This window comes from Trachypithecus francoisi, unplaced genomic scaffold (genome assembly GCF_009764315.1).
Source record: "Trachypithecus francoisi isolate TF-2019V2 unplaced genomic scaffold, Tfra_2.0 Lachesis_group15, whole genome shotgun sequence".
In the NCBI taxonomy this organism is placed as follows: Eukaryota; Metazoa; Chordata; class Mammalia; order Primates; family Cercopithecidae; genus Trachypithecus; species Trachypithecus francoisi.
In genome coordinates this window covers 52267498-52540355 of record NW_022681460.1, presented here as the reverse complement: position 1 = coordinate 52540355, position 272858 = coordinate 52267498, and the positions used below count along the sequence as shown (strand labels likewise).

The following is a 272858-nucleotide window of genomic DNA, read 5'->3' as shown; positions in this document are numbered from 1 at the left end:
GTATCATTCCAGACAGGTTTCATCACCATGCTCTCCACAAGTATCTGCAGCTCCTGTCCTCTCTCTTCCCCTTTCTTCCCTCGGGCATGACAAACCCTGGCAAAGCGTCCCCTAGGTTGTTACAATGACTGTCTGTGGTGCATTTGGAGGGCAAGTATGTATGCTTTCAGCGTAAAAAAAAGCCAGGGCTCCACAAAAGAGTGAATATTTACCTGAAGTGGAATTAGATAGAAGAGAAATTGGACTGGCCGGGCGCGGTGGCTCAAGCCTGTAATCCTAGCACTTTGGGAGGCCGAGATGGACGGATCACGAGGTCAGGAGATCGAGACCATCCTGGCTAACACGGTGAAACCCCGTCTATTGGGGACCGTGCCGGGGGTGGTGGAGAATGAACAGACACAAGAGACAAAGACAAACAGAGAACATGGCGGCCGCGCCTAGAGCCTCCGCCTCACTTTATTTATACTCCATAAATCCCACGTCAGCAAAAATAACACAATGCAAAACAAACTTTCTGCACCCAGATATAACCTTCTGCTTAGTTCCTTGTCTCTAAGTTCTTTCTTATTTTGTCTGCCTTCTTGGCGCCTACTAGAGTTCATTAAAAGTTCAACTAGAGATACTGTCCTTGACTACTGGAGTTCATTGAAAGTGCAACTAGCTAGAGATACTGTCCTTGAGCCTTATCTATTCTTAGCATATTATTTTCAATGGCCCCTGCATTTCCCCCTTTTTGTTTTGCCTCAATCCTAGAAAGGTAGCCCATACTTGTTCCTGTGTTTTCCTTTGTTTTTGGATGCGACGGAGGGAGCATCGGATCACCATGAGAAGTAAACCCAATCCGAGCGCCCAAAGCAAGATACTTCCAGAGATGGTAGAAATCCATGTTTTCGTCTGGGTCCATGGGTTAAGGGCAGCAAAACTTTGACCCAGCTCCTGTAAGGTAGCGGCCCCGGACAATACATGGAATTGTTGTCGAAATGCTTCAGAAATGTTTTGAGTGAGTTCTTGGATGTCCAAACTAATATTTTTATGGCCTATTAATAATCTTCGGATTTCGGTCCAATTCTGAGAAACATTAAAAGGCACAGGTGTTACGCAAAATTGAGTGGAGTTCCAATCACATTGCAATGTTATTCAAGTACTGAGGACAGTGAGCTGATCTCCAAGCCACGTTAAGGCTTGCTCCACATTGTTCAATCTTTCAGCGAGTTGAGAGTCAATGTTCCCTTGTTGAAGCCACAACCGATGAGATTCCTCATGCCATTGCTGCACAAATTCAGCATTTTGTATGCTTTGATGTAGAGCGAGTCCTGCCACAGCTGCAGTGGAGGCGATGGCGACAAGGCCTATTACCGAGGCGACTATAAGTCCAAGGGCACGACGTGTCCGCTGGAGGGAAGTCCAAATATAAGTTTCAGGAGGTGATGCCCCCCACGGTCGCGTAAGGTTGACAGGTAGCCAAATTTCCTTACGAGCCCTAAGGATATAAATATCCCCAGTAAAGTTGTGCCACCAGGAATGATTGAGGCAAGACAAAAATGTACACGTATCTGTACAATTAACAATTCCCGTATCATTATCCCATGTTAAATTCCCCGCTAACAATAGGTAAGGCTTTCGGACACAAGCAATAATATATCGGGAGATATTCCGATGTAATTGAATATGAAAGGGGTTATTCGGGTTAGAAAGATTAAGGGACATATTCCCCACAAAAGTACTAATGGCATCACCTGCAGCTAATAACTCCCAAAGATGACTTTGTACTTGTAAAGAGTATCTAAGATGAGGCATAGGTGCCGACAAGCCTCCTTCACGCCATACCAAAGTTTCATTACCCGTCAGCAGCAATACTTTTATTTACCTGGTGCCATTTCAAAGATATGTGACTAAATTTTGTTTGAAAATCACCGTGCACACTCCAATCAATTACTTGCAGCCCATTATATTCTAATAAAATCCGGGGCTTAGTTCCCCGACAATGTTGCCACTCCAATACCTCAATATTAGGGGAAACCTCTGGAATAGGACAAAAAGGTAAGGAACTAGGAATAGTCTCATTAATACATATAGTATGATTATAATGAAACTTCTAGTTACAATAATAACAGTATTGGCAGCCACATGGCTATGATTATAGCGAACAGCCCAAGCTTCATGCAATTTCCAGAGACAATGAGGACTATTTCCCATGCAAATCGGAAGTCCTTCCACTCCAAATTGGTATGTGCTGTTTATTACTCCAGTTTCCCGTTCTATGTTGTCCTTGTCCATATAGGGGGATGGCATCCAAGTAGTGTCATTGGTGAAAACCTTAACTTCCGCCTCCCCCCAGGCGACTCCCTGATACAAGGGTGGAAAGGGAATATAAGTCCAATATTCATACAAAGCCTCACTAAGGGAAATAAGTCCCCCGCTGAGGCACATCCAACAAAGGAAGAGATGCATGCTGAGTCCAGTTTTCTTTTCAACAGGGTTTCAATCGCCTTGTAGGAAACCACTCAGGTCCGCTCCCTGTAAGGACAAGAGCATAGCCCCATCCCTGTTTTAGAACTTGCCCCGAGCATACTTACCTTCTTCATTAGGATACCAAACCTTTAAATTGTCGGCGGGGACTATCGCCGAGGGAGGTGAAGAAAGATGAGTTATGGCAGCAGAGTCCTGCAATTGTCTACATTGATTCAAAACATTTAAGGTAAACAAAACCTTTAAAATCTGATTTCTGGGGGACTCATTTCCCCCTTTTTTGTTTTAGCAGTTGAGTTTTTAAGGTTAAATTTGCGCGCTCAATGATGGCTTGACCTTGACTGTTGCCCGGGATACCGGTGAGATGTTGAATATTGTATTGCTGTAAGAAAACTTGTAACTTACGAGAAACATAGGCAGGGACATTATCAGTTTTAAGTATTAGAGGAATGCCCATGATGGCGAAACAAGCTAAGAGATGAGTAATAACAGAATCAGCTTTTTCAGATGGCAAAGGAGTTGCCCATTGAAAATGAGAGAAAGTATCAGTGGTATGATGAACATACTTTAATCGTCCAAAAGAAAGGACGTGTGTGACGTCCATTTGCCAAATCTGATTAACTTGAGTACCTCGCGGATTAACCCCAGGATGGAAAGATGGAATGCTCAAAGGAGCACAAGAAGGACAGGCTCGAATAAGAGAACAAGCTTGTTTACGAGTTAAATGAAATCGTCGTTGAAGGCCAGAACTATTAGTGTGATGTAGAGCATGTTCTTGTTCTGCAGCCTGTAGGTGGCCGATTAAAAGCGAATCAATCTGAGCATTACCATGAACTAACGGTCCAGGAAGTTGAGAATGAGAACGAAGATGAGCGATGAATAAAGGAGCTTGACGTTGGCTCAAAGTAGAAGACAACAAAGAAAAGAGTTTTTGAAGAGAAGTAGCACAAAGAGGTAGAGTGGCTTGAGAAATATAAGAAGTAACATACACGGCGTATTGAGAATCACTAACAATGTTACAACTGGTGGAAGGGAAATCAAGTAAGACCATGAGAATAGCAAACAGTTCTCTCTGTTGCACCGAGGGATAAGGATAAACTGTAACTCGAGATTGATGAACACTCCAATATCCAGCTTTACCATTGCTACTAGCATCAGTAAAAAAGGTAGGGCCTTGAACAGGAAATAAAGATATTGGTGAGAAAGGCGACACAGAATGCTGTCTAAAAAATGAAAACATCGGAGACTTAGGATATTGAGTAGAAAATTGTCCAACAAATGAGGCACAAGCAACTTGCCAAGAATCAGAAGTGGCAAGAAGATAAGTAATCTGACTATGAGTGAATTGAGAAATAATGAAGGAAGGATCTCCTCCCCAGAGTTGTCGACAGCGATGCCGTCCTTTGATGATCAATTCAGCTAAACGATCGATATAAGTAGTCAAGCGTTTAGATGTTTTGTTGGATAAAAAAATCCATTCTAACGGCCGATTTGTTTGATGAATCATACCTGTAGGAGAATGTAAAGTATGAAATAAACAAAAGGAAATGGGAACGTCGGGAAGGATATAATGTAGATGGGCCTTTTGAAGTTGTTCTTCTACAAGCTGGAGTTCCTGTAAAGCCAAAGGAGTTAAATGACGTGAGCTGTCCAAGTGACTGTCTCCTTCTAGAATAGAAAAAAGATGTTGTAACTGATATGTTGGTATTCCTAAAACAGGACGCATCCAATTAATATCTCCTAAAAGCTTTTGAAAGTCATTTAATGTTTTTAAATGATTGCGTCGAATTTGAATCTTTTGGGGTCGAATATTTTGCGCTCCCAAGGTATAACCTAAATATTGAATAGGAAAATCTATTTGAATTTTTTCTGGGGCAATATTAAGTGAGTATAAAGAGAGCTGCGTTTGTAAGGATGTAAAAGCCTCTTGCTGCTCTTTTTTGGTGGGTGCGGCAAGAAGAATGTCATCCATATAATGATATAAAAGAACAGAAGGATGACATTTTCGAACAGGATTCAGAGCTCGATGGACAAATTCTTGACACAAGGTAGGGCTGTTTAACATACCTTGAGGTAAAACCTTCCACTGATATCGAGAAAGTGGCTGGGAATTATTAAAAACAGAGACAGAGAAGGCAAAACGCTCACAATCCTTTTGATCCAAAGGAATAGAAAAAAACAATCTTTTAAATCAATAACCATAAGTAACCAATCTTGAGGAATCATAGAAGGGTTAGGAAGGCCAGGTTGTAAGGATCCCATGGATTGAATACATGCATTAATAGCACGAAGATCTGTCAATAGTCTCCATTTACCATTTTTTTTTCTTAATCACAAAGACAGGGGAATTCCATGGAGAAGTACTAGGTTCTATATGACCTAGGGATAATTGTTCCTGAACTAAGTTTTCCAAGGCCTCAAGCTTCTCACGTGTTAAAGGCCACTGTTCAACCCATACAGGAATATTAGTTTTCCATGTCAAGGGAAGGGCTTGAGGCTGCTGAACTGTGGCTACATGTTTAAAGATTTTTCAAGGGGATTGTAGCCCATGCAGAACATCATATTCTTGGCAGAATTAGAGACATGAGGAATAGAAACAAAAGCTCCAAATTGTTGCAATAAATCTCACCCCCATAAATTTAGGGCAATAGGAACAATATAAAACTGAACTTGGGCCATTTGACCATCCGGCCCTCGACAATTTAAGGATTGAGAACTTTGATACACCTCAGAGGCGGAACCTAATCCTGTAAGAGAAACAGCAACAGGCTGTTTAGGCCATTGCAAAGGCCATTGATCAGAGGCAATAATAGAAACGTCAGCTCCAGTGTCGACCAAACCCTGAAAAATTTGTCCCTCTACTTCGAGGGGAAACAAGGGTTTTTGTTGAGTTACTAAAGTTTCCCAAAAAATATGTTTACCCGTGCTTCCAAAACCTCTGGTTCTTTCTTGCCTCCGTGAAGGAAACTGAAAATAGGGTAGTACAAGGAGTTGTGCAATTCGCTGCCCCTCTTTCAGGGATATAGGTTTATGAGCCTGAGCCATAATTTGAATTTCCCCTTTATAATCAGAATCTATAACACCCAAATGAACTTGTAAACCCTGTAAAATGCTACTACTGCGTCCTATAAGCAATCCAACAGTATGTGGAGGTAATGGCCCAAAAACACCTGTAGCCAATTTAACAACTCCCATTTCTGGGGTGAGTTCAACAGCCTGTAAAATCGCCACATCAGCAGCGGCGCTACCGGAAGTAGCAGAGAAAAGCTGAGCTAATGAAAATTGGGGGTTAACATTGGCTGACTGGCCTGCTGATGCTGGACCCCTGAGCTGACTGGAAATTGCAAATGAAGAGGGCTTGTATTGTTGTTGGGGCCCCAAGCTGAAGGGCCCCTCTGCAAGTTTCCCGATCCGGAGGTGAGAGAATTACCGTTTTTGTCCACTTTAGAGTGACATTCATTAGTCCAGTGTCGCCTTTTGCCGCAACGACGACAGGGCTCAGTAGGAAACTTTTTAAATTCTACTTTGGAGTCACTCCTATTAGATAACTTACGGCACTCCTTTTTAAAATGACCGGTCTTTCCACATTGGAAGCAAACTCCCTTTTTTCCCATGAATGCCTTAGATAAAGCTCCAGCAAACAACTGAGCGTTGTAGGCAGCCCCTCCCACTCCTGCACAGGCTCTAATAAAATCTTCTATTTGTAAGTTTCCAGCAGCCTTTAGAGGACGCAACAACCTCTGACATTCCTGATTAGCATTCTCAAAAGCTAGTGTGGTTACCAGGATTTGGCCTGCAGCACCCACAGTCTTTATTACAGCATCTTGGAGCCGAGCCACAAAGTCAGGATAAGGTTCGTTTGCGCCCTGCAAAATCTTAACAAAAGACAAGGCAGTTTTTCCTGATGGTTCTACTTTACACCAAGCCTTTAAAAAAAGTGCTTTAACTTGTGATAATGCCACGTCCTCAAGTCCAGATTGAGCCGCTACGGTAGCAAACTGACCAGTGCCTGTTAATTGCTCCTCTGTTGGTCCTGGAGGATTTCTAGCAGCATCGCGGTGGGCCTGCTCTTTGGCATCTTCCAGCCACCAACTGCGTAGCTGAAGCCACTGAGAGTGGTCCAAAACAGCCTTCCCCAAAGTCTCCCAATCAAGAGGCAAAAACAAATTCTCAGAGGAGAAAGAATCTAGAAGCCCCATGACAAAAGGAGATTGAGGGCCATAATTAGCAACAGCTGCCTTCATTTCTTTAAGAAATTTAAATTGAAGAACATTATACTGCACATTTATACCCCCTTGAGGAAATTGGTCATTAGGACCAAAAGGTTGCCTAATAATGGGGAACAATTGTAGAGGATCCTCGTCCTCTTGAGAATCCAATACCTTAATTACAGCTTTAGCAGTAGAAGCGGGAACAGCAAAAACCGTGCCTGAACGAGGCAGCATTTCCACCTGCGGTGGTGGTGGTGGAAAACTATCCTCCTCCTCTGCCTTAGGTACTGATGGGGGTGGATGAACCATGGGAAAAGTAAAAACAGGAGTGGGTGGAGGAGAAGGTTGAGGGGGAGATAACTGCAATTGTAAAATTTGTTGTAACAATTGAACAACCGGCTGAAGCTCCTTTTGAATTTCTGATTCCTTTTTATGAGACACATTATCACACAAAGGACCTTCTCCTTCAGTTACAGAATTATCTAAAAGAGGGGAAACGGCTATCGGAGACTTCAAAGACTCCTCATCCCCGCCTTCCCCCTTTTCAGAGTCTGTCTCTAAGAGCTCCAAAGCCTGAGTAATAGAGGCACAAAGGGCCCACAAAGGTGCTGACATTACATTGCCGCGCTGATGCGCTTGACGAAGGGTCTTAACAACCTGTTGCCACTCTCACTTATTTAATTGTACTTCAGTTTGATATTGAAACCAAGAGCAACGTTGTTCCACATGAGCAAACAATTTCCGCAAAGTTCTCTCTTTTGCATCAACCCCAATCGAAAGTAAAAGCCCTTGTAATAATCTTAAATATTCTGAGGCCAAGGAACTGGAATTCCCCATAATGAAAGCTTAAGAAGGTTCCCCTTAACAATTCCCAGGTTTTACCTGCTCCTAGGGGGTTCCCCTTCTTGTTCCCCACTACTCACCCTGTGCACCCTGCTCGCTGCGCCACTTCTTGGGGCCCGTGCCGGGGGTGGTGGAGAATGAACAGACACAAGAGACAAAGACAAACAGAGAACATGGCGGCCGCGCCTAGAGCCTCCGCCTCACTTTATTTATACTCCATAAATCCCACGTCAGCAAAAATAACACAATGCAAAACAAACTTTCTGCACCCAGATATAACCTTCTGCTTAGTTCCTTGTCTCTTAAGTTCTTTCTTATTTTGTCTGCCTTCTTGGCGCCTACTAGAGTTCATTAAAAGTTCAACTAGAGATACTGTCCTTGACTACTGGAGTTCATTGAAAGTGCAACTAGCTAGAGATACTGTCCTTGAGCCTTATCTATCCTTAGCATATTACTTTCAATGGCCCCTGCACCCGTCTCTACTAAAAACTACAAAAAACTAGCCGGGCGAGGTGGCGGCGCCTGTAGTCCCAGCTACCCGGGAGGCTGAGGCAGGAGAATGGCGGGAACCCGGGAGGCGGAGCTTGCAGTGAGCTGAGATCCGGCCACAGCACTCCAGCCTGGGTGACAGAGCAAGACTCCGTCTCAAAAAAAAAAGAAAGAAAGAAATTGGGAAGAATTCTCTGTGTTGGTAATAGGAGGTAATGATACTTGTCATTACCCAACCTTGAATTGTCAATAAGTTGCAGGTCCTGAACTAAGCATTTTATTTGCAGTGCTTAGACCTCACAAAGACCATGTAAGGTACATAAAATAGTGCTAAGTGGCATGGGGGGTTAAGAATTCAGGCTCTGAATTAAGTCTGATTCCTCATTTGCCAGCCATGTGACCTTCAGATGTTACTTAACCATGGAGCCTCAGGTCCTCATCCTTAAAATGAGAATACCTTCTAAGATTGTTGGAAGGATTGGGATAATTGAAATTATGAATCGAAAGCACTTAGTATTAGAGTACTAGGGAGTGTTTTAAAAATAGTCATGCCCAGGCTCCACCTTGGACCAACAGAATTAGAATTTCTGAGGGTAGGGTTGGCATTGATTGATTGATTGTTGTTGTTGTTTTTAAATATTTGCCAGGTGAGTCTAAGGCAGTGAATGTTAAGAACCCTGAGATAGAGGTCTTTCTGCTGCACACGCCAGTGTTTGCCTTCAGCTCTGACTCTCTGGTTCCTGCTTAGAATGAGGACAGAGCCATTAACTGCCTACACACAGGGGGCAACTTCCATACACAAAACATCTTGGTTTATTTCTAGAACAGCCTACCCCAGCAGGGACCATCCTCCTCATTTTACCAGGATTTGCCTCAGGTCACACAGTGAGTGGCAGGCCTAGGATTCGAACTGATGATTCTGAATCCATGACACATTCTCCTCCTCCCCAACACTGCACTGCCTCTCCAAAATGGGCCTGAAGAAAGGGGACTTTATGTGAGCCTTTTGGCCTAGAGAAAAGGGCCTGGAACCAGATAAGCAAACATAACCCGAGACACTTCCCCAACCTGTCTAAAGCTAGTGGTTATCTAGCCAAATCTGCCCCAATAGGGTTAGTTTTTGGTTCTCTCCAGTGTTTTTCAAATTTTTGCTCTCTTGAGGTCAGGAATTCAAGACAAGCCTGAGCAAGATAGCAAGACCCCCATCTCTAAAATCTTTTAAAAGTAGCTAGGTGTGGTGGCATGCACCTGTAGTCCCCCAGGTGCTTGGGAGGCCGAGGTGGGAGGATCACTTGAGCCCAGGAATTCAAGGCTGCAGTGAAATATGATTGTGCCACACTGCACTGCAGCTTGGATGACAGAGAAAGACTCCATCTCTTAAAAAAAAAAATTTATTATTCTGTTGCCAACATTTAAAAGGAAGAGATTTCACCTAAAATTTGGATTTCTAGTTCTTCTTGAGAAGAAGATATGGTAACACCGGCTCTATACCCACAGGGCAACAGTTAGCTGGTATGCGCTCTAGTTAGTTCACCTTTTCATCATCAGGCTCTGCCCGCTGATCTCTGGGTGACTTAGCTACCCTGATTTGTATCTTCTACCTCCACAGTGGCATTGACCCACTCCAGTTCATGAGAGACGACTGTGCATATCCCTTGGTAGTTTGAAATGGACTATTATGGAAGTATTTACACAACAGAAATTGGCAAATACTAACCATCAAGGCTTGCTTGCTTTTTTTTTCTTTCCTTTTCTTCTTTGGGAGGGCCAGTCTGCCAGCACACCATTGCCCCTACTCCACTCAGCCACTGTCTTGCATTCTGAGGAGGAAGATTTGTTCTGAATAGAAAGTAAAGGAAACAAGCACTGGAGAAACTGTACCTCAATTCTGCTTAGCAACTGATTATACATTATCTAACCTTGTTTTTAAAGTACTTCAATTTAACACAATGGAGCAAATAACCAGAACAAACTTCCGGATGAAAACTAAAGCTGGATAAGATTTTAAAGTTTTTTTTTAAATGTATTTTACTGAGCTGGCAAAAAAGCAAGAAACCCACAGACACCAAAAACAAAGTTAAGGTGGGAAGTGAGCACACTCCTAGAAAATCTGACAAACAACATTTGAGCTTCTACTTTGACAGGTGTGCAGAGTCTGGGACACAGAAGATAAATCCTCAGTCTTGTCCAAGATCAGGAGAATAAGAAGAGTCTACTCTCTAAAACCAGGAGTCCAAAGGGCCAAAGTAAAGGTGAATGTGAAATTAACCTGCTGTGCAGAAGAGGATCCCAGGAAAAATCGTCTGTCTTGATCAAAGTCCTGAATAAAGGAGTATAAAAAATTGTCTTCCTTGAGAATTCATAACTATGGCGTGGTCCATATGTAATATTATGTCCCAAATTCATGATACCATGGAATTATTTTAAAAACTTCATGAGCCCCAGTTTGTGGTGCTTTTAACAACTGGCAGAAGGAAAGACATGTCCTCTTGGAGGGCTATCTTGAACCTAGGCCCCAAAGAATTTCCATAATCATAATCAGAAAACACAAAACATATAATAAGCAAGGCTCCATGTAAGAGCAGACAGAAACAAAATATAAGGTCAGATACACAAAGGCTTGGGTATGAGAATAAGCTGACACAGAAAATAAGTGTATCTAATAGGTTTAAACACATAAAAAGGAAGTTTGAAAATAGAAGAAAGGAACAAGAGTCTATAAAAAACAACTGAGTAGATTTGAAATCAAAATACTTCTTTGTTTTTTTTCCCAACTAGATATTATGTCCTCGAAGACACGGGGATCAGGCTAAACACTTGACATGTTATCATTTGTCAATTGAAGGAAGTTAGAAACAAAGTCCTCAATTTTTTTTTTGAAACCCAGCAGTAAGAATGAGAGTTGTGACTAAATTTTTAAAATGTAAATGTAAAAACTCCTGTTGGAAATTCCAATCAATCTCTTCTAGAGGAAAGGAAGACAAAGTAAGAATTAATGCAATGCTTCCGGCTGACTGGCCTCCAGCAAATGGCATTGAGCTTTGTAAGTGGTCCATCTACTCCATTTCTCATCTTGCAAAAACTTGTGAAGCGAGCATGTGTCCATGTCCACTTGTGAGAAAATCTATTTAAAATGTCAGCTGGGCGTGGTGGCTCACGCCTATAATCCCAGCACTTTGGGAGGCTGGGGCGGGAGGCTCACTTGAGGCCAGGAATTCGAGACCAGCCTGGCCAACATGGTGAAACCTCATCTCTACTAAAAATACAAAAATTAGCAGGGCTTGGTAGTGCACGCCTGTAATCCCAGCTACTTGGGAGGCTGAGGCAGGAGAATCACTTGAAACTGGGAGGCAGAGGATGCAGTGAGCTGAGGTCATGCCACTGCACTCCAGCCTGGGCGACCGAGCAAGACTCTCAAAAATAAATACATAAATAAATACAATGCCTAGTAATTGGAACTTTAAAAACAAATTGCTTTAAAACATTGATGTGGGGCCGGGCGCGGTGGCTCAAGCCTGTAATCCCAGCACTTTGGGAGGCCGAGACGGGCGGATCACGAGGTCAGGAGATCGAGACCATCCTGGCTAATACGGTGAAACCCCGTCTCTACTAAAAAATACAAAAAACTAGCCAGGCGAGGTGGCGGGCGCCTGTAGTCCCAGCTACTCGGGAGGCTGAGGCAGGAGAATGGCGTAAACCCGGGAGGCGGAGCTTGCAGTGAGCCGAGATCCGGCCACTGCACTCCAGCCTGGGTGACACAGCGAGACTCTGTCTCAAAAAAAAAAAAAAAAAAATTGATGTGGGACGGGCACAGTGGCTAATGCCTGTCATCCCAGCACTTTCTGAGGCCCAGGCGAGCGGATCATGAGGTCAGGAGTTCGAGACCAGCCTGGCCAGCATAGTGAAATCCCGTCTCTACTTAAAATACAAAAATTAGCCAGACATGGTGGCAGACGCCTGTAGTCCCAGCTTCTTGGGAGGCTGAGGCAGGAGAATTGCTTGAACCCGGGAGGCGGAGAATGCAGTGAGCCGAGATTGGGCCGCTGCACTCCAGCTTAGGCAACAGAGCGAGACTCCATCCCTGCCCCCACCCCCAAAAAATTGATGTGGTACTTCAAAGAAAGCAAGGCCATGTGGAACCATTCATTACTCTGCAGAATACGTTGCATCTCCCTGGTTTGGCTCGGCATGTCCACTTATGTGTAAAGTTTCCTGGAATAACCTGGTACTAAAGCCTCCCAAAGGATGTGATTTGGGGCTCCAGGGACATTAAATCTGATTGTTGTTCCTCCCACAGCCATATCTAGAAATGGAGTAAACCTGTGAAACTGGAAGACAGCAGAGGAAAAATAAAATGTTTGGGAAATTTTGCAATTCTGATGTAAACATCAGTCTAAAATTTTCAAGCTAGCAAGATATGAGGCCTGTGCGCACGTGACAGCAAATGTTGGCATAGAAAACTGCTAAGTAAAGGAACTACCAGAAAGCTGACCAGAAGGAGGTTCCTTCAGGGTGGCGTACCCAGGAGGGCATGGAACCTCCAAGCCCCTTCCCCTATACCTTGTCCTCTATATCTCTTCTTCTGTATCCTTTGTAATATTCTTTATAATAAACCTATAAACCTCTAGGTGAGGACACACGTAGAGTGCCTGGGGAAGGCAAAGGCTCCAGTGATGTAGAAAATACTGTAGGTCCTGATATTAGGACAGTGTAAATGACCCTGGTTGACAGTGTAAATAACCCAGTAGAGAGTCAACAAGAACATCAACTAATAGCAGGGGCACAGAATGAAGCAAAGAAACAAAGAAATGGAGCTAAACGACAATCCTCAGCCTTGCAAGGCCTCTCCTGCCCCTGTCAGAAGACAGCAGCACCCGTGGAAGAGTGTTAGCAGGGGAGAAAGGCAAGTCCCATGGACAGATGGGGAACCCTTTGCTCTCATTTCTCCAGCTGTATTGTGTTCTGTTTACCTGTAGGCAAAGAAAGAAAAAGTGGAAGAAAAGTACCAAGTCAAGCTACCACAGCCACTATACAGATAGTGTATTTGAGTCTGAATGCTATCCATTAGCCATGGTTAAACTGTCTCAGAAGAAAATTTTTCCTTTGTTGGAGGAAATTTTCTCTCAGTTCAGGTCCTGGTTGAGCCCTACTTGGTGGTCTCTCAGAGAAGGGGTCCTAATGGTGTTAGTGGGACAAGCTTGTGAGGCTTTGTCTTCCCACTCCAAGAGATGGTGTCCAAGTCATCTGGCCTGAGACCATTGGAGTTTTTACCAGAGAAATGGTTTTGGCTGGAGGTCAGATTCACTTTCCTCAGAGAGCAGCTCTGCTCCACGTGTCAGAAAGGCTTACCTCCACTCCTTTCCCACTCCCTGGCATAGTTCGCATTCCTTTAATATCCCATATCTGTGTCTCCTTAGGGGCTCCTTGTGCTCATTTCTGGAGAGACAGCTGAAGCCACCAAAATAGGTGACAAAATCACTAAGTGAGACATCTGTGAGGAGGAAGTCTCCAGGCCTTCAAACACAAGTTATTTTATGAAAGCATAACATCTGAACCTCACACATTCACACAGTATCAAGAGTCCTTTTGCAACTTCACTTCTCAAATGTATAATCTGAAGGGTTTTTTTTTTTACACTTAAAATGACTTTTATAAAATCTGTATTTTGGAAACAAATAATGAAGCCAAGTGAGTAATTCCATAAACAAACACAATCCCTGCGGTCCTATTTAGGGAACTTGACCAAATCTAGTCCCTTTGGGCCAGGCCTTCCTATTCTCTATGGAAAGTGAAACCCCTCTTGGAGTTTCTGGGGATACTGCTATCTGGTAAAAAGATGAGATTTGAGCTTGGCCCTTTCTTTTCACTTGTGCCATGAAAATATTAACGTCTTGTTGAAGAGGGAGTAGGTTGTCATAACAACCATGACCAGTAGGGTCCATGTGACCTATGTGGAGCCTGGGAACCAGAGAGGCTGTGGCCTGCACAGGCTCGCCTTTCTTCAGTGGATGGGCAGCAGAATAGGGCTACAGGAAATGTCAGTGGCCTCAGAAACCACTGTCAGCAGCCCCCCAGATCTGATAACTCTGGGTAAAGTAGCAAAATCAGGTTTCTTTACTTGCTAAATAATCAGATCTGAAGAAAACTCCTGGCAGAAGAATTCCATGCGGCCCAGTCCAAAAGAGGCAGCCATCTTGACCCATTTCCCTCTGATAAACTCAATATTATAAAAAAAGTTTTGTTGTCAAACTAATTGATCCCCAAGGGAACAATGATAATTGCATTCCTTTCACAAAAGTATAAAAACTAGTTTGTCTATATATGTTTTCAGTTAATCCCTCTCCACTTTTTCACAATTGTTGTACATTAATATTGGAATTATACCAGGTCAAAATTCATAGGTCATATTAATATTAGAATTAGACCAGGTCAAAATTCATATGTCATGTTGCTTAATTTCTGCATTCAAGAAATACTCAGAAGATGAAAATGTTAGATGGCTTGGAAAATTCTGTCTAGAACTCTTTAATATCCTACCTAGTGCTACTTCATTCTCTCATATGTAAAAAATGTTTATTAACCATGCATCTTTCAACTTATCCAAAATGAAACAAATATTTTATAAAACACCTATATTTTTTACTTGTCCCACATCCATGAGGATGGTACTTCTGTCTCCTTCTTCAGCATATACATTTTTTTTTCACTTTTTATCAAGAAATATGCATATAGGCCTGGCTCAGTGGCTCATGCCTATAATCCCAACACGTTGGGAGGCCGAGTTAGGTGGATCACTTGAGGTCAGGAGTTCAAGACCAACCTGGCCAACATGGTGACCCCTGTCTCTACTAAAAATACAGAAATTAGCTGGGCATGGTGATGGGCACCTGTAATCCCAGCTACCCAGGAGCCTGAGGTGGAAGAATTGCTTGAACCTGGGAGGCAGAGGTTGCGTGAGCAGAGGTTGCGTCACCGCACTCTAGCCTGGAGGACAGAGCAAGACTCCATCTCTGAAGAAAAAAAAAAGAGGAAAAGAAATATACATATAGGAAACTGAAAAACATTTATGTTAACAGTACAGTTTAATGGATTATTATAAAGAGAACAACCAAGTGTAACTATCACCCAGATCAGGAAATAGAACATTACTAGTCCCCTATAAATCCCTGGAGTGCCCTTCCCCATCAAAACCATCCTCTCAACTCGGTGCAGTGGCTCACACCTGTAATCCCAGCACTTTGAGAGGCCAGGTTAGAAGTATCACTTGAGCCCAAGAGTTCAAGGTTGCAGTGAGCCGTGATGGTGCCACTGTACCAGCCTGGGCAACACAGCAAGACCCTGTTTCCAATTAAACAACAAACCTCTCTTCTCTCTCCCTAAATTTCCAATTAAACAACAAACCTCTCTTCTCTCTCCCTAAAAGTAATGATTTTCCTAACTTTTGTGGTAATCATTTCTTTGCTTTTCTTTATATCTTGCTGTGTTTGCATCCCTAAACACTGTAATCTCATTTTTTTTCCTGTTTTTGATCTTCATATGAATGGGATCACACTGCATATGTTCTTTTGTGTCTTGCTGATGCTTCTCAATATTATGTCGTGAGATTCACCTATGTTGCTGTGTGTTGCTGTAGTTCATTCATTTTCATGGCCATATGATAGTTCATTATAGGAATAGTTTTCTATCTCTAATCTGTAATAGTTACTTTGTCGATCTATTCTAATGTTGATGGCTAATTGGGTTATTTCCAGTTTAGGGCAATTGCAAACATTGTTGTTCTAAACATTCCTGGGCACATGTGCATGAGCTTAATATATGCTTTTATTTATGTATTTATTTTTAATTTTGTAGAGATGGAGTCTCAATATGTTGCCCAGGCTGGTCTCGAACTCCTGGCTCCAAGTGATCCTCGTGCCTCAGTCTCTCAAAGTGCTGAGATTACAAGTGTGAGCCACCATGCCTGGCCCGAGTTTAGTATATACTTAATAAAACAATTCCTGGGTAATAGCCCTGTGCATCTTCCACGTCACTCAAGGCCAGATTGTTCTACAAAGTGGCTGTAGGGTTTATACTCTCCACAGCACTGTGTGAGTATCTACTTGGCCACATTGGAATTGTTGGACTGTTTAATTTTTGTGTTTTCGGCCGGGCGCGGTGGCTCAAGCCTGTAATCCCAGCACTTTGGGAGGCCGAGACGGGCGGATCACGAGGTCAGGAGATCGAGACCATCCTGGCTAACACGGTGAAACCCCGTCTCTACTAAAAATACAAAAAACTAGCTGGGCGAGGTGGCGGGCGCCTGTAGTCCCAGCTGCTCGGGAGGCTGAGGCAGGAGAATGGCGTGAACCCGGGAGGCGGAGCTTGCAGTGAGCTGAGATCCGGCCACTGCACTCCAGTCCGGGCGACAGAGCGAGACACCGCCTCAAAAAAAAAAAAAAAAAAAAAATTTTTGTGTTTTCTTCTTTTAGTGATGATGGATTTAAACAATTAGATTTAACAAAGATTTATTGCATACCTACTAAGAAGTAGTACCTATACTGGAATCTTCTGGATATATATATTTAATCATCATAAAAACCATAATATAAAGGATTATAAAATCACCCCTATAAAGGAGATCATTTTCTCCCCGTTATATAAATGAGGAGATTGAAGCTTGGCCACAGGCCTGAGATTTCCCAGCTGAGGTGCTGGCAGAGCTGAGATGTGAACCCAGGCTTAGACAACACTCTCCGCACGCTGCTACAGTCTCCATCCCTGCACCCCGCTTCCCCTCATTTTCACCTGGAAGACAGCTGGCCAGCTTGGAGGCATGTTGCTGCTGGCCCACATGAGCCCCTCACTGGGGACCAGGCCCTGGCTCTGGCCTCACAGACGCTCTGCTTTAACGAAGTTTACCATCCAAGGAAACGTTGCAGGAGGGTCATGCTGCACTAGCCCAGTAGAATCACAATTCTTCTGTTAGAAATGATTTTTCTTAGATACTCCTTTAACTGTTTTTTGTTTGCTTGTTTGTTTGTTTGTTTTTTGAGAGGGAGTCTTGCTCTGTAGCCCAGGCTGGAGGGCAGTGGCATGATCTTGGCTCACTGCACCCTCCACCTCCCGAGTTCAAGCGATTTTCCTGCCTCAGCCTCCCAAGTAGCTAGAATTACAGGCGTGCGCCACCGTGCTGGCTAATTTTTTGTATTTTTAATAGAGATGGGGTTTTGCCATGTTGGCCAGGCTGGTCTCGAACTCCTGACCTCAGGTGACCTGCTTGCCTCAGCCTCCCAAAGTGCTGGGATTACAGGCGTGAGCCACCGCGCCCAGCCACCTTTAACTGTTTATTCTGTTTTGTTGAAAGATGAGAAGCCCACTTCCTTCTCTCACAGCCTCAGCCTCATTTACTTCTATAAGTCCTTTTGCAGTGGGATCTTTCCTCTCTTACTCTGAGCTACTAGAGGGTAAAGTCTGTCTCCTAGTCCCTTTTTAGAAAAGCACATGTTGAAGGCCCCGGTTGCCCAGGTCAGGAATCAATGTGGAAGAAAGGGCACAGGAACCAGGAGATGTGGCTGCTTTACCCTGCTTCATCCTTGGCTCACCCAACACATTTGACCTTCCTGAGTTTCACTTTCCTCTTTTATAAATGAAAGTGCTGAACTAGAGAATCTCAGACACACTTTCTAGTGCACTTCTGTGACTATGTTAATGAATTTCTTCAACAAGCATTTACCCAGCACCTTCTGTATGTGCCAATTTACAAGCAACACTTCTGGCCCGTATCACTGACAGGTAAAATTCCACAAAGCTGTTGTGTTTTCCCTTGTTTACGTGTTTGTGGATGTTCACTATTTCTTCATGGTTTAGCTATTTCTAACCTTTGAACTTAGCTGATTTTTTAGCAAGGGCTGTTTTCTCAGTAGACTGGAAGCTTATTGGGGCCAGGCATTGTGTCTAACTGGTCTTTGTATACTCAGCACATAGCAGGCACTCAATAAATGTAGAATGAAGGAAGGGAGGGAGGAAGGAAGGTTTAATCCCTGGACTCTTCCCATATCTATGATACCACTAGGCACAAGAAACAGTTGGTAGTTAAGCCACAGTCCCTGACCACAGAGGGTGCCATTGGTAGCAGGCTCTGACCTTTTACCAAATCAGCAAATCATCAGAGCTATAGAAAATCAGATTATTTTTATCGAAGCTTTTTGCAGGTACCTAATGTAATCATGGCCCTGATAAAGGATGCCAAGTGCTCCTGAGTGCGAAAGAGGAGAGAAAAAGACTATAATTAGGTTATTGGACTCATTTGACTTCTAATCATAGAAAGTCTACTACTCTGGGAGATCCTCGTTTCTGCTGAATTGGCATTACCATAAGGCAACTGGTTCTTGTTAGTTTTTGTCAGAGTGTTTCAGAGATGTTCTTTGGGAAGATCTCATTTTCTTTACCTGCATCCAACTGTGGGTCCAAACTTCCTGGTGATCTGTGATTTATTATAATCTGCCCCAATTAGCTTTTTCCTTCCTATAGTTACCACTTTACCCCTCACTTGAGCATAAGATATAAAATTTTTCTTGTGTTCTGTGCTTAGCCAGGGTACCTTCTAGCACTCACATGGCAACCCTTGCCCTCCCAAAAAGAAGCCTTGGACTTCTAGAGCTCCTCCTGGAGGGCAGCGGGTGGGACACAGACTGCCCCCACCCCCAACCAAAATCTGATCACTGGCTGGGCTTGGAGGATCAGGTCACTGATTAATTTTTTTCTTTACCATTTCCCTCTAAGGTATCCAAGATAAGAGGACTCATTTCTAGGTAGAGAAGCGAAATCTGTTTTTCAAAGTGCTAGAATGACCCTGTAATAGAGCCCAGTCGATGGCTTCAGGCTAAGTTCCTATCTCACAAGGCTTACATCTCTCTAGCCAGCTGGGCCTTAGAGAGGTTCTGAAGGAAGACCTCAGCCACGGAACCACTCACAGCCACCTACTCCTCTCCTGTTTGAGGTTCTGGGGTCCTGAGACGGCATCTGACCACAGGTGGTCTGGCCTTTACCCTGATGTGGTGTGGGAGTGCAGAGGGGTGAACTGTCCTCAGCGCTATACATAGCAGGCTATGCGAATGTCAGGAGTTGAGGTCCTAAGGTAAGAATGGGTCCATCATCTTGCTTTTGTCCCGTCTGGCTCCCCTAGGGTAGGGGGTTGGGGGCTCATTGCAGCAGCTGCTGGCCTATCAGGCTGCCGTTTTTATTATGGTAACTGCCTCCCATTTCTTCCCCTCCCCTCTCCTCAGTAGTCCTCCGTTATTTAGCCGTGAACACTTCCAGAGGGGCCCTGAGGGGAAGGCATTCTGTCAAGTGCCAAGTCCCTGTCTGCCCCGTGCAGTGCTAATGTCAAGGCTGTGAAGCTAAGCCCTATATAGGTCCATTCTTTAAAAACTAGATGGTGGAGTTCTTCAAGAAGGGATGTGTCTTAGCCTTTTTGCCTTCTGGGTTTCCTGGAGCTGTTACAACAGCTCTGCCAGTGGCCTCCAAACATTGCCTGAGATTGAGAAACTGTACCTCATGCAACCATGTGCTACTATTTTTTAATGGTATTTATACGCCTTATAAATATTTATCATTAGAATTTTTCTCAATCAATGGGTAATAGTAATCATGGGAGAGGCCTTGAAGCCATCTGACATTAAAAAGGGCTATCTTGTGCACGAAAGTTGGGCGAAACTAGCAATGGCTCTTTTTTTCTCCTGACTGCTGATTAGCCTATGCCCATATCCCTGGCTTCCTTTTCTTTGGGGATGAGGCTAAGGAAAGAATGCCAGCACTTTTGCATCAGCAAGGAAATTCTCCCCTAATAAAGAATGGGCTTAATGTCTTTGTGGTTCTGCTTTCCTTGACCTATAACTGTTGTCACAGGAAAGATTCCTATTGGGGAAAAATATCCCTTTTAAAAAGGAGATGAGCTATATAATAAAGCTTAATATTTATTCTGAGTTTGATAACCACCACTATCACCCTATTCTAATCTTACATAGTTTAAAAAAATTGAATAGTTACTGAAAAGGGATTCACCTCAGGGATGAGACGCAAGGTTGGAGCATCTTTCTCCTGAAGGGATGATGTTTCAGAACAATCTTGGGAGGTGAAACTGGGTCTTATCCATGAAGGCCTCAGTGATATTTGCACCATTGTTTTGCCTTAGTGAAACCTGCAATTAACTAGGGTGGACTGGTCCACTCTGCAACCTGAGCCACATGTTATCCTAATACTCCTAATACCCCTGGTTACTGTCGTACTTGCTAGAATCATCTGCAGATGCTGTTTGACATCTCTCCACAGGGGTCCCTGTGGATCATCATTAATCCCCTTGCTGTGGGATCCCCACTCCTGCTGCTGCCAGCTGCCGTTGTCCCCTGTTGCAAAATGGCCAGTGTCAGGGTACCCCTGTGTGCATTTAGCCACATGGCGGGGGCCAGCAAGTTATGCAGCGAGCCAGCAGCTGGGCTGTGCATTGGACCGTAGCCTTCTTCAGGCTTCCAGTATACTTCTAGAAGGTGCCTCCACCAGTGCCTCCCTTGTTGCAAAGTTGTTTTGTACCAATGACATGCCTTCACTTTCATTCTGTTCCTTAGGTTCCTTTCCTTTGAACCACCAAACTTTCTCCAAGTGCGCATTCCAGAAAACATTGCCATTGAAGAAGAGCTTGCTTTCAGGTCAGGTTTTCTGGTTTTCCCAAAGGCCAGTCTGAGGCTGTCCCTGACTGCACCTGGAGAACCAGATCCCTTGACTCCCATTTGAGGCCTGAGCACTCTGCCGCCTGCTCCAAGGGCTTTCAGCATAGTAACTGTAGCATCTCCTACCATTTTTAAATTATTATTCTTCTTACCTCCTATCTGCCATGTGTGAGACATTTGGAGGGACAGTATGGGAACAGAAAGACCTTTGGTGAAGTCTGAAGAATTTCCTGATTAAAATGAAAACATACATTGACCCCAGTTACATTGCTCATCTCACAGCTTAGTATGCCAAGAAATAACCATGATATGTGTAAAACAGGATGAAGTAACCCACTGGAAGGAGAAAGAAGCCAAAACTGGTCAACCCACCGGCCTGAGACAGCGCCCACGTGGCATGCCTGTAGTATAATGAGGCACCTCTCAGCCTGTGGACTCCACCTCTTCTTAGTGGAGACACTCAGACATCCTCAGAAAAGGGTGGAATTCAACATGAAGGATGAGGAGGAAACATCTCTAACTTCCACACATGATGTACTTACCAAGTCTATTCAGGTCAGAATGAATGCTTCCACATCATCTCTGCTAAGGCACAGGCATCACTCTCATTTGCAGGTGGGAGAGCAAGGCTGGAGGGTCAGGCTTGGCTAGAGCAAGGCTGAAATCTCACCTACAGCTCCTGGCTCCAAATCTGCCCCTCCCAGAACCATTCTTACCAAGAAAATCTCTTTCTCCATTGCCTCTGGTACCTGTCATGGGGCAACTTTTTCTGGTGAGTGTAACTCAGTGGGTGTTATTGTCTTACTTAGCTAGAGAATGACATTAGGATTGGAAGCATGTTTAGAGATCACCCCAAGGTTCACAGCCCCCACAGTACCAGGGCACTTCGTGTGTTCCTTGTGGGGGGTGGTGGTCAGACACACATGGTGCACTGATGCCATTCTTCCTAGAAAAACATCTGTCATCTGTGGCACCCAGGGCACTTTACTCATTTTCTCTCTCAGCAGCCTTATCACAGTGAGGCAGGTCACAGCCAGAACCCCTATTTTGCAGATGCAGAAAGCAAAGGCAGAGGGAAGGAGAAGCAGAAACAGTGTCCCTTCCTACAGGTACCTTCACTATCAGACTACACAGCATCTACTTGCTTTGGCCAGCACCTGGTATTGCTTTACAGGGAGTTCTGCAAAAACAAAAAAATGTTTCTGTACATAATCCCTTACCCAGAAAAGCAAGCTGGCCAGGTGCTGGCAGGTTGTGGTTTCTTTGAGGTGGAGCAGAAGGGCTTTGCCTGAATTTCCTGATCTCCGCCTGCCATCTGGTGGCTGGGAGCTGAGCATACATGCAAATTTCAGTCTTCATTTCCTGTGCTCCTTACTTCAAACTCCCATGCTCCGTGATCTTCTGAGGTTTGATGAGGGAAGGAGGAATGGGAGAAAGGTGAAGATAAAGGGAGAGGGGAAAGAGGAAAGGGAAAAGGGAGAGAAGGAGGGAGAGGGAGGAGAAAGAGGAGGAAAAGGAAGAGAGAAAATGTAAAAGGCACATACCTGTGGCTTTCACTGTATGTTCTTCCTTAGGTCCTCTCACCCTCCATTCGGCTACAGAGAACCTTCAGTGTATGGTGGAGACAAGCCATTCAGTTCCATGGACATTTTGTGGAGTGCCTGCTGGGTGTTGGACACTACGCTAAGGGTTGGTCTGCAAAATGGGTACTTAAAAGATCCACTGCTCTAGAGTAGTTTATCAACATTCATTTTAGAAGGTATTTTATTATCCTGAAAAGCAAGGTACCGTTTCAACATACAGCAGTCTTTCACAGGGCACCTTTTCATATTGATAAAGTCCAATTAATCAGTTTTTCCTTGTATGGGTTGTGTTTTAAATGTCAGGTCTAAGAACTCTTCGCCTAGTCACGGATCCTGAATATATTCTTCTATTTTTTTCCTGAACAGTTACACTTTACATTTAAGTCTGTGATTGATTTTAAGTCAAATTTTGTATGAGATATGAGTTCCAGGTAGAGATTTGTTTGCTTTTTGTTGATAGCTATGTTTGTCCAGTTGTCCCAGCACCACTTGTTGAAAAGCCTATCCTTCTATTGAATAGCTTTTACACCATTCTAAAAATCAGTGGGACATATCTGTGTAGGTCTGTTTTTCAGTTGTCTGTTCTGTTCCATTAATCTCTGTGACCATCCCTTCACCAAAACCACAGTCTCAATTACGATAGTTATAAGTTTCAAAATTGGGTAGAGATTACTTTTATTTTTATTTTTCAATAGTTTTACCTTTTTCAGCTTTGTTTGCTTTTCTATATAATTTTAATTTTTCTTTTAAGATGGCATCTTGCTCTGTTACTCAGGCTGGAGTACAGCTTCATGATTATAGTTCAGTGCAGCCTCAAACACTCAGGCCCAGTGATTCTCCTCCCTCAGCCTCCCGAGGAGCTGGGACTGCAGGCATGTGCCAACATGGTAGGCTAAGTTTAAAAAAAAAAATTTGTAGAGATGGGGGTCTTACTAAGTTGCCCAAGCTGGTCTCAAACTCCTGGCTTCAAATGATCCTCCCACCTTGGCCTCCCGACTATGTTAATTTTAGAATAATCTTGTCTAGATATATAAACAATCTTGCTGGGATTTTGATAGGAATTGCATTCATCTTATATATCAATTTTGGAATTGTCATCTCTGCTATGTTGAGTCTTCTATTTTTTAAATTATTTTATTTTATTTTTTGAGGCAAGGACTTGTTCTGTTGCCCAGACTGGAGTGCAGTGGCACAATCACCGCTCACTGCAGCCTTGACCTCCCAGGCTCAAAGAATCCTCCTACCTCAGCCTCCAGAGCCGCTGGGAATACAGGCACATGCCACCATGCCCAGCTAATTTAAAATATATATATATATTTTTTGTAGAGATGGAGGTCTCTGTATGTTGTCCAGGCTGGTCTTGAACTCCTGGGCTCAAGTGATCCTCCGGCCTCAGCCTCCCAAAGTACTGAGATTACAGGATTACCGATGCCCAGCCAAGTCTTCTAATCTATAAATATGGTATGTCTTTCCATTCATTTAGACCTTCTTTCATCATTAGTATTTTGTAGTTTTCAGCATACAAATCATGTACATGTTTTGTTAGATTTGGACCAAAGTACTTTTTCTTTTTTTGGCAATTGTAAATGGTATCATATTTTTAATTTTAGTATCCATGTATTCATTGTCAGTATATAGAAACACACTTGACTTTTGTATGTCTATCTTGTATCCTATGACTTTGCTGAACTTGTTTATTAGTTTTAGAAACTTTTTGTATTTTTTTTTCAATTTCCTACATAGACAATCATAGCACTTGCAAATAGGGATAGGTTTTTAATTTTTGTTCTTTCTTTCTTTCTGATCTGTTTGCGTTTTCTTGCCTTATTGTACAAGCTAGAACCTCAACTCTACTATACTGTATAAGAGTTAAGAGAATAGACATCCTTGCCTTAGTCTGGGTCTTAGGTTGGACCAGCCCTGCATCCTGAAATACACTGTTCTTAATTATGGTGTATAATTCTTTTTATATATTGCTGAATTATATTTGCTAATATTTTGCTGAGGATTTTTGTATCTACACTAATGAGGGATATTGATCTTTGGATTTATTTTTTCATACTGTCTTTGGTTTGTGTATCATTGTAATTCTAGCTTCATAAAATGAATTGAGAAGTGTTACCTCTGAAAGAGACTGCAATTTTCTGAAAGACATTGAGTAGAACTTGGTGTTACTTCTTTTTTGAACATTTGATAGAATTCTCTGGGGAGATCACCTGGGATTGGAGTCTTCTTTTTTTGGAAGGTTTTTAGTTACTAATTTAATTTCCTTAATAGTTATAGGGCTATTCAGATTATCTTTTTCATATTTGGTGAGTTTCAGTGGTTTGTACTTTTCAAGGAATAAATCCATTTCATTTAAGTTGTGAAATTTATGTGTGTATATTCAGTCTTTTTTTATTATCCTTTTGTGTGCAGATGTGGGAGTTTTAAAATAAGTAATACCTCATATAATTTTTGGCCACAAATCACATCATGATGCAACATTTCGAGATGCTCATATATTCTCTTTCTAGCAGCAGTCACAGATGTTGTAAGGGTACTTCTTTCTCTTGTTAAAAAACATCACCTGACCAGGCATGGTGGCTCATACCTGTAATCCCAGTACTTTGGGAGGCTGAGGTGGGCGGATCACTTGAGGTCATGAGTTCAAGACCAGCCTGACCAACATGAAGAAACTCCAATTCTAATAAAAATACAAAGTTAGCTGGGCGTTGTGGTGCATGCCTGTAATCTCAGCTACTTGGGAGGCTGAGGCAGGAGAATCACTTGAACCCGGAAGGCAGAGGTTGCGGTGAGCCGAAATCCGCCACTGCACGCCAGCCTGGGCGACAAGAGCACAAGTCTGTCTCAAAAATAAATAAATAAATAAATAAATAAAATCACCCATATCTTGAAAGTACTAATTTAAAAAATACTTATAGTAGCATACTAGTGAACCACTTCCTATAGGAAAAGTCAGCAAATTTAGGACAATCAAGGTTTTTAAAAATTGTTTTTCAAAGAAAGTGCATAATTCATCTTTAAGTCCAACAATTCATTTATACACTGTCATGAGCAATCCAAAAACCTTTATGTGGTACAAAAGATTGTCATGGCCACCCCTACCCCCACAATTTCATTTACAAAATAATGTAAAGATTCTGCTATAAAGATCTTGTGACTTCTGTAAAAGTTAATGGGAAAGAAAAAAGTTTAAAAAAATTTCTTGAAGTCCTGTCTTTATAAAATTAGTCATGTCCATAACATCCTGTAGCACGTAAACTGTAGTGTGAGGTGACTCACTGCGGGTGAGTGCACAGGAAAGGATGCCATCCTCGAGGCCTCAGCATTACGAATGCCACGTCTCCTTGGGGATGAAAGGTGTTAGACCATGGCTGGCTCACAATGGACAGAGAGAGGTGCTAAGGACCATCCAGATGGCAAAAACGGTAAAACAATTTTTATTTCTAATTTTTCAGATCACTAATACAACAAAATAGAATTTCTTGTGCTTTCTTCCTGCTGGGTCCCCATGGCTGTCAAGTGCTCTGTGGTGTGCCCCTCCTGCCTCAGTCTGGCGACCACTGCCCCACACTGGTACTGTCAGCATGCTAGCCTTGCCTGCCTGCCCGCCCCCACCACCAGAGATTTCTAAGCTTCTTAAGAGCAACAGCTGTGCCTTGTCCTTTTCATCCCTCCCAAGCACCTAACCCAGGGTGAGCAAAGCTCAGCTGCTCCATGACACTGGCTTCAGGAACTGCCTGTGAACAGCCAATAAGCCCTATAATTTGCAGATGTCCATGCGGACCCAGCGTAGGTGGGACACAGTGAAGAATAAAGCCCAGATCCCAATCCTGAGGCTGCCTGAGGTACTGGGATGAGAGGTGTTTGCAAGACATGCCATACAGTCCAGGGTAGAGAGAAGCAAGAGCTGCTGGAGAAATACTCGCAGAGTGCTGTGGGAGACTGGAGCAAAGACGCTTCCTGCTGGTTCATGCTGCCTAGGACTGAGAAAGGCTTCCTGGAGGAGGTGGCATTCTGCTCGGTGGTATAGGCTTTTGTACTATGGCAGCAAGAGGAAAAGGACTAAGAAAAGGTGATGAGGTGAAGCTTTGGAGATGTCATCAAAGAGGAGCACCCATCAGGGGAAAAGTACAGAGGGAGGAGGAAGGGCAAAGACCTCACCAGGTCGCTCTCAAGGACAAACAAAAATCCACAGGTGGTGGCCTGGGATGTGACGGTAGCACTCGCTACAGTATTCCAGATACATTGGGTTTTTTATCATACTTTTTACCCAGCTGGGGAAAAAGGCCCTTAGTTGCCAACTCAGAGATGTTCTTCCTGTTCCTCCCATACCCCAAACACAACCCTGCCTTTGGGCCCTTGCGCTAGCTTCCCTTTGACTAAAATGCTCTGCCCCAAGGGTCACCCAGCTGGGCCCCATGCCCTGCAGGGCTCCACACAGAAGCTATCTCCTCAGAGGACTTCTCTGACCATCTGATCCCAGGGCGCCCCGGGCACTCTCCAGCACAGCACCCTTCTGCATCTTTGGCTCAGTCCTAAACACACCCTGATGTTGTCTCATTTATGTTTATGGTGATTTGCTTACCATCTGTCTCCCCCACTCCACCCACCACCTCCACACTAGACTATAAGGGTTAGGGCTGCTGTGATCACTGACCTTAAAAACTGAGTGAGTAGTTCACCCTGGTCCCCTTAAAGTACTTTGTTATAAAGGCTAGTTTGATGAAATGGCCTCACTTGAGATGGCCTCAAAACCCCTTAATGGAAAAAGAGAGAGGGGGAGTGAGACAGAAATATAAAAGAGTGGGATTGCTCCAATGAAACTTGATGTGTGAGGTTACCAGGCAGTTTTAGTTTAATGCCTCTTTCAATCTACTTTGCCTCCTTTCTCTAGCTTCAGTTAAAAAAAAAAAAAAAACTTACTGTGCTTCATGTACCTCTCAAAGCTGCCTTAAATTGTCAGAGAACAGTGATCAAACTAATAAATATATTTTAAAAACTTTGGGGATATAACATCAATTATTTGATTTCTCAAACAATTTTATTAGGCCAGACTCGGTGGCCCATGCCTGTCATCCCAGCACTTTGGGAGGCCAAGGCTGGAGGATCACTTGAGCCCAGGAGTTTGAGACCAACCTGGGCAACATAGGAAGACCCTGTCTCTACAAAATTTAAAAAAAAAAAAAAAAGTAGCCGGCCAGGTGCCACCCTATAATTCCAGCATTTTGGGAGGCTGAGGCGGGTGGATCACCTCAGGTCAGGAGTTTGAAACCAGCCTGCCTAACATGGTGAAACCCCGTCTCTACTAAATACAAAAAAATTAGCCAGGTGTGGTGGTGCATGCCTGTAATCTGAGCTAATTGGGAGGCTGAGACAGGAGAATCGCTTGTACCTGGAAGGCGGAGGTTGCAGTGAGCCTAGATGACACCATTGCACTCCAGCTTGGGCAACAAGAGCAAAACTCCGTCTCAAAAAAAAAAAAAATTAGCCGGACATGGTGGTGTGCGCTTGTAGTCCCAGCTGCTTGAGAGGCTGACGTGGGAGGATCACTTGAGCCCGGGAGGTTGGACTTGAGCTTGCAACGAGTCATGATCTTGCCACTGTACTCCAGCCCGGGTGACAGAGTGAGACCCTGTCTCAAAAAAAAAAAAAAAAAGCCTTCTTTAGGAAGGTTAAATGTTACTCAATGTTGAGTCCTTGTTTCCTAATCTTAGTTAATCATTAGGTTCACTGATGACACTTATTTTAAAAATACAGTTTTTTGGGTCTCTCCAAAGAAGATCCAAGTTCAATGAGTTTGGCATGGGGCTGAATAGTCTGTATCAGCTTCCCAGGTGGTTCTGATGGCTCACTAGATTTGGGGAACAATGTAGTAAGTCATCCTTAATTATCATCCAGCAAACAGTATCAATGGCAAACTCAACTTGCTTGAGAGCTCAATAGTGTGAGGAAAATAGTCTTAAAGAATTGAATGCTTTTGGTGAGAATGTGCTGAGTATAATGTTCTGACATGTAATATAATGACATATTTGGTCAGATTCTCCCAATAAATGATCATGTCCAGAACATGCCGGCACCTTAGGGTGCCCTCTTCAGGAACCTCTTGGGTGGCCAAGGACCCTCAGTCCTCCCTACCTGAGAGGAGGGTCGTACAGGTCACCCTCACTACTTCCAACCGCAGTGACTCAGCCCTTGGAAAAACCAACACCCTGACTTTGTTAATCTTCCAGAGAGCAGGTGAGCACCAAGCCCCCTGGGAGAGGCTGCCACACACACACACACACACACGAGGAGGCACCAGAGTTCAGGTGTCTGAACTTGTGGTCATGGGCCCCTGGAGAATCTATGCAAAATCTCAGCGGATACTTGTGCAGAACTTGGTTAGAGTGGAGATTTCTGAGCATTCATCCTCAGCTTCTTGGTGGAGCCCATGACAACAAAAGGTTAAGGCCTCAGCTTAGAGAATGAGACTGGTGGTTCATGTCACCAAGCTGCAGATTACCCTCGGCCCTTTGCAGTCTGTCTCACAGGTGAAGGTTTGCACTGGGAGGAGGACCCAAAGCCCACCCTCCATTTGGCTTCATGTAGGCAGAGGGAGCAGAAGGCACACATGCAAACATGAAGGGCCATGAGTGCTGCACAGAGAAGCCAGAAGGTGAAGGCCGAGCTGCCCCAGGCCAGGGTCCAAGAATGGGAATGGAGGAGTGACATCTGGCCATCTTCCGTGCCTCTGAGCCCCTGGGCAGGTTCCTCAGGGCTGCCTCTACTCATCTTCCAGATGGAACTGAAATGCCAGCCTGAAGAATGGGAGCCCTGTGACCCAGCATCTCTCTCAGAACAGGAAGGGAGTTTGAGGACAATCATAGATAACAATTGCTGGCTAATGAATGTCTGCTCGGTGCTGGGTGCTATGAGTAATGATCTCTGATGCCGACAGCACCCGCCAAGGTTGGTATTCTTTCCCCCATTTTACAAATGGGGAGATGAAGGTTGAGCAACTTTGGCTAACACGCCAGGTCACACAGCAGGCATTTAAACCGAGTCTGACTCCAAACGAAGCTGGATGAGTGAGGAAGCCAAGCTCCATACTAACGGCTTTGCCCATCATGGAGCTGAGAACCTAGCCAGCCTCTCTTGATCCCATTCCGGACCCTTCTGCCACACGTGGAGCTTGGAAAGAATGAACACAGAAAGGAGGTTTGACTCTGCAGAGGATGTAAATGGGGGCAGATGCAGGCTGTCAGGTAAACAGCAGGCTGAGGACACCCTCCCCACCCCCACCCCCTGAGGCATAAATTCTAGCCTTGAGGCAGAGTTGAAGGGGACTGAAACTCAGTGGCACAAACTGGGGACAAACCAGAGCCTTGGAGGAGAAAGCCTTCCCCAAACCAAGAGTCGAGGTGGGTCTAGAGAGCACACACAGGCTGCAGATCCAGTTCAGCCTGAATAAGGATGGTGCCCTGGGTCACAGCAGGAAGAGGGACCTGCCGTTAGCTGTCATCAGGTTGCCCTGGGGCCCTCTAACTTATGCTATGACAAGAGCTCTGAGTGCCAATATTCTGCCCGCTCCTTCTCCATCTCCATAAGGGAGTCCCTCCCAACACTACAGCAGGTCCTCTCTTCCTTCCTCTTTCTCTCTTTTTCTTTCTTCTTCTTTCTTTCTTTCTCTTTCTTCTCTCTTTCTTTCCTTCCTTTCTTTCTTTCCTTCCTTCCTTCCTTCCTTCCTTTCTCTCTTTCTTTCTTTCTTCCCCCCTCCCTTCCTTCCTTCTTTCCTTCCTTCCTTCCTTCCTTCCTTCCTTCCTTTCTCTCTCTCTCTCTCTTCTTTCTTCCTTTTCCTTTCTTTCATTGATAAAGAGTCTCACTCTGTCACCCAGGCTGGAGTGCAGTAGTGCAATCTCAGCTCACTGCAACTTCTGCCTCCCAGGCTCAAGCGATTCTCCTGCCTCAGCCTCCTGAATAGCTGGGATTACAGGAGTGCACCACCATGCCCGGCTAATTTTTGTATTTTTTGTAAAGATGGGGTTTTACCATGTTGCCCAGGCTGGACTCTTGAGCTCAGGTAATCCGCCCACCTTGGCCTCCCCAAGTGCTGGGATTACAGGCTTGAGCTATCGCACATGGCCCCTTCTCTTCCTTATTCCCCACATGTAACTATGGGCTACAAAGTGGTGATTGTAAGGTGGGAGTTTAGCTCATCCATACATCAGCTGTCTATTTTGCCCCAAACTTAAAGTTGCTTTGTCATGGTTTGAGCATTATTTTTGTGCTGCTCAGTTTAATTATGTCAGTACCACAAAAGCATAAGCAATTATTTTTAATTCTACAAACTCGATAATCAAGTTGCTCTAATCAATAGAAATCAACTGATACTTCTTTAGCAATTGAATTTAATATTCTGCCTTTTCAGAGTTTGGTTAAGATATGATAGGTTATTAGTGCAAAATGAGGGACACATTTTGATAATAGCAGCAGTTTTTACACTGTGCACCCTGAATTTTGGGTTCTAAAGGGGAATTGTTACGTCTTGAAGGACCAAATTATGTCTAATTTCTCTCTGAACATTCAGAAGAATAACACTCATTATAACTCCCTCTTCTGAATTGCCAGAGCACTTTGTAATTTCTCGTTGTATGGATGACACTCGGCCCTGCACTGGTGCTCTCTCTCAGCTCTTTCCATCTCCTGGAGACTAGCGATGGGTTTTGTCATTCTGCATCTCTCCTCCCGAGCACAGCATTTGTCCCTCGGTCCGTTCTATGCCTTTTACTACATTTCCTGGCTGACTTGAGTGCCCTGGTCTTCCCAGAATACCTGGGCGAGGCTCTTCCTTGACACTTACCACATTATGTCTATGTGTTGTCCCTAAAAGATCACAAGCCTGTCATGGTGAGGGAGTTTGTCTCATTATTCTCAGTGTGCCCAGCTCCTGGCACAGAGTAGATAGCAAGTAAATGATGAATGAATGAATGACTGGGGAATATCTGTACACTTTTTTTTTTTTAGAGTCTCACTCCATCACCCAGATTGGAGTGCAGTGACACGATCTCAGCTCACTGCAGCCTCCACCTCCTGGGTTCAAGCAATTCTGGTGCCTCAGCCTCCTGAGTAGCTGAGATTACAGATGTGTGCCACCATGCCCAGCTAATTTTTGTATTTTGAGTAGAGACAGGGTTTTACCATGTCGACGAGGCTGGTCTTGAACTCCTGGCCTCAAGTGATCCACCTGCCTCGGCCTCCCAAATTGCTGGGATTACAGGCATGAGCCACCACGCCCAGCCCTGTACACTATTTTTAATAGCTTGATTGAGGTATAATTCACATACCATAAAATCCAACCAGGTAAGGCACACACTTGAGCGATTTTTAGTCTAGTCACAGAGTTTTGCAATCACCACTACAATCTAATTTCAGATGTTTTCATTATCCCTAAAAGAAATCTTGTACCCATTAGCAATTATTCCTCATTCCTGCCCTCACCCCCAGGCCCTACTCTTTATCGCTACGAATTTGCCTACTTGACATATCATACACATGGAGCCATATATATGTGTGCCCTTCATGATTGGCTTCTTTCACTTAGAATAATGTTTTCGCCGGGCGCGGTGGCTCAAGCCTGTAATCCCAGCACTTTGGGAGGCCGAGACGGGCGGATCACGAGGTCAGGAGATCGAGACCATCCTGGCTAACACAGTGAAACCCCGTCTCTACTAAAAAAATACAAAAAACTAGCCGGACGAGGTGGCGAGCGCCTGTAGTCCCAGCTACTCGGGAGGCTGAGGCAGGAGAATGGCGTGAACCCAGGAGGCGGAGTTTGCAGTGAGCCGAGATCTGGCCACTGCACTCCAGCCTGGGCGACAGAGCGAGACTCCACCTCAAAAAAAAAAAAAAAAAGAATAATGTTTTCAAGGTCCATCCTTGTAGCAGCACATATCAGGACTTCATTTTCATTGCTGGATACTACTACTTTATAGGTAATGCCACATCATGTTTATCCATTCACCAGGTAGTGGACATTTGGGTTTTCACTTTGGGGCTAATATAATAATCTTTTGCAAACATTCATGCACAAGTTCTTGTGCAGATATATATTTTTATTTCTCTTAGGTATCTAGGAGTAGAATTACTAGATGCTTAATATTTTGAGGAGCTGCCAAACTGTTTCCCAAAGCTACACCATTTTACATTTTCATCAGCAGCGTATGAGGGTTCCAATTTCTTCACATCCTTGCCAGCCTTTTTAATTCTCCATCTCTTTGATTCTAACCATCCTAGTGGTGTAAAGTGGTGTCTCACAGTGATTTTGATTTGCATTTCCCTAATGAGTCATGATACTGAGCATCTTTTTATGTGCTTACGGGCCATCTGTATACACCGTTTGATCAAATTATAAATCATCAGAGCTTCACAGAAATAAAAGGTCTTAGGTGAGGCCCAAAGAGTAACATTAAGTGACTTACCCACAGTTATGTGCATGAGGTTATATACGGTTAGTAGCAGTACAGGATCTCAGATACACTCCTGACTCCTAGTGGTGCTCTGTTCTTCCTGCCTGCCTCTTCTCTCAGGATGCCTCTGGATCGCCACCTGCTGGAGGAATGAAATGGCTGGATTCCTTTTGGGTCAGGGTAAGCATGTGCCTTGGCACTGCGTGATTTTATACCCTGCCTATTCTTCTTTGGTTAGATTGATTAAAGCTCTGAAAATGGTTTTCTCTGGATGCAGACTTCATATGTGAATAAATGGTTTTTATAACTTGCATCTGCTTAGAGTTTTAAACAACTGATGGCTCAAGTCCAAGCCCTAAAGAATTGCAAGCAGCTTTCATGCCCACTTGAGTATCAAAGTCGGGTTTAAAGTCGTCGGATACATTTAAACCTGTCCACCTAATATTTTCATTGTGACCCAAAAAACACAAAACCCAAGTAAAAAAGTATTGGAAGTGAAGGGATGCAGGGGGATTCTTGGGGGCAGTTATAGCACATGTGTGAATGTTGAGGTTTGGGGCAATAGAGAGATGTGTTGCTATTGCTAAGCTCTCTAGAGAGAAGCCACGTGGGTCTGGAGATGAAGCCAAGGAGAGCAGCCATTCTTAGTGTCAGTTCCCAAGGAAGGGTCAGGTCCTCAGACAAGAAACAGACCCTGAAGGGGCTGGCCGGCCGGCCGGCCGGCCGGCTGGTGTATAGTCAAGACAAGCTGGATTATGCTGCCATAACAAATAACACCAAAGGTCACCATGGTTTATTAGAATGTAATTTATTTTTATTTTTTCCCTTATTTCTCCAGGGAAAAACAGAATGTAATTTTATTTCTTCCTCACACAGCATTTGCCATGGGTGGTTTGGTATTTCCATGTGGAGGCCCAGCCTTCCAGGCTATTTTATCTTGGGTGTCTCTGTCTCAACATGGTATTTCCAGGTTTTCCATGCAAAAGAAAAGAGATCTAGAAGCTCTCAAGCCAGCTAGTAAGTGCTTCACCTTGGAAATGACACATATGTCACATCACTTCCACTCACTGCCAACTAACAGCTCAGAAGTAGTCACATGGCCTTGCCTAACTGCCAAGGGGCCAGAAAGTGTGACCCGCCTGTGTGCTTGGAAAGAGAGAACTGGTTATGGGCAAGTTCTAGCAGTGACTGTCATGTTGCAGAAGAGGCTTCTTTTTGGATTCTGCCCTTTCCAGGAAGCACTCAGAGGTATATGTGTGTCTATGAGTATCGTCTTGTGGAGGGGGATAGAAGAGGTGTCTGGACTCTGGAGGGGGAGCTGGAACAAAGTGGAGATTCATGCTGAAGATGATCACATTAAATTTGATTAGCCATATCATCTCGAGTCCAGGTATTTTCTGAATTTATTATCTGTATCCCAAAAATATATACATATTTTTTTGAGAGTTTCACTCTGTTGCCCAGGCTGGAGTGCAATGGCGCAGTCTCGGCACACTACAACCTCTGCCACTTGGGTTTAAGTGATTCTCCTGCCTCTGCCTCCCGAGGAGCTGGGATTATAGGGACTCATCACCAGGCCTGGCTAATTTTCATATTTTTTGTGGAGATGGGGTTTCACCATGTTGGCCAGGCTGGTCTTGAACCCCTTACCTCAAGCGATCCACCTGCCTCAGCCTCCCAAAGTGCTGGAATTACACATGTGAGACACTGTCCCTGGCCCGTATCCCCCAAATATTAATGAAGTCTTTCTCTTCACTGAGAGTTGGAAAACTGAACAGCTGTGGCTCATGCTAGCCTGGTAGACTACGGAGAAGGTGATCTTAGGGGCAAGGGGGAGCCACATGTTCCAGATGAGGTTAGCCACTTTTAGAGATTCAAGCTTTAATTTTGATTTAAATTGCTGACTTTTCCTTAAGGAGCAATATAATCAACATATAAATTCTCCTATTCAAATAATCACTTTTTTTTCTTTTTCCTTTTTCTTTTTTTTCACTCCTGGCTTCAAGTGATCACCCCACCTTGGCTTCCCAAAGTGTTGGAATTACAGGCATGAGCCACTGTGCCTGGACAAAATAATGACTTTTCTTTAAATAAAGCTTTAAACTTCATCATGTTCCACAGAGCATCTAGCAGAGTGCCTTGCCATAAGAAGCACTTGATAGTGTTTATTCAATAAATTAAAGAGTGAATCAGTGAAATGAGAACTGTCTACTGCATTCCCAAAGGCCAGCTTGTCCTAGGACTCTCTGGAGTCTTATCCCCAGCCCCCAGGTGGATAATGAGGACTGGGAGATTCCAGAACTGATCCTGTCACTGCAGAAGAAACTGTGAAAACACTCAGGACAGGCTGAAAGTCCTGGGATCACCTTTGCTTAAACTGCTCCTGTCTTCAGATTGTTGGGTTTGCCATTCATTCCAATAACTAACCATTCTCCAAGTCCTGCCCTGCACTGGTACTTATCTTGGACCCTTTCTGCAACATGTAACATGATTCCAATGTTTATCCTTTCTTTTCTGTTCCCAACATCACTGGCTCTTGTTGACTGCCAGTGGCAGAGTATTAGAGTACTGCAGCTGTGTGAGTGCCTGAGACAGTATCATTGCAAAAAGTGTATCATTGCAAGAAGATATTTCAGAGTGGAGGATTGGGTTGAGTACTATTTGAGACACACTGAGTTTAAGCAACATTCAAGAGGAGAGATCCAGTAGGCAATTGGAAGTACAGAACAGGAGACTGGTGGATTCAGGGATGGGAAGACACACTTGAGAATAACTGGCATCAGCTGGTATTTGTTGCTATGGACATCAAGAAAAGAGTGTGAAGAAGACGTTAAGTGTGAAAGGACTTTGTATAATATTGGGTGTTGTTTTTCATAATTAGCATTTTTATGTGGATCCAAGAAAGAACTTAGATGGTGAGAAAAGGAAAAGGAACCAGAAGCTTTCAGAGAAGGAAGAGCTGAGACACAGGAGGAGAAGCTAGAGAAGAGAGTTGCAAGGTTGGGGTTGGGTTGGCAAAGTGCTTAGGGCTCAGAGCAGCAGGCAGCAATGAGGATGAAGTGAGGCAGTGGCTAGGAGGTCTCAATGGGTAGACTGGCTACCATCTTCTCCTATATTCAAATTCCCATCTAGCTTGGCCCCACCCTTCCCATGCTTAGGACCCTCTCTCCACTCCAGTTGCTAATACCAGCTCTTACCAGTGGGCTCCAGTGGGCACATGGGAATCCTTCATCCCATTAGCAATAAACTCAGCCTTGTCGAAGTGTGGTCCAGGGACCTTTGAGGGACCTGTGACTCTTGGTGAGTCCATGAGGTGAAAGTCATTTTCCATAAAACCACTAAGACATTATTTACCTTTCTCTCTCATTCTCCCACATGCACACAGTTGATTTTTTCAGGAGCTACATGATGTGTGATATTCCAACAGATTGAATGCAAAGGCAGGTATGAGAATCTGGCTGTATTTTACTAAACCAGACATTGGCAAAAACTTAAAACAATGCCACTTTTCTCACTAACTTGTTTCTTGTTTTGGAAAATGCTGTTACTTTTCATAATGCTATTTAGGTAATATTTTGTGTGCTTATTGTTTTTTTTTTTTTTTTTTGAGGCGGCGTCTCACTCTGTCGCCCGGACTGGAGTGCAGTGGCCAGATCTCAGCTCACTGCAAGCTCCGCCTCCCAGGTTTACGCCATTCTTCTGCCTCAGCCTCCTGAGTAGCTGGGACTACAGGCGCCCGCCACCTCACCTGGCTCGTTTTTGTATTTTTAGTAGAGATGGGGTTTCACCGTGTTAGCCAGGATGGTCTCGATCTCCTGACCTCGTGATCCGCCCATCTCGGCCTCCCAAAGTGCTGGGATTACAGGCTTGAGCCACCGCGCCCGGCCGTTATTTTTAAATGAATTAAATATCTAACAATTTCTCTGTTTGATTTCTAATACTGGTGATTATATATCCCACCCATATAAAAGCTCTTTGGGGTCTGCAAGCATTTTGAAAGTGGAAAGTGGGGCCAGACGTGGTGGTTCATGCTTATAATTCCAGCACTTTGGGAGGCCGAGGTAGGAGGATCACTTGAGCCCAGGAGTTTGAGACCAGCCCTGGCAACATAGCCAGAGCCCATCTGTGTTTTAAAAAATTTTTTTAAAAATTAGCTGAGCATGGTGGTGCACACCTGTAGTCCCAGCTACTTGGGAGGCTGAGGTGGGAGGATCACTTGAGCCGGGGAAGTCAAGGCTGCAGTGAGCCATGATTGTGCCACTGCACTCCACGGTCTCAAAGTAAATAAATGGAGAGAGAGAGAGAGAGAGTCCTGAGATTGAAATGTTTTATAGCCACAATGGAATTCCTTATTTTCTTCAAGCTCTAACCCCTTCTCTAAGAACAATATCTCCTTTCCCAGAATTATTGTGAAGATTAAATATTTCAGTTTGCCAGCCACTGTGATTCCAATTATTTGCTATCACATATGGGGCTGTGCAAAACAACACCCCTGTGCATGGCCCGACACCCACATCTTTCCTGTTCCAGCCTCAAGACCACGATGACTTTAGAATGGGGGCTACTATTACTACTACTACCAGGAGGGCTGCAGAGCACAGGGTTGGGATCCAAAAGACATGTGCTCACTCGATATGCTTGTGAAACCACTTATCCCCCGAGTGCCCCGGTTTCCTCATGGGCAGTAGGATAATCACATCTCCTCACAGAATTTGCTGTGGACGACCGATATGGTAGGAGTAAACGATCCTTCCGCCTTGGCCTCCTAAAGTGCTTTGTAAACTAGGAAGTGCTGCGTGGTTACCTATTTTGACGTTATTAGTGTGGGTGGAGAAGAAAGGCAGAGGAGCGCAGGCCTCCAGGGAGGAGAGGGGTGGGCTCTGGGAGGTGCCTTTGTGTGTGCCAGTGTGCTGATGACCTGGGCTCCAGGAATCATAGCAACAGCCTCTACTCCCTGGAAAGTGCCGTGGTCTCTGCATCAGGCGCCCAGAGTCAGGATCCAGCTGCAGGCAGGGCTCTCTGTGCTTACCGGCTGTGTAGTCATAGGCAAGAGCTCCACAGCCTGCCTGATTGGCGGTGATCAACCCTGCTGCACCTTAGAATCTTACGAGGAACATTAACAAGTGCTGATGCTGGGGCCACACATCGTGACTCACCACACCTGACCCTGGAGGTGGACCTAAGCCTAGGAATTGTAGCATTGAGAACCACTGGACTTTTTTTTCCTGTCAGTTCATCCTACTGACCACAAGATGGTGCCCTGTTTCTGGGAAATCTTTGATGTTCGCCAAACAACAATTTCTGTATTAATCCTGAAAACATGGATTTGAATTTAACAATCTTCTCCAGCATCTCATGAAGCCAGACCCGTGTGCTCTTGGTGTCTAGCCATTTAATGAGTATCTTTTCCCTTCTGTTAGAAACCAGTGGTTGGAATGTGTCTTCTGTTTTGCGTTCCTCAAAAGGCTATAACACAAAGTAGAAAGTAGGATTTATGATCATAATCATTAGTATCAATGACAACTGATGTTCGTTTAATCGTTTAATCCTTTACCATTTGCAAAGCGCTTTTCACCAACAATCCTCATAGTAACTCTATGAAATGGGCATTTTGATTCCCATTTATAAGATGATACAACTGAGGCTCAGAGCACTATCTTGGTCGAGGTCACAAAACAATAATTAGCAGAACTGAATTTTCCAATGCTGGATCTCGAGCCCTTCCCACTGCATCATTAGAGACAAGCAATCAACCACCGGGAACCCAGTAAGTACAGCCCTGAGATAGGAAAATTCTCAGCACAACATCCGGAAAGCCCCTTAGGCAAGCAGGCAAGACAGACTGATGGCTCCATGCAGCACAGATGAAAGGCCGGCGGACAGGCATGTTTGACTGGACCGAGTGACCAGCGGGGGTAACAGATGTGAGGGTCCCAGTGAGCTGCTGGACTGAGTCAGTAGACACTCGACAAGAGGGCAGATTTTAACATTTGTAATTTTCTATTCCAGAAAAATGAACTGCTATATACCAATAGGGAACATTCATCTTAATTCTGACTATATAAGAAGTTATAAACTCATTTCCAAAGAAAATCCTTTCCTACCAGCAAATGACGTCTTTTGACATTAGTAAATCTAATAAAGGTAACTTACAGACTTGCTGCCAGACAGATTCCCGTAACTGATCAGGAACCCAAATGTCAGGGACCCAGGCGCCCAATCCTTCTGCATGTTTTTAATCTCAGATAAAGCAGCCGTCAAGTGTAGGTTCCAGTTACATGGACCAGCAATACTGTTTTCAGGACAGAGGCGATGAAATGGAAAATTTAATATGCTAGCACTTTGCTTAATTTTATTGACTTCAGCGTATATCTTAGCAATTCAGGATTCTGCTTTAGCTGTGTTCCGTGTCTCAGCTTCCCTGTCTATAAAATGACTATAATGGCACCTATCTCATAAGACTGTTATATGGATCAAAAGAGTTTATTTATAAAGCACATAGAACCATGCCGAGGACACAGAAAACATGATGTGTTTCTTAAATAAATAAATGGATATGAGCACATCCACTTATTTTACAAGTGAAATTTTAATTTTTTTCAATATTCCAACTAATTTTAAAATTATGTTATTTGCACACTTGTAAGTACGGGAAATATATATACATTAAGAAGATAAAAGTATTGCCTTATTATTAAAATTTGAAGTCCCACTGAAAAGGCATAAATTTGATTAAAATAATGCTACAGTCTTTTTGGCCTCAGAAATAGGTTAAAAATTACTTAAGTCCATCCTGTTTTTCATCTCAGGATTAGTGATATCAGCAAATAAGCTCATACACTGTAAAGAACTATGAGAAGTGATAAGATTTTTCTTTTTCTTCTCTAAGGAAAGCTTTCCTTTTTCTCCGCTTGACCTCTGTTAAGTCTGGGAACCAGTGATCAGTTTGGAGAGCACCCTTGGCACATGGTGTTTTCTCCTGACTCTAAAGACATCCCCCCTCTGTGTTTTGAATTGAATGGGAGCTTTCCACAGCAGTACTCAGCTCAAACCTCCATCTCAAAGTATACATTTAAAGCATTTCAAAAAAAGAGCATTTGCTGAGAGACTTCTAGGGAGAAAGACTGGAATGCTGAGAATGTAATAGGGGCAGGCCTTGGAAGAAAGACAAATTGAAATGTTGCTCTCCAATCTAGGGGTTGCATTTCATGTTGGCACTACTTTTCTTTTAGTAGAGCTACCATACTGTTTCCTAGTGATGGCTATTCTTGAAGACTTGGGTTTTTTTCTTGCATGCTATTTTATGAAATAAACGTTGTAGATTTCCAGCCACCCTGGAACTCCTTCCTCCCCTCCAGAGATCCAGCCAAAGCCTTCTAGTCCCACTTTCTGCATAAACCCTTCTCCCAGCTCAAAGAGCCTCTTACACTGTAGCCAATCCCACCAGGCCCCTGGAGCTGGGGAAGAAGATTGCAGATTGGAGACACAGAAGTGGACACATGCTCCAGTTACTTAGGTGGAGCCTGAGCTACAGTTTTTCCCTCAGGGTTTAAGTTCTTTTGTACCAAAATGACATTATAGGGAAGCTACACTGAGAATTACATAGGCTCCTACACATTGGGACAGCACCCCAACTAACATTACATGATTGTTTCTATGGAAAAATGAAACTTTATTCCCAATATCTGACCTCAAATGAACTTTCATAACATAACAGTTATAAAAGTTATGAAAGTATATAGAAGAGGAGGACTCTTCTACATACACTCACACTCAGGGGCAGTTCTGTCTATCGGTCATACTGTCCATCTATCTATCTATCCATTCACATTATTTTTTAAAAAATTAAGGTACAGAATAATTACCAAAGGAATGGGAAAAGTAAAAAGCTAAGATCTAAAGAATAAAGTTAAACATTTTATATTTACTGAGTTCAAATCAATGGTTCTGTTGTAAATTTATCTTCAACTTCATTCACTGAGTTAAATCAATCAATTTTTAAAACAATCTCTCTCTTTTTTTTAAGTAGTAAGAGACAGTGTGGTATAAAATACAGTACATGAGTTTTGTAGTTGTAAACTGTGAATCTCAGGTCAAGCTACTTAACTTTCCCAAGCCTCAGTTTTCTTATCTTTAAACAGGGATTATAATATTCACTTTCTAAGATTTTTTTTTAAATTGAGTTAATGTAAATATGTAGCATTAAATCTGGCACAAAGTGGTTTTTCCCATCTTTCTTCCCTATTACTTAACCTCTTTGAAATTACTGTGTTTCACTTCAATAAAAATATCTTTAAACCACATTTCGTTGACAGAAGGCTTAATTTAAATAAACTCTTCTCTTGGCTTGGGTACTCATCCATCTATCTGCTTGCCTTAATTAGGTTAATGTCTAAAAGAGACTACTGTGATGGATTATTGACTAACAAATTAAACAGGGCCATGCCATGCCACACTACACCTGCCAGGAGATGGCTGGAGTGGCCAAGATATAAAAATTAAAAATAAATAAATAAATAATAAATCAAATAGGTTCAAAGAGCTTACTTATGTTGACCACTGTAATCATTGAACTGACTTACCTCTGCCTTACCTTCCCCTAAATGCTTAATTTTCACTAGATTTTGTGGATTTTATGTTTTTTCTTTTTTTTTTCACACTCATCCACAGCCGAAGATCCACTTTGTGACAATAGTTAGTAAAGCCAGGTTTTACTCAAAGAAGCAAAAAATGAGCTCAGTGAAGGACAAATCAGATTTCCTTTGAAGCAGGCTTGTCAGGCGTTCTTTCCTATTTCCTATTAGGTCCATCTCATGGCAGAGTCGGCAGCAAGGGCGGGGGCAGCATGCTGCAAGGAGAGCAAGTGTCTGCAAATAGTGGGAAGGAGGCTGCTGTCCACTGGGGTCCAGCTGGCCTCATGTGAGCGGGAGTCTCCTCTGCTGATGGAGTGTCTACGGCTCTGACACCCACCCTCCCGCCCACACTTTCTCGCTGGTCCCCATTCCTGGTTGCAGAGTTGGTAGTTCTGCCTGCAGATCTGCCTGTTGGCTAGAATTTGACACTTGCTCCTTAATTGATCCCATTATAATTCTCAATTTTTTTTTTTTTAGAAAACTCTGTGACCACTTGAGATCAAGTCCTGCCTACTAAGCTTGATCTCAGGGTTAAAAACGTATTTTTTCATTATGTAGACATCTGAAGGCCTGCAACATTTACTATAATTCATAACCAAAAAAAAAAAAACCACATATAAGCCCATATTCTAAAATATTATCCCTTTTAGTTTATATCAGATTGGAAAACTGTCTTTGTTTTGAATTGAAACATAGGGCATTTCTCCCCTGTTATAAAAGATGGATTTCTAACGTGCCACCACCATGCAGCCAAAGCTTGAAGGCGTCCAGACGTCTTGCATTTACTTGTGTATTCAAGGTTCATTCAGGTGGTTTAATGTGAAGCTAAAATGTCTGGTCCTACATTCATCTTCAGGAATGATGATTTTAATTTCATGGTGCAGAAATAAGACCAAATAAGAAAAAGTAGACCTAAAAATGTTAAGTGTTTAACTTACTAATCCACTAGATCTTTGACAGCAATTTTAGATTAAAATGGTCCAGAGGACAAAGTGCATAATTAATGATGAGAAAATGATTCCTTCAAGTCCCACAATAAGGAGTTCTGCCTGCGTTAACCATTTGTCTAGAGTTTTATTTATGTGAAAGTGACAGTTACTTCTTGGTTCTGTCTCCTTCGTTCCAGTACTGTTCAGTCTGCATTTCTGTGAGTCGGGAAATCGTGCGCTGAAATGCAAAGATTTCCTCTTCTCCGGTAAACATGGAGAGTCCTTCCGCTGAATCCTGGTTATAAAACAAACAAATTAAATTAAAGCCATCACAAGTGAAAATTTACAGAACCTAAGCATAGGTTTAAAAAACTTTTTAGGCTTACCAGTTTAGATTATGCCTTTTTTTTATAACTTTTTTTTTCATATACAATCCCTTAAATGAGACTAGAGAGTCAACCAATTTAAACTGCTAGGCAGTAAACACATCAAATTATCAGAGAGAAAACTTAAAAGGGAAAACTTTCTCCAGAAGTGTACACCAGAAATAAGTAATGTTAAAACAACAACAACACCAAAAAAAAAAAAAAACAAAAAAAAAACAGTAGTTCTGAGAAGCTAGAAAGAGGCTGGTGTAGGCCTCCAGACAGGGTCCCACTGCCTAACGGGGAGGCCCTAAGGACAAACCTCTGGAGAGCCTTTTCCAGTCCAACCAATGACTAAAGGAAAGCAAATGCGAATGAACAGTGGGTCTGGGTTCTGGAGAATGTGCTTGGGATCTAAAAGCCAGGGCTGTTTTTAGTCTTCAGCTGCTGGGACAATTGATCCCACCATCTAGGACCAAGTTGGGAAGCCCTGTCTCTATGAGGCTGGTAATCCCAGACGAGTGACACCAACACAGACTCGTGGCCACTAAGTGGGCTTGGAATTTTTCTCTTTCCTTAGAGGTTTGTTAGTATGCTTTTTCAGAGAAAAATTCTGGATCCCTAAGTCCATCTTCTCCACTGATTCATTGTGAACCTTCATGGCCCTGAGGTCACGTTCCCTGATTTCTTCATATATGATTGGCTCCATCTGCTGAGCTTACTTTGTCTTGATCCTAGGGGAATTTGAGACAGGGTCTCACTCCGTCACCCAGGCTGGAGTGCAGTGGTGCCATCTTGGCTCACTGCAACCTCTGCCTTTTGGGTTCAAGTGATCTTCCTGCCTCACCTCCCCAGTAGCTAAGATCACAGGTGTGTACCACCACACCTGGCTAATTTTTTATTTTTTGTAGAAATGGTGTTTCACCATGTTGCCCAGGCTGGTCTTAAACTCCTGAGCTCAAAGCAGTCTGCCCACCTCGGCCTCCCAAAGTGCTAGGATTACAGGAATGACCCATTGCACCAGCCTAGGGGAAAAAAATTTTAAGAGCCAATGATGTAAATTTTACCAACCTTTTGGCACCAGGCACCAGTTTCGTGGAAGAGAATTTCTCCATGGACCGGAGGCAGGGGGATGGTTTCGGGATGAAACTGTTCTACCTTAGATCTTAGGCATTAGATTCTCATAAACAGCGTGCAACCTCGATCCCTTGCACATGCAGTTCACAACAGAGTTTGCGGTCCTCTGAGAATCTAATGCTGCTGCTGATGGGACTGGAGGCGGAGCTCAGGTGGTAATGCTTGCTCCTCCACAGCTCACCTCCTGCTGTGAGACCTGGTTCCTAACAGGCCACAAACCAATACCAGTCTGCGGCCCAGGGGCTGGGGGGCCCTGATGTAAAGGACTTTAGAAACTGAGCTGATGTAGCTCTTCAAGTGTATTCTTTCAAATTGTCAAAGACAGTATTTGGATGTAAATATTGTTCTTGGAGAACCAACATTTCAAATTATCCCAGTACAGAGATTTATAAGCAGCTATTTATTTCTACACTGCTATGGTCTGAATGTTTGTGTCCATCCAAAATTCATATGTTGAAATCCTAACCCATAAGGTGATAGTACTGGAGGCGGAGCTTTTGGGAGTTGATTAGGTCTTGTGGGTGGAGCCCTAATGAATAGAATTAATGCCTTTATAAAAGATGCCCCAGAGAGATCCCTCACCCCTTCCACCATGTGAGGTTTATACAGAAAAGACAAGAGGCTTATGAACTAGGAAGTGGGCCTTCACCAGATGGCACCCTGATCTTGGACTTCCCAGCCTCCAGAACTGTTAGAAATAAATTTCTGTTGCCTATAAGCTACCCAGTTCATGGTGTTTTGTTATAGCAGACTAAGATATACACATAGGTTTAAGTCATCATATTGGAAAGTTCACTTACTGAACAGGCCTCATTCTCCCAAACTCCTGAAAATGCCTCATTTCTACTCAGGTTGATAAGGAATTGTTTCCTTGTTCCAGGCAGTTTTTCACCTGTGGGGCGGGAAGAATTGGGCTCTCCTCATGGGGTGAGTGTTGATAGTTGTAAACTTTTGACTAATATTTCAATTGTTGATAGGTGAGAAGAAACACATCCCGTAACGTTCTCACAGAAGGAGAAAATGCAAAATCACTTCTGGTTGGCCTGGGGTGAATCACCAGACTCCAAGTTCCAGAAAAACTGGGCTAGCATCTGTTTGTTCCCTACAGAGTGTCCCCAGAGCCTGGCACCCACAGGTACTCCATAAATGTTTGCAGAATGGAGGTAGGGAGATTAATCAGGGATTTCCTTTCAAGCCCAGGGCCTTGCTAGGCACTCCATGGTCCTGGACTAGCCAGCCCACATGCTTGGATACTGTATCATGCACTCTACAAATCCAGCAATCATTTAGAAAGATATCCAGAAAGGGCAGCATGGTATAGCAGAGCAAGCCCAGAACCAGGCACAGGTGGCTTGGCATCCAGCTCTGGCCTACCGTTATTCAGCAGTGTGACTGTGGGCACCTTAGTCCACCTCTCTAGGCTTCATTTTTATCACATGCAAAATGGAGCACTGAACTGCATGACCACTAAGATTCCCTCCACTGTAAGTTTATAATTTTCTATATTTAGTGATATTGAGAATGATAAATTTGCTACACGGGCTTACAGGAGAAGCAGCAAATCAATGGTTAACTATACACTGTATTTCTTCTTCAAAATGTAGCCATGCATCAAACCAAAAACAATTAAGCTGTTTTATAATAAAAAGAGATTATGGTAATATCGCCTACCTGGCTCAGCCCCAAATCATCCATCAGTATTCTGCTTTGCTCCAACTCACTGTCATGATGTTGATGTAAAAATAAGCTTGATATAGGAGTCGACGCAGAGCAAATTATACGCACCTGAAATAGAAGAAAATGAGTAAATGTGTTACTCTTTACATTTCACAAGTTGAAGGTAAGAAAAATCTCACAAAATAAAAATCTGTTTTTCACATACAGAAGCTTAGATCTTTGCTTTTAAGACGTCCATATATTTTTTTCCTAATTGTTTATCTCTTTAAAGCAGTACTTTAAAACTGCACAGTACTTTTCAGAATATTTCCACACAACTCCTACCACCCTGTGAAGTAGGGCACAAAGGTTTATTGGGAGACTTCAGGGCTGGACTCAGTTCAAGACGTCAGCCCAGATCTTCAGTTCTTAGTCCAGTGCTTTCTCCATTACTGTTCTGGTTTGAATGTTTTCGTCCCATCCAAAATTCATGCTGAAACTTACTCCACAATGCAACAGGATTAAGAGGTGTGGCCTCTAGGATATGATTGAGTCATGAGGCTCTGCCTTCACCCATGGGATTCGGTGCCCTTATACAGAATTTGATGGAGGGAGTTCACCATTTTTTGCCTTCCATTCCTTCCATCATGCAAGAACACAACATTTGTGCCCTCTGGCGGCAACAAGGCATCATCCTGAAGCAGAGAGTAGCCCTCACCAAACACCTAAACCTGCTGGCACCTTGATCTCAGACCTCCTGGAACTGGAAGAAATAAATTCCTATTATTTATAAATTACCCAGTCTATGGTATTTTGTATAGCACCACATACTGACTAAGATGATTACACTGTGATGTTGACATTTATACCTGGCTGTTTGGAGCTGGTCTGTGCACCTAAAATGCTCCCCAGAGACACTGTGAAGAGGTTAGTTACACTTTTGCTGCACAGCAGACTGCTAAGTTCAGTGCATTGCTATTCTAATTAGGCCAGTGATATTAGTATCCTGCTAGGACCTTCTTCAAAAAAACTAAGATTTACATTAATATCTCTTGATTATGTAAGTATTTGAGTGAGTGTTCATATGTAATCATATATTGGAAGCAGCTTTTATATCCACTAGTTTAAATACAAAACATATTCTTTTTGATGTTTTAAAAGTCCTGAATTTGTCTTCAGGATTCATAACTATCTTTTAAAATCATTATTTAAATAATAATACACCAGTACTTAAAAATCATGTGTTGACATTTGACACTAGATTTTCCATATCCAAATCGCCTTCTACCTCCTAAGTTATTTTAATCAAAGACACTTTTTCATTATTTACATGGGAATATCCTTCTTTCACAAATCTCCATGAGTACATTACAGAATAATGTCTGTTTAATGCTCCCAATTTCTGAAATAAAATGGTTTTGACTACACTTTAATAAAGAGTGTAATCTCTAAATGAGTGATTTAGGTAAAGGGAATGTTAGGAGGGTAGTTTGAGTATTCCATCATATTGCCAGATAAATTCTTTTTTCCTTCAATTAAGAAGTGAAAAGGTGGGTGTGAGGTAAGGTTGGGGGTAGGACTGAGGGATGGGGGCCATAAGCTTTCTCTAAGGCATTCCTAGCTGAAATATCAAAATAACAAGTCTCTCAGTCCTCCACTATGAGCCATCCTAATTATGCCCCTCCGTCGTTTTCTTCTTGAAGCCTAGTCCTGTAAAAACAGCAGCCTCCAGGCCCCTGCCCTTCATTCCACCCCTGCCCTCCCCACCATTAGTGTAGAGTCGAGTCTGTGGAAGGCAAACCACTCACAGCTGATGGGCCTCCATCCCCAAGCTCTGCGTCCTCAGCCTCCTGCCTCTCCAGATTCCCTGGTCACACGTGTGTGGGCTCCACAGGGACACACAGCAGCTTTTGATAGCACTCCCTTAGGTGGCCTTCCCTCAGCTTCTGCGTCAGAGCCACACTTGCTGCCTTTCACACTCGGCCCATCCCGGAGCCGTTGCTGCAAACTCCCCATGCTGGTTACCCCTTTTTTTTTTTTGAGACGGAGTCTTGCTCTGCCACCCAGGCTGGAGTGCAGTGGCCGGATCTCAGCTCACTGCAAGCTCCGCCTCCCGGGTTTATGCCATTCTCCTGCCTCAGCCTCCCGAGTAGCTGGGACTACCGGCGCCCGCCTCGTCGCCGGCTAGTTTTTTGTATTTTTAAGTAGAGACAGGGTTTCACCGTATTAGCCAGGATGGTCTTGATCTCCTGACCTCGTGATCCGCCCGTCTCGGCCTCCCAAAGTGCTGGGATTACAGGCTTGAGCCACCGCGCCCGGCCGGTTACCCCTTTCATTCTGTGCCTAGAGTTTAGCCCTCGCTCTTCTCAGCGTTTATAGCAAGGACCTGAGAAATATGAGAACATGCAGTTCCTGGCCCCATGCCTGGTACTCATTTGCTGGGGTGGGGATGGGTGAGCTCTGGAATCTTGATTTTTTTTTTTTTTTTTTTTTTTTTTGAGATGGAGTCTCGCTCTGCCGCCCAGGCTGGAGTGTAGTGGCCGGATCTCGGCTCGCTGCAAGCTCCGCCTCCCGGGTTTTACGCCATTCTCCTGCCTCAGCCTCCCGAGTAGCTGGGACTACAGGCGCCCGCCACGTCGCCCGGCTAGTTTTTTGTATTTTTTAGTAGAGATGGGGTTTCACCGTGTTAGCCAGGATGGTCTCGATCTCCTGACCTCGTGATCCGCCCGTCTCGGCCTCCCAGAGTGCTGGGATTACAGGCTTGAGCCACCGCACCCGGCCTGGAATCTGGATTTTTAAGTAGGCCAGATGGTTCTGCCACAGGTGGCCCTCAGAGGATTTCCCACCCCATAGATCAGTGCACTCTCCCCGCTAGACTTTCACAGCACCATATGCCTCCTTCTCTAAGAGGTCATCCCACAGTGGTGATTTTACATTGAGTTCCGTGGACAGCTGAATCACCTTTCTCTGGTATTAGGCTATCTAAGCTCTTTGAAGGCAGGCACCATCTAGTTTCACTTGCCACTGAATTTCTAGTGTTTGGCATGATGAAGTTTACAGAATGAATGAGCAAATGAAACATTAAATTATCACCTCTCCCTCCCGGCAGATTCTGTTGCTTATCTCCTTCCCACAAAGTCCCTTCAATTTAGAATCACTGCTCTAATTCTGTGCAAATAATAGGGAGAAAAAAGTGTATCTAATGGTAAAATAATATTTAAATTAACTCTAATTTCAAAATGTACTTTTGCTATGAATCTATATTTACAGATACATTCTATTCATAGCTCACCTTTGAGAGCATACCATATGCCAGACAACATTCTTTGTGCTTTACATGCTCATTTAATGTTCACAACTTCATAAGTACCATTATTATCTGCTTTTTCTAGAAAAGGCAGTTGAAGCTCAGAGAGATTAAGATGGTCTCTAGGATAGACAGCCTGACCCCAGGGCCCACTCTTGAACCACTAGGCTATGCTCCTTTGATGAATGGGCCATGGCTTGGCAATTCATGCTAAAACATATGGATTAAAAACAAACAAACAACAAGATGGAATAATGCTAGCTACTGGGGCTTCTGGGTCATAGGGAGAGAGAAGAGCTTCAGTATTCAGAAGGGTCCTCTAGTCATCCACTCATTTGTTTTCTTCCCCTTCTCCTTCTCCTTCTCCTCCTTCTCTTCCTTCCTCCTTCCTCCTCCTCCTCCTCCTTCTCCTCCTCCTTCTTTTTTTTTTTTTTTTGAGAGATAGGGCCTCACTCTGTCACCCAGGCTGGAAGGCTGGAGTGGAGTGGCATGATCATGACTCACTACTGTAACCTTGAACTCCTGGGCTTAAGCAATCCTCCCACCTCAGCATCCCAACTAGGCAGGATGACAGGCCCACACCGCCACACCCAGCTAATTTTCTTATTTTTTGTAGAGCTAGGATTTTGCTATGCTGTCCAGGCTGGTCTTGAACTCCTGGCCTCATGCAATCCTCCCTTGGCCTCCCAAAGTGCTGGGATGATAGGCATGAGCCATCACACCTGGCTTGCTCATGCATTGTTCTATCAGTGCAATCATTTATTCATGCAACAAACACTTATTGAGCATTCAGTCTATGCAAGACATTGTGTTTCAGAATGTGATAGATGAAGCATATAAGCTGTTTGGTAGAATGATGTAATCATTCATTCACACAGCAGAGCGTCTTGTGATGGGAGTTTTACTATAGTACTACTGCTGCTTTACTCATAGTGCTTACATAGCATTCAGCTTGTGCCAAATGTTTTAAATGCTTTACATGGATTTGCCTTTTTAGTCATCGCAACAACCCTCAGAAGTAAATAATATTATCATCCCCAATTCACACATGAAGGAATGGAGGCACAAAGAGGTGAAGTAAGTGATAGAAGTACATCAAGTCAGGATTCCAGCCCAGGCAATCTGGCTCCACAATACAAAGTGTTTAGTTTTAAGAAAATGTACTACATCCTTACCTTGAGATCATAAAAGTTATCGATGAGAGTTATGAATCTTCGACCTTGAGTCCTGTTTGCCAGAGTAAATTGCGGAATGTTTCGTAAAAATATTGTATCAAAACTCTTTGATAGTTCCAAATAGTCACTGGCTCCAAGTGGCTATGATTAAAATGAAATAAAGAAAATTAAAAAATAAATCAATTCTGGTTGCCTTTGGATTGGTTTAGTGTGAAAACACCTCTTTCTTGTCACAGTGTGATCTAGGTGGTAGCTTTGGGTAACTTGACCAAATGGGGCAGTGTTTTCAGAGTAGGCTAAGGACACAGACAATGTACACTGTGTTGCCTTAATAGTGATGTAAAAAAGGGGTAAGAGAGAAGACAAGAGTGTGGTGGGGAGTTAAAGAATATCTCTAGCCACAGCCTTAGCTGGTAGTCTTTAGGTCTCTGTCCATATTTTTATTTCTATGATATCACTTTAAACACGTCCTAATAAATCTTTCCTGTGACTCAACTGCAAACTGCCAGTATTGGTCAATGGAGCTATTTGATAACGGCATGCTGAAGATTATACCGCCATTTTGAAATAAAGACTGTGCGTCAGTATGAAAATCATCAGAAATTATTTTTAGTTTAATTTAAGGTACAATTATTCAAGTGTAACACTGCTAACCTCTGTAGGAAATACTGAAGGGCTTAAATGAGCAGGAGCAGATGAGAGCTCCAGAATAACTGGAGGCAGTGCACTGCCTCTCGACACGAGGAGAATTTGGGACTCAAGGTCCACAATATTATTCATAAAAGTGCCACCTACAGATATAAAGCACTTGTTTCTGAAACATGAATTTAACTCCTGAACATCAGGAACACGATCTGCAAACACATTATTTGGGGTTAGGAACACTCCCAGGAAATGTTACCTCTGCTCATTTTAAGCTGCCTGTGGATGACTGTACTCTGTGAGCAGCAAACCATGAGCAAATGTCGGGAGAGTGTTTCTGGCCCTGCTGGAGTTGGGAGAAGGCAGAGACTGAGTGGCCCAGGAGCTGCTCTGAAGTGCCTCTGGAAGCTTCTGGGTCACCCTGACCGACCTCTAGGACACAGGTGGCTGAACCTCCTCAGTTTCTGGCAGAATCCATCATTACTCCTCCCTGTCCAGAAATGTCTATCTCATTTGGGAAGTCCTTTGCATGAAACTTCTTTCAGAAATGTTGATAAGGTGATATTCCTGGGAGAATTAGGAAACCGTGAGGAGGAGGAGAGTCATTCTCACCCTTGTCCATTCACTTAAGCCTACCACTGTCCTACCAACCAGCTGAAATCAGTTATGCTCAGGAAAGAAGAATTTGCATGGAGGTGTGGGGAGGTACAAGTGGGAGGTACAAGTAAATCCAGAGAGTTAGGTTCTGGAGAAGTGGTTCCCTACATAGAGAGCAGTTCTAAGAAGGATACAGCAATTATGGGACCTAGGCAATGGGCACAAAACCAGAGACAAAGAGCACCAAGAATGACCCGAGTCCTTTGGAAACGTGCTGACCGTGCCCTTTCCTCCCATCTCTTCTCATCAATCAGATAACAAATGGTGGCCAGGAGGAGGCAACCTCCGCCCTTCCCATTTTCCTTCCCTGGCTGGAGAGCCTCTATCTCCAGACCCTGTGCCTGGCCTTAGCTGAGACAAGCCACTCACCTCAGCCATGGAGGGTTCCAGTGTGCTGTGGGTTTTTCTGGGAGTGGGGTGGGGTTGGTTTAAACTTGCTTCTCTTCCAAGAGAATCCTGCTATTGAGCCCAATACAGACCAGGAGCACATGTTAATAGAGAAGCTGGGAGTGAGGGCTCTGGAAGGCCTGGATCTGACTCCTTAGTTGCTACTTATCAACTGGGTGCCACTGGCAAGTTATATCATCTTCCTGTTCCTTAGTTTTCTCATTTGTAAAATGGGGATTTGATTCCTATCTGACAGAATTGTGAGGATTAAATAAAATAATACATGCAAAGCATTTAGCACAGTGCCTGGAGCATACATTAGTATTCAAACCATCTTAATGACTTTTATTTTTATTATTTTGAGCTCAAATGATTGGGTTCAGTACAAATGAATTGAGTATGTCATTCTTAAGAGGAATCCAAGACCCTAAATCAGCCTTTGTGCACTTGTCTGTCTTGGGAGTCACAGCAGGCACCAGATGAGACTGTGGAATCACCAAATAGTGAAAACAATCCCTGAAAGGGAGAGAGGGGAGGGCAAAATATAGTGTCTTTTTGTAAAAATGAAAACTCATACATTAAGACTCTCATGCTCTGAAGGTACACTACTTTTTTTGAGATCAGTTAGGATTTAGTGTCTCATCTTTTGTAAACCAGAAAGTATATGTAAAAAAATGTAAAACCTCATATTAGGTATGTAGTTATGTATAATTAAGCTCACTCTTTATGCATGGATGTGATTTCTATCAGAATAGCTACATGCCCAAGGAAAATCATTATCAGAAGTGCACTGAAGTGCCTAGGGCAACTGAAAATCAGAATTTTGCCCATTCAGCTATTTTACAAATTATATACCTTTGGCAGTAGGTTCTGCATTTGCCATTATATTAGCAACTATTCCTTCCCCTCATATCCCTAAAACAATTACATGCTCATTCACATAAAGAAAACAAAGCTCAATAGAGTTATCTGTCTCCTTTCAAGACAACCGTCATTGGGCGAATGTGGAATTGTTGTTTAATACATTCAGTTTAGGATGAGGAAAAAGTTCTAGAGGTAGACAGTGTTGATCACTGTACAACGATATGAATGTACTTAATGCCTCTGAACTGTACACTTAGAATTAGTTACAATGGTTAATTTATGTTATACAGTATTTTACTACAGTAAAAAAAAAGTCATTCAAACAAGGAGAGGTTATTTGTTGCCAAACAGATCTCTCTCAATTTAGGCCATGAAGAGATAGTAATATTACTTTTTTCTTTAAAAACATGAGAAAGAAGAATGAAATGTATTAATCAAAGAAGGAAGTTTCCCTCCCGCCCTCAAAAAAAAATCAGGTCCAATAAGAATAGGACTAATTTAAAATAATGACATTTTTTGGTTTTTAATAAATTAATGGGTAAGCATATTTCTAAAAAGAAAAGTTCAAAAAAGTAAAAAATAAAAAAGAGAATAATAAATAGGAAAGATAAACAAGAAAAACAATTCAGTTGGCTCTCCATATCTGTGGGTTCCACACCTGCAGACCCAACCAACTGCCGATCAAAATATTTGAAAAAAAAAACATAAAAACCAACACAAATATTAACAAGCAATACATTATAACAACTATTTACACAGCATTTACATTGCACTAGATATTATAAATAATCTGGAGATAATTAAAGTATAGCAGAGGAAGCCAGGCCCAGTGGCTCACGTCTGTAATCCCAACACTTTGGGAAGCTGAGGTGGGTAGATCACTTGAACTCAGGAGTTGGAGACCAGTTTGGGCAACATAGTGAAACCCCATCTCTACAAAAGATACACAAAGTTAGCCAGGTGTGATGGTATGTGCCCGTGGTTACAGCTACTCAGGAGGCTGAGGTGGGAGGATTGCTTGAGCCTGGGAGTCTGAGTTTGCAGTGAACTGAGATCACCACCATTGCACTTGAGCCCAGTCGTCTGAGACCTTGTCTCAGAAACAAACAAACAAAAAATACGGGAGGATGTGCATGGGTTATATGCAAATACTACTCCATTTTATATCAGGGACTTCAGGATCTGCAGATTTGGTGTCTGTGGAAGGTCCTGGAACCAATTACCCATGGATACAGAGGGGTGACTGTACTTTAAAGTAAACCAGTCAAAATCCATGACACAGCCCAGGTCAATATGCTCCCATTTATAGCATGTCTTAATTTTAGCATTTTTCCCCATGTAGCGATGATGACTAGCGTGTTGTCAGTATTTTTCTCCATAAATGTCAGACAATATCAAGTACATCTACCTATGTATATTGCCTCTGCTCCATTCCCTTTCTCTTCTCCTTCTGATACTTTAAACAAATCTAGGTTAAATGTCATACTCTCCTTTTATCCTTTATTTTGTATATTTCTTTATTACTTCTCCATGATTCATTTTGGATAGTTTTTCTGATCCACTGTGCTTCTCCTTAGCTGTGTTTAATCTGCTCTTAAGCTCATCCCTTGAGCCCTTAATTTTGGTTACTGCATTTTGTAGCTCTAGAATTTCCACTGATTGTTTTTCAAGGTTGAGATGTCTCTTTTTGTTATCTCTAGATCTCTTCTGATGCATAGCTTCAAGTCCATTTTTTTTTAATGAAAAAGCTCTTTGAATATGTAAGTCTAGTTGTTTAAAATATGGACTCATAATTCAAATATCTGGAGTTCCTAATTTTATTGTCTGTTGTTTTTGCTTGCTCTCATTCACAGTGTCTTGTCTCCTCATATGCCTGGTTATCTTTGTGCATCCTGGATTTTACCATTGAAAAAAAATACATATAGAAAAAAATCTGGCCAGGCACAGTGGCTCACGCCTGTAATCCCAGCACTTTGGGAGGCTGAGGTGGGTGGATCACAGGGTCAAGAGTTCAAGATCAGCCTGGCCAAGATGGTGAAACCCCGTCTCTACTACGAATACAAAAATTAGCTGAGCATGGTGGCAGGCGCCTGCAATCAGGAGGCTGAGGCAGGAAAATTGCTTGAACCCAGGGGGTGGAGGTTGCAAGGAGCTGAGATCGTGCCATTGCACTCCAGCCTGGGTGACACAGTGAGACTCCATCTCAAAAAAAAAAAAAAAAAAAAAATCCAAGCTCAGGGCTTGAGGTTTTCTAAGTATTCAGCTGAAAATCTGGCTGAAGTCCATGAGAGGGCTGGCTTATTTCTGCTTTACACTAATTCCTAGGTGCAGTCCTTCAGGACTTCAGAATGAAATCCACTCAGGACTTTATCCAAAGTTGGGGAGACAGGCAGTTAAATAGGTTCCCATCCATGGATGGCCCTAGTCTCTGACTTTTGTCCCACTAACACAATAAGGCTGCCAAAAGTAAGCTCAGCTCACCTCATTTTGAAAACAAGATTGCTTAGTACACACCAATATCCATGTTTTTCTCTTCTTTCTGGGCACACAGATAGACTATGGGCACCCTTCATTTTATTGTGCTTCATTTTACTGCATAAATTCTGAAGATACTTTTGTTTTGTTTACAAATTGAAGATTTGTGGCAACTCTGCATCAAGCAAGTTTGTTGGTGACGTTTTTCCAACAGCATGTGCTCACTTCATGTCTCTGTGTCACATTTTGGTAACTGTCACAATATGTCACACTTTTTCATTATTATTATATCTGGTATGGTGATCTGGGATCAGTGATCTTCCATGTTACTGTTGTAATTGCTTTGGGGTGCCACGAACCACACCCTTATAAGATGGTGGACTTAACTGACGCATTTTGTGTGTTCTGACTGCTCCACCACTGGCTGTTCCCCTATCTTTCTTCCTCTCCTCAGGCTTTCCTATTCCCTGAGATACAACAATATTAAAATTAGGTCAATTAATAACACTACAGTGGCCTCTGTGCTCAAGTGAAAGGAAGACTCGTACATCTCTCATATAAAAGCTAAAGCTAGAAATGATTATGCTTAGTGGGGAAGGCATGTCAAAAGTCAAGACAGAAGCTAGGCCTCTTGAGCCAGTTAGCCAAGTTGTGAATGAAAAGGAAAATTTCTTGAAGGAAATAAAAAGTGCTACTCCAGTGAACACACAAACGATAAGAAAGTAAAAAAGCACTATTGTTGATTTGGGGAAAGTCTGAGTGGTCTAGATAGAAGATCAGACCAGCCACAATGCTTCCTTAAGCCAAAGCCTAACACAGAGCAAGGCCTTGACCCTCCTCAATTACACGAAGATTGAGAGAGGTGAGGAAGTTGCAGAAGAAAAATTGGAAACTAGCAGAGTTTGGTTCATGAGGTTTAAGGAAAGAAGCCATCTCGATAACGAAAGTTCATGGTGAAATAGCAAGTGCTGATGTAGAAGCTGCAGCAAAATCTAGTTAAGATCATGAAGGTGGCTACACTAAACAACAGATTTTCAATGCAGATGAATCAGAAGAAGATGCCCTCTGTGACACAGCTAGAGGGAAGTCAATGTCCGGCTTCAAAGCTTCAAAAGGATAGACTGACTCTCTTGCTAGGGGCTAATGCAGCTGAAGCCAATGCTCATTTACCATTTTGAAAATCCTAGAGCCCTTAAGAATGATGCTAAATCCACTCTGCCTGTGCCCTAAAAATGGAACAACAAAGCCTGGATGATAGCACGTCTTTTTATAGCATGGTTTACTATGTATTTTAAGCCCCCTTTAAGAGCTACTGCTCAGAAAAAAAAGATTTCTTTCAAAAGATTACTGCTCATTGGCAATGCACTTGGTCACCCAAGAGCTCTGGTGGAACTGTACAAAGAGATGAATGTTGTTTTCATGACTGTTAACACAACATCCATTCTGCAGCCGATGGATTAAGAAGTAATTTTGACTTTCAAGTCTAATTATTTAAGAAATACATTTTGGAAGGCCATAGCTGCCACATATAGTGATTCCTTTGATGGATCTGGGCTAAGTTAATTGAAAACTTTCTGGAAAGGATTCATCATTCTACACACCATGAAGAACATTAGTGCTTCATGGGGAGGAGGTCAAAATATCAACATGAACAGGAGTTTGGAAGAAGAGGACTCTAAGCCTCATGGATGACTTGGAGACGTTTAAGAGGAAGTAACTGCAGATGTGGTGGAAATAGCGAGAGAACTAGAATTAGAAGTGGAGCCTGAAGATATGGCTGAATTGCTGCAATCTCATGATCAAACTTGAACTGATAAAGAGTTGCTTCTTATGGATGACAAAGAAAGTGGTTTCTTGAGATGGAATCTACTCCTGGTGAAGATGGTGTGAACACTGTTGAAATGATAACAAAGGATTTAGACTATTACATAAACTTAGTTGTTAAAGCAGTGGCAGGGGTTGAGAGGAGTGACTCCAATTTCAAAAGAAGTTCTGCTGTGAGTAGATGCTATCAAACAGCATCACTTGCTACAAAGAAATCTTTTGTAAAAGGAAGAGTCCATTGTACAGCAAAGTTCATTGTCTTATTTTAAGAAATTGTCACAGTCATCCTAACCTTCAGCAATCACCACTGTGATCAGTCAACAGTCATCAACATTGAGGCAAGAGGTTGGGCATGGTGGTTCACGCCTATAATCCCAGCACTTTGGGAGGCCAAGGCAGGCGGATCACTTGAGGTCAGGAGTTTGAGACCAGCCTGGCCAACATGGGGAAACCCTGTCTCTACTAAATATACAAAACCAGGCCAGGCACGGTGGCTCATGCCTGTAATCCCAGCACTTTGGGAGGCCAAGGTGAGTGGATCACCTGAGGTAGGGAGTTCGAGACCAGCCTGATCAACAGGGAGAAACCCCGTCTCTACTAAAAATACAAAATTAGCCAGGTATGGTGGCACATGTCTGTAATCCCAGCTACTCAGGAAGCTGAGGCAGAAGAATCACTTAAACCCAGGAGGCAGAGGTTGTGGTGAGCCAAGATTGCGCCATTGCACTCCAGCCTGGGCAACAAGAGCAAAACTCCATCTCAAAAAACAAACAAACAAAATCAAAACAAAGCAAAACCGGGCATGGTGGCTGCATCTGTAATCTCAGCTACTCAAGAGGCTAAGGCAAGAGAATCGCTTGAACCTGGGAGGCAGAGGTTGCAGTGAGCCGAGATCGTGCCATTGCACTCCAGCCTGGGCGACACAGTGAGACTCTGTCTGGGTAAAAAGAAACAAAACAAAACATTGAGGCAAGAAAAGCCTATACCAGTAAAAACATTACAGCTAACTGAAGGCTCAAATGATAGTTAGTATTTTTTAGTAATAAAGCATTTTTAAATTAAGGTATGTATTTTTTTGACATAATGCTATTGCACACTTAATAGACTATAAACATAACTTTTATATGTACTGGAAAACCAAAAAATTCCTGCAACTCATTGGTTCCAGTGGTCTGGAACCAAGCAGCAATATCTCCAAGGTATGTCTGTATTAATGCCCAGCCTCCCTTTGATTTAAGTGTGGCTGTGTGATCAAGTTCAGACCAGGGAATGAGAGAGACAGTAATATGATCACTTCAAGGTCTAGCCCACAAAAACATTCTACACAGAATCTTCCTTCTTTTCCTTATCTGTGGCTGAAGAGAGAGGACTCTAAGGACTTAAAGGAGAGATGAAGTCTGGGTCCATGAAGGACTGCATGGAGCTATATTTCCTTGTCAGCCTGCATTGGATGGTAATATGTTCAAGAAATACATGCTTATTTATTAACCCTCTAATTTGGGGGTTATTTGTTGTAGCAGTTAGCCTATCCCACTACTAATTTCATCTAGCTTTCTTCATTGCCCTAACAAAAAAGGTGGTGCAAATTACAGAGTCGACCATTACTGAAAATGCAAAACTTCTTAATGTTTCCTTGTATGAATGAGGATTCTTGTTCATGCAGATAATAACTATCAAAAATTTCTCTTCGGCCGGGCGCAGTAGCTCACGTCTGTAATCCCAGCACTTTGGGAGGCCGAGGCAGGCAGATCACGGGGTCAGGAGTTTGAGACCAGCCTGGCCAACATGGTGAAACCCCGTCTACTAAAAATACAAAAAACTAGCCGGGCACGGTGGTATGTGCCTGTAATTTCAGCTACTTGGGAGGCTGAGGCAGGAGAATCGCTTGAACCCAGGAGGCGGAGGTTGCAGTGAGCAGAGATCACGCCATCACACTCTAGCCTGGGCGACAGAGCAAGACTCTGTCTCAAAAAAAAAAAAAAATTCTCTTCAAAGTGGGCAAAAAACATGAACAGACACCTCTTGAAACAAGAAATACAAGTGGTCAACAAAGATAGGAAAAAATGCCCAACATCATTAATCATCAGAGAAATGCAAATTAAAACCACAATGAGCTACCATCTCACAAAAGTCAGAATATTACTAAAAAGCCAAAAAATAGCAGATGTTGGTGAGGAATGTGGAGAAAAGGGAATGCTTATACATTGTTGGTGGGAACGCAAATTAGTTCAACCCCCATGGAAAACAGTATGGAGATTTCTCAAAGAACTAAAAATAGAACTACCATTCAACCCAGCAATCCCACTACTGGGTATCTGCCCAAAGGATAGTGCAAAAAAAGACACCTGCACTCATGTTTATCAAAAAGACATCTGCATTCATGTTTATAACAGCACTATTCACAACAACAAAGGCATGGAAGCAATCTAAGTGTCCATCAATGGTGGACTGGATAAAGAAAAGGTGTGTGTGTGTGTGTGTGTGTGTGTGTACACACACACATATGTACACACACACACATACCATGGAATACTACACAGCCATAAAAAGAATGAAATCATGTTCTTTGCAGCAACATGGATGCAGCTGGAGGCCTAAGCAAATTTATCCTAAGCAAATTAACAAAGAAACAGAAAATCAAATACTGCATGTTCTCACTTGTAAATGAGAGCTAAACAATGGGTACACATGGACATAAAGATGGAAAAAACAGACACTGGGAACCCCAAAAGCACAAGCAAGAGAAGAGGCAAGGGTTGGAAAAATTACCTATTGGTCACTATGTTCACTATTCAGATGACAAGCACCCTAGCAGCCCAAATTCCAGCATTATACAATACACTCATGTGACAAACCTGTGCATATACCCCTGAATCTATTATTTTTTTAAAAAATTCCTCTTCAAATTTTCTTCAGATTTTTTCTGGGTGGGGTGGGGAGGACTGATTCTACTCTTTTGCCCAGACTGGAGTGAGTACAGTGGTATGATCTCAGCTCACTGCAGCCTTGACCTCCTGGACTCAAGCGATCTTCCCACCTTAGCCTCCGAGTAGCTGGAACTACAGGTGCACTCCACTTACTAATGGACCCCAGCTAGTTTTTTTTTTTTTTGGTAGAGATGAGGTCTTGCTATGCTGCCAAGGCTGGTCTCAAAATCCTAGGCTCAAGCAATCCCAAACACTTTGGCCTCCCAAAGGACTGGGATTACAGGCATGCACAACCATGCCTGGCCTGGATTATCATTTTAAAAGTCTTAATCAGGAATTGCATTTATCCCATTTCAAGTATCAAAACTGACTTTTAAAAAGTTATGTTTATGGGCTGGGTATGGTGGCTCATACCTGTAATCCCAACAATTTGGGAGGCTGAGGTTGGTGGATTTCTTGAACTCAGGAGTTTGAGACCAGCCCGGGTAACATAGGAAAACCTCATCTCTACAAATAATACAAAAATTAGCCACGTGTAGTGGCATGTGCCTGTAGTCCCAGCTACTTGGGAGGCTGAGGTGAGAGGATGGCTTGAACCCAGGAGGCAGAGGTTGCAGTGAACCAAGATGGCGCCACTGTACCCCAGCCTGGGCGACAGAGCAATAACTTGTCTCAAGAAAAAAAAAAAGGTTATGTTTATGCAGGGAAGTTTCTCATTACAAATTTGAAAACATTTTGATAGTTTTATTCAAATGCAATATTTCATATATTTCTTTTTTTTTTGAAACAGAGTCTTACTCTGTCACCCGGGCTGGAGTGCATTGGCACAATCTTGGCTCACTGCAGTCTCCGCCTCCTGGGTTCAAGTGATTCTCCTGCCTCAGCCTTCCAAGTAGCTGGGATTACAGGTGCATGCCACACGCCTGGCTAATTTTTCTATTTTTAGTAGAGACAGGGTTTCATCATGTTGGTCAGGCTGGTCTTGAACTCCTGATCTCAGGTGATCTGCCTGCCTCGGCCTCCCAAAGTGCTGGGATTACAGGCATGAACCACCGTGCCTGGCCGATATATTTCAAAATATATTTGTAAGTTTATTTTTCTTCTCATCATCATATAATATACAGAAATATAATGAATGTTTTCACTAAACTACATATCGATGCTGCCAAATCATCTTATACAACCCTGTGTATCCCACAAAGGACATCACTTTTGATGTGTGACATCTTGATCAATGTGACCAATACTGATTTAAATACAAATATTGCCTTCTGTTCCCAAGCATTCATTATTTTAAAATGTTTGGGTTATATAAAGATGTTTACTTGGATTAACTAAAAACTTCTCTAGAACTAAATTACAATAATTTAAAATCCATTGGAGAATTGAAGAAGGCCTATGTGGGGCGGGGGGTCATCTGATTATAGTAATGGCTGCAATTGTTCTTGCCTCCTTGTCCATATCCTTTGGATTGCAACTTTCTAGCTCTTGCATTGAGACATGGAGTCTATTCTTTACCATGGCTCAACTCTTTACCATGGCCAACAGAATGAAGCAAAAGTCACAGCTTTCAAGTTCTGAACTTAGGTCTCAAGAGGCTTTGCATGCTTCTGTTCACTCTTTTGCAATACCTTGGCTAGCCTGCTGGAGGAGGAGAGAACACAAGAAGATTGCCAAAATTGCCAAATTTTGCCAAAAATTGCCAAAGCCAAGAGAGCATCCTAGGCTAGCATACAGCCAGCCAGCCCCACACAGATGAGAAGAGCCTAGCCCAGAGCAGCAAACTGACTGCAGATGCACACACGAACCCAACAGAGATCCAAAGAACTCCCCCATAGCCTGTAGACTAGAGGGTAATAGCAGATGCTTATTGTTACTCAGTTTATGTCATTGAATCTTGGGGTGATTTACTATGCAGCAAGAGCTAATGAAAACACTATACTTGCTACAGAGATTTACTAGTGAAAGCTTTTATTTTAAGTCATTAGCAAGTCCAGCCACTCTAGAAAAATATGATCCAGCTTTTATAGTTAAGAATTAGTTTTGCATAATTGATAAGTATATTTAAACATATATATCACCATTTATTTTATTTTTATAATCAATTTTGGAATTTTTCTGGTATATATGAAACTTATTTCTAGAAATAAAACATGATTTACTGTATACAAGAACTAGAAGGAAAAAGTTGGAAAATTTTGTGGTATCGTTTTAGAATACAAGAAGACATAGACCCAATCAAATACAAGCAGAGAACTGCAGGGAGACAGCAAATTGATATGAAAAAGGAATTAAGCGAGACAAAGATTGACTACAACAAAACTAAAATTGTAACAGCATTCCAACATAAAAAAATGAATATAGAATTTGAATAGACAATTCATGGAGCAAAGAATATAGTAAGTAAAAGAGGCTAATAAACAAATGAAAAAAATAGTCAAGCTCAGTAGTAATAAAGAAATTCTTATTTCAAAGAAATAAGAATGTTATATCATTTTTCAAATAGCAATTTGGCAATGAAAAATAAATTATGCAATTTGATGCCAGCAAACATGTAATGCAGCGTCCATTGCTGCTGGAAGAGCAAATTAGTTTAGTTGTTCCTGAAAACAGTTTGTTGGGTTGTAGTAAGAGCCCTAAAAAAAGTTATAAACTTACACTAGTCATTTCACTTCTAGAAATCAATCAGGAGAAAGTGATCGGAAATTCAACCAAAGGTTATACATAAGGTTATGTATAACTATGTCACCAAAAAGCGACTTTAATATCTAAAAACTTAAGAATGGTTCAATAAATTAAGGCACATTGATAAATAATATGTTGTCAACAAATAATGGTGTCCATGAAAAATATTTTATGATATAGAAACATGCCATGATTAAAAAAAAACTAAGCAAAAAAGCATAATGCAAAATTATATATTTGTTTTGCCCAAAATATATATGCAGAAAATAGCATAAGTAAATATATTTAAAATGTTAGTTGCTATTTCTAAATGGTCGGAGTGAAAGACTTAGAGGTATGTTTAATAATCTTCACTTTTTTTTTGGTTTGTCAGTATTTTCCAAAGGAGAAAGAAGCAAAATGATTATGACAAAAAAGAGCAAAACCAAAATACTGATGTAGAAAAACATCATTAAAGATCTTTATTAATTGCAAAGTATATTCTCTGTGTATTTTTATTTTTCAGCTATTTTGTCCCCTGCATCTTCCCAAATGTTATAATACATCATGAATATGTAAAATATGCAACACAAAGCATATACTAAAGACCTTGAGGAGCTACAACGCCATTTAAATTTGCTGTTGTCACCCTCATTTACGTCATTGTACAAGACAGGGAGTCCTATTCACCTCAGTGTCCCCAGCACCTAGCACAGACTAGGGAACAGAGTTTTGCATAATACATAATTAATGAATAAATAAAGACACTATCACAAAGTCTTCAAAATCAATTATAATTACCGAATGCTTAATAAATATGAAGCATTGTATTAAATCCTACAATAACTTTGCAAAACACAGGGAAAAGACATTTCTCTACTCCTTTGACCACACTAACATACAACTAAATTACATGCACAGTATATCTATGGCAGTTGCAAATATTTATACTTTTGTTTTGCATTAGTTGATCCTCCTATGTAACTAAACCATAGCATAATACACTTTTTGAAACCATAATTAGTATTGTGAATTCATGCATTGTGCCCTATGAATAATTAAAGCATACGATTACTTTGAGTACTAAATGGCACTTCAGTTAGTAGCATCCTTGAGTATGTTATTCTAGCTCAGAATTCAAGTAGGATTATCTAAGGCTGATTTTCTTATGATAGATAATGATGACATTCTCCATCTTTCCACCTGAGCAATTAAAAAGTTTAATAGTCTTTGATGTGGCTGGTTATCCGAATAATTTTCTTAACAGGAACAATTAAAATCCACTTATTCGATGGTTTGTGCATTCTCCACTATTGTTTCAAACTCTGTTTCTGTGGAAACCTGATGCAAACTTAAAGAACTTTAAATCTATAATGAGTTTGCAAAGTGTTTTCCTTAATTACCAAGAGTATACAGCTGGATTATATGTAGCCCAGTTTCTCTAACAAACTTAAAAATAAAGAGCTTGGGCTGGGCGCGGTGGCTCAAGCCTGTAATCTCAGCACTTTGGGAGGCCAAGACGGGCGGATCACGAGGTCAGGAGATGGAGACCATCCTGGCTAACACGGTGAAACCCCGTCTCTACTAAAAAATACAAAAAACTAGCCGGGTGAGGTGGTGGGCGCCTGTAGTCCCAGCTACTCGGGAGGCTGAGGCAGGAGAATGGCGTAAACCCGGGAGGCGGAGCTTGCAGTGAGCTGAGATCCGGCCACTGCACTCCAGCCTGGGCGACAAAGCGAGACTCCGTCTCAAAACAAACAAACAAACAAAAATAAATAAATAAATAAAGAGCTGGCTTGCTGTCTTTTTTCTCCTATATGTGAAATGGCCCAGTTGTCTGCTTTGGTATTGACCCTGGTGCCAGAAGTGGGAATGTTCTCAACGCCACACCAATGTGAAATGCACAAGCATTACCATCAGACCACCTTCTGCCCTCCAATGATCCACTTCACTTCAGTATACCTAAATGAGCTGTCAGCTTGAATTTCTTTTTTCTCTGCTTCACTAATGCTTGCTGTGCTACCATTATTTCAGCTGAAGTAGGACGATTACGATTTCGAGTTCTATCTAGATTTTACGGTCCTAAGAGTTAATCTTTATCTGTATAGACTACTCCTCGTAAACCCTTTGTAGGAATACGCTGATAGCTCTTCATTAAACAAACATGCGTGGTATCCTACTTTAATTACATGGCAATGACAATACTTCATATCTTAAAGAGAAGTACCTTTTAATAGAAAAATGCTTGAATGGAATTAAAGTGAATGTATCCTTTTCAAAACAAACTGAAAATACCATATGAATTCATGTTAAGACTATTTTTATGTGCCAGATTCCAAAATAATAGAAGATTAGAAAAACAAGGCTGGGCATGGTGGCTCACACTTGTAATTCCAGCACTTTGGGAGGCCGAGGTGGGCGGATCACTTGAGGTCAGGAGTTGGAGACCAGCCTGGTCAACATGGTGAAACCCCATTTCTACTAAAAATACAAAAAAAATTTTGCTAGGCATGGTGGTGCCCACCTGTAATCCGAGCTACTCGGGAGGCTGAGGCAGGAGAATCACTGGAACCTGGGAGGTGGAGGTTGCAGTGAGCTGAGATGGCACCACTGCACTCTAGCCTGGGTGACAGAGCAAGACTCTGCCTAAAAAAAAAAAAAAAGAAAAGAAAAGAAACAAAAAAAGCAGAGCACTGAAATGTGTGTATTTGCAGAGTAAATAATTTCCCAAGATTCATATGGCACCTTAATATAAGAAATCTCATGCATATGAAGTCCAAACACCCAGCTGGGAAATATCTCACCATTCCAGAAAATATCACCAATTCTTAACACATTCTACTTCTCAGGGTGTTCTTTGGAGTGCTGAGGGAAAGTTTTGTCATTTGATTTACACAGTCTCAATGGCAGGAGGCTGGTTCTACCTAAATCTGCCAGATCATTGTTAAATTCTCTAACCCCTTTTAATGGTTAATACAGTATTTTTTTTTTTTTTTTGCGGAGGGTGGGGGGGTGCATATTTTGCTTGTAGAAACAATGACTTAACAAAAAAATCAATGTGATTTACTTGACCAGCTTTGTGTATGTAATAAAGAGATATTCAAATTCTAGAGATGTCTAATTCTGGGGATCCTGGAACTGACAATTTTCTCAAGACACAAGCCACATCAAGTCAGGTCTATCAAATCAGATCTACCATGTGAAAAGCACCATGCTGGACTCATTGGGGCAGGGGAGCAGGGGGAGCGGGAATCGAAACAATTGGCATAAAAACGGAAAACCAAAATGAAAATGTGAGGCTGGGTATGGTGACTCACACCTGTAATCCCAGCAGTTTGGGAGGCTGAGGCAGGCAGATTGATTGCTTAAGCTCGAGACTGGCCTGGCCAACATGACGAAACCCCATCTCTACTAAAATACAAAAATTAGCCAGGCACGGTGGCACAGGCCTGTAGCTACTTGGGAGGCTGACACACAAGAATCGCCTGAACCTGAAGGGCGGAGGTTGCAGTGAGGTGAGATCATGCCACTGCACTCCAGCCTGGGTGACAGTGAGACTCTGTCTCAAAAACAAAAGGAAAGAAAAGAAAAAGAAGATGAAGTAGGAAATTGTCCTAATTAGCCTTATCATCATTATTAATAAGCATCGCTAAATGTAAGCATCAATAAAACTCCAAGACAATACATAACAACTGCAAAAGCATATCCACGACATGGTAAAAATTAGTGGAATGAGTTGTACTAACCACTTGGGATTGAATGAACCAGACTATACCTTGCTAATTACCTGGCATCTGTTGTTTGGTAGACATTTAACATCTAGGAGAAGTCAAGTTGCTCCTTTTGGAAATGGGATAAACTGGGTTCGACCATACAACAGAATTAACAACAGCAAATGAGCTAGTGTAGCGCAGAGCCCCCACTCAGAAAGACGCCCCATATTTCTAGAGTTAGGAAATCTTGCCTAGGTACTTTATTCAGCTTACGTTTTCAGCTTAACTGTAGTGTGAGGGGCAGTCAGAAGGCAGAGGGAGCCTGTGAAGAACAAGGCTGGTGCTTTGGTTTGTGAGGCTGGAGAAAACGGGCCTTCACACACCTTGGCTCACCATGTTGTGGAAGCTATCTTCACCACCAGATGATTTAGCCTGGCTCGACTCTCCTCCTAGTTCTCACAGTATCTAAGGTTTCTGAATTAAAGAAACCAGAGGTTTAAGCTTTGGAGTTTATTAGATGCTGTGGGAACACTTCAGACAACTAGGTTTTGATTCTTATGGTTCCCTTGCTAAAATTTGTTTAGCTTCAGGCCAATCCTAAGCAAACCCGACTCTAGAAAAACAGGAACAGCACAAGAGAGCTGGATAGTACATTACAGTGAGCATTTAGCCTAATAAATGAACTCACACTCTCCAGATCCAGGAACACAGTAGATAATACAACATTTTTTAAAAACATGCCATTACAAATGTCTCTCTCTCTCTCTCTCTCTGTGCATGTGTGTGTGTGTGTGTGTGTGTGGTGTGTGTAATTATTTGATTGGTTAGTTTAATATTTTTAAGAAGATTTTTGGCTTTTTGTTAAAAGGCATTTACTTTAACATGATCCTCTACTGTTAAACATGTACAATTCACCCTTTAAAGTCATAAAGAACAAAGAAAAAATTTATTGTAACTGCACTAACAGCTAGTCCTGTGAAATTATTCTGAATATTAGCAATCCAGTAGATACAAAAAAAAAAAAAAAAAACCTGGCAAGGGGAAGAAAAATAGCCCAACTGTTGCTAGAATTATTTCACAAGCTCCTTTATTAAAATAACGCTGTAACAACTCCTTCTAATTTCCCACTGGAAAAGGTATTTTCTTAGCTAGTTCAAAACAAAAGGAAATTTAAACATTATCATGAATGCCTCAGACACAGTGCTGTGATACCTGATTGTCCAGACTACAGAACGTAATAAGTGAATGTGGCCAAGGCTGAAATATGTTTCCACCGCTTTTGTATTCTCTTTCTGAATATAATGATTTTAATAAGAAAGTATATAATAATGATGAAGTAATTAGTACCAGCATTATTCTACCATAATCATTGAAATCAGTACTTAATCATTAACATAATCAAGCCATCCTGATTTTACCCTCGGTAGAGGGCAGTATTTGCTACATCTCTGTGGGAGGAAAGACTTGTACATTTGTCTGGCTTTGAGATCTACCCAGAAGAAATGGGAAAGATGAGCTGCATAGTGCAAGGTCAGGTTCTAGACTCTCTGACACCGGTCTTGCATGTGCATGTGACATGAAAGGCGAACCAATGTTAACTTTTTCCTTTGGAAATCAGAATGTGGCATGAAAAGAGATATTTAGGATCCCAAAATGAAAAAGGAGAAAAGGCTTTAGAATAGCTAAGAAGTTATTTTAAATTTGAGAACTTCTGAACACGTTAAAGTCTTGTAAATGCAGAGGTTTTGTTACTTTTGTTTTGCTTTTTGCTGTTGTTTTTGTTTGTTTTGCTTTCTTTGTGAGAGTCCACTGGAAAGAAACGGAACTCTCTCAGGCTTGGATATTTGAAAAGCCTAATCAGAGCTGGAAAAGAAGTGGATATTGAAGAGTTGCTTTCTTCCTCCCACTTTTCTGCTTTCCAAATCATGGAAATACTCAGTTAAAAATGCTAATTCATATTCAAAAGATATTAAAAAGTGAATTAGGGCAAGACTGAATACCTCCCTGCGCTGCTGGAATAAAGGGCCACGCCCTTCAAACTATGAGTAAGATCAATAGAATTATTCACTTCATCTTCTTGCCGAAAGACAACCTTGAATTATCTGCTGCCCACATTTTATTAAAAGATAAAAATATCCATGAAAGGCCAGAACAACATGCATCTATTCAATCTCTAAACATTTAGAACTATTTTTCTGGATCAAGCCAGATAAATAAAGAGAAAAGCTTAGCTGTAAAGCATGTTTTTTGCCCTTATAGCACAGTTTCATTAAACTTTACTTTGTCATTATGTTCCCAGCTTGGATATAAGAATCTGTCAGATACAAGCATATGTCGGCAGCAGGAACGGTGCTGAGGAAATGTCTCCTGGCATCTTTCAGAAGCCCATTTATGAAAGGTCCAAGTGCCAGCAAAAAATCATCACTTCTTCTGAGTAACTGGTTTGTTTTTATCTTCTAACTTACTGAATATCTTTTCCCCTCTTTGGCTGATAGAAGGCTGAGTGTTGACTTGTTTGATTTTAAGAACTACGTAGAAGTTTATGACATGGATTTATGTATATTAACTTTGTATTCATTATTTTCCCTTTGCCCTGATTTCAAAAAAATTTAATTCTGTGTGTATATGATTGTGTGTATCTGTACACACATAAAACATACTTTTTGGAATTATAAATCCATGCTAAAATTATTATATTTCTGTTTAAAGCTTATTTTGTCTGCTTTTAGTTAAACAGGAGGCAAAGGAGAATCAGGGAAATAAAATGTCAGTAAGAACTTCAGATAATAAATAGCAATGCCTCTTTTGATTTTGTTAGTTACCAAGTATGTACTGAGCATCTGTCAGTAGAGAGAGATATTCTTAGAGAAGGTGGGTTTTCAACAGAGGGAAATAGCCCAGTGTAGGGAAGTAGAAATCTATTTCACGAACACGAAATTGAATGGAATTTGGCATAAAGAAAAAGCAACCTTGGCTTTAGTAAAGCAGTGAAGGGGGAGAGTAAGAAGTGCATTGCAAAGGCTGCAGTTCGGATGATGTGACTATGTAACTATTTGGATTTATACAAGACCTCATAGGGAGACAATGCAGAAAGTTCAGGAAAGAAATTGACGATACAAACATGTATGCAAGATGACTTTTATATTCCCATGTAAATGTGTATAGCAATTTACAACTTACAGTTTTTCACATGTGCTAAGGCTGAAAAGCAGTAAGTTTAGGTTATTAATAAACTTATGACAGTGGTTTATTATATTAAGACTTTCTACAAAGTAACATCCAAACCCTAAGATGTTACTGATCTAGTAAATTACTTCTGTTTTTTGTTTGTTTGTTTTTGAGATGAAGTCTCGCTCTGTCGCCAGGCTGGAGTGTAGTGGCGTGATTTCGGCTCACTGCGACCTCTGCCTCCTGGGTTCAAGCGATTCTCCTGCTTCAGCCTCCCGAGTAGCTGGAACTAGAGGCATGCGTCACCACGCCCAGCTAATTTTTGTATTTTTAGTAGAGATGTGGTTTCACCATGTTGGCCAGGATGGTCTCGGTCTGTTGACCTTGTGATCCACCCACCTCGGCCTCCCAAAGTGCTGGGATTACAGGCATGAGCCACCGCGCCCAGCCTAGTACATTACTTCTGTGTTTTAAAAGTCTTCAGTAAAATGGTGAGGAATCTGCATAGCTTCTCTTGTGCCTCTGATTAAACTATACTAGTCCTCTGGCTCTGTTTCCTTCCATTGATTCTAGTGAAAACATACTTTTCAACCCCACCCACATCCTCATCTCTTCCTTTTTATATGTCAGTTCAGATGATGTCATTGACTCCTTTAGGCTCCAAACTAACACACCTTTATAAATGACCTCTAGATCTTTATCTTCAGTCCTAAATTTCCAACTGTTTTTAGGTCTCGTTCTCCTACCTCTAGCATTTTGGTTTGTCTGTTAAGGGTCCTGCCATTTCTCTGGTCATCCAAACTGAAACCGTTGGAGCCCTAGGTGGCTTGTCCTCATCCCTGACCTCCTCCATGCCCAATCCTCTGATTTCTCTTCTATTTATCTTGTTTCGTGCAATCTCTCAAGAATACCTGGTTCGTGCCTCTCCTCGAGGGGGCAATTAGGAGCTGAAATCCAGTCCATACTCTGTCCAGCCATGTACCCTGATGAGGGCCATGGTAATTTGGGACCGTATTCTGGATATTGTGTATGGTATGTCGTGGAGACTTGTGATTCTTTAGTATATTGATTTTTGGTTGTTGTTGCTATGTTAGCAGGCAATTAACTTGGTTAGCCTCAAGCTCCAAACTCTGTCTCCTCCGTGATGCATTGCAGTGAAAATCTCTGTTCAGTTGTTTTAGCATTTGCTGTGTGTGTATATTTCATAGGTCAGCCCAAGATTTGGGCAGAGTTTATAGGAAAAAGTTCAGGCTATTCCTCTGTGGTTCTCTCCTTTCCCAGATTTCTCCTTATACTTTCCAGCTGTTATGGTCACTGATTTGCTCTTCTCTGGTTCTTCGAGCTAAAAACACAGTTTTAGACTTCTGTCTAAAAACTTTAAAAACTTCCACTGAGTTTTAGACATCCGTATAAGACCAACTGTGATCTGCTCTCAGGAGAAAAACTATAAAAATGAGAAATTCACCAGTATCAATCCTTTCTTCCAAGTGTCGACTGTGCTCTGCTTTTGATAAGCAGTGCCTTCTGGATAGTCATTTTTCAGATTTTGTCCAGAATTTGCAGAGGTGATCAATAGGTAATTTGATCAAATAGGAGCTACTGGCCATAAATGGAAGTAGAACCCTCCTGAGTCTGTAGTTCTCTGAATATACTCTGTAATCTCCAACTCTGTTTTTTTGTTTGTTTGTTTGTTTGTTTTTCTGGAGACAGAGTCTCGCTCTGTCACCCAGCCTGGAGTGCAATGGCGCAATCTTGGCCTCCTGGCTACAAGTGATTCTCATGCCTCAGCCTCCTGAGTAGCTGAGATTATAGATGTGTGCCATCACACCCAGCTTTTTTTTTTTTTTTTTTTTTTGTATTTCAGTAGAGATGGGGTTTCACCATGTTGGCCAGGCTGGTCTTGAACTCCTGAGCTCAGGCAATCTGCCCACCTTGGCCTCCCAAAGTGCAGGATTACAGGCGTGAGCCACTGTGCCCAGCCCCAACTCTTGTGTTTTTCACAGAAACACACAACTTGAGAGAAGGAAGAGATCATAAAGCTGCCCCTCATGATCTCTTTTGCTTAGGAAAAACCAAACAGCTACCACCTCATACTCCCCCCAACCTTTGCAGCCAGAATCTCCAACCCTCCAGCCTTTGAGGCCCAGTTCCACTTTGATCATCCATAGCATTCTGGTCATACTGATCCTATAGTACTAATTATAATCTGCCTCACATTCTAGTGATCTATGTACTGATCTAATCTTCTCTTCTAAATTAAGACTCCATAAAAGTGGAGACTCTTACTCATCTTGGTACCCACTACAGTTCCTAGAAATATGCCAGCCTTCTATTAAGTACTCTGTAAATATTTGGTGGATGATTAGGGAGAAGTGTGAGTAAAATATTAAAAGCGTAGGACTGTGTTACCCTGCATAAGGGAACAAACAAATATCTAGCATGTTAGTTTATTTAACCAAGTTTCCTTCTGGAAAGAAGAACCTTCCCAAGAGGAGATACTATTTGCTGGTCCACTGGATATGTTGGTGAAAGTTACAACCTCTTCCAGCGTATACTGCCCCATTAATCTTCCTAAAACATTATTCTAGGTACCACATTCCTGCTCAAAACCTAAAATGACTCTCTCTGGATTACAGTAAGAAGACTGTTTCTCTGCCTGGTTTTGATGGTAGAATCTGTCTGAGATCTTTTTCATCTTTATTTCCCTTTCCTCTCCAACATGCACTCTGCTCTCATTAGGCATCAGTCTGTCCCCCTGAAACAGGTGATGCTTGGCTTTGGATTATGGTTGAAATACTTTTACTCTACTCATCTACATTCTGCTCGCCTTTCCAGGTCAAGGTCAATTTCCTCTTTAAATCTCCTGTCTTGTTGGAGCCTTTCCAACCCTTAGCATCCTTACTTTGAACTCCTGATACACTTATATTATGTAGTTAACTAGTGAGCACAGCTCTTTAACGTAGACTGTTACAGCTACAAGGAATGACAGATCAGTATTCATCAAAACTGATGGTATAAAAATAAAATGAAACGAAATAAAAGGAATGACAGAAATGTGCTGATCACATCATGCATTTCACAATTAGACTCAGAATGGTGAAGTGGTTAAGTGATCTGCCTAAGGCAACTCAGCTAAATAGTATCTTTTTTTGGTGGGGGGAGTCAGAGTCTTGCTATGTTGCCCAGGCTGGAGTGCCTTGACTATCCTCAGACATGATCATAACACAGGACTGCCAAGAACTCCTGAACTCAGGTGATCATCCTGCCCCAGCCTCCCAAGTAGCCTCCCAAGTGTATGCCACAGCACCCAGTGTTAGCTAAACAGTATTTGAGTTAGTGACTGGAATTGGTATCTCCTGACTCAGTTGGGCCTCTTTCTACTCTGCTTTGCTGAATAATATTTGGCTCATGTTATTTCCTTTACTAAACTGTAAACTCTTTGAAAGAAAGTTCTTACACACTTCTTTTATATTCCTCATAACATAGGTATACAGATATAGAAGTACTTAAGAAATAGTTGCTGACTGGCTGGGCATGGTGGCTATTTTGTAATCCCAACACTTTGGGAGGCTAAGGTGGGTGGATCACCTGGGGTCAGGAGTTCAAGACCAGCCTGGCCAACATGGTGAAACCACATCTCTACTAAAAACACTAAAATTAGCTGGGTGTGGTGAGATGCATCTGTAATCCCTGCTATTTGGGAGGCTGAGGCACAGGAATCGCTTGAATCAGGGAGGCGGAGGTTGCAGGGAGCCAAGATTGTGCCTGGGTGACAGATCAAGACTGTGTCTCAAAAAAAAAAAAAAGAAAGAAAGAAAAAGAAAAAGAAATAGTTGCTGACCACTAAGTCAATGTAGCAATCTTGGAGGATTGGATCTTACATAGCATATATTTCTTGATTAACAATAAAAGAGAAAAGAATGAAGCAATATTTAACCCTATATAAAATATGTGAAAATCTTATAATTCTTAAGATATTATGGCTCCTTTGCTTCTTTCTAGTTTTTTTCTCAAAATCTTTTGCCTGACTCAATAATATCTTCACCAAGCCATTTTCTAACAATTTCCAAACTTTTTTCCATAAAATATATTTCAAAGTGATAAAATGGAATATACCTTATTAAATATTCTAATTGGCAATGTAATAAGTAATTGCTAATTTTGGGTCAACTGATCTAATCTGGGGGAAGGTACTATGGAAAATGGCAAATCATACTCTATGATAGGAAACAAACACTTAAGGGTTACTTGATTAAAAAAAAAATTCTGTTTAAGAAAAACCAGGCCAGTTGATAGGTAAGCAATAGAAAAACCATTAGTGTTAAAGCTTTTTAAAAAAATCAAACAAGTACTTTTAAAGTGTTTTATATTCATATTAATCGGTTGAATTAGACTTGTTTTCTCTCAGCACTTACCAATCTCTTCATACAGGTCTTCTGTTTAGAGAGCTATTCTTAATTATTATTTTGAGCTCTGATACATTTATTATTAAAAGCCAAATGAGATAATTTATCTTTAAATTAAAAACAAATTCTATTTTAAAAAATTAGTGATCATGGGCATGGTGGCTCATGCCTGTAATCCCAGCACTTTGGAAGGTTGAGGCAGGGTAGATAGCTTGAGCCCAGGAGTTTGAGACCAACCTGGGCAACATGGCAAAACCCTGTCTCTACAAAAAAATACTAAAATTAGCTGGGCATGGTGGTGCGCGCCTGTAGTCCCAGCTGCTTGGGAGGCTGAGGTGGGAAGGACTGCTTGAGCCTGGGAGGCTGAGGTTGCAGTGAGCAGTGATTACACCACTGAACTCCAGTCTGGGCAAAAGAACAAGACCCTGTCTCAAAAAAAAAAAAAAAAAAAAAGAAAAGAAAAGAAAAGAAAAGAAAAAAAAAAGAATATATATATATACATTTATTTAAATTCATATTTCTTAATCTTTGCACTTCTTAATTATTATCTCAGCAAATGAATGACATATTCCTCTCAAAGACTGAGACAAATGTTAAATATTAGTTTCTCATACTTTGCTAGAGTAGAAGTAACCTTAAAACAAACATGAGGACTTGTGTCTACTATTAGATCTGATCCTCAAAATAATATTACGGAGAACATATTGAAAGTATACAATTTTTGGCACACTTACTCTTCCATTGAGACCCTCTGGGAATCCTTGGGCATTTTCTCCCCATTACAGGAGAGACAATATTTTTGAACCATTTCAGCTAACAACATGACATAAATACATTCACAGAAAATGAAAGCGCGTTTTCTCCCTCAGAAGAGCTTCAGGCTGCTGAGTCTGAGAAGCCCATGGCTTGCAGAGCTTAAAATCTGCAGCCCTGAGCAGCATCATCTAAGAAGCCGCTCTTGCCTCAGTTTGGGAACAGAAGCTGGGCAGGATTGTCCAGCCTCACTATGTGTCCTATTACAGAAAATTTGCCAGTAAAGAAAGGAGGAAGGTGTTCTCTTTATTCCTTTAATCCTTCTTTACTCCCTTTTCATCATGGAAACGTTCGCAATTATTCTAAGAGGCTACAGTTTTCAAATTTCTAAACCAGACCCTCTTTTTCAGACATTTCTTTTTTCCTTTAAAATAGTAAGATATATATATATATACATATATATATATATATAAAATAACTTTTAACCTGATATACAGTGATTTCTTTGGAAGATATAATCAATCAACAATTAGTAAAAATGGATCCCTCAGTCCAATCTACAGTCTTACAGAGAGTTCACTTTTTCTTTTATGTACAAAATATCAGAACAAAACAAATTCATATAAGAAGTTACTTGTGTACATCTTACTTTTAAAAATCAAATTACAAGTCAATTATGGGATTTTATTCCAAAAACCTCCTTTATCATTCTGAGGACTCGTGAAATAGGCTAGGTCTAGGTGTGTATGGTAAAATTTTGCACCTATATTAACATGTCTTATATTCCTTCTCACATATTTAACTGTACTCCCCAATTTGGCATTGCAAGGCAAGTGAAGGCCTGAGGGGTCTTGCAGGATTCAGTGTTGGTTGAATGGTTAGATAAGGTGACCCTTGAAGTGCCTTGCAACATCAAGACTATGACTCTTTAGTTTAAGGATTGACTAGGAATGTGGATGGGGAACGATAGACAAAAGACTTACGGCTCATTTGTGACAATGGATTCATATTTCTCCCTACAAGAATCTGACCCATTCTCTATGAAGATCTTTGCAATCTCACTTCTGTCCTCCTGTCACTATGCTGTGGCCAGGCTGGTCGACTGCCTTATTTGGACATGGCAAGGCCAGAAGTCAGGAAATGTGGGAAATGAGCACACACAGATCAGCAATGCTACAAAAATGGTTTTGCTGCTGGGAAGGTAAAAGCCCAAGGATATTCCTGGGCTGCCTCAGCTCTGGTGATTAATGCCCTTATTCCTTGATGCTAATTACCACTGTTGGCATCTCAACACCATCAGCCTTGACTCTTGGCCAAACAGTAGAGATAAAAGCTATTCATCCTTTAGTATTATATTTACTGAGAGTGAACGAAGCACAGGACACAAACCAGAAGTAGCTCCCAGCCAGTGGTTTCACTTGGAATAAAGCTAAATAAAGCATAAAAGGAGCAAGAGAAGGGAAATGTTACTTAACAACTCCCTAAGGGATACTATGTGGTACACTTGTAAGTCTAAGGATATATACACTAACATGATATAATCAAGATTAATAGAAAAATGGAGGCCAATACACTTATCTGATGGACTTTTATTTCTTGAGTACTAAATACCAAAGAAGAAAGGTAATAAATAAGAAGTTGATAGTGAGCAATGCATACATCCATGCATATGCATCAACTGATATATTTTTCTGCCTAGATTTTTTGCAAACACACCTGGCCACCTGTCATTATTTTTAAGATACAAATAACAAACTGCTCTTGCAAACAGTTACTTGTGAGTACAGTTATTGGTTAAGGAAACAATTTTCTGCAGGTGTAAAAATTACATTTCTCAATAAGGAAAACTTGGGTCTAGTCAGTCTACTCATTAAGGCTTTAGAATTCAGCTTTCCTTGTTTTCTTTCGGTAGGATTCTTTCATTTTTGGTCCATGAAAGTTTAACCCTAAAGCAAGGAGTTCTCAAACTTTTTGGCTTCAGGACTCCTTTATACTTTTAAAAATTATTGAGGAACCCAAGGAACATTTGCTTATACGGGTTATCTCTCCCAGTGTTTATTGTAATAGAAATTAAAACTGAGAAAAATTTAAAATATGTATTAATTCATTTAAAGTAACAATTATAAAGCCACTACATTAAGGCCATCAAATTAACACAAATCACATTTTTATGAAAAATACTTCTATTTTTTGAAATGAAAATAACTAAGAAGAATGGCATTGTCTTACATTTTTGTAAATCTCTTTAATATCTGGATTAATAGAAAATAGCTGGATTCTCATATCCATTTTTACATCCAATCTATTGCAACTCAGTTATTTGGGTTGAAGTATATTAAGAAAATCTAGCCTTACATGGATATGTAGTTGAAAGAGGGAAACGTATTTTAATAGCCTTATCAGATAATTGTGGATATTCTTTGACGCTACATGAAAACTCAACAAGAAGTTACTGCCAAAGAGTACACTGTGGAAAGCGGGAGAAAGAATAACTTTAGGGCAAAAAAAAAAAAAACAAAAGAAACCCTGACAAACGTTATCTCAGACAAGTGTGATGAAGGTTAGCATCAACAGTTATAAGCCATGTTGACAGTATGAATCCTTGACATGATGTGATTAAAGTAGTACTTGATCTCTGTGGTCTGTTCCCCCAAGACTATCATTCCTGTCTAATCATAAGGAAAATGTCAGACAAATCCCAATTGAGAGACATTTTACAAATACCTAACTAGTACTCAAAACTGTCAAGATCATCAAAAACAAAAAGTTTGTGAGAAACTGCCATAACCAAGAGAAGCCTAAGGAGACATAGCTAAAGGTAATGTGGTATTGTGGAACAGAAAAGGGACATTAGGTAAAAACTAGGGAAATCTAAATAAAAAATGGACTTTAGTTAATAATATATCAATATTGGTTCATTTATTGTAACAGATATACCATATGAATGTAAGATGTTAACAGGGGAAACTAGATTAGGAAGTATATGGAAACTCTCTGTACTAGAGTCTTGATTTTCTTTAAGGCCAAAACTGTTCTAAAAATAGAATCTATTAAAAAATTTTAACTTGAAAAGAGGTCATTTTTAAACTGTTAGTTGCAATGTAGAAACTGAAACAGTATCAGTATACTTTTTGAATTCTGTTATATTAAAATCCATTAGTCTTTCCTGCACTTTAAGTGGATCTTTTGTCATGTATTATTTTGTAAGAGCATGCATTGGTTATCGGAAAGCATTGGTTCATTGAGTTATGTAGATCTTCCAAATGTTGACACATTTAATTAAACAATTATCAAAACATTGCATGTGTTAATATCACCATCAATCTCATCTGAAAGACGTTTAAGAATTGGGAAGCTGTCAAGCGCATGATGGCAGAAACAAGTTTTCCAAAATTCTAATTTTCACTTGTTTGCTCAAATTTTATCACTGGCAACAAATATTGTCAGTTGTTTTCCTTGAAATGACAGTCTTATTTCATCCATTTTCAAGAAAATGTCTGTCAAACATTGTGAGAAAATGTCTGCCAAATCTGAATAACCATAGTTTGTCTGTCACTCAGTCTTCCAAGTAAAAATGGAATTCTGTGAAAATAGTGGCTAGTTCAGCTTGCAACTCAAACAACTGTACAAGTGCTTTTCCCCAGGACAGCCTTCATATTTGATATAGAGCAGAAGTGTTTTATTACATGTACTTTCACTTCATCACAAAGAATATCCAAAAGACATGTTCTCAAAGTTGAGATTTAACAAAATAATTGTTACTGCTTCTTTAAGGATATTTTTAAATGGAACTGGGTTATTTATTTATTTATTTATTTATTTTTACTGGGAGCATATGATCAGTGAAAAATACAGTATCTTTTGGTGCTATTGCCTTGATTCCTGCTAAGGTGCTACCAGTTTCACCCATCAGTGCTTTTGCATCATTACTGTAAATACTACCAGAGTAAAAAAGGCAAGAAGTGTTACATAGAGTTTAGATTCCCAGGACCCCTGAAAGGGTCTCAGGGACTCCTAGAGGTCTATAAACCACATTTTGAGAACCACTGCCTTCAATACCATATTTCTGACTCCTCCACTACCCTCGGATTAAACCAAGTAGCTATATCAAGGTAAGGAAAGGAAACCTGAAAGCTCATGTCATGTCCACAGAGATGGATCTGCTTCATGTTCATTTGCCACAGCTCTGATATGGAGGGAATGGCAGGGAACAAAGACCGCCCAAACATATTCTCCTCCACCCTCCCGCACTTCTCTAACGCAGCACTTCCCAACCTTTGTCATGGCAGGAAGAGAAAGTATTTTTATTAATGGGCAAAGGGATGAGGCTGCCTAAGGCTTGGGGACCCTTGCCTGGAGCCACAAACCCTGGAGGTACAGCCTTCAGAAGAGCAGAGGGGCTCGTAGCTGGACTTCCCAGTGGGTATGCCAACACACATGAGTTGGGCAGGTCTGTACTAAGGTTTTCAACACAGAGGGAGGCTCTCAGGACTGGGGGATGTCTGTTCCCCATTCAGCTTCATGCTCCATAAAATTCTTAAAGCTTAGCTCAGATGTGAGAATTCACAAATTATCTGATTACACTTTATTTTTGTTGTTGTTATTTATATATTTATTGAGACAGAGTCTCTGTCACCCAGGCTGGAATGTAGTGGCATGATCTTGGCTCACCACAACCTCCACCTCCTGTGTTCAAATGATTCTCATGTCTCAGCCTCCTGAGTAGCTGGGATTACAGATGCCTGCCACCACGCCTGGCTAATTTCTATATTTTTAGTAGAGATGAGGTTTTGCCATATTGTCCAGGCTGGTCTTGAACTCCTGACCTCATGTGATCCGCCTGCCTCGGCCTCCCAAATGATTACACTTTAAGATAGAATCCAAAGTATATTAAAGATTGAGGAAGAACTTGTCCAGAACATCTTCAGATACAATGTAGTGATTAAAAGCACAGAATCTGACTCCCAAACTACCAAGAAGTCCGAGCTCTGGCTACACCACTTATTAGCTGTATGACCTTGGGAAGGTAACTTAACATCCTGGTGTTTAAAATTCTCTACCTATAAAATGTGGACAATAATAGTGCCTACCTATTATAAGTATCAAATGAATTTATATATAAAAGTGCTTAGGATGATACCTGATGGGTGGCTATATTCGTTATTATTATTATGTATGTGTTGCAGGTTCTCCTAACTCAGACTGCTGAACATGACAGTACTGAACTATAAATTTACAAAGAAAGAGAATCTAGGAGATACCAAGAGGCTAGATGTTAACCTGCAGGATTCCAAATCTGAGGAACTGTGCTTGGAACAGTGAGGGAAGAGGTGTGCAAACAGCAGAATGTGCCTGGCTTTTTCATTTTACTTATGGCATATGTCAAGGGCTTCCAATCTAAACCTTCTTTTACCTTATCAAGACACAGGTAAGTTTCTGTATTATTTTTTCCTTGGAAGGGGCCATGACTCAAAAATAATCATTATGGACTGTTAACCAATCTACTTCTTGCCAAAGACTTTTTCATGATGGTATCAGGTGATTGGGCAGGTCTTGGGCTTCAAGAGCCTTCTAGAAAATTAGGACAGATGATCCAAAGCTGGGACTGTCCCAGACACACCAGATGCCTGCTTCTTTACCTTAGGTTGGATGTGTTGTTATCTTTACTTAATGGTTTTTGGCAATTATTTAGCCTGGCTCATAAGATCATTATAACTCATTAAGAGTTTTAGGTTATATCTGAAGTTGAGGGCTTTCAATTGTCCTCTTCATGCAATAAATCAATATCTGAATTGCAGTTACAAGGTTGCAAAGCAATGCAAAATCATCATAACAAGAAAATAGTCACAAACGAACTAGCTACTTAAAAACTTAGCACTTCCTCAAACATCCCTCATAGCTTAACACTAGGATCTAACCCCACTTACCACGTCAATGCCTTTTGCAGGTCACTCGGCGCTTGCGTAATGTAGTAAACACCCCACAATTACAGTCTAGATAAAGGGCAAACCTGTCCATGCAAACTCACTGACAAAAGAAGATCTGGCCAACTTGGAGAAGAAAAAAAATCAGTAAATAATAACATCACAAAAACTTCAAAAGAAAGTAATTGACAAGGCTGGTCATGGTAGCTCACATCTGTAATCCCAGCACTTTGGAAGGCTGAGGTGGGTGGATCTCTTGCAGGAATTTGAGAACAGCCTGGACAACATGGTAAGACCCCCATCTCTACAAAAACTTTTTTTAAAAAGTAGCCAGGCGTGGCGTTGTGTGCCTGTAGTCCCACCTACTGGGGAGACTGTGGTGGGAGGACTGCCTGAGCCCAGGAGGTCGAGGCTGTAGTGAGCCATTATCATGTCGCTGCACTTGTTCATTGTTTAATCTAAGAGTTTAATTTGTAGTTGCTATTGTAATCCACATTTTTGTCAAATAAGACAAAACGATTTATTTTTATAAGGGCTATTTCATTTTTTAAGATAAAGTCTCAATCAGTCTTCTTCCCCATCACCCCTGGATAGTAAATAAACTGGAGATTTTGGTCCCTGATAAGTGGCCTTTTCCTGTTACTAAGACTCCTAAAACAAGGAGCATATTTAAAAAATGCAGATAAAACTCAGTGTCTGCTCCAAAAGAGACCATCTTTGCCTTCCTCCCCCAAGATTCAACACGCCTGTCTTTTCCCGTTCCCTACTGGGTCCTCTTCTGTAGAAAGTGGAGGAGCTTCATCTTTTGGATATACAAGATTCTTCTCAAGTTTGTTTTTTCTTGCAAAATAAGTCAAACCTAAGTGGGAGCCTTAATAGAATTTTGTCAGTTGATGTTAGGTTATCAGGACCTTAAAGGTTGATCCAGGAGAGGTCTGAAAGGTCCGTATCACCCAGAATGACTTTCACTAATAGAAATCAACATTGCCACCCTATCGGAGGATCCTCCTTGATCCTAAACTTTACTGGTTCTGAAGTGCTAAATAATTGCTTTTTTGAGACAGAGTCTCGCACTGTCACCCAGGCTGGAGCGCGGTGGCGCGATCTCGGCTCACTGCAAGCTCCGCCTCCCGGGTTCACGCCATTCTCCTGCCTCAGCCTCCGCAGTAGCTGGGACTACAGGCGCCCGCCACCACGCCCGGCTAATTTTTTGTATTTTTTGTAGAGACGGGGTTGCACCGTGTTAGCCAGGGTCGTCTCAATCTCCTGACCTCATGATTACAGGAGGGAGCCACCGCGCCCGGCTGTCACGAGCTTTTAAGAAAAACACTCATAAAATGGCCGCAGGTATACGTATTTTGTCTTTTCCCTTACTGAAAAGCAACTGTTCTTTAGTTACCTAAAAGTCAAGATAAATCAGAGACCAGCTAGAATGATAAATTAAGCATGTCAATCGAGAAATTAAGCTTAAAATTCTATCTAATTTGAATTTGTTTTCCTCAAGATTTGCAATCAATAAATACATTGCATATCCATTGAGTACTGAGAATTCCAGATTTTTTAAGACAGAATTCATATCCATAATGAATCTGCAGTCAAGATCTTTCTCAGTTATATGAATGTGTGCATACACTGGTAAACATTTTTTCTCTGTTGAACATATTATTTATTATATAATATAAATGTCACAGTTACAGAAATTCACCTTCTTTGACTCTGGCCCTAGTAGGTCCGATGTTATGGCAATAATAGATGGGCAATGAGTACAAGGGGTGGAAATTATTTTATGTGATGCTTCCTTGGATCATACTAGCATTGTTTCATCTTTCTTTTTCCCACATACTAACTCTCACCTCAAATATTTTTCCAAAAATCTCTTATGTTTGACTTTTACAAAAGGGATTTTATTTTTGCTTCTAGCAACAGTTGACAGTTCTCTCTGCATTTCTAATTTTGCATTAGAGCCCTTCTAAGTGCAAATTTTGTGCCAATATCTATAAAAAGCACATGGCAAATATAGATGAGTATTTCCCTTAATGAGACTTTTAAATCGGTTCTGACTCTGTGAATGGTATTTTAAAATCTGAAATAGGCAGAGAGGAAAACATGAAGTATTTTAACATGTGAAAAGGCCAGTGAGTCTGGACGTGCCTGGATACTTACTCTCTCACACAGCTCTTCAAATGTGCAGTCGGCAACGGTTCCACAGGCTTTATTCAGGCGCAGCTCTCTGCCTTGCACTTTTAGAATCCTTGGTCTAGTTACTATGGGAACATGAACAAAGACTCAATCTTGTCTGGATAATTACTATAAAATTCATCTCTTACAGATAGGAAATGCATAGCTTGATGAATAATAGCACATGATTCAACACATAAATTAGACAAAATGCTGATACAATGACTGCCACTTGAGCGTGGCATCAACCCATATACAGCAATGGAACTTATTAATTGGTCAGTGGAGATTGGGCATTGTGTTCTAAATGTATTCTCTTTCAAGAGAAATTAACTTACGTACAATCATTTTGTTTCTGAGCCAGCTCATCAAACAACTTATCCATGACAGCCTCCACATCAGCTTCACTTGTGCTACAGTGAAAAGAATAATAGAATATGAAATTAATAACACTTGAAGCCAACATCAAACAGCTGCCTGAGTCTGCTTAGCTTTTTGCCCGTAAAAAAAAAAGAACAGGATGTTATGCTCTAAATACAAACATTAGATTTAGAATACACTTAAAAGCAGAGAATATTAACTCTCAGGTAGATGATTCTGCCTTATTTGCATACACTGAAAGACTTCTGTGCTTCTAGCTGTTTCCAGTAATGAGACGATACAGGCAGAGTAAATCCATTAATACCATGTGTACACAATGAGAAGAAAGCTTCTGGCTCTCTCTTGCATGCAAAACAAGAGCAAATAGACAAGGCAGTCAAGCATCCAGCAAAGTATCCTTTGAAATCTCTACTGAGAGGGTACATGTGAAATTAAACATTGAAGCTGCATTAAAAAAAATCAAGTCAAGCCACTAACTGAGAGGATCAAACCTCCAGAATTAAATTACTACCTTCGAAATACCAACTTGATCTGCACATCAATAACTTTGTCAGACTTCTAGTATAAGGACAATTATAGACCACACAGTTTCTCTCAAAAGTCTCCTTGTTGGAAACTGAAGAAAACTCTCTCCTTCTGTGATGCCCACTGTTACAGCTACTATGAAGTTAGTCTCATCACAGAATCTTTTGTATTCTAATTAGAAATCACCATATGGTTTAGGGAACTCATATATAAATGTGATGATGCTGTGGCCTTTTTCCTCTCACCTTTTTTTTTTTTTTTAAGAGGGGTGGTAAATTAACAGTCAATAAAATAACTGGCAGAAGAAATAAACTGTTAAAAAGAGCTTCAAGTAAAAATGTAAGTTTACTTCAACTACATACAAACTTTTACAGGATGACCTGCCAACATGCTTAATTTTGACACACAAATCACTCTTACGTCGCAGTGGAAGCAATTAAACTAAATTCTGGACATTCATCTTACTAAAGCCTTATTTGAAAATTAGTATGACAGGTTATCTTTTATTTAGATTAAGCTTAAACTAAACAAATTCTCCCTTGAGATAATTATCAGGTGGTAGGCATTTAACACACAAGCACCTAATTCTTCAACTGTTCTAGTAGAGCAAATGTCTTTAAAATGCAACAAAGCACATAGCTATTTTGAAAGATTGAAATTGTCACATTCCAAGTAATAACCACTCCACCTCAAAGGACGTTAAAAACATCATTCGCAATAGCCAACTTTGCAGGAGAAATGCTATTTGACTTCCATGAGGTCTGGTATCATATTCAAATAGAGTGGTATTAAAATAATGAAATGACACTATAGAAAGTAATTTTAGAAACAGAAGCAATCTTAAAGGTAAAAGAAATCACACAAACCAATGTAAATGTCAATGCCCATGCCAAGCACATGTCTGTTTAGACATTATTCTCGAGAATTCATTTGGAACCAACATCACCTTTGGTATATACAAGCAAAAAAAGAAGAAGAAGAAAAAAAAGGCTTAAAAGTGAGCTACTTTTTGAGCCCATATAGCCAAGACAATCTTAACAAAAAGAACAAAGCTGGAGGTATCATGCTAGTGAATACTTCAAACTATACTACAAGGCTACAGTAACCAAAACAGCATGGTACTGGTACGAATACAGACACATAGAACAATGAAACAGAGTAGAGATCTCAGAAATAAGACCACACATCTACAACCATCTGATCTTCGACAATCCTGACAAAAACAAGCAATGGGGAAAGGATTTCCTGTTTCATAAATGTTGCTGGGAAAACTGGCTAGCCATATGCAGAAAACCAAAACTGGTTTTACCCCTTCCTTACACCTTATATAAAAATTAACTCAAGATGGATTAAAGACCTAAATGTAAAACCCAAAACCATAAAAACCCTAGAAGAAAATCTAGGCAATATCATTCAGGACATAGGCATGGGCAAAGATTTTATGATGAAATCACCAAAAGCAATTGCAATGAAAGCAAAAATTGACACATGGGATCTAATTAAACTAAAGAGCTTCTGCACAGCAAAAGAAACTATCATCAGAGTGAAAAAACAACCTACAGAATGGGAGACAATTTTGTAATCTACCCATCTGACAAAGGGCTAATATCCAGAATCAACAAGGATCTTAAACAAATTTACAAGAAAAAAGAAAACAACCCCATCAAAAAGTGAGCAAAGGACATGAACAGACAATTCTCAAAAGAAGACATTCATGCGGCCAACAGACATATGAAAAAAAGCTCAACACCACTGGTCATTTGAGAAATGCAAATCAAAACCACAATGAGATAACATCTCATGTCAGTTAGAATGGTGATTATTAAAAAGTCAAGAAATAACAGATGCTGGTAAGGCTGTGGAGAAATAAGAACGCTTTTACATTGTTGGTGGGAATGTAAATTAGCTCAACCATTGTGGAAGACAGTATGGTGATTCCACAAGGATCTAGAACCAGAAATACCATTTGACCCAGCCATCGCATTACTGGATATATACCCAAAGGAATATAAATCATTCTATTATAGGATAAATATAAATGCACACGTATATTTATTGCAGCACTATTCATAACAGCAAAGACAGGGAATCAACCCAAATGCCCATCAGTGATGGACTGGATAAACAAAATGTGGTACATATACACTATGGAGTACTATGCAGCCACAAAAGGAACGAGATCATGTCCTTTGCAGGGACACGTATGGAGTTGGAAGCCATTATCCTCAGCAAACTAACACACGAACAGAAAACCAAACACCACATGTTCTCACTCATAAGTGGAAGCTGAACAATGAGAACACATGGACACATGGAGGGGAACAACACACACCAGGGCCTGTCAGGAGCAGGGGGGAGGAGGGAAGAGCATCAGGATAAATAGCTAATGCATGTGGGGCTTAATATCTAGGTGATGGGTTAATCGGTGCAGCAAACACCATGGCACACATTTACCTGTGTAACAAATCTGCACATCCTCCACATGCACCCCAGAACTTAACATAAAATATATATTTTTAAAAAGTCAGCTGGTCGGGCATGGTGGCTCACGCCTGTAATCGTGGCACTTTGGAAGGCTGAGGTGGGCTAATCACCTGAGGTCAGGAGTTCGAGACCAGCCTGGTTAACATGGTGAAACCCCGTCTCTACTAAAAATACAAAAAATTAGCCGGATGTGGTGGCATGCGCCTGCAATCCCAGCTACTTAGGAGGCTGAGGCAGGAGAATCACTTGAACCCCTGAGGTGGAGGTTGCATGAGCCAAGATCATGCCATTGCAATCCAGCTTGGACAACAAGAGCAAAACTCTGTCTCAAAAAAAAAAAACAAAAGAAAAAAAAGTGAGCTGCTTTTTAAGGAACATAGCGAAAACAGCAACACCACCCACTCGGTATGGTCTGCTGTCATTTAGAAAGTTAATCTGTCCTTAGCACAGGCACATTACTCAACATAGGGGGAAAACTGAATTCTGAAAAACAACCGAGAAAGAAGACAGGCCTCCAAAAGCATATTTGGTGAATAAATAATTCCTTACAAACTTCCTCAGTGGTGATTTCTTTTTTACTCTGTGGTCTCGTATATACTATATTATCAAAATGTGACTCACTAAACTTCAGTCAGGTCACCTCTCCTAAGTCACCTGTGAAATTATAATACCTGATTTTCTATATAGTGAAATTACATGTGAAATATTACAAAATTATTTTTATTATAACAGTGTCTTATAAGAATTCTATTATAGTTACTCAGAAGTTACAAATGCAAAATAAAAAATTTTATTGGTGTAATCCAGGAATGGCGACTCATGCCTGTAATCCTGGCACTTTGGGAGGCTGAGGTGATCAGATTACTTGAGGCCAGGAGTTGGAGACCAGCCTGGCCAACATGGCAAAACTTCATCTCTACAAAAAATACAAAAATTAGCTGGCATGGCGGTGCATGCCTGTAATCCCAGCTACTCAGGAGGCTGAGGCACAAGAATCCTTGAACCTGGGAGGTGGAGGTTGCAGTGAGCCAAGATCATGCCACTGCACTCTAGCCTGGGCTACAGAGGGAGACCGTGTCTCCAAAAAAAAAAAAAAAAGAAGAAAAGGAAGAAGAAGAAGAAGGAGGAGGAGGAGGCGGAGGAGGAGGAGGAGGAGGAGGAGGAGGAGAAGGAGAAGGAGAAGGAGAAGGAGAAGGAGAAGGAGAAGGAGAAGGAGAAGAAGGGAGGGAGAGAGGGAGATTGCACCACTGCCTTCCAGCCTGGGCGAGAGAGCAAGATTCCATCTCAAAAAAAAAAAAAAAAAAAAAAAATAGATAGCTCGGTGGACAAGAAGCACATGTAAAATCATTCTTTTTCTACTAGTAATAACAACTGCAAAGCAAAATAATAAGATGCCATTCTTTTATCCAAATTGGCAGAGAGGAGGAAAAAGATAAACTATCCCAAGCAAGGAAAATGGATATTCTTTTAAAAAAATATTTTAAACTTTTTTGTTGTATGTGTTAAGGTGTACTACATGATGTTTTGATATACACAGTGAAATTATCACTACAGTCAAACAAATGGACATATCCATCATCTCACAGTTACCTTTTGTGTGTGAGGGCTTGGGGGTGGTAAGAGCACCTAAAATCTATTCTTTTAGCAAATTTCCAGTGTACAATACACTATTTTCAACTATAGTCCTCATGCTATATATTTGATCTTTAGACTTAGTCATCCTTTGTATTTGCAACTTGCTACCAAAAGAGACCTACCTCTCCTCATCCATTCCCCTTCTCTTCACTCAACCCCCATCCCTGGTAACGACTACTCTATTCTATTTCTACATATTTGATTTCTCTGTTTCTAATTATTTGACTTTTTTAGAAGATTCCATTTATAAGTGAGATCTTGTAGTATCTGTCTGTATCTAGTTATTTTACTTACTATAATGTCCTCCAGTTTTATCCATGTTGTTGCAAATTGCAGGATCTCCTTTTTTAAGGTTGAATAATATTCCATTGTATATATAGATCACAATTTATCCATTCATCCATCAATGGACACTGTAGCCTTAGATACTTTTAAACATAATGCTTTCCCAGTACGCTCTGTTCTGTATAATGACTCCAGAGGAACTTGGGGAATATGAAAAGGGAAGAGTAAGCAAGTTTCGGAATGAAGCAAGAAGGCAAGAGGAAAACATGGTACCATAATTATATTTCTTGTCCAAGTTTCCTCTGGTGTAAATAGGAGGCAACATGTTTTCAAATTTTTAATAAGAACATGATGGATTTGGGAAGCCGAGGTGGGCGGATCACGAGTTCAGGAGTTCAAGACCAGCCTGGCCAACATAGTGAAACCCCATCTCTACTAAAAATACAAAAACTTAGCCAGGCATGGTGGTAGGCACCTGTAATCCCAGCTACTCGGAAGGCTGAGGCAGGAGAATCACTTGAACCCAGGAGGGGGAGGTTGTAGTGAGCCAAGATCGTGCCACTGCACTCCAGCCCGGGCAACAGTGTCCAAAAATAAAAAATAAAAATAAAAAAGAAGAACATGATGGAACATCAATTTAAATGAAACAGTCTGAATTTCATTTCTATGGCCCTATACTATCTTAGGGTGATGGGAGATCCAAGAGTATTGATCAAAACAGATTTGCATCAGAGGTTTAGTCCAAGAAATATGATCAGGTCCAGTCCTGGGGCCAGTGGTATTCAGTTCAGTCTTTTACAGTGTCTCTGCCTTCATCATAGTTCTGAAGGTTGAGAATTTGTGTTCTCATTAATTATTTCCAGAGGTTTCAAATCTCACCCTCAAGAAAGATTCACTCACATTCACCACATTCCACTTAGTCACCTTTTAGGAAGATGATCAATTGAGAAGAGTTGAAATGATTCTGTCAGCATGTCCTCATCATTTCTCCCTCCTTGTGGTTGACCAAGATTCTGGTCGACCAAGATTCCTGTTTAATAGTTTATTACAAAGAATATCTTAAAAGAAATAAATACGCTGGGCACGGTGGCTCACACCTGTAATCCCAGCACTTTGGGAGGCCGAGGCAGGCGGATCACGAGGTCAGGAGATCGAGACCATCCTGGCTAACACAGTGAAACCCCGTCTCTACTAAAAACACACAAAAATTAGCCGGGCGTGGTGGCAGGCGCCTGTAGTCCCAGCTGCTGGGGAGGTTGAGGCAGGAGAACGGCATGAACCCGGGAGGCAGAGCTTGCAGTGAGCAGAGATCGCGCCACTGCACTCCAGCCTGGGTGACAGATCGCGCCACTGCACTCCAGCTTGACAGAGCGAGACTCCATCTTAAAAAAAAAAATAAAGAAAGAAAGAAATACACAGCCAGATGAAGAGATACATACAATGAGCTCTGCAAGGCTCCTTAGCACAGGAGTATCTGTCCCCCTTGGAGTTGGGCTGTGCCACCCTCCTAACATGTGAATGAGTTCTTGTTCATGTTCCTATCAATCTCCTCCTGTTAGGTTATCTCAAACAACACTCTCATGTACAGCTGGGAGGAGTATAAAAATAGTACCAGATTTCAGGCAAACAGATAATATTTAATGAAAGTACTAAAAATGCGTATGTTTTTATGAAATATGAAACTCATAGAAATTTTACCTATGGACATAATAATGGTTAACTACTACAAGGATGACCACTGTAATACTGTTCCTAGCATCACAAAAGTGAAAAAGAAATGTCCCACAATGGGGAATTTGGTTAAGTACATTTGGATACACTTATACAATGGAACAGTAAGCAGTTCTGTAAGTGCAATATTTCCCTCTTGTCCTAGAATTACAATTAAGCCACAAAGTTGAAGGTTAGAGTGCTAAGTATCCCCCAACTTTCTAAAGAGAGCTGCCAGTGAGCCACTTAGTGCCAACAGCCACTAGGTCTAGACTTCTGCCCTCATGGTTATATAAGCAGTGACACTTCTATTGCCACCCCTCCTCCACCATCTCCTGTTATACCCCACAACACAGTGTCTTTATAAGGAGGGGGAAATGGAACAACAGTCACTAGCCTTTGGGTATAGTATGTGTGATAAGAGCCTTTCCCTCCCTTCCCCTTGGGAAAGAAGAGGATGACTTATCCTCCCCAAAGGCAAGTGATGGGGGAAGTGTTCTCTAAGAGAATGACTTGGAAAGATTAGGGAGCCTAGAAGAAGGAACGACTGGCATTGCTTTCCTTACTTGGATGAGCAGAACCTTAATTGATGGGAAACCAGAAGGTGAGAGGCGGAGTACAGAGCCGAAATGAAGCAGACCAGTTCTCACCAAAGAACTCTCCAAAGGCTTGGCACTAGCAGATACATTTGAATATATAGGTAAGGAGTTAGGCTGCAAACAGGGGTATCTGTTTGAAAATAAGATAAAGACAGTTCCTTAGATGCCCTCCTTCTACTTGGATAGCCAGATTCTTGCCACCCTCCACTCCAGCAGAAACTGGCAAGTCTCGAATTGTAATTAGGGGAAACAAGCCAGGCTGACAGGACCAGGGGAAAGCAAAAAGAGAAGGTAGTTAAGTCTGCCTTTCTTGATGGTCCAGGACATATACTCCTCCTGTGCAAATAACTCACAATCTTCCTGTGCCCAGCTATCACCAGACACTCAGTAGATAGAAAAATGCAAGTTAGTTCACTGCAACCTTGGCATTATCACTGCACAAAACCCTCTTCAGCACACAGTACAAGTACCATCTTATAAAATCCCCAGCAAGCCTCTGTCTCCTTGCAGCCACCTCCTTTCTTGCTGACCTGCCTGTTGCACCCTTACAACGTATTTTCATACTTTCACTAATACATTTGCCTTTCTTTATCCACAACTGTCTTCTTATCACTCACACCACCAGCCAGACAGTCATTACCTATAACAGTAAGTAGCAGCTGGGGTAGATTTAACAATGAAGAAAAAGGAAGAGATAGCATACTGAAAGCCTACATTAAAATTTTCTTTTCTTTTTTTTTTTTTAATGTCCCTTGAGTTGTATAAAATTCCACATATTAAATAGTGTAACTAACAACCTGTACCTTTTCAGCATCCAGAATCCTACCAGCAAAACTTCTATCCCAGGAATTAGAAAGATTTACCTTTGGAGGAAACTGAACCGCCAAAAGAAAGACTTACAGATATTCACATTTGGAGTTCTCCAATGAAAAACATGACCAGCCACCTTATCACCCTCCAGTGAAGCCCACCAATCAATAAAACTCTGCTTATGCACTCAGAACTTCTGATCAGCTTTTTAATGCCTCATTCTTTCATGTGAATGGACAACCAAGTATTTCCATAGCTAAAAGACAAAGACCAAAATAAAGACATTTTTAAAAGGACCTTGGAAGAAGCAAAGAAAAAAACAAGAGAGCAGAAAGGGAAGAACACACTATAATATGCTTGGAGAGAATAAGTAAGATATTGCACCCATAAGACAAAGAAGAACGCTGTAAACCAAAAGAACAAGAAAGGCATAAGGAAGAGCTCTAAATAGGACTGCTAGATCCAAAATGCAGGAAAAGGATTGAAAAAAAAGTTGAGGTCATATCAGAAAATAGAACAAAAAGACCAAAAAATAATAATAATAATAAGGAAAATAGAAGAGAAAACAAAAGAACATTAGAAGATCAATTCACAAGGTTCAGTTCAATTCACAAAGTTCAGGAGGAGTTCCGGAGAATATGAGGTGGGGTGGAGGGGTGGGGAGAAGAAAAGAATCAGAATAAAATTGACTTTCCTAGAACTGCAGGACACGACTTTCTAAAGTTGACAGGGTTCAATGAATACCCAGCACAAAGAATGGAAAAAAGCTCCATTCCAAGGCATATCCTTATGCAATTTCAGGAAACCAGGAACAAAGAGACTATTCTAAAAACTTCAAGAGGAAAAAACAGGTCAAATATAAAAGGTCAAGAAACAGATTCACATCCAACTTTGTAACAGCAATAATGGAAGCTTGAAGATAATAGTATAGTGTCTAAAATATTCTAAGAGAATATTATTGTGTGTGACAACCATGATCAAACTATTAATCAAGTAAAATAAATACATTTTTTGGACATGTGAGTTTTCAAAGTATGTATTTCCCATGTACCCTTCTCAGGATGATACTCAAGGGTGTGTTCTATTTAGAACAAGGGAGAAGAGTTCTGCTTCTAATAGGACCAAGTTGGCTCTGCTTCAACTAACCCTCTCTGTTGATAACAACTATATGTAAACTCTGAAAAAATATAAAAACAGGCATCTGAAGGCATGGGACAGTAGACAGAAGTGAACAGATTCTGGTGGGGTGCTGACACTTGGGAGAAGGGACAAATATGGGGTTAGGTACCCAGTTTTACAGTTTCCAGACTGAAGACAGTGTAGTCAGTACTGCTCACGTCAACTAAAACTCCAGTAGAAAAACTGCAGCCCTTCTGGTATGAATGACCAGAGCAAAGTTCAAAGTTGGGAAATCCCAGAAAACATATTCCCAAATTCCCAATAGATAGTAACCTTAAAAAAGTCCTGAAACCATACGTTATTTGTATTTATTACATTTTATGTGTTTTTAAACAATAATGCATGCCCATAATAATAGTGAATCATTTCTCTACCACAGGGTTATACTAAAGGTTCAGTATTTTTCTGTAAAATAACAGTATAATAATAAACACACGGCTTATCACTATTATAAATCAATGTACTGTAACAAGATTATATATTACAATAACATGTAAAAGTGATCTCTACCTGATACAGACATGCAAAGTGGAAAACATAAGACCATTAACACAAAATAAATGCTAAGTAAAATTTACTTTAAAATGTTAAGTACCCAGTGGCTCACACCTGTAATCCCAGCACTTTGGGAGGCTGAGGTGGGCAGATCACCTGAGGTCAGGAGTTTGAGACCAGCCTGGCCAATATGGTGAAACTCCATCTCTACTAAAAATACAAAAAACTAGCCAGGGGTGGTAGTGGGCACCTGTAATCCCAAATACTTGGGAGGCTGAGGCAGGAGAATCATTTGAACCTGGAAAGCAGGAAGTTGCAGTGAGCCAAGATCATGCCATTGCAATCCAGCTTGGGCAACAAGAGCGAAACTCCGCCTCAAAAAAAAAAAAAAAATAAGTAACTCAAATATTTAATATGTAAGTTATTATTTTTAAAATTAAAGACTTCTGAAACATAATGCATGAATTACCCTATCTGACAGTCCTGATCTTTGCTGGTGGACGAATATTCTAGACATAGGAAAATTATTTCATTTTGCACCAACATTGGTCAAATCTCTGCAACTGCATCTTAAATCAATTTCAAGTTGGGTATAAGTACATATTGCTTCATACAAGCTCATTTCCCTTATTCACGTATATCTGACTTCTCTCACTCAACATTATGTTTGTGAGATTCATCTATATTGATGTGTGTAGAAGTAATTTGTTTATTTTTGTCACTGTATTGTATTGCATAAAAATATCACAATTTATTATCATTTTACCGGTGATGGATGCATTTGTCTGCTAGGGCTGCCATAACAAAATACCACAGACTGGGTGGCTTAAGCAACATATATATATATATTTTTTCTTCTCACAGTTCTGGAGGCTAGATAGAGGCCAAGATCAAGGTGCTGCCAGGATCGATTTCTGGTGAGGGCTCTCTTTCTGGCTTGCAGATGGCCACCTTCACTATGTCCTCACATGGCCTTTATTTCCTCTGTGTGCACATACTCCTGGGGTCTCTGCCTTTTCTTATGAGAACACCAGTCCTATTGGATTAAGGCCCTATCCTTACAACTTCAGTTAATCTTAGGTACCTCCTTAAAGGCCCCTATCTCCAAATATAGTTCCACTGGGGTAAGGGCTCCAACCTGTGAATTTTGGGGGACACAATTCAGTCCATAACAATGAGCATTTATGTAGTTTACATTTTGGGGATTCTGTGAATAGTGCTACTATGAACATTCTAGTACATTCCTTTTGGTAAACTCATATATACATGTCTGTTGGGCATATGACTAGAATAGCTGCTTATGGGGTATACCTATTTTCAGTTTAGGAGATGTTGCCAGTTTTCCAATTGATTGCAGCAATTTATATTCCCACCAGTAATACAAAAAAAGTTCCATTTTCTCCACTTCCTTGCCACTACTTGGCATTTTCCATCTCTTCCATTTTAGTGGATATGGTGGATAAATTATAAATGACTTCAACATAAGTTGCCTCAAGTTTATATTTTAACAAGGATGGGGCAAAAAACACAAATATAATTTAATTAACAAAAGACTTAATCCATAGTGTAGTGACTCATGCCTGTAGTTCCAGCTACTAGGGAGGCTGAGGCAACAGGATCACTTGAGCCCAGGAGTTTGAGGCCAGCCTGGGCAACATATGTTTTAAAGTGTTAAACATAATACTTTTAAAAAGTTAAATTAAAAATAAAAGAACTAATTAATTAAAAATAATAAAATAGTTAATCTAGAAACATTTTCTCAATTGTCATGATACGCATAAAATTTTAAAACCCGTGCTTCAAGATATCTTCACTTTTTAAAGTAGGAAATTTTAAGAACATAACTTTATTGTAAAAATTTTAGCAGCAGCAGCAGCAGCAGTGACTCTATGACTCTAGGGCCCTCTTGTTAGTTCTGTAGTGAAACCATTTAAAAAGATAGCAACATCACCTTACACTAAAAATCTCTATTCAGAAATATATCCATGCTTGTGAGGCTCTAAAGAAGGATCAGGATCATCTCATTTTCAAAACTCTGGTATTTGGGACATAAGACCTAAGGTCAGCAACAAGCCTATATGAAAAACAAATGTACAAAACACACACACACACACACACACACAAAGATATAGATTACATAAAAATAAAAACTGATTAAAATTAAACTCAAACTGTAAACATAATTGAAAGATATTCCAGCCTAACCAGTAAAATTTGAGGAAGTAGAGACATCTGGTAGTCAACAGTAGCCGTATGGAAAGACCACAGCATAAAGACGGCACTAAATTTAACTTTCTTTTTTTTTTTTCAGTGTAAATAAGGAGCTAAATTTAGAGTTTTCTTTTGGGGCTACAAATGTTAATTTACAATGCTAATGTTACATAGCATAGAAGAAAATATCTCGTTCAGTTTTGCATAATTCCATTTTAACCACAAAGAAGAGTATCTTGAGTAATAGCGACCTGGGTAGCATAAAAATGATCAGGCGGAAATCAATAAATTAAGTTCAGATGCTATAAATCATCTCCCCTTTCTTCTCCTAAGGAGAGACAGACACTGAGTAAAGATAAAGAATTTAAGTGACTTCCTTTAATTCCTGTGAAACAGCTCCATTCTGAGTAATTGCCCCATCAGTGGGATGCTACTATAAAGCAGGCCTTTGTGCAGATAATGCAAAATAGAAAGTCTACCCACAGATAATCAAAAGTTGATCACAGTAAAGAAATTGAAGTCATTTCTGATGAAGAAGCAGAGTGACTCTTTTCAAGTGTTTTTGTTTTTTGTTTTTTGAGGGGAGGGGATTGGGAGGTAGGGTTGAGGAGCAAAGCTCAACAGAAGATGGGCTCTTTTTTCTTTTGTTGTGCAATGCCCTGATAAAACCCATCCATTTCATTGCTTCTGTCACCTTTTGTTAAACTCAGAAACTGCAGCGGAGGGGCAGGTTCCTATTTTCTATTGAGTAGTACCACTGTGTCTTTAAGTCAGAAAAACCCTGGAATCGACCACTGTTCAGTTGCCAGGAAATTTGGCATCAACTCCTACAGGAATTCTGTGAGTACAGTACCCGGATGAAAAGCCTGAGTGCTTTGGGAGTATGAGAATCATGATTTATTTTTCCATATTAAATTAGTGAACAGAGAGGAAAGTAACCAAGTCATTTCCATTTTGAGAAAAATTCTACAGCTAAAATCAGGCATTCAACATAAAACTTAGACTCAAAGAAACAGAACATGTCAAAAAAGACCTTATTATTGCTGGATCATTTGAAATTCTCAACGAAAATTCCAAAACACTTGGGGGTTTCTGGAAGAGGGTCACGCATGAATTTAAATGGAAATTAATTTCTTCAAGAACCTCCTACTTCATTAGGATTGACTCAAGGGAACAGAATGCTACCCACACTTTGCTTCTTTATCCCTTTTCAAAAATCAACAGCTTGTTAAGGTATCAACAAGTAGAATAGGGCTGGCATTCCTTAGTCCCTCTCTCTCCATGTTCTCTATTCCAGAGAGCCAAAGTTGATTTGACGCAGAAATTTCCCCTTCCTCTTAGAGTTCCTTGCCAAACTTCCCTGGCAGTGAGCCTTCTCACTCTACTGATTGCCTGTGCATTCATGCTGTACAGCTCTTTGTCCTCAAACCAAACATAATCTGGGGCTGGAGGCAGGTCTAAAATTAAGTTGGTTTATACTTGCCTTAATATAAAACAGACTTGGTTGCATTTCAAATCCTGTAGGTTTGTTTTACATAACGAAGTCAGTTGTTAGAATGGATTTTGTCTGAGTATTTATCTTCTCAATCACTCAAAGGCTTAACTGACTGTTCAGAGATCCATTTCAGTCTCTAAATTTCCCACCCTTCTCAATCACCTGGAGAGTAACTTACCTGGTTCCATTAATCTTGACCTGTACATTATGCAGAAAGTGGTATCTAGCACCTTTAGCTCTCAAATTCCAGACCTTCACCTCCTCTTCTCAGCCACAAACTCCCATATAAAATTTCTATCAAATCCATATATTGCATTTTTCTCCAAATAAATCAGTGCCATAACATCTAGAATTGCAACTTGGTAGACATAAAAATACTTCTTTTTAAAATGGAATTTCAGAAAGGCTATAATGATTGAGAATTAAAAAAAAAAAAAAGAGGGAGAAGAAGTTGGAGAGTAAAAAGCTCTAACTCCTCTTTAGGAGAAAAAGATAGTCACATCCACTTGGGAAAGAGAAAAAGAATTTCTTTTTTTTTTTTTTTGACAGAGTCTCACTCTGTCACCCAGACTGGAGTGCAGTGGCATGATCTCAGTTCACTGTAACCTCTGCCTCGCAGGTTCAGGCGATTCTCCTGCCTCAGTCTCCTGAGTAGCTGAGATTACAGGCGTGCACCACCATACCTGGCTAATTTTTGTATTTTTAGTAGAGACGGGGTTTCACCATGTTGGCCAAGCTATCTTGAACTCCTGACCTCAACTGATCCACCAGCCTCAGCCTCCCAAGGTGCTGGGATTACAGGCGTGAGACACCACACCCAGCTGAGGCCAGGGAGTTTTAATAGCTAAAAATGAACACAGCAAATAACTAAAGACCTAGGGTTTTTGCCAGATCAGCTTTTCTTATGCAGCAGATTGATCTTCAGTTATAACTGTGATCTATTTGAAGATGAAATAACACAATGAAAATTCTAAGGAAATCTAAAAACCCTCTTCTGTATTTTTATATGTATAAGAATACATATTATCTACTAATATACACATCATATATATACACAATATTATTTACACTCTACTAGATGACTGTGGCCATACAATTAGATATTTTGTCAATGTGTTTAGCTGGATATAGTGGGCCAGCTCCATTCTGGTTCTCCTGCTGGAAAACAAACACTATTCAGTAAAGGAACAGGAGATAAAAGGTATACTAAACTGACTGGTGGAACCTGATACTGAAGTCTCTATTAGATGGACTTCTTTTTTTTTGCTATACCACTTCGTAGGTGCTGTTTCAAATGGTGAAATTAATTTCTAAGTCAGCAGTCTTTGAGTTAATGCAAGATTAATTAAGATTTAGATGGACATCTAAATTATTATCAAATGTACAATTTTGTGATTTGGGGGTGGTTTGTTGGTTTGTTTGTATTTTGAGACAAGGTCTCACTGTGTCACCCAGGCTGGAATGCAGTGGCACAATCATGGCTCATAGCATCCTTGACCTCCTGGGTTCAAGCGATTCTCCCACCTCAGCCTCTCAAGCAGCTGGGACCACAGGCACACAACACCAAGCCCAGTTAGTTTTTTTAACCTTTGTAGACATGAGGTCTCTACATGTTGCCCAGGTTGGTCTCAAATTCCTGGGCTCAAGCAATCCACCCATCTCAGCCTCTCAAAGTGCTGGAATTATAGGCATGAGCCACCGCACCCAGCCTTTTGTGATTTTTAATTTAAAAAAAAAATTTTTTTTTGAGACTGAGTCTTGCTCTGTCACCCAGGCTGGAGTGCAGTGGCACAATCTCGGCTCACTGCAAGCTCCACCTGCCAGGGTCACACCATTCTCCTGCCTCAGCCTCCCGAGTAGCTGGGACTACAGGCACCTGCTACCACACTTGGCTAATTTTTCTGTACTTTTAGTAGAGACAGGGTTTCACCGTGTTAGCCAGGACGGTCTCGATCTCCTGCCCTCGTGATCCGCCCACCTCGACCTCCCAAAGTGCTGGGATTACAGGCATGAGCTGCTGCACCCGGCCAGCCTTTTGTGATTTTCAATAGACACAAAAAAATTTTTTTAAACAGTCTACTTGGGCTGGGCACAGTGGCTTATGCCTGTAATCCTAGCACTTTGGGAGGCTGAGGCAGGTGGATTGCTTGAGGGCAAGAATTTGAGACCAGCCTGGGCAACACAGTAAAACCCATCTCTGCCAAAATAAAAACAAAAATTAGCTGGGCATGGTGGCACGTGTCTATAGTCCCAGCTACTCAGTAGGCTGAGGTGGGAAAATGGCTTGAGTCGGAGAAGGGGGCTGCAGTGAGCTGAGATGGCACCACTGCACTCCAGCCTGGGCTACTACTGAGCCAGACCCTGTCTCAAAAACAAACAACAGCAAGAAACATCCTACTGGATCATGTCCTATAAAATATAAAACAAAAAGTTGTTGTTTTGTTGTTGTTTATAATATACAGCTATAAGTAAGTGTACAACAGGGCTTTACTCATTCATAAAATATCAACAGGAGTTCTTATGACAAACATACTACTGTGCATCTACTTTTGAGAACCAACTATATTTCCCCACCATAGAGCCCTTTCCCCTCCCAGGTGTTCTTTGAGCACAAATTCATTACCATTACTGATCATCTACTTATCAAAAACATACAGCAACATACAATGCTTTGATTTGAATCTGAGACATTTCAGTTCGAATACTTTGTACTTCTCATAGCAATAAATAGTTCTTCACTAAGAAAGTAACAAAGTACAGTGAAAAAAGTATTGAAAAAATTAAAATGTTATTTAAAAAAGAGTCAGATTTAGCCCCAGCTACATGAGAGGCTGAAAGGCTGAGACAGGAGGACTTTTTTTGTTGTTGTTGCTGTTATTGTTGTTGTTGTTGAAATGGAGTCTCGCTCTGTCGCCCAGGCTGCAGTGCAGTGGCGTGATCTCGGCTCACTGCAAGCTCCGTCTCCTGGGTTCATGCCATTCTAACCTGCCTCATTGTCCCAAGCAGCTGGGACTACAGGTGCCTGCCACCATGCCCAGCTAATTTTTTTTTTTGTATTTTTAGTAGAGACGGGGTTTCACTGTGTTAGCCAGAATGGTCTCGATCTCCTGACCTTGTGATCCGCCCGCCTCAGCCTCCCAAAGTGCTGGGATTACAGGCGTGAGCCACCGCACCCGGCCAAGAGGACTTCTTGAGCCCAGGAGTTTGAGACTATCCTTGGCAACATAGTGAGACTTTGTCTCAAAAAATCAAAAAACAGAAAACACTTAATGTAAAAGACAGCAGTAAAGGAAGAATAGAGGAGGGGAAATGAAACAGGAAACAAAGAAAACAAAAAGTAAAAAGCAAATGTAAATTTAATTCCATCAATAATAACATAATTTCCAAATGAATTAAACAATTCAATCAAAAAGCAGAGACTGTCACATTGGATAAAAAAAGACCCAACTATATGCTGTCTACAGGAGACAGGTTTTAGATTCAGAGATACAAATAGGCTCCTGATGTTTTCTATTCTCTATTTCATTAATTTCTACTAATCTTTATTATCTACATCTCCTTTAAACTAAAGGTTCCCTATCCATCTCTCTCTCTTTTTCTTATTTATTTGTTAAAGAAGCAATTGATTTATGTCATTTAAAATTGCATCTTGATAGGCTATAAAATAAATTTAAAAAATAAGTATAATACCCTATCACACCTAACAAAGTTAACAATTATTCCTCAGTGTCAATGAAACATCCTGCAGTATTTGCATTTTTTTTATTGTGCTGTAGGTTTTTTGGTTGTTTTGTCTTTGTTTTCATTCTGATAGTTGGTGTGATTCAGGATCCACATAAGGCCCATGCACTGTAATTGGTTGATATGTTTCTACGTCTCCTTTAAACTAAAGGTTCCCTATCCATCTCTCTTCTTTTTATTTATTTGTTGAAGAAGCAATTGATTTATGTCATTTAAAAAATCTACAGTCTACATTTTGATGGATGTATTCCTGTGATGTTATTGAACATATTCCATTGCCCCTATATTTCCTGTAAATGGATAAAATTCAGGTCTCATTTTATAGCAATTATTATAGAATTTGTGATCATTAACTAGATCCATTAAACTATGAGTGTTTTACAAAATAGTGATATTCTAATTCTATTCTAATTCTCTCAAGATTTTTTCAATTGCTACCCAGAAAACTTTTTTTTTTTTTTTTTTTTTTTTTTTTTTGAGGCGGAGTCTCGCTCTGTCGCCCAGACTGGAGTGCAGTGGCGCAATCTCGGCTCACTGCAAGCTCCGCCTCCCGGGTTCACGCCATTCTCCTGCCTCAGCCTCCCCAGTAGCTGGGACTACAGGCGCCCGCCACCTCGCCCGGCTAGTTTTTTGTGTTTTTAGTAGAGACGGTGTTTCACCATGCTAGCCAGGATGGTCTTGATCTCCTGACCTCGTGATCCGCCCGTCTCGGCCTCCCAAAGTGCTGGGATTACAGGCTTGAGCCACCGCGCCCGGCCCAGAAAACTTTTATAAAGAGAAGCTTGCCCTCATCAACTACTTTGTTACACTATGGATCAGTTATTTTAAAACAGGCAGGAAAAAATACTTGATTCTTTCCTTTTATTATCAATTTTTCAGAATAAAGGTCTAGACATTTCCACTTCTGGCCATGATGGAATAACAGGGCCCAGAGTTACCTATCTGCCATAAACAACTAGAAACGATCTAAAATATATGAAACAATGGTTTGCAGACACTGGATAACAAAAAGCACAGTACAGCAATCCCCAGAAAAGGGAAACAAATCAGTTTAGCCTCAATTTACTGCCTGGTGAGTTTCCAGACTTCAGGAGTAGGGACACAAACACAGCTCAGCATTTGGGAGGTTGAGAAAACGGAATTCAGCATTTGGGGAGGCTAGCGCAGCTAGAATTTGCAAGGTATAATACTGGAAAAAAAGATATAGAGACAGAAGTCCAGTGATCTGCAGAGGGCTTCCCTGAGTCTTTAGCTGAGTACTAATCTGTGTATGCCTAAGAAGCAACTACTTGAAATGGGGAGGTAGGAAAGGACTCACTGGAATCACAAAGCATTACCCCTGGAGCTCATAAATGGCCAGGAATAGTTTATGTTCCCTCTAGTCAGAGTAGAAAGTCCTACTAAAGTATAGGGTATAAGGTGGAATTCTCAGAAGGGTATTGCTTCAGGAATAACTAGGCCTAGAATAAAGGCACTCTGGTTCTACTTTACAAAGCCTAGCCTAGAGAGGATAAAATTGTTTCCAAGTAACTTAACTGTGTCCCAGAACAAAGTCCTAAAATACTTAAAGGAATACAAAAACTCTAGTACCAAACAATATAAAATTCACAATATCTGAAATCCAATTTTTAAAAAAAAGCATGAAAAGAAGCAGGAGCCGGGCGCGGTGGCTCAAGCCTGTAATCCCAGCACTTTGGGAGGCCGAGATGGGCGGATCAAGAGGTCAGGAGATCGAGATCATCCTGGCTAACATGGTGAAACCCCGTCTCTACTAAAAAATACAAAAAACTAGCCGGGCGACGTGGCGGGCGCCTGTAGTCCCAGCTACTCGGGAGGCTGAGGCAGGAGAATGGCGTAAACCCGGGAGGTGGAGCTTGCAGTGAGCTGCGATCCGGCCACAGCACTCCAGCCCAGGTGACAGAGGGAGACTCAGTCTCAAAAAAAAAAAAAAAAAAAAAGAAGCAGGAAAATCAACTCATAAAAAGATAAATAGAAACAGACCCAGAAATGACACAGATGATAGTATTAGCAGACAAACACATTAATACCACAATTATAAATATGCTGCATATGCTCAGTAAGGTAGAGGAAGGCATGAGTATGAGAACAAACAAAGAAGATATAAAAAAAGAAACCTCCTGGCATGGTGGTGTATGTCTGTAGTCCCAACTACTGGGAGGCTAAGGTGGGAGAATCTCGAGTCCATGATCTCAAGACCAGCCTGGGCAACATAGCAAGACCTTGCCTTTTTAAAAAGAAAAGAAAAAAAAAAGGGAAAGAAACCCAAGTTTAGCACTTAAAAAGGAAAAAAGCCACCTCTAACATGGACAAATACACTGGGTTATAATTAATAGCAGATTAGACACTGCAAAAGAAACTACCCAAAATGAAACACAAACACAGGAAGAGAAAAAGAATGAAAAAAGTGAACAGAGCATCAGAGAGCTGTGGAATAATATAAAGAGGTCTAATATAAGTGTAACTGGAGTTCCAGAAATTGAAGAGGAGGGGAAGGGATGGGGAGAAACTGTAAAGAAATAAGAGAAAATTCTCCAAATCAAATGAAAACTATAAACCTACACATCCAAGAAGCACAACCAAATTCAGGCAAAAGAAACATGCTGAAAACCACACCAATGCACATCATAATAAAACTGTTTAAAAACAAGATAAAAATAAAATTATAGAAGCAGACAGTGATAAGACTTATGTCCTTATGTAGAGAAGGACAAAGAATGACAGTAGATTTCTCATGGAAACAATGCAAGCCAGAAGAGAAGAAAGCAATATCACTAAAGTACTATAAAACAAAAAGTGGAGGAAGGAAGCAAAAGAGAGGAAGGAAGGGAGAAAAGGGGGAAGGAAGAAAGGAAAGCCCGCCAGCCTGTCAGCCTAGAATTCTCTAGCCAGCAAGAATCTTTCAAAAATAAAAGCAAAACAAAAACATTAATATGAGAAAATTCATCACCAGCAGACCACTACTATAAGAAATGTTAAACAGAGTCCTTTAGGAAAAAGAGAAATTATATCACATGGAAATGTCAATCTATATAACAGAATGAAGAGTACAAGAAACAGTAAATATGTAGGTAAATTATAAGACTTTTTTCTTATTTTAAAAATCTCTTTAAAGGATTATTGACTGTTTAAGTAAAAGTAATGACAATATATTACGGAGTTTATGACCTAAAAAGAAAATAGAGTACTGCATATAATAATATTATATAATAAAATATACAATTACATAATAAAATAACAAAAAAAGACAATAAAAGCACAGAGCCCAGGATAGTAAAAATGGAAGTATACTGTAGGTTTTTATGTTATACATCAAGTGGTATACTCTTACTTGAAGGCAAGCTATGATAAGTTAAAGGTGCTTACACTAAGCCCTAAAGTGACTTTTAAAAGAAAAAAATCAAGGAGGTATCGCTAACAAGAGGTAAAAGGGAATCTTAAAAAAATAACTAATATGAAGTCAGAAAAAGAGGGAAATTGGAAAAAACAACAGATGGGACAGTAGAAAACAAATAGCAAACAACATGGATTAACTTTGAAAACATTACGCTAAATGAAAGAAGCCAGGCACAAAGACCACTTCTTATAGTATCAAACTGGTAAGAACAGATACTACACTTGATCTTAACCAAAAGGCTGAGAAGTAATATACATCGTATATAGAGTGGCACATTACTTAACAATGGTGATATGTTTTAAGAGTGTTGTTAGGTGATTTTGTCATCATGCAATCAGGCAGACATGATAGAGTATACTGACACAAACCTAGATGGCATAGCCTGCTACACGCTTGTGCTACACGGTATAACCTAATGTTCCTAGGCTATAAACTTATACAGCATTTTACTGTACTAAATATTGTAAGCAACTGTAATATAATGGCAAGTATTTGTGTATCTAAACATAGAAAAGATACAATAAAAATACAGTATTATAATCTTATGGGACCACCATCAGATCTGTGATATGGTCCATCACTGGCTAAAATATTACTATGCAGTGCGTGACTATATTACATCTTATGTAATTCCATTTATATGAGATATATAAGATAGGCAAATTCCATAGAGACGGAAGGTAGATAGACAGAGGGTAGAGGGGTGAGAGGTATGACTGCTGACGGTTATGGGTTTCTTTCTGGGGTGATAAAAATGTTCTGAAATTAGATAGTGGTGATGGTAGTACAACTCTAAATATACTAACAAACCACTGAGTTATAGACTTTAAAAGGTGAATTGTATCTCAATAATTTTTTTCTAAAAAGTACACACACAAAAAAAACAAACAAGTAGCAAGATAGTATATTTAAACCCAGCCATATCAACAATCGCATCAAGTGTAAATGGTTTAAATATCCCCAATTAAAAGAAAAAGATTGTCAGACTGCATAAAAAATAAATACCCAAATACATGTTGCCAATAAGAAACCCATTTTAATATAAAGACACAGATAGGCTGAAAGTAAAAAGATAAGAAAAGATATATCATGCAAACCCTAATTTTAAAAAAGCTGAAGTGGCTACATTAACATTAAGCATAGTAGATTTTAGAGAAAGGAATATCACCAGGAACAATGAGGTTCATTTCATAATGATGAAGAGGTCAATTCATCAAGAGAACATATCAATCCTAAACATTTATGTACCTAATAATAGAGCTTCAAAATACATTAAGCAAAACCAGACAGAACTGTAAGAGGAAATAGAAAAATCCATAATTATACTTGGAAATTTCAGCACCTCTTTCTCAATAATTAATAGAAAAAGCAGACAAAAATCAGTAAGAATATAGGAGATTTGAACAACCCTATCAACCAACTTGACCCAATGGCATTTAAAGTACACATTACTAACAATAGCAGAATAGTCAAGTGCATGAGAAACTTGTTCCAAGATGCATCATATTCTGGGCCATAAAGCAAGCCTCAATAAATTCAAAAGGATTCAAATCATACAACATAGACTCTGTAACCATAATTAGTTAAATTTGGGAATCATTAACAGAAAGATGTATAAAAAAATCACCAAACGTTTGGAAAATAAATAACACGCTTTTAATAACCCATGGGTCAAAAAATAAATCACGAGAGAAAACATGACATAATAAAACGTGTGAGATGTATCTAAAGTAGTAAAGAGAAATTTATAGTTTTAAAATGCTTATATAAGAGCAGAAAGGTTTAAAATCAAGGACTTAACCTTCTACCTTAAAAAACTAGAAAAAGAAGAGCAAATTAAATCCAAACTAAGCAGAAAAAGGAAATAATGAAAGTTCAGAAATTAAGGATATAGAAAACAGAAAGTAATAATAAAGAAAATCAACACAACAAAAGCAGTTTCGTTGGGAAGATCAATAGACTTACAACTGCAGTAAGCATGATCAGAAAAAAACAGAGAGGCCGGGCGCCGTGGCTCAAGCCTGTAATCCCAGCACTTTGGGAGGCCGAGAAGGGCGGATCACGAGGTCAGGAGATCAAGACCATCCTGGCTAACATGGTGAAACCCCGTCTCTACTAAAAAATACAAAAAAGTAGGAGGGCGAGGTGGCAGGCACCTGTAGTCCCAGCTACTCAGGAGGCTGAGGCAGGAGAATGGCGTGAACCCGGGAGGCAGAGCTTGCAGTGAGCTGAGATCCGGCCACAGCACTCCAGCCTGGGTGACAGAGCGAGACTCCGTCTCAAAAAAAAAAAAGAAAGAAAGAAAAAAAAAAAAAAAAGAAAAAACAGAGAAGGATATCTTTTTAAAAATCGTTTGATTATGAAAAATTTTACACATAAACACATGTGAAGAGAATAGTACTATTAAAACCCCAATGTAATAATCACCCACTCAATACATGGCATGGTCAATCTTATTTCCTCTATACCTCCCCTCAATTCCCCTACACTGGATTATTTTGAAGCAAATCCTAGACATTGTATTATTTCATCTGTAAATATTTTCATTTACGATTACTTCTTAAGTAGAAAAACCTAAATGATGTTCTGTGCCACGATGCTAAGAAGAAGTAAAACATAGTCTGTAAACATCAAAAATATCCCAAATATCTTCATCTCTTCCCCAGACTGAGGAGTTAGCCAGACAACAGTAGGAACCTAAAGAAAGTAGACAGTTTCTTTGATTGCCAGAGACAGAAATTCTATCTCTTGCTCTTTGAGGAACAGACTTCAGGGCCAGGCGCGGGGGCTCACTGCTGTAATCCAGCACTTTGGGAGGCTGAGGCAGGCGGATTGCTTGAGGTCAGGAGTTTGAAACCACCTGGCCAACATGTGAGACCCCCAGCTCTACTAAAAATACAAAAATTAGCTGGGCATGGTGGCATGTGCCTGTAATCCCAGCTACTCGGGAGGCTGAGGCACGAGAATCGCTTGAACCTGGGAGGCGGAGGTTCCCGTGAGCTGAGATCACGCCACTCCACTCCAGCCTGGGCAACAGAGTGAGATTCTGTCTCAATAATAACAATAAAAAAAAGAACAGACTTCAGGAAGGCCTAGTGACTGGTGTTGCTGAAGGATGGGAAACTGACCTTTGATTTACACTGACAATAAACATTCAGTTACGGCTTAGGGTTTGCACCTGGTAATTGTACCTGGCAAGCAGGCAGGCACATAGCCAGAGTCTCCACAGCAATAGAGACTTACCAGAAGGGTGTAAACCCACTCACCTACGAATGACAAAGGTGATAAGGTGATCTAATGGGACCCTTATCTTGATCAGGTGCTCTTTGTCACCTAATGGGCCCTCAAAGGCCAGAAAAACTTAAAGCTTCAACTGGGAATATGCTCTATTATCTTCTGTTTTGTGCAAGTGTCTCCATGTGGATACATTTCTGCAACCTTGACTGCTAAACAAATTTTACAGTCTTAAACTGTGTAGTATTTTTCCATTGATACCATCACTATTCCACTGTGACACTATGCAAACTAGTGTGAGAAGTAGAAATGATATGAATATAATGGAGTCTAAAAGACACATGAGAGAATTTAAGGAGCTGGAGGAGGAGTAGAGCTGGCTCATATTTGGCATAAGACCATAAAAATTTTGTTGTAGAGGATGAGATAAATTATTTCAACGGGGTGTGCATACTGCCTGCTACAGGACTCTGGGCAGTCTAGCACAACATATTGAAACAAATTACAGCCTAAAAGGAAGGGGGCCAGACTTAACCATTTTCAAGTTGCTTGCACTGGTGAATGTTTCAGAGGTTCTTCAGTGGGAATTGAAATGGGAAATGACCAGACCAGCTGTCTAACTGGTAAGAAAAACTGAGACTGAAACTGCAGATTCCAATGTCCAGGAGAGAACTGTAATGGTAATGATGGGTGATGGAGAGAAGGTACCAAGCTGTCCTAGACACTCTACTAAACCAGAAGGTGGCAACCTTAGAGGCAGAAGCTGGGTCTCAGCCAAAGTTTAGGTATGGGGAGATGTGACAATCAAGCTAAGAAATGTTTTTAAGTTTCATTAATCTGATTCTCACAGTTGAAAGCAGAGGAGTGCTTGTAAGTAATATCACAGGCAAGAAACATAAAGTTTTTAGTTATGGGGAAGTATGTTTTAACACATATAAGCTTCTGTCTTAGTTGTCACAGACCTTTCTTCTGAAACAAAGCTATAACCTTGAAGCCGTGCGTCTTTTTGTCAGCTAATTGTTATTCTTTTTAAAACTGGTGTTCAAAGTTATATTTTCCAAAATGATTTTCTATTTGGAATAGATATTTCTCAAGTGGAAAACTAAGAGCGCTTGAGACATAAAACTTCCACTAGTAAAAGTACGTAAGAAAAAACTTTTTTTTTGAAATCTGTTCAAAAGATGGGTAAATACATTATATTAGCCAAGTACAAATATGTGAATATTTGGGCTGTGTCTAAAAAGTCATAAATTAGATTTTCACCATTTTCAGGATGATCCAAAATCCCCATATACATGAAATTGAAATGGTCTTGAGACAATTTAAGTTTTAAACAACTGAACAATGTGCTTCAGATGTAGTTCTGTTGAAGTGGTGGATGACTTCAGTGGACAGAAGCCAACTGAAACAAAGGGAGGAAGCCTGGTTCTCTAAGGTCTAACGTCTGGTAAATGCCCCATGTTGGGAGAGACAAGCGCCTTCATGGGTCTCTCCTTCACATCTTGCTGAGTATGCCAAGAATGCAAGGCCCTAACCATTTCTCAAGGTTGTGTGTGTAGTGAGCAACCTTGAAAGATGAGACAATATCTCCCTTGAGACAAAAAGCAGACTTGCTTATGTCTGGCTATAAGATGGCAGATTCCACAAGCTCAGAGTTCTTTTCCTGTAACACAATTCACTGCCTGTTGCAGGAATTATCTAGGCCCTCAGCAAAACACCCTCCCCTCCACTCCATGGGACTAAGGAGCAAGGAGGGAAATGACACAACATGCTAATGCTCATGCTGCTATCTATGCCAAGGCTAATAAGATCCTGTGTCTCTGACCCAGGTCTCTGTTGTCTTCTGCCAGCACTTATGAAATAATAAAAGGCAAACCTATTTTAGGTTTAGGCTCGTAAGTGGGGTAAAATAAAATCCCAGGACCAATGCCTGCCCCCACCTCTTTTGGTTCAGTTTAAAACTTCTCTTCAGGTTATGGCATCTGTGTGAAGGGCAGAGTGTTTGTATGTGAGTATGGAAAGATAGAGTGTTTGAAAAGAACCCCCACTTCAACAGACTTAGTAGAGAAAAGAACCTATAGGACTCAGCCTTGGAATAAAAAAGAAACAGCAAGGGTGAGTCCAAGGTGATGTGAACTCCTCTCCCCAGGAAACCAGTAACACTTCACAATAGGGACAGCAAAATGGCCTGGGGCAACATATCATGGACCCTTCAGCAACGGTGCTTCCTGTTTAAAAAGATAGGCATATATAAAACAATAACCTCTAGTATTACCAGCCCCCAAACAGAGAGCTAATCTGAAGCAGTTAAATTCTCTATAAGCATGAGATGGGGTCACCCTTGATCAGTACCAGGCGATTCAAAATAGATTACTGTCCAAGCCTCCATCCAGATGCAAATGCAAGCCCAGTGCTTGATTGATCTGTCTGGACTTCAGCATGGGGACCTTATTGAGTGCTATTCACCAAGCAATTAGAAAAGAAACAAACTGGCCGGGTGTGGTGGCTCACGCCTGTAATCCCAGCACTTTGGGAGGCGGAGGCGGGTGGATCACCTAAGGTCAGGAGTTCGAGACCAGGTGCGCAAACATGGCAAAACCCTGTCTCTACTAAAAATACAAAAATTAGCTGGGTGTGGTGGCGTGTGCCTGTAATTCCAGCTACTTAGGAGGCTGAGGCAGGAGAATCGCTTGAACCTGGGAGGCAGAGGTTGCAGTGAGCCGAGATCCCACCACTGCACTCCAGCCCTCCAGTGACAGAGCAAGACTCCGTGCCTCCCACACAAAAAAATAAAAATGAAAAATAGAAAACCTGTGCTCATCTCTGGAGTGATCATGCATTTAGCACAGAGTAAAAAATTGGATAAGCATGGGGTGTTTCAGTCTATGCAAAAGTCTGGGTATTTGCACTCAAGGTCTCTGTTTTGTAGCTTGCTAAATTTAAATTCTCTGAGCTTGCGGGTGTATATGAGGTTGTTACAGGGCCAAAAACATCTGAAACTTACTTACGAAGGTACTCTAGGATTTCTAAATTTACTGTGATATAGATTACACACAAACATGCCCTGTTTTATGTGAATTAGTTCTTGTGGGATTCAGGCAATATTACGAACTACAGAAATTGCTCCATGTCAACTTTTTGGGTAGTTTTAGAAATCTGTGGTAATTCTTGATATTATTTGGATTGTATTTTGGATATCTTTAATTGGCTTTGGGAAATTAGGCTAATAAAATACTGAGTTGATGAATACTAATATTTCTGTTTTGTTAAAGATCTTATGTGGGATTCTACTTGTATGAAATTCTGAGTTAGCGCTTGGTGTTCCCCTAGAAGGAAGCTAAAATTTTGTTTTTTGTGTTTTTGTTTGTTTGTTTGTTTGTTTTCAGGCAGTTGGGGCTCCAGTGAAACTGACAAGGGAGTAGTCTGGACTTGCATATTCAGGAATCAATTCCAGATGTCTGGCCAGATGGTAATAAAGAGAAACACATGCTTTAATAGGGCAATATATAGCATAGCACATTAAAGTCTGTTACAGGGTAAAGTTAGTAAGTGTTCCTGCAAGAACAAGAATGAAAAGAAACCTAATTAAACCAAAGTTAATATAACCTCAGAAAATCTTCATGAGAGAAGTTCTACCCAAGTCCTCATGTGAAACAACACAATGCACATCTCTAGCATCCTGTCTTAGTAACTCATATTACTTTCCCACTTCTGAGATGATTTTAATTGCTCATTCTCCTCAGGGATACTTACATATCTGCCTTCTCCTCTGACTGAGGGATGCCCCCAGGCTTTCTATTCTTGACTATGGTCAAGCCCCTTTGGATATTAAATTCCAGAACAAATTTATCTTCCTTGAGGATTAAATGAATTTATAGATAGATAGATAGATAGATAATAGATATATACCACCTATATATATCTATATAAGTGTGTATATATATATATATATTTTATTTTTTTTGAAACAGGGTCTTGCTCGGTTGCCAGGCTGAAGTATAGTGGTGTGATCATGGCTCACTGCAGCCTCCACCTTCCAGGCTCAAGTGATCCTCCCATCTCAGCCTCCCAAGTAGCTGCCACCACATCCGCTATTTTTTAAATTTTTTGTAGAGACAGGGTCTCCCTATGTTGCCCAGGCTGGTTTCAAACTCCTGGGCTCACGTGATCCTCCCACCTCGGCCTCCCAAAGTGCTTGGCTAGGCATGAGCCACTGTGCCTGGCCTTTGAATTTATATACTTTTCAGGAAAGCTGGTCCAGAGTTTCCTGGTGTCCTTTATAGGTCTGGTTTCCTGGACTCTGGACATTGTTAGTGTTAGTTTTCCTCTAGCATATTTTTAAAGATCAAAACTGAACTTCACTGGGTTAGAATATTATTACTTTTATCAGGAAAAGGAAGGGGTAACATAGGGTAAGTCAGAGACAAAAAATGGTTATGCTCCAAGCAAAAGTAGCCCTTTCACCTCCAGTAACTTCCAAGACCTCTTCGGCACTATGAAACAAATTTCATAATTTAGACTCAGACTACCACCTTTATTTAAGGAACTTCCCATAAGGAAAATATTTTTATTCTTCCACATGAGGATACACTTTTTGAAAAAAACAGAGAACAACAATTACCTCCTTTAAAAAAAGTATAAAGAGAATAATAATAAATTAATGCACTGGTACCATACATCTGGAATATCAAGACATATGTAGCAAAAAATCAGGGAAAGGCTGTGAATATCAGAAAAATAAAATATCCAGTAAACACAAACATAAAAGAAACTGGGAAGAAAAAGTCCAAGTTAAAGCAGAAAAATGTGCTATATGAATTTTTTAAAATTATAAAGTACTTTAAAGACAAAGTACTTGAGGATAGATGAAGAACCTCCTATAATAATCATCAGGATCTGAATAATAAACTAAAATAGTCCCCTTGGTACACTGTAAAGTATGCAATTTTAATTATGTGATTTTTCTAGCTAATTTCTGCTTCAAAAACAGTAAAGTACTTCTGCTTACAAGGTGGCAGAGACAAGAACTTTTCTCAACCTCTCAAATGCACGTTGTCATCAAAATTTAAATTACTAGAAACATGCCTTTTAGTTAAATTACAGTTAGTCCTTAGACAGATCTATTTACTGAGAATTTGCTATGTGCCCAACACTGTTGGCATATACTAAACAAGTTTGCTTTTGTAAAGCACTTTTTCCTTTTCGGGTTCTCATAAAGGACATTTTAAAACAAACTATATTTGTTTTTCCGTATTAACTGCACATGCTGAATACATCTATTATTATAAATTGCTCCTACTCAGGAGCATCTTAGCTTTTAAAAGACAAAAATATATCCAGTTGTATTTGTGTATATATATTTTATATCAGTTATATATGGAAGTCAATCAACAATGATAAATACCAACAGATTGACAAATAAAACAACAATTTTGGGGGGAATGGAAATGGCACATTTGTCAGATGATATCCACAAATAATTAATTACTTCACACATTAAAAATATTCTCATAATAGTAGAGTCTCTTATAAAAGGATACTCATTACATTCTAACCATCTGTCATCATTCCTCCTCAAAAAACTAATTAGGGTTTTATCCAATCACACATTATAAATGATGCAAATATGGATGGTAAAGACATGGGTTGAAGAAGTTAACATGAGAACATTTGCAGTTTAAAAATCGTGGGCTTCAGAACCAGCCTTTCACGTTCCAATAATTAAACTGTTTATTTTTATCATCTTTTTCTGATTAACGATTAGATATTAAACTTCAAAAATTAAAAACACTTACAGGTAGTAGAGTTTTCCTGCAGCAGGAAGTTCCCTTTTCCGGTAATCTATCCCAGAATCTAGCTGGACTGTATTACAATATTCCTACAATCCAAATAAATAAAGTGTCTTTTTAAACAAGTAGTGGCTCAGAATTACAATACTTCCCTTATACTATACATTTTTTAAATTTTTCAAATGTTTGCTCAAAAAATAGTATAATGAGATGACATGAAAACAACAGAACTCATGCAAGATTCATAAAACCAAAGTTGCAATATTAAATATATCAAGCCACTGAAATATGTTTTAAAAAATTAAAATTTGCATCATGTTTTCTGAAACATTGCCCAAAAAGTGCTGTCAGCAAATTCCCCAAATAACTTCATTTGGGTTTTTTTTAAAGCCCAATTTCTAATACCCTGGAGTGAGAAACTAGAGGCTACCAGAAAGAATAACTCATGGGTTTTAGGCACCACAGTGGGGGAGAGGCAGCATCAGAGAGCTGGGACTGGACATGGTGGCTCATGCCTGTAATTCTAGCACTTTGGGAGGCTAGACGGGCAGATTGTGTTTGTCCAGGAGTTTGAGACTAGCCTGGGCAACATAGCAAAACCCACCTCTACAAAAAACACAAAAATTAGCTGGGTGTGGTGACATACGCCTGTAGTCTCAGCTACTTGGCCGGCTGAGATGCAAGGATTGCTTGAGCCTGGGAGGTGGAGGTTGCAATGAGCTATGATCATGCCACTGCACTCCAGCCTGGGCAACAGAGCAATACTTTGTCTCGAGAGAGAGAGAGAGAGAGAGAGAAAGAGAGAGAGAAAGAGAGTTGGGCCAGAACATTAGTGTCCACATTTTAAACCAAATGACCAAACTAGAATGATGTTGTAGTGATGCCCATCCTTCGCTTCTAAATGGCTGCCATTGCCCTTGTCTCCCTTTTAGTTTCCTCTCTGGCCGTCAACATTTCAGTGCACTTTCCTGCTGTGGATGCCTACCTCCTTTCAACCCGAGTCACCCTGTGGCACTAATCTCCTTCCCTTCTCCCAAGTGCTCCTTTCTTTCCATTCCCCCAGGGTGCATATGTGTACACCAGCACATATACCACACACATACACACACACCCCAAATTCTTATTTTGAGGGCAAATGTACTTTTGCAACACCTATCTTCTTGGTCAGTTGGATTTTGGGGGCCATGAGAGGAATATATGTAGGGGTGTGTGTGTGTGTGTGTATCTCTACATAGATAGAGGCATATTCATTTTATTGTATTTCCCTTTATTGTGCTTCTTGCATTTTTTACAAAGTGAAGGTTTGTGGCAACCCTGCATTGAACAAGTCTATTGGCCTCAATTTTCCAACAGCACGTGCTCACTTTGTGTCTCTGCGTCACATTTTGGTAATTCTTGCAATAGTTCAAACTTTAAAAAATTGTATCTGGGCCGGGCGCGGTGGCTCAAGCCTGTAATCCCAGCACTTTGGGAGGCCGAGACGGGCGGATCACGAGGTCAGGAGATCGAGACCATCCTGGCTAACATGGTGAAACCCCGTCTCTACTAAAAAATACAAAAACTAGCCGGGCGAGGTGGCGGGCGCCTGTAGTCCCAGCTACTTGGGAGGCTGAGGCAGGAGAATGGCGTAAACCCGGGAGGCGGAGCTTGCAGTGAGCTGAGATCCGGCCACTGCACTCCAGTCCGGGCGACAGAGCGAGACTCCGCCTCAAAAAAAAAAAAAAAAAAAAAAAAAAATTGTATCTGTCATTAATTATATGATCAGTGATCACATATTAATTATGTGATCAGTGATCTTTGATGCTATTACTGTAATTGTTTTGGGGCACCACAAACTGCACCCATAGAAGAAGGTGAACTTAATTTATACATGCTGTTTGCATTCTGACTGCTACACCAACTGGCTATTTCTCTCTCTCTCTCTCTCTCTCTCCTTAGGTGTCCCTATTCTCTGAGACACAAGAATATTGAAATTATGTCAATTAATAGCCCTACAATGAACTCTAAGTGTTCAGGTGAAAGGAAGAATCACACATCTCTCACTCTCAATCAAAAGCTAGAAATGATTAAACTTAGTGAGGAAGGTATGACAAAAGCCACAACAGACAAAAACCTAGGCCTCTTGCACCAAAAAGTTAGCTGAGTTGCGATTGCAAAGGAAAAGTTCTTGAAGAAAATGAAAAGTGCTACTCCAGTGAACATATGAACCATAAGAAAGCGAAACAGCCTTATTACTGATGTGGATAAAAGTTTGAGTGATCTGGATAAAAGATCAAAACAGCCACAACATTCCCTTAAGCCAAAGCCTAATCCAGAGAAAGGCCTAACTCCCTTCAAGTCTATGAAGGTTGAGAGAGGTGAGGAAGCTGCAGAAGAAAAGCCGGAAGCTAGTAGAGGTTGGTTCATGAGGTTTCAATAAATAAGCCATCTCTACAACATAAAAGTGCAAGGTAAAGCAGCAAGTGCTGATGCAGAAGGTGCAGCAAGTTATCCAGAAGGCTTAGTTAAGATCACTGATGAAGGTGACTACACTAAACAACAGATTTTCACTGGAGATGAAACAGCCTTCTACTGGAAGAAGATGCCAACAAGGACTTTCACAGCTAGAGAGGAGAAGTCAATGCATGGCTTCAAAGCTTCAAAGGACAGGCTAACTCTCTTATTAGAGGCTAATGCAACTGGTGATTTGATGTTGAAGCCAATGTTCATTTACCAATCTGAAAATCCTAGGGCCCTTAAGAATTATGCTACATCTATTCTGCCTGTGCTTTATAAATGAAATAACAAAGCCCTTGGATGGCAGCGCCTTTGTTTACAAAATATTTTAAGCCTATTCTTCAGAGCTACTGCTGAGAAGAATGATTATTTTCAAAAGATTACTGCTCATGACAATCCACTTGGTCATCAAAGAGCTCTGATGGAAGAGCACGAGATAAATGTCGTTTCCCTGCCTGCTAACATAACATCCATTCTGCAGCCCATGAATCAAGAAGTAATTTCAACGTACAAGTCTTATTATTTAAGAAATACATTTTGTAAGGCTATATCTGCCATAAATATCTTTTGTGAAAGGAAGAGTCAATCTATATAGCAACCTTCAACATTATCTTAAGAAACTGCCACAGCCACTCCAACCTTTGGCAGCCACCATCCTGATTAGGCAGCAGCCATTAACATCAAGGCAAGAATAGCAAAAAGATGACCACTCACTGAAGGTTCAGATGATTATTGGCATTTTTAGCAATAAAGTATTTTTTATATTAAGGTATGTATTTTTTTAGACATAATACTATTGCACACTTAATAGACTATAGTATAGTATAAATATAACTTTTATATGCACTGGGAAGCCAAAAGCTTCCTGCAACTCATTTTATTGCAATACTGTTGTATTGCAGTAGCCTAGAACCAAACCCTCGATATCTCTAAGGTATGCCTGTGCAGATATAGATGGATAGATAGATAGGGAGATAGTCACTTCAGTAGAAGAATGGTGACCAAGGGATTTCAGGACAAGTCAAGAAACAATTATAGGCTGACATTTTGTTTGCATTCAAAATGAAAATTGTCTTAATGACAATTCATGGGAAAAACATATTTTAACAGCATCACTACTTTTACTAATGAAAAAATGCATTTTTTTTTTTAAGACAGAGTCTTACTCTCTTGCCCAGGCTGGAGTGCAGTGGTGTGATCTCAGCTCACTGAAACCTTCTCCTCTTAGATTCAAACAATTCTCATGCCTCAGCCTCCCAAGTAGCTGGGACTACAGGCATGCGTCACCATGCCCGAGTAAGTTTTGTATTTTTAGTGGAGACGGAGTTTCTCCCTGTTGGCCAAGCTGGTCTCAAACTCCCGGCCTCAAGTGATCTGCTCACCTCAGCCTCCCAAAGTGCTGGGATTAGAGGCATGAGCTACCACGCCCAGTCAAAAACTGCATTTTTCAAACCTTTGGAACCAAGGTAATTGTGGTGGGTTTTAAGACTTGTACATTGTAAAATAATCTCTCCATCTCAACATGTTCTCCTTACAATGTGATGCTGATATTCCAGCTATCAAGAAATGAAGTCTATGTCCCACCCCTTGAATGTTGTGACTGTGATGGAAATGGTCTATGCAATAATATCCTAGGTGGCACTTGAGGCAGCTTCTTATTGGTTGGAATGCTTGCTCTGGAACTCTGAAGTGTCAGTTGAGCATTTAATTGCCTGGAGGCTACTATGCTGTGAGAAAGCTTAAACTATCCAATACAGAGAGAGGAGGCCCTGGAGAGGCACTGAGATGACATGAAGACAGAGGTGTTGACAGTCCCCAGCTGTTCTAGCTGTAGCCACTATCTTACTGAGGGAGCCAGTATTGCCAGCTGAGCCCTTACCAAATCCCTGACCCACAGAAACCAGGAGAGAATAAAGTAATGTTTTTTAGACTCTTTTACAGTCATTTTATAATAATTTGTTACGCAGCAAGAGATCATCAGAACAGCAATATCTGGGCACACTTGAGAAGTAACAATGTTCTTCCTCCCTGAAAGTGCATCCTGGGTTGTACACAAGGGCTGAGAGCTGTTTATCATCTGCATCCAGGGCATAGATTGCATTTCCCCTCCTCTTATGCTGCAGCTGCTAAGGGGCTCAGGAGAGTAAAATAGGTGACCAATAATGCCCTGGAAATGAAGGGTTTACGGAAGACTAAGGGGGGTTTCTGGATATAAAACTTTCAGTGCTAACACTAGGACAACCCTAGACAATCCGGGATGGTTGGTTAACCTGAGTAAAGACCCAGAAGGCTGGGCTGTGGCTAGTGTAGGTATAGCATTTTGATTACGTATCAGCAATTCTGAATTTGATTAACATAAAATAACACCCAAGAAGCTGGTCCTCTAGGGAGGACTACAAACCTAGGCTTTTGAACTAACATTTGAAGAACAGCCCTGAAAAACTAGCAAAAGTCATGGCTCTCTGCAATGCTGGCATGAGCAACCTGTTGGCATCTCCATACAGATATCCCTAGCTCATCATTCCACTTGTCCAAATCCAACTCCCCAGGCCTCTCCTTCAGGACCTGGGCCCTATAACCAATCCCACCAGAGGAGAATACAGCATTGCCCAAATACATGCATTCCACTCTCTCCTTGCCTCAAGGTGTCCTGTGTTTCATATATATACTATATTACTTCTTGAGAAGAAGAGAGATATATTAATATATATCTCTCCCCTTGCCTCAAGATGTCCTGTGTTTTTCTTGATGTCATAAATGTGAAAAAATAGATACTTTCTTTCCCTTGTTCCTGCTATAATTGTGAGAGCTCAGTTACCCAGTAAAAAAAAAAAAAAAAGAAGAAGAAGGAAAAATGTCCTTATGTAGTGAACATGTCTTACTCAATTTCCCTGAGAAAAACCTGCCCTACTATGGTAAGCAGTGGTCAATTTTCCATAAGGTACCTTTACTACAGACATAAAATACAGTGTCACAATACAGTCATACAAATGTATTTGCCAGGTTCTCTATTTCTTTTAAACTACAATTTATCTTATATGACTCAGTATTCCTAATTTAGTCAAAAAGTTTTTTATTTTTTGCTATTAAAAAATAAGGCTAACGAAAGTTATACAGCTTCAATTTCTCTTTCTGGGTAACTAACTTCTCGATCATATGAGTGATTAAGACCTACCAAATGATTGCATTTGTACATTCACTAATCACCACTGAGGAATACCTAATCAGCAGTAAAAGAACTATTACCAAAGCCCTTAGATGTTAGCACTTAATTGTCTGAAAAATACTAACACTCAGTTTATATATATATATATATATTTTTTTTTTTTAATAAACCTCAAATTTTCAGACTTCATTCACTTACGCTAGATTCTCCAAAGCTCTTTGCAGAAGGGTGGAGGAGGGGGAAGCTAAGCTGCAAGTTGACAGTGAATCTAGTCAAAAGAGCATGATCTCTAAGTAATTTCCTAATTTCCAGTGATATTTACAAGGCCTGTGACCTCTTATCACCATCCAATTCTAATACATAACACTAATCAGCTAGCAAACAAAATTTATTTTAAAATAGTTTGCATATTTATATATATACAAAGGACAAATACAATTACACAATCTAAAAAAAATGCAATTAGAAAACTTGGGGAGGAAAAGCAGGGAGGTTAACACACCCTTCTGAGCATACTCATGTGTCAAAGGCCTTTGAGTTTGGAAAGAAAAATGTATGACTAAAATAACTGTATTAAAGCAGTTTATATTGTCCCCAAAATCTATTGTGTGTATTTTTAGCAATCCTGAATAATACCATTAGAAAAACAGCCATCTCACAAAATAACTTTATATAGCTTCTACTCCATCCCAGTTGGAACAAAGAATAAAGACATTGTGGAGAAAATCTTTTAAAACTATAACATACTAACCTCTTAAGCAAAGATTGAAATAATAAACACAGATTTGCCCACCTTAGCATTTTTAATCATAAAAGTAATTTCACTTATCATAGAAATTTGGAATATGAGGGAAAAATTCCAACTGCATAAATCAAACTTCTATCCCTTACCTAAGTGACTATATTAAATAGGCATTTAAAGAATCAAAATTATTAGTGTTTTTCTTGGTAACAGTCAACTAATTTATTTTATAAATTTTTAATGAGTAAACAATAAAAAGAAAAAATGGTTGAGACTTTTTCTTTTTCTTTTTTTTTGTTTTTGGTTTTTTTTTTTTTTTGAGATGGAATCTTGCTCTGTTGTGCAGGCTGGAGTGCAGTGGCATGATCTCAGCTCACTGCAACCTCCGCCTCCTGGGTTCAAGCAATTCTCCCTGCCTCAGCCTCCCAAGTAGCTGGGATTACAGGTGTCCACCACCACGCCCGGCTAATTTTTGTATTTTTTAGTAGAGACAGGGTTTCACCATGTTGGCCAGGCTGGTCTTGAATGCCTGCCTCAGCCTCCCAAATTGCTGGAATTACAGGCGCGAGCCACCACACCCAGTCGAGACTTTTTCTTATTCCAGGAAATAAAATTTTAAATAACTAAGATATATCATTTTACTTGATTATTTAAGAAACGTATCCTTTTTAGGTCGGGTGCGGTGGCTCATGCCCGTAATCCCAGCACTTTGGGAGGCTGAGGCAGGCAGATCACCTGAGGTCAGGAGTTTGAGACCAGCCTGCCCAACATGGTGAAACCCCATCTCTACTAAAAATACAAAAATTAGTTGGGTATGGTGGCATACACCTGTAATCCCAGCTACTCAGGAGGCTAAGGAAGGAGAATTGCTTGAACCTGGGAGGTGAGGTTGCAATGAACCGAGACTGCACCACTGCACTCCAGCCTGGGCAACAACAGAATGAGACTTCACCTCAAAAAATAAAAAATAAAATAAAAATGTATCTTTTTTGAACTCAAAAAGTGATCCATGCTTATTATAAAACATTCAAATGATATTAAAAGCATAACAGTAGAAGTGAATATCCCCTTCTCAGAAAAAAGTTTGTTTATAGCTTGTATGATTCAAGTTTTTCCTATACATATAGAGATTACAGAGGTAGACGTCTATCAGAGTATATACATAGTTCTATGCTTAATTCTTTTGATATCTTAAAAGTTCTTTGAGAGAAAATAAACACTTAAATACAGAAAAGCTTAATTGCATACTGTACTAACTTTTTTTTTTGCTAAGAATACAATTAAGGGTGGAAAACCGAGTGGACGGTGTCTTTTTTTTTTTATTTTGAGGCAGCTATACATTCTAAGACAGCTGTTTGAGTCATAGTTAAAGTAATCATGTACTACTACTTCTAAGCTTAAACAATGATATATAAGAAAATTCAATATATAAGCTGCTCCATATTTTGAGGTTTTCATAATTTAAGTATAACTTAATATAGGAAAGTACACAAATTATAAGTGTCTGGCTCAGTCATGAAACAGATTATCACCAGCATCTCTGAAGCCCCCCTAATATCACCTTCTACTCCCCAGAGGTAACTACTATTCTGATTCTAGCACCACAGAATTTTGCCTGTTTCTGGAGCTTTCCATAAGTGAAATCATACAGTATGTATTCTTTTGTGATAGGGTTCTTTTATGTCTGTGAGATTCTTCCATCTACATGGAAGATCAGGATGATACTAAAGGTGTTTCATATATTTCATAAAATATGCCACACTGTTTTATATCACAAAAATGTGCACTTATGGTTTAACAAGTTCCCTCCAAATTTAATACTTATTTTGGATCAACCTAACAAACATAATTGAATACTACAGGCTGAGCACTTCCCTCGTTACTAGAGATATAATGATGAATAAGATACAGCTTTTACTCTGACAGTCTGGTAGTAATCAGCTATTTGTTCAAGTTATCATTTTCTTCTCTCAATCATAGACATAATTTTTCAAGTTGATAAATTGAGAAGTCCTCTGCCAATTGTCATGCTGTGTGATTTTAGCCTGTTATGTAACCTCTCCAGATGTCAGTTTTCTCCTCTACAAAATAAAGGAATTGATTATGATCCCTTTAAGCTCTAAAATTAACATTATTGCTGAAGTTCTCTCACTTCAGGGCTCTTTAGGGCTGAGTTCTTCCTTGGGCTTATCTCATTTTAGAGCAGACCGCAAGGCCTGAGCCTCCTTTGCTTTCTTGATTATCTCATATCCCAAAGTAAATAAAAAACATCTTTTTCCATATCGCCCCACTCCTCCTTCCCTAGCTACCCTACTTGTCTCACACTTCAAATACCCATACACAATTAACTTATTAGGTAAGGTCTGTATCCCTTCTTTTTATTAAGCAGTTTCAGAATTTCTTTCTCCTTCCAAAAAGCAGGAAGGGGGATATTTAAGCATCATAAAGTGCTTATTATGTGCTTCAGATGTGCTAGGCAACTGACTTGGCTTTATCTCTTCTCTTCCTCATAATATCCATCCCCAGGGCAAGGAAGTACTTTTTTAAATCCCCATTTTACAGTTGAGGAAACACAGGATCAGAAAGGTAACTTTAAAAAAAAGTACTATTATGGGCTTAACTACATCTCCCCAAAATTCATGTTGAAACTCTAACCCTCAATACCTCAGAATGTGACTGTATTTGGAGACAGAGCCTTTAATTTAGTTAAAACGAAGTCTGACTGGTATCCTCATGAGAAGAGGAAATGTGGACATTTTACTCTGGATACAGTTATGTGTGTACCCCACAGAAAGGCCATGTGAAAACACAGCGAGAAGGTGGTCACCTGCAAGTCACGGAGAGAGGCCTCAGGAGAGACCAAACCTGCCAACGTCTTTGTCCTTCTAGCCACCAGAACCCTGAGAAAGTGAATTTCCGTAGTTTAAGTCATCCAGTCTGTTGAACTTTGTTTTAGCAGTTCTAATAAACCAATACAATCACCAATATGCTACCTTGCTCCAGTAATAAACATAGAAAAAGGCATTTTATAAAAGTAAAAAAAGAAAGAATAATTGCAAGATTCAAAAAAGCAAGCAAGCAAGCCAGGACAGAAGCTAAAAGCACACCTCCATATACTTCCTTGTGAGGTGAGTCACAATCTGACTCTTTCTGCAGCCATAGCCAGAAGAAAACATCACAGTACGTTCACAGTTCACAGTGCGCCCAAAAAGAGGCCACACAGTTTGTAGGTGGCTGAGCTGTGATTTGACCAGGACAATCTTGCCTCCACCAAATCCATGGTCCTCCCACTATGTCACACTGATTTATTCAACAGTAGCCACAGGATCATTTTTCTTTAGTCTTACACAGCTTACGTAATTCATATTTGCTCTTCTACCTCTCCCTCCCATTTCAAATTAATTACCTCTGCACAGTGTAAATATGCTAATTACTCTTCTGGGGGCCATACAATATGATTCTATATGATTTCCTTTAAGTATTTAGTCCAAAACCATGTATGAGATAAATGTACCATATTAAAGTCTATACTATAATGGGTTACATTACAGTAAATTTCCATTACATAGGACATTTTCTGTGTTTATCTAAAATGTCTGCTCCACTCATAGTCCACTGTTCCTACGGCTTTCACTTGATCATCTAAACCAAGGACGTCAGTCTTTGAAAGGAAACTCCAAGAGAGCAGGACTGCCTCTTAATCCTGCACAGCACCATATATTCACAGACCCTTCAAAGCAGAAGAGAGTCTAACAAGGATGATGATTTCCTCTCTCTCTCTCTCTCTCAGAGGTGCAAAAATGAAAAGTATAAAATAATCTCTGACAATTACTCTCTTCCACAAAATACACATGATAATTACTCTCACATTTTAATAGGTCCCATAATAAGACCTGGCATAAAGTTGATAAGGGAATTTGAGGTGTAAATAAATGAGTCCATCATTATCATCAGCATCATCTGCTATGGTCTCAATATTTGTGTCCCCCCAGAATTCCAGTGAGATATTAGGAGGTAGGGCCTTTGGGAGGTGATTAAGTCCTGAGGGCAGATCCCTCATGAGTGGGATTACTGCCTCTGTAAAAAAAAAAAAGGCTGAGCGAGCTTGTTTTTTCCTTCCTTCCATGATGTGAGGACACAGCTAGGAGGTAGCATCTTGGAATCAGAAAGGGAGTACTCATCCAATACCAAATCTGCTGGTGCCCTCATGTTAGACTTCTCAGCCTGGACTGAGACGCCATGGTAACAGCAAACACTGGTATAAGGGCTTACCATGTGTCAGGGACTATCCTAAGATCCTTTTAATTCTTTCAGCCACTCTATGAGGTAGAAATTATTGTTATTATATTTTACAAATGGATAAAGAAACTAAAGCACAGAGAGGCTAAGTAACTTGTCTATTGTCAAACAATTGTCCAAAAGTGACAGAACCAGGATTCAAACACAGGCATTTTGGCTCTGGTGTTTCATCATAGCCCATGATATGCTCAGGCAACTATGGTTCTTGCTTGGATGCACAAGGCGATGGAAAATTCACATGGGCTTATTGGGAGGTTTTCACAGTACTCTGTCAGTTTGTCTCGCAAAATCCTACATCTGTTGCCCTCTGCTCCTGTGCTCACTGACAAGGTCCAAGCTTGCTTGCTTTCCTGAGAAGTAGCTATGTTGCTATAAACAGATTGGTTTATTTGTTTAAAACCTAATCTCGGCTGGATGCAGTGGCTCACGCCTGTAATCCCAGCACTCTGGAAGGCCAAGGCAGGCAGATCACAAGGTCAAGAGATCGAGATCATCCTGGCCAATACAGTGAAACCCCGTCTCTACTAAAAATACAAAATTAGCTGACCATTGTGGTGCGTGCCTGTAGTCCCAGCTACTCAGTAGGCTGAGGCAGGAGAATCACTTGAACCTGGGAGGTAGAGGTTGCAGTGAACCGAGATCGTGACACTGCACTCCAGCCTGGCAACAAACACAGCGAGACTCTAAAAAAAAAAAAAAAAAACCTAATCTCATACACAAATGATATGAGGCAGCTTTCTACAGACTTTGTGTAGCTGTTATATATTATACTGCAACAAAATGGGTCATTTTTCTATACTGAATGAGATTGCAGAGACAGATTTGGGTTTCAAGCCTGTAAGTTCTATGTGACCAGGATTATGTCTGTTTTGTCATCACTGTCTCTACAGCAGTTCGTATCTAGCACACAGTACATAGTAAATGCTCAGTAAATATTTATCAACTGAACAAACCATTAGCAGACACATATGTGTAAAGCTCTAGTGCAAGTTAGTATGTTAGGAACTACAGGAAGAAGCCAACTGGTGCAGTCCCTTTCTCAAGGAGCTTTTATGACAAAATGAAGCATTCTTCTAGCTATGCTCTGCCAGTTATAAGGTCAGCAACTGAGAAAACAGCAGGATTTCGAAAAGACTGCACCCTGGAGTTCACAGCCCATCTCTACCTACTCATCATCAGGTCTCACTACCCACATCCTGAGTGCTACACACTCGAGTCTATAACAGGAAACATCTTCTCTCCTGGCCTCAAGCGATTCTTCCACCTCAGCCTCCTGAGTAGCTGGGACAACAGGCATGTGTCATCATGCCCAGCTAATTTTTGTAATTTTTGTTGAGACAGAGTGTGGCTTTGCTGCCCAGGTTGGTCTCAAACTCCTGGCCTCAAGCGATCCTTCCATCTCAGCCTCCCAAAGTAATGGATTATAGGCATGAGCCACTGTGCCTAGCCCTCTTGTAAGTCCTAAACACTCAGGTGCTACCTTGACATTTTTTAGCTTCACAGAGCAATTCCCTGCTCTTGTCAGATACACCCAGTGGTTCCCATGCCTAGAGGTAAAGTCTCCCTACCTGGCCGGTATCCCTATCGGCCAGACCAGCTGTATCCCACCTTCATCTTACTACAAAGCCTGCCTCCCATAGCCCCTTCTGGTCTATAATTGTTATGTGTATAATGTCCCTATCCCTCAGGGTGTGAGTTCATGTGACTAATACACTGCTGCCAATCTCGTCTGTCCAATGCTTGGCATCTTGTGCTTCGCCATCTTAATCACTATTTGGTTGGGGATCACTCCTTTACTGACAGGGTAAATAGGAGGTGATCAGAACATCTGTCTAGCAAGGAAGACAGATGGTTAAGAATCAGAACAGGGTGTTCTGGAACACTAAACAGTAATAACTAACTCCAAAAAAGTGGCAAGTAGCCTCATTTAGCAGGTGAGGGAGAAGATGTAGGAAAGAATGTTTCAAACTCAAGAAATAACACCTATACATATATAGATGCAAACGACAGCTCAGCGAATTGGGGATCTAAAATTAGTTCAGCATGCCAAGAATGCAGAGTTCAAGCATTAGGATGCTTTCAGTTGCATGTATTCTAAGAGCGGCCCAAAATGGGGCTATAGAAGCTGGCAAGAGCTCAGGTCGTAAAGGGCTTTGCAAGACAAATATCCTAACTCCATAAAATGGAAGTAATGTAAAGATTTAGGAAGGGATATGCAAATTAAAACCACAGTGAGGTACCACATTACCCCAGCCAGAATGGCATTACTAAAAAGTCGAAAAACAATAGATGTCAGTATAAATGTGGTAAAAAGGAAACTTTTTACACACTGCTGGTGGGAATGTAAATTAGTACAACATCTATGGAAAATAACATAGAGATTTCAGAGAACTAAAAGTAGATCTACCGTTCTATCCAGCAATCCCACTACTGGGTATCTAGCCAAAGGAAAAGAAACCATTACATCAAAAAGACACCTCCATGTATATGTTTATTGCAGCACAATTCACAATTGCAAACATGTAGAACTAATCTAAGTGCCCACTGACCAATGAGTGGATAAAGAAAATGTGGTATATATACACCATGGAATGCTACTCAGTCATTAAAAAGAATTAAATAATGTCTTTTGCAGCAACTTGGATGGAGGTAAAGGCCATTATTCTAAGTAAAGTAATGCAGGAATAGAAAATCAAATACCACACGTTCCCACTTACAAGTGGGAGCTAAGCTATCAGTATGCAAAGCATAGAGAGTAATAAAAATGGACATTAGAGACTCAGAAGATGGAGTAGTTACAGAGAGTGAGTATAAAAGAACTACATAGTGGATACAATGTATGCTACTCAGATGATGGGTACGCTAAAATCTCAAACTTCACCACTGTACAATTCATTCATGTAACCAAAAACCACTTGTACCCCAAAAGCTATTGAAATATAAATACATAACCTTCTACAAATTTAATTTTATAATTTAATTTTTAATGTTAGCTAATACACAAGTAAAGAGCAATATGACAAAATCTAGCAAAGTTTTAAACGCAAGAGCCTTTGACCTAGAAATTCCATTTTGAGGCCAGGGGTGGCTCATGCCTGTAATCCCAGCACTTTGGGAGGCCAAGGTAGGCGGATCACTTGAGGTCAAGAGTTCAAGATCAGCCTTGCCAACATGGTAAAACCCTGTCTCTAGTAAAAATACAAAAATTAGCAGGGAGTGGTGGCATTCGCCTATAGTCCCAGCTACTCAGGAGGCTGAGGCGAGGGAATCGCTTAAATCCAGGAGGCAGAGTTTGCAGTGAGCCAAGATTATGCCACTGCACTCCAACCTGGGTGACAGAGCAAGATTCCATCTCAAAAAAAAAAAAAAAAAATTCCATTTTGAGAAATCTAATCTACAGAAATATCAGCTCTTATGCACTAAAAATGCATTTGCAAACATATTTTTAAGGCATTACTTGAAAAGTAGAGTAAACTAAACTAGAATAAACCTAAGTATACAAAAATAGCAGATTAGTTTTAAAATAATAATGCAGGCATTTAAAACTGAGAGTAGGAAGTCAGAGAATCATATAAGGCCAGGGGTTTGAGACCAGCCTGGGCAACACAGCAAGACACCATCTCTACAGAAAATAAAAAAGTTAGCCAAGTGTGTAGTCCTAGCTACTCAGAAGGCTGAGGCAGAAGGATCACTTGAGCCCAGGAGATCAAGTCTGTAGTGAGCTATCATCACACCACTGCACTCTAGCCTGGGCAATAGGGCAAGACACCATCTCCAAAAAGATAAATAAATAAAAATTAAAAATTTAAAAATTTAAAATGAGATTGAGATATATCTAATATCAGAAGATCTTTAGGATATCTCTGAGGGATAAAAGTATAACTCAGACTAAGGTATACATATATATTACCCTCATTAACTTACAACAAAACAAAACTATATGTTTGGACATATATAGAGATATGTATGCATATGAATGTAAAGAAAAATGCTTGAAAAGATACAAACTAAATTTTTAATAGTGGCTACTCCTGGGGAGGGAAGTAGGAATGAGGTGGAGTAGAAGGTGGAGGAGGGATGGGAAGAGGGAAGAGTGGTGAACAGGGAGTTTTAATATTTAGTATATATATTTATATGATGTTGGCATTTGTTAGCCTATCGTGCATTCATTTATCTCTTATGAAAATTTACAAAGGAGGCCGGATGTGGTGGCTCACGCCTGTAATCCCAGCACTTTAGGAGGCCGAGGCGGGCAGATCACAAGGTCAGGAGATCGAGATCATCCTAGCTAACATGGTGAAACCCTGTCTCTACTAAAAATACAAAAAATTAGCCGGGCGTGGTGGTGGGCGCCTGTAGTCGCAGCTACCAGGGAGGCTGAGGCAGGAGAATGAAGTGAACCTGGGAGGCAGAGCTTGCAGTGAGCCAAGATCGCGCCACTGCACTCCAGCCTGGGCGACAGAGCTAGATTCCGTCTTAAAAAAAAAAAAAAAAAATTACAAAAGGAAATATTTTTATGTCTCATGGAAGTCACAACCATTATACATTTCCAACTCTGTCATAACAAACAGAATTTTAATTAATATTCCATTCTTCTCCCACTGTTTACCTTATCCAAGAAAACCAGAGTCCTCATTCCTAGGGGGGGAAAAAAGAAAAATAGAAGAGTGGCATACCATAGGCTGTAAAGAAGTTGAAATGGGCACCTTTTGAGAATCTTTTTTATAACTATGCTACCCAACACACAACTGCAGCTCCTGTAAGTTTTAATTTTCTCCCACAGAAAGGAACTATGCAACACAGCTTCAAGCTAACAGAAAGTTCCCACTATACACGCAGCTTTGCAAAATTAGTTTTTCAACATCCAGTAAATTTACCCACAAGATTTTTTCTTCTTCTGTACAAATAATCATAGGTAAGCAATAACTTTTCTTACTAAAAAAAAAAAAAAAGTGCCCTATAATTACACAAAGCCCATAAGGCATATGATTCATTTATACTGTAATTACCACACTGGAATAATGAATAAAAACAGTATCTCAATAAAATACTTAGCTCAAAAAATGACCCCTACCCATTTACAGAGGCTTCATTATTTAGAGTTTTAGTATCCAGGATAGCATTTACAAATATCCTAAACTTTGGTTCTGTTCTTTCTTCATTGTATTTGCTCAACTTTTTGTTATTTCACTGCTTATTAGTACTTTTATCTGAAGATGAAAAGAAACAAATTAGTCACTCTTAACAAAAGTCGATTCTTTATCCCAGCACTTTGGGAGGCCGAGACGGGCGGATCACGAGGTCAGGAGATCGAGACCATCCTGGCTAACACTGTGAAACCCCGTCTCTACTAAAAATACAAAAAAAAAAAACTAGCCGGGCGAGGTGGCGGCGCCTGTAGTCCCAGCTACTCGGGAGGCTGAGGCAGGAGAATGGCGGGAACCCGGGAGGCGGAGCTTGCAGTGAGCTGAGATCCGGCCACTGCACTCCAGTCCGGGTGACAGAGCGAGACTCCGTCTCAAAAAAAAAAAAAAAAAAAAAAAAAAAAAAAAGTCGATTCTTATCACTGATAAAAGATCTGAAGAGTAAATTTTAAGCTATTTTCTACAACAATATTTGGATATCACTATATTTAACTTACCATTGTGTATGACTAAAGCTAGATTAATAAGATAGATTACACTTTTACATGAAAGACAGATAAAGAGTTCCTTATCAATAAGAGCAATTGGGAATATAATTAATTCCACCTAAAGACAATAAGGTATGCAATATGTAAATATAGTGAATATACGTGTATATGTGTATGTATGTATATCTTCATACACACACATACACATACACACACACACATATTGTGCAACATGGTTTGGTGGAAAAAGCTCTCAATAAAAACTAGGAAATCTGGATTGTAGACCTGGCTCTGCTGCTATCTGGGCAATCTTAGGTAAGATGATCTCAGGCATGAGCTTCAGTCACGTCCACTGTATAATAAGGTGGTGGGATAAGTGTTTCTAAAGTGCCTTCAAATTCTGTGAGTATACACATACACACACACACACTCACATACACACACTTCTATTTATAGGTAAGGGTGGTACTCACTATCATACACCAGTATGGGGCAACTGATCACAACCCAGCGTCTGCTATGTTTGGTCTGTCAATGCTATACCAGTTTTTAAAAAGTGTGAACAACCATGCTTATTTACAAGCATTCTTCAAATTATAAAATGTCTACCATGTGTAACGCTCTGTTTGTATTCTGCCTTCTACACACAGTGACATTCCAGGAGTTAAACAGGCTCTCTCAACCTCTGGTTACAACCTAGACTGCTATCCCTTTCCGACTGCCCGCCACTCAAAAAGAGTTTCTACATATGCCTTGCTCTGTATTTCTCAGCTCTCACTATGCACAACTTGTTTAGTTCCATGTCAGGTAACTTCTTCTGTATACACCGAAACCATTTTTAGCTTTCTTCCTCTGCTCTTTCTGTCTCCCTTCTAAGCTTTGTCCAGTTTTCTTAGGAAATCTCCATTTCATTCCAGCATCATAAGCATGACTATTAAACCAAGAGTGATGGCAGTGATACATTTATATAAAGAAAACAAAAGGCAAAACAAAGCTCCGGTTTCATCAGCCTCTGAAATTTGTAAACACATACAGGAGTCCATTAAGAATTCACAATCATTTCTATCTCATCCATTCCTCCTCCACAATTACCAGCATCACAGAGAAAACGTATTTAAAAGTTGTGCTTTTAATTTAATTTAATATATTGCAATTTACATAATTGCTAGCATTATAACCTCCCACCACACAGCTAACCACTTCCAACTCATTCTCTATTATATATATTGCAATATATCTCTAACATTATCATATTTTTCTATGCTATATAATAATCATTTTTTGTCTACTTCCCCTACTAGAACATCCTAATTTCCCTGATGGCAGGATTTTCAACTCAGTAACACATTTCTCACTGTATCCCCAGTGACTAAGCCCTTTGTAAATGCATGCTGAAATCTATTGCTTTCTTCTACTTCATTTTACAAGGGTATAATAATATGAGCTATTTGGGGCAATTAGACTTTTGAAGACTAGGTAGCCTAAGACTTTACTATCACATTTAGAACACTATTTGAGGGAGAAATCTATCATAGTTTAAAAGAAATAATTATAAGTAAACTTCTGAAACTTAATCTTTCTGAAAATCCATAGCTTCATGAGAGCCTTAGCAACCTTCTAGTCCAATCCCATCATTTACAGATGAAATAAGCTCACACAGGTTTAAGAGGCTTGCCGGTGACTGAGCAAAGTCAGTGACAGAGCCAGGTCCACAAAGATTGCCTTCTCATCTCATTGATTTTTCTGTTACATCATGGAAACCAGAAAAAAAGAAAAGTGTGATGTGATTGTATAGTTTGTATATATACATATACTAACACAAACACACATGCATGCATATTACATATATATATTCCGCATTCTTCTACTTTCAGTTAATAATTGTAAAGATTTAAGTTATCTTAGACAGTATGTCAGAGTTTATTCAGTTAATCAACTATGTATTTATAATATATGAATCCTACCAATCATAATTAGCTAAGGAATACATGATAAGGATTTCCACATATCTTTAGAGACAAATCACAAAGTTCACATTTAATAAAAAGCAAGCTATCTGTAGTTAGTGTTCAAATTGTATATTCTAATAGAGTATATTCTGATTACACATTAAAAAGTCATTTTATGTATTCTAACTTAACTGTTAGTACTCATTTTGTTCTTATTACTTGTATATGCTCGTGTATATATTTAGAGGCGACACTGTCCCAATAACCTATATATACTATTTAACACAACTTTAAAATGGGAGGTGTAGATACAGTCAATAGTAAATAAATATACAATGCATTTTGTACCAAGCACCCCTAATATACTATAATTTTGATAGAGAAAAACTAAATTCACTATGGCAGAAGAAAATTTCTTAGATATTTTGAAGCCCTAAAAACTTAGCCAAACTATTGTTCAATGTGCACACAGTTTGTGTCTTCATGCTCAGATGTTGTTGAAACAGCAGACTTAAAAGAAATAATGTCAATGAATCCTACCAAGCACTATACATGACCTCTGGGGTAATTAGCAATCATTCAAAAGCAACAAGACTAAAATGTTCTATTCTTTATTACTGTCAGCTCTTATCTTGATCAGCATTTTAATAAAGATGGTTCGTTTCTAAGACAGTTTCATGAATCAGTCATAATTACATTCTGACATGCAGTGAATAGTAAAGCAAAACTAAATATCACTTCATCAACCTTTCTAACCTTTATGCAAGTATTAACTGTAAATAATTTTTACACAGTCCTACAACAGAAAATCTGCATATTTCTTAGCTTTGTGCATACTTTACCCCAAATGAATTTCCTGTGACCTATACCTGAAAAACACAATCAGCCATAATTATCCAGTTTTGTGAGATGTTCAGGTGTTGCCTTTCAGAGTTCAAATCAACTTCAAGTATAAAAGGCTACTTTATTCTACAAATGGCACAATATGCAAAATGGGTTAAGTAGCCAAAAGCATCTCAGAGCATTGTGGCTTGAAAGAAGTCTATCCAGAATCAAAACGTCATAGTAAAACCACTCTAAAGCAGAGCAATGCTTATAAAAATAGCTTCACAGATTACACATTAAGGAATGGATTACGGATGACTACTGCAGAAAGTCCTATAATTAAAATATGTTAAAAGAATAATATTAATTAGAAGGAAATCTGAGCGCTGAAGTATTTGAAGGGTAGATTTTTTTAAACATAGTTTCAAAGTAGCTAATACAGAGATTGAACATTTATCAGAATTATAAAACTTACTTAGAGATGCTATTCTGATATTGAGGATAATATACACATTATTTCAGCACCCCCTTCCCCCAACAAAATACCTGATTTACTTTAGAGTTCTGAAATAGCCCATTTCTTTTTTTTTTTTTTTTTTTGCCAAGGACTAATTTTAAAAAATATTTTGGATAGACAAAGTGAACATAATTCAACTGCCAGAAAAAGTTGATAACTGCATTTTAGGTGATTGTTTCAGTGCTTCAGAAAATTTCAAAATAAATGCAACACTTTCTCAAACTCCTGAGCTCAAGTAATCCACCCGCCTCAGAATAAATGCAATGCTTTCTCAAGAATAATTTCATGACTTTCCCAGTAGTAGATATCAGACAAATCGACTATTCTGGACACAGGTTCTCAAACCTATGTTTCAATTATGCCTCCTGAATAAACAAAGTTTTCAATAAATCTACTAATATTTTTAACTAAACTGATTTCCACTTAAAAACTTAAATTCTGTGAAACAGTAACTTACTTATCATTTTACTTTGTGTAATTTCAATTTGAAAACAAGTTCTTTCCAAAAACAATCTAAAATTATTCCCGATATGTTTTCTTATATTTTCTATTATAAAACAACTTTACTAGAATGTTACTGATTTAAAGGCAAAAGGGAATATAGCAAGCATCTTTTTCATGTGGGATTAAAAAATGTATACATCTTTTATGTGATAATTTTTGTTTAACTTTTCTATTTAGCTTTCTTAAGCATGATTCCCATATCTTATTGGAGGTGCAAGCAAAGAAGAAAAAAGAAGTGTTGATTTAAGAAAACAGATTTCTCAGAAAGAAAAAAAACTGTGATTAAAATTTAAACAAAAGCTAAAGATGGCTTCCTCTGAGCCCTGATGAGGTCCGCTACCTCATTACGAACAACTGAAAACTTGTGATGCATTTTGTTTCAAGAGAATCCAAAAGTCCTTGGTCTAAAGCAGACAGGGGGAGTGCAGGGTCCATTCACTCTGTCTGTATCACAACCATTATGTAAAAAGTATAAAACACTGCCTTTATGCTGCCAAGCCACAATGACTCTTCCTACATCAAAGGATTTTCACCACTAGGGGTTTTTCTTCAAAATTTATTCAAGCTAAGGGCAGAGAGACAACGATTCATACACGCTAATTACGCCTAATTATCTATTCCCTTTTCTGACCAGCTTCGGCCAGTGTTATTTGGTATCTGGATTTCTCACAACCTCCTTTTGCCCTGTCCATCCAGCCCAACAGTGAAGGCTTTGAAGAAAACAGTTGTGGCTTTTTAGAGTTTCCTCAATATAGAGTTCAAGCAAATTAAATAATGATTCCGTTAGTTTTGACACATTTATGCGTTCAATATGAGGACCTCTTGGTTAATTTGGCAAATTCCTCACATCTCTTCATGGTTGGAATCATAGTAACACCCTCTCTTACAGGAGCTTCTCCTCATGCTTTCTTTTCATGATCTAAATGAAATGTTTATTGGATTAAAGTTCTTCTCTGCAGACCTCCATGGTGGCCTATGACAAAGAGCTTAAAAGTTCTATTAATTGGCTTGAGTTTTCAGGGAGGGGAAAGGGAGAATTTTATTTCACATTACATCACTAGCCAAGAAAATTGCCACGTGTAATTAAACTAATTTATCTCATCATTCAAAGAACTAGCTAATCCATATTTAAGACACACTTCCTTTAAGCCGTTTTTGTCATCAAATAATTGATATCTTGTGATTTAACCAAAAATAACTATTTATTATCCTAAGAGAAGAGAATTCAAGTCCTAAACAGTATATATTTTACATGTAAGCAATAGCTTGTTGTATTCCAGATAACTACAAATATATAATTTACATATTTCATGGAAAATCTTTATTTTTATTTTATATGAGATAATCAGAGAAAATATTTTAAAAGGCATACACCTAAAATTACTTTTCCATAGATAGGCCCTGACTAATACAAGGTCGACATTCTGTTATGAAGATGGAAAAGGATATTTTAAATCCACATCACAACCATTTACATCTTAGATATTTATTAATTGCAAGGACATAGCACAAAAACACCATAATAAATAAAACTTTAGTGCCTGTTACTATAGCCAATTTTCTTAAATAAATATTCTCAAACATATATGGAATAGGTTAATTTAAGAAAATATCTTGGGTAGATTTCCTAGACTTAGACTAAAATTTGATAATTTTAGAAATACTTTACAAGTCAAATGGTCATTTTATATTATAAAATGTTGAATACTAGAATTCAAATTTCATACTTAAAACAGTTTGTGGGGGAAAGCAACAACACTTTTCAATTCAGAAGTTGTCTGCTACTTTTGTTCTGTCTTTTGTTTCTTTTAATCTTAAGTATTAAAAAGCCAACTCATAAGTAAAGACATTATCACACTAACAAAGGGTTAATCCCTGCAAGGCTGACTCAGGTGACAACGCAGTAGAGGTCATAGAGGCTGACACTGACCTCAAAGGCTGATTCTGATTATTTAGCACTCTGAAAGCTCTGGTATTGAAAGTTATAATGAACAAACTGACACATCAATTTCACCAATGAAATGAAAACTGTGGCGGGAAAAATAGCAAATATACATTTATTTAGCAAGACTATAAATCCTAATGCAGGTGGCTGGACAAAGGCTGAACACTGAAGCATTTTATTGAAGGGTTATAATCAAACAAGTTTTCTAAAGTTTGTAACTGGAAATCACACCATGGCAATATTCTAGCTTACTATCAGGAAAAATTTTCTTCTCATTGGAAAAATTTTCTCAGGAAATAAAAACATAAAAACTAATATACCACTTAAGTTTTTTAAGTTTTATATAAAGGATACACAACAGTCAAGAAATACTAATAACCAAGTAGAAGATATGATGTCATTACCTGAACATTAAACAAATATTACAAAAGTAGTAATAATAAGAACAAAATTGTTACTACTTTAGGTTATAAAGTATCACTTCTTTATGTTACATATTTAAACCCAACAAATAAATCAGATAGTGATGCTTTCCAAATGGACAACTCTTTATTAGGAAAAGGAAAATTCATATTTATAAGAGTTAATGCTGGAATTATTTTTCTCTAATCATCTGGAATTCATTAAAGAGAAAATTATATTGTAGAATGCCTTGTTGGTTATTTTTCACCAGTTTAATTATCATCCAGTAATCTAATCATCAAACATTTAATTTTAAGAAGAAATTTGAAAGTTAAGAAAGAAGATAGCATGCTAAGCTGTCATTGTGAATGAGAATCAAAGTGCTAAATTACTGATATTAAAATCTATCATTGTGTGCAAAAACACTACATACGATCTTGTCCAGGAACATTTCCCATGGGGAGATTATTTTAGATTATTTCACACTGTTAAACTGATTAAGAAAATCATAAAAAGAAAGCTAATGAAATTCACATTGAGAATTTTTTTAACCTTAAAACTTATGAATAGCATTTATCTCTTTCAGGGTTCATTATGGAATGAAACAAACTAAATGGTTTATGAAAGTGTAAGTGATGGAGTAAACAGACAGATTTTTACCCAAATAGAAAACATTTGTGTAAAACATCATGAATTGCTGGACCTTGATCAGATGAGAATAGCAATGCTTGCCAGGCAATCTAATCTTCAACAAGGCTGGTAATAGTAAATTGAAATTAACCTAATAAACTATTCTTCCAATCAAAATATCAACTGGTTCTCTTTTCCTTTTAACCTCACTAATTTTAAATAATGTTTACAATGCAGTGAGATTATACTCCATAAATATTATTAAATGAATGTACATTTAAGATATATTATTCCTTTTAAATGTATGAAATTGAAGATATTTCTAAGAAAGTTGATCCTAACAAAGTTGATATTTCTCAAGTTACTAAATTATTTGAAATGGATACTGAACCACTACCTTTGCTTTTGGTTCACTCACCAAGCTTCCTCCCTTCAATCAACCATTTATCCAGCAAGCTCTTGGAATGCTCCTTTCTCCAAGATCTACCAATAAATCTATGCTGATGCAGGATTTTCATCAATAAAACGAGTCATACTTTACAAAAAAAAAATGTGCTGTTGACATATATCGTTTTAAGCAATTGTTTGCCCTTTGTATATCATATAGATCAGAGCCAGCAAACTTCCTGTAAAGGGTCAGATAGTATATATGTTAGGCTTTAAAAGCCATAAGTCTCCACTGCAGCTACTCAACTCTGCAACTGTACTTCAAAAAGAGCCATAGGTAATACATAAATAAATGAGCATAAAGTTTTTCAATAAAACTTGATTTATAAAAACAGGCAGCAGGCCAGATTTGGCCACTGGCTATAGTTTGTCCACCCTGATATAAACTATCACAGGCTACTTTAAAATACTTTCAGTGCAGAGGGTAAGATGAATCCATTTAACTTTAGAAAATGATGCTACATAGATAGCAACAAATGCTTTAACAATTATATTTGCCTTTGGGAGGCCGAGGCGGGTGGATCACGAGGTCAGGAGATCAAGACCATCCTGGCTAACACAGTGAAACCCCGTCTCTCCTAAAAATACAAAAAAATTAGCCGGGCGTGGTGGCAGGCGCCTGTAGTCCCAGCTACTCTGGAGGCTGAGGCAGAAGAATGGCGTGAACCCGGGAGGCGGAGCTTGCAGTGAACCAAGATTGTGCCACTGCACTCCAGCCTGGGCAACAGAGCAAGACTCCATCTCAAAAAATAATAATAATAATAATAATAATAAATTATATTTGTTCTTATGCTTTAGGAGAATTACCTAAGTTTTATTAATATTGGTAAAATCAAGATACTATGTTGTATGATCAGAAAGAAATTTCAAGTTAAAGTACAGACTCATTGAAGGAGGGATAATTATTATAATTACAACCAACAGAATAAGAATTACCTAAATTTTTCTACTTAAATACAATACAAAACATATCTTGCTTTTATTTGGAGAAAAATCTGAGTTTTAAATAAATCTGCAAGCCTCAAGTAAACAGACTAGTGACAGTTATTTTATGAAAAGTATTTTTCTCAATGAACTGATTACTGAAAATAAAATTTTAATTACAGTTCTCATGCTTCTATGTCTTTTTCCTGCATGGTAAACATCCTTTCTCACTTTTCCTGATAACTTACTTGTCTTTTAAGTCTCAGTTTAAGCATCATCGGCTCTTTGGAAATACTCCTGACATGTGCTACCTCCTCCACTCAAACTGCCAGTGTGGGTCAGGGCCCCTTTTCTTTTTTTCCCTGTTTTCATGTGTGTGTGTATGTGTGTGTGTGTGTGTGTGTGTGTGTGTGTGTTTAACACAATGTCTTGCTCTGTCGCCCATGCTGGAATCCAGTGCTGCAATCGTGGCTCACTGTAGCCTGTAACTCCAGGGCTCAAGCAATCCTCCCACCTCAGCTTTCCGAGTAGCTGGGACCACAGGCATACACCACCATGCCTGACTAATTTTTTTATTTTTTTGTAGAGATGAGGTCTTGCAATGTTGCCCAGGCTGATCTCAGACTCCTCAAGCAATTCTCCAACCTCAGTCTTCCAAAGCACTGTGATTACAGGCCTGAGCCACCACACCCAGCCCAGGCCCCTTTATTTTTATTATTTTTTAAAATTATTATTGTATTTTAAGTTCTAGGGTACATGTGCACAATGTTCAGGTTTGTTACATATATATACATGTGCCAAGTTGGTGTGCTGCACCCGTTAACTCGTCATTTACATTAGGTATATGTCCGAATGCTATCCCTCCCCCCACCCCCTACCCCACGACAGGCGCCGGTGTGTGATGTTCCCCACCCTGTGTCCAGGTGTTCTCATTGTTCAATTCCCACCTATGAGTGAGAACATGTGATGTTTGGTTTTCTGTCCTTGTGATAGTTTGCTCAGAATGATGGCTTCCAGCTTCATCCATGTCCCTACAAAGGACATGAACTTATCCTTTTTATGGCTGCATAGTATTCCATGGTGTATATGTGCCACATTTTCTTAATCCAGCCTATCACTGATGGATATTTGGGTTGGTTCCAAGTCTTTGCTATTGTGAACAGTGCCGCAATAAACCTACATGTACATGTGTCTTTATAGCAGCATGATTTATAATCCTTTGGGTATATGCCCAGTAATGAGATGGCTGGGTCAAATGGTATTTCTAGTTCTAGATCCTTGAGGAATCACCACACTGTCTTCCACAATGGTTTAACTAGTTTACACTCCCACCAAGAGTGTAAAAGCATTCCTCTTTCTCCACATCCTCTCCAGCACCTGTTATTTCCTGACTTTTTTATGATCACCATTCTAACTGATGTGGGAGGGTATCTCATTGTGATTTGATTTGCATTTCTCTGATGGCTAGTGGGATGATGAGCATTTTTTCATGTGTCTGTTGGCTGCATAAATGTCTTCTTTTGAGAAGTGTCTGTTCATATCTTTCACCCACTTTTTGATGGGGTTGTTTGATTTTTTCTTGTAAATTTGTTTAAATTCTTTGAAGATTCTGGATATTAGCCCTTTGTCAAATGGGTAGATTATAAAAATCTTCTCCCATTCTGTAGGTTGCCTGTTCACTCTGATGGTAGTTTCTTTTGCTGTGCAGAAGCTCTTTAGTTTAATTAGATCCCATCTGCCAATTTTGGCTTTTGTTGCATTGCTTTTGGCATTTTAGTCATGAAGTCCTTGCCCATGCCTATGTCTAGAATGGTATTGCCTAGGTTTGCTTCTAGGGTTTTTATGGTTTTAGATCTAACATTTAAGTCTTTAATGCATCTTGAATTAATTTTTGTATAAGATGTAAGGAAGTGATCCAGTTTCAGCTTTCTACATATGGCTAGCCAGTTTTCCCAGCACCATTTATTAAACAGGGAATCCTTTCCTCATTTCTTGTTTTTGTCAGGTTTGTCAAAGATCAGATGGTTGTAGATGTGTGGTATTATTTCTGGGGACTCTATTTTGTTACATTGGTCTATATCTCTGTTTTGGTAATAGTACCATGCTGTTTTGGTTACCATAGCCTTGTAGTATAGTTTGAAGTCAGATAGCATGATGCCTCCAGCTTTGTTCTTTTGGCTTAGGATTGTCTTGGCAATGCGGGCTCTTTTTTGGTTCCATATGAACTTAAAGTAGTTTTTTCCAATTCTGTGAAGAAACTCATTGGTAGCTTGATGGGGATGGCATTGAATCTACAAATTACCCTGGGCAGTATGGCCCATTTTCACAGTATTGATTCTTCCTATTCATGAGCATGGAATCTTCTTCTATTTGTTTGTGTCCTCTTTTATTTCGTTGAACAGTGGTTTGTAGTTCTCCTTGAAGAGGTCCTTCACATCCCTTTTAAGTTGGATTCCTAGGTATTTTATTCTCTTTGAAGCAATTGTGAATGGGAGTTCACTCATGATTTGGCTCTCTGTTTGTCTGTTATTGGTGTAGAGGAATGTTTGTGATTTTTGCACATTGATTTTGTATCCTGAGACTTTGCTGAAGTTGCTTATCAGCTTAAGGAGATTTTGGGCTGAGACAATGGGGTTTTCTAAATATACAATCATGTCATCTGCAAACAGGGACAATCTGACTTCCTCTTTTCCTAATTGAATACCCTTTAGTTCTTTCTCCTGCCTGATTGCCCTGGCCAGAACTTCCAACACTATGTTGAATAGGAGTGGTGAGAGAGGGCATCCCTGTCTTGTGCCAGTTTTCAAAGGGAATGCTTCCAGTTTTTGCCCATTCAGTATGATATTGGCTGTGGGTTTGTCATAAATAGCTCTTATTATTTTGAGAGATGTCCCATCAATACTAGTTTATTGAGAGTTTTTAGCACAAAGGGCTGTTGCATTTTGTTGAAGGCCTTTTCTGCATCTATTGAGATAATCATGTGGTTTTTGTCTTTGGTTCTCTTTATGTGATGGATTACGTTCATTGATTTGCATATGTTGAACCACCCTTGCATCCCAGGGATGAAGCCAACTTGATTGTGGTGGATAAGGTTTTTGATGTGCTGCTGGATTCGGTTTGCCAGTATTTTACTGAGGATTTTTGCATTGATGTTCATCAGGGATATTGGTCTAAAATTCTCTTTTTTTGTTGTGTCTCTGCCAGGCTTTGGTATCAAGATGATGTTGGCCTCATAAAATGAATTAGGAAGGATTCCCTCTTTTTCTTATAGTCTCAGAAGGAATGGTACCAGCTCCTCTTTGTACCTCTGGTAGAATTCAGCTGTGAATCCATCTGGTCCTGGACTTTTTTTGGTTAGTAGGCTATTAATTATTGCCTCAATTTCAGAACCTGTTATTGGTCTATTCAGGGATTCAACTTCTTCCTGGTTTAGTCTTGGGAGGGTGTATGTGTCCAGGAATTTATCCATTTTTTCTAGACTTTCTAGTTTATTTGCATAGAGGTATGCATAAGATTTGCATATAGTATTCTCTGATAGTAGTTTGTATTTCTGTGGGATTGGTGGTGATATCCCCTTTATCATTTTTTATTGTGTCTATTTGATTCTTCTCTCTTTTCTTCTTTATTAGTCTTGCTAGTGGTCTATCAATTTTGTTGATGTTTTCAAAAAAACAGCTTCTAGATTCATTGATTTTTTTGAGGGATTTTTTGTGCCTCTATCTCCTTCAGTTCTGCTCTGATCTTAGTTATTTCTTGCCTTCTGCTAGCTTTTGAATGTGTTTTCTCTTGCTTCTCTACTTCTTTTCATTGTGATGTTAGAGTGTCAATTTTAGATCTTTCCTGCTTTCTCCTGTGGGCATTTAGTGCTATAAATTTCCCTCTACACACTGCTTTAAATGTGTCCCAGAGATTCTGGTATGTTGTATCTTTGTTCTCATTGGTTTCAAAGATCATCTTTATTTCTGCCTTCATTTCATTACGTACCCAGTAGTCATTCAGGAGCAGATTGTTCAGTTCCCATGTAGTTGTGCAGTTTTGAGTGAGTTTCTTAATCCCGAGTTCTAGTTTGATTGCACTGTGGTCTGAGAGACAGTTGGTTATAATTTCTGTTCTTTTATATTTGCTGAGTGCTTTACTTCCAACTATGTGGTCATTTTTGGAATAAGTGCAATGTGGTGCTGAGAAGAAAGTATATTCTGTTGATTTGGGGTGGAGAGTTCTGTAGATGTCTATTAGGTCCACTTGGTGCAGAGCTGAATTCAATTCCTGGATATCCTTGTTAACTTTCTGTCTCGTTGATCTGTCTAATGTTGACAGTGGGGTAGTAAAGTCTCCCACTATTATTGTGTGGGAGTCTAAGTCTCTTTGTAAGTCTCTAAGGACCTGCTTTATGAATCTGGGTGCTCCTGTATTGGGTGCATATATAGGTGCATATATATTTAGGATAGTTAGCTCTTCTTGTTTAATTGATCCCTTTACCATTATGTAATGGACTTCTTTGTCTCTTTTGATCTTTGTTGGTTTAAAGTCTGTTTTATCAGAGACTAGGATTGCAACCCCTGCCTTTTTTTGCTTTCCATTTGCTCAGTAGATCTTCCTCCTTCCCTTTATTTTGAGCCTATGTGTGTCTCTGCACGTGAGATGGGTCTCCTGAATAGAGCACACTGATGGGTCTTGACTCTTTATCCAATTTGCCAGTCTGTGTCTTTTAATTGAAGCATTTAGCCCATTTACATTTAAGGTTAATATTGTTATGTGTGAATTTGATCCTGTCGTTATGATGTTAGCTGGCTATTTTGCTCGTTAGCTGATACAGTTTCTTCCTAGCATCAATGGTCTTTACATTTTGGCATGTTTTTACAGTGGCTGGTACCGGTTGTTCCTTTCCATGTTTAGTGCTTCCTTCAGGAGCTCTTGTAGGGCAGGCCTGGTGGTGACAAAATCTCTCAGCATTTGTTTGTCTGTAAAAATTTTATTTCTCCTTCACTTATGAAACTTAGTTTGGCTGGGTATGAAATTCTGGGTTGAAAATTCTTTTCTTTAAGTATGTTGAATATTGACCCCCACTCTCTTCTGCCTTATAGAGTTTCTGCTGAGAGATCCACTGTTAGTCTGATGGGCTTCCCTTTGTGGGTAACCTGACCTTTATCTCTGGCTGCCCTTAACATTTTTTTCTTCATTTCAACTTTGGTGAATCCAACAATTACATGTCTTGGAGTAGCTCTTCTTGAGGAGTATCTTTGTGGCATTCTCTGTATTTTCTGAATTTGAATGATGGCCTGCCTCGCTAGGTTGGGGAAGTTCTCCTGGATAATATCCTGAAGAGTGTTTTCCAACTTGGTTCCATTCTCCCCGTCACTTTCAGGTACACCAATCAGACATAGATTTGGTCTTTTCACATAGTCCCATATTTCTTGGAGGCTTTGTTCATTTCTTTTTACTCTTTTTCCTCTAAACTTGTCTTCTCGCTTCATTTCATTCATTTGATCTTCAATCACTGATACCTTTTCTTCCAGTTGATGGAATCAGTTACTAAAGCTTGTGCATTTGTCATGTAGATCTTGTGCCACAGTTTTCAGCTCTATCAGGTCATTTAAGGACTTCTCTATATTGGTTATTCTAGTTAGCCATTCATCTAATCCTTTCTCAAGGTTTTTAGCTTCTTTGCCATGGGTTTGAACTTCCTCCTTTAGCTTGGAGAAGAAGTCTGATCGTCTGAAACCTTCTTCTCTCAACTCATCAAAGTCATTCTCCATCCAGCTTTGTTCTGTTACTGGCAAGGAGCTGCATTTCTTTGGAGGGGGAGAGTCGCTCTGATTTTTAGAATTTTCAGCTTTTCTGCTCTGTGTTTTTCCCATCTTTGTGGTTTTACCTACGTTTGGTCTTTGATGATGGTGACATACAGATGGGGTTTTGGTGTGGATGTCCTTTCTGTTTGTTAGTTTTCCTTCTAACAGTCAGGACCCTCAGCTGCATGTCTGTTGAAATTTTTGCTGGAGGTCCACTCCAGACCCTGTTTGCCTGAGTATCAGCAGTGGAGGCTGCAGAAGAGTGAATATTGCTGAACAGCAAATGTTGCTGCCTGATCCTTCTTCTGGAAGCTTTGTCTCAGAGGGGTACCCAGCCGTGTGAGGTGTCAGTCTGCCCCTACTGGGCGGTGCCTCCCAGTTAGCCTACTCGGAGATAAGGAATCCACTTGAGGAGGCAGACTGCCCATTCTCAGATCTCAAACTCCATGCTGGGAGAACCACTGCTCTCTTCAAAGCTGTCAGACAGGGACATTTAAATCTGCAGAGATTTCTGCTGCCTTTTGTTTGGCTAAGCCCTGTACCCAGAGGTGGAGTCTACAGAGGCAGGCAGGCCTCCTTGAGCTGCGGTGGGCTCCCCCCAGTTCGAGCTTTCCAGCCACTTTGTTTACCTACTCAAGCCTCAGCAATGGTGGACGCCCCTCCCCCAGCCTCGTTGTTGCCTTGCAGCTAGATCTCAGACTGCTGTGCCAGCAGTGAGGGAGGCCCCGAGGGTGTGGAACCCCCCGAGTCAGGTGCAGGATATAATCTCCTGGTGTGCCATTTGCTAAGACCCTTGGAAAAGTGCAGTATTAGGGTGGGAGTGACCTGATTTTCCAGGTGCTGTGTGTCACAGTTTCCCTTGGCTAGGGAAGGGAATTCCCTTACCCCTTGTGCTTCCCAGGTGAGGTGATGCCTTGCCCTGCTTCAGCTCTCGCTCGGTGGGCTGCACCCACTGTCCTGTCCCCACTGTCCGACATGCCCCAGTGAGATGCGTAGTATTAGGGTGGGAGTGTCCCGATTTTCCAGGTACCATCTGTCATGACTTCTCTTTGCTAGGAAAGGGAATTCCCTGACCCCTTGCACTTCCCGGGTAAGGTGATGCCCTGCCCTGGTCTGTGGGCTGCACCCACTGTCTGACAAGCCCCAGTGAAATGAACCCAGTACCTCAGTTGGAAATGCAGAAATCATCTGTCTTCTGCATCACTCACACTGGGAGCTGCAGACTGGAGGTGTTCCTATTCGGCCATCTTGGAACCTCCTAAGGCCCCTTTATTTTTTAGCGTCCTGTAGTTAACTTAATTACAGAAGTTCTCCATAATATGATAAAAAATTTTATTGTCTGACTTATAGATCAGAAGAAGACAATGTTTAGTCAGATTCAATGACCACCAATATTTTCTTAGCACAATATCTCCATTTATACGTTATCAATTTTGACTGATGGTATAAAATCTTAAAGTTGTTTATTCAGGAAACTTCATTAAGGACTATAAATCCTAAATTATCATATATCCAAAATATATATCTGTGGGTGTAGATGTGCATGACAGCCTAGCTGACCAGATGTCACATTTTTAAATATGAGGAAATACAATGTCTGCTACCAAACAGAGGCAAGGAGTTATATGTATGGAATTTGCTGGATTAACAGAAGTACATATTGGTGCTTCTATGATCAGGATTAACAATATGCACTCAGCTGGAAAACTTTGTTCTATGAGCTTTGTTTTGGGGAACATAAACTAAGACATGCAAGCAAAGCTATGAACTCAATGAATATACTTTTGTTTTACCTAATAGCTTTATTTATGTGCCCTTCATATGTGCCTCTGATATCCTATCCTGCCGACTGCCCTCTTCTGCAGAATCCAGTGTCTACATAGTGTGTATTAGCTTTCAATTTATATTAATACTTACTTATTTGACGGGCATCATTGTCATGCTCTTCCCCTACAAATGACCTAAAGTTATCTCATTTCTCCTTTTCTACCCTATTGACCCCTTCTATTGCCCTTCACTGAGGAACTTGTTAAACTGAGATCTTTTGCCTTACTTGGCCTCTTTGCTTATAGATGTCAAGAAACTGATTGGTTGTATATCACTTGAGAACACTAATGTTATTAATTTTTGTATTTATTGTGTCTCATACCATGTTAGATGCGTAATACATATGAAATGAACTAACATATTGTTGAGATAAGTTATTCTTATTGAAGTTTCAATATTCTTGTTGAAGGCTCTTACTGTAAAAAAGGAAATTTTTGAAAAACCTTCTGAATAAATTTATTACAGTACCTAAAAAAATTGAATTTGGTAAAAACTCTTCTCTTCTCTTCTAGTATCTACTTGTAGTTTACAAGTCTCAGACCAGCTTGACTTATTTTCTCATTGATTTTTCTTCTATATGATTGTAAGATTCTTTTTATAATCCTTCAGGTTCAGGTTCAGTTATGCGTCAAAAAAATGTATGATTTGATTCTTTTTTTTTTTTTTTGAGACAGAGTCTCACTCGTTGCCCAGGCTGGAGTGCAGTGGCGTGATCTTGGCTTATTGCCACCTCCGTCTCCCAGGTTCAAGCTATTCGCCTGCCTCAGCCTCCCAAGTAGCTAGGATTACAGGCGGCCACCTCATGGCTGGCTAATTTTTTTTGTATTTTTAGTAGAGATGGGGATTCATCACATTGGCCAGGCTGGTTTCGAACTGCTGACCTCAAGTGATCCGCCCATCTCAGCCTCCCAAAATGCTAGGATTACAGGTGTGAGCCACTGCACCCAGTCAAAAGTGTATGACTCTTAATGGGGGAATCATACAATGGGAAATATACAATGAATACTTTGAATCTAGACTTTCAACCTAACTTTCTTTCATGAAAGTTTTCTTCTGATTTATCTTTGAGTTCTCTTTTTTAGAAATATGAGTTATGTGAATGTATGATCTCTGCTGTCTGCTTTCCACATCTAGCATTTTTTTTTCTACAGTAGTTTTCATCTCTGACTATTTGAGCTTCATTTTATATGATCTTTCATAAGTTTGGTCTCTTTATCATTGATTTTATTTTCAGCAGTGTTGATTCTATCATTTGCTTTTTCTAAGATGCTTTTCCTTTACTTAACGGTCTGCTCTCAGTTTATTTGAGAGCTGCTCTGCCAGCTCACCTATCATCCAATCTTATAATTATTTCATGTCTAATCTCTTATGTCATCAGTACCATGACTACTTTAATTTCTCTTAGAATATAGAAAATTTTACCTGAAAAATTATCCCATTTCCTGAGGTAGTTCTTCTTCCAAAATATATCCGTCACGTGCTTTTACTTGTTAGTTCATTTCTGCCTCTCCCCCTGCTCCTGCTCCTTCCTCCCTGTGCCTGCCATCCCATTTATTTTTATAATAATAGTCTCTACAGATAGGACCCATGTTCAATCCATTTTGCCTTTTGCTGGTTTCTCAACTTTGACTATGAGTTCTCCTAGTCAGGTCTGCTGATTTCCAAAGAGGAGTGAGCAAAACTCACCTGTTTGAAAATGGTTTTCATTATAAAAATAATACAAGATCATTCCAGAAACTTTAGAAAAGTCTAAAAGAGAAAATTTAAATGACTCATAATCTTAATATCCAGAAATAGGTTCTATTAACATTTTGGGATATTTCTTTCCAGTATTTTTTCATGCATGTATATTATTTCCACAGTTGAGACAGGAATAGGTGCACCCTTGCATCATACTTTTCCACTCACATTATCTATAAGCATTATTCTACATTATCGAAAGCATTTGAAAAACATTCCATATAACTGTTATATCCCCTCATGTGACTGTATTATCTTTTACTTAACTGTTCCTCTAAATGTGTGAGAGAAAGCTGAAACAAAATTCCTGTGCCCACAACTGTCTTTTTATTGTTATCCTATTTATTTTTTTGTTTCTATGATAAAACATGGCTCTAAGTTCCCAGATTACAAAAAAAAAAAGGAAGAAAGGAAGGAAGGAAGGAAGGAAGGAAGGAAGGAAGAAAGAAAGACAGGAAAAAAACAAACCCTGACCTTCTTTTCCTTTATAACTAAAAACTAAGAAAGAGATTTATGCTTTTAGCCAAGGCAGAGTAATTGGAACTGGATTTTGCCCTTCTGCAATAAATCACTAAAACACTGGACAAAACATGTGAAACAGCTGATACCAGACATTATGTAATAGGTAGCAAAAGACAGCAATCCCTGAGATATGAGGGAAAAAAATCAGGCAAGCAAGCTGGCCATATTCCCTGGCTTTCTATCTAGAGGCAATTTCTAGACTGCAATAGAACAATCTAAATGAGTTTAAGAGATAGTTCTCAGAGTTTTGGGATGCTGAAACAGTTGGAATTTGCACAGTAGAGTTCAGCACAGGAAAATGCTATGCAGAAGAAAAGCTTCAGATATCTGCATAGGGAATGTAATCTTTGGCTGAATAACAAATTGCATATGCAGAGTTGGGCAAAGAATAATACACATAATCTGGGAGATATAAGCATTCTGAATAGTCAGCGCTGAAACACCTCAATGAACACCACGGGGATTCAGTAAAGAGCTTAGAAAGGTCCTAAAACCTAACACCTAGAAGGGCTAACACAGACCTGGAATAATGGCTAATCTACGTTCACCCTATCAAAACTTAAAAATAAGCCTCACGCCACTGCACTCCAGCCTGGGCAACAGAGTGAGATTCCGGCACAGGAAAAAAAAAAAAAAAAAGCCTCAAAAAGATCAACCTGATCTGCAAGAAACTTAACCACTTGCCAAAATAAAATTTGACACCCTTAAAGGAAGTAACAGAGACTCAATGTAATAATCACTACGTGCAGCATCCAATCATAACTTACTTGACTTGCAAAGAAGCAGGAAAATAGGACTCACAACCAGGGGAAAAAAAATCAAACCATAGAAACAAAACCAGAAATGATGGAATTGGCAGACAAGGACTTTAAATAAGCTGACTTCTGCTTCTGGGAAGATGGAGATGTACTTTTCCCTATCCCTAATCATACGTATAATTAAAACCTCTGGAAATTATACATAAAGCAAACATCAGGAGACCCCTGATGTTCAACATGGTGAAACCCCATCTCTACCTGAAAAGTAGAAAGAAGGAAGAACAGCTAGAACTATTCAAGACCTGAAGAACAACAGATGGTGAGGTTCTCTCCTGTGGGATTTTTTTTTTTTTTTTTTTTTTTTTTTAAGAGACAGGGTATTGCTTGTTGCCCAGGCTGTAGTACAGTGACACAATCATGGCTCACTGCAGCCTCCACCTCCTGGCCTCGTGTGAACCTCCTGCCTCAGCGTCCCAAGTAGCTTGGAGGACAGGTACACATCACAATGCCTGGCTAATTTTTTTTTTTTTTAATTTTGTAAAGATGGGCACTCACTACATTGCTCAGGCTGGTCTCAAACTCTTGGCCTCAAGCAATTCTCTCATGTTGGCCTGCCAAAGCACTGGGATTACAAGTGTGAGCCACAGGGTTTATCTTTGACTCATATATCCCAGACTTAGAGTTAAAGAAGCCAGCAACCCAGAAATGCTGATGGAAACATACAAATGAGGTCCCCATAAAAGTCTGTTCTCTTTAGCCAAAGAAGCAGGAAAAGGGCAACTTAATAAAAGATAACACTTTTAGACAATAACTGTTCTACTAAAGCAAATACCACGGGGAAAAACTGTGGCTCCACCTCCCCAACCATGCCAGCAAAGGCTAAGGGGAGCCTAGAATTCCACCCTCACAAGGCTGTCACGAGGAATCCTAACACTATTGCCAGGGTGATGTCACAGAATGCCAAGTAGGAACTGGAACTTTCATCCCAGCCAACCAGTATGAGCATGCTCCTCCCACAGTGATATCGGTGGAGATCACACGGGAGTCAAAACCCCCTTTCCAGCAGTAACAGGTAACAAGGAGCACATCCCAAACCAGAGCTCAGGTGTCAATGGAGGCTGAATAGGGAACCTGGATTTCTAGCTATATCCGGCAGTAAAGGAAGTAGTGCCTCCCCTTCTCTTGAAGAATAATGTCTAAAAAGAGCGAACTAAAACAGAAAGTTCAAATAAGATCCACAAAGATAAACAGAGTAACAATCTATTTTATAGAATGAGATGTTGCCCAATCTGAAAAAAGAGAAGATAAGGCCAGGTGCAGTGGCTCACACCTGTAATCTCAGCATTTTGGGAGGATGAGGTGGGCGGATCACCGGAGGTCAGGAGTTCAAGACCAGCCTGGCCAACATGGTGAAACCCCATCTCTACCAAAAATACAAAAAGTAGCTGGGCGTGGTGGCACGTGCCTGTAATCCCAGCTACTCAGGAGGCTGAGGAATGAGAATCACTTGAACCTAGGAGGCAGATGTTGCAGCAAGCTAAGATCGTGCCACTGCACTCCAGCCTGAGTGACAGAGCAAGACTCCATTTCAATCAATCAATCAGTCAATCAATAAAATAAGCATATGAAAAGATACTCAATATCATTAATCATTTGGGAAATGCAAATCAAAACCACAATGAGATACCACTTCACACCCACAGGGATGGCTATTACCAAAAAAAAAAAAAAAGGAAAAAGAAAATGTTGGGGAAAATGCAGAGAAATTGGAATGCTTGTGTATTGCTGATGGGAACGTAATATGGTACAGCCGCTATGGAAAACAGTATGGCAGTTCCTCAAGAAGCTAAACATATAATTACCATAAGATCTAGCAATTTCAGTTCTGGGTATGTACACAAAGAATTGAAAGCAGGGACTCAAACAGATATTTGTACACAAATGTTCGAAGCAGCAATATTCATAATAGCTGAAAGGTAGAAATAACCCAAATATCCATTGACAGGTGAATGGATAAACAAAACGTAGCATATCCTTACAATGGAATATTATTATGCCATAAAAAGGATAAGAATTCTGACACATGTTACAACATGCATAAACCTTGGAGACACTGTGCTAAGCGAAATAAGCCAGAAAGAAAAAAACAAATATTAGGTAATTCCACTTACATGAAGTATCTAGAAAAGACAAATTCACAGAGGCAGAAAGCAGAATGGTGGTAAGTAGAGTTGGGAAAGGGGGACAACGGGTGGTTATTATTTAGTGAGTACAGAGTTTCAGTTTGATAAGATGAAAAATTCTGGAGATGAATCATGGTGGTGCTTGTAAAACAATGTGAATGCACTTAATGCCACTGAACTGCACACTTAAAAATCATTAAAATAGGCCAGGTGTGGTGACTCTTGCCTTTAATCCCAACACTTTGGGAGGTGGAGGCAGGCAAATCACTTGAGCCCAGGAGTTCGAGACCAGCCTGGGAAACATAGTGAATCCCTGTCTCTACAAAAAATAAAAAAAATTAGCTGGGCATGGTGGAATACGCCTGCAGTCCCAGCTACTCAGGAGGCTGGGGCAGGAGGATCACCTGAGCCTGGGGAGGTTGAGGCTGCAGTAAGCTACGATTGTGCCACTGCACTCCAGCCTGGGCAACAGAGTGAGACCCTGTCTCAAAATGTAAATAACTAAATCATTAAAATAGTAATTTTTGTTATGTATATTTTGCCATAATGAAAAGTTTGGTTAAAACATTAAGATTCAAAGTCTAATGACAAATTATGAAAATGTCAGTTTCTATTGGAAATCACTTATACCAAAAATCAGGAAGATCTCAAACTGAATGTAAAGAAATGGCAACATCAAGATGGCAAAGACGTTAGAATTATCTGATAAAGATTTTAAAGCACTCATGATAACAATGTTTCAAGAGAAGGTTACAAATATACTTGAAAAGAAGGGGCAATGTTACTTAATAATATTTAAAAGTTCCATTCACAAGCAGTATTTAACTATTGTAAATCTGGCCAGGTGTGGTGGCTAACACCTGTACTCCCAGCACTTTGGGATGCCAAGGCAGGCAGATCCTTTGAGGTCAGGAGTTTGAGACCAGCCTGGCAAACATGTTGAAACCCCATCTCTACTAAAAATACAAAAATTAGTCTGGTGTGGTGGCGTGCACTTGTAGTCCCAGCTTTTCAGGAGGCTAAGGCAGGAAAATCGCTTGAACCTGGGAGGCAGATGTTGCAGTGAGCCAATATTGTACCACTGCACTCTAGCCTGGGTGACAGAGCAAGATTCTGTCTCAAAATAAATAAGTAAAAAAAAAATAAAATAATTATTATAAATCTGTATGCAACTTATAACATAGCCTCCAAATATGTAAGGCAAATGACAGAATTACAAGAAAAATAGACAACTTCACAATTATAGTGAGATGTTTCCCATAAGTCTCTCAGTAATTGATAGGAAAAAAATATGAGAACAAAGATTTGAACAGCATAATTAACAAACCTACACAATAATACACAACAACTGAAGAGTACTCACTATTTTGAAGAAATATTTTAAAGAAAATATTTACAAAAATTGTCCACATGTTGGGCCATAAAGCAGGCTTTACTAAGAGCGTAGTTTAGTTTTTGTTATCTTTCAATATCCCAAGCAACAAACCACAAGCTTTTGTGGTGAATTATGAACTTGTAACTATTTAGTTTATAGAGAAGAACATTTTAAAAAATGAATTTTACAATGTACTTTTTCTTCAACAAATTTCTCTCTTGTTTATAATAATTTCTTTTCATGAAACTAAGATTCTCAATTTGTTTTAAGATTGACTTCTGCTACACCTTTCTCTCAGCTGGGCCAGAATGAAGAAGTAACACTAGCATCTGTGAAGAGGCAAAATGTCACTTAAGTTAATATTAAACCACCCTTCTTTACAAAAGAAACTTTATATGCCCAAACAGAAAAGCTTCAGAGAAACCAGCTCTAGTTTTCATATCATTGATGTTTTGTTATATATGAAAAGTCTCTTGAATAAATTAGATATTTTAGACCTTTTCTCATCTAATCTGGTATTTAGTTTCCCGGGAAGTTCAGTCCATGTTCAACTTTATATTGTATATTATATATCTCAGTTCATGTTCAATTTCAAATTGTATACTATTCATTTTTCCTATTAATACTGCTATTATATATTGAAGTATGACAAATTACTGGCCAAAGAAAACAACAACAAAATATTTGGAGTAAAAAAAAAAAGTACAGCTATAAAGTTGTTCCCTCGGAACCTCTTAACTTGTTTCTTTCTGAGACTTCTCTTTTTATATTTTGTGAATTTTATGCTATATGAAGACACTATTTTTAGCACCTATTTTTCCTAGCTTCCTCTTTATATTTTGGTATCTGTGTATACCATATTACTTTGGATTCCTAGCATGGAGAAAACATTGCAAGTCTATGTTCTCCCTAAATGCAAAGCATGAATATAAAGGGAAAAAATTACTAACAGCATAAATCTTCCAAAAGTACTTTTCCTACATCTATAAATATCTCCGAGAAATTAAAATCCTTGGGAACCTAAAATTGGTCAAGGAAACAGATGTCTGAGTTCTCCTAAGTATAGCATAGGGAATAAAGTTTGGCACCAACAATAATTCCAACCAAAGTACACATCAAAAAGATTGTCTGATAATGCCTTTAGAAGGTCTGAAGATAAAATATTTTAACCCTTCTTGGGTAAGAATTTTTAAGCTTTCCATTTTTAAAAAATACTTTATCCTTTCTTCAGATACTTGATGTGCATGGGGAAAAAGTATTTATCTAAAATTATGGGAGTTATATTTTGGCAAATTTTGCTTTTTTGTGTATATGTTACATCCTCAACTAGATTATAAATAATGTGCCAGAAAAACAGCTTAGTTTATAATTCTATTATCCATTATGCCTAATGCCACACATTGTACATAGTAGGTTCTCAATAAATATTGGCAGAATATGAAATCATTAAATAATCATGTAAAATATTACTTAAAATTAATAGTAAAAAAAGGAGGCTATTTTATTCTTAATCATATTGTAATGAAGACTATTTTAAACTCTATGCAGTGATGATACACACAAATATTTAAACTATTTATGTGCCTCAACTTGACATAATTTCATAACTTGATGGCAATCACATTTAAATATATTAGAATATTTTTGTAATAATGCTATTCTAGAATAACAACTTTAATAGCTGGGAAAACATGTTAATAATGGCCATTAACCTGAAGGAAACAGGGAACATTAAACATTTTTTTCAGAAATAAATGTATAAGTTTAAACATTCCACTATAATATTTATGAGCAAACCTCAAATTAAAATTTATAAAATGCAGAATATTCACTGTTTCAGTTAGAGAATCATTTAGACTATATTTTGTAATTTTTTCAGTGTACGCATGGATGAATACTATATCAAAAGATTCCTTTCTCCTTTAGTGTCTTTGACTATTACTATCTAGAGAAGAGGTTTTGCCGTGTTGTCCTGGCTAGTCTCTTTTTTTTTTTTTTTTTTTGAGACAGAGTCTTGCCCTGTCACCCAGGCTGAAGTGCAGTGGTGTGATCTTGGCTCACTACAACCTCCGCCTCTAGGGTTTAAATGATTCTCCTGCCTCAGCCTCCCCAGTAGCTGGGATTACAGGCGCATGCCACCACACCCAGCTAATTTTTGTATCTTTAGTAGAGATGGGGTTTCCCCACGTTGGTCCGGCTGGTCTTGAACTCCTGATCTTGTGATCCGTCCACCTTGGCCTCCCAAAGTGCTGGGATTATAGGCATGGGCCACTGTGCCCAGCCCCTGACTATTACTATCTAAATGCCAAAATAAATTCTCTTTGAATGCCAAGACCAAGGCAATCCTACTAAAGCCCTTGATTATCAATAAGTATGATCTTAGTAAACACAAATAAAAGATTTGTTTTTACCTTCAAGACTGCTATGAATGGTACAAAGTTAGCTCTTTGGAGTCCATTTTTATAGAGATCTGAAAGAAAAAGATGATATTAGTTTTTTACTTAGCCTAAATCATGATGTTAGTTTATCATTTAGCCTGGCAAATAAAGCTTTCTACTGATTAAAAAAAAAAAAAAAAAAAGGAGCAAAAAGAAAAATAGACCAAAATTGATTTCTCTTCAGGTCCTACACATATTTTATTTTATTTTAATAAAAGAAAAAAATTAACAGCCACAGAAAGAAGATCAAAAGGTATTCAATCAAATTAGCTTTAAACTGTAATAAGAGGCAACAAAAGAATTTGGAAGGTATCACTTCCAAAATTCGAAACCAATAACCCAACATAAGAAGATTAGATACGTAAAAGCATTTAAAACTTGAATATATAGCATTCTACTAGGAAAAAAAAATCTCTCCTTTTCTCAACGTATAATAAAAATTCTTAGTAAGTAACTTGGACGGGCTCAGTGGCTCATGCCTATAATCTAGCACTTTGGGAGGCCACTTGAGGTCAGGAGTTTGAGATCAGCCTGGCCAACATGGTGAAACTCCAACTCTACTAAAAATCAAAAATACAAAAATTACCCAGGCATGCTGATGGGCACCTGTAAGCCCAACTACTCAGGGGGTGAGGCAGGAGAATCGCTTGAACCAGGGAGGTGGAAGTTACAGTTAGCCAAGATCACACCACTGCACTTCAGCCTGGATGACAGAGCGAGACTGTCTCAAAAAAAAAAGAAAAAAAGAATTAAACATTGTGTAATAAGATTAGCCTTTTTAGAAAATACACCAATAGACAGAACTGCTCATGTATTTGCATTATATATATAATGCAAACATATATTATATATTTGATATCAAGGTTTAAAAAAGTCATTTTAAATGAAATTGCCTAAAAATTAAAACTCCATTCTTTGAAGGACAAAAACCATATAATAATTTCAATCGATGCCAACAAATTATCTGATAAAGTTCAATATCCCTTCATAATAAAAACCCTCAAAACACTAGGTATAGAAATAGCAAACCTCAACATAATAAAAACTATATATGACAGACCCACAACTAGTATCATACGAAACGGGGGAAAACAGAAAGCCTTTCCTCTTAGATCTGGAGCATGACAAACTATGCCCACTTTCACCACTGTTATTTAACATAGTACTAGATGTCTGAGCTAAAGCAATCAGATGAGAAAGAAATAAGGGGCTTCCAAATTGGAAAGGAAAAGGAAACAGTCAAATTATCCTTGTTTGCAGGTGATACGAGCTTATATTTGGAAAAACCTAAAGATTCCACAAGAGGGCTGGGCATAGTGGCTCACACATGTAATCCTAGCACTTTGGGAGGCCGAGCCAGGTGGATCCCTTGAGTCCAGGAGTTCAGGACCAGCCTCAGCAACATGGCAAAATCCCATCTCTACAAAAAATACAAAAATTAGCCAGGCGTGGTGGCATGTGCCTGTAGCCCCAGCTACTCAGGAAGTTGAGGCAGAAGGATCACTTGAGCCTGGGAGGCAGAGGCTGCAGTGGGCCAAGATCTTGCCACTGCACTCCAGCCTGGGCAACACAGTGAGACCTTATCTCAAAAAGAAAAAAAAAAAAAGAGAAAGATACTTCCACAGCCCACCCCAGCCTCCCCAGTAGCTGGGACTATAGGCAAATGACACCATGCCCAATTTAAAAAAAAAAAAAAAAGGAAAACTATTAGAACTGATAAACAAAGTCAGCAAAGTTGTAGGACACAAAGCCAACATAACAAAAATCAGTAGCATTTCTATATGCCAGCAGTAAATAATATGAAAAACAAATTTAAAAAGTAATCCCATTTACAACAGCCACAAATAAAATCAAATACCTAGGAATGAACTTAACCAAAGAAGTGAAAGATGGCCAGGCACAGTGGCACACGCCTGTAATCCCAGCACTTTGGGAAGCCAAGGCAGGAGGATGATGAGGTCAAGAAATCAAGACCATCCTGGCCAACATGGTGAAACCCCGTCTCTACAAAAAATACAAAAATTAGTGGGGTGTGGTGGCACGCACCTGTAGTACCAGCTACTCAGGAGGCTGAGGCAGGGAAATCACTTGAACCCGGGAGGCAGAGGTTACAGTGAGTTGAGATGGTGCCACTGCACTCCAGCCTGGCAACAGAGCAAGACTCTGTCTCAAAAAAAAAAAAAAAAAAGAAAAGCTATTCCATATTTATGGATTGGAAGAATCAATATTGTTAAAATGCTCATACTATCCAAAGCAATCTACAGAATCAATGCAATCCCCACAAAAATCACAATGCCATTCTTCACAGAAATAGAAAAAGCAATCCTAAAACTTACATAGAATCAGAAAAGATCCAAAATAGCCAAAGCTCTCCTGAGTAAAAATAACAAGACTAGAGAAATCACAATACCTGACTTCACACAAAGCTATAGACAAAAACAGCATGGTATTGGCACAAAAACAGACAAATAGACCAATGGAACAAAACAGAGAACCCAGAAACAAATCCACATACCTACAGTGAACACATTTTTGACAAAGGTGCCAAGAACATACATTGGGGGAAAGACCATCTCTTCATTAAATGGTGCTGGAAAAACTGGATATCCACATGCAAAAGAATAAGACTAGACCCCTATCTCACCTTATAGAAAAATAAAATAAAAATAAAGACTTAAATCTAAGACCTCAAATTATAAAAGTACTATAAGAAAACATTGGGGAAACTCTCCAGGACATTGGTCTGAGCAAAAATTTCTTGAGTCATACTTCACAAGCACAGACAACCAAAGCAAAAATGAACAAATGGTATCACATCAAGTTAAAAAGCTTCTGTGCAGCAAAGGAAACAGCTGGCAAAGTGAAGAGACAACCCACAGAATGGGAGAAAATATTTGCAAACTACTCATCTAACAAGGGATTAATAATCAGAATATATAAGAAGCTCAAACAACTCTATAAGGAAAAAGTCTAATAAATCCAATTAAAAGATGGGCAAAAGATTTGAATAAACATTTCTTAAAAGAAGACAATGGCAAACAGGCATATGAAAAAGTGCTCCACATCACTGATCATCAGAGAAATGCAATTCAAAACTACAATGAAGTATCATCTCACCCCAGTTAAAATGGCTTTTATCCAGACAGGGAATAACAAACACTGCTGAGGATGCAGAGAAAAGGGAACCCTCAATACTCTATTGGTGGGAATGTAAATTAGCACAACCACTATGGAGATCAGTTTGGAGGTTCCTCAAAACACTAAACAAAGAGCTACTACATGATCCAGCAATCTCACTGCTGGGTATATATCCAAAAGAAAGAAAATCAGTACATCGAAGATATATCAGCACTCTCATGTTTGTTGCAGCACTGTTTACAATAACCAAGATTTTGAATCAACCTAAGTGTCCATCAACAGATGAATGGATAAAGAAAATGTGTTATTTATATACAATGGAGTACTATTCTGTCATAAAAAAAATGGAACTTAAAACAACATGGATGGAACTGGAGGTCACTGGGTTAAGTGAAATGAGCCAGGCACAGAAAGACAAGCATCACATAGTCTCACTTATTTGTAGGATCTGAAAGTCAAAACAATTAAACTCACAGAGAATAGAAGGATGGTTACCAGAGGCTGGGAAGGACAGTGGGGGATGGGGGAAGGTGGGGATGGTACAAAAAAAAATAGAAAGAATAAAAAAGGCAGGGCATCATGGCTCATGCCTGTAATCCCAGCATTCTGAGGCCGAGGTGGGCGGATCACTTGAGGTCAAGAGTTTGAGACCAGCCTGGCCAACATGGTGAAATCCCGTCTCTACTAAAAATACATAAATCAGCCAGGGCCAGGCACGGTGGCTCACGCCTGTAATCCCAGCACTTTGGGAGGCCAAGGCAGGTGGATCACCTGAGGTCAGGAGTTCGAGACCAGCCGGGAGTTCGAGACCAGCCTGACCAACACAGTGAAACCCTGTCTTTACTAAAAATACAAAAATCAGCCAGGTGTGGTGGCACATGCCTGTTATCCCAGCTACTTGGGAGATGGAGGCAGGAGAATCACTTGAACTCAGAAGGCGGAGATTGCAAAAAAAATTAGCCAGGCATGGTGGTGTGCACCTGTAATCCCAGCTACTCAGGAGGCTGAGGCAGGAGAATTGCTTGAACCTGGGAGGCGGAGGTTGCAGTGAGCTGAGACTATGCCACTGCCCTCCAGCCTGGGCAACAAAGCAAGACTTTGTCTCAAAAAACAAACAAACAAAAACAAAAACAAAAAAGAATGAATAAAAAAGGCCTAGTATTTGATAGCACAACAGAATTATTATAGTTTAATAATAATTTAATTGTACATTTAAAGTAACTAATAGAGTATAATGGATTGCTTGTAATACAAAGGATACATGCTTGAGAGGATGGTATATCCAATTTTCCATGATGTGACTATTACCAAATAATCTCATACCTGTACCAAAATATCTCACATACCTCATAAAGGCATACACCTACTATGGGATGGGTGCAGTGGCTCAAGCCTATAATCCCAGCACCTTGGGAGGCTGAGGCAGGTGGATCACTTGAGGTCAGAAGTTCAAGACCAGCCTGGCCAACATGGTGAAACCCCATCTCAACTAAAAATACAAAAATTAGCCGGGTGTGGTGGCGAGTACCCGTAATCCCAGTTACTTGGGAGGCTGAGGCAGAAGAACAGCTTGAACCCAGGAGATGGAGGTTGCAGTGAGCCAAGATTGTACCACTGCACTCCAGCCTGGGTGAAAGAATGAGACTCTGCCTCAAGAAAAAAACAAAACAAAACAAAATAAAACAAAAAGATACACACCCACTATGTACCCACAGAAATTTTTAAACTATTTCTTAAAAACTCTTAATAAGCTGTAAATATGCAATTATATCATAAACGGGTAGTATTTATTGCCTTAGGAAGATGTTTTTTTAATATACATAACTGTCATAGTGTATGTATATTTACACACACATACATGTAAACATATGTATTGTCAAGAACAAACAAATGAAAAGGGACAAGTTTTAAGCTCTGCATATTTTTCATTATAAAATGGAGAGTTCTTAGAAAATTTTCTCAAGAGGGTAAAATTTTATTTCATATAAACATTTCTTTTAAAAGTCATTCCATAGGCTGGGCATGGTGGCTCATGCCTGTAATCTCAGCACTTTGAGAGGCCAAGTCGGGAGGATCATTTGAGCCCAGGAGTTCAAGATCAGCCTAGGAAACACAGGGAAACCACATCTCTACAAAAAACAAACAAAAACAGACACCTAGCCCAGTGTGGTGGCACACACCTGTGGTCCCAGCTACTTGGAAGGGTGAGGTAGGAGGATTGCTCGAACCCTGTATGTCAAGGTTGCAGTGAGCTGGATAGCGCCACTGCACCCCAGCCTAGGTGACAGAGCGAGACTCCTCTCTCTCCCTCCCTCCCTCCCTCTCTACTTCCCTCCCTCCCTCAAGGTCATTCTATAAAGTTATGAGATTTTTAAAATTTTAGGAAAATAGATACAGTAGTATACCCAGCACACTGGCTCACATTTGTAAATTCCAGCACTTTAGGAGGCCAAGGTGGGTGGATTGAGTCCAGGAGTTTGAGACCAGCCTGGGCAACATGGTGAAACTCTGTCTGTACAAAAAAATAGAAAAATAAGCCTGGAGTGGTGGCACATGCCTGTAGTTTCAACTACTCGGGACGATGAGGTGGGAGGCTCACCTGAACCTGGGGAGGTTAAGACTACAGTGAGTCATGATAGTGCCACTGCACTCCAGCCTGGGTGCAGAGTGAGACACTGTCTCAAAAAAAAGTAATAGTAAAAAATTTTTAAATAATAAAAAACACAAATTAGATTATGTGTCTCAATTTTTTTAAAAAGTATGGCATTATGGGATCTTTTCTGTATTTCCTTGTTTAGAGAAAACTTGGTAACTATGATAGACTTCAAATGCCACATATACTTATGGAAATAAAATATGGTCATTAGGAAACATTTATTCTCTTTAGAAAAGATTCATCATAACATCATTATAGTAAGGAAAGTATTTGCATAAGCTCTTTGGGTGATTAAAGACTACGGGTTTCAATTTGGTTATATTTAAAATTTTTATTTAGGAATGTCATAAAAGGTAAAATAATGCTGGCCAGGCTATTTAGATTTCAAGATTCAAAATCAGATTTTTTTCTTCCTTATAATAAATACCTCTAATGAGTAAAAGGATTAAAATGTAGGAAATGGGCTTAATGTCAAATATTTTCAGTCTTTCCTAATTGCCAAGTTGCTGAGGAAGGTGGATAAAAACATTGGTGTAGGTTAAGAGTTGATAGCCATGATTGTGGGAAGTGGTAAAAATGGAAAATCAGACAATTTTTAAAAACACACTCAATGTTTATAGCAGCTTTATTCATAAATAAGCTAAAAACTTCAGCTTTATTTGGGATAGCCAAACACTGGAAGAAATCTAAATATCCATCATCGGGAGAATGGATAAACAAATTGGTTATCTGTACAATGAAATACTACTCAGCAATAAAAAGGATAGTCTATTCATACACATAGCAAAATAGATAAATCTCAAAATAAGTATGCAGAGTAAAGGAAGCCAGACCAAAAAAATGAGTACATACTATGTGATTCCATTTATATAAAACTCTAGAAAACACAAACGAATCTATAGCAACAGAAAGCTAATCAGTAGCTGCTTGTGAGAGGGACAGCAGGTTTGGTAGTGACAGATGAAAAAAATGGCAAGGCCAGGCATGGTGGCTCATGCCTGTAATTCCATCACTTTGGGAGGTCGAGGCAGGTGGATCACCTGAGGTCAGGAGTTCAAGACCAGCCTGAACAACATGGTGAAACCCTATCTCTAATAAAAAGACAAAATTAGCCGGGTGTGGTAGCACATGCCTGTAATCCCAGCTACTTGGGAGGCTGAGGCAGGAGAATCACTTGAACTCAGGAGGCAAAGGTTGCACTGAGCCAAGATTGTGCCATTGTACTTCAGTCTGGGCAACAGAGTGAAAGAAGGGAAGGGAGGGGAGGGGAGGGGAAGGGAGGGGAGGGGAGGGGAAGGGAGGGGAGGGGAAGGGAAGGGAAGGGAAGGGAAGGGAAGGGAGAGAGAGGAGAGAGAGGAGAGAGAGGAGAGAGAGGAGAGGGGAGGGAGAAGAGAAAAAAGGAAGGGAAGGGAAGGGGAAGGGAAGAAGAGAGAGAGAGAAAAAGGGGCAAGAGGAAACTTTTGGGGGTGATAGAAATGTTCACTCTATTAGTTGTGGCAATGGTCTCATGAAGGTATACATATGTCAGTATTTTAAAAACTGTATCCTTTAACTATGTGCAGCCTATAATACGTCAACTACATTTCAATGAGCCCTTTAAAATTTTGGGAAATAAGCCATACATATCATCAGTGATTATTAAAGAGCACAATGTTATAGAATTAAAACTAACATAATACACAAATGAAAGTTCATCTATGTGAAGGTAACGCTTTGGTCCTTTTTGTAGAATAACATCTTTTTTATGGATGTATAAGGCTCTGAGATGTAGTTTAACAAGCATGCACCTTTTAATATGTTAATCAAAATGAGAAATGTAAAGGCCCACTTGTAATATTCTTCATTAAAAGATTTCCACTCATCAACAAAGTTAAAATAGAATACCAATGCCTTTAAGTCTTAGAGACTTAATTTTTTAAAGGACGAACTTTTTAAAAAATCAGCCTGTACAAGGATATATGATCCAAAACTTTATGCTCTGAGAAGTGTATTCTAAACAGAATTCTAAACAGAAATCATTTGGCTTAAAAACCTTTAGGTTTTTATAGAGCACAAGTGAAAAGGGACCATACTCATTAAATTGAAAAGTTTTTTGTAATTCAAATATCATGCTAATTATCGATGCAATAGATCCATCTCTTGAAATGTTATTTAGCCACCAAAATGTTTAATATTAGCTGTTTAATATTATTTTTCTTAGACATAAAGATTTCATAATACATTTATATCAACATTTGTCATTACTAAATACTATTTTAAAATTCAGGAGTTCTTGACTATGATTTCTTCATCATCTCTCTAAACAGAATGAAATGAGCACTTGGTCATGTAAAACAGAATACTAAAATTACAGGACATTCATTTTGTAAAAAATGGTATGAGTACCTCTAAATTCTCAACAGTGAATAGCTATAATACCTACAGATGAAACACAAGCAAAGAGGATTTTTAAAGTAATTACAAGTACCTAAATAAACATTTTGGAAATGCACACGGATATGCAGATCTTTTCCTTAAAAATCCAAGTGTCAAGTTAAGAAGCTAAATAATGCTTACTTACACATATACATATCGATTTAGAGTAAGAAAAACTTTTAAAACATGTCATTAAAGGAGGTTTCCTATAAATTATCACACAATAATTTTATGGTTTCATGGAACCAATTTCATTTATCCTTCTAGGAGATTCTTACTGTATTCAGACTAAAAGAAAAGAGCACCTATAGACTACTTAAGCAGCTGTTGCTGAAATAGCTTCTTTTAAAAGAACTAAAGTTCAAACATTTTACTAAATCTGTAGGTAGTACAGCTCATTAAATGTTCCCATGTTATACTATATTATAGATTGATATTCAGTTCAATACACATCGATGAACTCTACTATGTCTTCACTGAAACGAGTGCTGAAGACAACAGATAAAAAGAGGAACCAAGATTTACAGAACACCTACTAGAAGCCACACAATTTACTAGGCACTGTACACAAATCATAATAAGTAAAACCCAAGTCTAAACACAAAATTCACTTATGTTCCATATATCACGTATATACATCACCTAAAAGTAATTTTTTTTTTTTTTTGAGACGGAGTCTCGCTCTGTCGCCCAGGCTGGAGTGCAGTGGCCGGATCTCAGCTCACTGCAAGCTCCGCCTCCCGGGTTTACGCCATTCTCTCGCCTCAGCCTCCCGAGTAGCTGGAACTACAGGCGCCCGTCATCTCACCCGGCTAGTTTTTTGTATTTTTTTAGTAGAGACGGGGTTTCACCGTGTTAGCCAGGATGGTCTCGATCTCCTGACCTCGTGATCCGCCCGTCTCGGCCTCCCAAAGTGCTGGGATTACAGGCTTGAGTCACCGCGCCCGGCCTCCTAAAAGTAATTTTATACAACATTTTGAATAATTTTGTGCATGAAACAAAGACTGTGTACATTTAACGATCAGAAAGCGAAGGTATCACTATCTCTGCCACCCGCGAGGACAATTTGTGGTCGTTAAGCATCACCATCATTCTTGTCTTTATATGCTACCAATAAGTAATCATTTTCTTTTTCAAAAAATTTTACATCTTTTAAATAAAACTTACCCTTGTGCAGAGGCCATGCTAATCTTCTCTGTATCATTTCAATTTTAATATATGTGCTTCCAAAGCAAGCACAGCAATCATTTTCTTATACTTGTTCACATGTAAGTACCCAACAGGAAAAAATATGACATCATTAATATAATGAAAGAATAATGTGTTCATGGTAAGTAAGCAGCATGGTAGCATCATCAGAACACCTACACTGGTTGCAAACAACATTAACAATGGCAGACTTTCAGTCTCTACCTACAATGTTGAGCCTTGTACCGTACACTGTATTTTTATTATTATTATTTTTTTTTTTTTTAGGTAAGAAAAGACATCAGAAGCAGTTGAGGGACCAAGAAGTGCATCCTCTAGAAATGCATTCTGTTGGATGGCTTTTTACAATGTTTCATCCAAAAAATTCCAGAAGATAACATCAAAAAAAAACCCTTCTAGACACTGGCTTAGACAAAGACTTCATGACCAAGAAACCAAAAGCAAATGCAATAAAAACAAAGATAAATAGGTGGAACTTAACTAAAGAGCTTCTGCACAGCAAAAGGAAGTCAGCAGAATAAACAGACAACCCACAGAGTGGGAGAAAATCTTCACAATTTACACATCTGACAAAGGACTGATATCCAGAATCTACAAGGAACTCAAACAAGTTGGCAAGAAAAAAATAAATAATCCCATCAAAAAATGGGCTAAGGCCGGGCGCGGTGGCTCAAGCCTGTAATCCCAGCACTTTGGGAGGCCGAGACGGGCGGATCACGAGGTCAGGAGATCGAGACCATCCTGGCTAACACGGTGAAACCCCGTCTCTACTAAAAATACAAAAAAAAAAAAAAAACTAGCCGGGTGAGGTGGCGGGCGCCTGTAGTCCCAGCTACTCGGGAGGCTGAGGCAGGAGAATGGCGTAAACCTGGGAGGCGGAGCTTGCAGTGAGCTGAGATCCGGCCACTGCACTCCAGTCCGGGCGACAGAGCGAGACTCCGCCTCAAAAAAAAAAAAAAAAAAAAAATGGGCTAAGTACACGAATAGACAATTTTCAAAAGGAGATACACAAATGGCCAACAAATATATGAAAAAACGCTCAACATCACTAATGATCAGGGAAATGCAAATCAAAACCACAATGCAATACCACCTTACTCCCGCAAGAATGGCCATAATCAAAAAATCAAAGAATAATAGATGTTGGTGTGGATACAGTGAAAAAGGAACATTTCTATATAGTTGGTGGGAATGTAAACTAGTACAACCACTATGGAAAACAGTGTGAAGATTCCTTAAAGCATTAACAGTAGAAATTCCACTTGATCCAGCAATCCCACTCTTGGGTATCCACCCAGAGGAAAAGAGATCGTTATACAAAAAAGATACCTGCACACGCATGTTTATAGCAGCACAATTCGCAATTGCAAAAATACAGAACCAGCCCAAATGCCCATCAATCAACAAATGGATAAAAAAATGGTGGTGGGTGTATACGACGGAATACTACTCAGCCATAAAAAGGAACAAATTAATGACTTTTGCAGCAACCTGGATGGAACCAAAGACTATTATTCCAAGTGAAGTAACTCAGGAATGGAAAACCAAACATTGTATGTTCTCACTCATAAGTAGGAGTTAAGCTATGAGGATGCAAAGGCATAAGAATGATACAATGAACTTTGGGGACCTGGGGGAAAGGGTGGGAGTGGGGTGAGGGAAAAAAGACTGCAAATTGGGTTCAGTGTATACTGCCTGGGTGATGGGTGCACCAAAATCTCACAAATCACCATTAAAGAACTTACTCACGTAGCCAAATACCACCTGTTCCACAAAAACCTATGGAAATAAAAAACTTTTTAAAGAAGTTTCCTCCAGAGTCATCTGCCTAATTAACAATAGTTTTTGTCTTTGAAGGCTCTCTTTGATTTTATAAAGTGACATGATTTCTTGCTTTGTTAGGAATACACACTGCTCTAGTCCTTCAATAGGCCCATCACAGCGTTTTGACTACAACCTGTTACATGAGGTCAGGTGTGGAATTTTCTACTTGTGGTGTTATGTCAGCCCTTAAAAAGTTTCAGGTTTTGGAGCATTTCAGATTTCAGATTTTCAGATTAGGGATGCTCAACTTGTAATGCGTTTGTTGACACACAAACTAAAACATCAAAAAGAAAAGTCAGGGTGATCTATTGTTGATGTTAACTGACTGCATGCATCCCTGGTGAATGTTTTCAATGGAAACTGCTTTAGAGATGGCAGAAAGATGAAATTCTTTGCATCAGTCCTACAAATACATAGTCCTATAAATTCAATTTTGTATTCAAATAATAATTGTCAACCCTCCACTTTAGATATCCTACCTTTTTTTTTTTTTGAGACAGGGTGTCACTCCGTCACCCAGGCTGGAGTGCAATGGCTCACTGCAGCCTTGACTTCCTGGGCTCAGATGATTCTCCCACCTCAGCCTCCCTACTAGCTGGTATTACAGGTACATGCCACCACACTGGGCTAGTTGTTTGTAGAAACAGGGTTTTGCCATGTTGCCCAGGCTGGTCTTGAACCCCTGGGCTGAAGTGATCCACCCACCTTGGCCCCTCAAAGTGCTGGAATTACAGGCATGAGGCACTGTTCCTGGTCCCTGGTTTTAAACAGTACAATGCCCTATAACAGGTAATGGGAATCTAAGGAAATGATAGGCTCCAGAAGCTCTTTTTTTTTTTTTAGAACCATGAAAGTGCTAAAGTGTGTGTGTGTTGAGAGATGTTGCCATGTTGCCCAGGCTAGTCTCAAACTCCTGATCTTAAGCAATGCTCCCGCCTTGGCCTCCCAAGGTGTTGAGATTATAGGCATAAGCCACTGCACCTGACCCTAATTTTCTCTTTATAAAATGCTCCATAAAATTTGAATACAAAAATACCACCATCCATATACTTACATACTTATTTTCAGTAAGGTCAAACACCAATGATGTAGTTTTTTGCACCAGAGATTCTTTATATAATAGAAGTCAATGGACTTAAATATCATGACTATAGTCTTCAACAAGAGAACAAAACTTAGATGTTTCTGGGAATCCTTTGTGTGTGAACAAGACCCAAAACCCATGTACAAACTAATGGCAGTGACCAGAATCCTCCTGTCGACTTTTAAAACTATCTACTTCATTATGAAGTGTGAGTGACTGAGGCTCAGCCAACAATAGCGTCCACTTTGCCACTAGATTGTCTTTGGAGTCTAAAGGCCTTACTACCAGATGGGGTGTTAGTGTGAGTGGATGGAATTATTCAACTAATTTCTTTGAAGAGTTCATTTAAGTTCATTGTGGTATTTTGCTTTTCTTAAACTAAAAAAAAAAAAAAAATTTTGCGGCTAGACAATGTGAGATATTGTGGTTTTTGAACTACAGAAAAATTGTGGCCAGGGGTGGTGGCTCACGCCTGTAATCCCAGCACTTTGGGAGGCCGAGGCGGGCAGATCACGAGGTCAGGAGATCGAGACCATCCTGTCTAACATGGTGAAACCCCATCTCTACTAAAAAATACAAAAAATTAGCCGGGTGTGGTGGCGGGCACCTGTAGTTCCAGCTCCTCGGGAGGCTGAGGCAGAAGAAGGGCGTGAACCTGGGAGGTGGAGGCTGCAGTGAGCCGAGATTGTGCCACTGCACTCCAGCCTGAGCAAACAGAGCGAGACTCCATCTCAAAAAAAAAAAAAGAAAAGAAAAGAAAAATTGTTTGAATGAATTGGCGCAGTCTGTAGCATCTTTCTCTGACTTCTCCTTTGTGATAATAGCACACATTTGTCAACTATAAAATTAGATAGGGCTTGCTGTCAAAAAATTTTTTAATCTATGACTTGTCCCTTGATACAAGAAGGAAAAAAAATTAAAAATCATTTAATCAATTCTTAATGTTGAAAATATTTCTTCTTTTTGATATCAGAAATGATTATAGCTGAAGCTAATGGTTGTTGAACTGATCTTAGAATCAAAATTGTCTTCCACAAGCCACCATACAATACTTGATTTATCTACAACCTAATCCATAGAAGACAAACTTTAGCACTGTGGCCCAGGAATAAGGGACACAGGCCTAGTGCTGCCAGAAACCAACGAGGGAAAGGCTGAGCCCCGCACAAGCATCTGCTGGTGGGGCTCATAGCCCAGGTGTATGTACAGGGCATGCAGAGGGGACAAGTGCCTGTTTTCTCCATTCACCATGGCCTACCCACTGGCAGTCACACAGGCCTGCCTCAGCATCTGAGACCATGGTGTGGCCACTGCCTCCACCACCTTGGGAAGCCACCCTGGGAAGCTGACCTCCCCATCTACCTCAGAATCCATCTTTGCTGTGAAAGAGAGGCCCAGCTTTTTCTGAAGTTTAATATGGCACTAATACATCCATGTTAGCCTTTGTATCATTACTGTTTGGATGCTATATCTTTTTGCATACAATTGCTTTCAATCTATCTGTGTATTTTTTTTTTTTTTTTTTTTTTTTTTGAGGCGGAGTCTCGCTCTGTCGCCCGGACTGGAGTGCAGTGGCCGGATCTCAGCTCACTGCAAGCTCCGCCTCCCGGGTTTACGCCATTCTCCTGTCTCAGCCTCCCGAGTAGCTGGGACTACAGGCGCCCGCCACCTCGCCCGGCTAGTTTTTGTATTTTTAGTAGAGACGGGGTTTCACCATGTTAGCCAGGATGGTCTCAATCTCCTGACCTCGTGATCCGCCCGTCTCGGCCTCCCAAAGTGCTGGGATTACAGGCTTGAGCCACCGCGCCCGGCCTATCTGTGTATTTTTATTTTTATTTTTTTTTTTATTTTATTTTTTTTTTTTTGAGACGGAGTCTTGCTCTGTCGCCGGGGCTGGAGTGCAGTGGCCGGATCTCAGCTCACTGCAAGCTCCGCCTCCCGGGTTCACGCCATTCTCCTGCCTCAGCCTCCCAAGTAGCTGGGACTACAGACGCCCGCCACCTCGCCCGGCTAGTTTTTTGTATTTTTTAGTAGAGACGGGGTTTCACAGTGTTCGCCAGGATGGTCTCGATCTCCTGACCTCGTGATCCGCCCGTCTCGGCCTCCCAAAGTGCTGGGATTACAGGCTTGAGCCACCGCGCCCGGCCATCTGTGTATTTTTAAAGTATATCTCTTGGGGCTGGGCGTGGTGGCTCAAGCCTGTAATCCCAGCACTTTGGGAGGCCGAGACGGGCAGATCATGAGGTCAGGAGATCGAGACCATCCTGGCTAACATAGTGAAACCCCGTCTCTACTAAAAAATGCAAAAAACTAGCTGGGCGAGGTGGCGGGCACCTGTAGTCCCAGCTACTCGGGAGGCTGAGGCAGGAGAATGGCGTAAACCCGGGAGGCGGAGCTTGCAGTGAGCCGAGATCTGGCCACTGCACTCCAGCCTGGGCGACACAGCGAGACTCCGTCTCAAAAAAAAAAAAAGTATATCTCTTGGTATTTTTTAAATTTGTTCTGATAATCTCTACCTTTTAATTGGAAAGTTTAGTTCATTAACATTTAATATTTAGGTCCATGATTTTATTATTTGTTTTCTTTTTGTCCCTTCTTTTACTTTTTGCCTACCTTTTTTTGGATTATTTGAATACATTTAAAAATTCCTTTTTAATTTAATCTATCAGTCTTTATTTTAGTTGCTGTTCTGTGATTACAATATACATCCTTAGCTTTTCATGCTCTACTTAGAATATAATATCACTTCAAAAAAATGTAGAAATACTGCATTCATATACAACCACCTAAACATCCCCCTTTCTGCTACTGGTGTCACGTGTATCATACCTACATACACTATAAACTCTATAAGACAACACTATAATTTTATGTAAAACAATCAATTATATTTTAAAGAAACTAAGAGAAAAAATTAGTGCTTATGTTTACCCCAATATTCACCATTTTCATTTCTGATGCATTTCACTTCTTCATCATTGAAGTACCCATCCATCATTTTCCTTCTACCTGAAGAACAAGTTTTGGAATCTCTTGTAGTACAGGTTTGTTGGTGATAAATTCTCTTAGATATTTTTCTTTTCTTTTCTTTTTCTTTTTTTTTTTGAGATAGAGTTTCACTCTTTTTGCCCAGGCTGGAGTGCAATGGCACAATCTTGGCTCACTGCAACCTCCGCCTCCCGGGTTCAAGCGATTCTCCTGCCTCAGCCCCTCAAATGGCTGGGATTACAGGTATGCGCCAAGATGCCCAGCTAATTTTGTATTTTTGGTAGAGACAGGGTTTCACCATGTTGGCCAGTCTGGTCTCGAACTCCTGACCTCAGGTGATCCACCTGCCTTGGCCTCCCAAAGTGCTGAGATTACAGGCATGAGCCTCCGTGCCCAGGAGAGGCATTTTTCTTTTTAATTTTAGAATGTCTTTATTTTGCCTTCATTCTTTTATTTATTTACTTATTTATTTGAGAGACAGAGTCTCATTCTATCGCCCAGGCTAGAGTGCTGTGGCACAATTACAGCTCACTGCAGCCTCAAACTTGTGGGCTCAAGTGTTCCCCCAACCTCAGCCTCCTGAGAAGCTCCCACTACAGGCACGTGCCACCACACCAGCTAATTTTTTTAAAATTTCTTGTAGAGATGGGGTTTCACTATGTTGCTCTAGATGGGCTAGGCAGGTCTTAAACTCCTAGTCCCAAGCAATCCCCCTGCCTCAGCATCCCAAAGCACTGGGATTATAGGTGTGAGCTACTGTCTTCATTCTCACAGGAAGTTCTAGAATAAGATTACTAAGTTGATGGTTTCTTCCTCTCAACATTTTAAAGATGTTCCACTGTCTCTGACCTCCAAAGTTTCTAACGGAAGTCATCAGTTCCCAATTATTGCTCCTCCATGCCGAGACCAGCTTGGCTGTGGAGACCCTAACCCAGCAGCACTAGAGAAATTAAAGAGACACACACAGAAATATAGTGTGTGGAGTGGGAAATCAGGGGTCTCACAGCCTTCAGAGCTGAGAGCCTCGAACAGAGATTTACCCACATATTTACTGACAGCAAGACAGTGATAAGCATTGTTTCTATAGATTATAGATTAACTAAAAGTATTCCTTATGGGAAACAAAGGGATGGGCTGAAATAAAGGGGTGGGTTCTGGCTAGTTACCTGAAGCAGGAACACGTCCTTAAGGCACAGATCGCTCATGCTATCATTTGTGGTTTAAGAACGCCTTAAGCAGCTTTCCGCCCTGGGTGGGCCAGGTGTTCCTTGTCCTCATTCCAGTACACCCACGACCTTCAGTGTGGGCATCATGGCCATCACGAATGTGCCACAGTGCTGTGGAGATTTTGTTTATGGCCAGTTTTGGGCCAGTTTATGGCCAGATTTTGGGGGCCTGTTTCCAACACCTGCATATTTAATGTGTCATGTTTTCTCTGGTTGCTTTCTAGATTTGCTCTTTACCTTAGGTTTTTAGCAGTTTTACTACAGTGTACCTAATTTATTCTGCTTTAAGTTCACTAAGTTTCTGGAATCTATAAATTTATGTGTTCCAGATTTGGAAATTTTTCAGTCATTGTTTTTTCAAAAGTTTTTCTGCCTCATTCTCTCCCTCTTTGTCTTCTGGGATTCTTTTTTTTTTTTTTGAGACGGAGTCTCGTTCTGTCGCCCAGGCTGGAATGCAGTGGCCGGATCTCAGCTCACTGCTGCAAGCTCCGCCTCCTGGGTTCACGCCATTCTCCTGCCTCAGCCTCCCCAGTAGCTGGGACTACAGGCGCCCGCCACCTCGCCCGGCTAGTTTTTTGTATGTTTTAGTAGAGACGGGGTTTCACCGTGTTAGCCAGGATGGTCTCGATCTCCTGACCTTGTGATCCGCCCATCTCAGCCTCCCAAAGTGCTGGAATTACAGGCTTGAGTCACCGCGCCCGGCCGTCTTCTGGGATTCTAATTGGAAATATGTTATAAGCTTGTACAGTTCCTCACATTCCTAAGGCTCTGTTTATTTTCTTCTAATCATTTTCTTTCTATTCTTTACATTGGATAATTTTAAGTTATTGGAACCTTTCCTCTGTTATCTCCATTCTGCTATTAAGCCCATCAAGTGAATTTTTATATTTTATAGTTCTAGAATTTACATTTTTTATGATTTCAGTTCTCTGCTGAGATTTCTTGTCTTTTCACTCATTCTGAACATATTTTCTTTACCTCACCCTTTCCCAGCAATTGCTTCCCCAGCTGCTTTAAAGTAGTTGTCTGCTAATCCAGTTCACATTGGGGTTAGTCTCTGTTAACTGCTTTTTGTCTTCAGAATGGGACACATTTTCCTCATTTTCAATTTTGGATTGTATCCTGGACCTTGTGAATGTTATACTGTGAATTTCATTTTCTTCACTGAAGACTGTTGACATTTTTGTTTTAGTAGGAAATTATCTTGCTTGGATTCAAACTACAAATTCTTCTCTTGGGCAGCAACTCAAATCTCAGTTTCGGACCTACCCCTAGTTGGGTAGCTGTTAGTCTGCCCTGCACATGCATGGGTCAGAAGTCAGTCAGAGATTTGGGCAGGGGTTACACACAGAACCTCAGGCTATACCAATCTAGTTCTCTCTGGGATCCATTTCTCATTTCCAGCAGCAGTTTCTTACTGCAAACTCTATCATCTGGTTTTTCAGGCCAGAAAGACTGGATTTTCTATGAGAATAGCAGGTATCAATGCAGCACTGATTTCACCCTGCCCTGAGGCTGTTATTAAAAAACAGGAAAATACAAAAAAAAAAACTAGCCCGGCGAGGTGGCGGGCGCCTGTAGTCCCAGCTACTCGGGAGGCTGAGGCGGGAGAATGGCGTAAACCCGGGAGGCGGAGCTTGCAGTGAGCTGACATCCGGCCACTGCGCTCCAGCCTGGGCGACAGAGCGAGACTCCTCTCAACAAAAAAAAAAAACAAAAAAAACAAAAAAACAGGAAACTCTCCATGCTGGACATTCTTCCAAGTGTTGTCTTTCCTCAATAATCTGCCAGCCTCTTTTTTTTTTTTTACTCTCCAGGACCTTCACATGGTTGTGTAGAGTATTTTACTCAGAATTTATCATTGTTACCTGCAGAAAGATCATTTGGCTATGGCCTTACACACACTGAAGAGGTTTTAGTTTTTAATAGGGAACTTAACCCATTTATATTCCCTGTCAGCGAAATATCTGATCTTGTTTCACACTTTTTGTTCATACTCTAGCTTTTGCTCTAAGAAATATTTTTTCTTTGATCTTTCATCTTTTCTACTTTTGTAGAAAAGATTTTCAAGTCATCTGAAAAGCAGAAGGCATATTTTAACTTCTAAAATACTTGACTGTATCTGTCCCCAATTACCAGTGTTACAACTGATGACACTGCCCTTCAAGACTGTAAACTCTCCCTGCAAAGGGAACAAAATTATCATTTATAACCAAAGGACTTGTTTCCTTTCTTCATCATTCTATTATTCTATTTCTGTATTCTGGCAGAGCTTCTTATGTTAGTTTTCCTACATCACTGATTTTACTTTCTTCAGTTTTAGGTCTACAGTTTAGTACTTCTACTGCAAATTTTAATTTATTTAATTTTAATTAATTTAATCTCTTTTTATCTCATTTTGTTTTCTTTTATCACAGCTGATCTCAGTAAATAAGTTTTCAGCTCAATCTGTTGTCTTTTCTCAGCTTGGATCATCTGTATTGAAGAGTCCATGTTTTCCTGATTTTTGAATAATATAAAACAAAAAATTCCTAAAACATACTTCTCTTTGCTCTAGTAGATCATCTGTAAAAGGATGTTATTCTTTCACCTTTTTTATCTTATTTTATCTTATTTTATTTATGTATTTATTTATTTACTGAGACAGACTCTCACTCTGTTGCCCAGGCTGGAGTGTAGTGGCCTGATCTTGGTTCACCGCAACCTCTGCCTCCTGGGTTCAAACAATTCTCACGCTTCAGTTTCCTGAGTAGCTGGAATTACAGGTGTGCACCACCACAGTTTTTTTTTGTATTTTTAGTAGAGACAGGGTTTTATTATGTGGGTCAAGCTGGTTTCCAACTGCTGGCCTCAAGTGATCCGCCCGCCTTGCCTCCCAAAGTGATGGGATTACAGGCATAAGCCACGGCACTCAGCTTCTTTCACCTTTTAAGAATTAGATTTATTGCTGCAGTATCTTTTGTCATTCTCATATTAGGGTATTTTCTTAAGCAAGTGTATATAATCTTGAACAAGGTCTAATTTTGGTGCAACTCTTCAATCAAGATACATGGCTTTTACCTAGTTTCCCTCACTTCCCACCTAGTTGTTGTCATAATCTGTCTGTACTTTAGTTCAACATTAAAAAGTAATCAGTGTCATCCTGGATGTGTTCATAACTGTGGCAGAAATGTCTCCATAGTTTCCCTGCTAAGCATAATTCAGACTTTTTAACTAAGATACATATATTTGGTATTCATATTAAGAAACTATTCATCTACTTATATTTTACGAAGTTATTCTATGAAGAAAGGATGTTGAATTTTGCCAAATGCTTTGTCAGCCTTTAAGGTGATGATCATTGTATTTTTCCCCCTAGAAGCATTAAAATAATAAATTAAAATTAATGTGTGTGTATGTGCATACCCATAACTGTTAGCCAACTTTCTAGTGATATTCAGTCTTTTATTTAGTATGAATATGCTGGTCTGAGTAGGAATCACATCATGCTGTTGCCTGATAATCTAAGAAAAATAGTATTATTTTTGACATTCGAATGCTATCTAATGCATTTTCATTATAATAAACAGTGAATAGCTGGGCGCGGTGGCTCACACCTGTAATCCCAGCACTTTGGGAAGCCGAGGCGGGTGGATCACCTAAGGTCGGGAGTTCAAGACCAGCCTGACCAATATGGGGAAACCCCATCTCTACTAAAAATACAAAATTAGTCAGGCGTCGTGGCGCATGCCTGTAATCCCAGGTACTTGGGAGGCTGAGGCAGGAGAATCGCTTGAACCACGGAGGCAGAGGTTGCAGTGAGCCGAGATTGTGCCATTGGACTCCAGCCTAGACAACAAGAGCAAAGCTCCATCACAAAAAAAAAAAAAAAAAAAAGAATAAAACCCAGAAACTCCAAAGTTCACTGCTCTGATGGTTCTAGGGTCAGTCAGTCTAGGACATTTTTAGCACCTTGTGTCAATCTGCCAAAGAAGCAGAGTCATTTCAATTTATGTAGTCTATTTCCCCATAAAAATGTGTTTCTATTTTTGATTGAATAAATGTCTCAAGTTGAACTACTAATTTAATTTCAAATTTTTAACTAATTGAACCTACAAATCTATTATTAATTTGTTGTCAGAGTCTTCATCCACTTAAACAGTCTTATTATATTTCCCTATTGGAATGTCATGAAATTAACAACATTTTACTGCAGTACCTAAAATGTGAGAGTCACGTACGTGAAATTTTAAATCATGGATTTTTGTTTCTAGCTATTCTGATGACTTGACACTATATATATATATATATATATATATATTATATATTTTTTTTTTTTTTTTTTTTTTTTTTTTTCCCAGAGACAAGGTCTTCCTATGTTGTTCAGGCTACAGTCAGTGGCTATTCACAGGCATGACTGTAGCTCATGTAGCCTTGAACTCCTGGACTCAAGCAATTCTCCTGCCTCAGCCTCCCAAGTAACTAGGATGACAGACATGTGCAAACACACCCAGCCCCGACACTAGAATCTTTGAAAAGTAAAAACCATAATCCAGGTCTCTTCTGATTTAAAAAAAAAAGAAAGAAAGAAAAGTAAAAATGTATTTAATTGTATGTAGACTTTAAAATATTTACCTACATGACAAAATTGCTAAATGAATAATTTACTTGAAGCTTTATAAAAATAAGAAATTAAACACAAACTCTCTCTGCGTATATTTTATCTGAAACTTTTCAAATAATTTCCTATTCCTATGGATCTGAGCCAAGATCCTCTTTATTTCAGGTTCAAGAGCCTTAACCAGATTGTCCTATGAAATATAAAATGAGTGTTTTCGGTTGGTTTTTTTCCAAGATGGTGGATTAGTGGCTTTCAGCATGCCTCAGACACTTGGAAATAGCAAGATAGTACATAAAGATCAACTCTGTGAGTTTTAATTCAAGGAGGAAAATGGAAATCTACTGGAGTCATAAAGGACATCCCAGAACCCAGGGAGGAGAATGCCAGAAAACAGCCCCCATGCTAGCATCCAGCTGACAAAGGTGAGTGAATCCCCAGTACGTGAGAAAGGATGAAGTCTCGCTCTGTGACTCACCTTGCCACTGGGAATCCAAGCAACCCAGGCCAAGGAAAAGCATTTTGCTTCTCCCAAGCCCTGTAGTTAACTTGAGGAGAGGATTGGAGACACTGTGAAGGAAAGACACTGGGAAAAGCTGCAGGCATTTTCCCAGATCTGAGACTGAGAGCAGGACACCATTTTTAATCTGGGCCATTCTTTGGTGACCTGCAGCATGGCTGTACGGGCATTTTAGTCTCAGGCCAGAGATTGGAACACCTGCTCCAGAGTTGGATAGGGGGCCTCCATATCCAGAACTGTGGAAAGTGCTTCAGCAGTAGGTGCTGGAATTGTGCTCTCCCCTGTCACAAGTCTGGCATGGAAGAGAGCTGCAGTTTCTCCTGGGTGGTGAGACTTGAAGCCAGGGCCAGCATGGAAACCTGCAACTGATCTGCGTGTGCCATCACTGGGTGCCCCACCCTGCTTCCCTGAGATCATGGTGCAGCAGAGCCCTCTCTCTTCCAACCCCAGGCAGAAATCCAGGCATTTGGAATACGTACTTGCCTGAACCAGTAGCCTGAGCCATCCCACCGTTCCTGGACATAGACTGTGATGCTGTGAGGCTCTCTCTGCTCCACACCTAGGTGGATCTCCAGGCATTTGGAACACCTGTTTGCCAGGTTCAGCAGCCTAAGCTGCTCCAGCCTTCCTGTACAGAGATCCTGGTGCAGGGGGACCCTCTCTGTTACATGCCCAGGAAGATCTCCAGGCATTCAGAGCACCTGCATGCTTGGTCCAGCAGCCTAAGTTGCCCCACCCCTCCTGTGTAGAGCTCTTGGTGCGTGGGGGCCCTCTCTGCTCCATGCCTAGGCAGATCTCCAAGCATTTGGAGCATCACTCACCTGGATCGGCAGCTTGACCTGCCCCACTCTTCCTGTGCAGAGAGTCTGGTGCAGAGAGGCCCCCTCTGCCTCACAACCAGACAGCTATCCAGGCATTCAGAGCACCCTCTCATCTGGTTCAGCAGCCTAAGCTGCCCCACGCTTCCTGGGCATAGATCATAGTGCAGCAAGACCCTCTCTGGTCCATGTCCAGGCAGCTCGCCAGGCAACTGGAGCAACCACTCTCCTGGATTAGGAGTTTAGGCCATCCTCTCATCCTCATGCACAGAACTTGGAGCTGAGCAGGTTTCCCAGGTCCACACCTAGGAAAACCTTTGGGTACCTCATGGTCACCCACTGGATTCTCCCTTGGCACTAGTGCTTGTGTCTACCATCAGGGGACCTGCAGGATTCGCCAGGTCTGCCTCTGCCCTTAATGTCTCCCATTGCCACCCTCCCAACCCCTGTCACCATCAGGGCTAAACAAGGAGTGCAGACCACTGTGCCTTCTACAAATCAGCTAATTGCCTGGAGCAACAGAGAGCTTCTGCCAGTAAACAAGGATCAAGTATATACCCAAATACACTGGCTGTAGCTGGCTCTCACCTGTAAGTGCCATCTACAGGCTTATAAGACAAAGTTCACAGCCCAATATAAAACATGCTGAAAATATGTAACGAATCTGCACATTGTGCACATGTATCCTAGAACTTAAAGCATAATAAAAAATATTTAAAAAAAAAAAAAAAATGCTGAAAGAAGTACATAGGGTAGCTGGTCGCAGTGGCTCATGCCTGTAATTCCAGCAACCTTGGGAGCTTGGGAGGCTAAGGTGGACAGATCACTTGAGGTCAGGAGTTCGAGACCAGTCTGGCAAACAAGGTGAAACCCTGTCTCTACTAAAAATACAAAACTCAGCCAGGCATGGTAGTGGGTGCCTGCAGTCCCAGCTACTGAGGAGGCTGAGGCAAGAGAATTGCTTGGACCTGGGAGGAGGAGGTGGTAGTGAGCCAAGATTGGGCCACTGCACTCCGCAATCCAGCCTGGGTGACTAAGTGAGACTCTATCTCCAAAAAAAAAAAAGAAGAAGAAGGAGAAGGAGAAGAGCAGCAGCAGCAGCAGCAGCATAGGGCTGTTCAAGCAAAGCCAAAAGATCTTACCGAGCATTCTCTACAGTCACATCCCCTGGGCAAGCAGGGAAAAGGGAAAGAAAAGAAAAATTAATAATAATAATAATAATAATAACAACAACAATAATAACAGCATTACAGGGAAAGAAAGAAAAAGAAAAAAATCCTACCTGCATGAAAATAATTACAAAAATCAGAAGTGCCAGTGTCTCTAGATGAGAAGGAACCAGCACAAGAATTCTGGCACCATGAAAAAGTTAAAGGTAGTGACACCACCAAAAAATTTCTCTAGATCTCCAGCAATGGTCCCTAACCAAAATAGAAACTCAGAAATAACAGATAAGGAACTCAAAGCATAGGCCGGGTGTGGTGGCTCACACCTGTAATCCCAGCACTTTAGGAGGCCAAGGCAGCCAGATCACCTGAGGTCGGGAGTTCAAGACCAGCCTGGCCAATATGGTGAAAGCCCATCTCTACTAAAAATACAAAAATTAGCTGGGCATGGTGGCATGTGCCTGTAATCCCAGCTACTTGGGTAGCTGAGGCAGGAGAATCACTTGAACCTCGGAGATGGAGGTTGCAGTAAGCTGAGATTACATGACTGTACTCCAGCCTGGGCATCAGAGTGAGACTGTATCCAAAGAAAAAAAAAAAAAAAAAACTTCAAAGCATGGCTTGCAAGGAAGCTCACAGAGATCCAAGACAAAGTTAAAAATCGAGAAAAGAAACTTCTAAAGCAATCCAAGAAATGAAGAGATAAACATCTTAAAAAGAAATCAATCAGAGCCTCTAGAATTAAAAAACTCGCTTAAGGAATTTCAAAATAAAATTGAAAGCTTTATAAATGGACTGGACCAAGCAGAAGAAAGAATTTCAGGACTTCAAGACTGGTCTTTTGAACGAACCCAATCTGACCAAAAAAGAAAAAAGAATTTTTAAAAATAAGTAAAACAAGCAAATTATTTGAGAAATGTGGGATTATGTAAAGCAACCAAACCTTCAAATTATTAACATTCCTGAGAGAGAAGGAGAAAAAGCAAACTACTTGGAAAACATACTTGAGGCAATAATTCAAGAAAACTTCCCTAGTCCTTAGAACATGGATAAATAAATTTGTGAAAAATGTCAAAAAAAAAAAAAAAAAAAGGAAACTTTCCTTATCTTGCCAGGGAGGTAGACATCCAGATACAAGAAATCCAGAGAACACCTGCAAGATACTATATACAAAATGAACATCACCAAGACATATATAGTCACCATACTGTCCAAGGTCAATGCTAAAGAAAAAATCTTAAAGGCAGCTAGAGAAAAAGGGCAGATCATGTACAAAAAGAACCCCATCAGGCTAACAGTGGACTTGTCAGCCGGAACCTTGCAAACCAGGAGAGCCTGGGAGCCGATTATCAGCATTCTTAAAGAAAAGAAACTCCAACCAAGAATTTCACATCCTGCCAAACTAAGTTTCATAGCAAAGAAGAAATAAAATCATTTCCAGACAAGCAAGTGCCAAAGGAATGTGTTACCACTAGAGCAGCCTTACAATAGATCCTTAAGGGAGTCCTAAATATGGAAACAAAAGAATGATACCTGCTACCACAAAAACACACTTAAGTACATAGCCCACAGACCCTATAAAGAACAAAAACAATAGAAACTACAAAGCAAACAGCTAACAATTTCACAATAGGATCATAACTTCACATATCAATATTAACCTTGAATGTAAATGGTCTAAATGCCCCACTTACAAGGCAAAGAGTGACAAGTTGGATAAAGAAACAAGACCCATCCATCTGTTGTCTTCAAAAGACCCATCTCACATGTAATGACACCCACAGGCTCCAAGTAAAGGGGTGGAGAAAGATCTACCATGCAAAAAGAAAACCAAAAAAAAAGGCAGAAAAAAAAATCTTATTATCAAATTAAATAGACTTTAAACCAACAACGGTAAAAACATACAAAGAAGGGTATTACATAATGATAAAGGGTTATATTCAATAAAACTTAACTATCCTAAATATATATGTATCCAACATTGGAGCATCCAGATTCATAAAACAAGTACTTATACACTTACAAAAAGACTGAGATAACCACACAATAATAGTAGGGGACTTCAATGCCCCACTGACAGGATTAGATCATCAAGGCAGAAAATTAACAAAGAAATTCTGGACTTAACAGTTGACCAATTGGACTAATAGATATGTACAGAACACTCTATATATCAACCACAGAATATACAGTCTTCTCATCTGCACACAGAACATACTCCAAGATTAACCACATGCTCAATCATAAAGTAAGTCTTGATAAATTTTTTAAAAATCAAAATCATATCAACCATACTCTTAGACTGCAGTAGAATAAAAATAGAAATCAATACCAAGAAGATCTTTCAAAACCACACAATTACATGGAAATTAAACAACTTGCTCCTGAATGACTTTGGGGTAAACAATAAAATCAAGGCTGAAATCAAAAGATTCTTTGAAATAAATAAAAACAAAGACACAATATCCCAAAATCTCTGGGATATAGCAAAAGCAGTGTCAAGAAAAAAGGTTACAGCACTAAATGCCTACCTCAAAAAGAAAGATTTCAAACCAAAAATCTAACATCATACCTAGAAGAACTAGACAAAACAAGAACAAACTAACCCCAAGCTAGCAGAAGAAAAGAAATAACTAAAATCAGAGCACAACTGAACAAAATTGAGACTCAAAAATCCACACAAAGAATCAGTGAAACCAAAAGTAGGTTCTTTGAAAGGATAAACAAGATCTATAGACTGCTAGCTAGATTAAAAAAGAAAAAGAGAGAGAAAATCCAAATAAGCACAATCAGAAATGACAAAGGTGACATTCCAACCAATCCCACAGAAAAACAAAAGATCCTCAGAAACTAATACAAACACCTGTACATACACAAACTAGAAAATCCAGAGGAAATGGATTAATTCCTGGAAACATACAGTCTCCCAAGATTGAATCAGAAAGAATTGAAACACCAAACAATATCGAGTTCCAAAATTCAATCAATAATTTAAAAACTACTAATCCAAAAAAGCCCTAGACCAGAGATGGATTCACAGCTAAATTCTACCAGACATACAAAGAAGAGCCGGTACCAATTCTACTGAAACTATTTCAAAAAACTGAGGAGAGACTCCTCCTTAACTCATTCTACAAAGCCAGTATCACCCTAGTACCAAAACCTGGCAAAGACACAATGAAAAGGCTGATATCCCTGATGGACATAGAAACCAAAATCCTCAAAAAAATACTAGAAAACTGAATTAAACAACACACCAAAAAGTTAATTCACCATAGTCAAGTAAGCCTCAGTCCTGGGATGCAAGGTTGGTTCAACATAAACAAATCAATAAATGTGATTCACCACATAAACAGAATTAAAAACAAAAATCATAGAATAATCTCAATAGATGTAGAAAAAGCTTTCAATAAAATCCAACATCCTTTCATGATAAAAACCCTCAAGAAACTAGACATTGCAGGAACACACCTAAAAAATAATAAGAGCCATCTATGACAAACCCACAGCCAACATCATACTAAATGGGCAAAAACTGGAAACATTCCCTTTGAGAACTGGAATAAGAAAGGATGCCCACTTTCACCACTCCTATTCATACACTGGAAGTGCTAGCCAGAACAATCAGGCAAGAGGAAGAAATAAAAGGAATCTAAATTGGAAAAGGAGAAATCAAACTATCTTTCTTCACAGACAGTATGATTCTATACCTTGAAAACTCTAAAGACTCCATCAAAAGTCTCCTGGAACTGATAAACAACTTCAGGAAAGTTTCAGGATACCAAAATCAATATATAAAAATCAGTAGCATTTCTATACACCAATAACATTCAAACTGAGAGCCAAATTAAGAATGCAATCCCATTTGTAATAGCCATACACACAAAAAATGCCTATGAATACATCTAACCAAGGAGGTGAAGAAAATAAAGAAAATAACCAAATGTTAATTTTATAGTGATGTCATCACATATTTGAAATAAATGAAAACAAGTGAATTTATATAAAGTGAAATATATATATACACATATATACAAACATACACTAGAAATGTTATTTAAGGCCGGGCGCGGTGGCTCAAGCCTGTAATCCCAGCACTTTGGGAGGCCGAGACGGGCGGATCACGAGGTCAGGAGATCGAGACTATCCTGGCTAACACGGTGAAATCCCATCTCTACTAAAAAAATACAAAAATCTAGCCAGGCGAGGTGGCGGGCGCCTGTAGTCCCAGCTACTCCGGAGCCTGAGGCAGGAGAATGGCGTAAACCCGGGAGGCGGAGCTTGCAGTGAGCTGAGATCCGGCCACTGCACTCCAGCCCGGGCGACAGAACGAGACTCCGTCTCAAAAAAAAAAAAAAAGAAAAAAAAGAAATGTTATTTAAAATAAACTAAACAGGCTGGGCATGATGGCTCATGCTTATAATCCCAGCCTTTTGGGAGGCTTAGGAGGGAGAATTGCTTGAGCCCAGGAGTCTGAGACTAGCCTGGGCAACATAACGAGACCTTAACTCTACAAAAAAAAATTAAAAACTAGTTGGGCACAGTGATACATGCCTGTAGTCCTAGCAACTCAGGAGGCTGAGGCAGGAGGATGGTTTGAGCCCAGGCATTCAAGGTTACAGTGAGCTATAATCACACCCCTGCACTCCAGCCCGGGTCAGAGCAAGACCCTGTCTCTAAAAATAAATAAAGTAATTAATTGATTAATTAAATTTAATAAACATTTTGAGACTGCCAGAAAGGAAAATCCCTAGAGACCAAAAAACAAAGAGAAAGCTAAAAACTAAAGTAGTAATCATGCCAGGCACAGGGACTCAAGCCTATAATCCCAACATTTTGGGAGGCTAAGGCAGGAGAATAGTTTGAGCACAGGAGTCTGAGACCAGCCTGGGCAACAGAGGGAGATCCACAAAAAATTTAAAAGTTTGCTGAGCCTGGTAGTCCAAGCTACTCACAAGGCTGAGGCAGAAGGATTGCTTGGGCTCAGGAGGTCGAGGATGCAGTCAGCAGTACCACTCGCCACCATGCCCAACTAATTTTAAATTTTTTGTACAGATAGGCTCTCATTATGTTGCTCAGGCTAGTCTCAAACTCCTGTACTCAAGCAATTTTCCTGCCTAGGCCTCCCAAAAGGCTGGGATTATAAGCATGAGCCATCACGTCCAGCCTGTTTAGTTTATTTTAAACAACATTTCTAGTGTCTTGTAGTGGTATTGCACCACTGCACTCGAGTCTGGGTGACAGAGCAAGACTGTCACAAAACAAAACAAAAATAAAACAATACAAAACAAAAAATAAAGTAGAAATCACAAGCTGACACAGCTGCATGGTGTACAGAGGGTGAGGTCTTGGACCCAAACAAGGCATGAACTGGAAGTTAGGGCTAGAAAAAATGGTGAAGTGCAGGACAGCAGTCTTTGGTCCCTTATTCCCTCCACCCACCTCAAGTATGACTTCCCCTTCTCTTCTACAAGACCGTCCGAGACACTCCACTCCACAGTTATTTACTCTGTTAGGTTCCTAAACTTGGTGTTGCTTTACATGACCACCAATTATTTTCTATTAAAACTAATAATGATTAAATAGTCCTCACAATTTTATATTAATGTTAATAATTAATTTGTCTATAAATTAACAATAAATTAAGTTATTCTAAACAATAAATTATTAACTGATTAGGCTATGATTGTAGCCCCCATCACCAACAACCATCCATTCTTGCCCAGGAAACTGAAGCATTATAAGTAGAAATGAAGGGAATGAGATGAATGAAGCAGAAGGAATTAAACAGAGGGGCTAAAGGATTAATAGAGAAAAAAAAATGTATGTTCTTCTCCATCAGGCATTATTTTCTAGACTCCTAACCTCTAGTTTTTTGTCTCTGTTGAATGGCAGACACACCATTCACCCAGCTGTACAACTCAGAAAGTTAGAAAGTGTCCTTTCCTTTTTCCCCAGTATCTAACCTATATCCAAGTGCTGTCTACTTCACCTCCTAAATCTCTCTCAAATCTATCCTCCTCTCCATATCCATTGCCATCACCTTGTACCTGGGTTTCTTAACTTAGGCACTACTGACATTTTTGGCTACATAATTCTTTGTTGCAGGGGTTACATTATAGGATACTTTGGCTACATTCCTGGCCTTTACCTACTAGATGCCAGTAGCAGCCCTCTCCCACCGGGTGAGAGAACCAAAAATGTCTGAGGTGTTACCAAATATTCCCTGGAGAGCAAAAGAGGCCCCTCGTTGAGAATCAATGCCTTATACCCTTATACCAAGGTATATTCATTGTTGTCTAGTGTGCTACAACAGCTTCCTAATATGTCTTCCTGCATGCACCATATTACTATACCCCATCTAGTAACCTATTCTCCAAACTACAGCCAGAAGGGTATTTCCAACTCAGATCACATCAGTCCCTGCTTAAGATAAGCTTCAATGGCTTAGCGTTTCTCTTAGAATAAAATCCAAAATCATTATTGCTACAAGGTGTAGCTCTTACCTCTACAGATTCAACTTGTACTTTACTGCATCCTTCTCCCCCTCACTCTCCACTCTAGCCCCACTGGCTACCTCAAATGGGTCATTCTATCTCCAGCCACTCGGCTTTGCCTCAACCCTCTGCCAGCTCTTGTAGCAGTCTAAGAAGTTGCGTCTATTTTAAAAGATGGATGGATGGAGAGAGAGAGAGAGAGAGAGAGAGATTCATCCATCTGGGGCTGGGCGCGGTAGCTCACACCTGTAATCCCAGCACTTTGGGAGGCCAAGGCAGGTGTATTACCTGAGGTCAGGAGTTCAAGATCAGCCTGGCCAACATGGTGAAACACTGTCTCTACTAAAAATACAAAAAATTAGCTGGACATGGTGGCAGGTGCCTGTAATCCCAGCTACTTGGGAGACTGAGACAGGAGAACCACTTGAACCCAGGAAGCAGAGGTTGCAGTGAACCGAGATCGCACCACTGCACCCCAGTCTGGGCAACAGAGCAAGGCTCTGTCTCAAAAAAAAAAAAAAAATTATGACCTAAAAAAAGTTGAATGCATTTTGATGGCTGGAAAAGAGGACACTCTTCTTTTTTTCTTCTCCCCCTCCCCACCTTTTTCTAATGTAGTACTTTGAGTTGCTGTTTTAAGAAAAGGACATTCTTTCTCTGGGACAGGATAGACAGAGATCAGTGATGACCACAAGGCAAAAAGATCGAAAACAATGTGTAAAAAGAGTCACAAAACCTAAGTTCTAGTCTTTGTTCTGTCATTCACTATCCATGTGATTTGTTTTTAATTTACATATAATATGTAACTTTTTTTGGCCTACAGTTCTATGTTTTCAGCACATGTAACCACCACTACAATCAGGATGCAGCAGTTGCATCCTGAGGCTGCCCCTTTGTAGTCAAACACCTCCTCACCCTGGACCTTGGCAATCACTGCTCCATTCTTCGTCTTATAGTTTTACCTTTTCCTGATATGCTTAGGCTCTCTGAGTTTTTTTCTCCATGAATAAAATTATATACACACACACGCACACACACACATATACGTCATCTTCGTTACATTAAAATATTAAGTTATTTATGATGATTGTCTGCTATGGCTAAAAAACCTGCTCTATGACAAGCATCCCATTCCTTCCACAGTTTATATTTAGAAAAGGCTTTCTCTAAGTTTGTCCAGTTTTTGCAATTCTGCATCTTGAACTTTCAGTCTTCTCCAGAAGGGTAGCTCCAGCTCAGATTTCTGCAGGTTACTCCGATACACCGGTAGCTTTGTTCACTCCTACAAAGCTAGGAGCTGCAAAATATTCCTTTACGCCTCCTGGTGGCTGTCCTTCCTCAGTTAGTTAACCACACTGCCATAGTCTAAGCAGCCTAATTATCCTTTCAGCAGTCCTTGCTACAGGGCTTCCAAAATTGTTCTAGCTCTTTGCTATTTATGAGCATAGCTTGTCACCGAATGTCTAAAGGTAATACTGATGCCACTGTCAAATCAACATGTCAGCTGTCGTAGAGACAAGCTTCACTTCCACCTAGATAGAAGATCTAATATTAAAAAGCTCACTCCCTTGGCTCATAGGGTTGCTAACACTAATTAATCACAAGAATGCTATATATAACATTATATGGATTTTAATAAGTACATCTGCAAAATCACTCATAATTCTTTTGTAGTACAATGGATGAGGTATAACTATAATTGTTTGAATAACTGGATCCAAAAAGTGGTGATTAGTTAATTGATGTCTTCCTAAGACAAGGCCTCCAGTGGTATGCAACAAGTAACTTAATTTAGTCCTATCTGATTGACACATTTTAATTAAGGAATGGCTAAAGATATAGAAATATGATTATCAAATGTATAAATGTCATAGTAGGGATAGCCAAAAACAAATTATGTTAGAATCATAGTTCAAAAATACTTCAAACATACTCCATTTGCAAAACAAAAATAAATAAAAACAAAAATAAAAAATACTTCAATAAGAATCAATAAAATGGAACACCATAGACTAATAGGTTGAAATGTAATATGAAGAAAAAGAAATTCACTACACAAACATAGAATGAGAGAGACCTAGTTTCACAGCAGGCTACATAGTAAGATCTTGGTCTGTTAGCAATTTTAAATTCAATATACGCCATCAATGTGGCACAGCTTACTTTAAAAAAAAAGTTCCCACTATGACATTACTCTTTTCAGACTCACTAATGAATTCCACATTACTAATTGCAATGGTTAATTCTCAACCTCATTTCAGCTTGTAGCAGCATTTCACAGAAGGATTCATCAACCCTTTTGTTACTACTTTTCTTTTCCTCACTTGACACTCTCCTGGTTCTCCTCCTACCTCACCAGCTGCTCTTTCCTGCCTCCTTTAAGACTGATGACTTCCAAATGTACATCTCCAGCCCAGACTTTTCCAATGAAGTCCAAACTCTTATATGCATCCCCCTTGGTCACCACAGAAACCCCTACCTCCACCTCCCTACCCAAATCTGCTTTTTCTGTAGTCTTCCCCATCTCAGTAAACAGCAACTTCATCCTTCCAATTGCTCAGGCCAAAACCTTTGAGTTACTGTTGATCCCTCTCTCTTTTGTCATACCCTAGATCCATTCCATCAGTAAATCCTGCTGACTCTGCCTATACAGTATATCCAGAACCTGCCCTCTTCTCATCACTTTACTGCTCCATCACCTCCCCTTGGGATTGTTGCTGTAGTCTCCTAAATGGTCTCCTTACTTCTAACTCTGAAACCCCATAGCCACACTCTATTCTCAGTACTACAGCCAGAGAGATCTTTTTAAAACATGCAATCATCCCGTGTTCATTCTAAGACTATTTACTGAGAACCACCTATGTGTAAGACACTGTTATAGGTGCTGAGAACACATTTGAGAACAGAAGAGATAAAAATCACTGCCCTCATGAAGCTTTTGTATCCTGGAAGGGAACAGACAATAAACTATAAATATAATAAATAAGTAAATTATATGGTAGATCCATAGTGCTATGGGTAAAAAAGAGAGCAGGGTAAAGGGAAGTAGTACCAAGAAGAAAGGGATGTGTTGCAGGTTCAGGGAGACAAGTCTAGGCCTCACTAGCAATGTAACTTCTGAGCAAAGACAAAGGAGGTGAGGGCTTAGCCATGCAGGTATCTGGAGAAACAGCACTCCAGGCAGAAAGATGTTCCCATTAAGTCTCTCAGGAAATATCTGTGGCTTCTTAGACCTTTAACTGAGCACATGATGGGCTGAAAGATGCAAGATCTTAAACTTGTTGTTTTTAATCTAAATATTACTTGTATTTTAATTTTTAAGTACTTAATAAGCCACAAGTGCTTTTTTAGAAATGATAATTTAAGTGAAGTATTAGAAACTATTCATGCAAGCAAGTTTTCATTCTTTTTCTAAAATTTAATTATGAGTTTTGTCTTTCATTTAGTTGAGTTTCTTTCATGGCCCATAAAAAGCAGTCCAAAAGGCCTGCATTTTTTTTATAAGCACATATGACATATCTAATATTTAGGGGAAAAAAACACAAAAAAACAGCAAGTGCACCAAACATGGGAATCAACTGGATTTAGCTTGCTAAGAATATATAACTTTTCAAATACAAATATCAAATGATTTTTCAGATTAAGCCAGTTATAAAACTAGTAATAAGCAAAGTAATCAGATTTACTAACACAATAAATTTAGTACAAAATTATGGATTTTTAAAAGCTTGTTAGTTTCCACCTAATTGGATGACTAGCACAATGTTTGTTTTTACCTTCCGGTGGCCTGTTGGATGTTGCCACAACGACGACCCCGTTTTTGAACAGATTTTCAAAAAGCTGTTTCAGAATCATGGCATCAGCAATGTCAGTGACCTATTGACAACAACACATTTGTTTTATTTTAATTTCACTTCTGCTCTAACAAATTTGCTAATGGATCATCTTTTTTTTTTAAGATGGAAGTAAATTCCAAGAGAAAAATTCTAATTATCATCATAAAGAAAAGAGTAGATAATTAAAATCATGAAACACTGTATAGCAGCCTTTTAAACTTGACTCTGCTTTTTTGCAAGCCTGTCATTTCTACACAAATTACCAAATGGTTCTATGATAACTTCTTTTATAGAACTACAGGTGGAAAGCATAGATAATTGTCCTAAACATTTAGGAAGTCTAATTAATTAGAACTAACATGACCAACACCCTCCTCCTCTTCCCACCCGTTTCCCACCCCCCCAAAAAAAGAGAGATGAAAAAATAATAATAATAATAAAATATACAGGCTCTTTGAGATTTCTAATACCTTTCTGGCAAAGGTCCCTGGAAAGGTGACTTTAAATGGTCATGGGACTTTAGAAATAAGGACAAGTAGCCAGTGAGACATAATCAGCTGCTGTTGAAAATAGAATGATATGACATAGATACTATTGTGCAATTGTTGCACAAAACAATTCAACAGATGGCCCATCACAAAAATAAGCAATTTCATTGTTCTTTTTAAGTGCCTTCTATTACTGTCCATGAATAATCAAAAGGCACTGCAGTCACTTCCAGCACAGCCAGCCTCTGCTAACCTTCACAAACACAAATATTCCTTCTACCAAAAAAAAAAAAAACCAAAACAACCTTTCAAGAATGGCTAATATCGTCCCTTAAAAAAATAACTTGTGACAATACTAGAAATGCATAATACAGATAAAACTATTCCATCCAAGTTAGGTTACAGAGAAATATAACTATTGGTCTTTTCTAAAATTGTTTTTTAAATTCACAATTACGAAGTAAGCTTAATGATGTAACTTTTTCTAAAGGCTTTTAAAATTCACAAAGAAAGACAACAATTAAGGAGGGAAAGAAGTTGACTCCAAAAATAAATTTGTAATGAAGATTGACATCAATCATTGTAAGTATATAATAACATGGGTTTTAGATACTCCCAGTGTAAAAATGTCTTGATCTTTCTTTGATAGCACATTTCAAATAATCTCAGTACAACTTGCTTTACATATATCCACAAGATATAGTACATTGTTATTTTTAAACCCCATTAGAGGACATAAAAATTGGTGAATTCTTTCAATTAAATCAAAATCCTAAAAGTTACAAACTGAATGGTTATAATGCAATTAACAATAACCTGGGTTGCACAAGTCTAAATCACTTTTCTTTTTACAGCTAATATCTTACTCAAAGGTTTAATTATTTCTTTCCCACCTGAAAACAAAACCATGAAATAGGGATGTATTTTTTTATTTTTTATTTTTTATTTATTTATTTTTGCTGTCTCAGGTTATAACCAAAAAACTACTAAAGATTCCTTACATTAAAAAGACTTCGGGAACTTCAAAATGGTGATTAAATGAAAAGGAAAGTGGTGGTGATATTATTTAATTTAGAGTTTAGGATCACTGTCAAATTTGGCTTCCGCAAAAACACTGACAGAGAAAGTCCTTTTCAAATGCTTGAACACCAGTGGCATTTCTGATGAGAGAACAGAACAAGCTTGCACATTTTAATAGTAACTGCACTTTTAAATTACACTGCCAATACACTGACTTTTTAAAAGAACAATATCAATGAAAGGTTGCCCGATTTTAGAGAATAAAAATGGTCATTTGACTATATCATTAATGTCTTTGAAAAAAATGTAAAATAGCTTTTGTGCCCTAAGGTTTAGAAAACTGAAGGGGCATTTAGCTTATGACACAATGCAAAGGTTTAAACTGAAAGTTGAAGAGAGCCAACAGTAAAGGCTTGTGGTTGAGTTATAATTTGCTGTTTTTATATTTCAGAATGTTTTTGCCCTATCAGAGCAAATTAGCTTGGAGAAGCTATGACTAATTAATAAAGCAGGAGTCACTTGGTGTAGCTGGGTGCCAGTGTATACTCTTTTGATCTTGTCCCCACACTTGTTCAGCCTTGCCGGGGAACAGTAATTTTACAGTATAAGTGAACAGAAGACAATTGGCCACACATTCTTGGAGAGCTGGCTTTTTCAGTACCCAGCATTTCATTACCACCACGAACAAAAGAGAAGGCTACAGATTACCAATAAGGGTAGTCTGCTAATACAGAGAGTGGAGACATTTCATTAGCATTAAAGAGAAAAGATTTTTTTATAACCTAGAGTTGCTTTCCATTATGACTCCCTTAAGTAAAAAAGGAAAAAAAAATCTAATGGTGAATTTACATGTGTGAGTGCTTGAGTCTCAGTCATCCTCTGATTGGTACGGTGCCATATAATGAGTGACAAACATAAGCATGCATTATCAGTAATTAGGATTAGCACAAAAATAAGCACCTAGTTTTTATTAGCAGTTTTTAATAGCTTTCTTCCTGCTTCATAAAAATGGTTAAAACTATTTTTTAAATGAGATTGATAGCTTATAGAGGAGAATTTTGCATGATCTTCTGCTCATCAGAATTCTTTTTTTTTTTTTTTTCTGGACCAGTATTAGTAAAACATCTATTCAGTGTCCCTCTCAGAAGAGATATGAAGAAATAACATTTTAAAAAATCAGTTTTCCTCACTAATCTGATGTCTTCAGAACATAAACAGTTTAACATGTAACATAAATATTCCAAGAGGACATAATGAAGATCCTAAGGAAAACTCTTTTTTTTTTTTAATTTTTTTTTTATTATTATACTTTAAGTTCTAGGGTACATGTGCATAACGTGCAGGTTTGTTACATATGTATACTTGTGCCATGTTGGTGTACTGCACCCATCAACTCGTCAGCACCCATCAAGTCATCATTTATATCAGGTATAACTCCCAATGCAATCCCTCCCCCTTCCCCCCTCCCCATGATAGGCCCTGGTGTGTGATGTTCCCCTTCCTGAGTCCAAGTGATCTCATTGTTCAGTTCCCACCTATGAGTGAGAACATGCGGTGTTTGGTTTTCTGTTCTTGTGATAGTTTGCTAAGAATGATGGTTTCCAGCTGCATCCATGTCCCTACAAAGGATGCAAACTCATCCTTTTTTATGGATGCATAGTATTCCATGGTGTATATGTGCTACATTTTCTTAATCCAATCTGTCACAGATGGACATTTGGGTTGATTCCAAGTCTTTGCTATTGTGAATAGTGCCGTAATAAACATACGTGTGCATGTGTCTTTACTCTGAAGATAAGCTATTATTTATTTCACCAACCAAAACACATTAAAAAAAAAAACCTATCCAAACACATTTCTCAACCAAGATAAGAATCGAGTCTCTAACACCTCAGGTGAAACTGAAATGCAACTACTTGAGCGTAGAGGGTGGGAGGAGGGGGAAGAGCAGAAAAAAGAACTATTGGCTACTAGGTTTAATACCTGGGTGATGAAATAATCAGTACAGCAAACTCTTGTGACACACGTTTATCTATATAACAAACCTGCACACATACCCCTGAACCTAAAATAAAAGTTTAAAAAAGCCGAAATGCTACACTTAGTAAGGAAGACCAAGCTAATGAAGAGCATTCTGCAAGTGTAATCTGAATGCTTACCAAAACATAATCTTTAAAATTCCTTAAATTCAAGAGCACAAAAAAGGAGTACATCCATGTTTTTAAGCAGCAATAATTACCATTCATCTCCTTAGTAAAATAAATATTATATTAATTAACACCATCTAAAGGCCAATAATAACTAGCTAAAAATCAAGGCTACTAATACGATTCCATTTTAAAAGTGAAGTGGTGATTGTAGATATACTGTCGCTAAGAATAAAGTGCCTCAAAAATTCTTTTCTAATAAATCAGCAAGTATTGTACTAGGCTTAATAGGCTTAAGGATAATTTTTAGGCTCCACCACTAAAACATCTACCAAAACCCCACCCAGCTCTAGAACTGTATATTTAAACACATAATACAAGACTCTTCATATACCAACGAAAATGTATAGCATAGCTGTTACTGGTAAACAAGAGCATTAGTGCTGGACTTAAACTGTTAGTTATCAGCTGTATGACCTTGGTCAAGTTACTGAACCTCTCTGACCCTCAATTTCCTCATCAATGCAACAAAAGCAGTAATAATACCTACCTTGAAATATTGTTATGAGACATAAACTCTCAAGAAATGAGAGACTATTAACTTTGACTATTACCTATGTATGATATATATTCTAGTATTAATATAATTCTGTATTATTAATGTACAGCTACATAGAATTTTAGCTGTAGCTAGAATTCTATTTAGCATTATACAGTTATTAAGAACACAGGCGGCCGGGCGCGGTGGCTCAAGCCTGTAATCCCAGCACTTTGGGAGGCCGAGACGGGCGAATCACCAGGTCAGGAGATCGAGACCATCCTGGCTAACACGGTGAAACCCCGTCTCTACTAAAAAATACAAAAAAAAAACTAGCCGGGCGAGGTGGCAGGCGCCTGTAGTCCCAGCTACTCAGGAGGCTGAGGCAGGAGAATGGCGGGAACCCGGGAGGCGGAGCTTGCAGTGAGCTGAGATCTGGCCACTGCACTCCAGCCTGGGCGACAGAGCGAGACTCCGTCTCAAAAAAAAAATAATAATAATAATAAAATAAAATAAGAACACAGGCACATAGAAAAACACTCAATACACAGTAACTAATACTATAGAGCATATATAATAGATGGACTATAAGCATTCTAGTAAATACATGGGCAATACCTCAAATAGTTCATAAAAGATGGATTTAACTAGCATGTAAACAAACATGAAAAAAAATCAGCCATATTATTCTGTAAATGCTGATTTTGTTTGAGAAATGCTATTATATGGAAGGGGAGTGGGACTTAATATGAACCACTTCCATAGTTTTCATTTGGTATTAGATTCATTCATTCATTCATTTATTCACTACTTATTCATTCATTCTCAGACACTGTTCTAGAAACCTGAGATGCATCAATTAATAAAGATTCATGCCTTCAAGTTTACATTCTGGGAATACGGATAAACAATAAACATAATAAATAAGTAAATTACATATAATATGTTAAAAGGTGATATATGATATGGGAAAAAACGTGGCTAAGGTGCATCAGAGGCGTGGAGGTCAATGGTAAGCTGCAATTTCAAATAGGGTATTAAGATGGGCCTTGTTAAGGATGTAACTGAGCAAAGACATGATGAAATGAGGGAGTTGCTCTTAGGAATATGTAAGGGTGTGAGGGAAATCCCACAGCACCAGTTGCTGCCTAGGCATTAAAAGTAGAACCCAATGGCTTAAGCCTGTGGCCAGAGATAAGAGCTTAGAGGCATAGCTCTTGCTTACAAGATGGGGCTCCTCACTTTTCCTGCTGCTTCCCTTACTTTAAACGTACCATTCAGGCTTTTGCTCACAAGCATAGTTAGCCACATCCTATTCCTACATATATATAAAATACACATATACATGCATGCTGCTAGTTGCCATACTCTCTCTCTGCCTGACTCTTCATTACTGCCTCCTGTGACCAGGGACAAAGGACTGGCCTTCTGACTCATTGCTCCCTCCCTGCCCAGCATCTGTAATAATCAGTGTTTGAACTTATTTTCCATTGTAGTGGTGTATTGATTTGCACCTTCCCCCTGAAGAACCAGGGTCTGCCCCAGGCCAGGATTTTCCTAGGATGCCAGGAAGAACACAACATCAGGCTCCCAGTGCCAGAGCAATGGTCAGACAGGCATAAACTGGACATAAGTCAGACAAGAGCCACAAAGGCATATGCCAGTATAAACAAGCTTCCTGTGTGAGGGACTCCTTGGTCATGGGTCAGACAACCAGGCATCAGGCCGTTCTCCAGGTGAAAGAAGTTTTCTGTGAAAGGCGAGCTGTAAACACCTATATCCAGCTACCTGAATTTCCTGTTAGGGCAGGGTTGCCAGTGCTCTGGTGCTGGAACCCCAATTTAGCTGGGGGCTCTCAGAACAGAGGGACCACTCTGTGCAGAAAGAATGCCCAGTGCAAGGGCTCTGCTTGTTTATTATAAATTGTGTGGTTGGTGGGGATCAGAGTGCTGGCGCAGCAACATTTTGGAGTATATTTCACCCTCTTGAGTTTTAGAGAAGGGGGATAAGTAGAGATTTGGACTTGTGATCATCTAATTTTGGTGTATTGGAGAAACTTCTTTAAGACCTGAAGAAGACAGTTCAGGATACTGAAACTAGCAGAGATCACTTCTTCCCTTAGGGGGCACACTCTTGCCCTTATATTTTCGTTTTCTCTGGCTCTTCTAACACTGGGTATATGTAGATATCGGTCTTTTCTTGCATGCAGCAGTAATCTCCAAGATTCAAGTTGGAATTGTAAAGGAAATAAAAGAGCAAGATTATTAACATTTTGCATTCTAAGACATTCAGGTCAAACTTGCTCAGGGGAATAGGGTCTCCCATATTGTCAACTCTTAACATACAAGAATGCTATATTATTCAATAATTGGGAAATGGGGGGAAAAAAACATGCTACACTAAAATTTGGGATCAATGAAATCAATCAATTTGGTATTGTCTTGTTTTGTCATCTCTGTGCATATTTTCTTCAGAACCCTGTGGGAAATAAGTAGTTGGCATGATACCCAACTACTAACTGTGGTTCCTTAACCTATGAAGAAAATAGGATTGAATCTATGAAGAAAGTAGGGAGCAATGAGTGAGGCTGAACCTGTAGGAGACAAGGTCAGAGAGGAAGTAGAAGGGTTTGAGCAAGGAAAATAACAGATTTCATCTTAAGGAAAGTGACATTTCCTTACAGTACTTCTTACCAATGTTTATGTTATCTTTTACAGATCATAGGGAAATACGTCTTCACATAGCAGATAGGAGCAAAATACGACTTGAATAGTTCTATTTTCATCAAGACTGTTTGTAAGAAATAGGCACCGGAGATCGAGCTGAAGAAAAGAGATTTACTTGAAACTCCAGGATAGGGACAATACTGATGGCACCTTATGGGGTTTGGTTTGGAATTGGAGGTTGCTATAGAGAGCTCAGCAGCTGTCTAGGGAGTGCTCTAGTGCTCTTTCCCTGAAAGTAATTCAGTTACTTTCTATATTTCTTTGTTTCTATTTCATTAGTAAGAAGAGCTTCCCTCTGTGCCATTTAGTTCAAATTCATTAGAAAGGGGCTAATACTGGCCCATTTGCCAAGCCACACCATACAAGTCCAAGGTTGCTGAGAAGATTGTGGATTAACTACTTATAGATCAGCTGTCCAGGCATGGTCCATTTAGCTGTGGGACAGATAGGGCCCTGTCCTGTGATATGGAATAAGGGCCTTCAAGGCAACTGAGATGCATGAGTCAATGAATGAATAAATATCAAAGCAATTTGGACGGGGCAGGCAATAACAGGGATCTCTATCACATCTGCTTTCTCTCCATCAGGAAGCAGCATTTTATAAGAGCCTGTTTCCCCTGGATCTCTCTTATACTCAATATGTAATCTGAAAAATCCTTTCTGTGGCCTGCTTTTCTTTGCAAGACTCAGTTCCTCGGATTGATAGTGTCCTGACAGCTGTTTTTGTTTCCTTCTTTCTAACATATCAACCTTTTGAAATCTGAACCCAATGGAGTATGTCAGCACAACCAGGCAGGTTTCTGGTAGGACTTCACTATTAAGGTGGCATTATGACTCCTGTAAGCCCTAGGAACTTTTACTTTCATGAGCCCCATCCTCAAATAAGAAAACATTACGACTATGTTGGTATAAGGACAAATATAATACAGAATAGACAGATACAGGCTGGAGTCATTATTGATACGTTCATTTACGTCCTCAAATTTTAAAAGAAATTAAAATGTTTTCTTGATCCCTAAAAGTATCACGAGCCCTAGACACTGTGTCTGCTGCACCGACTGGGCAGTTGCCCTGCTTGCTCTGTATCTTCTTCAGGATCACGTGCTTTGCACAGTCAGATTTTCTTTTTTTTTTTTTTTTGAGGCAGAGTCTCACTCTGTCGCCCGGGCTGGAGTGCAGTGGCCGGATCTCAGCTCACTGCAAGCTCCGCCTCCCAGGTTTATGCCATTCTCCTGCCTCAGCCTCCCGAGTAGCTGGGACTACAGGCGCCCGCCACCTCGCCTGGCTAGTTTTTGTATTTTTAGTAGAGATGAGGTTTCACCGTGTTAGCCAGGATAGTCTCGATCTCCTGACCTCGTGATACGCCCGTCTCGGCCTCCCAAAGTGCTGGGATTACAGGCTTGAGCCACCGCGCCCGGCCATGCAGAGTCAGATTTTCATAGCATCCTAACCTTCTTAGACTTGCCTTCTAATAACACTTATGCCATAAAAACATGCCAATCAGGCCAGGTGCGGTGGCTACACCTGTAATCCCAGCACTTTGGGAGGCCGAGGCGGGTGGATCACCTGAGGTCAGGAGTTCGTGACCAGCCTGGCCAACATGGTGAAACCCGTCTCTACTAAAAATACAAAAAAATTATCCGGGCATGGTGGTGCACACCTGTAATCACAGCTACTCAGGAGGTTGAAGCAGGAGAATCACTTGACCCAGGAGGCAGAGGTTACAGTGAGCCGAGATCACACCATTGCACTCCAGTCTAGGCAACAAGAGCAAAACTCCATCTCAAAAAAAAAATAAAAATAAAAATAAAAATAAGCCAATCATTTCTCTGAAAGTTTTGAAATCTACATTTTTAAAGTTAAGGGTAATGATTTTTACATGATACCTAGGAAATTCTAATGCCTTTAGATTTCTCATTTCCATGTGGAGATACCAACTATTTTGCAGAATTAAATGAGATAAGGATGTAAAAACACATTGTAAACTACGGATCATTTTACAAAGGCTAGGTATTAATACACCTCTTTAAAAATTTAACTTCAATACCTTAATCAAAATTGTAACTATGCCAGTTCAGTTTTATTTAGAGATATTTTGGTTAAAAGGCTAGTAATGGAAAAATCAAGAGAAATGGCCGTTATTGATTCATCACTGACTGTTGTTCTTGAAAGCAGCATTAACTGTTAAGTCAGTGCTTTTTCAAACAACTCAATGAGGCCCTTTTCCTGCAAAACATTGATGTGATTAGTATGCCTCTTCAGAACGGCAGGAGAGCATCTGTTCTTTTCCATAAAGCCTTTCCTTGGAAGACCTTTGCAGTCCTAATTACAAAGGTGAGTCCAGTCTGTCTTAAATATGACTGAAGGAAGAAAGAAGCAAAGATCCCTCTTCCCTAGATGGATTAGTGTAACAGCATTGCTGGTGAAAATTCTTTCCCTTGCATCATAAATCTAGACTATTGTTAGTTATGTGTACCAGTTGCTAAAGGAGACCAATCATGCATGCTTGGGATAAAAGCATCTTGGCCATATCATCTCCCCACTAATCCAGATTATAAAACACAGAAGAACAGGAAATAACTCACTATCAATTTAAATGCATAATTTCAGAGAATCCTAAAACTAAGAGGAACTTTGAAAGTTCAACTAAGGCAATTCCCTCCCTTTATCATAGATACTTATGTTGTGAGGCTTAAATGAGACGAATCACTTGTTCTTTATATAACATTTTTTAAAAATACTAAAACATCTTTAAAGACATTGTTTTATGATAATTAGATTATCTTTGTGGTGTAGGGGAGATGTACAATCATCGACCAAAATTTAGAGGTGGGCAGACTTTTTCTATAAAAGACTGAATAGTAAATATTTTAGGCTTTGCAAGCCATATAGGGTCTCTGTTGTACTTTCTTCTTTTTCTTCTTCTTCTTCTTTCAACTACCTTTAAAATTACAAAAACTTGGCTGGGTGTCATGGCTCATGCCTGTAGTTTCAGCACTTTGGGAGGCTGAAGCTGGAGGATCACTTGAGGCCAGGATTTGAAACCAGCCTGGGAAACATAGTAAGACCTAATCTCTTTTTTTTTATTTTTATTTTTTTGAGACGGAGTCTCCCTCTGTTGCCCAGGCTGGAGTGCAGTGGCCGGATCTCAGCTCACTGCAAGCTCCACCTCCCGGGTTTACGCCATTCTCCTGCCTCAGCCTCCCGAGTAGCTGGGACTACAAGCGCCCGCCACCTCGCCCGGCTAGTTTTTTACATTTTTTAGTAGAGACGGGGTTTCACCGTGTTAGCCAGGATGGTCTCGATCTCCTGACCTTGTGATCCGCCCGTCTCGGCCTCCCAAAGTGCTGGGATTACAGGCTTGAGCCACCACCGCACCCGGCCAGTAAGACCTAATCTCTACAAAATTGTTTTTAAAAATTTGCTGGGTATGGTGCACGAGCCAATAGTTCCAGCTACTCAGGAAGCTGAGGCAGGAGGCTGAACCCAGGAGTCTGAGGTTATAATGAGCTATGATTACGCCACTGCACTCCAGCCTGGGCCTGGGTAACAGAGCAGGACCCTGTCTCTTAAAATATGTGTGTGCGTGCGTGTGTGTGTGTGTGTGTGTGTATGCATGTATACACTCTTCTTTCCCCACTAACCATAAAAAAACAGGCAGGTCAGATTTGCCCTGTGCAGCTGTGAAGGTTGTGATTTGCCAGCTCCTGAACGAGATAGTACAACTGAAGCAACTAAAGAGATAATGTGTCAAATCACCTTATAAAACAATGATAAAATCAAGAGCAAAATTTAAATCTTCATACCCCATTCAGTATAACATTCTATATCTATGAAAAATCTCTACTTTACCTGAAATTCATCGAAACATAGGAGACATGCTTCTTCACTGATTTCTTCAGCTATCGGAGCTATTGGGTCATATGATTTAGCCATGAATCCTGGTTTCCTTTTTGGCAAACTCTGTTTAAGGCGATGTATTCCTTAAACGAATGAAATTAAACACAGATGAAATACATTAGTGTATTTTAGACAATTATAACACTTTTAAAATCTCTAAATGAAACTTTAGTATGGACATAAAATTAAGTTTAAATTTCATGTAAAATCAAATTTGATCATTGAAATTGTTTGCATTTTCTGTACTTCAAAATAAGTTGTTCAAATATTATTGTGTTCTTATAGTTGTAAGGAAACTTCAAAGTCATTCCATTTCTACTCTTCAATCATTTCAGAAATTACAAGGTAATAGACAAGTGACTAGATGCATCAATACATCCACCTTAGTCGTGTATTTCAGGGATGAGAGCAGAGGATATGATCCTGCCCAAGTAGTACATATTACGTCTAACATATGCAATCAGAATGTGTCCTTATCTCTAGCCTAATACACTAAGGCCAGTCCACTTCATTCATTATGTGTGTACTAAATGCTGCAAGTATTAGCGGAAAAAAACACATGATTCCTGCTCTGGGGAGGTTACAGTGCAACTGGTAAACAAATCATGCAAAACTGGAATAACATAAGACCACTAGGAAAGCAATAAAGCTTACATGCGTACTCAAACTGAATGCCTACATGCTAAGGTAATACAGAGTAAAGCACCTAATCAAGAATCACTTATTTAAACAGGTGCATTTTTAACTTTTTTTATTGGCCCTTAGTAGAAACAGAAAATGCCTGAGCTTCATATAGCAATCTCTGCTCTCTGATTTGAAAGTATTAAATTAGTCTTAGGGACCAACTCTGGACACATTACTGACTGTTTCAACATAGCACAAAACAAATGGAACCAAATATAATCTTACTGCAAGCAAAAATCTAATTTTTAAAAAGAGTATATGTTCATTCAATGAAGAAAACCATTCTGTAGTGTTTCCCCACTGAAAAAATCACTTCTTTCAGATCATTGCTTACTTTTGTGCACATCTAGCATGAAACCATGAAAATGAACTCGTTTTTTCCTCTTCATTTCCACATAAGCATAAAACATGTCCATCACCATTGTTTTTCCTGTACCTTAAAAACAAACAAACAAAAAATAAGAATACTATTAAATAGTATGTACTGATTGCTGTAATGATTGTTCATTAGCTTTGAGATAATGAAACCATACTCTTCCACCGGGAAGCTGAAGACTATGTCACTTCTTTAGAAGGGGGAGCTTACTTTGTATGTTAAACTAGCTAAAAATAAAATGCTGATATTACTCTTTTCTGTTAAAATCCTGTTTATAGGAAATACAACAATTACTTAACATTACAGGGGCTATTTCCCCCTGAAAACTATGTTCATAAACTGGCAAGATTTACAGTCTTCTCTTCCAAAAGACACTAGCATAAATAAAATAATTAATTAAAAATTTATTGGGTCATTACTATCCATGAGGAACTGTTTTAGGCACTACGGGAAAATTCAAAAATGAAAAATAAGAGGCTGGGCACGGTGGCTCACGCCTATAATCCCAGCACTTTGGGAGGCCAAGATGGGAGGATTGTCTGAGCCCAAGAATTCAAGACCAGCCTGGGAAACATAGCAAGACCCCCAACTCAAAAAAAAAAAAGAAGAAAGAAAAGAGAAGAAAGATGAAATATAAAGATGAGTATCTAACATAAATATTGAACATGAATCATATATGTAGATTAGAGCTAGAGAATTGCCAATTTTAACACTTCCATTTTTTAAAAGCTGAGAATATAGATCTCTCAAAATAAAACCTACTTGAGGAAATTCTGATACAGTCAATCCTTATAATTATCTAATTTTCAACACTAAAACTTTTAATGACTACAATCGAATTAGTAGAGTAGAACACTCTTATCTGAGAATTCAGTTACTCAAGGCCCACAATCATAGTCTAAAGATATTAAATGGAAAACTCCAAAAATAAACAATCCTTAAGAATTAAATTATGCAGCTCTCCTGAGTAGCATGAGGAGACCTCATGCCATCCCGTTCCATTCCACCCAGGACATAAATCATCCCTTTGTCTGGCATATCCACACTGTATTCACTACCCTCCCGTTGGTCACTTAGTGGCCTTCTCTGTTAAAAACATAGTATATAAGCTGGGCGCGGTGGCTCATGCCTGTAATCCCAGCACTTTGGGAGGCCAAGATGGGCAGATCACATAAGGTCAGGAGTTCGAGACCAGCCTGGCCAACATGACAAAACCCTGTCTCTACTAAAAGTACGAAAATTAGCCGGGCATGGTGGTGGGCGCCTGTAATCCCAGCTACTCAGGAGGCTGAGGCAGGAGAATAGCTTGAACCTGGGAGGCGGAGGTTGCAGTGAGATGGTGCCACTGCACTCCAACCTGGGCAACAAGAGAGAGACTCCATCTTAAAACAAAAACAAAAACAAAAACATAGGGTTCAGTACTATGTGAGGTTACAAGCATCCACTGGAACTATCCTCTATGAATAAGGGGAAACTACTGTAACTGAATATCCAACAGCCTGAGAATTTAATGCAGGTAGCATAAAATGTCTTATTCCCTCTCAGAAAGCCTAGGGCATTCGGTTCAGTGGCCCAAGCTCAGTTTGTACCTGGCATTCCTCAGTAAGCCAGACCAGCACATGCTGGTCCAGTCTCACATCCTCCCTACTTCCTCGTCTCCCACCACCACAAGATTACTTCCTGTCTAGTAATTCCTTTGCAATTAATAGAATCCAAAGGCGCTTCAGAAAGTAAGAAGATCTAAATCTTATCTTTTGGGTTTCCTCCATGCCACAAGATGACACCGGGCCCATGCCATTTGAATGTCAGAGTGCTTTTGTATATGAAAAAACAATCCACCAAACATTTGCTTATGAAGAAGTCATTTTGATGGAAAGTCATTCACTGCAAAAATATTCAGTACGGTATCTCTTGATATAGTGATTAGCAGTAGATTTTAAATAATTATATTTACCCAGAAAAGTTAACAAAGTTTCAAATTCTGCTGCACACAGTGTAGTATACTTATAGATTCAGAATAAAGTCATGAATTATCTAACCAAAAATATATTAATTAATCATTAGGGTAAAGCAAATCAAAACTAATGTAGGTAAAGATACCACTTTACTTACATTAGAACGACTATTTAAAAAAAAAGGAATAGAAAATAACAAGTGTTAGCAAGGATGTATAAAAATTGGAACCTGTGCATTGCTAGTGAGAATAACAATGGTACTGTCACTGTGGAAAACAGTATGACAGTTCTTCAAAAAATTAAACACAGGCTAAGTGCAGTGGTTCACGCCTATAATTTCAGCACTTTAGGAGGCCTAGGAGGGAGAATTGCTTGAGACTAGGAGTTCAAGAAGACCAGCCTAGGCAACATAGCAAGATCTCATCTCTACTAAAAATTTAAAATATTAGCCATGTTTGGTGGTGCATGCCTGTAGTCCCAGCTACTCGGGAGGCTGAAATGGGAGGATTGCTTGAGCCCAGGAGTTCAAGGTTGCAGTGAGCTATGATCGTGCTACTGCACTCCAGCCTGGGCAACAGAGAGAGACTTTGTGTCCAAAAAAATAAATAACTAAACATGTGTGACCATAGAATCCAGCAATTCCACTTCTGAGTATATGCACAAAACAACTGAAAGTAGGAATTCAAACAAATACTTACACCTCAATATTCACAGCAGAATTATTCACAATAGTCAAAAGATGGAATAACCCAAACATCCATTAATGGATGAATGGATAAACAAAAAGTGGTATATACATAAAATGATACAGTTGGCCCTCTGTATCTAGTTTCCACATCCCCAGATTCAACCAACAGTGGATCAAAATTATTTTTAAAATAAAAAATAAGGAACAGGTGGATTGGCTTACACCTATAATCCCAGCAATTTGGGAGTCCAAGGCAGGCAGATTATTTGAGTCCAGGAGATTGAGACCAGCCTGGGTGACATGGCAAAATCCCTTCTCTACAAAAAAATATAAAAATTAGCTGGGCATTGTGGTGCATGCCTGTAGTCCCAGCTACTCAAAAAGCTGAGGCAGGATGATCACTTCAGCCCAGAAGGTGGAGGATGCAGTGTGCTGAGATCACACCACTACACTTCAGGACCTGGGTGACAGAGCGAGATTCTGCTTCAAAATAGTAATAATCATCCTATCATCATAATATAAACAAAAAACAATACAGTATAACAACTATTATAGCATTTATGTACCACTTACATTGCTATAAGTAATCTAGAGGATTTAAAGTATACAGGACAACACGCAAAGTTTATATGCAAATGCTACACCATTTTACATACAGGACTTGAGTATTCTCAAATTTTGGTATCCAAGGGGATCCTGAAACCAATCCCCCATGAATACCAAGTATATTATTCAGCCTTAAAAAGGAATCCAACTCATATGCAGTGTGCAATAATATGGATGAATCTTGAAGATATTTTGCTAAGTAAAATAATCCAGTCCCAAAAGGAAAAATATTGTACAATTCCATTTATATAAGGTACTGAAGAATAATCAAATTCATAAAGACAGAAAGTAGAATGGTGGTTGCCAGGCCAGGGGAGTCAGAGGGTGGGATGTGGAAAATGTGGGAGAGAGATAGAATAGGAAGTTGTTGTTTAATGGACACAGAGTTTCAGTTTGGGAAGATAAAAATGTTCTGAAGATGGATGGTGGCAATAGTTGTACAATAATATGAACAGACGTAATACTACTGAATTATACACTGAAAATGTTTACAAGGGTAAATTTTATGTAATGTGTTTTACCATAATAAAAACAATTGGATACATTTTTTAAAACCTATAGTTAATATGCTTAATGGTAAAAGACTGAACACTTCTCCCCTACAATTTGACAAAGGCAAGAATGTCTACACTCATGTTCTGAAAATGGATGGTGGTAATAGTTGTACAACAATGTGAACATATTTAATGATACTGAATTATACGTTGGAAATGTTTAAAAAGGAAAATTTTATGTTATGTGTTTTACCATAATAAAAACGATTGAATATATTTTTTAAAACATACAGTTAATATGCTTATTTGTAAAAGACTGAACACTTCTCCCCTCCAATTTGACACAGAAAAGGATGTCTACACTCACTACTTCTATTCAACATTGTACTGGGAGTCCTAGCTGGTGCAAGGAGGCAGCAAAAAGAAAGAAAATGCATAAAAATTTAAAGAAGTAAAATTGTCTTTATTGGCAGATAACCTAATTGTATATACACAAAAAAAAATCCTAAAGAATCTACCAAATCACCACTAGAGTTAATAATTAAATTTAGCAAGACCATAGGATACAAGGTCATCAAAAAATCAACTGCATTTCTATAAACAGTAACACATATAATGACATTTTGGTCAACAATGGACCACATAGCCAATGGTGGTCCCAAAAGATTATGAAGAAGCTGAAAAATTTCTATCACTTAGTGATGTCATAGCTACCCTAACACGGAAGCACAATTAATTTTTTTTTTATAAATTTCACATAGCTCAAGTACACAGCACTGATAACATCTTGTATAAAGTAGTATACAGAAATGTCCTCAGCCTTCACATCCACTCACCACTCACTCACTGACTCATTCAGAGCAACTTCCAGTCCATTCATAGTGAAACAGGCATCCCATATTTTATCTATTATACTGTACTATTACTGCACCTTCTCTGTTTAGATATGTTTAAATAAACAAATACCATAGTGTTACAACTGCCTACAATATTCAATACAGTAACATGCTGTACAGGTTTGTAGCACAGAAGCAATAGGTTCTATAATACAGCTGAGGTGTGTAGTAGGCACATGTATCCCTGCATCCAAGCCAGGGAGAACTATGCTTCCTAACTCCTAACCTTAAAACCAGCCTATCTTTCAACTGGTGAAATTAGAATCTGTGTCAATGTGAAACAGGTGAGGTGAAACGAGGAGGCAGCAGAAAAGGGGCTGATAAGCAAAACGTACTTTTATTCTCTTCTAGTGTACTAGAGAATTCATTAACCCCGCCATCACCACTGTAGTCGGCTGGTCAAGAATTGAGGCTCTGTTGTGAGAAAGTCAGCTGTTGGGTATGAACGAAGCCACAAAATACTACTATCACAGCTTTGGGCTTCTATATGAGATGTGATAAACATTTTACAACAAAAATAATTCATTTCAAGATTGAACCATGATAATAATCCCTCCAACTCATACATCAACCCTACTGCAGTTTCCAGGATTTAGGTTCCATCTGGGTCAATCCTCTCAACACATCTGTGAAGAAAGGGGTGAAGTGAGCAGGACAAAGCCCGAATAGAGTGCAAGAATGAAAAGTGGGAAGGGAGTGTTACCAGGTAGCTATTCTCTATCCTGTGAAGTCTCCTTAAAAATTATTTATTTAAATTTTTCTTAAAAAAAAAAAATAAGAAATGAGGTCTCACTATGTTGCCCAGGCTGGTCTCGAACTCCTGAGCTCAAGCATGTTTATTTATTTTTATTTTATTTTATTTATTCATGTATTTATTTATTTATTTTGAGACAGTCTTGCTGTGTTGTCCACGCTGGAGTGCAGTGGTGTGATCTCGGCTCACTGTAACCTCTACCTCCCGGGTTCAAGCAATTCTTCTGCCTCAGCCTCCTGAGTAGCTGTGACTATAGGCACCCACCACCACGCCAGGGTAATTTTTGTATTTTTAGTAGAGACAGGGTTTTGCCATTTTGGCCAGGCTGGTCTGAAACTCCTGACCTCAATGATCCGCCCCGCTCAGCCTCCCAAAGTTGCTGGGATTACAGGTGTGGGCCACCGCACCTAGCCCAATTTATTTATTTATTTATTTTTAAGATAGGGCCTCACTCTGTAGCCCAGGCTGGAGTGCAGTGGTATAATCTCAACTCGCTGCAACCTTGATCTCCCAGGCTCAAGTGATCCTCCCACAGCATCCTACTGAGTAGCTGGAACTACAGGCACACACCACCATGCTCAGCTAATTTTTTAATTTTTTGTAGAGACGGGGTCTCACCTTGTTGTCCAGGCTAGTCTCAAACTTCTGGTCTTAAGCAATTATCCTACCTCAGCCTCCCAAAGTGCTGATATTACAGGCACGAGCCACCATGCCCAGCCTTCTTAAAAGTTAGTACCTGTTTCCCAAGTCCAAAGAAGGAAAAGAATAAAGAATAAGAGCTTATGGTGGCATTTTGAGGCTATTCTCCCAGAGAGCCCCCCAAATGAAAACTTTATCTTTTATTACCTATTTTATTTCATTTTTGAGATGGGGGTCTCACTCTGTTGCCCAGACTGGAGTGCAGTGGCATAATCATGGCTCACTGCAGCCTTGACCTCCCAGGTTCAAGTGATCCTTCCACCTCAGCCTCTCGAGTAGCTGGGACTATAGGCACATGCCACCATGTCAGGCTAATTTTTGTATTTTTTGTGGAGACAGAGTTTTGACATGTTGCCCAGGCTGGTCTTGAACTCCTGGGCTCAAGCAATCCACCCACCTCGGGCTCCCAAAGTGCTAGGATTACAGGTATGAGCCATCAGGCCTGGCAGATTACCTATTTTATAAGTGGTCTGAACTAAACTTATTATAGCCACCAAAATGTTCATCTCACTTCCCATTTCAGAATTCCTTTCTCTTCCCCTCTCTATATTATAAGGATGTTTCCAAACAAAGGTTGCCACACACCCAAACTATATGAACATCCCATACTATCACATCTTTTCTGTTGATTTCAAACACTCAGATGAATAACTTGTAATGTGCTTCCCTTCAGTTAGTTACCATATGGCTGTATTTTCTAAACTAAAATCCAACAACGTTCATAGCGTTTAAAAAAACAGTCCTTTTACAGAAGTGGAAGTAGTTGTGCTTTATCAACCATCTCCATTTATGGTCAGCTGGTTAAAGTAACAGGAGGAACAAAGTTGTTGATTTTAGCAATGACTTAATATGAAAGTGAAGGTACTGGAAGTAAATGTTCTCAGGAGGCAGAGAATGAGCCCTGACAACAGGATGAGAATCATTAATGGTGCCCAAAGGTGCAGGAACATAAAATTGATCAAGTGTCTATTATAAATTGCTTTCTAAATAAGAAGTAAGTATACATTGGTCTCAAAAGTACCAATTAGCCAATGAACTAAGAAAAAGAATAGTTTGAGCTTCTTTTCTGTAATTTCAAGAACTTAAGGAATTTTAAGGGGCAATCTCTAATGTTCACTTTTGTGAACTAAATTATTCTCTTTTATTAGATTAGCTAAATCTGGAAATATAAAATGGATATTCAATGCAAGGCATCAGTAAACAAATTAGAAAAAGAAGGAACAGTTTAGAAAGGAACAGTTTTATCTTTAAGGCATTAAAACTACTTATTCGGCCAGGCGCCATGGCTCACGCCTGTAATCTCAGCACTTTGGAAGGCTGAGGAGGGTGGATCACGAGGTCAGGAGATCGAGACCATCCTGGCTAACACGGTGAAACTCCATCTCTACTAAAAACACAAAAAATTAGCCAGGTGTGGTGGCAGGCACCTGTAGTCCCAGCTACTTGGGAGGCTGAGGCAGGAAAATGGCGTGAACTTGCAGTGAGCCGGGAGGCGGAGCTTGCAGTGAGCCGAGATCGTGCCACCGCACCAGCCTGGGTGACAGAGGGAGACTCCGTCTCAAAAACAAACAAACAAACAAAAAAACTACTTATTCAATGCCCTTTTTTTTCTTTTCCTAAAAATGTTACTAAGATAATATTCCCTGCCATTACTCCCTCATAAGGCAAATGTGTTGTGGCTATAGGGGAGCCTAGAGTGTCAATATTAGTCTAGTACAAAACTGACCTCATTACATGTGAATGTGAGTTTTCAGTATGCCAGTAGAAGAAATAATTGATTGACAGTAAACTGAGGGATTAGAAAAAAATAAAATTAAAAAACTAAAAAAGACATCAAAGAAATAATTGAAAGCAAGGAGGCAATAAAGCCAAGTAGAAACCCCTTTATGATATCAGTGACTGAGGGTGGCCAAGGAGAGGTTTAAGACTAAGAGAAAAGGATTTGTTTGAAGAAAATAGAAACCACAAAACAGAATATTTCAGTAAGAATGAGGTCAGGGAAGACTTCATAAGCAAGACACTACATGATTAGGAAAACCTGGAAAGAAGTGACGACTCAGAAGGTTTCCATCAAAATGTGAGTCTTTCTGCCCAATGTCTAGAACTGGAAGACCAAGGAAATGTTACCACTTATGCATTAAGAGTATCTACTATCAACTACATTAAAGGTAATAATGACTAAATTATTCATCTTAGTGCTTAGGTTATGACTAGAAATATTAGCAGAAATTAAAAGTAAAAAAGAACAGCTTATTTTTTTAAAAAGTATTAAGCTGAGTTAATGAGTCATGGAATCCTGATTTGTCTAATAACCTATCTGTAGATGATTTCCTTCCCTGAGATTAATTACATTATACGTTAAATAATGTTTGCACCCTAACATGGTGACTAATTCTGCCCTAGACTATAGCCGTATCCTAAGAGAAGTAAAGTAAAAGCTGAGATACTACCCTCTATCCCCTTTCTTTTCTCCCTGCCTTACCCTGCCTTATCCTATTCCCTTGCTGGTAATAGATTGAGGGATAGAAATAGAAATTATCCCTGAGCAAAAGCTGAGAAACTTTCTGTTTTGCCCACCCAAAACTTATTTTAACACACTTACCAACATCTCCATAAACATACAGGCCCCTGGGAGGTTTGCTCCTTGAAAAAAGCTGCAAATTAAGAACAAATTATAAATCTCTACCATGCAAATAATTAAATATAATCATATACATAGTCTTCCTAACTGTCCTATATACATAACCAAGAGGGACTATTATATACAATAAGCAAGAAAAAACTTGATATAAAAATGTATAAAACTGAAATATTATGCAGCCTTAAAAAGGGAAAAAACTCTAACATATACATGAATGAACATTGAGGACATTATGCTAAGTGACATAAACCAGTCACAAAAAGACAAATACTATCACTCCACTTACATGAGGTACTTAGAACAGCGAAAAATTAAAGAGACAGAAAGTAGAAGTCAGGCGCTGTGGCTCACACCTATAATCTGAGCACTCTGGGAGGCTGAGGTAGGAGGATCACTTGAGCCCAAGAGTTCAAGACCAGCCTGGACAATATAGGGAGACCTCATCTCTGCAAGTAGTTAAAAAGAATTAGCCAGATGTGGAGGCATGTGCCTGTGGTCCCAGTTACTCAGGGGACTGAAGTTGGAGGACTGCTTGAACCCAGGAGGTCAAGGCTACAGTGAGCTGTGTTCACACCACTGTACTGCAGCCTGGACAACAGAGCAAGACCCCATCTCAATTAGAAAAAAGTAGAAAAAGGGGTTGCCAGGGGCTGGAGGGAGGAAGGAATGGGGAATTATTGTTTAATGGGTTCAGAGTTTCAGTTTTACAAGATGAAAGGCGTTCTGGAGATAAATGGCAGTGATGGTTGCATGACATTACAAATGTATTTAATACTACTGAACTGTACTCTTAAAACATGAGAGGGCCGGGCGCGGTGGCTCAAGCCTGTAATCCCAGCACTTTGGGAGGCCGAGACGGGCGGATCACGAGGTCAAGAGATCGAGACCATCCTGGCTAACACTGTGAAACCCCGTCTCTACTAAAAATACAAAAAACTAGCCGGGCGAGGTGGCGGCGCCTGTAATCCCAGCTACTCGGGAGGCTGAGGCAGGAGAATGGCGTAAACCCGGGAGGCGGAGCTTACAGTGAGCTGAGATCTGGCCACTGCACTCCAGCCTGGGTGACAGAGCGAGACTCCGTCTCAAAAAAAAAAAAAAAAAAAAAAAAACATGAGAGATGGTAAATCTTATGTGTGTATTACCACAAAAGAAAATTGGAAAAAAATGCTGTGAAGCCCCTCTTAGGATTCAATACAGGAGGCAATAACCATAGTAGCCCACAGCGAGGGGTTCACAGTCACACACCTTGAATGTACATCCCCTCTACCATTTACCATCCATGGAGTCTCTCCCTTCTTTCCCAGATGGGCTCCCCAAACAATGGCAGCTAGGCTCATTCTCAGCAATTAATGAGTAGAGTAGAAGAATTTTTCTGGAGAAACTGAATGATCTCCAGACAAAAAGGCCCAAAGGCACTTATGTTGGTTAAGCTTCTCCCAAAGAAAGACCTAGATCCCTACCAGATTACCTTCTGGTAAATAAAGCACACCAGTCACCAAACCTCTCAAGCTGGAGCTTCAATCAGCTTGTTAGTACCAATGGTCAATAGATATTTGGAAGAAACTTCCAAGATAAAAATCAGAGACCAGAACAAATATACAGAGGGGAATAAACTCAGAGCAAATGTGCCTTCTAGACATCCAAAAAAAAAAAAACCTCAAAAATAAAAGTAGGCCGGGCACGGTGGCTCACACCTGTAATCCCAGTATTTTGGGAGGCCAAGGTGGGCACATTGTTTGAGCTCAGGAGTTTGAGACCAGGCTAGGCAACATAGCAAAACCCCATCTCTACAAAAAAATACAGAAATCAGCCGGGCATGGTGGTGTACTCCTATAGTCCCAGCTACTTGGGAGGCTGAGGTGGAAGGATTGCTTGAGCCCAGGAAGTGGAGACTGCAGTGAATCAAGATCACACCACGGCACTCCAGCCTGAGCAACAGAACGAGACACTGTCTCACTCAATCACAATCAATTAATAAAAATAAAAGTGAAGTCAATATAATAATATACTGAGGAAAAATAAGAGAAGCTACTAAAACCATATAAAGCATAGTGGGAGAAAGAAATTGTCTCTTCAATAAATGATGTTTGGGAGGCTGAGGCGTTAGGATTGCTTGAGCCCAGGAGTTTGAGACTAGCCTGGGCAACAAAGCAAGACACCATCTTTACAAAAAAGAAATTGTTTCCATTGTGGAAAAATGATTTCCTACTAATCCATCCAATCTATTCATCAAGTGTGAAAATGGAAAATTGTCCTTTCATACATTCAGGGTATGAAAAAAACTTCCCACTCAGCAAGAAGAAAACATAGGCTCTGGGAAATGTAGAGGGCTCCTGGGAGGGAAAAAAGTTTGTCAGAGGGAGGCCTGCTTCTAGGCCTGCTTGCAGGTCAGGAAAGCAGTCAGGTCCAGAGCAAAACTGGAAACTGAAGGGCTCTGGAGATGAAGCAAAATGGAACTTCTCTTACCTAATGCTATTATCAACCCAGATAACCATCTTTAATTTTGTTACACTTAGAAGAGTAACCTTCAAACTCTGCAGCAGTTCCTAAACACCTGTGCAAACACAAGGTATGATAGGGTGGAGTGAGTTCAGAAAGGGAGAGTAAAACAGAAAAAAGTGAAGATTATGCCACTTAACATCAACCAGAGTGGTCAATAATTTGGCAGAGAACATTCTCAAAACCTAGCTTTCAGGGTTTCATCCATAATGCTTTTGGTTTTGTCTTATTTCATTTTATTTATTTTAGAGACAGGGTCTCACTCTGTCACTCAGGCCTCGAACTCCTGGACTCAAGCAATCCTCTTGCCTCAGCCTCCTAAGTAGCTGGGGCAGGCAGATACCACTACATCCAGCTAAATTTTATTTTAAAAAGCTCTCTTGTAGGCTGGGTGCAATGGCTCATGCCTGTAATCCTAGCACTTTGGGAGGCCAAGGCAGGCAGACCACTTGAGGTCAGGAGTTCAAGACCAATCAGGCCAACATGGTCAAACCCTGTCTCTTCTGAAAATACAAAAATTAGTTGGGCGTTGTGGTGCATGCCTGTAATCTCAGCTACTTGGGAGGCTGAGGTGGGAGAATCGCTTGAACCAGGAGGCAGAGGCTGCAGTGAGCCAAGATCGCACCACTGCACCCAGCCTGGGCAACAGAACAAGACTCCATCTCAAAACACAAACAAACAAACAAACTATCCTGTAGAGATAGGGTCTCACTATGTTGCTCAGTCTGGTCTTAAACTGCTGCCTAGGCCTCCCAAAGCGCTAGGATTGCAAACATGAGCCATCATACCTGGTCTGCTTTTGTTTTATAATTTATGGGTTCATTCCAACCTGCCTCAGAAACCTCTCTTGTTTTCCTGTTCCTTTTTGCTTTCTTTCTCTATTAAATGTAACTTGTGCCTTCTAGACCTCACTCACGGTCTAGGCCAGACAAAAGGATCTTCTTTGCTTTGACTCTGCAATCTGGATGGCTTCCTAGTATCTCTCTGCATGTTAACTCCCCATCTATTCTTAAATCTCCACTCAAAACAGTTTTCTACTCCTGCCAAAACTTCTTAATTTTTCTTGGTTTTTTGTTTCTTATATGAACCATTATCATGCACTGGTTATTCTATTTTCAAGTGCCAGAAAAAGCATTATGCTCTTAATTTTAGAACAGCTTCAAATTGGAAAACTTGCATAAAACCTAATAATCTCTAAGTATATTCTATGTATGTGAAATTTTTTGAAAGCAGCATTTTGTATAGGCAACTGAGAGTGTCATAGCAATTCATAATTCTTCACAATACATTTTGTGGGCTATTCTAATACTGTTACATGATATAATCAAGATAGGGTGAATAAATGAAGTTCAGGGAAAAGAAATGAAGAAAGATGGGGGGGTGGCGCAGGGGAAGATTGCATGGAGAGAGCTGAATGCTGCTAAAAAAAAAACCAAAAAAGTTGGCCAGGTGTGGTGTCTCACACCTGTAATCCTAGCACTTTGGGAGGCCCAGGTGGACGGATCACTTGAGGTCAGTAGTTCAAAACCAGTGGCCAACATGGTGAAACCCCGTCTCTACTAAAAATACAAAAATTAGCCAGGCATGGTAGCAGGCTACTCAGGAGGCTGAGGCAGGATAATTGCTTGAACCCGGGAGGCAGATGTTGCAGTGAGCCAAGATCGCACCATTGCACTCCAGCCTGGGCGACACAGCAAGACTCCATCTCAAAAAAATAAAAAATTAAAAGAGAGAAAAATTTGCACTCATGGTCCTCTCTTCTACTTTTCCCTCTCAACTCAATATATTTCAGAAAGAGCCCTTTAGCAAATACCACATTCTATATTACATATATAATCTGTTATGTTGTATTATATTTTATAGTAACATTTAGAAGATGACAAAGAGATACTGCTGTGCCAAAGAAAAGATCCTCAAACATCTAAGATCACAAATACCTCGTATCACATGAATACTGTTTAAGATGGAGATTTTAATATAAGCAAATTGATCAACAAAATGGATACCCTCCTAACAAGAATCATTAAACATAGACATAGTCTATCTAAACAATATTATATACTCCACTTATTTTTACTTGGGGAAACAAGCTAATTTCCTCCTAATAAAAATTTCAGTTTTCTAATAATTATTGAAATTATTTTAAGGCACTTAAAAATCTATGTCTTAAGGGAAAAATCAGAGAATCAAATGGAGAAAAGTAAGACTAATCAGAAGGCTATAAAATGGGTCCTAAAGAAGTTTTTTAATTCTTTATTAATAGTAGTGATTTCGGGGAGAGGAAGGTTTACATGGTTTTCTTCAAAATGACTGTCCCTTAGGAACCCACATCATTTGCATGCTCCCAATTTATATTTCTCACAACTTAACGCTATGTTTCTGTTCTATTAAATTTCCTTCCTTAAATTTAATTCCCTGTAACTTTCCTTATGTCTCAGAAATCACAGTGAACTCCATCCTTACACTGTTTCTCGGTGCTGGTTATTCTCCATGTGCTCCCCTCCCCTGATGCCTTCTTCCTCCTGTCTGTACCCCAAGAGACTGACCTTTCTGGCTGGCTCCTGGCTGGTTCAGCCCATGGGAGGCATTCCTTGCAGGAAATAGGAGAGAGGGCATAGAAAGGGATGGGTCGTTCTCTCCCATCCCTCCCTGCTTCAGAGATGTGTCTCAGTAGAGCCACATCCCTCCAGACCAACAAGCAGCCCATCCCTCAGGCCACAGCTCTAGCTCTCACCAGTCTCCTCCTTTGCCCTTCCATCCCTTGTTTGCTACCTTAAGCCTGCCCATGCCTCTCTATGTAGTCTCTAAATTTGGTCTTTATTGAAACATCTACTGTGAACTGTTTTCTGCCAGGACTCTGATACATTCCGGACTCCCAAAATGCACACACGTAACATTAGACTCAGACTTTAAAATCTGAAATGATTCAGTTTCTCTAGTGACCAGTTATAAGATTTGTCACAAGTTACCTGTATCTTTGGGAGTTTGTAAAGTAGGATAATGACACCTTCTCTAATGGGCTTTTGATGAGGATCCAGTGACATCACCTTTTAGATTGTGCAGATAGATCGTAAGCTTAAGGATGATGTTGGAAGACGGTGATAACCTACCACCTACCTCCACCAAGCATAAGAGATATGGCAGAAGAGTATTAGAGTTGAACCCAAAAGATCTAGGTACAAATCCTGGCTGGCTATTGATTAGCTAGGTGACCCTGGGTAAGCCCTCTCAACTCTCCAACCTGCTGTCTCCTTATCTGTTGGGTGCAGGGCCCAGCATAGGGAATTTCCCCGTCACTGCTCACCTCTGCATGTGTAATCACACCAAAGACTGCAAGCATAATGTGCTTACCAATACCTGTTTATACTCAGACCTGTAATTCGTGGAAAAAGAAACACCACATCCTTTGACACATCCCTCTCAAAGATCTGAACAATACAATTAGTAAGTTCAAGCAATTTACATCCATATAAACTCTAAACCCAACAAACCAAGAATACATTCAAGAACAAGCAGCATGATTTCAAATATAGTCCATATGCTAAGCCAGAAAGAAAACTTCAATAAATTCCAAAGAATCGAATGTACTCTAATCATAATTTAATAAAATTATATATAAATGATAAAAAGATAGCTAAAAAAAGAAAAATCTCATACTAAAATATATACCCTTCCATGAACTTCACCCAGATTGCTGAGGATTGCTGAAAAAAGTCTGACAGTCGTGCAGAGTGGACCCTCTCTCTGGACTCTCCATATTGTCAACAATTCTGTTTCCCTAGTGAGTTCACTGTGTCTCTGCAAAGAATCTCTGGAACCTTCTTACTTCCCATTAAGCAAAACTACATTTCACTCATCACTTTCAGAAGATGTCTCCTACTTCTTCATAAAGAGAGAACAGAAGGCATTGGGTTGAAAGTCCCTCAACTTCCTACGTGAAACTGCAATCCCACCCACATCTGCACCCATCCATTCCTCCCTCCTGTGACATTCCTCCTGTTACAAAGGAAAACGATTCCTCTTCCTGTCCTTCTTCCAACCTTCTATCAGTGTTTAATTTCATACCCCATCTACCTTCTCAGGAACCAGGCCCATCAAATCAAATTCCTCTTCTCTTGTAATCCTTCTTATCAACAGCTTATAAAGCTGTTGATTTATAAAATGTTTTCCAATTAATTTACTTTTACAATCTTAAAGTGTACTATTTCACAAGACATAGGCCCAGAGACCATAAGGGAAAAAAATAGATACATTAAAAATAGTGAAATTAAGGCAGGGGGTGGCGGCTCACACCTGTAATCCCAGCACTTTGGGAGGCTGAGGCTGGCAGATCACTTGAGGTCAGGAGTTCGAGACCAGCCTGACCAATAAGGTGAGACCCTGTCTCTACTAAAAATACAAAAATTAGCTGGCTGTGGTGGCACACACACGTAATCCCAGCTACTTGGGAGAGGCTGAGGCAGGAGAATCGCTTTAACTTGGGAGGTGGAGGTTGCAGTGAGCTGAGATCACACCACTGCACTCCAGACTCGACAACAGAGTGAGACTCCATCTCAAAAAAAACAAAACAAAACAAAAAAAAAACGACCACTGAAATTAAAACTTTCTGTTAGAAAAAATCCTGAGGAAGGAAAAACAGCAAATAAACTGCAAAAAAAAAAAAAAAAAAAAAAATTGCATCAGTTACGAGTCCTCTTCAGCCATAAAAAAAAATGAGATCCTGTTATTTGCAACAACATGAATGAAACTGGAGGTCATTACATTAAGTGAAATAAGCCAGGCACAAAAAGACAAACACCACATATTCTCACTTATTTGTGGGATCTAAAAATCAAAGCAATTGAACTCATGAACACAGAGAGTAGAAGGATGGTTACCAGAGACTGGGAAGTGTAGTGAGAGGCTGGGGTGGAGGGGGAGGTGGGGATGGTTAATGGGTACAAAAAAAAATAGAAAGAATAAGTTCTACTATTTGACAGCACAACAGAATGACTATAGTCAATAACTTATTGTAGATTTTAAAATAACTAAAAGAGTATATATTCTGATTATAACACAAAAGGTAAATGTTTGAGGGGCCAGATATCCCATTCTCCATGATGTGATTATTTCACACTGCATGCCTATATCAAAACATCCCATGTACCCCATAAACAGATACACCTACTATGTACCCACAAAAATTAAAAACTAAAAAATAACTTAAAAGAATTTTCAGTAGTTCACACCTGTAATCCAGCACTTTGGGAGGCCAAGGTGGGAGGTGAGGAGTTCGAAACCAGCCTGGCCAACATAGTGAAACCCCATTTCTACTAAAAATACAAAACTTAGCCAGGCGTGGTGGCACACACCTGTAATCCCAGCTACACAGGAGACTGAGGTGGGAGAATCACTTGAACCCGGTAGGCAGAGGTTGCAGTACACAGAGATCATGCCACTGCACTCCAGGCTGGGCAACAGAGCAAGACTGTCCCCCAAAAAAAAAAAAAATTAAAGAATTTATTTTCTGCCTGGGTACAGTGGCTCACACCTGTAATTCCAGCACTTTGGAAGACCAACATGGGCAGACCACTTGAAGCCAAGAGTTTGAGACCACCCTGGCCAACACAGTAGTGAAACCCCATCTCTACTAAAAATATAACAATTACTCGGGTGTGGTGGCACGTGCCTGTAGTCCCAGCTACTCAGGAGGCTGAAGCACAAGAATCATTTGAACCTGGAAGGTTAGATAACATTACTAAATGAGTGTTAAATTTCTAGAATGTGATGATGATAATATAGTTATGCAGGAAAAAGGTCCTTGTGAGGCGTTATATGTGATATATTTAGGGGTCAAGTATTATGATGCAACTGACTTGTAGATGGTTCCAGAAAATAAGATATTTAGAGGGAAGGTTAAACAAATGTGGCAAAATGTTAACCATTAGTGGATCTAAGTATATTGCTGGAACTTTTCAAAATGAAAAGTTGGAAAAAAACAGAAAAAAATTTGGTAAGATGACTAATTACTGTATTACTTTTACTTTTGAACTAAACCTAAAATTATTCAAAAATATCTGCATATTTGTATTGTATACATTTGCTTTCAAAACTGTTATCAAAACTATTCCTTTACTGCAAACTAAAAGAATGTATGTCATCCATCATTCCAAATATTTTGATTTAATGATTTTAACATTATCCTTTGTTCCCTATGATATCAAAATTCTAGCATTAAAAAATGATCCAAGGTGATTCTCATCAAAGTTATACATTGAAATAGCACGTCCTCTGCCTTTCTGGGTCACTATCCACCTGCTACTCTGGCATCATTTCCACTAGGACAATTAGATAATAAGGGTGGTGCTGTTAAAATAAAAAGTGTTGTTTTCAATTTGTTTAAAATGCAGGAATACTACTTTTCCTGTTTCTCTCCATTCCCCCCACCATTGCATTATTATCTCCCAAAATGATAGAATCAGAAACAATGATTCCAGCTGGAATGCTGAGCATAATTACATCTTTTAAAAACTGGCATTATAGCATTCTCAACATGGACCACTTTTTGATAAAAGTAGATCATTTCAGGTTTCTAAGAAGATCTTTAAAAACTAAAAAACTGAACTATATATTAGCACCCATAAATTCTCTTTAAATGAAAATGGTTTTTGAAATGTCTTTAGCTGATTTGCAAAAGAATCTCGGCAACCTAAAGTATAATACATCAACTTGCTCAGTTTACTAGCATAATTAAGCCTATTTAAGTATCTAAATAAGATGGGGGTGTGCTTAAAACTCTAAAACTACTAGTGTAAGAAATAGCTCAATTTCTGATTATAACACAATTTAAAGATGCAAATGACTTTTTGATGTCTCATGCATTCAAGTCACAAACATTTATAAGTTCCTACATCACCACTGGGAGACAAATGACAGCAGGCTAGTTTTCTGGCAAATCCTTCCATGTTCACTTTGCTCCTACCTGATACTCTGCTTTTGGCCTGGCTTAGGTGAAGCTCTGCTAGGTCTGGTCTACTCCAGTCCACTACTAATTCAGTCTACTACTAAGATACGAGCATTATTCTCAAGCCAATCTGGGCTTCAGCAAAAGAAAGATGTGGAAAATATCCCTGGTTCTGAACACTGTTGTTTTTCTGAATCTGAGAAATTAAACTGTCCTTCCAGGCATCTTCAGGGTTAGCTAAGAACTGATGTTAAGGAGGGAATGAGAACAGGACACATTCACAGAGACATATGTGGATACAGGCACTCAATGGAGACACCTATCCTCTCACACAGACACACAGATAGGTTCTGTGACTCTTTAGTGATGGCTTTGTTATTCATTCATGTTTCATTCGTTCCACAAACATGAATTGAGTATTGAGCACCTACTTTGTGCTAGGCAGTGGGCTGGGATTCTTCAGGCCCAGAAGACCAAGAAAAGAAAAACCGGCCAGGGGCAGTGGCCCACACCTGTAATCCCAGCACTTTTGGAGGCCAATGTAGGAAGATCACTTCAGGTCAGGAGTTCAAGACCAGCCTGGCTCATCTCTACTAAAAATTAGCCAGGCATGGTGGCAAATGCCTGTAATCCCAGCTGCTTCAGAAGCTGAGGCCATGAAAATCTCTTTAACTTGGGAGGCGGAGGTTGCCATGAGCTGAGATCGTGCCACTGCACTCCAGCCCGGGTGACAGAGTAAGACTCCATCTCAAAAAAGAAAGGAAAGAAAGAAAGAAAGAGGGGGGAGGGAGGGAGGGAGGGAGGAAGGAAGGAAGGAAGGAAGGAAGGAAGGAAGGAAGGAAGAAAGAAAGAAAGAAAATATCTACCAGAGAAGCATGTGGTCACCAGCAGGCAATGTGAGATGAGCCATAACAAAAGGATGTGGGGTGGGCAGCTTTAGCAAAGACCCAGAAACAAAATAAGGTATCAGCCTCATCCAAGGATCTTCAAGCAGGTCATTATAGCTGGGGCTTTTATTGCCAGCAGAGAACAATGGCAGAGGAGGTTGGCAAAAGGCAGGGACTAGGCTCTCAAGAACCTTGAAGAACATGCTGAGTTTGTATTTTATCTGGAGGGGGCTGAAAGCCTTAAGCAGGAGAAGAGTGTGATCAGATTTATATGTATTCAGTTTATGAAATTTCAGAAAGAGGAAAACATTGCATTGCGAAAACCCTCTTATAAACATATTTCATATGCCTTTCTGAGAACTGTGCTAATAATTCCCCTTCCACAGTCTATTTGGATTTTTAAATGTTTTAATTTTTATTTTTTAGAGATGAAGTCTTGCCATGATGCCTAGGCTCATCTCAAACTCCTGGGCTCAAGTGATCCACCCACCTCAGCCTCCCAAAGTGCTGGGATTACAGGCATGACTCACCACACCCAGCCCCTCAGTCTGTTTGTAAGAAGGAAAGGCTGAACTAGTAGACTCTAAAATTATATTTTCGCCGGGCGCGGTGGCTCAAGCCTGTAATCCCAGCACTTTGGGAGGCCGAGACGGGCGGATCACGAGGTCAGGAGAGATCGAGACCATCCTGGCTAATACGGTGAAACCCCGTCTCTACTAAAAAATACAAAAAACTAGCTGGGCGAGGTGGCGGGTGCCTGCAGTCCCAGCTACTCGGGAGGCTGAGGCAGGAGAATGGTGTAAACCCGGGGGGCGGAGCTTGCAGTGAGCTGAGATCCGGCCACTGCACTCCAGCCTGGGTGACAGAGCGAAACTCCGTCTCAAAAAAATAAATAAATAAATAAAATAAAATAAAATTATATTTTCAAGAAAAGTTGTAATTTTTTCAAAATGAAAAAAAAAAAAAAATCAACTAACCCTGCCAGGCACAGTGGCTCACACCTGTAATCCCAGCACTTTGGGAGGCTGAGGTGGGCAATTACTTGAGGCCAAGAGTTTGAGACCAGCCTGGCCAACATGGTGAAACACAGCATCTACTAAAAATACAAAAATTAGCCGGGCATGGTGGCCTGTAGTCCTACCTACATGGGAGGCTGAGGCATGAGAATTGCTTGAACCCAGGAGGTGGAGGTTGCAGCGAGCCGAGATTGCACCACTGAACTCCAGTCTGTGTGACAGATCAAGACTCCGTCTCAAAAATATATATATATATATATATATAACCTGTTGAAATATCTCACAATCACATGTAAAATATTTTCACAATGGAATATTACAAAGAGGCAAAATTGAAGACTCTATGGGACAGCACGTTACCCACCCTCCAGGTTTATCAAATCTTTCTATGTTGACATTTATTTCAAAATTCAAGTAATAAAGCATTAATTATAGTTGAAGCCTCCCTTGTCCCCTTCCTCCTCAGTATTAACCACCTGAATGTATAGTTTATCATCCCCATGCTAAGCAACATTCCACTTTATAAATACATTCTGATTTGTTTATCCAGTCTTGTGGCATCTTCTAGTTATTTCTGAAAAAAAAAAAAAAGATACTCTCCTTTGTCTATTTTTCTACTGGGTTGTTTGTTTTTCTATTATATGGTAGAAGTTCTTTATATTTTATTATTATTATTTGCAGAGAGGAGGTCTTGCTATGTTGCTCAGGCTGGTTTCAAACTCCCGGCCTGAAGTGATCCTCCCAACCCTCAGCCTCTCATACTGTTGAGATTACAGGCATGAGCCATTGCACCGGGTCAGGGTTCTTTACATATTCTAGAGAGTGATTCATAATCAACTTTTTTTTGAGATGGAGTCTCGCTGTGTCACCCAGGCTGGAGTGCAGTGGCAGATATCACCTCACTGCAACCTCCGCCTCCCGAGTTCAAGCGATTCTCATGCCTCAGCCTTCCGAGTAACTGGAATTACAGGCACCCACCACCACGCTTGGCTAATTTTTGTAATTTTATTTTTTTTTTTTATTTTTTATTTTTTTTGAGGCGGAGTCTCACTCTGTCGCCTGGACTGGAGTGCAGTGGCCTGATCTCAGCTCACTGCAAGCTCCGCCTCCCGGGTTTACGCCATTCTCCTGCCTCAGCCTCCCAAGTAGCTGGGACTACAGGCGCCCGCCACCTCGCCCGGCTAGTTTTTGTATTTTTAGTAGAGACGGGGTTTCACCGTGTTAGCCAGGATGGTCTCGATCTCCTGAGCTCGTGATCCGCCCGTCTCGGCCTCCCAAAGTGCTGGGATTACAGGCTTCAGCCACCGCGCCCGGCCTTAATTTTTGTAATTTTAGTTGAGACAGGCTTTCACCATGTTGGCCAGGTTGGTCTCGAACTCCTGACCTCAGGTGATCCTCCCACCTCGGCCTCCCAAAGTGCTGGGATTACAGGCATGAGCCACCATGCCCAGCCAGTAGTCAATTATTTTTGATGAAAAATCTTTTCTCCCAGTCTGTTGTCTACCTTTTCACTTTTTCTATGGTACCTTTTGTTAACTAGAAGTTTTAAATTTTAACATAGTCAAATGTATTGGTGTTTACCTTTATAAGCTGGACTTTTTTATTTTTTTTCAATTTATAGGACAATATGAATATATATATTTTGGACTTTCATATCTTGTATAAGAAATTCTTCTGGCTGAGCAGGATGGCTCAGCCTGTAACACCAGCACTTTGGAAGGCTGAGGCAGATGAATTGCTTGAGGCCACGAGTTTAGATCAGCCTGGGCAACATGGTGAGACCACATCTCCACAAAACACAAAAAATTAGCCAGGCGTGGTGGTATGCACATGTAGTCCCAGCTACTGGGGAGGCTAAGCTAAGAGGATTGCTTGAGCCCAGGAGGTCAAGGCTGCAGTGAGCCATGACTACAACCCTGCCCTCCAGCCTGGGCAACAGAGCAAAACTCTATCTCGAAAAAAAGAAAAGAAATTATTCCTTTTCTCAAGTTCATAAAGTTATTCCTCTATATTTTCTTCAAGAAGTTCTTAAGTTTCACTTTAAATTTAGGGCATTTATTTCTAGAGGTAAGTACCTAATTTTTTTTTTTTTTTTTTTTTTTTTTTTGAGACGAGTCTCGCTCTGTCGCCCAGGCTGGAGTTCAGTGGCCGGATCTCAGCTCACTGCAAACTCCGCCTCCCGGGTTCACGCCATTCTCTGCCTCAGCCTCCCGAGTAGCTGGGACTACAGGCGCCCGCCACCTCGCCGGCTAGTTTTTGTATTTTTTAGTAGAGACGGGGTTTCACCGTGTTAGCCAGGGTGGTCTTGATCTTATGACCTCGTGATCCACGTGATCCGCTCCTCTCGGCCTCCCAAAGTGCTGGGATTACAGGCTTGAGGTAAGTACCTAATTTTATTTTAATCTTCACATAGATAACCAATGATCCCATGCTAATTTAGTGAATAGACGATCCTTTTCCTACTGATTCACAATGTCAACTCAATCATATATCAAGTTTCCATGTATATTTTGAACTTTCTATTTTGTTCTATTTGTTTGTCTATTTAATGGAACAGTGAATAGTTCCTGTTGAATAGAGGCAGGGATACAATACAGTAATGGAATATTAAACTGGAAAGCTAGACTAGGTAATCATCTACCAGCTCTCATACCTAGTCAGGTAGCAGTCATCTAGAGCAAGGGCCAGCAAATTACCGCCATGGGCTAAATCCAGCATGACACTTGTTTTTGTAAATAAAGATTTATTGGAATATAGTTATTTATGTATTGCCTGTGGCTGTTCTGAGTACAATAGTAGAATTGAGTTCTTTTCCATCTGCCTCATGCATTGTTCTTGGAAGGGTGAGGAGGGTGTATCCAAATAAAAGATGGTAGGATATAAAAGGGAGTTGGAAATAAGTTCTCATTAGGGAAAAACTGAAAATTATCTGGTAGAGGGCAGGAGAAAAAGGAAAGGAGTTCTGCGGCTCCCAATTCTTAGGTTTCTTGCGCTACAATGTCTCCTCCTAAGAGATGAAAAAACCTGGCTGCCTATAGACCCCTGATTAATGGAAACACAGATTTTCAGAGTAGCTCCATACTCTATTTAATTCTCTCCCTCCCTGACTCTGGAAATGCTTGATTTGGCTGTGTAAAAGTAATTCTAATTATAGTGATTTACATGAACTACTTACCATTTATGCCTAATTACCTCACAGCACAATAACAATTATGCATACATTAAATGTGTCAGATTAACCTGGTTGTAAATTTTATTCAATAACAAAAGTAACATGTTTATAAATGCTCATTCTTCATAGTTTGTTGTTCATATGGCATGGTCATCTGCTCATAACATCTTCAAATGTAATTTATTAGAGAAAACATTATTACATAGGTAGGTGAAACCAGCCTGGTAGTTTGTCAGCAATTTTTTCACCTTGGTTAATAAATTTGGTATCTTATGAAGAAGGTATACTTTATTTTAATATTATAGCATAGACTTACAGAAAGTTTCTTAGGAGTACAATGAGGGAAAAAAAATAACTGCACCATAATGAAATCTATTTGTGTTTTGTTTTGTTTTGTTTTGTTTTTTGAGACAGTCTCTCTCTGTCGCCCAGTCTGGAGTGCAGTGGCACAATCTCAGCTTACTGCAGCCTCAACCTCCTGGGCTCAAGTGATCCTCCCACCTCAGTCTCCCAATTAGGTGCACCACAGGCATGTACCACCATGCCTAGCTAATTTTTTTTTTTTTTTTTTTTTTTGTAGAGATGGGGCCTACCTATGTTGGCCAGGCTGGCTCAAACTCCTGGCCTCAAGCAATCCTCCAATGTCAGCCTCTCAAAATGCAGGAATTACAGGCAAGAGCCACCATACCCAGCCCATAATGAAGTTTAAACAACTGTATTAAAAACAAAATTCAAAGTTCATAAAATCATAAATCCTACTTAGCACATGTCTTAGTTCATTTTCTGTCACTTATAACAGAAACTGAGTTTCAGATATTCTGAAATTTATTTATTTTTAAACAGGTAGTAATTAGTTGAATTTAATAATAAAATGAAGATCTTGAGAAATAGTATTTGTTATTTAAAATTCAGGAAAATGGGCAGTCAGTACTGCTTAGCTTTCCTCCAAAATGGCTGAATGTGTATCACAGCAGCAGAAATGCTGTAGCTAACAAACAACTTAAGTTCTTGAGTGATCTGTCTTCTCCTTAGCTGTTCGGATGGCCTATCAGAGAGAGAAGACTGTGCTGTGGTGAAACTTGTCCCTTACAGTTTCCACTATTCTTTCAACAACGCCAAGGTTTCATACCCAAGGCAAAGGTTTACAGTCCAAAGTCAGAGTTTTACTCAGAAACTGAGTAATTTATAAAGAAAAGGAATTTATGGTCCAGGCACAGTGGCTCACACTTGTAATCCCAACACTTTGGGAGGCCCAGGCAGGCAGATCACGTGGCACAGGAGTTAGAGACCAGCCTGGCCAAAGTGGTGAAACCTGGTCTCTACTAAAAATACAAAAATTAGCTGGGCGTGGTGGCACACCCAGCTACTCAGAAAACTGAGGCAGGAGAATCGCTTGAACTCGGGAAGGTTGCAGTGAGCTGAGATTGCACCACTGCACTCCAGTCTGGCAACAGAGTGAGAGTCAGTCTCAAAAAAAAAAAAAAGAAAGAAAGAAAGGAATTATTTCTTACAGTGATAGAGGCTGAGAAGTCCATGTCTGAGGGACCCCACCTAGTGAGGGCCTTCTTGCTGGTAAAGACTATCTGCAGAGCCCCAGATGACATAGGGGCATCACATGGTGAGGGGGCTGAGTGTGCTAGCTCAAGACTCTCTTCCCCTTATAAAGCCACCAGTCCCACTCCCATGATAATCCATTAATCCATTAACCCATTACTCCACGAATGGACTAATCCATTCATGACAGCAGAGCCCTCATGACTCAGTCACCTCTGAAAGGATTCACCTTTCAATACTGCCACACTAGGGATTAAATGTCAACATGAGTTCTGAAAGAGACAAATATCAAACCATAGCACCAGAATAAAGAACTCTCCAAATAAAGTTTTTCCATCACTGGAAAACCTAATAGCCCAAAGTTTCCTTTTCTGATAATTGGCATATCAGTGTTTGTTTTTAGAAAAAAATAGGTCTGTGTCATCTTTATTCTCTTCAAAAACTAAAGTTTTATATACTTTTCTTCAAATTATGCTAGATGTTTGGATCTCTTTCAGTATTTTAAAGATTTAGTGGGGCCAGGCGCAGAGGCTCACACCTGTAATCCCAGCACTTTGGGAGGCCAATGCTGGTGGATCACTTGAGGTCAGGAGTTTGAGATCAGTCTGGCCAATGTGGTGAAACCCCATCTCTACTAAAAATGCAAAAATCAGCCAGGCGTGGTGGTGGGCACCTGTAATCCCAGTTACTCGGGAGGCTGAGACAGGAGAATCACTTGAATCCAGGAGGCAGAGGTTGCAGTGACCCAAGATCGCACCTTTGAACTCCAGCCTGGGTGACACAGTGAGACTCGGTCTCAAAAAATAAATAAAAAATAAAACTGTTTGTTTAAAAATTTTTAAATTGTTAAATAAAATATTTATTTAAAATAAAGATTTAGTGGGTTTAGGAAACTATAAGGGCCAAGAGCAATGGCCCATGCCTATAATCCCAGCATTTTGTGAGGCCAAGATGGGAGGACTGCTTGAACTCAGAAGATCACCACCAGCCTGGGCAACATGGCAAGACCCCGTCTCAAAAGGGAGGGAGGGAGGGAGGAAGAGAGGGAGACAGGCTATAAGACAAATACTATTAGAAAAATATGTTTCTCTACCTACTAAACATTTATTCACACGCACTAGGATTTAACAAATAGGACCTTTCGTTAGACACATTTGAAACTCTACCTGCCATATCAAATCTTACATTTACATTAGATTTTAACTACCCAATAAAACCAGGGTTATTCACTAGCTGGCCCATCATAGCCAACTCAGATATCAAAGGTGGATGTATGGGAAAATACCCCTAAGAAGAGCCAATGATTTTTTTAAAAACCACCGTTGTTGAATCGGCAACCAAATAAGTTAATAATTACAGGATACTTGTGATTGGATGGGAGTTCACCAACCACTGTAAGATGAGTCCTAGGGATGCTACAGAGTAGGGAGGAGGGATAAAAGGAATATATTTCCAGCAGGCTGGGGCAGACAGATTGCTTGAGCTCAGGTGTTCAAGACCAGCCTGGACAACATGGCAAAACCCCATCTCTATTAAAAAATAATAATAATAATACAAAAAAATTAGCTGGGTGTGGTGGCATACACCTGTAGTCCCAGTTACTGGGGAGGCTGAGGTGTGAGGCTTGCTGGAGCCCGGGAGGTTGAGGCTGCAGTGAGCCATGATTGCACCACTGCATTCCAGCTAGGCAACGGAGTGAGACCCTGTCTCAAAAGCAAAACAAAAAAAAAAAGGAATATATTTCCAAAAGGAAGAGGACTAGAAAGGGAACAAGATATAAAATTCAGGAAAGCAATTCAAATCTCAGATAACCAAAATATCCAGTTGAGTACAACATGTTATTTCCTGGCTAGGCCACATAACTAAACTGTACTTTACTTGGATGCCCACCTGTATCGCAAACTATATAATTACATAGTTTTATATGTTATAGTTCATATACTATATGCAAATATATACCTATATATCACATATAACTAGATATGCAGTACATAAGCAGTCTATATTTTTCAAACTTTTTGGTTCTTTACTCACCTATAAACTTTGAGAAATATGGAAAGAAGAGGCTGGTCATCAAAACAAGTAATTTGGCCGGGCACGGTGGCTCAAGCCTGCAATCCCAGCACTTTGGGAGGCCGAGACGGGTGGATCACAAGGTCAGGAGATCGAGACCATCCTGGCTAACCCGGTGAAACCCCGTCTCTACTAAAAAATGCAAAAAACTAGCCGGGCGAGGTGGCGGGCGCCTATAGTCCCAGCTACTCGGGAGGCTGAGGCAGGAGAATGGCGTGAACCCGAAAGGCGGAGCTTGCAGTGAGCTGAGATCCGGCCACTGCACTCCAGTTTGGGCGACAGAGCGAGACTCCGTCTCAAAAAAAAAAAACAAACAAATAATTCATCATTATTACCTACAACCATCGTGCTAGACTGATCACTCATGGTGCCCACCACACCCACAGTTCACTTCTGAGAGCAACTGCCATGCTCAAGGAGGTGCCCTGCATGGGAACATAGGTAAGTCAATCTTTACACTGGTTAACGGCCTCTAAGAAACCCAGTGTGAAAGCTCTACCTGAACAGGGATGAAGTCATTGGTTGACCTATGAGATCCTTACTCAGGAATTTAAACTACAGACACATAGACAGAATTAAGAAGTTGGTAGAAGTTGAAGCAGACATGAGAGAAAAGGAACAAAAAAGTAAGTGTGTGCTGTGGTCTCAACGTTTGCATTGCCCCAAAATTCATCTGCTGAAGTTCTCACCCCCAAAGTGAGGCTCTTAGGAGGTAGGACCTTTAGAAGGTGATGAGGTCATGAGAGCAGAGCCCTCCTCAGTTGGATTAGTACCCTTACAAAAGAGGCCTGACGGAGCTCATTTGTCCCTTCAGCCATGTGAGGACACAGTGAAAAGACAGCTGTCCATGAATAGTTAAGCAGGCCCTCACCAGACACTGAATTTGCCAGCACTTTGATCTTGGCCTTCCCAGCACCCAGAACTACGAGAAATCTTTTTCTGTTGTTTATAAGCTACCCAGTGTATGGTATTTTGTTATAGCAGTCCAAGTGAACCAAGACAATGAATGATATGAATGGCAGAGCAATGTAAGGCCTAGCTGTGTCATGGAGGTGCCTTTCATTGCTACGTTCTTATATAATCTCATTCTAAATCTCCATTTCTTTCTGTAATCTAAATGAATCTCTATTTCTTTCAACTAATAGTGTTAACACAATGGGAAGACATTTTCTTTATGTAAAAATAAACTAATTATACTCTCAGGAGCTTTATTAAAAAGTAAAATTACTTTCACTCATTTTTGTTTGTTTTTTATTTGTATTGTAGAGACAGGGTCTCCCTATATTGTCCAGGCTGATCTCAAACTTCTGGCCTCAAGCTATCCTTCCACCTTGGCCTCCCAAAGTGCTAAGATTATAGGTTCAGCTACCACACCTGGCCCTTATTCTTTTTTTTTTTTTTTTTTTTTTTTTTGATATGGAGTCTCTCTCTGTCACCCAGGCTGGAATGATCTTGGCTCACTGCAACCTCCGCCTCCTGGATTCCAGCGATTCTCCTGCCTCAGCCACCTGAGCAGCTGGGATTACAGGCACCTGCCACCACACCTAGCTAATTTTTGTATTTTTAGTAGAGACGGGGTTTCATCATGTTGGCCAGGCTGGTCTCGAACTCCTGACTTCAGGTGATATGCCCACCTCAGCCTCCCAAAGTGCTGGGATTACAGGCATGAGCCACTGCATTTGGCCCCTCATTCATTTTTAAGTAAAGTACTACTAATGTTGTTCTGTGGTGCCTTTCTTCTAAAGACTTTACAGTAAAAGCATATTTGGCAGGGGATGGGGACAGTCAAAGGAAAATTAGTTTCTTAGGTTGGACCATATTTTAACTCTTATTACTATTAACGTTCTCCAGAATTTAAAGATGAGACTATTGGCTTCTATATTAGATAAGGAACAGGAGTTTTCCTGTTCTCATGGAGTCAACAAAAGCTCAAAGCTGAGGACCAGGGAAAATAAGCTCCCATTCGCTCTAAATAAAGACACAAGCTGAATGCGGTGACTCACACCAATTATCCCAGTGCTTTTGAGGCTGAGGCAGGAGGATTGCTTAAGGCCAGAAGTTCAAGACCAACCTGGCAACATAGTGAGATCCTGTCTCTACAAAAAATTAAAAAACTAGTGACATATGGTGGTGTATGCCTGTAGCTCTAGCCTACTCAGTAGGCTGAGGGAGGAGAATCATTTGGGCCCAGGACTTCAAGGCTACTAGTGAGCTATGATCGTGCTACTGCACTCAACTTGGGTGACAGAATGAGGCAGTATCTCCAAAAATAAATAGGCCAGGCAGAGTGGCTCATATCTGTAATTCCAGCACTTTGGGAGGCCGAATCAGGGGGATCACTTGAGATCGGGAGTTTAAGAACAGCCTGGCCAGTATGGCAAAACCCCATCTCTGCTAAAAATACAAAAATTAGTCAGGCATGGTGGCAGGCGCCTATAATCCCAGCTACTTGGGAGGCAGGAGAATCATTTGAACCTGGGAGGTGGAGGCTACAGTAAGCCAAGATCACACCACTGCACTTCAGCCTGGGCGACAGAGTAACACTCTGTCTCAAATAAGTAAATAGGTCAGGCGCGGTAGCTTATGCCTGTAATTCCGCACTTTCGGAAGCCGAAATGGGCGGATCACCTGAAGTCAGGAGTTCGAGACCAGCCTGACGAACATGGTAAAACCCCATCTCTACTAAAAATACAAAAATTAGTTGGGCGTGGTGGTGCATGCCTGTAATCCCAGCTACTCAGGAGGCTGAAACAGGAGGATTGCTTGAACCTGGGAGGTGGAGGTTGCAGTGAGCCAAGATCACACCACTGCACTCTAGCCTGGGCAACAGAGCAAGAATCCATCTATAAATAAATAAATAGACACAATAGTCACATCCATGCAGGAATTAGGTTTAAAACAACAACAATAACAACAACAACAACACAACAACAACAACAAAAGGCAAAACAGCCCTAAAACCAAAGTGAAACTGAAGAGAGTGATCAAGGTATAAAGTTGTTAGCTGGGTAGGGTGCGGTGGTGTTCCCTTCAGATATCTCGTAACAAATACGAGGGGTTCCCAAGAGAAGCATCCAAAGAGATAAGGATTGAATATAAATTGAGATGGACATCGCTCTCCCCAGCTGGATGCTTGCCTAGGTAAGAAAATGCGCAAGCAGCTGCCAGAGCAGGGTGTGGAAGAGTTCTTGGGAGAACTTGATATACATCCCCAGGAGGAAGGGATATGCATGACAAAGACAGAAATTAGTGCCTGCTTCTTGCTTGCAAAAGTCTGAGGACAGGAGGCTGACTGAGGCTGCCCATGCAGCAAGGAGTAGAGAAAAAGATGTTATGCTTCCTGTGGCCTGCACAGACACCATAAAAGATGACCCAACAAGAAATGTTCCAGGTCAGGCACGGTGGCTCACACCTATAATCCCAGCACTTTGGGAGGCCGAGACAGGTGGATCACTTGAGGTCAGGAGTTCAAGACCAGCCTGGCCAACATGGTGAAATCCCATCTCTACTAAAAATATAAAAATTAGCCAAGTGTGGTGGTGCATGCCTATGACCCAGTTACTTGGGAGGCTGAGGCGGGAGGATCACCTGAACCCAGGAGGCAAAGATTGCCGTGAGCCAAGATATAACGCCACTGCACTCCTGCCTGGGCGACAGAGTGAGACTCTGTCTCAAAAAAAAAAAAAAATTGTCCTGAAAGGACCCCACCCAAGAAGCCTACAGGCAAGGGCAAGGGGGTGTCAGAAGAATGTGGGGTTGTGAGTTGCTTCCCCAGAGTCATAAGAGGTTAGTCAAAGATTGGAGAAGTGTGGAGGTCCCCAGGGGAGTCTTGAAGAACCCACCATTAAGACCCTCAACAAAGAGCTAGCATGTCAGCATCTACCATACAAAGGCCCCAATAACTAACTGGTCGCTTACGACTGCTGTTTCACTCTAATCTTTCCTTCTTCTCATTCTGACCCTAGAGATATCAGGCAAACAGAGAAAGAAGGAGGAAGAAAAGGGAAAGAACACATCACTCTTCCTTTTCCACGCTGATCCGTGGATGAGACCTGAGCTAGAGGAAAGGGAAAGCTTTGATTTCCATAGAAGTTTTTATTTAGACTGGACTGCATTTTTAAAATACTTGAATATGAAGCTTTTCAAATCCCTGAAGGCAAAAGAAAGCTATGGAACATCAAAAGGCTAGGAATGGGGATCCAACAGAATTTGTGTAAAGGAACTGGTAGAAATTTTTCAGGCTGTTTCATGATTGTGCCCTACTGCATTGCATCCATTTTAAAAAATGCTTACACTTTTAACTGTTTAATCTTTCACATCACACAAGCCTCACCTTTGAAAAAAGGCCTTCTGCCTCTATATTATATCCTTTAAGGTCCTCATGTAATTTCTGCAAACACTGTATGACTCTTCTTTGATGTTCATCATCCTTTAGCTCATGAGCTTTGATCAGAAAATCATAGTGGTCCAGAGGTCCATGGCAAACAGCCAAAGCTTTCAAATAAGTCTCTGAAGTGGCAGTTGGGGCCATGCTCTCAGATGTCTGAACTGTATAGGCTATAAACAAAAACATATAAAATTTTAGACTTTCTTAAATACATTTCACAAATAGTTACATCTATTTGAGCAGTTTTTGTAAATGTCATTTTGATAAAAATAACATAAAATACATTTTCAGCCAGGCATGGTGGTTCACGCCTGTAATCCCAGCACTTTGGGAGACCAGGGCAGGTGGATCACTTGAGGTCAGGAGTTCAAGACCAACCTGACCAAATGTTGAAACCCAATCTCTACTAAAAATACAAAAATTAGCCAGGTGTGGTGGGGCATGCTTGTAATCCCAGCTACTTGGGGGGCTGAGGCATGAGAATTGCCTGAACCTGGGAGGCAGTGGTTGAAGTGAACAGAGATTGTGCCACTGTACTCCAACCTGGGTGACAGAGTGACACTCGGTCTCAAAAAAAAAAAAAAAAATTAAACTAGGAAGATATTTCTAATTGTTTTAACAAAAGGAAATAAACCCCAAGCCCATAAACTATAATTGTAACCTCTCTTCCAGAAGGCCTATTCCTACTACAGCTTCTGCTTTGCTTCCAGTCCACTAAAAGAGCCACTGGTGCTCCTCATCTCCTTCCCAAAGCAAGAGAGTTGCTTTTCTTTGACTTAGCCCTAATTCTGGTTCTTAAGCACCAAGGCAGAGACATCAAGATTAGTCCCAAGGGTTTTCCACTGCTCCTTAATTCTCTACCCAAAGACAACACAACATTCAGATATTACCACATCGATTTCAGCCCTCTGCTTCTAAGATATTTTTCTGTTTTCCATAACCTTTAGGGAGTTGGACATGGAGTTGAGACACAGCAAGAGTGTCTGCTTCAAAGCAGGGTGGTGTTCTGATCCTATTTTTAGCCTCTCCTGGGAGAGAAATGATTGTGGCGAGGTCCAACCATAATTCCATTCCTCATCTGGGGCAGGTTTAATGAGCAGCTAACTCCTTCTCTACTGTTTAGAAGTAACAATAAACAGCAGCGACCTGGCACATTTTTCAGAACAAGATTTCCCAAAGGTACTCTGCCAGCATTTTATTCATTTCATTGAACATTGTGTTTCCTTTGTCACAATAACATAAAAATTACTTTAGTGAAAAGAATTAACAATCACAATGTTAGGTCCATGTTTTCCCCAAAAGAGGGGGAAAAGTCCTTAAATATACTATGAATGTTGGAGATAGGGACGGCTGTCTTCCATTGTTTGTTCCCCCTTTCTAAATAGAAGTTTTAGCTGGATGCATGGCTGCCCAAATACATATTACATCTCCTAGCCTCTCTTGTAGTCAGGTATGGCCATGTGAGCAGGTTCTAACAATGGGATATGAGCAGAAACGTGTGTAGTTCTGATATATCCCATTAAAGGAAAAGGGCATATCCTCCTGGCTCCCTCTTCCTCCCCTCTAACTGGAGTGAAAGTGTAATGATTGCAGCTGGAAGAGGCAATGAGATGCACACAGAATGTTGAATAAAGCAGAGCAACAAGCGCACAAAGCCTGGTTCTCCAACAATGCTGAGCCGCCAAACCAGCTCTGGATTGCCTACCTGGATTTTTATGTAAAAGAATAATCAACTTCTGGCCAGGCACAGTGGCTCACACCTGTAATCCCAGCACTTTGGGAGGTTTAGACGGGCAGATCACTTGAGCTCAGGAGTTCGAGACCAGCCTGGGCAACATAGTGGGACCTCATCTCTACTAAAAATAAGAAATTTAAAAAAAATTTTTTTTTTAATTAGCCAGGCTTAAAATTAGCATGAGCCTGTAGTCCCAGCTACTTGGGGAGGCTGAGGTGGGAGGACAGCTTAAGCCCAGGAGTTTGAGGCTGCAGTGAGCTATGAGCTACACCACTGCACTCCAGCCCGGGCGACAGAGTGAGACTCTCTCTCCAAAAGAAATAAAAAGTGAGTAATAAACTTCTATCTTGCTTTTAAAGTAGTGTATAATTGGGGTCTCTGTTACAGAAGCCTAAGTTGTACCCTAACTGATACAGGTGCTTAAGGCCTGTAAAAGAGAATCTAAGGGCATCCTGGAACACTGGGCCTCACAGCACCAGGATAAGGTTTGGGTTCAATGTTGAAGCTGGAGATGCAGGTTGAGAGTTCCTAAATGTTCCCGGCAATTTGAGATATTTGCCAGTGTGACATAATAAGAAATATTTGATCTTTGTCCCTATTCTTTGACATGGAGTTCCTAAAACCCTTGGAATTTCCTGAGTAATAGGAGTGTTTTCTGTTTTTCATTGTATCACACCTGAGTTTATGTTAAGGAGGTGACTCTAGGATGAGGCTGGTAGCCGGAAAGACCAAGTGGGTAGAAGGTTGGAACTTGCAGCCCCAGGCACTGACCCCAGGAAGGTGGGGCTAGAGATTGGCTCTGTAAACACTCAAGAAGACTTGGAGAGCTTCTGGGTTGGTGAACGCATCTAGGTGCGTTCAGCCTCTAGGTATCCCCTAGGCATGTCTTCTATTGGGCTCCCTGAGTTGTATCCTTTATCACAAACCAGTAAGCATAAGCAAAATTTTCCCCTGAGTTCTGTGAGCTATTCTAGCAAATTATCAAATCTAAAGGGGAGGAAGGTTATGGGAATTCCCGAATTTGTAGTTGCCAGGTAGATATGTTGGTAGCCTGTGCACCCCATTTGCAGCTGGCATGTGAAATGGGGCATTCTGTGGGACTGAGCCCTTTTACTTGTGGGATCTGATGCTCACTTCAAATAAAGAGTGTCAGAATCAAACTGAACTATTGAATACCCAGTTAGTGTTACAGGATTTGAGAATCTCACAAGAGAAAAACGCTCTTCTCTACCCCCTCTTTTAGATTTCTGGAGTCAACCAAGTGAGAAACTTCAGAATGATTACTGATATATTCCTCTCCCTCCCACAATCCTGTTCTCCACTCCTCAACCAGGTTCTCAGCCAATCAATCATCAATGCTACTCAATTTTGTATGTGAAATTCTCTCTAATTTATTCCCTTCTCTCCTTCCTCATCCTACCACCCCAGCTTGAGCCCTTTAAAGGAAGCAGGGTCTCTCTTAGGGCCTGCCATGCCCCCCCAGTGTGGAAAAGAAAAATCTGGAATTCCTTCAAGGGAAATTCCAGACACCTAGCTAGCCCTGAGAAGTAAATGAGCCACTTGATAAGAAGATAATAGGAACTCAAAATAATGGCCAAGGAAGTTAGATTGTTCTGCATAGAAACTAAAGATAACATCTTAATATATGTCACTGAGTTGTTTTTCAGAAACTCCAACCCCTACCAAACGGATCCACTGGCACACAGACCTCAGATAAGGGGGAACTGAGGACTGAATTCTGACCACTGTTCTCTATTCTAAATTTCTTCCTGAGGGGCCTGAAGGAGGTTATGCTAATGAGCCAGAGCTAACATTCTTTTCCGTTGACCCCAAATTTTTAGACAAAGCTTTGTTTCCTTAACCAACTGCAAATCAGAAAATCTTTTAATCCAGCTTTGACCTGTGGGCCACTCCCTTCAAAATATCCCTCTATTTTAGGTCAAATCAATGCATAGCCTCCACGTACTGATGTATGACTCTGATCGCCACCACTGTGCCAAATTTACCACTACCACGATCTGTAAAATATCTTCCACCAACTCTAGGGCTGATCTTACTAAAATCCAAATGTGATTTTATCAATCTTTGGCTTGAAATTCATCTCATTGTTTAAAGCAGTGGTTTTTAAACTTTATTTTAACAGCCATACCTTTTTTACATACAAAATGTTCCATAGAATTCTGTTTATTACAGAGAAAAGTGGGAAGGTGGGCACAAAGTCCCACCCTCCTCATATCCCCCTCATTCACATATCCACACCACCCTATTTCCCAACAGCCTCACTTTAGAGGATGATATTTAGTACAAATAATGTGCAGAAAAGGGTTAACACAACAGGCCTGAGACTACCATCCACAGAGCATATTTACTTATGTCTCAAAATAAATAAATAAATAATACCTAATTTTTAAAAGTTAAGGCTGGGTGGAGTAGTGCACATCTGTAGTCCCAGCTACTTGGGAGGCTGAGGCAGGAGGATCCCTTTAACCAAAAGTTGGAGGCTGCAGAGCACCATGATCATGCCTGTGAATAGCCACTGCACTCCAGCCTTGGCAGCATAGCAAGACCTCATCTCTAAAAAAAATAAAAATAAGATAAACAAAAATTGTTTTGGCCAGGCACAGTGGCTCACGCCTGTAATCCCAGCACTTTGGGAGGCTGAGGTGAAAAGATCACCTGAGCCCAGGAGCTCGAGACCAGCCTGGAAAACATAGTGAAACCTCTGTCTTTACAAAAAAAAAAAAAAATTAATTAGCCAGGCATAATGGTATATGCCTGTAGTCCTATAGGGATTACTACTACTAGGAACTACTGCTACTCGGAGGGCTAAGGTGGGAGGATAACTTGAGCCTGGAGGTTGAGGCTGCAGTGAGTGGCGATCATGCCACTGCACTCCTGCCTGGGTGACAGAGCAAGACCCTGTCTAAATAAATTAATTAATTAATTAACTAAAAATTGTTTAAAAGTTATTCATAGGAAATATCAGTATTGTGGGCAAAACATACTGTTTCTCTTGGCATCTGCCTTTGGAGAGGCTTAAAGTATTTCTTTTATTTTCACTAGCCTAACATCTTGATTTAATAGTGTAGACTTCATTCCCAGTTTTCAGAAAAGAAAACCAAGGTACAGTGAAGATGAGGCATAAATTCAGCTAGTCAGCAGAGATAAAAAGAGAATCAGTCAGGCAAGATACTCAAGGCTGACAGATCGGCCAGCTTAGCCCTGGATAGCAGCTGTATAAATTGAAATACAAAAGACTTCTCAAAAGCTGCACTAAATTAAATCTGTTACTACATCAGTGTACACAAATTATGTGATGCTGCTGCCATATTATTTTGATTTGTATTAATTTGTCTTATTGTACTCCAAATGGACAGTGGGAAAATGCCATTCGGAAGTTCCACACACTAATCTACAAACATAAATGAAAGATTTTAGGAACCCAAAAAGTCTGCGCTATTCTTTCGAATACTTCAATTTTGTACCTTATTTCACTATATTCTCCTAAACTGAGTTTCAGGAAGATCCTACTATACTCCACAGCCCACTTGCCGAAAGATTTAATCAGTATCTTGTGTCCTACATCTGAATAACCTATTAAAACTTCCTTGATATTGTAAAAATTACTCCTATTTAGTTTTACTTTCCCCAGGGAAAAAATGAGTTTCCTCAGGCTTTGTGTATAGTTGTAATTACTTTGATTTTCTCCAACTTTTTTAAGTAAAGGTAACCTCAAGATTGTATTATCTGCATAATAAAACAAAAGATGATACTTAGAAACTAGACCAACCTTGGCTCTTTCTCTTATCTCTTCCCATTTCAAAATGCTTTCGTCTCCTATGGCCACCATTCTCTTAGATCTGTAGTTGGGCTCAACGCATTCAAGTCTCAGCACAGTCTTCTTTGTGTTTTAGCCTTTTTCTGGAAAATCAGCTTAGTCTGACTATGATAATGATAGCTACTCTGCTTCCTGTCATAATGCCACTTTCCTTGGGCACACAGAGAATCCTTGCCCTTCTTATCCTGATCTTGTCGTGAGGTTGGTGCTTGCCACATGCCACACATGTTACAGAAAGTCTAGAGGGTTTTAGAGACATTCACCATGTTTATAGGAATGCTATCTGCAAGAAAAGAAGTGATTTCTTTCCATTTTTCTATTTCACCTTAAAATATAAGTTTGGAACAAATAAAATTCTCCTGAAGCTGTGGAGTCCCAAGTTTATGCTAATATACTCCCCTTAACTAATCTTACTTCATTAAACAAATAATATATAATAAACTGAAACTGTCTTTACAAAATTATGACAGTAAGAGAAATCTGACATAGTCGACTCCACCTTGCTTCTGACCTCCAAGCTCTGCTTGATCATTCCTGGGCACAGGACAAGCTAACTTTAGGAGGAATTTAGTTTCTAGTTTAACTTTAAAATAATGACCACAATATTATTGCTCCCTCCCTTAAGCTAACCCCACCCTTTCTCAAAAACCAAAAACCACCTTTGTAAGACTAATGAAAGCCCACGAGAATAAAATTATGGGAGAGGCCTGAACTCTGCTAAAATGTAGGCCAAGTTTCTACATTCCCTTACTGCTCAGGGGTCATGTGGCCAGAGGTCACAAGATTTGTGACTTCTCCAACTGCTTCTACAAATAACATCACTGTTATAGAACCTAAGATTGGTTTTGCTGAAATGTCTTTCAGACTGACCCCACCTGGACTCATTACTCAACTGGTCCTGTTGTCCCACGCAGAGTTGGACTCAGCGCATGAGGATCAATTTCCACACTCCTATTATTTCATCCCCAACCAATCAACAGCGCCATTCCCTAGCCCCCTGCCCATGAAACTGTCCATAAAAACCCTCAGCTCCAAGCCTGCAGAGGGACTGATTTGAGGGATAACTCCAGTTCTCCTGTGTGGGACTGCCTTGCATCAGTTAAACTCTTTTCTCTACTGGAATGCCACGGTCTCAGGGGATTGATTTTTGTCTGTACAGTAAACAGAAAGAACCCATCAGGTAATTACAAATTCATAATCATGCTCTTTTTAATGGCACAATCCAAAAAGAAGAGGCAATCCAATTGTCACTGATACCCTTACAAGAATTGTTATATAATAAATATAGGGCTTTTCTTCTTTTTTTTTTTTTTTTTTTTTTTTTTTTGAGACGGAATCTTGCTCTGTCGCCGGGGCTGGAGTGCAGTGGCCGGATCTCAGCTCACTGCAAGCTCCGCCTCCCGGGTTCACGCCATTCTCCTGCCTCAGCCTCCTGAGTAGCTGGGACTACAGACGCCCGCCACCTCGCCCGGCTAGTTTTTTGTATTTTTTTTTAGTAGAGACGGGGTTTCACAGTGTTCGCCAGGATGGTCTCGATCTCCTGACCTCGTGATCCGCCCGTCTCGGCCTCCCAAAGTGCTGGGATTACAGGCTTGAGCCACCGCGCCCGGCCTGGCTTTTCTTCTTAACAAGGTCTGAGTTAGCATCCACGACAGACTTAAGGGGAGGTAGGTGTCTGGAAGCCTCTTGAAATTAAAAGAAAATTGCATATTGTATATTTCAAAATTAATAATGGATTTTAAACAGTCTCATCACAAACATGATAAGGAGTTGAGGTGATGAATGTTATTAACTGGATTTAATCTTTCTAGAACATATACATCTGTTAAAACATCACAATGTACCCCATAAATATATACAATTATTTGTCAATTAAATTATGAGTTCTATAAAAGAAAGAAAATTATGTGTGAGTATGTTTAATCTGAGGCAAGTCCTCTAAATATACAACTTTCCGATTTTTAAACAAGATAAGAATCAATGTTTTATAATTTTTTTTTGGCAACAGGGTCTCTCATTCTGTGGCCCATGCTGGAGTGCAGTGGCATGATCACAGCTCACTGCAGCCTCAAGCTATCATTCCACTCCATCCTCCCGAGTAGCTGGGACTGCAGGCACACACCACCATGCCTGGCTCATGTTTCATTTTTCATAGAGAGGGGATCTCCCTACATTGCCCAGGCTGGTCTTGAACTCCTGGACTCAAATTATCCTTCTGCCTTGGCCTCCCAAAGATCTGGAATTACAGGCATGAGCTACCACATCCAGCCCAAGAACCACTGTTTAAAAAAGAACTGTTGGCTGGGCACAGTGGTTCACGCCTGTAATCCCAGCACTTTGGGAGGCCGAGGCAGGTGGATCATGAGGTCAGGAGATCGAGACCATCCTGGCTAACATGGTGAAATCCCATCTCTATTAAAAACACAAAAAATTACCCGGGCACGGTGGCAGGCGCCTGTAGTCCCAGCTACTCAGGAGGCTGAGGCAGGAGAATGGTGTGAACTAGGAAGGTGGAGCTTGCAATGAGCTGAGATCGTGCCACTGCACTCTAGCCTGGGTGACAGAGCTAAACTCTGTCGCTAAATAAATAAATAAATAAATATTAAAAAGAACTGTTGGGTTGGGCATAGTGGCTCATGCCTGTAATCCCAGCACTTTGGGAGGCTGATCACTTGAGACCAGGAATTTGAGGTTACAGTGAGCTATGATTATAATAGTGCACTGAGCCTGGGCAACAGAGGAAGCCCCTATTTCTAAAAAAAGCAACAAAAAAGAAAGAAAAGAAAAGAGAACAAGGAAAGAAGGCAGGCATACAGAATCTGAGGCCCTACCCCAGCCCTCTGAATCAAAATTTGCATTTTCAACAAAATACTTAGGTGTTTTACATGCACATTAAAGGTTGAGAAGCACTGTGCCAGGGAATGACCAGAGACTCCTACAGATTATCAGGAAAAAGCCTTTCTGTGAAAAACACATTAAGTTGACACCTGAATGCCAAAAGGAGTCACCCATGAGAAATATCAAGGAGAACATCCCAGCCTAAGTTTATAGATGACGAAAAGTGGAAACGGAAACAAGCTTCACATTGTTGAGGGAAGAGAAAGGAAGTTTATATGGTTGAGGCAAATAAGCAAGGTAGACTATGTGCTACAAGAAGAGGTTGGAAAGGACAATAAGAGGCCCAGCACAGTGGTTCACACCTGTAATTCCAATATTTTGGGAGGCTTAGACCGGTGGATCACTTGAGGCCAGGAGTTCGAGGCGGGCAGATCACTTGAGGAGGGTGGATCACTTGAGGCCAGCCTGGCCAACACGGTGAAGCCCCGTCTCTACTAAAAATACAAAAAGGAGCTGGGCATGCTGGTGCATACCTGTAATCCCATCTACTCACGTGGCTGCAGCACGAGAATCACTTGAACCCAGGAGGCAAAGTTTGCATGAGCCAAGATCACCCCCACTGCACTCCAGCCTGGGCAACAGAGCAAGACTCTGTCTCAAAAAAAAAAGTACAAGCACTAAATGATGTAGGGCCTTAAAAGCCATGGTAAGTAATGCAGGTTTTTTAAGTAGGATTGAGAACAAGGAGAAAGTTTTTCTATTTTTTTGGGTTTTTTTAATTTCCTTTTTTTTTTTTCTTTTTTTTATTAAACTTAACCCCTCTAAGCAGAAGAGGCTGGGCGCCATGGCTCACGCCTGTAATCCTAGCACTTTGGGAGGCGGAGGCCAGCAGATGGCCTGAGCTCAGGAGTTCGACAGCAGCCTGGGCAACACAGTGAAATCCCGTTCCTACTAAAACACAAAAAAAATGAGCCAGGCGTGGCGACGTGTGCCTGTAGTCCCAGCTACTCGGGAGGCTGAGGCAGGAGAATTGCTTGAACCTGGGAGGCGGAGGTTGCAGTGAGCCGAAATCGTGCCACTGCACTCCAGCCTGGGCTACGGAGACTCCGTCTCTAAAAAAAAAAAGAAGCAGAAGAAGGTTTAGATCAGAATACAAGATATTATTGAAGATAATAAAAATTCATAAAAGATTGCTTTAGAAAGTAAGATTAGGAATGCAAAGTGGAAGCAGAATGTGTGAATTATATAGTATGTGAATTATTTTCTTTTGTTTTTTCTTTTTTTGAGATGGAGTTCCACCCTTGTTGCCCAGACTAGAGTACAATGGAGCGATCTCAGCTCACTGCAGCCTCCACCTTCTGGGTTCAAGCAATTTTCCTGCCTCAGCCTCCTAAGTAGCTGGGATTACAGGCACCTGCCACCATGCCTGGCTAACTTTTTGTATTTTTAGTAGAGATGGGGTTTCACTATGTTGGCCAGGCTGGTCTCAAACTCCTGACCTCAGGTCATCCACCCGCCTTGGCCTCCCAAAGTGCTGGCATTACAGGCATGAGCCACCGCACCCAGCTGTGAATTATTTTCAATAAAACTACTATGTATTTTTTTACGTGAAAGTAGAAATTAGAAGAGTATTCAAATAGTTAAGAGATATCTATGGTCTGGACTCAGTGGATCATGCCTGTAATCACAGCAGTTTGGAAGGCTGAAGCAGGCAGATCACTTGAGTCCAGGAGTTCAGGACCAGCCTGGGCAACATGGTGAGACCCCGTCTCTACAAAAAATACGAAACTTAGCCAGGTGTGGTGGTGCACACGTGTTGTCCCAGCTACACAGGAGACTGAGATGGGAGGATCACTTGAGCCCAGGAAGGTTAAGGCTGCAGTGAGCCGTGATTATGTCACTACACTCCAGCCCAGGGAACAAAGTGAGACCCTGTCTTAAAGAAAATAAATAAATAAAAGAAAGAGAGACAGAGAGCAATGTCTATGATTTGGACCGGAGAGTTAGCATTGTAGGTTAATAGACCGAGATCATGTAGCTAATAACAGTAGCAATTGCTAACCTTTACTGAGTATTTGCTAAGTACCAGGTTACTTTTCTAAGGAATTTCTGTACATTAACTAATTTGATCTTCACAACTACCCTTTGAGGTAGGTACTAATATTATCCCTACTTTAAAGATGAAAGAAACTGAGGCACAGAGAGGCAAAGTAACTTGTCCATGTTCCCAAAGCCAGGAAGTGGCATTTGTGCCCCACAGTACAGCAGGAAAGCAGGATGTTATAGTAGTGGAAGGAACGTGGGCTCTGGGATAATAACCTCCGGGTTCCTCACCTGACTCCACTGTTTCAGCTCTAAATCATGATAATGTTGTTCTCCATGGTGTACTGAGCATGTGATCACCACCCTGGCCAATGATGCCTAATGGGGAACTTAGCTTCTGGCAAAGTCTTCCCCAATGCTCTTCAAAAGGAGACCAGGACAGGGATTCGCTCCTTCCTGCCTTTGTACTTCTACCTGTGAAATCAGGATACCTGGACTGCTGCATCTTAAGAACATGAGAGGAAGGCTGGGTGCAGTGGCTCATACCTGTAATCCCAGTACTTTAGGAAGCTGAGGTGGGAGGATCACTTGAGCACAAGAGTTCAAAGCCACAGTGAACTATGATCATGATCTACGATCGCACCATTGCACCGTAACCTGGGCAACAGAGCGAGACTCTATCTCACAACCAAAAAAAGAACATAAAGGGAAACATTGTTGACATAGGCAAGATAATCATAATCTTGACATGTCATAAAGCTTAATTATATTGACACTGTTTCCACATAGCTAGGGTGATAATAGCAAAGGGAATACGGGGCCTATGTGTTCTTTGGTGCTTTAGGTTGGACTGGATAAAATATCTTTATTGTATTAATATTCTTTTTTATTGTTATTCCTTTATTTTAGAGACAAGGTCTCGCTCTGTTGTCCAGGCTAGAGTGCAGTGGCTCAAGCACAGCACTGCGGCCTCAAATTCCTGGGCTCAACTCCTGGGCTCAAGTGATTCTGTCAACTCAGTCTCCCCAGTAGCTGGAACTGCAGGTACGCACTACATGCCTGGGTATTTTTTTTTTTTTTTTTACTTTTTTGTAGAGACAGGGTCTCATTATATGGCCCAAGCTGGTCTTGAACTTCTAGCCTCAAGTGATCCTCCTGCCTCAGGCTCCCAAAGTGCTGGGATCACAGACATGAGCCACTTGCCTGGCTTCTATATTTGATACTCTTTAGAAACTTAGGGAAAATGAGGGACCAGAATCTTTCAACAGAAAGTAAACATTTTCTTCTTAAAATTATATTTTAGGCTGGGCATGGTGGCTCACACCTGTAATACCAACACTTTGGGAGGCCAAGGCGGGCAGATCATCTGAGGTCAGGAGCTCAAGATCAGCCTGGCCAACATGGTGAAACCCTGTCTCTACTAAAAATACAAAAATTAGTTGGGCATGGTGGCGCATGCCTATAGTCCCAGCTACTTGGGGGACTGAGGCAGGAGAATCACTTGAACCCCGGAGGTGAAGACTGCAGTGAGCCGAGATTATACCACTGCACTCCAGCCTGGGTAACAGAGCAAGACCCAGTCTCAAGAAAACAAAACAAAACTATACACATATATAATATATATATTATAATTATATATAAAGTATATATTATATATAAACTATATTATATGTAAACTATATATATATAATATATATAAACTATAAACAAAACTATATATATTATATATTATAATATATATATATAATGAAGCTTTGTTTCATACTTAAGGTTATTTTAATACTTGGGGTCAATATTTTTTGAGAATTCATCTCCAACTGCATACTCAAAATCAATAAAGATGTGGTATAATGTGCAGAAAACTTACAACTTATTAGTAAAGTGGCATTGAGCTAGAAACATTCCATAAAAAATTTCCAACTCAAAAACACCCATGATTAAAGGAAAGAATTGAAGACATGCAAAATGACATATGTCTATACAAATGTAAGGTGTATCCAAAGTAAAGAAAACTATCCTTTTGGCTAAGTGTGGTAACTCATGACTGTAGGAGGCCAAGGAGGGAGTATCACTTGAGTACAGGAGTTCGAGACCAGCCTAGGCAACATGACAAGACCCTGTCTCTACAAAAAACTCAAAAATTAGCTGGGCGGGGTGGCATGCACCTATAGACCCAGCTACTCAGCGGTGGGGACTGAAGTGCGAGGATCACTTCAGCTTGGGAGGTCAAGGCCACAGTGAGCCATGATCATATCACTGCACTCAGCCTGGATGACAGAGTGAAATCCTGTCTTAAAGTAAAATAAATACAAAATTTTAAAAAGAAAAAATAAAGAAAATTCATGAGGGACAACATTCTGGAAGGTAAAGAAAAAGAAAACTAACATTAATAAGTACCTACTTGGGCGGATCTGTTGAGCTCAGGAGTTCAAGACCAGCCTAGGCAACACGGCAAAACCCCATCTCTACAAAAAATACAAAAATTAATTGAGCATGGTGGCACGCACCTGTAGTCCCAGCGATTTGGGAGGCTGGGGTGCAAGGATCACCTGAACTCTGGAAGTTGAGGCTGCAGTGAACTGAGATGGTGTCACTGCACTCCAGGCTGGGCAACAGAGGCCCTGTCTCCAAAAAAAAGAGAAGTGCTTACTGTATAGCCAGTGCACAAATAGCACTTTCTGTATATTATCTTACTTCTCCAGAAAAACCTAAGTTAGGTATTATTATTCCTTATATATGAAGAAACTATAATACCTTAAAAAGTTAAGTGAATGTCCAAGCCAGGATCTGAAGCTAAGTGACCCAAAACACCAGGATCTCCCTCTCACTCAAACAACCATAATACTATAAACTAATGAAGGCTGTGCTCCCATTTGTCACAGGCAGGTAACAGAAAATCAAAACACAAACCTCTTTCAGGCTGTCATATCTGAAGTACTCAAGCCTCCTAGAGCAACCAACAACCCACTCCTCCTGGGTCTCCATCCTCCTCAACCTTGCTAGAGCTTGGCCCTGCCTACACACTAAGGTCAACTGCCTCTACTAATAAGTGGCACTCTTCTAAAGCCTATCAGCAGCAGGAGCTTTTTCTATGAAAAGCCCAAAGCCAAAGTGTTGGAGGGAAGAAATTCCTTTTCCTTCCTTTATTTTTTTGAGGAGTTTCACTCTTTCATTGAGGCTGGAGTATGGTGGCACAATCCCCACTCACTGTAACCTCCGCCTTCTGATTTCAAGCGATTCTCCTGCCTCAGCCACCCGAGTAGCTGGGATTACAGGTGCCCGCCACCACACCGGGCTAATTTTTGTATTTTTAGTAGAGACAGGGTTTCACCATGTTGGCCAGGCTGGTCTCAAACTCCTGACCTCGTGATCCGCCCACCTCGGCCTCCCAAAGTGCTGGGATTACAGATGTGAGCCAACGCGCTGGCCAAGAAATTCCTTTTCATACACATCTAAAAGCCCTTACATTTTACATAACAGGCTCTTAAGAATTTTGATAATAACCAGGTTTATGTACACTTTGTTGAACTCCAAGTATAAAATACTAATATATTTAGCACTAAATGAAGACGTAAATGACCTAGTCTTCAAATCTGAAGATGACACCAAATTAGGAAGCAAATCATGCTGGGTCACGATCACAATTCAAGAAGATGTTGATATGCTACAAAAGTTGGATGAAACTACCAACATAAAATTTAACTAAGGTGCATTTAGGCTTAAAAACTTAATTATCCTCGCTGGGCTCAGTGGCTCACATCTGTAATCCCTGCACTTTGGGAGGCCGAAGCAGGTGGATCACCTGAGGTCAGGAGTTTGAGACCAGCCTGGCCAACACGATGAAACCCCATCTCTACTAAAAATACAAACATTATCCAGGCGTGGTGGCACATGCCTGTAATCGCAGCTCCTCAGGAGGCTGAGGCAGGAGAATCACTGGAACCCAGGAGGCATAGCTTGCAGTGAGCAGAGATCGTACCACTTTACTCAAGCCTGGGCAACAGAGAGAGACACTGTCTCAAAAAAAAAAAAAAAATTAAAAACATACATAAATAAATAAATACCTTAATTATCCTGGAAATAATCAGTTTTAAAAAGTATAAAATAGAGAGTTTACTGAAGTAATAAATGGTTCAAAAATAATGATAAACTGTCTATAGTGTACAAAGCTCTGTGCCAGAAACTGCAAATACAATCAGTGGTGAGCTGGATGGATGCTGTTAGCTGCACTCAAAGCAGTGAAGCTGGGTGTGGTGGAGTGCATCTGTAATCCCAGCTACTCAGGAGGCTGAGGAAGGAGGATCACTTGAGCCCAGGAGTTTAAGACCAGCCTGGGCAACATACCAACAAATCCATCTCAAATTAAAAAATAAATTAATTAATAAAATAAAATAAAAATGAAAACAAAACAAAAAAATAGGTAGACACAAATAAGTGGATAAACAGCTCTAATAAAGTGTGTGGTATGTCATAAGGGGAAGGGGCAGATGCTATAAGATCACAGGGTCAAAGCTAGTAATCTAGGTTAGGGAGTTTAGGAAGGGTACTCAGAGGAAATGATGTTTCAATTGAGATCAGAAGGGCAGACAGAAGTGTGCCATGGGAAGGGAGGGAAGGAAGGAGGGAGATGTACTAGCCTGAAAGAAGGCCCAGAAACACAACAGTGTGGAACACTAAAGAAAACAGAACAAGTTCAGTTTGTCTGAGATGTAAAGTGAAAGGCAGAGAGAGGTAAGAGATGAATTACTGGAGGAGTACAAGGGAGCCAGGTGAGGCAGAGTCTTGCAATAATAAGCAGTTTGAATTTAACCCTAAAGGCCACAGGAGCCATTTAAAAGTTTTAAAGAATGTAGTGGCTTATGCCTTCTCTTAAGCCAAAAAGAAGGATACTGGAAACAGAGAAACACATTTTACTATCTTTATCTTTCAGCATACCATAGATAGCCAGTTGGAAAATACAATAGAAAAGAAAAGGATCCCACTCACAATAAGAATTCTAGGATTAAAATATTAACTTCTAGACACAATGACACACTTGCCTGTACTTTCAGCTACTCAACAGGTTTAAGTGGGAGGATTACTTCAGAGCCGAGGAGTTTGAGACCAGCCTGGGGCCAACATGACCAAACCCCATCTCTACTAAAAATACAAAAATTAGCCAGATGCGGTGGCACACACCTATACTCCCAGCTATTCTGGAGGCTGAGGCACGAGAATCACTCGAGCCTGGGAGGCGGAGGTTGCAGTGAGCTGAGATCACCCCACTGTACTCCAGCCTGGGGGACACAGCAAGACTCTGTCTCAAAAAAAAAAAAAAAAAAAAAGAAGGTGAAAATACAACCCACGGGATGGGAGAAAATATTTGCAGATCACATCTCTGATAAGGAATCTATATCCAGAATATATAAGGAAATTTTACAATTCAACAATAAAAAGACAAATGCAATTTTTAAAAGGAAAAAGGATTTAAGCAGACATTTCTCCAAAGATATATAAATGGTTAATAAACACATGAAATGATATCCAATATCATTAGTCATCTGGGAAATATAAATCAAAGTTAAATGAGATACCATTTCACATCCACTAGGATCACAATGATAAGACAGACAGACAATAACTAGTGTTAGAGAAGATGCAGAGAAATTAGAAACCTCATACACTGCTGATGGAAATGTAAATGGTGCAGGCTTGTTTGCTGTCTAGTATAATAATGTCTCCCCCCAGGTCAAAAGTTGGGAAGGCTTGTTTACAACCCTTATAAAAGATGAGGTTTCCTAAGCTTGGGGTTCCTCAACCGTGACACAAACCTGCTGAGTCTACATCACCCACCTGGACTGATCTCTGAATAGCCCCATGGGACTTGAGGAACAAGGGGAACTGAGGCACACATAAAGCTCACATTGCCTGCTAGTCCATGATAAAGTTCTTTATCTCTGATCCAGAAGTTCCATGTCTTTTGCCAACATCCATGAAACAGTAACAGGCTAAAGTGTTATCTTCCAAGCTGGGTAAAATCTCCTGAGAGTTGTTGACATCAAGAATTGTAATTGGCATGTAATCAACAAATAATAAAAAATTTTAAATTATTAATAAGATATTTTGTGTTCTTTTTTTCTATTAGGTCTTAAAGATTTAGTATTTGACATCTGCAACACATCTCAATTTGGAAGCTAAATTTTCATTGGAAATATTTAATTTGTATTTAGACTTCATAAAATCTACAGTTGAGAAAAAGTAGATTCACTTTCCCAAGATGTTCCAAGAATATTTAAAAGTCTTCCAATAGCTGAACAGTTTTCCAATAGCAGAATCAAGTATCCTTTTAAAATTTTATATTTAACTAAAATTAAATGAAATTAAAAATTTAGTTCCCCAGTCATATTACACATTTCAAGTGCTCAGTGTCCACATGTGGCTAATGGCGATGGTATCAAAGCTCAGGTCCAGTCAATCTTGAAAAAGAACAAAGTTGGAGGACTTATACAATCAGATATTAAAACTTATTATAAAGCTACAAAGTTAGGACTGTGTGATGCTGGTATAAGAATAGACCAATGGAATAAAACAGAAGCCCACACATACATGGTCACTTGATTTATGTTAAAAGCAGCACTGTGGTAGCCCAGAAAAAAAAGATGCTCTATATAAAAAATGTTGCTGCGTCAACTGGATATCCACGCAAAGAAAAATAAATCTTGACCCTAACCTAACATCATACACAAAAATGAATTCCAGAGGTATCATAGATCTAAACATGAAAGGTAAAACAATAAAGCTTCTAAAAGAACATATAAAAATACCTTCGTGACCTTGAGGTAAGCAAAGATTTCTTAAATAGGACACACACAAAAAGATCGCTAAATTGGACTACATTAAAATTTAGAACTTCTTGGCTGGGCGCAGTGACTCACGCCTATAATCCCAGCACTTTGGGAGGCTGAGGCGGGCAGATCACCTGAGGTTAGGAGTTCGAGACCAGCATGGCCAACGTGGTGAAACCCCCATCTCTACTAAAAACACAAAAAATTAGCTGGGCATGGTGGCGCACCCCTGTAGTCCCAGCTACTCAGGAGGCTGAGGCAAAAGAATCACTTGAACTGGGGAGGCAGAGTTTGCAGTGAGCCGAGGTTGTGCCACTGTATTCCAGCCTGGGTGACAGAGTGAGACTCTGTCTCAAAAAAAAAAATAAATAAATAATAAAATAAAATTTAGAACTTCTTCAGCTAGGCACAACCCTGTAGTCCCAGCTACTTGGAAGGCTAAGGTGGGAGGATCACTTGAGCCCAGGAGTTTGAGGCTGCAGTGAGCTATGACTGCATCACTGCACTCCGGCCTGGACGACAGAGCAAAACGCCATCTCTAAAAAAATTAAAATTAAATAAGTAAAATAAAATTTGGAGCTTCTGTTCATGAAAAGACTCCATTAGCAATGAAAATGCTAAATTGGACATAGTGGCTCGTGCCGGTAATCCCAACACTTTGAGAGGCCAAGGTGGGAGGATAGCTTGAGGCCAGGAGTCTAAGAACAACCTGGGCAACATAGAGAGATGCTGTCTGTATAAAAAATTTTAACAATTAGCTGGGTGTGGTGGCGCATGCCTGTCGTCCCAGTTACTTGGGAGGCTGAGGTGAGAGGACTGCTTGAGCCCAGGAGGTCCAGGCTGCAGTGAACCATGATTGTACCACTGCACTCCAGCCTGGATGACACAGAGAGATGTAATCTCAAAAAAAAATTTTTTTAATGAAAAAGCTGGCCTTACACCACTTACAAGGTAAGAGACAAATGAAAAAATAAAATTAAAAAGTAAGCTACAAACTGGGAGAAAATACTTGCAATCTATGTATCTGACAAAGAACTACAACTCATTAAGAAACAATGTGCATGTCACAAAAGAGCCTATCCCAATGTCCAGTAAATATATAAAAAAGTATTTAACTTCAAAATGTATCAGGGAAAAGCAAAATAAAATCATAATGAGATATCAGTACACACTTATTAGAGTGACTAAAATCAAAAAGAATACCAGTTGTTGGTGAGGATGCATAGTAACTGAAATCTCACACACTGCTAATGGAAAGATACACTGATATAACCATTTCAGAAAACTGGCCTTGTCTACTAAACCTGAACATATGTATAAAACATGATCCAGAAATTCTATTATGTGGTATCTGCCCAATAGAAAGCATACATATATGCACCAAAGATATGTACAAACATATTCATAGCAGTACTATAGGCCTGGACAATATGGTGAGACCCCATCTCTACAAAAAATACAAAAATTAGCCAGGCGTTGTGCTGCTCGCCTGTAGTCTCAGTTACTCAGGAGACTGAGGTGGGAGGATCACTTGAACCTGGGAGGTTTAGGTGGCAGTGAGCTGTGATCACACCACTGTACTCCAGCCTGGGCGACTGGGCAAAACCCTGTTTCCAAAAAAAAAAGAAAAAAGAGGAAAGAAAAAAGAAAAATTAAAGTTCACAGCAGTTGTCTTTTCTGTATTTTCTACTGTAAACATGATGTAGTATTTTTATAATTAAAAGTAATTTACTTTTAGGCCATGTGCAGTGGCTCACGCCTGTAATCCTAGCACTTTGGGAAGCCAAGTTGGGCAGATCATGACGTCAGGAGTTCTAGACCAGCCTGGCCAACATTGTGAAACCCCTGTCTCTACTCAAAATGCAAAAGTTAGCCAGGCATGGTAGCATGTGCCTGTAATCCCAGCTACTCAGGAGACTGAGGCAGGAGAATCTCTTGAACCCAGGAAACAGAGGTTGCAGTGAGCTGAGATCACACCATTGCACTCCAGCCTGTGTGACAGAGCAAGACTCCATCTCAAAAAAGAAAGAAAGAAAAAAAAGTAATTTATTTTTAAATAGAAAAAATATTAAATCAAATACAAACAGGAGAGACCTGTTTTAATAACTCTAAGAGTTGCAAGTAAGATATGAATGTGACCTGACCACCAAAAGTTAATGCAACAGGACACAGAAAAGGTAACCTACAACAGGACTCTAGGCTGACCGTATTTGAAGGAATATATTGTGATATGGGGGTCACATTTTCAGAGTGTCATTCAGAAAGTAGATAGTAATCTCAAGAAGGGAAAGAGTTCAAGGATCTAGAAACTATGTTGTAAGACTTGACGGAGAGCACAAAAGACTGCTGACATTAACAAGACACTTAGCATACAGCATCCCAACATCCTGCATGTAGCATATGGATGGCAGCAAGAAGTGCTTGGGAAATGAGTGAATGAATAGGAGAAATACAATAAGCCTTTAATGTTTTAAAGGTGATTAAATGGAATTGAGACAAGGTGGCACTCAATAATTTGATAAATAATGAGTAAATGAGTAAATAAATGAATGAAATATTATCAGTCTTGATATGTTAAAAGAACGGTCACACATGGAATCAGTATTAGTGTTGTATACACTGCACCTGAGGAAAAATTCAAGCTGAATGGGGAGAAGTTACATAAATGCTCAAATTTCATCCTACTTAAGAGTTTTCTCAAAATTAAGGCTATCCAAAAATCAATAGGATGCCTCAAAAAGAAGCAGCTAAGGCAGAAGCTACATGTCTAACATTGTTTGACTATATGACCCAGAGGCCCTCTGTAGCGCTAATACTCTATGCTTCTATGAAATGCCATCTTGAGGATGGGCACAGTGGCTCACATTTGTAATCCTAGCCTTTTGGGAGGATGAGGTGGGTAGATAATCTGAGGTCAGGAGTTCAAGGCTAGCCTGGCCAATATGGCAAAACCCCATCTCTACTAAAAATACAAAAATTAGCCAGGTGTGGTGACAGTTGCCTGTAGTCCCAGCTACTCAAGAGGCTGAGGCAGGAGAATCACTTGAACCTGGGAGGCAGAGAATACAGTAAGCCAAGATCGCACCACTGCACTCCAGCCTGGGCAACAGAGCACAACTCTCAAAAAAAAAAAAAAAAAAAGTCATCTTTAGATCTTGCTGTCCAACAAATAATTCACAATCACCAATCACTCCAGTTCCTTTTGAAACCAGTATCCATTTCTTACTAAATGAAGATAGTTTACCTGCATAGTATAAATCAAATTTCAACAGCTTTCTTTGAAACATAATGGCAAAAGAAGTACTTCATAGCCTGATGTGGTAGCTCACAACTGTAATCCCAGCAATTTGGGAAGCTGAGGCGGGCACAGTACTTGAGCCCAGAAGTTCGAGACCAGCCTGGGCAATATGCTGAAGCCCTGCCTCTACCCCCACCCAAAAAAATTATAAAGTAGATTTAGAGGTTCAAGGAAAAAAATACAAAAATTAGCCAGGCATAGTGGTGGTGGCTTGTGCCTGTGGTCCCAGCTACTCGAGAGGCTGTCAGGAGGTTCACAAGAGCCCAGAAGGTTGAGGCTGCAGTGAGCCGTGATCATGCCACTGCACTCCAGTCTGGGTAACAGAGCAAGACTCTGTCTCAAAAAAGAGGTAATTCATAATTTCTAAGAACCTCTAGGTGTTCAGAGTATCCAGAGGAAAGGTAGTGAAGTCCAGGAGAACAAAAACCATCCCTGGTTATCTACAGCGGCCCTTTGCACAATCTCAGAAAAATCAAAACTGCATTTTCTGGAATTCAAAGCACTGAATTCAGACTAGGCCCTTGGCCATTGTTAATATAATGAGCCTCTCCAGAATTAAAATGGCTCTAGAAATTCTGTATAAAGTTGAGTTCATTCCATTTCTACTCACTGACTAGAATCCACCACCTCTGGCATGTCATGGTTAATATTTCAATTACATACATTTATGTAACATTTCTGATAGTTTTCAAAAGACTTTCTTACATAATAACCTATTTGAGTCTCATAAATGACCTGCAAGGAAGGTAGAATTAGGAAAATGAATCTCATTCTACAGATGAGAAATGGAAATACCAAATCAAATGATTGATCCAGTACTGCAGAATGAAACAAAAATCACAATCTAGTCTTTTCCAGACCAGGTTTTATTAGTCATCTGGTATCCCATATGTTCACCATTCCTAAAACAGAACTGATCAAAATGCTTCAAAGTAACAGTTATGGAATAAAGGAGCTTCACTTCTTCACAAAGAGAAAGAAGACGGTTGCCAAAAAGAACACATGCTTAGTTAAATGAAATCAAAACTATATAAGGAATTCAGATTTCCAGTTTAAAATGTTTATCCAACTGCTCTGAGAAAAATGCACAATCAGGAAAAGCACTTTAATATTTCTAAAGGACTGGATTAAAATTTCAGCTGTAAACTTCATTACTGTAATTAGATTTTTAATGCATATTTATTAAACATCCATTTAAATACTGTGTTCACAATTATTCATGAGTTATTTGTACATTTGTGTTGATTTTAACAAACTGTAAACAGTGGCCACTGACCAGAAATGTTCTCCTGCAATGACAGAAGCCCATACTAAGGTCATTGGCAGCCCATTTTATGCTCTATTATGTTCTAATTATACCCAAAAGATAAATATTCAGTTGCTTTTTTGAAAACTGCAGTGGTCATCAATGACCCAAAAAGTCAGACTTACCATTGACATTAAAGACCTATGTTTCATTCTGTGATGAATAAACAAAGTACAGGACAGAAGAAAATCAAATCTTAATTAAACTCTTTCTTTAGAAAAACAACATAAGCCATCATCAAGGAATGCATTGCAAGATGATTTACTTTATTTATAAAAGGCTGAGTTAGGGGCTTTAAAAGGGTGCTTTTGATTTAAATAGAAAAATTATGAAAATTAAAACTAAATGCTTTCTGGTTATCATTCTTTTCCTTCAGAAGCTAGTTAATCTTAAATGTGCCAATGTGTATAACTTCACAAAAGGAAAAAAATAGTACTTTAAATTTCATGATAACAAATCAGTAAAATAATGCCTAAAAATCTGAATAAAGCTATTCTGAGGCATGGCCCAGCATACTGAGTAACTCCTTAATATTCACCCTGTTCACATACTATTTAATAAAGACATCTAAGGGATCTAATTTTTTTCAAAAGATTTTTAAACCCATTCATTTGTTATGTTAGTTCAAATTTTATACACACACACATGTAAATGAGAATTTCAAAATGGAATCCATAGGAGTTGCATTTAAATTATATTATGAAGAAATGGAAGAACGAATTACATGTTCAGGCTTAAAAACTTGTTGAAAACTGCCACCTAGTCAAGAGTATGGATAGATAACATATTGATAGAGTAGCTTCTGGGATGGGAGCAATGAAGAGAAGAAATAAAAAGGATAAGCAGGATGGTAAAAGGAGATTATGAAAGAGATTCTGGAGATTAAAGTATCAGGTATCTCCAGGCAAGGAGTAGAAATGGTCCTCAATAGAGAACCTTGGGCAAGGGAAGCAAAAGACAGCAGGAAGAGCTAGCATCCATAACGCTTTTAGGAGAGAAGATAGAGCTAGGTGGGGTAGAGCACACCTGAAGTCTACTACTGGAGACTGGGGTTGTAGGATCACTTGAGCTCAAATTAGAGACCAGGCTGGGCATGGTGGCTCATGCCTGTAATCCTAACACTTTGGTAGGCCAAGGCAGGAGAAAAGCTTGAGCCCAGGAGTCCAGATCAGTGCAAGCAACATAGTGAGACTGTGTCTCTAATTTAAAAAGAAAAGAAAAAAAAGCCAGGCGTGGTGGCTCACACCTGTAATCCCAACACTTTGTAAGGCAGATCACTTTAGATCAGGAGCTCGAGACCAGCCTGGCCAACATGGCAAAACCCATCTCTACTAAAAGTACAAAAATTAGCCGGGTGTGGCAGCTCACACCTGTAATCCCAGCTACTCAGTAAGGCTGAAGCACAAGAATCACGTGAACATGGGAGACGGAGGTTGCAGTGGGTGACAGAGCGAAACTCCAATTTCCAGAGTCAAGGAAACTTATCTTTTGAGCTACTGACAGCTTTTAACAATTAAGTATACTCCTGTAAACAAAATTTGGAGCACAATTTTTTCTCTCTACCTGATTTCTCCAGAACTTGAAAACAATTAGTGAGTATCTTAACTTACGGCAATAGTTATTTGCTTAAGTGCAATAATAATCTGTTTTCATTTGTAACGGCACAGTTGGAGAAACTGGTTATTTTACCAAGGTTTTGACTGAAGTGGTGTGCTTTCCTTTAAGGAATCAAATGACCTACAGAGCCAATAAAAGCTCCTTTGGAAACTGGCCTCATATCTTGTCTACACAGTCCCTACACAGGGTTCCTGATTTGTAGTAAGTAAATAAGTATTAAGTACAGGCCCAGGAGCCCCAAGTTATCTTGGAACCTCAAGAGAAGAGGTATTTACTCAACTCATAGGTATTTGAGGGTACAAACCCATGGCTGGGCTCAGCTTTTATAAAAAAAAAGTCTTATCTGAGATTCCTTCTATGGAACAGAGTTCCATCAAAGCCAATTTTAAAAGCCTATGTGAAAAATATTTATTTTTCCTGTACTTCATACAAATATCAGGCCAAGTATAATAAAGCAAATCGGTCTTACCATGATCTGTCTTTAGTAAAAATGGGAGACTAGAGAGAAAAATTATGTTTCAAGACCTATGGTATAATATGGTTATTAAATTCTTGTCTAGGGCTGGGAGTGATGGCTCACGCCTGTAATTCCAGCACTTTGGGAGGCCAAGGTGGGCAGATCACCTGCAAGGGTTTGAGACCAGCCTGGCCAACATGGTGAAACCCTGTCTCTACCAAAAATACAAAAATTAGCAGGGCATGGTGGTGGCATCTGAAATCCCAGCTACTCAGGAGGCTGAGGCAGGAGAGTCACTTGAACCTGGGAGAGGGAGGTTGCAGTGAGCTGAGATCATGCCAATTGCACTCCAGCCTGGGCAACAGAACAAGATTCTGTCTCAAAAACAAAAATATATATAGTCTCATCAGTTGTTTTTAAGTTTTTTCTGCAATTTAGACTGATTCTGCTCATTCTTATAAATCAATCAGTGATCTCTGGTTGCTGCTCAGAAGAAACAAGAGGGATGGGTAATGTAAAAATCTGGATCAATATGCTAATCTTGGGCACATACTGGAATCAGCTTAGCAACTCCACATCAGCTTGGTTCCAATAGTTGCCCAGTTCATGGAAAGCCTTCTAAGTTCCTTTACTTGGGATTATTTTATTTATTTTACCTGTTATGGAATATATTGCTACTGTACTCTTTGTGAAGGAATGCAGGATAAGCTTACTCAATGTTCTCTTAAATTGAACAGTTATTAATCTTCCAGATATCACCTTTTGTCAGAACTCAAAAGTTATGAGTGGCCCTCGCCATATCAACGCTTTCTGACTGAGCTCCTCTCTACCCTGAATACAAGAGACCCTAATAGTTAGGCAGGAATAGCATTGCCCCTATTCAGCCTCAAGAAGTTGCAGAAGATGGATCTTTGTTTCTCTTCAACCCTTAGGATTAAGGGTTTCCTTGTAAAAGGGAGTAGGGGAAATGTCAGAGGTGTTTGAACTCGAGCAACTCCATTTTGAAGAAGGGCTGGGTAAAATAAGTCTGAGACTTGGTGGGCTGCATTCCCAGGAGGCTAAGGCATTATTAGTCACAGGATGAGACAGGAGGTTGGCACAAGATACAGGTCAAAAAGACCTTGCTGATAAAACAACTTGCAGTAAAGAAGCCAGGCAAAACCAAGATGGTGACGAGCGTGACCTCTGGTTGGCGTCACTGCTACACTCCCGCCAGCACCACGACAGTTTACAAATGCCTGGCAATGTCAGGAAGTTACCCTATATGGTCTAAAAAAAGGATGCATGAACAATCCACCCCTGGTTTAGCATATAATCAAGAAATAACCATAACAATGGACAATCAGCAGCCCTTGGGGCTGCTCTGTCTATGGGGTAGCCATTCTTTCATTCTTTTACTTTCTTAATAAATTTGCTTTCACTTAAAAAAAAAGAAATAAATAAATAAACCCCACAAAATTCAAGACCAGCCCAAGCAACAGAGTGAGACTTGGTCTTAAAAAAAAAAAGAAAGAAAGAAAACAAGTGTTGAATATACTCAGCCAGAAGTGGAATGACTTTTTTTCTTTTTTTTTGAGACTGAGTTTCAATCTTGTCACCCAGGCTGGAGTGCAATGGAGGTGGTCTCGGCTTACTGCAACTTCCACCTCCAAGGTTCAAGCAATTCTCCTGCCTCAGCCTCCCAAATAACTGTAATTACGGGCATGCGCCACCACACCTGGCTAATTTTGTATTTTTAGTAGAGACAGGGTTTCACCACGTTGGCCAGGCTGGTCTTGAACTCCTGGCCTCAGGTGATCCACCCACCTCGGCCTCCTAAAGTGCTGGAATTACAGGCGTGAGCCACGGCGCCCAGCTCTAAATGACTTTTTTGTCAGAGAACTTACAGAGCATATCACTGCACCAGGTCCTAGGCTGAACTACCAATTTCTGGACTCTGACATCTATTATTTTTGTGGTACTTCTTGTGAAAAGACAAATCTGAAAGTAGTCATATCCTATTTAAATATTCGCCATTTACTTAAAGAGAATAAAGCTCTTGAAGTATAAAGCAGTGCTAATCTACAGTAAATCAATAATCCATTCTAGGCCTCTGAATTTTCTTTTTATCAGTTCTACTTTTGGGCACACCCTACTATACCTCCTCCTCCCTCCACCCCAGAACTACATCCAGGGTACTAGCTATGCCTAAGTAGTAAGCTATGCTATACTTTAAAAAAATAATGATCTATAAAATCCTCCATTATCATAAAGATAATCAGTCTCAGGAATAGACATGACCTTCTTTTCTAATACAATAAATATTAACAAAAATCCAAGAAACATGAAATAAGTTTCACATAAAGATATTCATCTAATTGGATAATAAAAAGTTAAGTTCAAGCCAGGCGTGGTGGCTCACGCCTATAATCCCAGCACTTTGGGAGGCCAAGGTGGGCGGATCACGAGGTCAGGAGATCAAGACCATCCTGGCTAACACGCTGAAACCCCATCTCTACTAAAAATACAAAAAATAAGCTGGGCGTGATGGCGTGCACCTGTAGTCCCAGCTACTCAGGAGGCTGAGGCAGAAGAATCGCTTGAACCTGGGAGGCGGAGGTTGCAGTGAGCCGAGATCGCTCCACTGCACTCCAGCCTGGACAACAATGAGATTGCATCTCAAAAAAACAAACAAACAAAAAAAGCAAGTTCAGATGCTATAACCAGTGAGTGTTAAGGGAAACAGAAAATAAGTCCAAAGACTATTTTCTTAACTAGTAATATGTACTACTAATAAATTGTACCTTGGCAAGTAATATGTAAAAGTAAAAGAGAAACAAAATATGTATAAATGTATAAATAAAAAATAAACTATACCAATTCATATGGCTGAGGAGGGTTAGTTCTACTCACATTAATACCTAATCGGGGGGTGGGCCTGGTGGCTCAAACCTGTAATCCCAGCACTTTGGGGGGTCAAGTTGGGCAGATCACCTGAGGTCAGGAGTTCAAGGCCAGCCTGGCCAACATGGCGAAACCCCATCTCTACTAAAAATACAAAAAAACTAGCTGGGCAGTGGTGGTGCATGCCTGAAGTCTCAGCTACTTAGGAGGCTGAGACAGGAGAATCACTTGAACCCAGGAGGCAGAGGTTGCAGTGAGCCAAGATCACACCATCGCACTCCAGCCTGGGCAACAAGAGCGAAACTCCATCTTAAAAGAAAAAAAAAAAAAACCCTAATAGGGAATAAACTCCTGTGTACATATACTGAAGATATTATGGAGTTAAATATGAATCATCATTTAATACAGGCACCTAAAAATATAATATTGTGATATTGTCAGCATAATAAAAAGAAATCACAAGATGTGATCCTCATATTACCTTGCTTCTATGAAATACATTTAATTTCTAAGGTTAGCTTAAAGAAAAGGGATTTCAGATATGCTAATTTTTAGGTTTTAGAAAACCTATAAACATTTCCCTCCCTGGCTCCTCTCCTAAGACCACTCTATGAGGCCCCCTTCTTCTGCTCACAAAATGGCAAGTTTCCTCAAGCACTAGCCCTTAGCTTTTGCTTTTTCTTTTATTTTCTCTTCTTTTTTTAGAGACAGGGTCTCATTATGTTGCCCAGGCTTGTCTCAAACTCCTGGTCTCAAGCAATCCTCCTGCTTTGGCCTCATGAATAGCTGGGATTTCAGGCACAAGCCACAGGCTCTTTTCATCCTACACATATATTCCCAGGCTCATTCTTCTATTTTCATGGCTCCCAGTATCTCATATTTTCTTTCTTAGTCTCAGACCCCCAAGTGTCCTACAACTAACTAGACTTATTTACCTGGAACTATAAAAAATGCCTCAAATTTAACAAGCCCCAAACTGAATCTCCCTCTAAAATTCTTTGGCCCTACCATTTTGTTTCATTTTTGTTTTGTTTCTTTTGATTAAATTGCCCAAACTCAGAAACCTAAATTGCTTTTTTATTGTTTTACTTTTTACTTATTATGTCATTATGTCACGTGCAATAGGAAACCTAAATTTACCTTCACTCCTTCCTTTCCTTGTCTCTTCCAAGTATGTCCAAGTATGTTAATATTTTATTCTATTCTATTCTATTTTATTATTTTGAGACGGAGTCTGGCTCTGTCCCCTAGGCTGGAGCACAGTGGTGTGATACTGGCTCACTGCAACCTCCGCCTCCTGGATTCAAGCGATTCTCCTGCCTCAGCCTCCCAAGTAGCTGGGATTACAGGCATGCACCACCACGCCCAGCTAATTTTTGTATTTTTAGTAGAGACGAGGTTTCACCATGTTGGCCAGACTGGTCTCGAACTCCTGACCTCAGGTGATCCACCAGCCTCAGCCTCCCAAAGTGCTGGGATTACAGGCATGAGCCACTGTGCCTGGCCAAGTATGTTAATTCTATCAAAGAAGTGTCTCTGAATTCCCTCCCTCTGCTGCCCTGCTCTCCTTCACCACAGCAGTAATTCAGCCCCTAAACCACTCCCTAACATTCTATCTACTTCAACTTCCTCCTAAATAATCACCCAGCTTCCAGTATTCTCCCATCCAGGCATTTCTGATCTGTTTTCCAGGTGGCCACAAGAACAATCATGCTAAAACAGATCTGATCACTTCTATTCCTGAGAAACTTCCACTAGTGTCCCACTGAGCTTAGACATCTTAACATACTGTAAGAGACTCTTCTCAACCAGATCAGCCCACCTTTACAGCTTCATCTCTAGCTGCTCTCTCAGAGACCATAAAACAATAAGGGCCATGTACAGCTCACATCCATACTTTTGCTAGAAATAAAAAATCTGGCCAGGCGCAGTGGCTCACGCCTGTAATCCCAACACTTTGGGAGGCCGAGATGGGCGGCTCACCTGAAGTCAGTAGTTTGAGACCAGCCTGACCAACATGTTGAAACCCCCTCTCTACTAAAAATATGAAAATTAGTCAGGTGTGGTGGCGGACACCTGTAATTCCAGCTACTCAGGGGGCTGAGGCAGGAGAATCACTGGAACCTGGGAGGCAGAGGTTGCAGTGAGCTGAGATCACGCCATTGCACTACAGCCTGGGCGACAGAGCAAGACTCTGTCTCAAAAAAAAAAAAATTCTTCCCCTCTCCAAGCAGAGCTGCTTCCTCCTCTGTAGTCTTACAACACTTTAAACAGGCTTAGATCATGGTACAATATGTATTAATGTTCATTGTTACATTAAAAAACTATTATAAATAGCAGTTAAGTTTGTGACTCTGAAGCAAAAACACCCAGGTTTAAAATCCAAGTTGGGGGCAACCCGCTCGGGTCCCCTTCTACACTGTGGAAGCTTTATTCTTTTGCTCTTCGCAATAAATCTTGCTGCTGCTCACTTTAAAAAAAAAAAGAAAAAGAAAAAGAAAATCCAACTTGGGTGACCATCCCTATTTATTCATCTATAAAATAAAGACAACAATTTTTATAGGGTTTTATGGAGATTAAATTATGAAACAGAAACTGCTAGCAAAATGCCTAGAACACAGAAGGGGCTCATCAAATGCTGGCTACCATAATATCATCTGCCTTTCAACGCTATGGGCTATTCGAGGGCTGGAACTCAAGGGCTGGAATTCAGTTTCATTCACTTTTCCTTCTTTTTTTTTTTTTTTTTTTGAGACAGGGTCTCATTTTGCCACCCAGCCTGGAGTGCAGTGACACCATCTCTCTCAGCTCACTGCAGCCTCAACTTCCTGGGCTCAAGTGATCCTCCCACCTCAGCCTCCCAAATAGCTGGGACTACAGGCGTGCACCACCACACCCGGCTAAGTTTTGTATGTTTTTAGAGAGGGGGTTTTGCCATGTTGCCCAGGCTGGTCTCAAACTCCTTAGCTCAAGTGATCCTCCCCGCTCAGAATCCCAAAGTGCCCAGATTACAGGCAAGAGCCACCATGCCCAGCCACGTTACACTGTACTAAATAGTAGACTTCAAAAGATGAAAAATGAAGATAAAATAGAAATGTAAACAATAAATTACCCCCCAAAAAATCAGGAAAGGGCCGGGCGTGGTGGCTCACACCTGTAATCCCAGCACTTTCGGAGGCCGAGGCAGTGGATCACGAGGTCAAGAAATCGAGATCATCCTGGCTAACACGGTGAAACCCCGTCTCTACTAAAAATACAAAAAATTAGCCAGGCATGGTGGCAGGCGCCTGTGGTCCCAGCTACTCAGGAGGCTGAGGCAGGAGAATGGCGTGAACGCGGGAGGCAGAGCTTGCAGTGAGCCAAGATCGCGCCACTGCACTCCAGCCTGGGCGACAGAGCGAGACTCCATCCCAAAAAAAAAATAAAATAAATAAAAAATAAAATCAGGAAAGGGATAGAAAATAGATTTGTAAATCAGACTCTGAATACTGAACAAAATTCCAACTAAAATTTTCCTTTTATTTAAAGATGGGGGCAGGGCGCTGTGGCTCATGCCTGTAATCCCAGGACTTTGGGGGACAGAGGCTGGTGGATCACCTGAGGTCAGGAGTTTGAGACCAGCCTGGTCAACATGGTGAAACCCTGTCTCTACTAAAAATACAAAAATTAGCCAGTGGTGGTGGACATCTGTGATCTGAGACGCCCACCCAGACTGAGGCAGGGAGAATTGCTTGAATCCAGGAGGTGGAGGTTGCAGTGAGCTGAGATCATGCCATTGCACTCCAGTCTAGGAGACAGAGCAAGGCTTCATCTCAAAAAAAATATATATATATACAAAATAAAAATAAAGAGGGGAAGGGAGCATCCTTAGATACAATTAAATGGATCTCTAACCTAACTGCATTTTCACCTAATCGTCACACCCAGAACTGGCTAAATTTTGTATATTCCAGAAAATATGAGTACAGATTAATATAGCACAGCCTTTACTTGAATTCAGAAGTTCTGACACTTACTAGCCATATATCTTCAGCAACCTTGGATTCGTGATCTCCAAATGAGGATAATGAGGAATAATAAGATAATGTACGCAGAATGTACTTAGCATATTGTATGACACGGAATAAGCATTCAGTGAATTTTGTATGTTATAATGATGCTCCTTAAATCTTAATGTTCATAAATCATGGTATATACATAGAATGGAATACTATTTTTAAAACTTAAAACACAAGGCAGTTCTATTAATATGAAATTGATATGGTATTGATATGGAATGATCTCCAAGCTACTAAATTTAAAAAGAAATTAACAATTAACAGAATTAACTGCTGTATACACAAAACAATGTGTACAGCATGTTACTACTTCTATTTTTTTAATATGGTTATCTCTACATGTATATGCTTATACATACACAGAATGTATCTGGAAGAATACATAAGAAACTAGTATCAGAGATTGCCTCTGAGGAGAAAAACTAAGCAGCTAAGGGATAGGGACAGAAGAAAGCCTTACATTTTGCCATATTCTTTCTTGCACCTGTTGAAATTTATACCATTTGCTTTTATTGACTACCAAAAATGAAAAATAAAATTCATATTATAATCCACAGCTTACACTATCGGAATATTCCATTATACATTTATTTATTTATTTATTTATAATGACTACTCCAGCAGATCAGGGGTACCCCCTAGGCAGTCTGTGGAGCCTATTCCATTATACTAAGTGCATTATGCTAATCTTTCGATAAAAACGTAAGGTGATGTAATCAAAGTTCTAGTATTAATTTCAACTGCATTAATGATAAGGGTCAAAGATTGTCATATTTTTAGCTAAATTAATCAATAAGAATCTATTTATTAAGGTATATACTTTATTAAGGTCATCAATCTATTAAGGTATATTACAGGGGTTGCTTGAATTTGAGAAAAAGGAAAACAAGTATGTGGATCAGGGAGACAATGAGAATAATTTCATTCATTCATTCAAAAATCATATTTGCATATCAGGTACCAATCATTGCGCTAAGTGCTTAGGAAACAATGACACAATGTCCTTGCCTTTGAAAAACGTGCAGTTTAGTGCGAGTATACGAATAGAGCAGTAAAACTGGCACTCTTGACTTGGTTACTCAGAATATACATTCATTCATTCACGAACATATAACAACTGAATGAAGGAAGCCAGGAAGAAGGAAAGCCCGGTGACAAAATAATTCCACTGAAGCCTCTAGTGACTTTAAAAGAACACCAAGAATCGATCCCTAAATCTGAAAATGCGTGTGGACCTTCTTTCCCAGAATCACGAGAGACAGCAGGGCCTGCAGAGGTCCCAGGCGCGGCTCTTCCTCCAGTGCCCGCAAGTCACCAGCCCCGAGAGCCTGGAAAAAGCAGAGGGTAGGGGTCCCCAAGCCCCAACCCCACACCTGCATCACTTCAAGCCAGGCACTCCCACTGGGCTCAGGTCTCTAAACGTCCCGGAGGGAAGAAACTCTGAGTCGACCTCTGACCCTCAAAATGAAAGTCACTCAGGGTCATTTCCCTCAGTGCTCAGGGCTCATTCACAGACAGTATAAAAGGTCAAGAGAAATGGAAACACCTCTTGAGGAGCCCTTAGCTTCGTGAAAGCAGAAGACATCTGGGGTAGATCGGACAGGGAGGGTGACCCCAGAGGCTTCTCCAGTAATATGCAGTCGGCTCGGACTACTCATGGCACAGTCACTGACCTTTCCAAAGGGGCTTCCCAGGGGCGGTGGCCAGAGGAGCGAGAGCAGCGGCCCGGGCCCCGCACCCAACACATCTCCCTCTCAGCGGGCTCTGTGCTAAGGGACGCAAGGTAACCAAGAGCGACCAGGAGGCCGCCATCTTGAACTCCGTACGAAGACAGGAAGAGGAAAACTTTATTGAAACCCAAGAGAGACGGTGGCAAAGTCAAATCCCGCCATGCACGCTGAAGGCTCCACCCGACAGAACCAAGGGATCAGTTAGGGAACGTGACCTCCAGTAGCCAGATAGGCAGGCTGCACTCCCGTGCCCTCCCGTTCTTCCGGACGCTGCCAGCCGGGACTACGACTCCCAGCATGCAGTGGGGCGGGGCGGAACGGAACGGGCAGCTCCAGTCTGGGCAGCCGCAGGGAGGGGGATTCTCCGCCTGGCGCTGGCGGCCTAGGAACCCGAAGTTTTCAAGGAATTGGGAAGTGATTATGACGGGTGGGCAGGTAACCACTCTTGAGCCTTTTAAGTTAGCTCACATGACCGAGATTCCGAAACCTGAATAAAATGGAGGTGACCCAGTGGGCCCTCGGGTTTTAACGCAATAGTGATGTCACTTCGTCACACCTCCCTAAATGGTAGGCCCATTTTTTATTTTACCTCCAGCGTCCAACTCATCTTTGACGAGTACCTGAAATGTGTGCGTACCGTTTTCCCTTTTCGTATCTGAGTAATATAAATGGTACGCACTCAAATGTTTTGAAAGAATGTATAAGTGGCATGGGAAAACCAAGGGCCTAAGAAGGACTGTTGGTGGACGGAGAAGTCATGGGACAGTGTATCCGAAGGGTAACTTCTCATTGATCAGCCCCAATTTGATTAAACGATACATGCTTTGAGATACTATAATAAGCGAATTAGGAGTACAAATTGCTGTCCAGAAGAGGCTGGCAATCCAGTAAGCGAGATGAATTCCAGAAAAGATAATACAGGCCGGGCTAGGTGGCTCATGCCTGGGAAGCCAAGGCAGGAGAATTGCTTCAGCCCGCGAGTTTGAGACCAGTCTGGGCAACATAGCGAGATCTTGTCTCTGCAAAAAAAAAACAAAAATTAACTGGGCATGGTGGCCTGCGCCCTGTCGTCCTAGTTACCAGGGAGGCCGAGGTGGGGTTGCATCCCGGAGGTGGAGGCTGCAGTGAGCTGGGATTGTGCCACTGCACTCCTGCCTGGGAGACAGAGTGAGTCCCTTCTCAAAAAAGAAAGAGAGAAAGCCGGGCGCCGTGGCTCACGCCTGTAATCCTAGCATTTTAGGAGGCTGAGCCAGGCGTATCAACTGAGGTCAGGAGTTCAAGACTAGCCTGGCCAACATGGTGAAACCCCGTCCCTACTAAAATACAAAAATTAGCCGGCATGATGGCGGGTGCCTGTAATCCCAGCTACTTGGGAGGCTGAGGCAGGGAGAATCGCTTGAATCCGGGAGAGGGTGGCTGCAGTGAGTCGAGACCGCGCCACGGCACTCCAGCCTGGGCGGCTGAGCGAGACTCTGTCTCAAAAAAAGAAAGAAAAAGAGGAGGGGAGGGGAGGGGAGAGGGAGCAAAATAAAAAGGGTTTTAAGATAAATTTTTAAAAAAGATAATTCAGTGTTGTGGAATCAATGAGAGAGCAGTTTGGCTGGTAAATCAAAAAGGCCTTCTAAAAGCTCAACTTTTTTTTTTTTTTTTTTTTTAAAGAGAAGTGGCCTCACTATGTTGCCCAGGCCCAAGTGCTGTGGCTATTCACAGACTCCATCATTGTGCATAGCAGCCTTGAACACCTGAACTTACATGATCCTCCTGCTTCAGCCTCCCCAGTAGCTGGGACTGCAGGTGCCAACCACCATCCCAAGCTTTAAACGCTTTTTTTTTTTTTTTTAATTTTTAGAAACATGGAATACTTCATGAATTTGTGTGTCATCCTTGTGCAGAGTTCGTGCTAATCTTCTCTGTATGGTTCCAATTTTAGTATATGTGCTGCCAAAGCAAGCACTACAAGCTTAACTTTTAGGAGATAAAGACCTTCCAAGAACAGGGAATAGAGTGAAATAAGGCAGGCAAGAAAGTCTGGAGCATAGGAAGGAGAAAGTTCAGTTGTGTGAAAACAAATGAAAAGACTACACTAAGAAGAATTCCAGGAAGTCAAGCAGTTAATCCACACTAGAAGAGGAATTCCAAAGAAACAAGAAAGAGAAACTGTAGCATGGCATAATAATTTAGAGACGTCTCTACCAACTTGGTCAAATCATTTATAGAAAAAATTATTTTGGGCCGGGCGCGGTGGCTCAAGCCTGTAATCCCAGCACTTTGGGAGGCCGAGACGGGCGGATCACGAGGTCAGGAGATCCAGACCATCCTGGCTAACACGGTGAAACCCCGTCTCTACAAAAAAATACAAAAAGCTAGCCGGGCGAGGTGGCGGGCGCCTGTAGTCCCAGCTACTCGGAAGGCTGAGGCAGGAGAATGGCGTAAACCCGAGAGGCGGAGCTTGCAGTGAGCTGGGATCGCGCCACTGCACTCCAGCCCGGGCGACAGAGCAAGACTCCGTCTCAAAAAAAAAAAAAAAAAAAAATTATTTTGATTGTATCTGTCAAAAGAAGCCAATTTACACTAACTATTTATCTTCTATCTGTAATTCCACGACCTGACATGACAAACTGTTCTTCCATACTGTGGTGATTTTTTTTTATTTTGTTGCTAATTTTTGGTGTGACACTTTGTGAAAGAACTTTTGAAAAATCTGATTGTTTCTCCCTTGACTTGAATATGTATTTATCACACTCAAAAGACTTTCAGAGAGTCTTTAGATTTCATCATGTTTGCTCCTAAAAATCACTTGCCTTGGCCAATGAAATTATCCTTTATTAGAAATTCCAACAGCTTAATAATTATGGAGGTAATATAAGCACTCATGGATAATTTAATGCCAAAGAAGACGACCTACAGGAAATTTTCACATGGTTGTCCAAGTAGACAGAAACACAGGAAATTAACTTTATTTTATACAAATGTAAGCTAATTTAGAGGGAAATAACTTAGATTAACTTAATAACTTAGATTGTAATTGATGTATTCGATTATATTATAATTGATGTAGTTAAGGGAATGACCAGAAGACTAAGTAGCCATTGTAAACCATTTTATTAAAACATTAATCCTGCTGTTCCTGCAATTCCTAAAACAAATTAAACAAAGTAACCTGAAAAAATTTTTGAATATTGTCAGGAAAACGATTTGAAATAAGTCATAAAATTATGAGGTATTTTCTTGTCCTTATTTAAAAAATCTTCCTAGAGAAAATGGCAGGTAGCTCTGGCATCTAATATTAAGTATAAAACCAAATTAAAAGAGTCTAGAGAAGGACAAATACAATGAAGGAAATGAGGAAATAAGAAAGTGGTCAATAGAAAACATACTGAGTCAGGAGATACATTTAAGCTCTGATTTTGTCACCAATTCAAGTTCCCTTTGTTTTTCTTTTCTTTTCTTTTTTTTTTTTTTTTTTTTGAGGCAGGGTCTTGCTCTGCCACCCAGGCTAGAGTGCAGTGGTGGGATCTCAGCTCACTGCAGCCATCACCTCTCTGGCTTAAAAGGGCAATCCTCTCACCTCAGTGTCCCGAGTAGCTAGGACCTCAGGCATGTGCCACCATGCCCGGATAAAATTTTCACATTTTTTTTAAAGACAGTGTCTCCCTATATTTCCCAGGCCCCTCAAATGTTCCTCCCGCCTCAGCCTCCCAGTATGCTGAGGATACAGGCTTGACCCACCACGTCCAGCCTGTTTTTCTTATCCATAAAATTAGGGTGGTTTCTGTATTAGCTATCTCACAGGCTTTGTGAGAGTTAAATGAGATAATATATACGGTATATACAAACTGTTAATCAGAAATGATTGTAAATAGAAATTGAGAAGAATAATGTCAAAACCTAAAATAAGGAACAGGCCCAGCACCATGGCTCATGCCTATAATTCCAGCACTTTGGGAGGCCGAGGTGGGAGCATCACTTGAGGCCAGCCAGCCTGAGAAACACAGCGAGACCGCATCTCGATTGATTGATTGATTGAGACAGGGTTTCACTGCAGCCTCTTGTCTTCCAGGCTCAGGTGATCCTCCCACCCCAGCCTCCCTAGTAGCTGGGACTATAGGTGCACACCACCATGCCCGGCTAATTGTTTTGGTATTATTAGAGAGGATTTTGCCATGTTGCCCAGGCTGATAAACTCCTGGGCTCAAGTGATCCGCCTGCCTTGGCCTCCCAAGGTCCTGGGATTACAGGTGTGAGCCACCTTGCCTGGCCAAAAATTTTTTTTAATAAAATAAAATAAGGGCATGCCTAGGACAACATAGATTCATGATATCCAAGAATCATAGAAATAAGGAATGCACTCTAACCTTGAAAATGGTGCAAAAAAATTTTTTTCTGAGGGAGGGTCTCACTCTTGCCCAGGCCGGAGTGCGGCAGTGTGATCTCAGCTCACTGCAACCTCTGCCTCCTGGGCTCAAAAAATCCTCCCACCTCAGCCTCCTGAGTAGCTGAAACTGCAGGCATGCCTCACGCACTCACCTAATTTTTTGTAGGGATGAGCTTTCACCATGTTGCGCAGGCTGGTCTCAACTCCTGGACTCAAGCAATCAGCCTGCTTCAACCTCCCAAAGTCCTGGGAATACAGGTGTGAGCCACTGTGCCCAGAAGAAATTTTTAAGTAGAAGAAAGTGCTACAGAACATCAAGTAGCAAATTTATGAAACTCATTAAAGGAAAAGAAAAATATTTTTCAAGTAGGATCTAAATAAATGAGATGGTAATCCTAAATAAATGTGGGTGATTGGGATTTTCCATTTCCAGGTTCATGAGGTTGCCATTTTAGAGGATGCCACTGGGCCATTGACAGAGACAGACTGCAGATGGAATAGGCAATTGGCATGAAGCAGCCAAAATACCATTTCCTCATACTATTGTTGTTCCTCTTCTTATAGCCACCTCCCTAGGGAGGAAAGGACCTAGTAATTGATTCCCACTTCCACCACTTCGTCCATAGCCTTCTTCATCTCAGTAGATGGCAACACTGGTCTTCCAGTAGGTCAAGCCATTTATCACAGGAATCATCCTCTGCTTTCCCCATTCACTCTCACCTTACAGCCAGTCCTTCAGTGAATTTTGTCGGCTTCATCTTCAAAATTATCCAGAATTCCATCATGTTTCACTGCCAGTACTGCTACCACCAGCCCTGATCCAAGTCACTATTATCTCCCTCCTGGATTATTGCAGTTGCCTTGTCACTGGTCTCCTTGCTTTCACTCTCAACCCATACAGTTTGTTCTCCACACAGTGGAATTGTCTTTGCAAAAATTATAACTGTGAGAAAATTATGACAGTGAAAGAGATCTGACTGACTTGATCTTGCTTCTAACCTCCAAGCTGTCCTTGTTCATTTCTGGGTGAAGGCTGAACTAACTTGGGAGGAATTTAGTTTATAGTTTAACTTTGAAAGATGATAGCCCTTTCCCAAAACAAACCCTCTTCTTGCCTGGGGACCAGACTGCCTTTGTAGGATTAACAGATTAGCCACAAGATTAGAAATTACGGTTTAGGAGTCATGCAGTTAGAGGCCACATGATTCTAAACCTCCCCAGTTGCTCCTAGGGATAACATCATAATTGTAAAACCTAAGATTGATGCTGGAGATATTTTTCAGACCCTGATGGATTAGTTGGTGCCACCCAGATCGATAAACTGGCTCATCTGGTCTTGTGGTCCCCACCCAGGAACTGACTCAGCACAGGAGGACAGCTTTGACTCCCTTTGATTTCATTTCCAGCCCGATCAATCAGCACTCCTGACTCCCTGGCCCTCTATCCACCAGATTATCCTTAACCCTAGTCTCTGAATTTTCAGGGAGACTGATTTGAGTAATAATAAATCAAGCAGCACTCCTGACTCCCTGGCCTCCTATTCACCAAATTATCCTTAACCCTTGTCTCTGAATTTTCAGGGAGACTGATTTGAGTAATAATAAAACTCTGATCTCCTGTTCAACTGGCTCTGTATGAATTAAACTCTTTCTCTAATGTCAATTCCCCTGTCTTGATAAATAGACTTTATACCTGGGCAATGGGCAAAATGAAACCATTGGGCGGTTACAAGAGCCATATATATTTTCTAAAATTCTAAGTTGCATCATTACTTTCCTGTGTTTAACACCTACTAGTGCCTTACCCTGCCACTCAGTTATCAAAACAGCCTATAAGGTCTCATGACGAGGGTCCCAACTACCTCTTTGATCTCATCTCAGACCATTCTCTGGCCCCAACTCTGTCCATCCACATTGGCTTTCTTGCTGTTCCTGGAAATCACCAAGCCTGCTTCCCATTCCTAAAGCTTCTGCATGTCCTGTTCCTTCTGCCTGGGATGCTCTGCTCCAAAATATCTACTTGGCTCACTTCCTTTTGTCTACTTCCTTATGATGCCGTCTCAGTTAAGGCCTTTTCCTGACTACTGTCTATATGAAATTACAGTCTTGCCCAGCACTCCTTTTCTTTCTTCCCAGATTTATTTTCTCCACAACAGTTACTACCATCTAGCATAATATGTACTTTACTAATTTATTAGCTTATTATCTGCTCTTACTACTCATCCTGGAATCTAAGCTCCCTGTGGCAGGGTTTTATGTCTGTTTTGTTCATTACCATATCCCCAGGGCCTATAGTAGTACCTAGGTTATAAGGAACTCAAATCTTTGTTAAATGACTAAATGAGTAGTCTTAATACAAAATTTACTTTCTGTCTGCAAAAAAAGAGACTACTTTACCTTCTTCATGGTATAAGCGATGCTTCTAAGATTTTGAGCCCATTTTAATTTCTTAAGTAAATTTTATTGTATGTTTGAGATTTACATGACGTTATAGGATACATATAGATTGTAAAATAGTTACTATGGTAAGGCAAATTAGCGTATCTGTCATCTCACAGTTACTTTTCTGTGATAAGAGCTGCTAAAATCTACTTATTTAGCAAAAAATCTCAAATACTGTGTAATTTTATTAACTATAGACGGCTTACAGATCTGCTACTTTGTATCCTTTGAATTACATCACCTCATTTCCTCCAGTGAACCTCCAACCTTACCCCGGTAACCATCATTTTATTCTCTATCTCTGTATGTTTGAACTTTTTAAAATTTTAAGCTGAGTGCAGTGGCTCCTGCCTATAATCCCAGCACTTTGGAAGGGTGAGGCAGGAGGATACCTTGAGCCCAGGAGTTCGAGGCTGCAGTTAGCTACGATCATACCACTGCACTCTAGCCTGGATGACAGAGCAAGATCCCACCTCAAAACTAAAATAAAACAATTAAGGCCAGGTGGTGGCTCATACCTGTGATCCCAACACTTTGGGAGGTCGAAGTGGCTGGATCACTTGAGCCCCGGAGTTTGAGACCAACCAAGGTAACATAAGGAGACCCTCACCTCCACAAAAAATACAAAAATACAAAAATTAGCCAAAAAAAAAGAAAATAGATTCCAAACATAAGTGAGACTATTCAATATTTTTATTTCTATGTCTGGCTTATTTCACTTAGCATAACATCCTCCAGGTCCATCCTACAAATGGCAGGATTTCCTTCTTTTTTAATGCTAAATAATATTCCAGGCCGGGTGCAGTGGCTCACGCCTGTAATCCCAGCAGTTTGGAAGGCCGAAGTGGGCAGATCACCTGAGGTCAAAAGTTCAAGACCACCTGGCTAACACGGTGAAACCCCGTCTCTACCAAAAACACAAAATTAGCCGGGCGTGGTGGCACATGCCTGTAATCACAGCTACTTGGGAGGCTGAGGCTCGAGAATCGCTTGAACCCAGGAGGCAGAGGTTGCAGTGAGCCGAGATCGCACCATTCCACTCCAGCCTGGGCAACAAGAGTGAAACTTCGTCTCAAAAAAATAAAATAATACTCCAGCGCACGCGCGCGCACACACACGCTACATTTTCTTTATTCATTCACCTGTCTATGGACACAGGTTGTCTCCATATCTCGGCTATTGTGACTAATGCTGCAAAGAACATGGGTGTGCAGATATCTTTACAAGGATGTGGTTTCCCCAGAAGGGAGATTCACGGTTTATATGATAGTTCTGTGGTTTCGCGGGGTTTTTTTCTTCTTCTTTTTTTTTTTGAGACAGGGTCTCACTTTGTTGCCCAGGCTGGAGTGCAGTAGCACAATCTTGCCTCACTGCAGCCTTGACTTCCGGGGCTCAGGCGATTCTCCCTCCCACATAAGCCTCCCAAGTGGCTGGAACTACAGGTGCGCAACACATGCCTGGCTAATTTTTGTATTTTTTGTAGAGACAGAGTTTGCCATGTTGTCTAGGCTGCTCTCAAACTCCTGGGCTCAAGCAGCCTTCCCACCTCGGCCTCCCAAAGTGCTGGGATTACAGGCATGAGCCACTGTAGTCCAGGTAGTTCTGTTTCTAATTTCTTTAGGAACATCCATACTGTGGATCCATTTTAAAGATTAATTTTTTAAAACACCATTAAATTCAATATTACAGAAGTAATTGAAACACAACCCAAGAGCCCTTTTTTCCATTTGCTTCTTTATTTATTTGCCATTACACATGGTTCTTCATAAGTATAATTTCTTCTAATTTAACAAACACTTTAGAGCTAAGAAAAACAATGTGGTCCATTTGAAGATACATAAGAAATTATTTCAGGGGGTACAGTGGCTCACGCCAGTAATCTCAGCACTTTGAGAGGCAGCACCGGTGGGAGGCTTGCTTGAGGCCAGGAGTTCAAGACCAGCCTGGGCAACATAACAAGACCCCCATCACTACACTAAATAAATAAATAAAGTAATTAATTAATTAAATTCACATGGAAACCATTACATAATAACTCCTAGTTTCTACAGTCGAGTCAAATATCTAGCTTCTAAATTCAAAACATTTGTATTTTAAATATCCTTAACAAGACATAACTTAAGTTACTTAATTTCTTTTCTTTTCCATTTTTTTAGAGACAAGATCTCACTCTGTCAACCTAGGGTAAAGTGCAGTGGTGCCATCATAGCTCAGCACAGCCTCAAACTCCTGAGCTCAAGCAATCCTCCTGCCTCTGCCTCCCAAGTAGCTGGGACTATAGGCACTAGGTTACTTAATTTAAACAAACTAGATAAACAAATATACCTAAGTACCTTATTAACTATGAGAAATGTAACTTCTAACCAAGATGTACACACTTCAGTAATATAGATTTATAAATGTATACAAAGTATAGATTTTGCTATAAGCAGTTCATTTCTTATTCTTTTGCTAACCTTTCAACAAAAGTTACCTTTTTTCCCCTTTACTGAAACATTGTTTAACTCACAACTAGAGACTGGCCAGAATATTTGAAGTCAAGTCCAGTGCTCAAATCTTTATTTAGTTTCTTTTTTCTTTTTTATTTAGTTTCTTTTTTCTCAGCTCACTATACCCTCCACCTCCCAGGTTCAAGCAATTATCCCGCCTCAGCCTCCCAAGTAGCT

The 272858-nt window shown here is 40.2% G+C and overlaps 1 protein-coding gene, 2 non-coding genes and 1 pseudogene across 4 annotated transcripts; all 4 read right to left on the bottom strand.

Moving 5' to 3' along the window:
- Positions 1-39320: 39320 nt before the first annotated feature.
- AFG1L (AFG1 like ATPase) lies at positions 39321-263668 on the bottom strand. Of its 2 annotated transcripts, none has more exons than XM_033234787.1 (13): positions 263320-263668; positions 230696-230919; positions 208180-208231; positions 199444-199545; positions 198378-198508; positions 187547-187646; positions 153606-153664; positions 112529-112611; positions 82877-82947; positions 82520-82620; positions 49953-50093; positions 45486-45599; positions 39321-42607 (listed from the first exon to the last, which is right to left on the bottom strand). In XM_033234787.1, the coding sequence occupies exons 1-13, from the start codon at positions 263456-263458 to the stop codon at positions 42479-42481; spliced, it is 1446 nt and encodes a 481-aa protein (XP_033090678.1). In that variant the 5' UTR covers positions 263459-263668; the 3' UTR covers positions 39321-42478. The 2 variants fall into 2 exon arrangements, with proteins under 2 accessions (XP_033090678.1, XP_033090679.1); XM_033234788.1 differs by lacking the exon at positions 263320-263668 and adding an exon at positions 241750-241788.
- LOC117098212 lies at positions 103627-103750 on the bottom strand (annotated as a pseudogene).
- Positions 162976-163080, bottom strand: LOC117098235. Its single transcript, XR_004443276.1, has one exon. It is a non-coding gene; the product is annotated as a U6 spliceosomal RNA (small nuclear RNA).
- Positions 263669-265223: 1555 nt separating the features above from the next.
- On the bottom strand, positions 265224-265330 carry LOC117098229. Its single transcript, XR_004443270.1, has one exon. It is a non-coding gene; the product is annotated as a U6 spliceosomal RNA (small nuclear RNA).
- Positions 265331-272858: the final 7528 nt, after the last annotated feature.

Bases quoted from the DNA above. Each gene is read 5' to 3' on its own strand.
- AFG1L (XM_033234787.1), bottom strand. From the start codon at position 263,458: ATGGCGGCCTCCTGGTCGCTCTTGGTTACCTTGCGTCCCTTAGCACAG. The intron at 153,665-187,546 runs GTAAAAACAAAC...TTTTTCTTTCAG, and splicing joins ATCCAACAGGCCACCGGAAG to ATCTCTATAAAAATGGACTC. The intron at 45,600-49,952 runs GTAAGGATGTAG...CTTCTATTTCAG, and splicing joins ATAACTTTTATGATCTCAAG to GTGCGTATAATTTGCTCTGC.